This window comes from Sturnus vulgaris, chromosome 19 (genome assembly GCF_052056855.1).
Source record: "Sturnus vulgaris isolate bStuVul1 chromosome 19, bStuVul1.hap1, whole genome shotgun sequence".
NCBI classification, from domain to species: Eukaryota; Metazoa; Chordata; class Aves; order Passeriformes; family Sturnidae; genus Sturnus; species Sturnus vulgaris.
This window is the reverse complement of record NC_142261.1, coordinates 10,778,845-10,987,786: the sequence shown is the minus strand read 5'-3', so window position 1 is coordinate 10,987,786 and position 208,942 is coordinate 10,778,845. Positions and strand designations below refer to the sequence as shown.

The 208,942-nt window shown below is 43.0% G+C and overlaps 10 protein-coding genes across 36 annotated transcripts; 4 read left to right on the top strand and 6 right to left on the bottom strand.

The window, feature by feature from the left end:
- Positions 1–24,491: 24,491 nt before the first annotated feature.
- On the bottom strand, positions 24,492–31,708 carry YWHAH (tyrosine 3-monooxygenase/tryptophan 5-monooxygenase activation protein eta). The gene is made up of 2 exons (XM_014894692.2): positions 31,262–31,708; positions 24,492–25,916 (listed from the first exon to the last, which is right to left on the bottom strand). Exons 1-2 carry the CDS (start codon positions 31,346–31,348, stop codon positions 25,260–25,262), a joined length of 744 nt encoding a protein of 247 aa, XP_014750178.1. The 5' UTR covers positions 31,349–31,708; the 3' UTR covers positions 24,492–25,259.
- A 7,192-nt stretch (positions 31,709–38,900) lies between these two features.
- ANHX (anomalous homeobox) lies at positions 38,901–50,542 on the bottom strand. Of its 3 annotated transcripts, none has more exons than XM_088176292.1 (9): positions 48,950–50,542; positions 48,196–48,320; positions 47,872–47,995; positions 46,815–47,001; positions 46,212–46,344; positions 45,666–45,967; positions 44,811–44,958; positions 41,383–41,470; positions 38,901–39,808 (listed from the first exon to the last, which is right to left on the bottom strand). In XM_088176292.1, the coding sequence occupies exons 1-9, from the start codon at positions 49,202–49,204 to the stop codon at positions 39,722–39,724; spliced, it is 1,449 nt and encodes a 482-aa protein (XP_088032418.1). In that variant the 5' UTR covers positions 49,205–50,542; the 3' UTR covers positions 38,901–39,721. The 3 variants fall into 3 exon arrangements, with proteins under 3 accessions (XP_088032418.1, XP_088032416.1, XP_088032417.1); XM_088176290.1 differs by lacking the exon at positions 44,811–44,958 and having other exon boundaries at positions 38,901–40,606; positions 48,950–49,223; positions 49,657–50,542; XM_088176291.1 differs by lacking the exon at positions 44,811–44,958.
- Positions 50,543–50,691: 149 nt separating this feature from the next.
- On the bottom strand, positions 50,692–89,891 carry DEPDC5 (DEP domain containing 5, GATOR1 subcomplex subunit). Of its 8 annotated transcripts, none has more exons than XM_014894684.2 (43): positions 89,726–89,890; positions 89,041–89,158; positions 88,453–88,540; positions 87,735–87,781; positions 87,320–87,405; positions 86,431–86,514; positions 85,722–85,771; positions 85,166–85,235; positions 84,763–84,841; positions 83,757–83,818; positions 83,260–83,329; positions 82,765–82,837; positions 82,507–82,610; positions 82,138–82,212; positions 81,827–81,961; positions 81,329–81,390; positions 81,164–81,237; positions 80,595–80,664; positions 80,041–80,077; positions 79,509–79,629; positions 78,267–78,490; positions 76,518–76,721; positions 75,893–76,028; positions 75,456–75,553; positions 73,523–73,588; positions 72,027–72,183; positions 70,792–70,952; positions 70,289–70,406; positions 69,959–70,126; positions 68,910–69,129; positions 67,398–67,531; positions 66,934–67,042; positions 64,171–64,233; positions 62,462–62,613; positions 61,622–61,699; positions 61,058–61,190; positions 60,113–60,221; positions 59,610–59,834; positions 55,619–55,788; positions 54,486–54,657; positions 53,401–53,461; positions 52,261–52,343; positions 50,692–51,487 (listed from the first exon to the last, which is right to left on the bottom strand). In XM_014894684.2, the coding sequence occupies exons 2-43, from the start codon at positions 89,096–89,098 to the stop codon at positions 51,192–51,194; spliced, it is 4,782 nt and encodes a 1,593-aa protein (XP_014750170.1). In that variant the 5' UTR covers positions 89,099–89,158; positions 89,726–89,890; the 3' UTR covers positions 50,692–51,191. The 8 variants fall into 8 exon arrangements, with proteins under 8 accessions (XP_014750170.1, XP_088032414.1, XP_088032415.1 ...); XM_088176288.1 differs by having other exon boundaries at positions 72,027–72,210; positions 89,726–89,889; XM_088176289.1 differs by having other exon boundaries at positions 59,670–59,834; positions 72,027–72,210; positions 89,726–89,889.
- A 245-nt stretch (positions 89,892–90,136) lies between these two features.
- On the top strand, positions 90,137–110,296 carry PRR14L (proline rich 14 like). 3 transcript variants are annotated; one of them, XM_088176284.1, is made up of 9 exons: positions 90,137–90,267; positions 91,523–92,024; positions 93,070–93,151; positions 94,372–100,681; positions 103,676–103,744; positions 104,516–104,684; positions 104,958–105,064; positions 105,974–106,045; positions 106,682–110,296. In XM_088176284.1, exons 2-9 carry the CDS (start codon positions 91,566–91,568, stop codon positions 106,956–106,958), a joined length of 7,545 nt encoding a protein of 2,514 aa, XP_088032410.1. In that variant the 5' UTR covers positions 90,137–90,267; positions 91,523–91,565; the 3' UTR covers positions 106,959–110,296. The 3 variants fall into 3 exon arrangements, 2 of the variants coding, with proteins under 2 accessions (XP_088032410.1, XP_088032411.1); XM_088176285.1 differs by lacking the exon at positions 90,137–90,267 and having other exon boundaries at positions 91,506–92,024; XR_015807713.1 differs by lacking the exons at positions 90,137–90,267; positions 91,523–92,024; positions 93,070–93,151; ... (1 more) ...; positions 105,974–106,045; positions 106,682–110,296 and adding an exon at positions 102,728–102,812 and having other exon boundaries at positions 94,444–100,681; positions 104,516–104,587.
- Positions 110,297–111,199: 903 nt separating this feature from the next.
- On the bottom strand, positions 111,200–123,721 carry LOC106864923 (serotransferrin-2-like). 4 transcript variants are annotated; one of them, XM_088176286.1, is made up of 18 exons: positions 123,599–123,721; positions 120,812–120,949; positions 119,171–119,334; positions 118,715–118,814; positions 118,139–118,315; positions 117,797–117,959; positions 117,627–117,691; positions 116,832–116,989; positions 116,162–116,348; positions 115,854–116,002; positions 115,555–115,645; positions 115,191–115,259; positions 114,758–114,940; positions 114,328–114,484; positions 113,568–113,650; positions 112,579–112,763; positions 112,094–112,280; positions 111,200–111,804 (listed from the first exon to the last, which is right to left on the bottom strand). In XM_088176286.1, the coding sequence occupies exons 2-18, from the start codon at positions 120,864–120,866 to the stop codon at positions 111,755–111,757; spliced, it is 2,223 nt and encodes a 740-aa protein (XP_088032412.1). In that variant the 5' UTR covers positions 120,867–120,949; positions 123,599–123,721; the 3' UTR covers positions 111,200–111,754. The 4 variants fall into 4 exon arrangements, with proteins under 4 accessions (XP_088032412.1, XP_014750153.2, XP_014750154.2 ...); XM_014894667.2 differs by having other exon boundaries at positions 120,812–120,946; positions 123,599–123,716; XM_014894668.2 differs by lacking the exon at positions 123,599–123,721 and adding an exon at positions 123,092–123,547.
- Positions 123,722–123,749: 28 nt separating this feature from the next.
- LOC148221660 (phosphatidylserine decarboxylase proenzyme, mitochondrial-like) lies at positions 123,750–138,951 on the top strand. The gene is made up of 4 exons (XM_088176283.1): positions 123,750–123,837; positions 126,777–126,871; positions 130,677–130,852; positions 138,817–138,951. The coding sequence occupies exons 1-4, from the start codon at positions 123,812–123,814 to the stop codon at positions 138,829–138,831; spliced, it is 312 nt and encodes a 103-aa protein (XP_088032409.1). The 5' UTR covers positions 123,750–123,811; the 3' UTR covers positions 138,832–138,951.
- On the top strand, positions 137,195–148,255 carry LOC106864924 (phosphatidylserine decarboxylase proenzyme, mitochondrial). 2 transcript variants are annotated; one of them, XM_014894669.2, is made up of 7 exons: positions 137,195–139,233; positions 140,854–141,019; positions 143,020–143,256; positions 143,347–143,485; positions 144,213–144,359; positions 145,071–145,231; positions 145,537–148,255. In XM_014894669.2, the coding sequence occupies exons 1-7, from the start codon at positions 139,037–139,039 to the stop codon at positions 145,759–145,761; spliced, it is 1,272 nt and encodes a 423-aa protein (XP_014750155.1). In that variant the 5' UTR covers positions 137,195–139,036; the 3' UTR covers positions 145,762–148,255. The 2 variants fall into 2 exon arrangements, with proteins under 2 accessions (XP_014750155.1, XP_014750160.1); XM_014894674.2 differs by having other exon boundaries at positions 137,199–139,039.
- A 102-nt stretch (positions 148,256–148,357) lies between these two features.
- Positions 148,358–174,314, bottom strand: SFI1 (SFI1 centrin binding protein). 8 transcript variants are annotated; one of them, XM_088176276.1, is made up of 30 exons: positions 174,298–174,313; positions 172,414–172,488; positions 169,678–169,857; positions 168,596–168,667; positions 166,853–166,960; positions 166,602–166,696; positions 165,010–165,127; positions 164,278–164,380; positions 163,226–163,382; positions 162,308–162,469; positions 161,820–161,890; positions 161,026–161,118; positions 160,572–160,669; positions 160,206–160,287; positions 159,119–159,297; positions 158,811–158,886; positions 157,963–158,058; positions 157,473–157,549; positions 156,730–156,832; positions 156,151–156,247; positions 155,336–155,496; positions 154,855–154,929; positions 154,496–154,570; positions 153,961–154,137; positions 153,016–153,149; positions 151,552–151,804; positions 150,737–150,884; positions 149,866–149,986; positions 149,089–149,191; positions 148,358–148,580 (listed from the first exon to the last, which is right to left on the bottom strand). In XM_088176276.1, exons 2-30 carry the CDS (start codon positions 172,473–172,475, stop codon positions 148,473–148,475), a joined length of 3,384 nt encoding a protein of 1,127 aa, XP_088032402.1. In that variant the 5' UTR covers positions 172,476–172,488; positions 174,298–174,313; the 3' UTR covers positions 148,358–148,472. The 8 variants fall into 8 exon arrangements, 5 of the variants coding, with proteins under 5 accessions (XP_088032402.1, XP_088032403.1, XP_088032405.1 ...); XM_088176277.1 differs by having other exon boundaries at positions 153,016–153,146; XM_088176279.1 differs by having other exon boundaries at positions 153,016–153,143.
- Positions 174,315–174,633: 319 nt separating this feature from the next.
- On the top strand, positions 174,634–194,136 carry EIF4ENIF1 (eukaryotic translation initiation factor 4E nuclear import factor 1). 4 transcript variants are annotated; one of them, XM_014894663.2, is made up of 19 exons: positions 174,634–174,735; positions 175,181–175,304; positions 178,540–178,613; positions 179,406–179,533; positions 180,090–180,370; positions 180,965–181,166; positions 181,533–181,708; positions 183,223–183,358; positions 183,696–183,875; positions 185,723–185,952; positions 186,833–186,901; positions 187,267–187,450; positions 187,901–187,980; positions 188,346–188,485; positions 188,657–188,741; positions 189,789–189,921; positions 191,023–191,367; positions 191,585–191,749; positions 192,265–194,136. In XM_014894663.2, the coding sequence occupies exons 2-19, from the start codon at positions 175,209–175,211 to the stop codon at positions 192,489–192,491; spliced, it is 2,931 nt and encodes a 976-aa protein (XP_014750149.1). In that variant the 5' UTR covers positions 174,634–174,735; positions 175,181–175,208; the 3' UTR covers positions 192,492–194,136. The 4 variants fall into 4 exon arrangements, with proteins under 4 accessions (XP_014750149.1, XP_014750151.1, XP_014750150.1 ...); XM_014894665.2 differs by having other exon boundaries at positions 186,830–186,901; positions 191,305–191,367; XM_014894664.2 differs by having other exon boundaries at positions 186,830–186,901; positions 191,086–191,367.
- A 1,295-nt stretch (positions 194,137–195,431) lies between these two features.
- On the bottom strand, positions 195,432–200,925 carry DRG1 (developmentally regulated GTP binding protein 1). 2 transcript variants are annotated; one of them, XM_014894658.2, is made up of 9 exons: positions 200,793–200,925; positions 200,464–200,587; positions 199,513–199,688; positions 199,044–199,113; positions 198,313–198,482; positions 197,439–197,569; positions 197,068–197,235; positions 196,021–196,143; positions 195,432–195,549 (listed from the first exon to the last, which is right to left on the bottom strand). In XM_014894658.2, the coding sequence occupies exons 1-9, from the start codon at positions 200,832–200,834 to the stop codon at positions 195,450–195,452; spliced, it is 1,104 nt and encodes a 367-aa protein (XP_014750144.1). In that variant the 5' UTR covers positions 200,835–200,925; the 3' UTR covers positions 195,432–195,449. The 2 variants fall into 2 exon arrangements, with proteins under 2 accessions (XP_014750144.1, XP_014750143.1); XM_014894657.2 differs by lacking the exons at positions 200,464–200,587; positions 200,793–200,925 and having other exon boundaries at positions 199,513–200,444.
- Positions 200,926–208,942: the final 8,017 nt, after the last annotated feature.

The following is a 208,942-nucleotide window of genomic DNA, read 5'->3' as shown; positions in this document are numbered from 1 at the left end:
TCTTAGGTAAACTACCCTGTGGTAATTGTGGTTAATAAAAAGCAGCTAAGAACCTATAATACAATGGGATTACTTGTAAAAGTAAAATTTTTAAAACTCTGTTGTTTGAGCACCTATACTCATAAAATAGTGCTACCCTTTGATGTTTAGGCATCTCTCCCAAGCATATTGTTCAGTTTGTCCTACATGACTGTGAAATGTTAGCTTTAACTCCAGCTGAGAAAAAGTTAACCCCGGAAACATCCAAAATTCCGTTAGTTCTGACCTTCCCTGCTGCGTATTTCAGAGGAAAATAAAAGGCTTATTTACAACCTTAATTATCAGGAAACAATTTGCCTAAGATAGGCTGCAGATGGCACTTTCTTTACAGAGATTGATGCATATTCCTCCGGGTCTTTGCAGCTAACAAAAGTTTGGTTTTAATGAATTCCATTTCTGTGTCAGTCTAGAAAGGCAAGCAAAAGGAAACATTAGTCAGGAACTGATCGACTCTAATGTGCTTGTGTTCCCACCCAGGCTCTGCAGAGGAGAGCTCAGAGGCTGAGCAATACTGTAACCTCTGTCCACAGCTCCTAGTGTGACCATACCAGCACAATTCCAAGGTTTGAAACACTAATGGAGCATCAACATCTAAAAAATAGTACTCACACAATTTCTATCTTCCTGTACAGTGGAAACAATTGTTTTTTTATTTCTGTGGGCCACAAACAGAAACTAAGCAGAAACCAACATCATCTACAAGACTGTCAGAAGGGGAGGCAGCTTTGTCAAGGCTCTGAGTATCTCATCTCCACATCCTCATATCTGCAGCCCAAAGAGAAACCTGGAAGCATTGCAGGTTGCTGGTGTACCCAATGATTCACTGCATGAATTCAGTGCATACAAAAGGTCTCTGAAAGGTCAGGTAGCTTTTCAGATTGCAAATGGGCTAAATCTTTCTTTGTGTTAAATCTTTCAAAGATAAGCATGAGTAAATCTCCTGATGTGATGAGTGAACACGGCATCAGAACACAACACTCATTTCTTTTCCTCACACTCAGTGTGCTTCAATGGATCTCTCATCATCTCATCAACCTACTCTTCAAGCAGGTTTAGAGTTCCAATACTAGACAAATTGACAAATAATTTGATATACTGAGGGTATTTCTCTACTCTTGCCTGTGAGCCAGGGCAATTTATTGAAGTAGGAGAGATTTTAACAGGAGTGAGAAAACCACATCGTTTAAGTAACATAACTCAGTGCCTGTGATCCATGTCTGTAATGATTGCTCCTTCTGCATAGAGCCTGGTGACATTTAGCTTATCATTAATGTGTCTGTTGATACCTGATAGACAAAACAGAGACTGGAGGAGAGGGCAATTAGCTACAGAGCAGCGAGGAATTGGTTCAAACTCCCAGCCCAGGCTGATAAATGCCATGGATCTGCATTCTGGCTGAGCAGCCACAGCTCTCTGATGGGACACAGGGCAGCTCAGGAGCTGGGTAGAAGCTGCAGTTGCTGTGTTGTCCTCTGAAAATGGAACTGTAGCACAGGAAATTTGGGAGTTACTGGCACTTAGCCAAGTCTCTTACAAAGTTGTGTGCAAGTCTTCCTCCTGAGGATGACAAATGATAAAGCAATGGCAAATCAAATAAACTACAAAGAGGAAGATGCATCAGCATGCAAAGTACCTCCTACAGGGAACTCCTCTAATCTTTTCCCTGGCATTCCTCCACATCTTTTGATAAAGCAAGTAGATTTATTTGGGGATGCTCCTCAGAAATGCTAACTGATACAGTATCCTTTGTACAAGTAATGAAGGACAAACACAGACAAAAATTTGCAGTTATTTTATTTGCACAAGACCACCTACTATGTTAGTAAATTCTCTACTCTCCTTTGACAGATTCCTAATCATGCAGTATGAACTTGGAAAAGAGTTCATATTTGCAAGTGGGTAAAATATAAATTCAAGGGCTCTCAGCACAGCTTTCCTAAAACAGTTCTAATAATGGAGGGTGGCAGCTAGAGAATTGTTTTACACCCTTTTTTGATGCCAAAAGTCCTTTTTCTCTTTCTGGAATCTTTACTAAGTTAGCAAAACCTGGTTCTAATTAGAATAATTAGTCACAGAAGGATGACAAAAATGTGGGAAACTAAAATGTGCGATCAAATGAAGAAGAATTACTAAAAGAAAAAAAGATCTGAAGTCCAGTAGGTATGATGTAGATAGAAGAAAAAAATCAGTGGGAAAACAGGTGCTTTCAGGAAAGGTTATCAGAAAGAAAACAAGGTCATTCTATTCTTATTCACTGAGAGGATCAGATTAAGAAACATGAACAAAACCACGTATTTATCAAGAGACAAAAGAGATAACAAAAGTGAACACTTTCAGGACTAATTTTCTGATTAGTATCTCTACAGAGGAGAAATATCAGAGGACATAAAAATAGGTCTATATGCAGATAGACCAACAGAAATGAAGCAAGGAAATACTTTCACTTCTTCAGCAACTGATTAAATTATCTCTGTGTATACTAAGTACACTCAGCCCCACAGAATCTCTGCATTGCCAATCTTAGAAACAAACCCAACAGTCTCAGGGCTGTATTCTTCCTACAGGACAGGCCAAGACAGCAAATAATTTAATTTCTTTTTTGTTTATTAGTGTTTTATTAATTCTTGTATTTAAGGAGGACTAATGACAAGACATGGGTTTGAAATTTCCACTGAGATTAATAAAGTTGACTAACAGATTTTAAATTACTCCCCAAAGCCAATGCAGGCTGTCACCAGATTCAACCACCTGATAGCAGGGCAGATTAATCCCCACAAGCAACTTCTCAATTAAGTAGCATTCTCATTAAAACAGAATTATCATTATTATTATTATAGCATAACACAGGACATTATTAATTATCCTCAATATCTAATCCATTCTATTTTGTATATATTAGAGTCTTGATAATCCTTTTTGGGATTTCCCCTTCCCCTTGAAACAATGTGTCCAGAAAAACATTTTTAGAGATGGATACATGCTGGCCTGCCACTTCTGCTATTGCTAAACCTAAATAACAGAAGGAATTATGCAAATGAGCTGCATAATCAGCATCCCAACTCTCAGAAGTATTTTTAACACTCATGTTCCAGAAATGCTTTAGGGAAAACAGTATCTCAACTGCATAGAGTACAGGAGAAAAATGAACAGGAGCTGAGCAGCTGCTGCCCCTTCCACTGAAATAATTCTCCACTTCTCCAGGTGACCCAGTGAAAGCCTTTGTTGCCCTACTCGATTTTCTCCAACCCAATGTAATTACTCTTGAACAACACACAGCCTCAGCCTTTGGGGGTATGTTTTGATTGCCCTACAGCAATAAACAGCAACAAATACATTATTATTTATTGTGCCTGACAGTTTAATTTGATTAAAGAAATCTAAGTGAAGGGGAGAAAGATCATAATCTACTAATGTCATAACCTAATATAAATGTTCAATTTGCTCCATAAGGTCCCAGGGGCTCTTCAGTTAAAAGTGTTTGTAAAGTGCTTGGTCACGAAATTAATGGGGAAAAATTGTAATAATACTGTACAAAATATAGATGAAGCTTCTTGAAAATGAGAGAGAACAAAACATTGTTGGAGAGAACCTGGGGATATATTCTTTAAGGAATCTCTGGTCAGGATAAAAGTGAAAAAATTTGCCTGCAAACAAATCTGTGCTAGGGGGAAGGAAAAGCTAACAAATCACCAAAAAGCCTCCAACCAACAACAAAATAGATTATACACAGATTACTGTTGGAAAAAGAAAGGAGAGAAATGGCAATAATAAAGAAAGTGAAGTGAAAAATATACTGACATCTGAAAACAAAAAATATCAATAAATTACCAGGTACATTTCTGCAGAGGCATGCTCCCCAAACTATGTGTGATGCAGTCTTTGAATAGACTTTAAATGTTCTTTTGTAGAAAGAAGAACATTTCTGAAAGGATTTCTAGCTCATGGACCTCAGATTTCCGTTGTTTTCTCCATTAGATCTATGTTCTTTCAGTCTATGCCTGCATTCAGATGAGGATTTCTCCATGTGGATCAAAACATCAGGACACCATGAGAGATGACCCAGGAATGGGTGTGGATGTTTTGGGAATTTGACTGAGGCCCAAGTTGGTTGCTCACATTTTTAGATGAGTGTTTACCGACAGCAGCACATCAAAAAACTCCTACTTGTTCTTTACAGGTGCAGTGAGATCTATTTGCTCACTTTGTGACGTAAGGAGCTACACCAAGACAGACAAAGTGATAATTAAATATAATAGTCTCTTTACAGGAAGGAAACTCTTCAAAATGCCTATAGCTCTTGCTGAGGCAAATCAGCTCCCCCAGTTCTGGCACAGCCAAACCCTGCTGGAGGCCGGCGCTGATGTTTTAAATGTCACGTTTCACACTGTGCCCAGAGCGCTGGGAATTTGCAGCGGTGCTCAAAGCAGAGGCGGCAGTCGAGGACCATCAGCATTCCCAAAGTCAGAGCCACCTGCCCCTTTGTTCCGGGAGCACAGGGGCTGATTACGCCTAAGAATGCATCACTCAGGCACAAGGAGGAGAATATTTAGGAATACTCCGGCTTCAAAAGCCGTATCTTTCCTGTTATCTGAGAGCTGCAAAGGCACAAAGCCCGACTGACTGGATGGGCCGGCATTCCCCAAACCCCTACAGAACCCAGGGAGCACCGGCGGTGACAGTGGGACCCACTTATGGATGTTCTCCATCAGGAGAAATGTTCTGTAGGGAGAAAAACTCCTGGAGCAGTTTTGTGCATTCCTGCCATCCCAGGATTACCATAAAGCAACTAAAAATTCAGCGTTGTATCTTTTTTTCTTTCTCTTCAGTGGTGCTAGGCTCTTGCTCCAAGATTTGATACAAAATTATCATTTCTACCCAAACCAGTCATTACAGCAATATTTTTCATCCATTCAATCCATGGCACAATCTATAGCCTAGATTCACATTTACTATCATAAACCAAATTATTCAGCTCAACAATGTTAAATGGGAACAATGACACATGCACATATAGGATAATTATACCAATACTGAAGGAAAAGAGAGAAATCCCTGGAATGCTTTTCCCTTTCCCCTTGCTCCCATCCCCTCCAAAAAAACCCTCATAAAAGTCATCATGGTTTTATGGGCACTCCACATCTCCAGTTTACTTCTTTAAAGCCAGAGAAGGATACTATTAGCAAATAGGAGTGGGAAATCAATAAGAGCCTAATAAGGAACAGTTTTAGCAGCAGGATATAACAACTTCACCTATTTTTCAAGGAAAGGAAAAGCTGCTGTGGGCTTGGATAGCTCTGACAGCCTGTTTAGGTGCCAGGAAGCTCAGGGCCCAGCAGGATCTGTGATGGATGCACAGGACAGGTCATAACTACAATCAGTTTGTTCAGCAGCTACACTTCTTCTGCTGCTTGTACCTACAGTAATAATTCCTGTGCTTTTCCCCCATTCACTGGCACAGCACATAAAATCCCTGTGAGGATCTTGCTTCTATCATGGAATGAATCTTGTGACAGCCTAGCTCACAGGACAGATGGGAAATGTGAACAGGGTGGGAGCTGGGCAGGAAGATTAGCACTGATGACAGGTTGTCTGTACCTGCTTGCAGAGGGAGAAGGCAGAGAGCTTTGAAAAGGCCTGCACTTTCACAACCCTGCAGGTGTGGAACTGGGATGATTCAGATGCAGTTGCACCTTGTTGTACACTGTGTTTAGGAAGGGCGTGTAAAATTTGGAACATCATTTTCAGCATCAGTTAAGAAGTTTCATATCACCAGGACGTTGCTTATTGGAAACTGTGCTGAGGACTGTAAGACTGACCTGTGCAGATCAGGGGATGACTGAAGTCACCCCAGGGAAGAATGCAGCTTCCAACTCCATCCAGACAGATCACATGCAGAGGGAATACATCCCACTGAAATACAAGCTCACAATCTGCCCTGAGAGATCTGTCCCAGAAGAGCAAAAATCTCTTCTAACTCCTCACATGTCAGTGGTCTTCCCTTAAGCTCATGCAAAAGACGAGTAAGTGTTTAGGGAACATCATGCAAAGATCACAGATAGAATGGGAGATGCACATTCCAGAACACTCTGGGTGTAGCCCAGAGGGACAGTTAAGAGTTTGAGCTCCCATTTGTGCTCACAGATAAAATTTAATTTCAATACTTTAGACAGTAAGCAAATCACTTATTTAAAAATCATTATTTAAAAAAAAATAATTTGATGACAATACCAGTGAGGCCCTTTCAGTTGTCAGACGAATAGCATGTGTGTTTGCTGAAAAACTGTATATTTGTAACTTGCTGAAATTTTTTCCACATCCTCAAACAATCACTTTGACATTTTATATTGTCACTTTGAAAAATTCTAAGAGATTTCCTATCTATCAGTAATAGAAGTTTCTATAAGAAAGCTGAGCATCCAAATAAGGAAACACATAAAAAGCTACTTTTACATGTTCATACATTAGAAATCACCTCACTTGACTGAAATAGTATTTAAATTGTACTTTCTCCAAGGAGATCACAAGGTGTAGAGAATAATAATCATTGTTGTACAATCACAAGACACCAAAGTGATTTAGAGTGGCTATTATTTTACTACTTGTTAATGATTCCTTAACTGGCAGTAAGAGGAAGGAGACTCATTTTACCATGTAAGACTTTATCATGATCAGATGCTTCAGTGAATCCAACACGACCTCAGACCATGTCAGAGCTCAGGTGACCTTTATGAGCAAATCACTGTTAAATAACATCCATCAAGACAAACTTGTTCAGCATTTTGGGGACAGGAGGGGACACTTTCACTGTCAGAGGTAAGAGCAGTACAGGTGACTCCCTAGAGCTGCACAAAGGAAGTCTGCTACTAATACTTGTGCATCCATAACAATGGGCCAAGAAATTCCCACAGGGCTGGGATCACCTCCCAGATTGTGGTAGTAGATTTTAAGTCCCAAAGGAGTCCCAAATAGTGCTGTGCAGCCCAGGTTTCAAAGCTTCCCTTCTCACTGGTTACCCTGCTCCATGCTGGTTGCTGTTTTGCCAAATAAGCACTGGAGTCCCCACCAAAAACAGAAATGTTGTCTTTCCCAGTCTCAGGATGCTTTTTGCCACAGCCTGGCATGTTGGGTTTGAATGGGAGATCAAAAATGGGACAGTACCCAGGCACTCATGAAGCTCAAGTGTCCTTGCAGTAGCTCAGTGTTTTACCTTGAACATTGAACTTGGAGAAAAGCTAACATCAAAGAACAAACCTCTCCACAAACTTCTGCATTATACAATTGTCCTGATTTCCTGCTTTGCAGAGGAAAACACATGGATATCAGGACACAGATCATTTGAGGACATCCTTTTGTACCCAGCGCTAACAGCAAGCACAAACACTGCAATGGCAATGTCTGTGCACTGGCAGAGCACAGGGAGCAGGCAGGGCAGGGAGCCCTGCTCCTATTTGTGAGGCAGCACCTGGCACACTGTGTCCCACCCGGGGCTTTCTGTCACCAAGGTGATCCTGATAACCTGGAGAGAGCCCAGGGAAGGGTCACTCAATAGTGAAGTGCCTGCACCCCATGGCATATGAGGAGAGGCTGAGGGTCTGAGTGTGTTTAACCCCAAGAAGAGAATGTTTGGGAAAGGAATCCAACTGTCATAATCAAATCTTTAGAGGGCAATTACATTTAAGATAAAGACTCTTCTTAGAGGTGACAGTGCAAGAAGCAATGGCCACAGATTGAGGCAGGAGAAATCATGAGTGGATATAGAAGAGAGAAAATTCAGTGTAAGTGCTCAAGTGCTGAAGTAGGCTGTCTAGAAAGACAGAAATCTCTGATCCTCAAGGTTTGCAAAATCTGATCAGACAAGGCCCTGAGCAGCTGATTTGGCTTTGAAGGTAGCCTTGCCCTTCATGTTCTCTGGAGACCCACTTCAAACCCAATTATGTTATCTGGAGATCCCTGACACATTTCCTTTTCTTTAAGTCTACCCTGCTGTACAAGGCTGTTTGACAAGCTCATCTCTGCACTCAGCTCTGCTATCAGAGGCTCACAAATCACAGACTTGATGCACATTCTCACTATTACAGCACTGGAAAATCAACAGTGTCATATACTCAGTTTTTACTAATCACTCACTCCAAATCCTAGAGGCTGTTATCAGGCAAAGTCCCATCACATCCTGGAGAAAGCAGAGTGCACTTCAGAGCCACACTAATCTGTGCAGAAACTGCATATAAGCTGACTGAAACCACACCAGGGCTGTGGGGGCAAAGTCTGGGAGCTCCTAATCACCATTTGTTCAGTTCATGCACAGATCTCTCCAGGGCTGCAGACATGCCCAGATAAATTCTGGGCAAAGCTGGCAATGGACTTCATCAATTGACTGTGATTTATTACATTAAATTGTTGATGGATGACTTTCAGACTGAGGCTGCACATCCCAGTGATTCATAAGCCTTGTCCCATGACATCAAATTCAGCACTTTTTTCAAACAGCAATGTTAATTCTGCTCTCAAATACAGAAAAGATGGTTCAAAATTGGTGGAATGGCTGAGAATAAAGTGCAGTCATGACCTGAGTTCACTTTGGCTTCTTGATCCCAAAGCTGAACGTGCATGATTGCAAGGTGTCAACAATAACTCAGGCCAGCCTTGGGATCCTGGCTGTGGCCCTGGACAGCCCTTGGGAGTGGCAATGTCAGCTCAGACCAGGAAAACACTGAGCCACATTCACTTTACTCCCCATTTTTTTGCTAGAAATATTTCCTAGAACACAAGTACAGTGGAATTTTGGCACAGAACATCTGTGTAGCCACAGTGGATTCTTCACAAGAAATTTATAAGTGCTTTGCAGTATTAGGATGAAAAAAATTAATGAATCCAATTTAATTCCTAAAAAGAGAAGGATGGAGGGGAAGAATGCAGCTTCTAGATTTTAAGAACAAATTGAGAATGACCAAAACAAATAAACAAAAATTTTAAAATGCCACCTATAACCACATTTCATGTTAAACCCATTGTGAGTAAGCTACACCTATTAAATCCAGAGAAGTAAAAATTAAAATTACTAAGACATTAAATCTGAAATCAATACAAAATACTTCACTTTTTCCTTTCTCGCTCCTAAATTTTATTTTCATATTCCTAATAGAACTGCTGTAAAATCTTCCCCTGCTTAGCAAAGACTTGTCTTTGATGTGATAGATAATGAACAGTAATAGGAGTGGGATAAACAGGTGCTCAGTGCTTTATGAACACAAGAGATGAAAACATCCCCAGTCCTGCACTCTCCTCTCTCTGGCTGTACTTCGAGCTCAGTGAATTGCAATTCCTCCTTTCCCTCCCCATCCCCAGCTATGTCACACCCATTAGCTGGAGACTGCAAGGCTGTTTCATGGAGGTTTCATGGCACTAATGGGGAAAGTAGATGTTAATAGCTAAAATTTTGTTTTTATAAATTATGTTCCTAGGGCTTAATGGCTTATGTTTCCTTGGCAACAAACACATCATGTGCTTTTTAATAAGGTTTGTACATGAGCTTTGTACAGGACCATGCCAGAGATCCCTGCTGATAAGGTTTCTAAAACATTTTGAATTCAGTAGAGTGGATCTACCCTTTGACAAAGCAAGGACCACACTGGCAGTAGAGCAAGAGCTTTCCCTTGTCCTTATAAAGGTGCTCCAACTGCAGGCTCCTGCTTTTATTATCAAAGTCCTTATTCATGCAAAGACCATCTTCACTTTTTTACATCAATAAATTTCATTAACTCCCTGCCTATCCACTTGACTATTCTACAATTAAAAAAATTTAAAAATGTAGCAGAATGATGTTCCAGGAATTAAATTTGTCCAGGAACACTGCACTGTGGCTTATCCTGAAGAAACCTTGGAGAAAAAACAAGTTACTTACTTTATTTCATGTTTTTCTACAGAACAACTTGTTACAGGAAATAGGCTGCAGTCTGTTACAGAACTTCAGCATGCTTTGTGATCCACAAGAGGGTATCCCACATCCACAGAAAGAAATCCTAAACTACACAAACTGTGCTGGTGGAAAAAGCGACTTGTGGTGAATTTGCACAGGCACAGGCAGCTCCTGTGACTGAAGCCAGCAGAGATCATCACAGTACCACTCTTAGCACTTCTAACATTTTGTTTCACAGCAAATAAAAAAGCTCCATGTACAAGTCTGGAAAGGTTTAGTGATAGGAGATGGAGACTTTGTTTTTTATATCATATCCATGGAAAAAAGTGACATATTCAACACCATATAAATCCAACCTTCTAACACTATGAAAACAGCAAAGGTAAAAGGGGTGCAACACTGAACCTCTAACACAAAGTACCAGGTAATTAACTCATTTATATTCTTAGATTGTCATTCACATAGTAGCTAAAGCAAGTAGAAAAGAGTGCAAACATGTGATCCTTAAGCACCTTAAAACATTTACTAACCAGTAATCCATGCAGTGCTCAGAGTTAAGGGAGGCTGACATCCATTGGCATCAGGACCAAAAATAAGACAGAAGTTACAATCAGTGCTCATCTGTTTGGCTTATTTATTAAAGCAATCAGAAACTTAGAAAGAAACAATTCCAAACATGGAAAAAGAGTGTTCTATTGTTGCATCTGAACCCAGAAGCACAACAAAAGGATTATTAAACATGTGGAAACAAGATCTAATAGATAGGGAGGAAAAAAGAAGGTGGAAGGAGCACCAAAATTTACAATGGAACAATTAGTATGAGAGACATCTTGCAAATTGATAGTAAATAGAAAAGGTGTGCACTGAACCAGTCCAGGTGGCACAGGAAAGGGAAGAAGAAACAAAACTGTTACACCAGGCAAGCTTGTGTAGGCAGAGAACCCTGCCTGGTTTCTCTCCCATTGGGCTCCATCAGTGTAATCAGGACTCCCCAACTGCTTCTGCACCAAGCTGAGCATCACTGAACATTTAGAATGTTAAAACAAAACTGTCTCTCTTTGCTGCTCCCCAGGATGGAATAGAATGAGACTGGAAACCAGCCCTGACACACACACAGAGCATCCCCAGCCTGTGCCAGCCCTGCCACAGCTCCAGAAGCATTTGGAGAACATCCCTAGGCACAGGGTGGGATTCTTGGGGGGTCTTGTGCAGGGCCAGGACTTTGAATCACTGATCCTTGTGGGTCCATTCCCACAGCTCAGGATATTCTATAATCACAAAAGTGTAGAGAAGACAACATCTAGACAGCTTGCAGACAGGTACCTCAGCCACAGTTCACCTGTGAATTTGCTGACGTCATTGAACCACTGGAAACAAACCATTATTCCCATTTGAACAAAACACCCAAGGCATAGCAACTTTCTGCTTCAGAACAGAATTGCTCTGTGCCCCATCAATGACACAAAGGATGAGGCAGTCACGAACCAGCTGGAGTGCCATTCTCCAGGAACTGAGAAGTAAATTGATTTCCATGACTCAATTGCTCAAATCAATACTCACCCTCCCCCTCGTCCTGTACACACACAGACACTTGTCTTCCTTTAAAATAAACAACATTATCTCCAAAGTCAAGGAGCATTACTGTGTTTAATGTGGTATAAATACATTTTTCAGGGGAAAACATTTTCTGTTTATTACTTTATCCAATGAAAAATTTGTCATCAGTTCCTGTGAATCTGATCACTGACAACTGGGATGAGACAATTTTGCATTTATGCTCTTCACCTGCTGGAACTGGTTCTGAAACTTTATGGCAATTTATAATTTGAATCATGTCCATCAACACAACATCCCAACATCTCTGTGTTTACAATCCTACATGAAGCACATAAAGAAACACCATTTCCCTGGGATATGGCACTGTCCAAAGTTATGACATCATGCAAGAGTCAATTAAGCCACTTTAAGTAGATTCTTAATGAAAATTAAGAATTTACAATTGGCTAAATATTAAATTATTAATAACTTCTTGAGAAAAGTGTTTGAAGCAGCAAGAGCAAATGCATCCATTAACAAGGAGAGAAAGTAGCTTCATCTCAGTTCACAGGTAATGAAAAGAAATTCAAGCCCTCTGTGCAGAGACTTGCAGGTGTGAGTTACAGCTGCTAAGGTATGTGAGCCATAAAGATACTGACAGCCAAAACATCTGAGGATGAAAGCACAGACATCAGCAATGGAATGTGCTGCTGCATGGGCACTCAGGGAAAAGCACTTCTTCTGCCTTTATTTGCATATATAACATGATGGATGAACAGCCTGTTGGGTGTTTTTTTTGTTTGGTTGGGGTTTTTTTAATCCAAGAAAATCCTCTTTATTAAATTACTACCAATGGCAGCTTCAGATATTGTTGTTTCTGCAAGTGAAGTAACAACACAAGGAAAACAATAACTATGTAAAGTTTTGCCTCTGGGTTCCATGTGATTTTATAAACTGCACATCCAGTTCAATTAATCCTACTCAAGGATAGCTTGATGGTTGCTAAGGTAACCAGTAGCTATTTGTCCACACAAATGATGGATTTGGGACCTAGACTGTGGTGTTCCTACCATTCACAAATTCATTTCCCACATTCTCAACACCCAGAGCAGAATATTTGCTGCCTAGAAGTACTGAGCTGTTTATTTTCAAAAAAGCATGAACCCCCATACATATGGGATCAATTTACTTACAAAACATGTGAGCTGCATCAGTGAAAGACATCTTGAATTATTTTTCCTTAGAAGTAGAAGAACAACAAAAGCAAATACAAAGTCTGTGTCTCTTACCACTCTCATCACTTTAAAACCATTAAGTCCCTAAAATCCATCCTTTTTTTTGGGTGTTTGGCCCTGGATCCAAGGCCTTGCCCTAAAGCAAAGTGTACTTTGTGGTCCTTGCACAGGCAAGTCCAACATCCAAATGACACCTGGCCCGTGGACCCCAAAGGTTTCAAGGAGCTGGAGCTGATGTGTTCCATGGGGTTGGCTGTTGAAGGCCACGTCAAACTTTCCCATGCACCACAGATGATTTTTATCAAGTGAAATGATGATCCCAAAGGGCACAGAATTGCAGAGATTGCAGGGAGCCAGGGGCAAGGTGCTCTGATTTTATTGTTTATTGTCCTTTTTAATTTTTATTGAATTAGTATATTTAAATAAATATAAATATATCTCAGTAAGTAATCTTTATATAGGATACTATATATAAGAATCTACATACTTTTATTAATTCTTCTAAAATAATCCTGAACTAGTGCATCTAATATATAAGCTTATAAATTTTATAGATACTTTATAATTTGCTTTCTATCTAATTTTACACTTATAAAGCTCCAATTTTTATCTAACAAAAGAATGTTGTATTTATTTGTAATGCCACTGTATCAAGTCCAAAGGTGTTCTGGTATCATTACTTTTAATAACACTGTCATAAACAACAAGTAGCACAGCACAAATTTGTTCTCTACAAGCTTTATGGTTTGGGGTGGGGTTTTTTTTTGCAGACTTCTTCTACACAATCGAATAAGAAAGATAATGCAAAGACAGAGTAATGGTCTCATGCTGTTTTTTCAATAAATCAGTGGAATTCCGGGAAAGAGTGAAAAATGACTCATTAAGGAGAGAAAGGTGGGCTGGAAATACTCTGTTAGCTGGGCTACAGTGTCTCCAGACACAGGTTTTATTCAAAGTTCTCAAGTTTATTGCAAAACAAGTTAATTCCACAATTCAAAAATATGCTTTGGGAGCACAGATCATGATGTACTGTGGCAGTGTGAATAATAGTGAACTTTCTAACCTCAGCACTAAAATCCATCCTGTCCCAATGGGCCTCTGCCCCCATCCTGCTTGGCCACGAAATGTAAAGGGACATTCCTACAGCCTCTGCAGGCTCTCAGGGAAAGCACCAGTTTGAGTCACAAGTCACAAAATCACCCACTAGGAAGATGTTTGTGGAATCTGTGCTTGAACTTACATTACTACTGGGTAAGTTTTTTTGGAATAAAACATAAGAGGATTGATTCCAGGTAGGCAGAGAGTCATACCTTCTGATGTAAAGCTATAGAGCACCTAAGTGATTTGTGTTAGCTGCTTAAAATCCCACAGGAATTTGTTTTGTTACAGTAACTAATGAGCACTAAATCCTTGGGGGTTTAATGAGAAAGATTTTATTTCTCTGAGTACAGTACAGAGTGAATACTGTGCAAACAATCTTCTCCAGCAGATGGAAGCATTAGTCAGCAAAAGCTGAGCTCTCACAGGACTGTCTGTCCTGCAGCACCACAAACCACCTCCACTGCTACTCCCAGAGCTTCACCACCTACAAACCCCAAGTGCTTCACACTGGGAAAACAAATCTATAATTCTGCATCACTGGAGTTCTCCAGTATTGCTATAGCACAGCTTACAATTATTATTTAAATATTTACAGCCTGACATTGGTGAAAGTCCAGAGACAGGGAAAGCTGGAATATGAATCATAAACATGTGGATTTCAGGTAAAATTTACCAAAAACCCCCTAAGCTCTACCAACCTTTTCCCACACCTCCCTGAGAGTTAAACAAACACAGTCTAGTTTCTTGCTTGCTTTCTTATATTTTAGCAATAAATGTCATCCACACATAAATGTTTAAAATGTACTTAAATACAATAACCTCAAATTGCCAGGTAGAGCGTTGAAATAAAACAAACCCGAGTTCAGGGGTCATTCTGAAGCTCAGTTAACAGAAAAAGTAACACAAGTGGCCATAAATAGTAAGATCAAATATCCCTTAATTTACAGATTCAGCAGCATCCCAGACTAGTAACTGCAAGGCTGTTCCAGTCCATTAAACCCGGGAAAGGCCATGATTACTGACACATATTTTACAGTGATGCAAGTCCCCTGGCTCACCATGAGTAGAACAGCCTGATTTGCAAACCCCACTATTGCATGTTGATTAACTAAACACTGTTTTCAAACTAGAATTTAAGGATTTACACACAGACCTGAAGCAGTGACTATTCATGTCTCACCTGATTTTGGGGAACACCTGAGCACTGACTGGCTGCTGCTTTCCCCCTCTGTGAGCTGTTTTGTTCCTTTCCATCTGATCAAAATGGCATTAAATTATTTCAGGTATGAAGCACAATTTCTTTTACAGTTACTGTGGCACAAAGACTGTGATCACTTTGTTCAGTATGCTGAACAAATAAACAGTCAATCAAACAGTACTTGTAAAGCATTAGGAGGGGAATCCAAAATAAACAAACCTCAAAAACCTTCAACCTCTATCCCCTTGCTTCTCCCCATACTTAAGTGGGAATTCTGTTCCCTGTCCGATGAAGTTACATTCCCTCTTCTGGATTTTCCTCCTAATTCTGCCAGAGCTGAGCTGCTACCCCCATTCCAGCTTCCTCCCAACATTTCAGGAGCCCTGGACTTCAATTAATAGCTCAGGTGCCCCTAAATTCCTCAGTTACCTGGCCTGACATCAGCACTCTCCATAGCTTCTTTGACTGCATTCCTGTTTGCAGCTCCAGAGTATTTGTAAGGATTTTGGTTTTCAGCTTGAAGATGACTGCATATGGTGGGGCCAAAGAATGGCTCATTCCATGATTGAGTGGGAAGTTTGTAACCAGTTTCCAGCAACTCCAGAGCATCTGCAGGGGTTCTGAGAGCAGAGACTTCATTTGAGATGTGGAGGCAGTCACACTTACACATGATCTAACTAATATGCCCTAGACATGTAATTCACTCAAATTGCTGAAAGCCTGGAAAAGCTATTTTCATTAAAAGTTATTTATTTATCCATAGAGCAATTGCAAGTATGTTTATGTACATACACAAATGCTGCCAGAGATAAGAGATCTGCACATCACAAACGGTGCTAACCACTGTTCCCATCTCCACATCCATCACACACACTCACTAAACCTGTTCTTGAGTACCTTTCTTATCTCTCATAGCTGCCTCTTGCTTCACCTTTCACATAGGACATTTCTGGGAACTGCTGGAATTATTAAAACAAGACAGGTACATGTCAGCAGTGATGAAACAGAAATTGGGAAAGGTAGGAAAGAAATGGAAAACAAATTACAGGCAAGCATGGAGCCTGGTGCAGATGCAGCAAGCTCAGGCTGTGACATTCACTGTTACTGCACCTCTGATGTCTGCTGGGTTAAACAGTGGGCTGGGCTGTTTATCTCAGAAACCAAGGAAACCAAAGAGGAAAAATCAAAGAGCAATAGAAACTGCAATCCCATCTTATGCAGAACCACAGGACAACACAGCTTTTTCTCCATTTTATTGCAGTTTGATGCTCACAGTAACATTCAGCATTAGAAACAGGTGAACAAGATCTCAGAGACCAATGGAAACAGCCCAGCCAGAGAATGTTACAGGACATGGAGCAATGGGGTCTTTGAGTCACAGGCAGCCCTCCCTGGAGCATCAAAATATAAATGAAAGTCTCTTCTTTATTCCAGTTGATGGGAACATTTCACCCATCAGATGACAAACCCTTTTTCCCAGTTACCTCAGCCAGCTCAGTACCCATGGCAACTGCTTCCAGTGCAATGACATCACATGGTTTCCTAGGCAACTGCTCCCAGTGCAATGATGTCATGTGGTCACCATGGCAATGCTCCATGAGCCCAGGAAGAAAGTATTTTAAATGGGAAGATAGGTCAGAAAGGATAAAAGAGGGCTCAGGAAAGAGCAGGATAAAAGATGATTGAGGTAAAAATATGAACTTTGTAACAAGGATAGATGCAAGGAAAAGAAATGGATGGACAGACTGAAGGACAGAGAGAAGACAAAAAAGGATAAATTTTAAGAAATTTGAACTACAATTTGTTTTTTAAAAATCTTAATTCTATAATCTCTAATATGTTTTTAGGTCAGAGATTCTGAAGCTAAGCATGCATGGTCACAGGAAGTTTAAGCATGTTTCAAACACTGATTTTTGGGAGGGACTTCAGGCAATCTATTAGAAACTGTCAGAAATCTCCAGAGAAACACTGAGGGAAATCACACTACATAGAATATAGGGGTACATTTTCTAATGTATTTCCATTCTCTGACTGATTACCCAGGGCTCTGCCACAGCAATGCCAAAAACCAGACATTGCTGCCACACCTGTACAGGGCTTGAGGACAAGATTCCTTTGCCCTCTTCCTTCTGGTCTTTGTATTTGAAGCCACAATAATAAGAACCTGGCCAGCTGACAGATGAAAATGTGTTTTCCTTTTACTGAAAGCTCTTTAGACTCTCACGAAGATGGAAGAGTGTCCCTTCTTTTTAATTTTCTAGATCTTCTTCCAATTCTGTTATACTCCCAAATATTTGAATTTACTGAGTACAAACATCCTTTCTGTGTTCCATCCTTTTTTAGTTCAGCCCAGTCTCAGCCAGCAGACAATGTTACTTCCAGCTTTATGTTAAATGGCTATAAAACCCCTGGGAAAAGGCTTCTTGGCAATAAAAGGCCAGCATTATTGATACACAGTGTTTTATCCATGTACACAGCCTTGAGTGCAAGATAAAGTAACAAAAAGCTCTGCAGGCTAAAAGCTTAGGGAATGTTCCTGAGGAAGCTTTCAGGTCTATCACACAGTATTTTTCTATCCAGCATCCTGCAAGGCATCCTCACGTAGTCTCTCTAAAACAAAACCTTAGTATAGTTTATTCAGCACAATAATTGCCCTCCACCACTCTTTTCAGAGGGAGTTAATGCAGCATCAGGTGGAGGGACTGTGATTGTAACATTGCAGCTCAGCAATGCAGGGTTGCAGCTGTGACATCTTCTACTAAAAGTGACTTGTTTTTACAGCTGAAGTGAGGATGAACCTCAGCTGGTCTATTCAGACCCAAACTTCAAATAATGTGGATCTTAGAAACCTAATTTGAGCATGGCTGTAGATGAGATGTTTGTCTCAGACTCTCACAGCCCTGGCAGCAGGGCTCATCAGCCCAGCTGTCTGTACAGTTGAGCACAAAGGCAAAGAGCACATTCCTATAAGGACTTTGTACAGTTTGTCACAAGGAAACATTTTTGTACCTCAAGACCTCATGCAGATTGTTGCTGTTACTCAGACAGCAACAATGCATTTAATATGCCAAGCACTTCCCAAATCTCTACAAAGGCAGGCATTAGGGCTCATAAAGTCCAACTCCTTCAGAGCAGCCCACTCAGTAAATCTTCAAGGGGTTTCATTGCAAAACCCTGCAGTCATCAGGTTGGAAATATTCCAGGTGCTTAATCACACACAGCAGAGTGAGAACTGAGAGAGGGAAGAAAAATTCTCAGAGATGAGCAGCACTAGGAACAATGTGGCAGCCGAGGGAGAGAAACAGGAAAAGGGAGGAGGAGGAGAGGAAAGGGAAAATAAATATCTCACACTGCTGATGAGCAGAAACACAAACACCAGAGACAGACACAAAGAAGGCCAGCAGTGGTTCTACCAAGTTATTCTTCTGTCCTCATACACTTCCTCCCTAAATCAAAAGATGTTCATGGAGCAGCCAGCTGCACACCTCACACAAAAATCAGGCTAAGCTGGGCATTCCTATTCAATCAACAAGTCTCACAAAGCAGTTACATCTTCATGAAGTTATCAGAATAATTTCTGCAGGGAAGGAGACCTCAGCAGGGTCAGCACAAAATGGAGGAAAATAACTGCTAGAGAAGAAGGCAAGTGGGAAATAGGTGGTGAGGACTGTTTTGGTTGTGGGTTGGGGTTTTTTCAGGCTGAGCTGTGAGACTGAAACATCTGCATTAAGCTGTGCTTCAGGAGGCAGTCTTATTTCAAAAACCAGGAATTTTTAAGAAACTGTGGCAAAATACAAGATAATGTCCTTTTGTTTGACTTCTGATAAATCCCTTTGATGAACAATGATATGTGCCAACATTAACTAAAACAAAACGCTGAGAATTTACTTAAAAGGGAGAAAGAAGGAAATATAGTAATGACTAATGGGCAAGCAAAAAAAAAAAATCCTGTTATAAACTGTGTTGCCTTAAGTAGTAAAGATTTAATATGCACAAATATCTAATTGATTCCCACAGTAAGTGCCACGCTTTACAAGTGCACATACAAGTTCTAGGTTAATTTAAAAAAAGACAAATTCTCCTCTGATTGATACAAGACAACAAAGACCACACATAACAGAAGAAATGGTGACATGCAGCTCACCAATATGGATAAAGTATCATAGTGAGGAATAACAGTAAAATTTTGCAGCATCTGTTCCAGAAGCTCTCAAAAGCTTCAGTTCTCAGGTTAGTTAGCCCTAAAAAGTAATTGATTTTTAAAAACAAATTTTGAAATAACAGAGAGAAAAATCAGATTTGTTTCTATTGAGTAAGATATAAACTATAAGGTCAGAAAATATATTATGAAGAATCAGAATTTAGATTGAATAAAATATCTCCTGGGAATTCCTGACCTTGTGTCAGCTCATCCACCTGCTAATTAGTTCCAAGACATTATTGTGATTGTGCTAGGATAACAGCATGAATAATTCATTATACCTTACACAGAGATCTGGCACTTCAGTGGTTCTTAATCAGTTCCTAATCCAAGGATTCAGGTTAATCTTTATGGCAGAATTAACAACATATATACACACATAATGTGTTTAGTAAAAATTTAAAGTAATTGTTTTAAACACAACTAACACTGGGCTAATAAGCTCAGCTAAAGCTGGGCTTCAATAACCTAAAAATAAGTTTATTCTGTTCCCTTTAACCTCGGCTCATGGCCAATCTCAAAGTGAGGAAGTGTCAGTTGTAGAAACCCAGAGAATGAGTCAGCACTGGGGCCAAAGCGTGTTCATCTCTGAGCAATGTTGGGCTCTGATGACACCAATGACAGGAAAAGTCTGAACTTCCTGACCCTTCCTTACCATCTTACAGCCAGAGAGGCTTAATAGGACTTGTTTGAGAAGAGGCAAATAGCAGTCCTTAAAGAGCTTGGGGTGGCACAAGAGAGCAGAGATGTTGCAGCCCTTTAAGGACATGCTGGAATCTCACTCGGCCCTCGCACGGGCAGCCAGCAGACACTTGGAGAGACCGGGGCCATTTCCTGCCAAAGGCAGGCCCAGCCTTCTGCTCCCTGCTCTGGATGTGGGATGCACTGACAGGAACAGACATGGTGGCTCCAGGGTGGCTCTGGCTGCCATGGAGACAGGAAGCCACTGCAGATGGTGGCCAGGCTGCCCCAGCACGGTGCCCACACCTTGCATCCCTCTGGGTGGTGCTCCAAGGCCCCACACCCTGGGCAGGTGTGTCACTGGAGTAACTGGGTTGTGCTTGACAAACAAATAACCACCCGGGATCTGGCTTTTTTCTGACAGTCAAAATAAAGCCATGGACAAGCACAAGTTGCTCTTTGCAGAGAGAGAACACAATCCATTTTACTCAGCAGGGAAACCAGTTAATCACTGTCATCCATCTACTTCTCTGCCCTCTGCAAGAGTCAGATGTTCTTTTGTGCTGTGAGGGCACAACAACACTCACAAAGCCTGGGAGGAAAATGCTGCTCCTGCCAACCCCCTGCAACTCCTGCTTCCTTCCAATGTGTGCCTTACGTGCTTGGGAAAGGAATCAACACTTTCCTGCCATCCCTGCTCTTTCAGTAGCTTCTTCTGGAGAAATCCCTGAATAAAGGACATTTCTCAGATCTTCCAACAACTGTGCAGTCCTCTAAATACCACAAATTTTATATACAATTACTGCAAATATAATTGGCTTATATTTCTAATAACATATATGTTTATTTAATATTTGTAACTGGAAAAACATCACTGAAAGCCATATGGACAGTATTTTGATCTGTTTCTTCTCTTAGACTTCTTGTTAAACCCTTAATTCTTCAGAGATGGAAGAGTTCAACTACTATTAGATTGAATCTTAAAGTGGAATCGATTACATTATTGAATTATGTGAAAATAGCTCATACTAATTCAAGCACATTACTGTACATACATGATTTCTTAATGATTTCCTCCATTAAAAATATATATTCACTGCTGAAGTACTCACAGTGCTTTGCCTTGGTGCACTCTAGGCTTTACTAAAACCCAACTGAATGAAAATAATTAAACTGGCTATAATGTTTTAGCTGGGACAGACCGAGCTGGCTCATAATCATTAGTTAAAATAATTTCGATTAAAATATAAGACAAGTAATACTGAAGATTCAGAAAAAAGAAATGTGTATACTTGAAGTGTGTATATATATATGTATTACTACATTTATAGTTATTCCATATTAGACCACAGTTGGCATATAGGAAAGTCATAATAAACTGTTATTTCTAACAGATGGTTCCATTTCTAACGCCAATTAAAAATTTACCTGGCCTGATCTCAGTGTTCAGAAAACATCTTCATTTAGCTCAAAAATCATTAAGGCTCAGACACTAAACCATCTGCATCTATGGAACTTCAAGTACTGCAGGCTTGTTCAGAACAAGATCTAAACATCCTCTGTCAATTATGTGTATAATCAACTTCATATTCTTCAAAATCTGCCACTGATTTCAAGGAGCTTCTTCAATGAAGCTAAGATCTACCCAAACAGGTTTCTCATGTTGAAGTGCTTTAGCCAATTTTTCCTCATCAATCATGTTAAATTAATTCAAATATGTGGTGTGGATAGAATTTTAAAAAACCAAGGATCCAAAAGACTGGAATATTTTCCCTGTTTTCTCTCTTTCGTTAAACTCAAATTGGTTTATTGAAAGATTTCCAGTTGATTCCATGCTGACAGAAAATGTTTCATAATGTATAACAACATCAGTTTTCACCCTTCTTAACTTCCATTATCATTAAGTCATTCTCCTACATGACTTAAAATACAGCCAGGCTTTTCATTTGCCTTAAGCTGAGGTGTACTCACAGAATTTTTTTCTAGATTATTATAAAGCAGCCTATTGCAGCTTCTGGAAGAAGAGTAGGTTAGGGAACAGCCTCATGCTCCTTTGGAAATGGATTGGGCTCTGGAAGTCAGTCCAACTTACAGATGCAGATCACAGGTGTGTTAATGATGGAAAACCACAGCCTGAAGCCACAGGCAAGGGAAAGGCAATGTGGAAAATCTATTTTCAAAGCCATAGTGACACCCCGAGTGAATGGTTACTTACCAGGGGAACTGTGGTCCTTTGATATGTGTTATCCATGCACCTCCAGTCTCACCACTCTTCTTAAAAAGTTTCTGCTTCCCTAGAACCTTCACATTCTCAGTGCTCCTGCTCATGTTGAGGAGCAGCCTCTCATAGCTCAGTGTCCCATAGCACTGGCACATTCTGTTGCAGTGGCTTCAATAGGGTGTGGGTGTGTTTGTGCTCTGAGAGATGAACACAACCATTTCTGTGAAACTTGAACATATCTGAGCAGATTAGGACAGAGACTGAAAGTATCTCTGCACTTATAAAGACCACACAATTCATTTAAGGGCTGACTATGCCATAGCTCTCAAGTTCCTTTAACATCACAGAAAATGCTGCTTTACTGTGAGCAGCTGTCAGATCGCTAAAAATTCAAGGATATGCACAGGCCTTGTTAATATTATAGCAATATCCTCAGAGTGAATGAACCTCTCAACAAAAGTTGCCTGTGAAAGACACAAAAAGTGTGGGCAAGAGTAATGCTCAAATGGACCCTAACAAAACCCTCACCATGTCAAGAGCAGCAAAGAATCTTTTATGCCTTTAAGGTCACATAAAGAAGCAACCCCGGGTGCAGGGGGGAAAGTCACTCAGTTTTGAGTCTTTCCATTGCATTACCCCTGCCTCAAAAAATGTTGTGAACCTCAACTAAGCACCTTTGGTGAATACATCTGCAATAAATTTGGCACAGCTTAGGATTTTATTTATTTTAGAGAGTGATAGGCAGAAGACATCACTTGGGAGTCACCTATGAGAAATACCAGATCCAAAATACCTGAATCCTGTGGGCTACTTAAAAATATTGGAATAAACATGTGCTATTCATCAGCTTTGGTTTCCTCCAGATCACAATAAGGATTACAAAAAAGCATTTAGCAGTCCCAGGACCCAGGAAATGAAAAAGCTGCTGAAGTGGAAACAAGAATATGGATTGCACTGGAGCATTTTTTTTTCTTGCTCCATAGAAAACTCTCTACTAACTCCTACCAAAACACAACCACAAAAACATGCTCTGCATGTCATTGGCTCATTCACTGACAGCTGGGAAACGTGGGAGAAGTTTCTGCTTTCCTACTGGGAATCTAATTCACTGCTACACAGCATCATTCTGCAGAATCCCTTTGGTCTCCACTTTGGATCCTATGCACCAGGGCCAACCTTCAGCTGCCAGTCCAGAGATGCCAGAGCTGCTGACTCACCTGCAAACTACATAATGCTCGTGGTTTTGTGATAAAGGGTCTGCACAAGACAGTAACTAAAATGAGAAAGGATCCCTCGGCTTTTGAATGAAGAAAAATTTTAATAAAAAAGGCAACAAAAAGACAGGTACTTCCATTAGGGAAATAAACCTACCATCTGCCAATATTATTATTAACCATCCAGAGTGTTTCAATATAAAAATGTAAAATGTAAAAAGGCAATCTTATGGCCAAGTTTTACCTTGGTTCCACAGGGGCAGTAGGAAGGTGTATACCTGTATTTTCACCTTTTTCAGATGCTGCTTTACTCTTTCATTTGTTGCCACTTTTACTGATATAATAAAGCTAAAATTTTTAAGATGATAGAATATATAAATGGACACAACAAAGCTATCATTAAAAATTCTAAAACTCTGGATACTTAAAAACAACCTGTGAAATGCTTTTAAAAAGTATGAGTAGTTGTTATGGGTAATTCTGACCAGCAATAATTATTTCTATAATTAAAGACTATCAATTCTGATAAATGAGAACTTACATGACCTTTGAGCTAGCTCAGGTGCCAGTGGCAGTGTGGATACAGCTAACTTTTCCTGCTTCTGGGACATACCATGACAGAAGTATGTACATGTACACTAACTGTTAGGAGAAAACAAAAACAACAGTGTTAAGTTTGTGGACTAGACTTAAGTGAGCTAAACAGAGAAAGGCAGTCTTTAGCAACAAGTATTGCTTCTGTTTGAAGCAGGTGAATATGAAATAGCTACTGGGATATTACATGTAAAGCTGATTTGGTGTTTAGCACTTCAGAGCAAGAGCTTAGAAGCTGCAGTGGACAGAAGCAAACACAAGTCTCTGCACTGATTTGATGTTATGTGCTTTACAACAGTTCAGCAGCTGTTGTACTGAGCAAACAGCTAAATCTACCACCTTGGGAAACCCTGCTTTAACAGACGTGACCCCCACTGTGGGTGCTTTGGGGTTTTGTGTTTGGGTTTTTCTTCTTCCAGCACACTATGTTGTGTTTTTCTATTGTTTAGCATGTGTCAACTTCTCATTAAACTTTTGATTAAATATGTTTTAGCCCATCAGTGATGTGTTAGATAACTCTGTCTCTGCTCTGAACAAAAGACAGGACAGCTCGTGTAGAGATAACATCCCTGAAGCAGCATTTTATTTTATTCACTTAATTCCAAAACATTTAATTTAGAAGTCTGGCTTCCCAGTCATCCATCTTAACATGGGCAAATATTGACATAGAGTTGTCAGAATACACAGACAACTAAACAGCCAAAGAGTTTACAAAAAATAAATTCATGATTCTTCAAAACAACTGCAAAAGGTTACAAGTATCAAAACTCTTAGGTAGATGCACTGCATTTAAAGAAACTGTGCACATAAGTTAGAGGCAAAAAACCCAAATTGCTACTGAAACCTCACATTTCAAACAGTTAATTGTAAACTGATGAACAGAGTAGTTATTTCACATCAGCTTAACTGTCTTCATTGACTGAAAAAAATTTGGGGTGGCTAATTTATTTTGCATGCACAAAATGTACTGCTTAACAGAACTGTCAGCTCATTTCAAACAGAAAAAATTTAACTGGAACCTAATTCTCCTCAATCACTTTCCATTATTCTTTCCCATATTTTCCAATCAACAGGCAAACTATAAATGCCTCCTTCTGCACTGCTCAAGTGCAACTAAGATAAATAGGGCCAATAAACCAATCAATCCATCAATGCCCATGAAGACTCATCTGAAACTGCTTCTTGATAAAGTGGACAGCAGATCTGAACAGCTGTACAATACAGATATGCTTAGCACTAGATATTTAGTGTGACTGTGGCAAGGAAATATTGGTGATGATGGGGATGGCCAAGTGGATGAAAGAGGGATCAGGGGAAAGCCTATTAATTATTGCCCTCTCCTGCTTCTTCATCCTGCTGATCACTCGTCCACAGAGTGAGGTTATCTCGAAGTAACTGCATGATGAGAGTGGAGTCCTTGTAGGAATCCTCATTTAGTGTGTCCAGCTCTGCTATGGCATCATCAAAGGCTTGTTTGGCTAAAAGGCAGGCCTGCTCAGGGGCATTCTGGATTTCATAGTAGAAGACTGAGAAATTGAGTGCCAGCCCAAGCCTAATGGGGTGAGTGGGCTGCATGTGCTCTTTGCTGATTTCAAAAGCCTCTTTGTAGGCAGCTTCTGAGGCTTCCACGACACTGTTCTTCTTCTCTCCAGCAGCAACTTCTGCCAAATAGCGGTAGTAATCCCCCTTCATTTTCAGGTAAAAGACCTTGCTCTCATACTGGAAGTCATTGCAGTTCTTGATCAAGTATTTATCTAGGAGAGCCAAAACATCGTTGCAGACTGTCTCGAGCTCCTTTTCTATCTTCTCCCTATAGGCTTTAACCTTCTCCAGCTTCTTCTCATTCCCATCTGCCATGGTCTTCTGCTCTATGCTGCTGATGACACGCCAGGAGGATCGCCTAGCTCCGACTACATTCTTGTAGGCTACAGACAGCAGGTTCCTATCCTCATTTGAGAGGGGCTCATTCAGCTCAGTTACCTGAAAACACAGACAAAGAGCAATTTTAAAGGGTTTGCTTTAGAGAGGAGTGTGCAAATTTCCTTCAGTACTTCTAGAACCCAAAATTGCTTCTAGACAGGAGTAATTTTGTAACGCTGAAAGTTTACAATTGTTCTGCAGTCAGGGATTAAAAGACAGAAATCCCCATAGTTCTGATGTAATAGAAGGGGTATTTAGAAGCCATTGCAAAGAGCATTCACTGAATAAAAGTGAGTCAGGCTTGTGTAATGGAGAAGCAACGACAGAGGAAGGCTCAGGTTTTTTAGGAAGTCTGCTATAATTATACAGACTACAGACTTAGTGATGAATTTATATGTACCTAGAACACCAGTTTTTTGAATGTGGAACACAGAACTGACACTGGAAGCTGGTGCAATTCTCACATTTCTGTCCCTTGCTGCTTGCTTCCATTGGACAGCAGAGATGGAAGTGCTGCAGTCATTAAGCTCTGGAATTAGTGTTCCATGGTACCTTTCAGACACCTAGTGAGTGATTATACAGTACAGTCCAAAAGTTACACTGATTTCTGCTAACTGGCTGCAGACAAATTCCAGGGATAGGACGTGGAAGGAACTGCATAGAAATAGGACAGCAAATCAGGAACAAAGCCATGATCAACTTCACTACTTCAAAAAGCTCAGACAGAAGGATAATACTTCTGTAAATTTGGGCCTATTTCACTTGATGTTTTAGTTTAGGCTATTAGACTCATGGTCACTTGAAATTGTTCTACTTTTTAAAATTTATACACATGAAATTAAAGTCAAAGGAATTAAAAGGATGAAAAATGTAACTCCTCTACCTTATGTATACTGCTTTAAAAGTAGTCATTAGAATTCTAAGGACATGTACTTTGGTGTGAAAATAAACTTGTTCTTGCTCAGACACTGTTAAAATCATTAACTATTTCTTTTAAAAAATGTGCACATTTATACTGCTTGACAGGCACCAGAGTGTTCACAACCAAATGCTTACATATTACAAATAATCAAGTAACAAATATTTACACTATTCTGAGACTGCTGGTCTCAGAAAAGCTTCTAACAAATGTGCTTATTTCAGATCCAAAAAAAATACTTTACACTAATTATAACTCTTACAGTAAGAGAGAGCTTATTTTCAAATTTAGGTTTTGTTCTTAAAATATATTAAGTCAACTAGTTTAATTTCCAAAATTACTTTTCCATAGTTCAGGAACCTGAACTCCCGAAAGACACTGCTCTGCTTGTTCTAATAGAATTAGAGGCAACCTACAGAGGACGAAAGGCACAGAAATCAACTCTAATGACATTTTCAGAGCCTTCATCAGAGCTCCCAATCAATATTTTCCTCAACAATCTCCACCACAACCCACCTAAATCTTCTCTAGTAAAGATATTAACAGTTCTTTCACTGTTTAGTGATGAAAATGGGAGTATATAAAAGGAATCCTGCCTATAACCCTGGCATTCCTAACTCCATATGCTACTGAGCATGGCAGCACTCCATCAGCTCAGACATGACTTCTGTGTGTGATCCCACAGGGCCATAGACCAGGCTGAGCACACACCAGAGTGAATGTTCCACAACAGAGCAGAGCCATGACCTCAGCCGGGTCAGTGATCACAAGGTTCTGTCACCAAGAGCACATCACTCAGCTAGAGCCAGTTCTGAGCCAGCTGCTGCAAAAACGACTATACCTGAGGCACTGCAAGGTCAGATTAAACTATTAAAACTTGCCTGATACAAAGTTATGCAGTCTATCATTTTGGAACAAATAGAAACCAGACTAATGGATTTAAACCAGATCAATTTCTTGCATCATGTGGTCTCAGAGCTCAATACCAAGAACTGGAAGTTCTGTAGCCACATTTACCCCAGAGAACACCATGAGGGAGGCATCTCCCAGCAGGGGAGGCACTGCTCACATTAAAGACAACTCATTCTCCTCTTCATTAACCCCAAACCAGACACTCAGGGATAGCTACTAAAAATATAGAACATCCCAAACTTTTAAAGTCCATTTATAGATACAGATAAATCCTACATAACAAACTAGAACTTCAAGTTATTTTGTTTCAAAAACTTCAAGATTTAAATGTATTTCATCATGTGGTATTTCTGACATGACTAATTTTAAAATTCTATCTCACATCACCCAAGTCACCAATTTTAAAAAATAAATTATTTTTTACCCCTGTGTAGCTATATTGGAAAAGCAACATGAATCAGTAGAGGTTTTAAGCACTACCTATTAAGATTAATATTGTCCAAAAAATGAAGGGCTTATACAGCTACAATTTTTCATGATTTCTGGAATTATCTAAACCAAAGGCTACTGAATGCTGTAATCTCAGGATGCTGAAGCATTTGTTGCATCAGCTGAGAACCTTCCACACTTACACCCAAAGCATCTTTCTCCTGTGTTGAGAAACGATTCTGTGGTTACCATGTAAGCTTTATTTGAAATAGCTGGAATCCTGGAGCAGCATTTAATGCAATGGGAATGCCATACCCCATGGAAAAATGCCATTTACATACTATTGTATTTTCTATTAAAATAACCTTAATAGTTGCAAATTAATAGGTTTAGTAAACTAAACCCATTGATTTGTAACAGCAACTATTTCATTTTCCTCTCCTGTTTACACGTTATGAGCAAAAATACTGGAATTCTTCCATGAAAAATAAGTTTATAACAAAAATTTGCATTGAGCGGGAATTTAACTCCTTATTTAAGCTACAACTGCTACTTGGTCTGGCTTTCTTCTTTATAGAATGAATTGATGGGAATAAAAAAATAAATGTTTCTCCAGCTTTGTGCTGACAGATGAAATGACAGCCTTGTCACACTTTTTTTTCCAGTGGCAGAGATAAAGACCAGGCAAATACACTCACCAAAACAAGTATTTGTTATTTTATGTTTCTGAAGTAACTACCATGCTGTTGGCTATATTCTGTATTGTAAAGTGTAGTAATATCTAAATCTGAAATTAATTGTTCAGATTTCAGTTTACACTGAAAGCACACTACTTTCATATAGCACCTTTAAAAAATATCAGATGTGCTACATTCAGAGTTTTTTTAAATTAAAATAAATCTTTCAAAACAAGATATCCTGGGGAATAGATTTCTGAGTTAGAATACTGATTTCCTTCCTTCTTGAGGAAGTCTAAATTCTCTGGATTGCAAGATTACTTCAATATTAACCAATATGGATAAAAAGCCCTTAATTATCTCTGTTATTAGCAATTACTGAAACAGAAGTATGAGCTGTGAGGACAGACAGCCCTCAGAGCATTCCAGCACAGATTAACCAACCTCAACACTAGAGAGCATTCTGGAAATGGCCGCGTTGGAGTGAGCACCTGGGAAAGCCAAGTAACCAACAGATGCTACATTACACATCTGCAACAGTGTATGAGCAGCTCAGAATGAGGGAACTGTTGCTTTTAAATTCAGATTGCTTTTTGTTTTTTAAAAGTATCTATCAGTTTCAAGACTCCACTCACAAAGTGTTCTCGAGCTCCCAATTACAGAAGCTCCGGCTCACACAAATGATTTGTGAGCAGCAGTGACTTTACAGATGAGAATACCACGGCTCCGGATGAATGAAAATTTGCACAGCAATTAAAACAGTTTGAAGACAACTGGATATACACACTAGTTATAAGTACTTTATTTACACACTTCCTAAAGCACAGCAATTGTGTTCTCATGGTTTCACACGTGCCCAGAGACCATACATACCTGTAGGTCTGCAGTTCTTGGAGAAATAAAAAGCTTTCTACTAGTGACAGCTAGAAATTGTCTTCTGGAGCAGTGCAGTGTTTTAGTGGGTTCTCTATTTCATCTTTTAAAATTACCAACTGAAAGAAAAGCTGCTACTATTGCATCATATGTATCGAGAACTCTGGAGACAGAATTATAAACACACCTTATTTTAACATCCTGTGGCTCTGGTACTGAGATACTCAAACTATCACTGTTTCAGAACTGGATTGGTTGTAATATTTATTACAACATAATAGCAAAAGTGAACAAGAGCAGCAAAATTAGTGTCTTTTTACTGCCCTCATTTAAGGGAGGTGACATTCTTACAACAAAAATGTGGACTCTATTCGAAGCTGCTTTTTTTCATTTTAAAATCAACTTGTGCCTTAAACAGCAGCACCCTCAAAAGAAACAGGTCGTCTTGGGGCCTTTAGTGTTTAGAGAGGACAGATCAGCAGGAACAAACCAATTGTAATCTGATATGGAAAGACACTGCTAAGCATCCAATGGCATTAACATTACCCATAACATCTGGATTGTGTGAATACTTTGTTTCCAAAAAAGGGACTAGACATAATAGGTTTGATCATTCTACAATTTTATTATGTATCAGTACAGGCGGATCAGTACAAATTATTTTCATTGCTTGGTTCTGAAAGGAGCAGAGTTGTAAATGCAACATTGTTTAAACACATTTCAGTATTCAACAGGGTACGGAATGCACTGAGAAATTGTTACCCTACAAAGAAGAGGCAAAAAGGCAACGTTAAAAGCTCGGGAAATGCTCCTGCAACAGGGGGTAGCGTTCACACCTGGATACAGCTCCTATCTTTGAGTCACCAGTGTTAGTGAGTGAGGCCTCTATTCGTGTCTTTTATGGCGAGGCAAAAGAAACGTCTAGAAGAGGAAGGGGCTCCCCTGGCTGTGTCCCCGGACAGCCCCCGCCGCAGTGCCCAGCCCACAGCACCAGCGCCCCCAAACGCTGGTGGGTGCCCAGAAGGGGAGATGCACCCCCAGGTGAAACCCAGCGCCCCATCGGGGGGAGGATGGGCCCCGTGTGTAGCAGAGAAGGAATGCACAGCGTTCCCGCCGCGAGGAGAGGCGGGCGCCATTCAAATGGCCGCACTGCGAGCCCGATTGGCGCGGTGGGGAGACGGAGAGGAGGGCATGGGGACAGCCACACCCCCGGGGCAGGGACAGCCGGGGAGCGGGAGGGCTGCGAGACAGCCCAAACGGGGCAACGGAGCGAATGCGGGGGGAAGGAAACACATTTTGAAAGGGGCGCTAGGTCCGGTTTGGACCGGCTACTCTTTGTCTCACGTCTGCCGAAGGCAGGTAGCACTGGGCACCGCCCCACACGGCGGCGAGGTGTCCCGGCGGGATGGTCTGGTCCTGCTCCCGCCCTCCTTTCTTCACCGCGACGGGTGGGACCCGGCGGCTCGCATCCTCCCCGGACCCAACCCCGCCTCGGACCAGCCCGCACTTCCTTTCCCTCCCTCCCCCGCCACTGCTCCCCTCCACACTCCTCCCCGAGTACGCCCCACGGCCGCCACGCTACCGGCCCCACTCACCGACTTCATGGCCGAGGCCATGTCATCGTATCTCTCCGCCTGCTCGGCCAGGCGGGCTCTCTGCAGCAGCTGCTCTCGGTCCCCCATGGCCGCTTCCGTGGTGGCTGCCGGGCTGGGCTCTGCGCGCCCCAGAGAGAGAGCGGAAGGCGGGCGGGGATGTGCGGCTGGCCGCGCACGGGTGGCGGGAGCAGGGACCGTACGCGGAGCCGCCCGCTGGGCTGTGCCGTGCCGTGCCGTGCCGGGCTGTGCCGGGCTGGGCTGAGCTGGGCTGTGCCGTGCCGGGCTGGCCGCCGCTCCCTCGCCCGCCGGCCGCGCTCCCGGACCGACCGCGGCGTGTGCGGCTCGGAGCCTCGCGCTGCTGCCGCCGCCCGCGCCTGCGCGCCGGGAAGGCAACGAGGGGGCGGAGCCGCGGTGCTGCAGGGGAGGGGAGGGGGCGCCGCTCCCCCGCGCTCTATTTCTAGGTGACGTCACTTGCTATAAATAGCCATCGCGGGGCGCCGGCCGCGGGACGCGCGTGCGCGCTGGGAGTGCTGCATTTTCCTGCTGCAAAGGTGGAGGTGGGCGGGGGGCGCGGGCACTGCGGGCTGGGACGGGACAGGACAGGACAGGGCACGACACGGGCTCGGACACCGACACCGCCTCCCCCGCCCTGGCGGGCCTCGGCACAGGCACTGGTGGGCCACGGCTGTGTGACCGCGCTCGGGGTGACCGCGCTCCGTGTTCACGTGCGTGACCCTGGCCAGCACCAGGGCTGCTTTGTGCGGCCAGCGCTGGCCTTGCAGTAGTGACACGGCTGTGCCTCTTTCGGGGAAATAAGTGTATCTCGCAGCCCTTACTGCCTTGAAACAGCCCGAGTTGTGGGGGTGGTACCACGGACCGATTCTACTACCTTGCCTAAGAGATGCAGCTAAATTCAATTTTACTACGTACTTTAATGTGTAAAACTCAAGCTCCTCTTTCATAAATTGACAGACTACCATTCTTACGTAAAAATCATCTCAAGGTAAGAACCTTGCACAAACAACAAACTGCTGCTGGTGTCCACAGAAACGCTGGGAGCCACGTTACTCACATCTTAAAATAAATCATAGATTAACTTTTCCCATTCAGCCCTGGCCAGCGTTTAAAGATCCCTGCACCGCGGAAGGTGCCGGGAGCTGCTGTACAGCTGAGTGCCAGGTTTGCTCAGCAGCAGACAGCCCAGCACCAGAGCACCTGTGGCAATTGAAGCTCACAACTGTCCCCATGCCCAAATCAAGGGCACAGGGTCCATGAGCACACCCTGGAAGCAGGGACAGGCTGCTCGTGCTCCTCCCGGGGCTCTCCCGCTACCCTGGCACTGCTCCAAACGAGTCAATCCCGTCCCTTGTGTCAGACCAAAGTTTTTAGCCTTAACAGTAATGCTGCTGGCTTTTGTGCATTAAACCCTAATACTACTTAAAATAAATGCTTTTAAAAGGGATTAAATGAATATTGCTGTCTTGTTAAAGGACATAAATAAATATGACAATTAAGAATAAACTATCGTTATATGTAATAAGGCATGAAAGATTAAAATTACACCCAGCAAGCTATAAACTGATTTCCAGAACATTCTGGAAATAGTCTTTTGTGGTACTGTAAAGCACATACATCACTATGCACACATCTCAGCAAGCCAAATGGGGCTTTTTCCTGCTGGAATTTTGTTTTCACTGTTTCTAAGAAAGGCAGTGACATCTAAAATCTTAACAGAATGGTTCCCAAGTATCAGTTCAATTTATTATCATAATTATTGTAAAACTTGTATTGATTTTGCCTTAGAATAAATATTTAAGTGTGGACAGCAATGATGTGATTTTGAAAAGATGATTCCATGTGAAAATACAGATTTTAAAGTATCTGACCCTTAGGCAAGATTAGTGAGAGATATGCCAATCCTTGCCCAGTACACTTCAGTTGGGAACCTTTGCAGTTGTAAGAATTTCTCAGTAGAGATTAGTCAGTTTGCAAAGCATTCCAACAGCTCTGAAAATATGTAGGGTTTACCAGAAGCTTTCTACTCTTGTACAAGAGCTTCAGATTCCCCAGGGAAACAGACTACAAAGTATTTTTAAAATGTATTTTTAAAACGGAACCAATCTGCATTAATCTGCCAAATATATGTGGATATATCTACACACACACACAAAACAGTCTCATTAAGTGCTTTGGTTTCCTTAATTGAGGCTTCTGTAAAACAGCTATTTTTCAGTCTAAAGCATCTCAAAAATTCCTAACCTTGAATCCATAAGGTCATGTGTAACCTCACTGCTCTAAAACCAGATACACATCTAAATTCAACAGTTGCAAGAAAAAGTGCTAAAATAAGACAACGTTGTGTGCAGCATTTCCAGAGTCTGTTATCTAAAGCAAGGGAAGAGATTGCATTTCACATCCAAGGTCTGGGGGAGAGTACCTATATTCTCCTGTGCATACAGAGCCTACTGCTCTGGATCTTCACCCTCAATAGTGACTCCACAGAGATACAAAAAACCAGAAATTAGAGCTCACACAATGAGTTTTATAATCTATTACAATATTTATGAGTCACGATGTCTTAAAAAATGGAAAGGAAATGGAAAAATCAGCAGGTCTTTTATTAGAGTGCTGAATGGGGTGCAAACAGTGCCTGCCTGTGGTTCCCCTATTGAGCTCGGGTGCCAGGCATCACTCCGTGATTCCCATCAAAGCTCAGGAATACTGCTCTCATCATGAGGCAGGACTGAGAATTGTTCCCAAAGTGACCACACCCAGCAAGAATCTGTAGATGGAGAAATTTATGGCACTGAAAATTGCACTATGACCTAAGGCAGTGGCTCTGCTCCACAGGCATATCTGATTATTGGACAGCACCCATGTTCCATAAATAGCTCCCTGCTGAAATGCCATTCCAGTTCAGTGCTCATTCACACAGGGCACTGGGGACACCACCACAGGCAAAGGGTGTCTCCCCAGTGCTGGTGTTCAGCTGCAGGGACACTGATGAGGAGGCAACACCACAAGGAAACCACCATGTGTCATTCCAGACTTTCCCCACGGTGGAAAACCTCCCCTTTTGTTGTCCTGGAAGCACAGAGAGAGCACACACATTCTGTGGCAGTCTTTCCGAAACTCATGGAATTACAGCAGGGCTGCTACAAAGTCCCTGCCACTAACATCTTCCTGATCCCTGGAGAAAATGATCTTCCCTCTCCTTTCTGCAGTAAGGAAATGTTTCATTTAGGAAACTGCTAAATGATGAAAGTCTTAGGGACAAGATACTGAAAAACAGAGAGAGAGAAGAGAAACCACCCACTGGTGGGGGAGGTTAACCAGCTTCCACATCACAGCAAATGAAGTAGAGACAACTGTGGAAGAGAGAGAGAGAGATGGAGTTTGTTAACATCTGATCCTGGAAATACTTGTAGCTGGCCCTTACATGTGGCATGGTGCTCAGACAGTGCTGTAAGGACAGACTCTTCCAGAGGTTTAGGACTATCGGCAATTTTTATTGTTAGAATTCTAGCAGCACATTCCCCCAGTAAAGTGAGATAAGTGTGCATCAGGAGGATAGGTGGTGTAACCAACGACAAGATCAGAGCACGAGATAGCAGTGGGTGTAGCTGTAGTGTGATGATTCTCTCCCAAACCACAAGGGACTATAATTTCAGTGACATACTTCTAGCCAAACCATACACCACAGTTTAACAAGCCTCTAGGCTGTCACAGTGTGTGAAAATATTCTACTCTTTGTCATATTTCAATTTCATATTAATCTTGAATCACTCTCACAGAACCTCCCTCATAACTCAAGGGTAAATCCTAGGAAAAAGAATGATGACACTGCCTGAGAGCTGCTCAGCAGCAACAGGGTTCATGCCATGCACTGTGGTGAAGTACTCTGTATCTACTAACCTACACGGGAAGAACTCTAAAACACAAGGGTACTGATTAGTACAAAACCTGCAAAGCTCTTGCTCTCCCATGGGAAAGGGTAGGTCTGTACCCCAAAGCCCATTTGGGATCACTGCAGTGTATTTAATACCATTCAGCATTCACACACAGTAGCCTCTGGTATGTTCAAAATCCTGTGCAGACACAAGCTGATAAACCCTCAGAACTCTCTGGCAAAATGTGCTATCTTCCAGCACTTGCTCATTTCAGAGTCCAGTGAGGAAACAGCACTGTGTCTGAATAAAAGATGATGGCAGTTTTTCCTTGCCAGAATGATTCAGGGATATGCACAGGGGGCTGTCAAGCATGCTCAGTTGTGGGGGTTCCTTTAAGTGGAGAGAACGCAGTAGCTAATTGAAAGCAGCTTTAACTCCTCATGAGCTACTTCACACTACAGTGTTTGCTAGTCCTGCCCAGACAGAAGAATGCAGCTTTACTCTTTATGTAATGAGGGGAAAGTAACCTGGATTCTTAAGCTTCAACAGGAAAACATGAAAAAGCCTGCTTATCAGCAGCTGCCACCAGAGCACCATTTTGAAAAGAGGCTCTACAGGTAAGAGGAAAAAGAAACAACCCGTGTTAAGAAAATACTGGAAGCAAAAATACAATATGAATACAAAATAACTCAATCCTATGATTTCTGGAACCTCTCCGAAGGACACCTCATGCTGAGCGTACACAATTAAGGACTCAACATCAACAGCCACATTTAAAAAATAAGACCAGATCTGTCTTAACAAATGAATTTTTACTGCCCTTCAACCTTTACCAAAGTGGATTAGTTTGACTTAGAACTGGATTAAATCCCACTGAAAATGATTGATCTAAAACAATGACCTTTCACTGCAGAACATAACATGAAAGACTTTGGGGATAAGACTAATGAAGTGCAGATAAAACAAGATGCCTTTGCCGACATTTTCAAAAGTGGCCTCTTATTCTGGGTGCCCTACTTGAGTCCCTGAGTAAAGCACTTGTTTCCTCTGAAAATGAGGCCCCAAAAAAGGTGAGCCAGGCATCCAGAATGAAAGACTGCCTGAAAATACAGCTTGAGGCTGTGTCTCCCACCATTTGTCCTGAGTGGGTGTTGGATGGACCAGTGACTGTGGCAGCAAGCACCACTGCCAAAGGGACTGCAAGCAGGAAAAGCTGCTGCTCACATCCTCGATCCCCTGTGGCAATGACATGGATTAGTTCAGGGAAGTTTTCATGGCAGCTGCTGTGCAGGACCTCCACACAGCCATTTCCACAGCACACTTCCAGGGCAGAACCACCCTCAGCCTCTGACCTTGCCAGGCTCAGGGCTGCCTGCTGAACTGCCAAGAGAAAAGCCACCTTTTCAGCAAGGCTGGAAAACATGGATGCTGCCTGTTGGGAAAGTGTCCCTCTTCACCTCAGGGAGAGCCAAGTGACAGAACTTCTGAAAGTGCTCCTAGATTTCCATCCCCTTTCTGTGACCAATCAACACATACAGGCACTGTACTTTAGGCCCTTCTATGCATTTTAGGATAAAAATAACTTTGGGTTTGTTCTATCTAGGGCAAGCTCCTTCCTTTGCTAGGCCATGCCATGTGGAGGAGGAGGAATGACAACAGCAGGTACAGCACATTCAGCTCAGGGCAGGTCAGCCACGTGCTCAGCATGCTTCCCAGTACAGCTCCAAGGAAGAACAACAAACACATCCAGAGCTTGTTACAGATGGTAGGACAGGGAAAGCAGAACACAATGGGGACATGAATCACATCTAGGAAACCAGAACGAGGTAAGACACCAATAGAACAAATTGCTACCCCAATGAGAACTCAATGGAAAGAACTCCACTGTCCTTGAAAGACTAACTGCAGCCAGCAGCACAGGCTGGAAGGTCACAAGCACTACTGGCATTCAGCAGGTTCACTTGTGCTCTTCCTCTGCTGCATGGCCAGGCACCCTGTGTGCTCTGGGTCACAGACAGCAGCAGCCAACCCCCAAATCCTGCTCAGCCCCTGTAACCCAGCATGGCCAAGTCCTGTGAGATCACCTGTAGGAACCACTTGCAAATTCCTGTCCAAACGCAATTAGCTCCTCAAAAGTGCTTTGTGCAGGTTCAATATCCAGGTGACATGGGGCACTAGTGGGCCAAAATATGCTGTACTTCAACCACTTAACTTTACATCTCTTTAAGGGAAATACTTTTAATTTGCTTGATTTTACATATCAAACTTTGAATTGTCTAGCATAAATTTACAGAAAAGTAATAAGTTATTTCACCTGGGAAATGACCTAGAAAGTTCAATTGTCCTCCAGAGAACAACTGTACCAAATTCAGAAATGAAATTCATTAAGTATAAGAGAAAAAGCTTTAATTCTGCTTTAGCTGAAAATCATTTTTCAGATCTAAGTTTGGAAAGAGACCCGTTGTTCTAGCACTCCTGAGAAATTTTGCTGAATTGAGCCCCTTCTTTTTAACTAAAAACTCAAAACAACTGTTTTTGAGCTATTTAAAAAACTTACAAGGTCTTAGGAGACTGGTAGTGTTAAAGTGGTAGAACAAAGGTCGCTTATATGCCAAGCCAAAATACCTGCATTCCCTAGCACGGGTTGCTTTATTAGAAAAGAATCTATATAGAATGACAGCTATCTAAAATTTCTGTACAGCCAATGTTAATCTAATCTTATCTCTCTTGACAGGAAACAGAACTAAGTATTTGAAAAGAACTGAAAATATATCTCATTGTAAGAGGCCTCATGCCTCTTTACTCCAATACATCTTCAACAGCAAGGAAGTGTAAGCTCCCTGGCTTTCATACACATGTATCATGTACCACTGGCTGCCTAAATCACAGTCATTGTATTGACACGTCATATCAGCAGGGATGAAAACCAAAGTACCTTTTTTGGGATCTCAGACAGCAGCCCAGCAAGACCCAGTGGGAATTTTGCTATGGGGCTGCTGCCCTCTGCACGGAGCCGCGTCGCCGGCTGGCTCCTGACCGTGTCCCGTCTCCGTTCCACCGCGGGCCGCACAAACGCCGGTGACAGCGTCTGGAGAAGGGGTTTTCACAAGGCGTGGCCATGGCAGTGCCCTGTGCATCCCCCGCCCCTCAGGGCTCCCGCCGCTCCCTCAGCCTCATCCCCCCCGCCCCGCGCGCCCCCTGAGGCGCCGCGCGCGCCGCGCTGTTGCTATGGCTCGGCGGGAGGCGACAGCCAATCAGAGCGCGGCAGGATATATCTGTCGCTGTTGCCGGCGGCCGCGGACCAATGGGGAAGCGGCGGCGGGCGGCGCTCGGGCCAATGGGGAGGCGGCGACGGGCGGCGGGAACGGCCCCGAGCGGAGCAGAGTGGGCGGGCGGTGGCCGCGGCTGTGAGGGCAGGGCCGGGCGGGGCGGGCTGGTCCCTCACGGTGCTCGTGCGAGCCCTACGAGCCCCGCTTCTTTCCCCCCGGTAGAAATGCCCCGATTCCCTCACGGCCCCGCTGTTGACGGCAATAAACGATAACCTGTGGGACCTCTCCAAGCACCGCTGTTCCAAACACAAACAAGAAAGGGACGTTTCTGACCCACCAAAATAATGGAGGCTGCAGGCTCTCAGCGCCCACAGGTGTTCCCAGGGGAGCTGGTCCTGACTTTTAATACATAATTGCCATGTGAAAATAATCACTTCATATCCTTACTTTGAAAAAAACTGAACCCTGGAGAAACAATAAGTGAAAATCTTTACTTGAAAACTTTGTAACAAAAGGTATGGGAGGCATCTTCTCCCTGTATGTCTGGGCTGGAGGTTTGGCAAAGGGGACCCGTTTTGAGATACAGATTTTTTTAAAAACAGTTAACATTTCAGGAAAATATCCAAAACCTCACCCTATAACTAGGATTGGTTTTAAATCTGCATGAAGGGCCTGCCTTGCTACTTCTTGTATTAAGCACCAAAGCAAAGCAATGGCATGCCCTAGCACTGAAAATTCTGCTGTGCTCAGTTTGTGTCACCTGTGGCACTACAGAGTACGGAGCACTCCAGAAGCTACACCCTGCAGTACAACAGGTAGGCAGGGATAAGAAATAGCAGTATTTTACCAGCACTTAGCTGACACCTTATTTTCCAAGCCTGAGAAAAGGTTATCCAATATCCACTGCAAGGCAATGTAACCAAATTTTACTCCTTTGAGCACAGGAGCTTCATTTACCTTCATGATGCAACCAAGGACTCGGATCTGGCCAGTGCTATGATTAGATCTATATTACTGCCACAGAACCATTAGAACTGTGTTACTGCCTTGATAATTTTAACATCTACAGTGCAGCTTCAGACAGCTCCAGGAAAAACCTCCAGTCCATAGTACACCTTTCTTCTATCCTTCGCAAAATTCTGAATAAAACTGTAACTAAACCAAACTTTGTAACCATTGAAAGCACCTCCATCTTCCTCCCTTCCTCTGTTTATCTCCCTGTCAGACTCCAAGAAAGGAAGCAATGGGGTGTTTCCCAGGGAAGCACAGACACGCGGAGTGTATCTGCAGGCAGGTCACATCTATCCACTGGCAGAAAGCTCACAGAGCAGGCACGCTGCCTGGAACATGTCGTCGATTACTGAGTCAACAACGGGATCCTCCGGGACCTGAAAGACACAGGAAGGACCCACAGCCTCACTGGATATGACTTTAAACACAGTTGCTTATAGTGGAAGAGCTCCTTTGGGCAGACAGCAGCAAAAGAAATATCTCCAAAATGAATTAAAATTTTCTTTGTTTCTTTGCTTTCATTTTACTCTCATTTTGGTTCTATTGTCATGTGGACAAAAGAAAGTTTCCATCTGCACCTCTGTCATTCAGGCACAGGAACCAAATATTCTTGCCACAAGCCCAGAGTAAGTTGATTCAGCAAGAAGAGAAGTGCCCAGGAAGTCTGTAGAATGCTGTAAAATCATTTACCCGTTCAAGCTCTTTCTTTTCCTAGAGCACACACTAAAATACGCAAAAACTGCTTTTCTGAATTCCTGAACTGAGTAATTATTACAAAAATTTGAAGATGTCCTGTTTGACATCTACAAGCATCACTCAGGATTTTGCTCCCCAGCCCACAGTGTATTGAGTATCATGTTTCTTCACCACTGCAAAATCAGTGCAAGGATGCAGAACAGCAAGATGAAAACTAGCTAGAGACGGCCTGCTCCGGGAATCTTAGAAAAGGTTCATTCATTATTAATGCCCAAAGCTTTCCTTCTCATCTGGCTTGCATTATGGCTGGTAAAAAGGCCACTTTCCAAGATACAGATCTTTATATTGATGCTTTCAGAGGCTCAAAAGAGGTTCTGTTACTGCCCTCAGAGCTGCAGCCACTTCTCATAATGAGGCCAGCAGATATGGGTCCTGCTTTTTGTAATCTCCTTGGAGAAGGTTTTCCCCCGCAGCTCACACTGCAAGGGAAACAGCAATGGATGCTGACTGTTAGACCAACACACGTGAAGCCAAAAAATACATCAATGTACAGCTTAGATAGGGCTTTCTTGACTTTCTTTTTTTTCCTATTTTTAGGTGACAATTCAGAGACGTGCTCCCATCCCCTTGAAAGAACAAGATTTCTAACTTGTATTCTGTACTGCCTTGAAGTCCCCATCAGAAGGACGCAGACTGCACCCACAGCATGGAGCCACCTTCTCTATCCTGGCCAATAATCACACTGCTCTGTATACTGCTATCAGCCATCTCAGAACAGGGCAAAATCCCTTTTCCTCCACAATAACACAGACTTACAAATGAAAACTACATTAAACATTTTAAGAAGTCTGAGAGAACAGAGTCAAATTGTGCAAAACAGCTTTGAGGGGAGGGCCTCAAGCAGCCATCTTTGTGTGATTGCTCTATAGGTTAGCCCTCCATAGCTGAAAATTTAAATTATACTTTGGATCTGCACAGGATCCTTTGGCCACTATTTCAATGGCACATTTAGTAAAATTAGAGTCTGATTAGCAATTCAAGTAGGAAAAAGTCAACAAAACCACTTTTCCTTCTACTGTCTCCTGGATGTTACCCAGGGAATGCCCAGCTTGCCCTGAACTGGACTCCAGAAGTTATGCTTAAATCAAACATGTTTCATACTAAATATGATATGAGATTTCACATCTCCTCTGAGAGAGCTGCAGGGGATTGTGTGCACAGAGCTCCTTTCTCTGAACTTTAGGTGTGTTCTTACCTGGCCTTGTCCCAAGGCTTGGCTTTCTTCCACACAGGGTGCAGAAACAGGTGGGCACTGAGGCTTGTCAAACACAGTCTGAGAAGAACTGGGAAAAAAATATTATGTACAAGTGCATTTGTATTTATGCTCTATTTGCCACTTACTGTAATGTTTTGCAGCAGGACAAGAGGGGCTGTTGGCAAGACTATTCATTTGATAGAGTTCTGTTATCTACACACCTGCCCCATTTCTCAACATTGTTATGGCCTGAAAATACAGACTCTGCAGTGGGAAGACTGCCCTGACCAGGAGCAGCATACAGGGAATCACATCTCCATTTGCAGCTTTCCTTCTGCCCCAAAATACTCTCCATAAACAACGAGGTGTCTACCCAAATGTCTCACTCCTGGAACATGTTTTAAAAGCAGAGGCCTTAAGAGTCAAAATATGTGGCTTTAGACATAGACACAACATTGGCTATGCTTCTGCTACAGCTTTCCAAGGCCACCAGTGGAGTCTGGGGACACGGCTGCCCCATCCACAGCCCCCTGGAGGCTCTGCCAGCCTCTCCAAACAATCAGTCTGTGGGCACTGGGTCAAGTAGCAGACACTGGGTACTCAAGAATGGGATGTTCTCTCTCATCACCATCTCTACTCTCCCATCATCACCAACTCAAGTCTCTCTAATGCAACAACACTGCCCATACCACCACCAGGAACAGCTCAAGGTGTGAGTGTCCACACAGGCCCAGACAAGAGGTGCCCACTAGTAGAGTACAGGAAAAAAGTAGAACCAATAGACCAAGTTGCCCTTCCTTGGAATGCTCCCCAGTTTCCAGTAACCAGCCTTGGGACTCTTCTGCTGGAGGCTGCATTCAGAGAGTCACATTTCCTAATGACAAATGGGCTCAAATCCCTCTCCCACCCTCTCAAGAATTTGTCTCATGCTTTTCCACAGCCCACTTACACCGACATGCACGGTGCCCTTAGCAACGAGTTCTGCAATTCAGTTATGCAACATTGCCAAAAAGTGGCCTCTGTTGGTGGGCTTGGGACTTGCTGCCCGCTGGTGTCAGGATGCTGGGCTGTCCAGAGGGGAGAGCCTAAGAGCAGATGGATTCCCAGCACTCTGAGCTGGAATCCCAGAAATGCAGGCAGAAGCTGTAAGCTCCCATGAACATCTCAGCACTGACATTTTATAAATCAATATGCTGGCTCATAAATGCAGAATGCCTTGCTCCATAGAGCTCAGCGTGCTTTTCTTTCTGCAATGGAAGGCACAAGATTTCCACTATGCAAGAACCATTAACTGGGCTATATTCCACCTGTCCTGACTTGCAGAGTGAAGAGGATACATCACCACTTATCCTGTAAAAGGGGAGCATCTGTTTGATGTCCCACAGGGACTTCCAGTCCGCTTGCTGGATCAAACCCCCCTCTCAGGCAGCAGAAGCAGATGGAGACAGTCAGCTCCCAGCCTGGTTCCCTCTCACACTCCCACCTCACAGCCCTGTAGATCAGAAGAGGCTTGGACACAGCCCAAGTGTGTAGGAGTGGCTGTAAAAAGCCCATGAAAGAAATCAAAAGGAATTGTTCTGATAAAGCTTTGAGGCTGTGTCCTTTCCAGGTGAGCATCTTTAAAAATGAGACAAGCAGATTAAGGGCCCTTGGGCTGACTTGTAGCTCTATCTAGGTGCTCAGGAAGCAAGGAGAGCATAACCTGAGTTCACTGCAGATAAGTGATCCTGGCTAAATAGTTTCCTTCTCTTTGTGTTACTCTTACCTCTACAACTGGGATAATGCCACTGCCCTGTCCTTCCAGGACAGCAACACTCATTTCCCTTACAGTTTGATGTGTTGCCCCCATGAGTCCCCAGAGGAGTGATGCTCATTGCATCATGACTGCTCAGGAGTGCTGTGCTAACAATCCTCTTCTCTGATCTCTGACTCTGTTAGAGGGCTCTGCCTCATACACAGGTGATCCTCACTGACTGTGCAGTGATCTTACCCAAGATTACCCACAAGAGCTCTCCTGCCTCCCTAGAGAGAAACTGCAAAATGAAATTGCTGAAATTACAACCTAAGCATCACTCACCTCTGAAAAAGATTTGTGTTCCATAGCATTCATGGAATTTTGAGATCAAGGTCTTGGGGGGAACTGGACCAGGCCACTAAACAGGGTTTACAAATAGAGTTCAAATAACTATGTCCTCACCAAAAAGGTGCCAATAAAGCAAGTCCTGCCCCTCACAGGAATATGATAAAGGATGTGTGGATGCCTGGCACACTGACATACCCAGCAAGGAGATATTCACCAGAGATTTCTTCTACTGGCAGAACACATTTTAAAATAAACATGAGCTCACTCCAGAGTCAGAACATGCAATTTTAAATCCAGCCAAAATATTGCCAGCAAGCCTTGCTGATCTTTCATGATCTTTAGTCGCTGTTTAAAACTGTGAATCCTGAAACACAGCCTGAGGTTTACAATGCCTGACCTGGGTTCTCCCCAGTAATTCAGAGCAAGGAGTCTGACATGAGTGTGAACAAGGCACCAGGCCAAGTGGGAAACAGGGGTAAAAGGCAGAAATGTTTTCAGCTGGGAACTGGGGCCAAAGGCTCACCAATCTTTATCTCCAGTGAATCACTGCACTTACTTGCTGTTTAACAAGCCACAAACCCTTCTGTGCCTCTGCTTCCTCATTTTTAAAGTGGGAATAAAGCTTCTTCTACCTGCCTTTTGGACATACTGACAGTGTCATGCTGGCACAAACGCTGGCCAGTGTCAAGCAGAAGGGTTAGAAAATGAGGCTGCTGCTCCTGGTCTGTCTTGCAGATCAGTAAATTAAAGAAAGCCCATAATGTCTGGCAGTATTTATTTTTATGTAACATTATGGAAGTTGTATAACATATGGAAAATGGCACGAATTTTTGTTGTTTTGCATTCTCTGAATTTATGTCAATTCCCAGAGAAAATCTGAAATCTGAAACCTTTGTTATATGTGGAAAACAGAAAGAGAGAACAGTGCCTGTCTTTCCATCTTCCAATTTGGAAAGCTTGCACTATGGAATAATCTTGTCATGAGGTTGTGAAGCTACAAAAACTATTTTAGGATTAAGTACAGGCCCTACCAGCCCAGCCCACAGAACCAGCCCTTGCTGGATCAGTACAGGTTATGCTTTTCTGCCAAAACCATGCAAATAGTTCAGAAACTGAACCTGCCTAAAAAACAGGGGGTCATATATTTTCTAATTAGGCTACTTCCAAATCTCCTTTGTGTCACACACATGCACTTGGACAACATTACCTCTGCACAGAGATAAATACTGGGTCCCTGGGAATGTGTCACTATTTCTCTCTTCAACAGGGTATCAAGACATGGCTGGACTCACAGCATTATTTTTATTGCTGCCTTTGGGCAGCCCTGTGCTTTCCCTCCCTTTACCTGTGGGGAACAGATTCCAGGGTCCCTAGCTGTCCTCCTCTAAGGATTAAGCTTTCATCCTGTAAATCTGACTGCTGAATGATTCTTTCTGAGCTGGCTTCAACACAGACACCTTGAGGAACTGTGCTCAAGGGAACTCTGACACCTGCTGAAATAAATGCTTGTATTAAACACAAGTACAGATACAGATAACATGGCCCCAACCTCTGACCTAGCTATTCCTTCTCTCCTTGCTCCATATTCACCAGAGCCTGAGTGAAGTTATAGCCCTTCCTGCTCTACAGATCTATGGCAAAAGCAAGTGAACATCACTTATGCATCCTATCAAGCCTATTCTGAAGAACAGGGAGAAGAAAATAGATGGTGGGAATGCTGAACAAGACTGGACAGGAAGAAGACAAAAAGCAAGAGAGAAAAAATAGCAAGAGGGAAAAAGGAAGGTGAGAACATGTGCTTGAAGAGAAGCACCACGTCACAGTTAAGAAGTTCCCAGACTTTTTTCAGGCAATATCTTAATGATGACAGGCATTAAAAACCCAGAAGCTTGCAAAAGGACAAGGTGAGCAGACAACACCTGGAGGAACTCTCTCAGTGGAAACACTAAAAGGAATCCACCACTTATATAACCACTTATGGAAGTGGTTACAGTTTAGGCAAAAGAGTAGGTAAGAACATCTGTTTCGACACCTTAAATCAACAGATTTTCTTACTGAACTACCATGGAAGTAAAACTCCAAAGCTCAAAATAGGCCTGCTCTCCTTCATCAGGACACAAGAGAGAAAGAGTGTTTACAACAATGGGAAGAGAAGCTTGGAAAGCCTTAGAGTCAACAATCTGAGTGTACTTTTACTAACCTTCTACACCTGGGGTCCCCACGGAGCCAGAGACTTCTCTGGTGCTGTAAGGGGGCAACCACGTGGGCAGCCAATAATTCGGGAAGGGATGGGACTCGTAAGGGTGCAGGACAAAGCTCCGTTGCCAGGGGCTGGCAGCAGCCCTGATCACTGCTTCTCCAGGCAGCAGCACATGGGAGGGAAAGCAGGTTCCTGCTTCCACCACAGCCTCAGTGCCAAGAGGTACAGGTTGTTCAGTGCTGGGAGGGTTGAACAAAGTCATGTTTGTTCCAGCTTCATACAGCTGAGGGCTCTGCACACAGCTGCAATGATGGAGAAAATGAATCAGCCAGACATTTTGCTTTGCCAAAAGGAGACCCCCCCAGCTAAAGCTCTGAATCCTGCCCATCACAGCTGGGAGAGGAACTGCTCTGACTGGACATGGAACATTTCCATCAATGGTGGCAAGGCCTGTAAGTGATGTCCCCACAGAACCGAGTTGTTCCATGAATACATTTAAATGTTGCTTCATTTCTGAATGGTCACTGTAAAGATGCCATACATCACCTGGATTCCAGCATCTTTAAATATGTTCCTTCAGGAAGCTTATACAGAGGTGCAGCTGACTGCTCCCATCCTGGCTCACAGGGCATGGGGGTTGTCTCCGTTTGCTCAGGGCTGATGCCCACATGAGATCCATCTGAAACGTGCAGGTGAAACAATGCTAACGATTACTCCAAAAGGCTACAAAACAAGTCCAATCTGCCACATGCAGCAAGACCCCTGTGTTCCCTGGGACTGAGGTTTGGTTGTGTGTCTGTGGAAGGACATGGAAATACTGAGTTCTCCTGGAGTACACTGCCCTGATTCCAGAATCTGAGAGATAAAACCTGCTTCTTCCAATGTATTTGCTTTCATTCGGTGCCTCTTTAAAGCCAGGCATTTCTTTTCACCTGCAATTGCACAAGGCCTTAGCAGTGTCTGCTCCTCTGGAGTGAAGGCCTGGAGCCAAACAATGAAGCACTCCACAGAAGCAGAGTCCTCTAGAATCCACTTGATCCATCAGCACATAATGCTGTTCTGAAGCAATATCCTTCCCTTCCTGAGGGAATTTAAAATTGATTTTCACCTCTCTGAACCACATCCTAAACCCATTAGGAAGAGACAAACCTGCAGTTTGTGGAGTGTTGGATTCTTTATCCTGTGGCTCATCTGTTTGGGAAGCCAAAGCCCTCTCAGGACATGAATTGTTGAGCTCTTCCTTATCAAGGCGGTGAGATTTTTGACGTCGTCGATAATTTGCAAACCAATTATAGACCTGAGTTGGCTGCAGGTTCATGTCCTGAGCCAATCTCTCCTGCAAACCCAGGCACAGGGAGAAATCAAGGGGAAAAAAATCACATCCAAATGATCAGGCATTTCTCTTCAGTTCCAAAAGCAGTCCAGCAAAAGACCTTCCAAAGCCAGAGACATTTACTCACTAGGTCTCCAACAGGCCTATATGGACCCAATTGAGGAGATTTTTATAAACTCAGAGTTGATAGAAAACACAAATTCCACCCTGCACTTCCAGACAATTTGTTTGCTCAGGAAGCCACTGCTATTCTATACTGCTCATGAGATAATGCCCTCACCAAAGCTTGCTCTTCTCACAGAATGACAGCTTCACAGAGACAGACATTGAAGTCTGAAGCCTTCACCTGGCAAGGTGGTGATCACCAGTGCTTATTGATTTAATTCACACATCTCTTCCATTACACATCTGTCCCTGTCCAAAGAAGGTAGATCCACGCATATGATGTTATCACATCAAATTACCAGCATTTGAAAATTCAGCACAAAATATGTTCTGGTAAACAAACTGCAATTTTATATAGGGTGTTACTCAGTCAAGTCAGAACTATTTATCATTGTAATAGAGCTTTGCTGAGTGATGGCTGTCTGGCTGCCTATGCTCAAGTACTAGAAAATTAGAACTGTTAAAAACACAGTGAAGAATTTATTGTCCCTCAAATTTTTGTCCACAGCAAGAGAAATTACTTAGCATGAACCTGATGATTTTTAAAAGAAACCTTTAGGGAAAGATCAAATATGAGGAATCCCAGCCCCAAGGAGCCTTCTGAAAACAAGGATTTAGAAATTAAACCAGGTATAGCCTCCTGATCACAGTGTCCTGCTTTTCTGTGACCAAGAGACTTGATTGGAAGTGTCCCTAGCACATCCCTACCCGCTGTTTCTTGTCTGGATTTGCTGTCACCTCTGCAGCAAACCTGTACAGGTGCTGGCGTACTTTTTCTGAATAGTTTCGATTCTTCAAACCTTCAGGACAAAGGGAAATAGGTGGAGGATTCCTGTGCACAGGAGAAAATGGGATTAAAAAGGACCCAAAAGGAATAACTCACATTCATAGGAATTTTCTCACATTGTCACAAGTGGTCAAAATACCAAGAAAAACCAAACTCCAAGAAGGAGCATCTTGAGGTGTAAAACCAGCCCCTGCAGCTGCAAACTACAGAGTAAAAAACTCTTTTGTTTCCCCACGATGCAGTACCTCTTCCTGCAGCGGAATTTCTGCAATGGTGTCAGAACATCTGTCTGGTGTTTCTCCATAACCCTCTGGTAGTGAATCTCATGCCAAAGCTGCACCAGTTCTTCCTTCTCTTCTGCTTTGCAGTACTAAAACAAAACTGTGCATAAGCAAACCCTCCCAGAGAGTCATTCAGACTGTGTATAATGGAGAAAATCCTCAACAGAAATTTCCTCAGGGGTTCCTACTAGTTTGACAGAGCTAGTAGCATTATCTTGGCATGTGGCTCGCTGTGCCTTCTCTCATGTACACAGGGAGTTACACAATTCCTACTTTTCCCCTGGTGAAAAGGTCTACATAACCAGATCTAGAAGGCCAAAAAAATCCCTCACCTTGACTGACACCATCCAGCCTTCCTCATATACTCCCACCCTACCAAGCCACCTAATCCTGGGCTTCCCAACACTTTTATGTCCTGAACCCTAAGACTGTGAAAAACTCCAAGAACCACCACAATAAAACAAAAATCCTGCTACAACCAACCCCATAATCACCCAGTTAACTTTTTCCCTGTGGCTGATTAACTCTAAGTGCCTGTAGCAAAGGCTTTGTCCTGTGTTTCAGGTCACCAATGCACATCTATCACCTTCCACTGTCTTACACAAGCTGGAAGTGTTCCATGTGCTGCAGTTGAGGTACTTCTGCACTAACAGCTCTAACTACTGTTTTTCTAACATGGCTTTTTATTTCCCTGAAGAACTGAAGGACACATCCCTACCTCCAGGAGTCTGCAGGCTGCATCATATTGCCCTTTATGGATATGAACAGACACACAGGCTCGGACAACATGGATGTTAGTGAGAAAATATCTCTTGTTCTGGCATTCCATCATGGCTTCAACCAGCTTCTCCAGACTAGGAGACGAGCTCTCGAGCTCCCGGCAAAGCTGTTCTGCTTGATTCAACAGCTTGGTGGGTGGGGGATGCTCATTTTCATTCTTCTTTAACATGGCCATGAACTTGTTCATCATCATGTCCTGTTGGAAGCTTTTTCTATGCAAGGCACGAAGTTGTGGTTAGATAAAAACTCTTTATCTCCTATTTTTAGCTTCTATGGTATGCTTTTCTTTTCTTTTTCTTTTTTTTTTTAAGTAAGTAAATTCACTGTGCTGTTAAAAGCAGCCTAAGGAACTCAAAATGCTTAAAATAAGGCTAGGCCGAAAACAGCCGTGAAAACCTAAAGACACACTAGGTTTGCAGTTGAGAAAATTGAGCTCAGAAAGACATATTAAACTTTCCCCGAAACTCAGAGACTAACTCTAGGGTTTTACATCCACTGCTTACAGGTTAAAACTATCGAAACATTAAATCCAGAGACATTCAGGCGAAATTAATTTGGTGAAATGTCTCCAAAATGGCACGCGGCATGCCCGGGCAGCCCGCAGTTACTGTCACATGTAAAGCCCTCGTCGGGGCTGTTTCTCACCCGTTTTCCTGGGAGAAGGACGCCGGCTCGATTCCCCGCTGGACAGCGCACCCTCGGGCCAGCTCCAGCCCCGCCGGGCAAAGCGGGGAAAAGCTGTGAAATGGCTGTGAAATGGCTGTGAAATGGCTGTGAAATGGCTGTGAAGTAGCTGCGAGGCGCAGGGACACGCGGCAGCCCCGTGGCCTCCGCAGGAAGCTGTCCGGGGGCACGGCGGGGTCAGCAGCGGAGCCGCCGTCGGGCTACAGACCCCGCCCTGGCGGCGCTCCCAGGCTGCTCCTGCACTCCACCCCCACCCCGGGCACAGTGCAGAATGGATGTGCAATGGTATAGAATAGAGTTCCTTCCATAGTAGAGTATTTTTAAGTCGCTAATGGGGATCAGACAAGCACTGATAATTTTGACACGCTTACAGCGACTGAATGAAGAGGCACACAGCTTAAACCCACCTGCTAGAGGTGGGTGCTGTCTAAAAACAGTTTAATCATTCTGACTCAGTCTAAGGGATTAAAAACTGAAGCAGCTATGATTTGCCTTGAATCAGATCTGAACACCACTGAGAAGGTGTCAGTCCTCCTCTGACTCCACTTTCTCGAGGACGTGTAACAACGAGGAGCCACCTCGCAGCAGGAGCCCACCGTCCCCAGTCACTCGAAACCTGCTCTTAAATAACCAGCTCGTGCCAAGGCCCCGAAAAGACAAATGCTACATCCTCGAGTGCCGGCAGCTTCCTCCTGAGGCACACAAACACATTCTAAAAACCATAACCCTCAGCACTAACTTGTGTTCAGTGATCCTTGATTTCTCCTTAGGCTTTGGTGCTGGCCTTGCAACAGTAACTGGCTTCCTGCTCTTGCTGTGTGACACTGTTCTAGATCCAGACATGAAGACAGAAAATCCTGCACGATTACAAGACAAAGCTCCAGCACTGAACTTTGAGCTGAACATAGAAAGCAGTATTTTCTTTTGGCAGTTGCTTTCTTTTACTCACCAATTCTTCATTGCTGTCTGTGGAGTTACAACAAAACATCAGGTCACTTCATTTTCTGCATTTTACTTATTTACATGTATGAAAACTTAACAAGCATCTCTCACGTCTTATCGTACATATTCACACAATCAGGTACACCTTGGAAGGGGCAGACTGCTGCCAGGCACATTCAGAAGCCAAGGGCACTCATCATTCCCAGTGAGGGGAAGCTGATACCATCACACTGTGCTGAATCCAACCGCCCTTGAAAACCATTTGCACTCTCTCTCCTTTACCTCTGCTCTAACTGAAGTTTTGGCAATCAAGGACTGTAGCTACTTGAAACCAAGCTGAGGTCAGGTGATAGATACCAGCAAGCCAAGAGCTCAAATTCTTTTTTTTCCAAGCACTTAATCAAACCCTGTTGAATATCAACAGCAATATCACTCAGGTCCTCTTGGAGCCTCAATATGAATCCAATCTCCAAGTGAAGAGAGAGACTCTTCACTTCTACTTCCTTGCCACAAGGTAAAGCTTCTAGCTGTCTCCCTAAGAGATACAACCCTATTCAGGGAGCACTAGCATGCATCTTGTCCAGACAATCAGTCCAGAACATCACGAGCCGGCTGTCCTTGTTCCAGCAGAAGTCTGTGAAGTCTTTCAGCAGCCGGTCTGCGAACTTCTCATCACCAGTGGCGCTGGAGCGCCACGTTTTGGTCAGCATGGTGTTGTAGGCCCAGTTGTAGCCAATGCGCTCCTCACAGAACATGTTCTGGTTGCTGGAGCTGGTGGAGTTGCGCCGGCGCCGCTGCTGCCCGCTGGAAAATTTCCTCTTGGAATATGGCAGCTGCAAAAACACCGTCCCTGCAGGAAACGGACAGCACTTCAGTCTGAGACACCTAACTCCCCACTACTGGTGGCTGTCTCATTAAATTCTGAAAGGAAGCTGGCCTGAGTTTCATTTAATTGCCTTTTAGCAAGAGAAAATGGGTTACACTTTTCCCTCGTGGTTCTTAGGTGCTTCTTCCTGTATGCTACACCACTGGGAGGGAGTGCACTTTGCCTTTCCCTTACAAGCACAGAATGAAGCAAAGATGTAGGCTTTAATCCATCTTTCCATCAATTCCCATTCTCTTCTGCAATCTTCCAAACACTGCCTTCCTGTCACTGTTTTCATGTCTCAGCAAGTGGACCCTAAATGCTTGATCTATCTCCTAAGTGTGGATGGGTAGAGATGCATCTACAACAGATCTTAAGTATGAGAACAGAGCACTGGCTTGTCCCAACACCTTTCCCTCCTTCTAGCTTCTGACATTTACATTGTAACGTTTATTTACATTGACCTTGGAATAAGCTTTGCCTTATTTTTTTAAATTTCCTCATCTTCTGGAAAGAAAAGTTTCAGAGCCCTGTAAAGCAAGATTTCAAACCAACACCATTTATTAGCAGCAACGCTTTGTGCTTTTCATACTGCCCTCTCCAGTTTTCTGGTTTGTGTTGTCTGACACACCTACTTGTCGTCTGGTTAGGGACAGAACAGCATCAACATCACTGACACGAAACTCAAACCACATGTAAAATGGTTCTCTTGTTTATGATAATCTCCTCCTTGCCAGAGCCTCCCAAATATTGCTCACCTGTGACATGGATATACTGGGGCTTATTTTCTGCTGGGAAGTTGAATGCAGATGCTGAATATTTATCTTGTACAAATCCAAATCTGAAGAAACAGAGACAAGGGGAATTTAAAAAGAAAAGAAAACAAAAAGATAAAAAGAGCCACTCCAGGTAGGATTCCTCAGCCAGAGGCAGGGGCACCAGAAGAAATCCTTCCACTATCCCTTTCTTACGGCCTGAAGGCAAAAGGAAAAGGGATGAAGAGAGCTGAGCTGACCTCTCCGAATATTCTCTGTCCCTGCCAGATACAGTGTGAAAGCCTGCCATCCCACACTGCTCAGGCCTGTCACCCCACACTGCTCAGGCCTGTCCTGACTCGAGCTGGAAACAAGAGCAGCAGCTCTAAGCAGTCTGTGACAAAATGGGGCAGCTGCACACAAGGGAGGGAAGAGCAATAGTCAAGACAGACATTCCCTGGGCACGTTTCAAGCTGCAACATTATTATTGTCATGGTGTGCCATGTTGCATGCAGAACTTCAAGCAGCTTACCTGGCACTTCTCTGTTTGTAGGATACTTGCTCTTCTCCTGCTTTCTAAACTAATGAAAGCTGATTTCTAAGCTAAAGTCCATTACAAAAGGCAGCCCTTTCTGTCATTGAAAAAACCTTGGCAGCAACACCATGAAAGAAACTGGCAGCTCAGTCACACAAAGGGATAAGGCTAAATAGTATCTAAAGCTTCCAACAATTCCTTCTTAAACTGGGCCCAACCTCCTCTGAATAGCTCCCACCCCAGTCTCCTGCCTATTGTCAATCTTCAGGTGTCATCCAGTTCAAGACTGTGCTAAACAGACAAGGAGGAAGTAACTGTGTCTTCTCAGGAAGAATCTATTTACAGACTTTCTGCTTCTAACTTAGAATAACGGGCACTTTCCAAAGGCAAGGCTCTCCCTGGGAGGACAGTATGGCTCCTAAGGAGTGACAAGCACCCACAGAACCACCTCTGGGCATGGAGGCTGTGTTTTAGTCTAACAGTCTGAAAGCAGACTTCAGAGAGGCAGACAGAACAGAGCCCAGGTGACTCAGGGTTCAGCACAGGCCATCCCACATTGTCCAGGGAGACAGGAACTGTTTGGTCACCCCACTGCACTGCAGACACACCTGTGTGCTATTGCTTCCTGGAGCAGATGCATTCGGTCCCAGTATGTTTCTGGTTCAAAGCCTGAAATAAGCAAAAAGGTAACAATTATCTAGTAAAGCTACTTATTCTCTTCCTCTTCAAGACTTTAGTTGTTCTCAGAAAGCCTCTGTGCACTCTTTTCTTTCCCTAGCCATTTCTTTCAGTCACATTTTTTGTCAGCTGTCTCTTAGACAAGTGTCTTGTACACTCTGGTAGCAGACTCATTCCTGAATTTATTATTTGTATCTCTTGAGATGAAGGAGAGGAACATAAAGGGGGGGTGTGGGAGGGGGCAAGGAAGAAGAGTGGGCTGCTGTGTATCACAAGAGTGCTCTGAAAAGGTTTAATTCAGTCAGTTGGACTATGGTGACCTCACAGCATATGGATTTGTCACATTCATTGTACAGCTACACCTGGACACTGAGTCAGGGGTTAATGAAAATATCGTATTTACTATTTTAAAACAGAGCCTTTTGCTAATTGTCACTTGTCATGATGGAATTTTACCCTTCTCTGCATGGGGACAGGTCTCTGGTCTTGGGGTTTCACCTGAGGTTTATCACAACAGGCTCACTGGAAAGGGCGAGGTCACATTGCAGAAAAGGAGATTGCAGTTTCTCTGCTTAATCTCATGTGCAAACACTTACCATTAAAGTAACCATAGCAACAACAAAAGAAGGATGGCAGTGGTGAAAGCCCCATCTTAGGGAGGGGGAGAATAAACAAATGCAGGATACAAATGCAGAGCAGCTGTAGGTCTACCAGCAAAACAGACATAAGAGTCTGTCAAACCAACAGCGAGGAGATGAGCTCTGTAAGGGTGTGCAGGGTAAGCATCAGTGGGGAGACCACCCTTCCTGTGTTTGGGGCTTCCTGCTGCCCACAATCAGCCTGCCAGCACAGCTTCCTCCAGCACCTCCTTCCTGAGGGGCTGCTGACCTGTAAAAACAGCTCCTGCAGCCACCTAAGGCTGGCTGGTAAAGGAGCTTCTTTAGGTCAGCTACATGCCAACAGTGACCTGTTTGCACAAAGTATCCTGAAGGGTAAATGCAAGTGCATTTCTTACCATCAAACAAATGCTCACTGCCCTCCTTCAGCAAGCAGCTGACGTTGAGTGGGATGAAGAGCTGAGCTCGCAGGGGGTCCCCATACAGGTAACTGGGCAGAGCAAAGGGGCCCTCCAGGACTGGGACCAGCAGGAACCCACAGGACGTGGCTTTGCGGTGCCAACCCTGAACCTGAGAAGAAATTCCAACAATGAATCATGGCACACATGCCAGCTGACAGAGGGCACTTCTGTGCATGAGAGCAACTCATTCCCCAAGAATAGATCAGACATGCTCAATTCTCCACAGGCTCAGCTTGCTCTGCACAGCAGGCACACCAACATCCTTGCAAGCAAAGCAGTACAAGCACAAGACATCAGGCTTTCCTTTTTCTGAAGTGCCCCATCAATCAGAGAGCACTTTAAAATAGGACATTTTTCAGGAACTGATTCAGCCTACTTATCACCAGTGGCAAAACACTTCTGCTTTACTGGAACAGTGCAATTGATTTTAAATAAAAGCAAAACCAGCCACCTAGTGCTGTCTGGCTGGGTGGGGTAAAACCTGGTGTTAAATAATTCGAGTTTTATAGAAGCTACATTAGGCAAAACAAAAAATTCTAAAAATTAAAGCTAAAAATTTAATCTAAAAATTAAAAACTGACATGCTTTCAATTCAAAATGTTTTCAGCAAGTTAAAAAAAACCCTAAAACATTCCTGAGCAGGAAGAACACATTGCCTGGAAAAGCCCTGTTATGAAAGCAATTCCACTGAGATTTAAAGTTTTAAGGTTTGGGGATAGAAGGAATGTAATGTGAAACAGATTTTTTTCCAAAGACCTGGCTGAGGGCTTAAAATTTGCCTAAGGGGGACTTAAATTTATCACCTTGACCTGTGCTGATCTCTACATACTGTGCATAAAACCCACTAAAAGCAGAACACACCCCTGCAGACAGAATGACTATAGATGGCGTGATAAATGCTGACCAGATGCAGCAACACAACCACCAGGAAAATTACTTATGGAAATAAAGGCAGATGCAAGCCACTGTCTCTCCCCCTAAGACTTCCTAATACAATGTCCCCATTTGTCTAAGGGATACAGAGGCCAGACAGGCATTTCTGTGGCTGTCACGGAACACCAGGATCTCACCATCTCAAAAAGAACAGCTGCAGTCACTGCCATCCAGTGTAACTTGATTTCAAAGGCAGCGTTGAGGGAGAAATTGCCATGGTAATAACAACTGCACCACTCCAGGCGGTCCGTGCGGTTGTTCACATCCACATCCAGCGTCACCGTGCGCTGCTCGGGCACCGTGGCAGCTGGGCAGCCAAGGGACAGTGCAGCAGGGGCATCAAAGAGAAGGTGGCACACAGGATGAGGGGAACAGAGGAACCAAGATAAGTAATTTGAAATTAATTTGTCCCCCCATTCCTCCCCAGGTATTTTTGGGCTAGCAGAATAGTCCCAGAATGCCGCTCATCCAGATGACAAAAGACAAAAAATCCTGAAGTGTTTCTCATGTCAGGGGTATGTGCTACAGAATCACCTCCCCAAGCAGTCAAAAGACATTTCAGCTGCAATAAGGAGAGAGAACCAAGAATCCAGCAGTTAATCAACAGGCAACTGGTGCCATAATTAAGCTTGGCTAGACAACACCAGCTTTTTCATGCCCAAAACATTCCAGATGTTTCTATATGCCTCCACCAGAAATCACAACAGGGTGCTGTTACATGGGGCAGGAGCATTTCAGGACTTTCCACAGCTAAAGGAGATTAGAAGTTAAACTTCTTGTTTCTTTAACCCCGTATCAATATCCCACATTACCGCACTGTGGAAAGTGCACATCCAACACTTTCTGTAAAAGCACAGTCAGCCAAGACATGCAGCAGCACTCTGACCACTGCAATAGCTCCCAGTGCTTTGCAGTAAGGGCTGGAACAGTGCCCAAGGTCCAGCTGCCTTTGTGCCCCACAGCCCAGCATCCTGGTGACAGAAACCCTCAGGTATCAGGCAGGAGAGGGAGAGAAGCACAGCAGTGGAAGGGACCTGGTTGGTGTCACACAGAGGACTGCAAGGCTGGGGACAGAACCCAGAGCTCCTGACTTGGAGACCAAAGTCCTGCTATGAAACACACCATCACTTTCAACTTTTCTTTAGACAGATATATATTTTAATATTTCTGTAATGTCAAAAATTGACAGAAAACAATGGGCTGCAAGGCTTCTATGGGAAAACTTCTGCCCTTTTATTATTGCATGCATGAGGAATGGGTGCTGTTACCTCTTGCTGAAGTAGATGTGCACCCCTTTATAGGGTCAGCTTTTAAATTATCATTTGATGCCTTGATGGTATTAAAAAAAAAATAATTTAGAAATCCTTCCTCAACATAGATGGAAAGTTCCCACCTTCACTTATAGTGCAAGTTACCTGGAGGCACTTTCAAGGTTATAAGGAGATCCTTTACATTGCTATTAGTGCAGCGTAGAACATGAGAAATAAAAACACAACAAAAATGAAAGAACATCACCCAGTTTTGTTTCATAATAAGACCCATTTTTGTCTTTGGGAAACGTGTCATTTGCAATTTCTGAGTTGATCTGGTATTGTCAGACCAACACTGTGACAGTTTCTTTTTCTGTATTGTGAATACAACACTTGTACTCAGGAGGTTATGGTGCCAAATTTGTAACAAAGTATGTTGGAAAACAACATCCTGGAAGCTGTGAAACCAAAGCAGCTCAGTCAGGTAGGTGTTGGTCATTAGCCAAGAGGTCAGTGATAACACCACAGCCCAGTGTGCCCAAAGTAGCACACTGTGAAGAATGAGCTCCCTGCTCCCTTTAGACTGTTGCTTTTCCCAGAGAGTGCAGGCTCCCTGTTAGGGCTGGACTGTCTCTCTCTGCCTTGTCTGCAGCTACAGCTCACAGGCAAAGCCAGAGGAACCCAGTCCAACAAGGTGAGCTAATCAAAAATACATTAAACACTGATGAGAAAGGTCCACGTGTCTGAATTCAGAAGCTTCTGATTAAAATCAACATGTTTTAATACAATATACTCTGGCTTCTATAGGTCAGACTTTAAGAGGACTCACCTGCTTCCCAATTGTCTCTTCTACTATTGAGTATTTAACTAATGGTTTACTAAGCAAATCGGAGAGGAGCAGGCAGGTTATTCTCCAGTCACAGACTCCACTACATACATGACTACAGTTGCTAGTGCATGCATTGCTATAAATCAAAGGGACAAGATTAGCTGTGTCACAGGTCAGACTTCCACTGGGAAGGGAAAGGGGACAGCCACTGGACAAGTGATTGGGAAATTGGGAGGGATAAAGATTTGAGAGATACATGGAGCTTGTTCCAGAGCTCCCAATGCTTGCATGCAATTTTATGGCACAGCCTGACATTTAGGGAAGGTGGGGAGGGGAAGAAATAAAAACCACAACCTAATCAAGACCAAGAGAGGAACAAATGAAGTCACGTGGACCAGGGGTCATCTGGGTTTAGTAAAGCTCTTTACCTCAGATGAACTGCTGAAGTTTTTTTGGAATACTGTTTAGAAGAGGGACAGCACAGAAGCATCATTTAAACCAGTTTCTTTGTAAGGAAACACTTCCACATTCAATTTTTCTACAAGAAACTATAATTCTTGGAAAATCCAGATTGCATGAGAGCAATCTGAAGGCATTTATCACTCATTCAAGAGCTGCAAATTAGTTAAATAGTAAAATGGACATAATCCCAACTGAAAGGGAGAGCTTCACAGGTGTATAATACCCACATGCTGCAGGAAGTCACTTTTCCTGTCTGGTGTTAAATGAAAGGTGAAGGGGACAACTGAGGCACACTTCTACTCATCTCCATGGATGCAGGCCTGCTGAGTCTCAGCCTTCTCAGCTCACAACACAGCACAGACAGAGGAATGTGAACTGGTTCTCTCAGGCTAAATAGTGAGTAAGAGATCAAACCATGAACAGGATCTGGCCCCAGTGCCTCCAGCCTCCACAGTACTTTCATGCCAGCCTACATTCAGGATTCAGCTCTGGCCAGCCACCGAGCTAATGAGGTTGGATAACAGCCAGGGCAGCAGATTTATCGTGTGACAGGGAAAATAACCTGCATATGTTGACTTCAGGGAATTAACCATTAGTTCAGACTTCCTATCCTTAATGCTTTCCCATTTCTGGTGCTGTTCCTCTTCAAACAAGGCTCTCAGAAATATACAAGGATTGCTGTGACTTCAGGTTTAAGAGATACTACACCAGCAGTAAGGCACTTCTCTTCAGAAGGTCAAATATACACAACAGGAGAACAGCAAAATTTTTTCTTTTTATCCTTAATTGCTAGGCCTTTAACAGATGCATCTAAATAAACCTGAAGTTGCAGTTCCATAGCAATGATTTTTCTCTTAAACAAGGAAAGAAGAACAAAAGCAAGTGACTCAGGCTGGCCTGGAAATGCAACAAGAAGCTGACAAAGCAAAAGGGTCAGTCCTGAAGCCAGTGTGTTTCACGGGCTGCTAGAGGCAGTCAGTGTTACTCTCCACACATTACAGAACATTAGATACTAATGGGATCTTGCCCAGCAGCAAGATCTTCCTATTGCTTCCATACCACAGGGATCATCTGCAGCTGGGCTTCACAGACTTATTAATGTAAGGAGTCTGGTTCACATTAGCTAAAAAGCCTCCAGCACACCACAGAAAACTTCTAACACATCTGGACCTCACTGTGGAGTTTGCCCCCAGGAAGCAATCAGATATGTAATTTTAAGAACAGTTTGGTTGCTTTGCCGTTCTCACAACGTATCCCTCTATACTCCTTACAGGTTGTGCAGAGTCTCTCTGGCTTTGCAAGGAGACAAAGTATCTTCCTCCCTAAATTCTAGAGGTTCAGGAAGAATGAATATTTTAAGGAATACTTTTTATTGTATTCCAGTACTCTGAAGAAAAGTTTCCTGCCCAGCCAGTGAAACACACCTCCAGCATATGAGAACGAGTGCACGTGCAAGACACTAAGGCCAGCATGAAATTTGCAGCTTTACTGCTGGTCCACGTGAGATCATACCCTTGGCTGGCTGCTCTTCCCCTTTCAAACTATCCCCTTGAACTTCCCCAGCTGTCACCTGTGCTGTGCATCTACCTAAGAGTGCAGCTGCCTGGCTCCGTCCTCCGAAACTGCGGCTAAAGGAACTGTGCCTACTTGCATAGGAGGCGGGGCGGCTGGGCAGCCAGGGCAGGAAGAACGCCGGGATGTCCGAGTGCAGGAGCTCTTCTGCCACAAAGGCCACCTCAAACCATTTCCTCTGGAAGGCTGAGAAGTCGTCCATGGCAGCCGTGTGCCACATGGCAGGCTGCTGCAGCCCCACTGCACAAGGGGAAAGGGCAAGTCCAGTTAGAAACAAGTGGATAAGATTGAGACAGAAAAGCAGCTCTTGATGAAAAATAGGCAGGATAAAAATTACTTTGTTATCTGATTTTTTTTATTTTTTTAACTAAAAAGGCCGAATTTCTCAGAGTCTCTTGAGATCAGTGGTTTTGGCTGCTCCCAAAATGCATTCCTGCTGCAGCACCCCTAAGAATCAAGAACAGCCTAGTGATTATGCAAATGAATAGTGAGGATAGTTTTGTAATAACAATGCTGACCTCGGTCTGGTTCTTTGTCCACAACAATCTTGTAAAAATAAAAGCCATAAATGAAGGTTCGCAAAGCTTCTCCAGATGCATGGACAATAAGCTGCTCTTCTAACATTTTCTGAACAAGAAAAAGAAAGAACAGAGCAAACATGATAAAAAAGAAATCACTCTTCCAGTTACATAAAAAGGTTGCTAGAGAACATTAGGAAGTAATTTTCTTTTCTTTGACATCTTTTTGTCCAGATATGTGCCTAACAAGAATACTGGCAAAGTTATCTCTTGATATTCAGTAAATGTAGCAATTTCTTATCTCCCTGAGAAATTACATTTGACCTTTCCACGGATGTCTGTCTTCCTCCCATACCCTGCTCTCATTTTATAGATGGATTTATAGAAGGTAAGAGTTTGGAAACTTTCTAAAGTTCTCTGTTAATTGATATGGGATCTCAGCAGAGGAATGAACTCCAGAACATTTCCAACCTTCTGCCCCTGACATAGTTCAATACAGAAAAATCCCTTGATGAATGCAAGCAGTGTTCCTGCATAAAACGTGTCTGCTTCAGCATCTGGAACAGAAAGGTCATATGCTGCTTTCATTACAACTTTATTAACTAATTATCAGAAAGGAAAACCAAATCACAGCACAGTGCCTCAATTCCAACACAATGCAGAGCACTTTGTAAGTACCAGCTAATTGGAGGTTATAAACAGAACCATCATCATGTAAGCAGAAAAAAAAGTATTACTAGTGAAAAATATGTTGCTGTTTTGTGATAGGGAATCCAAAAAAGTCATTATTACCCAGTATTCTGTTGAGCACTGCTTTCAATACTCATCCATACGAGGATTTTAATAAGTAACAGAAATTATTGCTATGTTTTGCTCTAAAAGTTTACTTTCTTCACAGAGTGAGGTATTCCTGGCCCTCCATATGTTCCTGGATAGTTTCCTTACCTGCATTATGTCAATGGCCATGGCCTGGGTGTGCACCCCTTCCACATTATTCACCAGCCAGTGCACAACTTCGGCACTGATGAAGCAGTAGGGGGAGAGGCCCTTCTGTTCAGAGAGCAGCTGGATCCCTGTGCTGAAGCACAGAAGTCACACGTGTTAACACAGGCTGATTGAGAGCTCTTTTAAGTAACAAAGACAAAAATCACTGGGGGTAAGAAAAAAAGTGTAGGGGGGAGGACAGAATTCAGGAACAAGAAATGCACAGTGCCCCTGGACTGATGTCTCATTGGCTTTTGGTAACAAGATGAAGAGCTGACATTGACAGCCCTTTAGTGACTGGGAATTCTTGATTTGACAGGGTTCTGGGACTCTAATAATTGAAGTCTTTGCTTGTATCTCAATTTCTATAAAATTCCTAATTAGAGAGTCTGGAACTGAATAACAAAAGGAAGTTTAAAACTCTTCAACAGCTGACATAGGGCTCTCCTTTGAGTGATTCCACTTCTCATGTCCTCTTATTAAACATCTCATCAGATGTTAAGCATATTTATATTAAAAACTTACGTGGGGTGTTTCATGGCTTCAAGAATCTCTACCAAAGTCGAGGAGGAAGTCAGAGCACTTGTTGAACACTGCTGAGAGCTGGGCAGTAAACAGAAACACGTTCAAAAATGATGGGAGCTGCCAGATTTGTTCAAATATCATTAAGAAAATTGCTCTCTCTTCTCAACAATGACTTTGCCACATTTATTTCCTATTTCATCTCAAGAAGGATAACTAAAAGCATCAGATGATTATTTCCCCCCTGAGGTCACCAGGACATTGCTATATGGACCCAATGTACAATATGCCACATCCAGCTGTACTCTGCAGCAATTGAGAGCAAACGTTTTGAAGCTGGCTAATTTTCTTTTTACTCTAATATACAACTACAGGAAACAGGTGCTAATAAAGTTTATTTTCAACATTGCTTCCTCCCCAGTGTCTTGCTTCCAGGTTAGAACCTCTTGGATTTCATCAACCTATAGCTGATTCAATTAGCCCTGCAGGCCCCCCCAGCCCTTGCCAAAACAGACAGAAGATGGCAATTCAAAGCCTGGTTTCCTACTAGCACATTTCAGAAATGGAACTTCTTCATTTCTTGAAGAATGAAGCCCTTCTTGTGGGTGGAGAAATCAGGCCTTGTGTTCATTTAATTCTGGAAAACTGGGTTGCAGGGCTTATTTTACTACCACTCTGTCTGCACGTGGAAATGCTGCAGTGAGGTCTTGTGACAAGAGCCTGCCCGTGCTGACAGGCACAGCACAGCCTGTTCCCAGGCTCCTGTTTAAGTGCCCATTCCCTGACACCAGAAGGGCTGGAATTGAACAGCTCTGCAGTACAGCACTGCTGTGCCTTTCCTACCTGCCCTCTGCAGCACCAGCTGTGCTGTATCCCAGCTCTGCAGCATTCTGGGTGCTCCCCAGGGCCTGGGTGCTGCCCCTGTCAGGGACCTGCCCCGAGGGTAGCAAGGTGCTGCCATCTGAGGTTGCAGGAACTGATTGATCAATAGAGACCTGGGAGGAGTAAACACAGCAACATCTCTATGAAATTCATCATGTAATCCATTTCCCATCATCTCCCCTCCCCACATCATCCGTGCCTCAGCCCAAGTCAACAACAAGCACATGCAGAAGGGATAAATACAGTCTTATTTTGTCATCACTACAGAGCTCCTGACAAACAACAAATTCAGACCCAAATAAAGATGAGGATTAGCAACCCAGCAACAACTGCATTGAGAGAACTACTGGCAAACCAGCAATACCAGTCCAAACCTGACATTTTCAACCCAAGTGAATAACTATGATTATAAGCACACAATACACAGAACAGGAGCCTTTATCACTATGGGAAAGTAGTAAGCATTTAGCAAATACAGTTTCAAGTCTAACTCTCAAAAATATGCAAATGTATCACACAAATTCATGTTTCATAATGCTCAAAAAAAAAAAAAAAAAAAATTCAGCTCCTCTTCCCTCCTTTCTCAGGGCAGTATGAGAAGGCTGGTTGACACCCACCCACACCTATGTCGCCAAGACAACAGGAACACTTTCCTCCCGCAGGAACACTCACACTATTCCAATGGTAGACTGAATAGTTCACAAAATTAACATAAAATCATTTCAGAAAGAGCATGAATGCTGAAGGATTCGGCTAAGTACCGGCTGTAATTGCCATCTGTCATTAACACGTATGGTTTAGTAAAGGCACATTATGTAAAAGCTGGAGAGGTGGGGGAGAGAACACGAACGGCAGAGTAACTTGAACTCAAGCTGGTGTAAATATGGGGGCTGCTCTGCAGTGATGAATCCACAGCACATACACAGCTAAAAATCACAAAGCTGGTAGCTTGACTTAGGTCTGACAGCCAAGAGTCCTTTATTCATGCCATTTCTCACATCCCAAGATTCTCTAATGGCAGATGTCCCCTTTTTTGGGCAGCCAAAAACAGCAGATGCTTCAGGGTCAACTCTACAGTGCCCACAGCCAGCAAAAGCCTCTCTCCCTTGTCAGGGCTCACTTCAAGCAGCAGCATTTCCTATGGCCACACTGTTACTGCTAATTCCTAACTGGTGTTAAGTGGACAAATGACTTCTGTCACAAGGACTCTTTTAAACCAAGATGATATTATGTATTTTCAGCCTCAGTTGTTTAGGAATCCAAGGACACAATTTGACTTGGATATCTCCAGAGTCACCTGTCAATCAAACACCACAGAAGAAATTTAGCCAAGAACCAGACAAGTGAGCTGTTGCCATTTTGTTCAGTGAGGGAAGGTGGAAAACAAGCACTTACTGAAAAACAGAAAGAGCAGCTTTAATAGTTGTCAAGACAGTACTGCAAAGGACAGCGAGACAGGGCACATGAACATCCAAAACACAGTATAAACATTGAATGGTGGAAGAAATGGTTGCACCTGCCACTTTGTCCTGCCAATGCTTGACATCTCACTCTCAGTGAGAGTATCTGGAAGCTAACACAGATTCCCAGCATGGCAAGCTCAGGACACAAACGCTGTCCACCACCTCAATCCCAAAGGCAGAGATGACAACGACCCAATCCAAACTAACCTGGGAGTAGAAGGTTGAAGCTGTGCGTGGGCTGCGAACAAAGTCCATAAAGAAGGCCCCATCCTGAAGGCATCAGAGGAAGCAGGCCCATTAATGGCAACAGCAACAGGAACAGGGAGTTGAAGAAAAGCAAATACAAGGTTGTGCAAGTATGAAATGACCACAGAGAGAAAGTATGAGGAGAATGCAAATCCCAGACCCAGCAGGTCAGATGCAGCAGAATGCACAGCATCAGGAATTACTCACACACACATCTTTACTTTCTCTCTCTGTAACAAGACATTGCTCTTCCTTGGCTTTCCCAACATTTTTAAACCCACACAGATCAGAAGCCAATTGAAACTGCAGCCTTCCCTCCATACTTCAAAGGAGAAAGTCTTGAGCTCTGAAGTATGGGGGCTTCCATCCCAAATACAAAACTGAAATACATAAACCACAGGTGTAATGACAAATATCCAAAGAAGGACTGTTTTTTTCTAATCTGTTGGACATTCAAATTATAAAGTGGGAGAGGCAAAGGAGCTCTTTCCAGGAAGCACCCTCTTCCTCTTAAATGCAGGTCTGGTATGGTGCAAAGGAAAGGGAAGAAAAACTAATGACAAAGATCCTTCTAACACTGTGTTTAATACTTCATGCAAAATTAAACAGACACTGCATGTGCTATGCTCCTGCCTACTTATAAACCCTGGTGAATTTATCCCCAGCTGCTATTCAAAGATGTGTCAAGATTCTCTTATCACATAAGACAATACAGTGGAACTCACCCAGATTTTCATTCCCTATTTGCAATTCTTTATTCTGCTCTCTCGGCAAAATATTTTTGTCTAACCTGCAGTTAAGACGAAGCTTACCTTGGTACATACATATAAAACATTTTCTGGAAAGAATCAATGTCAGGGTTACATGACTGGCAATTTCATAGTGCAGAAACAGATCCATAAAGGCAAAGACTTCCCAAAGATATCATGGCTCAAGGGAACTCACTGGGTTAAAACCACACTGTGCTGCCCAGTAGCTGGCTGAAGTGACTTGTCAGTTCTACAAAGTCAAGTGAAGCCAGTGGCTCAGTTTTGGTCTGGAGTAACTCAAGCACTGAAGAGCATCTTAGAAAAGCATTTGCTCCCTTGGCTGCTGGCAGAGCCCTCAGCTGTGATAATTTATCAGTTCTCTGGCTGCAAGTGTGTGGAAAGCCAGACCTCCCTGTGCAGAGGAGCCCTGCAGGGGCTGTGACACGAGGCACACACTTGCTGCTGCTCCCAAGTGAGCACAATGCTGCCTGCCCACTGGCATCTTTCCAACAGGCATGAGCCATCAATTAGGAGATTCCAATTGCTTGTCTCCCAGTCCCTGTGTGTAAATATTTACAGGAGTGTTTACTGCTGCAGCATGAAAGGCCTTCAATTGACAACAGACTCTTCCAGAGTCTCCAGTCAGCCTTCCAGAGAGGCTGTTGAACATTACTTTTAACATTACTCAGGATGGCATTTTCTGGTAGCACAAAGTCTGCCAATTTGGTCCCAGCACACTCCTGTGCTACTGCTAGGGAAGCCCACTTTGCCTTTTCCCCCCTCTGCCATGCAGAACAACTGGACACAACATTCTTCTCTCCTGTATCTCACATGGAATTTTCACCAGTTTTACTGGCAGAAAGGGACATTTAAGATTTCTGTATTTAAAGAGAGAAGCTGATTTTTCAAAATCAGGTAGAAGAGAAGCATGCAAAGCCTGAATTATGATGTAGAAATCTGCAGACACGCCTCAAGTCAATTTGAGCACCTACTGCTTCCAGGCCTGGCACACTCCAGACTCTCATCTGTGCTCTCCAAACACTAATACTATGAGTAAGTGTCAAGTACTAAGGTAATCACAGTTGTTCTACTACTTCAACTTTAAATATCTACGTCTCCAGGATAATACAATACTTGCTCCTGATGGTGGCACAAAACATTGTGTTGAAACGTTAGATGCTTAGAGAAAAACGCTGAAAGAAGTGGTTGATAGTGGTGCATCTGAGAAGTTCTTCTTTGCAATATTTGAACTGTTGAAACCAAAGACAGGTCACATTTAAATCCTCTATCTTTATTCAGTTCCTTGTTACTTCTGTTGAAAGACCTCCTTGTCAGAACACAGAAAAATAATCAAATATTCCTGGTTGGACTGGGAGGTGGAGTTCCTGCTCTCACAGGACAGTTGACAGAAAGGCTGAGAGATAGCACAGTCTTTTCTTTAAGTGTCTCAAGAGAGCTCCAGGAAGACCACCTTCTCCAGCCTGGAGTCCAGCCAGAAGGAATGACATCTAAATCACTTCTGAGGAACACACCCCCTCCTCTAAACAGAGGCAAGAGACTCAAGCTCCTGCTGTTAAGATCCCACTCAGTGTTCACACAGTCACAATCTAGAGGCTGATTCTGCTCTCCAAGACAGCCTGCACACAGATGCACTCAACACTGTACTGCTACACCCAATAGTCAAGCCATGACTGAAATTAAATGTGCTACCAGCAAAGGAAATGCACTGATTAGCAAACAGCACTTTAGATCAGCAAAATGCTGAGATGGCATCCCAGGGATTCCATACCATTGTCACACTCAGAGAATTGAATTCCTCTGCCCTTGCACACAAAGGCCAGTACAGGAGCAGCCCTCACTGGATTACAGAGTAAGATGTGGTATGATGTACCAAGTGCTCAGAGAAATAATCTTTGATTATTTGAGGAATTCTTATGTAGAAACAGCAGCTAGAGCAAGGCCAGGAAGCCCTTACCTTCCGAGGGCTGTCCATGTAGGTGGGTGTGATAGCAATGCTCCCACTCTCTGAAGGCTGGCCAGAGCTCTTCCCAGAAAGCATGGCTGCTTGCTGCTCCCCCAGTGTCCTAAAAGAAAAAGAAAAGGAAGGAATGCAGAGTTTATTCAAACATACTTTGTGCCAGCTTCCCACCAAATGCAACTGTTGCAGAGGGGTACTGCTGTATTTTCAGATATTTGCTTTCCCACACACTGAGGCACAGATCCAACATTCCTTAAGTACCTTTTACCCCTCACAAACAACATGGACCCTTGAACTCAGTTTTATTATGCATGAGTAATACTAATTTAGCATTAAAAATATTTATCTCTTATGTATTTAACAGAACATGAGGCAAAGTTGCCCAAAAGTGCTTTAGCCAGCCCAGGTGCAATAGGCAGGAAGGATGTTCTAGGCTCTTCACACAGCCTGCAGAGACTCACTTCTGACTGGCTTCCATCTGCAGCAGAGCTGACAGTGCTGAGGTTCCTTTTTTCCCAATGGGAGGCCCAGACTGCTCCAGAGAATGAGTGGGAATTGGACCAGCAATCTGCAAACCTTTCATGGCAGACCCTTTCTAACAAAGAAAAAAATGGAAGCACAGACTTAGTCAAGCTAGGCTTAACTAGTAAGCAAGAACACACCACCTCATGTCAGCAGGGCTTTATTGAACACACTTTAAAAAAGGAGTCAAACCATTGGTAAACAAGAAGTGAAATAGCCAAGTGTCTTGTGTGGATGCTATTCTGAAAATAAAATGTTTGTTATTCTGGAAAAGGTGAATTTGCTTCAAAATAAATTGCCCATTTACTGTGAGAATGGGAACAGGATTTAAAACACATTAGCCAGTTTCTCTTCAGCCTCTTGAAACCACTGCTTACCAAAAAATTCACTCACATGTTTCTCTTTTCCCAATCCTTCTCCTGAATCTGCAGCACAAAACCAATCCAAGTTAACCCAGAAGTGACCAGCTTAACTACCTCAGACCCCTTTGGATGAACTGTGTGCATCACAGGGCAGAGTGTGCACCCAGGCTAAGCCCACCTGCAGCACAAAGAAGAGCACACCTGCAAAGAGGAGGCATCAGGCACCTGGGTAAGAAAGGGCTGGCCACGGTATAAAACACAGCAGTGCCAGGCTGAGATAGTGTGGAGGAGCCTGGCTTGTCCCTGAGCCTGGCTCCAGCCACAGCAGCATGAGATGCTCATCCCAGGAAAATTTCCTTTGAGCTGTTCCCAAGCCCCACTGTGTGAAAGCTGACCCAGCCCACAGGTCAGCAGTGTCCTCTAGGGCTGGGTTACAGGGACACGGCATGGGCTGGGCTGTCCCTGCTGTGATAATTGATAAAAGATTCGTGTTAATCACAAAAGCATTGGGGTTTGTATAAACCAGAATACTAAGCTCTGAAGTGAAGCATGGACACTAGATAAAGGAAATTATATGATTAAATAATTCTGTTTAAAATCACCTTGTTATGTTATATTATGTTACATTATATTATGTTATGTTTTTCAAATAAGGTGTATCGGCTACCAGCTTGCGAGATCGGACTTCCCAAAAAGCCCTTCCTGCCTTTGTCTGATCAATACTGCCTATCCCAAAAACCAGACTCCCAGAATTTCTCTGGTGGTTATGTACAAAGACCAGACGTCCAGAACTTCCCTGGTGGTCATCTCCAAGGACCGGGTGGCAATCTGTGACTGATTATCACATTATTTGTGAATTTGTGAACAACGAGAACCCACAGTCTAAGAAGAGGCTGCAAACCAAGGTTGGGTGGAGTGTGGGGTGAGCGGTGACCCCTCACGTTCCCCAGCGCTGCTTGCTCTTTCTGTATCAAATAAAGCAATCTAAATTTTGCTGAATATCGAGACTTGTGTCTCTCATTTATAACACTGCCCAGGCCTCCTCAGCGGCTCAGGTGCCAGCCAGTCCCCGCGGGGCCGGGCACTCACTCGGATCATTCGATCGGAGCGGTGGCGGCGGCGGATGCGGTTCAGGCCCTCCACGAAGCGGATGAAGCCATCGAGGAGCTGCCACTCCTCCTCGTCCGAGCGGGGCTTGTCGCCGTACACGTCGCAGTGCGCCTCCCCCTCCATGATGCGCTTGGTGGCGCTGATGCAGGCGGGCAGCAGCAGGAACCGCGTCCTCCAGAACTTCAGCGACTCGATGAGGCTGCAGCAACGGGAAAGGCAGGACACAGCTCAGCAGTTTTCCCGGAAATTTTAGATTTCCAGAATCTAAAATATAAATCTACCTGCTGCACATTTCAGTGAGTGCAGCGACCACCTGAGACAGAATGAACACGCGTGCAAAGGAATGGTCAGCAATTTGAACGTCACTGGCAACAAGGCTGTGCTCAGAGTCATTGTGACACAGAGATATGCTTTCTTTTCTGTAAAAGATAGGCCCTAAAAGCTTTTTCTCTAAAAATATGCAAGCAAAAAGGAATTTTCAAGGTGCACATTAGCGTAGGAGGTATTTTGACTGAGACCTGAAAAGTAAAGATAATAAAGACTGGTTGTGTAGAGAGAAGATATCAAAAAAGCTATTGATACTAGTGGAGATATTCCCTGTTTCTGGTAAGCACTTGCTCCGCAGCTTAGGAGTAGGACTGCAGTCAAGCACAGCACTGAAGAAAACAGCAACAGCTTCAAAATAAATGGAAGTTTTGAGTCAGATCCAGAAATCAGTAAGAAGCCAAGAAAAGCATCTGTGTGGTACAAAATGCCATCTCATTTCTTTGCATTCGTAGCAGGGGAAAAAAAGTTCATGCTGAATTTTGAGATCAAGAGTCTGTATCAAAGGTCAGATAATGCAGCAGCAACAGAGAGCAAGGTTCCCACAAGGCAACAGCTGCTGGGAGCTGACAGTGAAAGCAGGCCAGATATTCTCCCTGGAGTACTGAGCATTCGTGGGTTGAACTTGATGATGAAATTTTAGGTCAAAAAGGAAAAGAGGCAATTAGGACACAGAACAGTCTGGATGGAAAAGGAGCTCTCACCTGAAATCCTCTGAGCCAGCAGAGCAGATATACTGATCCAAGTAATTCCACTTGTACTCTTCTAGTCTCTCATGGGAAAATTCTACCCAGCAAGAGACAAATTCAGAGTCAGAGTGTGAGGGGCACAAGCTGTAGGTGTAGTTTATCTGAGCAGATTCATATGGATACCTAAAAGACCAAACACAAGCATTACTCTCAGTATTACTGATACTAGTGCTTCTCTTTCTTCTCCTAAAAAGAAAGGTGGTGTTCTTTCAAGCAAGCACAGAGCTGGAGAAGAGTGTTCATCTGAACACTGACAGCAAACTGCTCAAGCAGAGAGATACTCACTTTGGCAGGTACCGAGTCACAGTAATTATTTTGTCTTTTAAGGTGACTTTGTGGAAAGTACGGCCCATGCTCAGCCAGTACTGATCCTCTTCCTCAGGTCTATTTCTTGACACAAGACCTAGTTGTAAAAATCAAAACCCTTTCAGCTTACTGCAGTACTCAGAACTTCATCAACAAACTGGGCCTATAGAAAGAGACTCCAGAGCTGGAGTCCAGAAGTGGCCTTCTGAACTCAGCACAAACTAAAATCCATCTTTCAGGCCACACTTTTAGGGAGCAGTTGCACAAGGAGTCTTTTGCTCTTACAGTTAAGATTTGCTAATATCATAAACAAAGAAGAGCACTCGAGATTCATACACCACCCATTCAGAACTTTCATGGGCAGAACCACCACAGGAGAGCCAACAAAGTGTTGAGCAACTGGTGGATGTGCCTAATTTGAGGCTTCTGGTACTGGCAGAAGGAAAGAGAAAAGCCTGACTTGTCAAGCCCAGGCCACTCACCTCTGCTGTAGAGGGGACTGCTGCTGAGAGGGGGTGGCACAGCTGGGGCTGGCTTCTGTGGCTTGGATTGCACAATAATCTGATAGCCTTGCATGAGACGCTGACAAATGAACTCCTCAAACACCTGCTGGGCTGTCATCTGCACTCCTTCCTCATCCCTCCTGAACACAAAGGTTAAGCAGACTAGAGTAAGGAAGTGACCACACACCGATTCTCAGCTCTGCTCTGGAACACCTGCCTGTGGGAGCAGGAGGGGAAAGGGGCACTTTCTGACACAGGGTGATGAACTGCCTGGCAATACTTACTGCTGCCTTTGAAAGCACTTTGGCAACTAGTAACAAATTTGCCTACAGCAGTTGTGAAACAATAAATTCCCCAAAGATGGCTTTGTTTGAGCACTTTGCAGGCAGCCTCAGTGCAGTTTGTACATGTTAAGGAGAGCTCAGAATGCCAGAGGGCAGCACTGCTCCAGCCTCTCCCACAATGGGAAGTGAAGAGCTGGGAGGGATTAGAGGACAGATTCATCTCAGTGCAACTCCTGCTCTGAGCTCAGCCTTCCTACTGGCATTTCTTTCAGGTGTTTCTTCATTAATCCCATGACCTCCCATGTATTTCAATCACCCTGATTAATAATTCAGGGTTTTTTTATTCCCATAAAGCAGCAACATGAGCAGGTCTTTTGATGTCTTACAAGTTATGGAAAGACTGAAAAAAGTTCAAGATAACAAGAGTGCTTCAATAAAAAAAAAACCAAACTAACCCTATTAAAGAATAGCTGCCAGAGACTTCCAAGACAAGCAGAGAAGTTCTGTTTGTCCAACTAACACAGTTTTTCATCAAGATTCTTTAAACCAAATATCCTTTAGAGTGAGGATAAGCATCTTAAATACTGTGTCCACATGCATTTGCTCATTAGTGTTTCCAAAACACTTGCTAGCAAGTTGATTAACAGAGATGATGACTTGAGATTGAATATTTTGATCAAAACACAACAAAAAAGAGACATAAAAATTTGTATCCAAACAATTTCTAACATAAAATCTACAGAGCACACCATACTGTCAGGTGGGAACATCAGAAAAGGTCCAAAGGTATCACTGGAAAAAAAAAACAACCAACGTAAGTATTCTGCTGCTCTGTTAGCAATCCATCATTCCCTTGTACACACTGCAGTGATCCTCTTCCATCACCTGCTCCTTAAGCACAGGACTGGAGAGAGGAGGTGCTGGCCAAACCTGTCCATGTCAGCCTCTGGCAGGAGGTCGTAGCAGCCCTCGGTGTAATCGTTCTGCAGGCTCTGGCGGTCGGGGAAGTAATCGGTGGTGAGAGGGAGGCAGGCCGGGGTTGTGAGGGATTTCCAGTCCACTCCAACTGTACAACAGAAGCCTGGCACTATGGGGGGAGCAGACAGCGTCAGAACTGCCTCGTTGTGTCATGGGGGCACACAAGGGGGACACGTGTGGTCACCCGTCGAAAAACAGGGTCCAGAGCAGGATTAAAGAAGTGAGTGGAGAGTTGAAAAGAATGAGAGATGAAAAACAGAGTTGGCATAAAGTCAACAGGGACAAAAAAGGGTGTGGAATGGGAAGGGAAAAAGAAAACAGGATGGGAAGAAGGGAGGGAGAGAAAGAGACAGAGTTTGTTAAACAATGCAGTGCACATGCTGATTCAATCCCATCATGCAAAAGGCATTCAAAATTAATATATTTAATTTCCTCTTGATTGAAAGCTAGAGCTGACATAGCCACTGCTCTTCCAAAATTACAGCAAGTCAAGTGCAGTTACTGATTATTAATAAACAGATCAACATTCCAAGTCTGAACAAGAAAATCAGACCAGTTTTGCATCCTAGACAATTGCAGAAAGAGCTGGAGAGAAGGAGAGAAAGAATGACAGACCAGCCTCTTTCTGGACTAGTACAACAGCAGAAAAGGGAGTATTTCCACAGTTATAAAAACAGAAGATATATCCAGAGGGGTGGGAAGACCAGAAAAATAGTAACTTGGAAAGCAATCTTTTCCCACACCCTTTCCTAGAGTTATGCTGCAGTTTTGAGATTACAGGGATGTAAAACTAGACATTGAAAAGGAAAAGCTAACTAGGTTATACCAAGTCATCAGCTCACCACTGCATTACATTCTGACCCAATTCAAACAATCTGTATCACCTACTGACTTAACTTCTTATCACAGAGATCCCACAGACAGATATTTATTTTACTATAGAAGTGTTAACACCAGTGGCAGGAACACTGCACAAGAAAGTAACACAGGACAGACTGCTACAAAGATGCTTTCTTAAGCAGTGACACACTTGTTTCTCTAGGGAGTGAACGCAGATATTTCTCAGTGAATGGTACCAAATTCAGAAATTGACTGTACTAATTCTACTTCAACAAGCTGGTACCAAACAAACTTTTCATACTGAGAGGCAGATACAAGTTCAGCAGCTTTAGCTTTTTGCATAATAGTGTCTGGTAAGGAAAGGATTTCAGCTGTAACACAACAAACAGCTTCACATGTTTTTAAGAACTACAGAACTGCAATCACAGTGAGACAGTACAGGCAGATCCTGCAAATTACTGCAGGCCAAAATAAACCACTGCCAAAAGCCAAGGAGGCTCCTCAGTTTTTTGCCTACCACCTCCTGATGCCTCTATATATGTACATGCCCCTTCCCTCCCCACCTTCCCACTTATGCAAACTCTCTTCCAAATCTTTCTCCTGCTTACTTGGATCTGGAGAATTAGAGACAGCATCTTCTAAGGAATCCTTGTTCTGAGTTTTGAGGGTCACCCCTACAAGAAAGTAATGCGTTTTATTTTAAGTAATTATGCACTCCTCTTGAATTTCAAATAAAAATAAATCAGAAGCGTGATGATGTTTTAAGATATAGAATTTCTCTGCATGGAAAAATCTCAGGATTCTGCACAGCAGAAAAAAAACACTAAGCCAATTAATGAGGAAAAAATACATCTTGGATCAAACTTGAACATCTCACTAGAAGTGCTCAGTAGCTAAAACACAAACAAAATCCTCCTCCTCAAAATGGTGAAACATCTTAAAAAGTAGATGCTGTAAGCTCCTATAAACACCTGGTATGGCATAGGAAAGAAAAAGAGCTGCTAAGGAGACAAAAACTGCTGCCTTTAAAGCCATTTAACAAAATTAAAATTTCAGGAAGCCTCTAAACATTTGAAAGGAACTATTGTTTAAAACTGGCTTAGGTAGATTTACCCAGGAAATTGGTATCAACACCGTAGCTGCTCCCCTGTAAGAGGAAGGGCGGATATCTGCTACGTGATGATGCCAGTAACCCTCGGGGGAGCTGGCTCTGAGAATTCACCTTTCACCAGCTCCTCCTGCCATCTGCCATCCACACCGGGAATTGCAACAGCATTCACTCGTCTGAGCCACCACCTCCATCTGCGGGGCAACAGCGACGACATCCCAAACGCCAGGGGAAATAGATGGGATCATGTTTCACTCTGAAGCCCATGACGCACCAAACTATGCTGCAGGCTCAGTAAGAAACTGCATTTTTGGAAATTCGACAAAAACACAACTGCCTCCCAAACTGTTTCATTCCATAGGTGACTCAAACCATAAGGGAGAACTCTCAGTCCAATCACTGAGTACCAGTGTGGCTCCTCTAGATAGGTGAGGGTCTACAGACACAAAGAAATTCTGTAAAATGCAAGCATGTTTATTGCCAGGACATGCTCTGCATTTACACTGTGCAAACTGCATCCAGCTGAAATGCAGTTTAGCAACTGCAAAAACAAACTGAGCCTATCTGGAAGCCAGAAAATACTAAAAATGTAAAGCAAGAAAATTAAATGTAATCAGATATCTGAAATCCACAGAAGGAAGCAGCAGAAAATAATTTTTAATGTGACTATGTGAATGCAAGATGAGGCACAAGAAAATTAAGTCTGCTAACTTCTTTATGGCTCTGCAAGGCATAAGGGAAAACAAAACTGGCTTAATCCAACATAATTCAGAAGGGCAAATTTAGTCTCATAAAAAATGTTTAAATTGGTTTTGAGCAAAGAACGTAAGTCTTGAATGCTCTAGTCCAAAAGTTCAACTTTTTTCCATGTGCCTAGCTAAAATCCACAAAAAACCAGACAACACAGTAGAATATTACATGGCATGTTGTCCCATTTACAGGGCCAAAAAGAAATGTTGAGAATTTCCACTAATTCAGGTCTCTGGGCAAATTAAAGAAGATAGAGGTAATCTCCAAGTGGAAGTACAGACATGTCTTTTCTCTAAAGGATAACAGCTTAAGGCAACTCCACCAAGAAAAAAAAAGACTTCTGAATAGCAGTGCATATTTATTTTTTGTGTCTGAAATCACTGCTTTGTTATTATGGAACTCAGTTACTGCCTGAGAGCTTATTATCAGTAAACAATGAGCATCTTTCTATAATAAACTTTATAAAACACACCTAGAGAAGTAGAGAAACATTAAACAAAACCAAACTATAACCAACAGAGCAACCCAAAGAACTACTATACACCAAGAAGTCCACGTAAGTGCACTAGCAGATCACTGTTTTCCCATTCTGGATTTTTCCTCTTTGCAGTGCCTGTGTCCCCGGCCCGTGTCACAGTCCTGCCCCGTGTTCCAGCCCTCCCGGCCCCGCCCCTGCCCGGTACCTGCTCCGGGGCCGGCCCCCAGCCCGTTCCCGAACTCCTCTGCCCCGCCGAAGCTCAGGAAGGAGCCACTGTCCCCTGGGTGCCGAGAGCTGACGTGTCTGCAGAGAAACAAACCAGCCTGCTTTGTACAACCTTCCTCACTCGGGCCATTCCCTGCTCTTTGCAAATGTAACAACAAGCCCTCGGGTCTCTTCCCTCAGTGCTGTTGGCAGAGATGGGACAGCAGAGGGGAGCACAGAGAAGGCTGTGACAGCATTCCACATCCGTCCATACTGTTTGTTCCTTGCCTCCAGCAATAACCAAAGCACTGCCTTTGCAGGACAGCGAAGAACCAGCTACTCACGTCCCCTCAGGAGAGAAGTAAAGCTTAGCTGGCCATCTACAGACCTGATTTCATGCTCTATAAACCCAACATTCAGGACTGAGCAATGGCTCACCTGCCAGTTGCCTCATGGTAAGCCAGCTCCAGCAGCTCTGCCGAGGAATGTGTCAAATCCTGCTGCCCACTGCCCTGCATTTCTGCCATGTTCTGCCGGGTTTGGTGATGGATCTGGATAGCTTCTCCTGAGGGACCTACACAGTTACAATTGGATCACTGATCACCACATCTGCACTGGTTCCTCAACTGCCTGTAGCCTTCTTTTGCCAACAGCATAGGCAATGAGAGCTAATAGACATTAAGAAAGCATGTCCACAAAATATTCAGAGCCTTGAACCTCTGCCATCTCCTCTGAAGCAAGCAAAGCAAAATATTTTTAAAAACATTTTGGAGGGCCTACTTACAAGGCATTAAACAATTATGCAAACAATTCAGCATCAGAAAAAATCAACCCATATTGTAGTTACAATTCCTTCAACAGGGAATTGCTCTGGACCTGTTGCTGCCTGTTTGCAAACAGAGGTATTTCCCAGAGAGGATTGCTCAGGCCTGCACACTCATTTGTGAACCAAGGAGTGCAGTGTGCAGAGCACTTCAGTGGAGCTCTCAGCGGCTCTCCTGCCGTGCTAATCCCGGACAAGGACAGAGTGCCGGGGCAGGGAGGTGTGCTGTGAGCAGCTCACCCACGGGGAAGGTGTGCATCCAGCGCCGGCGGTTCGAGGTCAGCTTCATGGGCATGCGGGACGGGGCGAAGGGGTTGATGAGGGCGCGCTGCGGAGCGAACCCCCCCGGCCGTACGTGCAGCAGGGACTCGGCGCTGCCCACGTGGAACCGGCCCGGGGCGCTGGAGTCGCGCTGCTGGGACTCCAGAGTGTTCTCCAGGAAATCTGCAAAACACAGCCCAGCCACAGTGAGATCCTGCAGGAGCCGAGCACCAGAGAGTTAACTGCTCAGTGATGTAATGATTGCCCAGGGTAAGGGGAAATAAGGAAACCTAAGGAATAAGCAGGCAGAGAAGCTGAAAGCAATTTCTATCCAGCCTGAGAGTTACAATGTAAACAAGAACCCCGAGAAGAAAAAGCATTACCCCACAGCACTACTGTAAACTGTAAACTTCTATTAAATTAATCCATAAAGAAACCACTTGCTAAGACAATCATGAAGAACTACTCAGACCTTTGAGAATTCTTGAGAAATCAAAAGACTGACATAACAGAAACTTCACGATGAGCACCAAAGACACAGGAGAAGTGAGAGCTGAGCCTTGTGCACGTGCCTTTTCTGTAACATTCAGATCTGAGCACTGAAATCAGGGATTACCCCCAGAAGACATGGGACATGATCTCCATCAGATACCAGTTAGTTGTCACTATTCAGTGTAGAACAGAAGTGCAGTTATTTAGAAATAGGAGAGGAAAATATACCAGACAGATAAGTAGCAATTACTCTTCCCAACAAATTTGTGATTTGGAAATCACAAAGAGAAGGAAGGGTCTCATTTACCATTCTATATTTTAAAATACAACATGTGATAAATCTCCATTTCTTTGACTCTTCCCTCTCTGCCAGTCCTAATCTACACACATCCTAATCCTGCTGAATACCTTCAACTGGGTCACACAACTATCCTTCAAATTAAAAGAGTAACAGAAATACCAAAGAAAGAAAAGAGTTGTATTTACTGACAGCAGGGGAAAATATGAATGGTAGATGTGATGTCAAGTACACTGTGTGAGAACAGCTCCACACCAGTAACTGCAATTCCTGTGATAGGATAGATATGGTAGCAGTGTCAAACAGCATGGCATGAAAAAGCCAAGAAAAACCTTCAGGGATAGAATTTTATAGAAGATGAAGCAGTTGCAGGAGGAATACAATCTACCTGGAAACGAACTGGGTTTGTGGAAGATACTGCATACTGCCTGAGAACAAAATTAAATTGGAAAGGAAGAAAAGAGGAGTGCCAGCACTGCTAACACAGAGACAGTTCAGCAGTACATTGTCAAAAAGAAGGATCCAGAAAGTGAGTCTTAATGACAACAAATCCCCACAGAAAAATGTTATAAGCAGGGTCCCCCAGGGCTCACTGCTAAGGCCAGCTCCCATTTGACAGATTACAGGTGACCTGGATAATACAAGTTCCTTGTGTATGTCCACACCTGCAGGCAGGCACAGGAGAATAGTCAAGTACTAAAGAAAGCAATAGGCAAGGGAAAAGAGCAAATCAGTGTCAGGACACTTCTATTTAGGATAAGCCATTAAAAAAAAAGCAATGGAATTGGACAAGGATGACAAAGGGAGAATGAACAGGCAGCTGCAGCTGGAGCTACAGAAAAGTTGTACCATGAGTGCCAACACAAGCACCATCTCCACTGTGCTAGCCTGGCAGTGGCCAACACAAACTTCTCCCTTCCCACCTGCCCCAGGCTGACCTCTGGTGCTGGTATAGCCCAAGGAGCTGCTGACTTCACACTGGTGCAGGTGAGGCCGTGGGATCATGAGGATGTTGGAGATCTTGCCCAGGGAGCTGTCGTCAGAAGCCTGGCTCCTCACCTCCTCCGGGGGCAGGGTGCGGCTCTGCAGGGAGGGGCTGCACGACACATCGTAGGAGCTGGAGCTCTTCCTCGTGCGGCTTTCCCTCTCCCTCACTGACCTGCTGAGAGGGATGCCCAGTGACAGCAAAGACAAATTCAATCTCCAGGTTATCAGTCATGCAAGGGAATCAGGCCCAAGTCATGCAAAAGACTGGATGCTCAGCAGGTGAACTAAGAAGAGCATCACAGAGAAGCCATCACTATCTTTTTTGACTGTTTGGGTAATTTATACTTCTGTGCATCACACAGCACAACAAGAACACTGCAACAGTTCCAGCACAAGGGCTGTGAAAGGGCCTGCTCACCTCCCCCTGCAATCCTACAGACACCACACTAACCTGGTAGATACCAGACCTCAGCCTACAGTGCCAGGAACATGTAGCAATAGGGAAACTGCTTGGAATTATTTAAATTGTGCTGGCATCTTTCAGCATGAGTTCCTACAGGCTGCTCAAATTAACATATTAACAAGTGAGTCCACATGCTCTGAATTAGGCAATAAAAAATGTACTTCAAAGCAAACTTCTCAAACCTGTATTTCTGAAAAAGCACTGAAATTTATAGTTTATTCAATTAATTTGGCCAGGATCTGAGAACAATCAGCCTTTCTCCTCAGACAAAAGGACACGGAATAGTTGAGAACTTGCACCCAGCTTTTCTGCTTCTTTTCTCATTCAGACAAGCATCATTTTCAGGGAGGACTCCTTATCACTCTAAGTTCACCAGTTACTAAGCAGTGTATCAAACAATCTGTTTATTCAACTCTGTGCAAATCTAATGTACAAATACTTTCTTAACCCCTTTGAAAAATCTGCTAGAAAGACTAGCTTTATTCCACTTCAAACAAAATTAAAGATTTAAGGGAAAAAGACATTTATGCCTCTTGCTAAAGCCCACATACTATTTTACAAGTAAAATACCAGATAACCAGTCATGAAGATCAGGTACAGACAGATGGAAGCTTTTTGTTCAGCTGTGAGCATGTGAAGATCAATTCTTCTTGTATTTCTCCAAGTATTTTATGTGTCAAGCACACATAACATGGCTGCTCTAGAACCAGTGCACTCCCAAGCCTCTCACCTGAAAGTGGTACAGCGCTGGGCTCTGGCTGGGCCTGGCAGTCTGAACACCTGGGCATCATAGCCATCATAATCTACCTGGATAGGCAAAGCATTCTCAGCATCCTTTGGAGCTCCTAATGCTGAAATAAAAATCACACAGTACTGGAATGTAAGAATGTTTAAGATCCACAAGTCAGAGTATCCACCTCTCACCCCTAAGGAAAGTATCTATTCCAAAAGAAATCCCAAAGTGTCATGAGCAGAGCAGCTGGAGCAGCTCAATTATCCAAGCTGGTGCCTCTGAATCAGGCTGGCTGAGCCCATAGTGTCTTTCCCCCATATATCCTAAACACTCAATGAGTAATTGCCAAGATATCAACTGGCACATGCACATTAGCATCCCAAGTAACAGATATGAGAAATACTCAAACGGTTTGATGGTTTTCTGTAACAATTGTCCCTTCCTTGTGCTGAAGTGTCATTGTGTTACTGCAGCTGTCTGTCAGTTTGGGAGTCAGTGGGACAGATCATTCCAGAACAGAATTACTTACAGGCATCACGATTATTTTTTGCTTTCTCCGTCAGTGGCTGGAGGGTCCAACAAAGGAAGGGTGAAGTGACCAAAAAAAACAAACAAGAGGGAAAAAAAAAAAAAAAAAAGGAGCAACAGGAAAGACAGAGGGAAGGGAATCAGTCAGCATGTTCTAAGGAAACATCCCCAGTGGTGATCAAGCAGATAAAGTTTAGCTTGCTGACTCAGTGAGGCAGCCAGACAACTTCAGAAATACTAAATGCTGATACTTGGTCACAAATTTGTGTGAAAAACACAATTCTCAAAACCTTTCTTCCTCTCCATAGAGTTCTTTGTTACAGAATGAAACTAATTTTTATGGTGGCTAAAACATTTCTTACCCAGTTATATCTAGAAAGGAAAGACCTAGAAACTAGTCCCTCATTCACAATCCCTACAACAAACCTTGCAGCTTTGCTTTCACAGCCTTTTAACACAGAAACTTAGTTCCAGCTGATGGAATACTTGTGATGCTTGACTGGGAAGAGGTACTGGACGAGCTAGTAAGAAAATATAAATCAGAAAGATTCCCACCTTCCTTCCTGCCAGCTTGATCCGTGGAGTGAAGCTGTTACACAGGAGTTGGCTTTTGGATGTGTAGAAACTGAAAGAAAAAACAGTGTGGCTTTTTTTATTTGTTTGTTTGCTACACGGTTTAAACAGACCAGGAACCTGAGTCAGCTATTGGATAGAGAATATGGGATACCTTTCTGTGCACAAAAAATGTATAGAAAACACAGAGGGATGGTTGACACAAGCTCCTCTTTGCTTGTACAGCCTCAGCATAGACACTTGTTAATATGCTTAGCACCTGCATTGCCCAGTTCATTTTCTTTCCACAGAAACACATACACTTCCACTGTGCCATTTACAACTCTTTCTGATTTACACAGCTGTAGTGATTCCCACCAGCTGTTTGAAAACCCTGTCATTTCTGTTAGGTTGCATTAATGCCCAGAGTTCTGCAAGAGTAATGTAATACTTCCTTTGCTTCACAAGGAAAGCAGAGGAGGTAAACAGTGAAAGAAGAAAGGGGATTAAAGAGATTATGAAGAGTAAAGCAAAGCACAAGTGTTTAGCAAAAGCTGACAGAATTCACGTACCTGTGATTTATCCAGTGTGGGATATTGTAGTCATCACCCATTCGTGAGTCACCAGGGCCACAGCGATTATGGAGCTGTAAGAGTAATTCAGAAGCAACTAACTGTATCCAGCCAGTCACAAAACAAGGTTTGTAGCAGGAACAGAGAGAAGGAGAGCAGCCTTACCTTAAAGAGTGGCACAGCATGCAAGGGTTGCTCTCCCATGCATACCAAATCCACACCTATCCCTGTAAACAGACAACAGTGGAGTTCAGCTATTGACCAAGCAGGACCAATATGATAGGACAAAATAGATCATCAATTTGAATTGAAGACCCAATATGTATTCACATCATATGATAAGAGGCAATAATACTGAAAATGGTAGTTAATGGTCCCATGGTATGGTTACAAACCACCAGTACCTGTGGAGATAGAAGAAATGATTTTTCTAATTTAATGCAATTTGTGCAAGATTATCCTTTAAGAGAAGGGTTTGCACAGACAGGTGAAGTTCTCTATCACAAACAATAGAAATGAAATGCCTGTAAGTACTCTGAAAATCTGCTCATTTCAATACAAAGCGTAGACACAAGTCTTGCAGCTGTAACCCATCCTCCCAGAGCACACAATTTACAGTAGATACTTTTTCCCAGCCTTTCCCAGACCGCAGGAGTTGTTTACCATTGTCAATCATGCGCTGCTTGGTGAGGATCATGAGCAGCCGATCCACCTCGAACACGCCCACGCCAGGGGTGATCACCACCGACATCTGCCCCGTGCGGTCGAAGTTGCGGTTGATGTAATGCTTGTCAAACACTGCAGACAGAATGCAGCAATACTTTCAAAGTGTTTCTTTTCAGAGCAAGGCAGGAGACCACCTAATCTTCCCCTCTTCTTCACAGTGTGAAGGAAAAAGCAACACAAGTCCACAGCCATTTACTGCTTTAATGGTTCTTCCCCCATATTATTTTTATCCATTGTTCATAACTTACCATTAAATGAAAGATTTATGGCCTCCAGGTAGTTCCCTTGTGCTGAGGTAGAATTGTAACCCGGAGGAAAGCCCTCTGGAAAAGTATTCAGAAGGGGAAAAAAAAGATCATAATTCCTGTATACTAGCTTTATACAATAAAAAACACACAGAAAAATACATCTGTACTAAATACTATTAATTCAAAAATTACAGGCAAAATTGATGCTGTTAAGTTCCACAGAAAGACCAAGGCAAATTGCCCAGCCAGGAGAGCACTAAGTAGCATGACACCAGACTCCAACTGAAACTGGACAGTCTACTGACCAGCTAAAAGAAAATTTTTAAAAAAGAGCAAAGGATAAAAGCAGAGAAAAGAGGATTCATCTACCTGCTTGCTCAAGTCGTACCAAAACAGGATACTGGATGAAAAGCTTTTTAATGGTCACAAGCAAGGAGGTCCACTCTTCCCGCCTCTCATTCTGAACTACAACTCTAGGAAAAACACAACCTGATGAGGCCCATGAAAGGAAACTACGAGGGGAAGTGAGAAGGGATGAGGAAACTATAAAGAAATGCACAAAAGTGTGCATCAGGATGCACAGATGCTATGGGACAAGAGGTGAAAAGAACTGGGAGGAAAACATACTTGTAAAAATCTTCATAAAATCTTCCCTCATGATCCTGCCGAATTGATGCACGATGTGTTTCAGGAAACTCATCTGGAGTTGAAGGAAAAGCATATCTCATCCCATGCTCATGTATAGAAATGACTCATCTTTTCCAACAAGAAGCTGTTATTTCCATTAAAAATAAACAAACAAAAAAACCCAAAAAGGCCCCCAGCAAGCAAACGAAAAACTGAAGTACTTGGAGAAATATAAGACCTCCTATACAATACAAAAACTGCTTTTAAACCAATATAACAGCTTGAGTATGATGAGGAAAATTTGCAACATTCTTCCATGCAAGGTTTTCACTGCAGTACTTTCATAACAATGACTGTGTACCTACTGTGCTTGACAGAGAATACTTTGAACATGGCAATTAAAAAAAGAGAAAAAGTCCCTGTCAGCCTGGGACCAACTTTCAAGAGATGAGATAGGTTTAAAAAAGGAAACATGAAAATAGAGAATTTGCATACCTATAGATTTTGCTTCATAAAATGTTCTTGAAAATAGAACCACTGTCACTTCATGGCTGCAATTCTTCTCCTGTCCAGGAAGAACAATGCAAAAAGACAACCTTAAAAGTCACACTTGGTAGAAAGTTGTGTATACACACATACAGTAACAGCCTCTGCTCCCTCACACGCAGAAACAAAGGTAACTAACAAAACCTAGACTGCTGCATTAATGGATCTGCCTGAGTGCTCCATCTGCCTCTCAGAAATAACAAAATGGTCTGTCCTGCAGATTCTGTGCTGCTTGGCTACATCACATTCACCAGGAGCACTCTCCACTAGTCTCTAAAGAAGCTCCTCTCTCTAGTTGCCAAGATTCTTGTTAAAAAAACAAACAGTTGACACAGTTTGTTTATACCCACAGCAATTTGATATTCTGATGTGTAACTGTTCAGAGAGATACCCCTAACAATTCCACAAGAAGTAAAAATTAAAACTGAACTCAATCAACTATTTACCTTCCATTTTGTGAAGAGGTCAGCAAGGAAACCATTCACAGCTTTCTCAAAGTATAGATCCCCTGCAAAATAAAAATCTCCCAAACATCAGATAACAAGTTACTTCAACTATGGGGCATAGCTAACTCTACGATTCTATGACAATTACATTTATTAAAATTTGAGCAGCTGTGTGCATAATAAAGGACAATATCACTAAGATAAGATGATAAAATGATTAAAAAGCATGACTGTTTTCTGATAAGAAGATTAAAAAGCATCATTTTTTCAGAGGATGTAAACATGACTCTTACTGCCAGAAGGATCTGACCTTTAATTCATTTTTCCAACACATTTCCAGCATGCTGGGAAAGCATCTGTACTGTCTTTAAGGCAGAGAATGCACAACTGATCCCCTGCCAGATCTGATTTGAATAGTGGCCCAGTTCCATATGCCTAAACACATGGTCAAAGGAAGTGGCAAGAGGTTTGCTAAAGAATTAAGCCAGAAAAAAAAAATAGGATGACACAGAGAAGTGACTCATTCTTAATGCCTAAAGTTGTAATACTTCCAGCTGAAGTTACCAACTTCAAGCTGGGCTAAGACAGGTTTCACTTCCTCAGTAAGCCAATGTCAAGAGAAATCTAAAACATCAAGGTCCCCTTTGCACAGGACTTCCACACATTTCTGGCTTCAGGATTCACAAACTTGCACCTGCCCTCCTCACCCAACATGTCCATATCCACAGAAACCTTTCCAATGCTCACAGTGATTTTGTGGCTGAGATAATGGTACCCAGGCTCTACAGAGACAGGAAAAGGATGGCACAGTCAGGGACAGAAATGGGCACTGCAAGGAAGGATCTAAGGAAAGACCACAACACACCCTGGAGCACTGCTTAGGCCAAAGGCAGGATATTTTAGTTTGCTGGTAGTGGCAGAAAAGAATAGCAGAGGCAGTTTTCTAGTAGGGGCAGAAAGGACAGCTGCTACCATCCAGTCACAGGCAGGTCAGTCACACACGTACCATAAATATCAAAATCCCACATTTCACAGCTCATCTGGATAAAAATATAAACCATGGCAGAAGTGGAGCGGAACACCACCTGCAAAGGAATGCAAGACCTTATTTCAAACCAAGCACGTTCATTAGAAGGCCCAAATGAAGTTAACTACACAGCAATTTACACAACAGTGGCCCTTGCACCACAGGGCATTTCCCCTCTAACAAGTCATTCCTAGTGCTGCCAGCACAGCAGAGCTGAAGTTTAATAATGATTCATTATCCTGAACTTATACTGCCATTCTTAACCTTACAATACAGCCAATTCCAATGATCCATACAAATCTGCAAGCAAGATAGAATTACAAAAATCCTGGCAAGGCAAGGAAAGGAAAAGCTGCTTTCCCCCTGTTTCCTGTACTCTTACCCTGGTGTCTTCACTGATGTATCCACAAGTGACTTTCTCACTCTTTACCCACAGTTCACCTGCCTGGGCCCTGGAAGAAAAGAAGTGCAGAATATTTGAATATGAAGATTAGAGAATCAGTATTTGAGCAAGTAAGATGCACCAAAATCTGCACTCAAGGATTACTTATTTGGTTAAAACCTGATGTTTAACCCAAAACATGTCAAACAGCCATTTCCCTCTGCATCTGCACATTTCCTTGTCCCTGTGTCACCCCAAAAGCAACTGAAGTAATCTCTTCCTTGGGAAGGACGAGTAAATATTCTAAGAGATAAAAATAAAATTATTTGGCCTTCATCAGAGGCCATGAGTGTAGCTGGCTGCCCTACTATTAGTTTCTTTTACCCCAAATCAGATAGAAGCCTTCCCCCACCCTATGGTACAGACAGAAACCTGCAGATGAGTAAGAGAACAATGAAATGTGAAGGATTTTTCAGAGAAGAGTCTCCAGCTGGATATTTAAAATTCATGAAGCTAAAGCAGTAAGTAACAGTAAGCCCTCAGAGGAGGCACTGACCTGATACCTGCAAATTCGACTTTTTGGGTGACATATGCACATGTGCTGACCTAAGAAAGAAGGGTTACATATGTTAGAAGAAGAGCAGGCTAAGAGTGAGAAGAACAACGTGCATAAAAACCACTTGCACTCAAACATGATTTTTACAACAGAAGTTACAAAATCTATTCTGTGTAGTTGCTACGAAGAGCTCAGCCAGCAGAACCTCTGTAAAAGACAACAAAAAAATCCCTTTTTACGCAGCTGAACTCTAACTGGGATCATTTGCCTAATTCACTGCACTTAGAGGAGCTGAAGACTGCACTTCAGAGATACAGGCAGAAGATATTCTAATAGCTGCTTATTAAGTGGTACTCTCAGAGAGGGGACACTTCAGCATACTTCTACTTGAAAAACATTTTGATTCAATTCCCTCCAAATGTAGTAAATTATTTAAATCCAGAATATAAGCAAAAAAACTCTCAACAGCATTTTCAATGCCCAAGGCAGTAATCAACGTTATAGCAGCAGAGTAGGAAATGATGGGATTTGTTTTTCCACAACTCATTTACATCCATTTCTCCAGTTCTGATGTGCCACTCACAGCACAAGATCCTCAGGATCTTTGTCTTTGGTTCTCTGCATTTTGTAAAGCACTTCTCTTCTTTCACAGCAAGCAAAACACAAGGTTCATCACCTGCACCCTGCCCAGGGCCAGCAGGGGCCTTACCAAACTCTTCTTCAGTCGCCACATATCCCCACGGCCAATGTACTGATCTTTAAATGTCAGCTCCACCAAGTCCAAGGTCACCTCCTGGGAAATGGATGAAAAACACTGCTTAGATTTCACTGGTTGTTTTTAAGTAGGGCCGACCAATCTGTTCATTTAATAACCAGATGTTACAAGAAGGGCCATTCAAAAGGAAGTAAACATCCCTAGAACTGCAAGATAAGGGGAAGCCCATACAAATAAATACCAAAATTGTGTATGTACCACAACTACTGTGAGCTGCAAAACATTGCACAATGTGACCAGAAAAAGCCCAAGGATTAAATTTGTACTACAAGTCTCAGTGCAGATTGGAAGCTGAATTAAAACAAATTACTGCCATTGTTCATAGCAATAAGGAAGCCTCATCTCCTGCAGATTTTTGTCTTGTGCAGAATGTAAGTTCTGACTGCAGCTCTTTTAATAGTTGGGTCATTTACAGGAAATGCCTCTCTTTAAGAGGCTCTGTGGTATCAAATAATGCAAATCCAGACTATGGCTCTTCTTTTGACTAGGCTACTTTCTGTTTTTCTTTACTGTGCCTGGTTCTCATGAATTTCTAAAATTTAAAAATATGTGAAATGTCTACATTTCTACCAAGTTCTATTGAAGCAGGATCATAGAGTACAAAAAGAGAACAGAGATGGCAGGGAGAGAAGAGACATATAACAAACCAACAAATAATTCAAAAGTCTAAGGCTCGTTTTCTTAGCAAAGAAAACTAAATATCCTTCAGTAAAACATAAATGATGTTTTTTTTTCCCCCCAGACTACTGTAGGTGAAAAGTCACAGGGCTCTGATTTGAGTCAAGTGATGGAATGGATGGAAACAAGTGGCAAAACCACACACCTTTGGGTCAACAACATTGACGTGGACATCCTGGTAGGGCCGCAGGCGGAACACTTGTGCCACTGTCTGATCCACACTGATCGTTTCTGTGCAAGAACCAGAGAGGACAGCAGAGAAGTCAATGTCCCCTACAGGTTTCAAGTGGTTTCCAGGTACAAAACCAACCCAGTGAGACTGTCATGAGACACAAATTTCAGGCTAAAAAGCCAAGTTTGTTTAAACCATACTCACATTACTCAAACAAAAGCAGATTTAGAACTAACAGCCCATTTTCTGTTAAAATTTTAATCCTTGCCTTGCTAAGCAGACAAAACATTGATTTTCTTATGAAATTAAAATACACACATTAGCCAATCACTGGTACAGTCATGTCACTCTTCCTATGATTTCACTGTGCATAAGTCTAGAGTTTTACCTTTCTGCAAATCTTCCTTAAGTGACTTCACTTGTAGAAGCAAGGGACTAGCATGGAGAAGAGAAAAAAGGTAGACAAGTTGAGATACCAACAGTCTCTCTGGTAAATCACACACTCAAAACTATTTAGTAACAAGGACCACAGGATAAGCTAAAGAGAAACATCATTATTTTCTAGAAAGCTTCATATACCATCCTCTCCACCTGTCTCTCTGCCTTGCTCTTTGCACTCTTCAGAATTATAAGGTACTCTTGAGGCAAAGATGGTACTACAAATGGGAAATTAAGTCACACAGGAGAACTTCTCAGATCCTCACACAACTGTACTGCTGCTTTTCAGATACAGGCTGCAGGATAAACAGGTTCATGCTACAAGGCCACAAAATTTTAATTTACCTAGGTTCTACTGTAGGATAAGAGAATAATCTTTAGGTAACAGCAGATCTAGGAAGAGGATACAGACATTGTTGATTCTATATTCAGGTGCTACTTGGCCTATGGAGGATCAGCAAAAAAACACCAAACACAAAGAATTCTATAAGTTTTAAGGAAGCACTCTTAAAATTAACCTCTTTACTTCTCTTTAGGCAGAAAAATTCATGGCAGCATCCTGAAGCAAAGTTATGTCAGCCCTAAGAGCCTCTCACTCTAGAAACCATTACATATGAACAGATCCTTTCAGTGCTCCAACCTCACTGACATCAGCAAAGAGAATTCACCTGTATTCATCATTGGGATGTGCAATTTCCACAACATCTCCCAGCTTGATTTGAAGAAACACTTTAGGATTCACCACCAGTTCATCATCTACAAGACATAAATGAATGAGGGCAGTGAACAGATATGTACTAAACACAGACACCTGCATGTTTGCATACAATAGCTCAGCATGCATAAATACACCAAACCATGATGAACACATCAGCAAAATGCTTTTTATCAATGTGCTGTAAATCTAGAAGTAGGGAGCAATCCAATCATTGCTCAGAAACACATCTATGTGCAGTCATAAGTCACTGACATATATGTCACTCATTAGAATGACTGAAATACCAGATTAAGAGAAAGTGTTGCAATAAAAGGGGAGAAAGTAAAAATAAAGTAATTTTATTTTTAGATACAATCTTGGTCTCTTCCAATAAACATTCATTTATTTTGCTGTATCCTGTTATTAGAAACTCTAGCTGGCAATACTGCTTTGTTACATCAAAGTTCCATCTTCACTCTTTTGTTAAAAAGATCGCTAAAACAATTGCTTTCAATGAAGTGAGTGCTGGTCTCACTCTTACGAGCTAGGAGATACTGACCACTGCCTCCAAACCCCTTCTTATGTATGACGAGCTTGTAGACCTTGTTGGTTCTCATCTTGAGCTCCAGTTCCTTTCAGATGCTTCGAGCCAAGACAGTTAAAGGCATCTTGCATATCTAACATAGAAACGAAAGCAAACACAGATCTCTTGTCAACGCAAAATGATTGTGTATGTTCTGCACGTGAACACAGCACGTTGTCCCGGCCGACTTCACCGCAGCGCGGCAGAGCTGAGTGTGGGACAGCTACAGGTACAAGAAGAAAGGGATATAAAAGTGTGCTTTTCAAATAGATTAAAGAGCTGGGCTTGCAGATGTGCTTGGCAGAAAGTCAATTACCGAGCTACAGAGTCGTGGCGGGGAAAAAAAACACGTATATCCAAAATTTATTAAAATAAACTGTCTAACTTGGAACTGATGCGAGTCTGGAAAGAAGCGCCGCTTAGCGCTGCGAGGCGGCAGAGCCGCACCGGGGACGCCACAGAGCAGGGCCGGAGCGGAGAGTGAACAAACCCGAGCAGTTACAGCCCGCTACCGTGCCTACAGTCATTAGGCGGCAATGGAACCGCTGCGTCCACTCGGCCGCTCGCTTATAGGGAAGGAGAAACCCATGGAGACACCCGAGCTCCTGCCCGGAGCAGCGGCGAGGGGCGCTCTGGGACACGGGCCCGCCAGGGTCCTTACCCACACGGGGAGCAGTAGCGCAGAGCGAGCAGCGCGGCGGCTCACGGGGGAAGGACACCGGGGAGAACGGCGCAATCCGGACCGAAGGGAGCTCGGAAGCCTTAACGCTCCGTGCGGGTCACAGTGACACGGTGCCGAGCCAGTCCCAGCGGAGCGCGGCGGGGCCGGGGCCAGCCGTGCCGTGGCACAGCGGAGCGCAGCGCAGTCCCGGCCCTGCTCGCGGAGCGTCCGAGCGCGGAGCCCGGAGCTGCCGGCGCGCGTCCCGCGGGGCCCGCGAGGCACTTCCGCGTCCGGGGCCGCGCGCCACGTGACACAGCGGGCAGGAGCGGCAGGGACACGCCCACCGGGGGGCGGGGGCGGCGGGACCCGGCCCGGTGCGGGGGCGTGTCCACATGGGGGCGGGGCGGGCGCTGCCGGAGGCGGGGCCACAACAACGGCTACCGGGGCCGCGCGCGCCGGCCCCGGATGCGGAAGTGATGCGCGCGAGGCGGGGCGCGGCGCGGCGAGCGCGCACAGCGGGGCCGGCGGCCGCCGCCGCTCAGGTAACGGCGCCGGGCGCGGGGCGGGACGCGGGACGGGGCGCGGGGATGTCCCTGCGCGGGCCCGCCCCTTATGCCCGCCGCCGCCGACCGGGTGTTGGAGCGGAGCCGAGTGGGCGGCAGGGGCCCTGCCCAGCGTGGGCGCGGGGGAGATACCGGCGGTTGTGTAATTACCGAGAGCGGCGATCTCCGGTGCGCTGCCGTAGGGAGGCTGCGGGCCCTCGGGGCCGGCCGGTGCGGGCGCTGCTGCTGCGGAGAAGGAGCGGGGCTCGGGGCCGAGTCCGTGGGCGCTGCTGCGGCGCTCAGAACAAAGGGTCGCCCCCGGTCCTGCCGCGGCGGGGCTCGGGCGGCATCGTCGGGAGGGTGATGCTCTCGCAGGGACGAGTGGCCTCGCGTGTTCCCAGGAGGCCGGCGCGAGTTTCAGCTGTTTCTGTACAGGCTGCTCTTGCTTCAGGAGCACAGATCAGCGCCCGGGTGATCAGCCCGTGTTTTGGTAAACTGAGTAAATGATGCTCCTCTAAAGGTCTGGCTTAGCCCGTTCCTATCCCTGAGCCTTCAGGAGCGATTTGATGGCGGCGTTTTCCCGTCGGGGTTTGCCGGTGCCGGCAGGAGCGGTGTGAGCTCAGCTCCTGTCCGTGCTCACGGAGCAGCGGCCGCGCACCGCGGGTTCGCTTCGGGCCGAAGAGGATCCGGGAGCGGGGCTGTGTCCTGGCACGGGGCATCCTCTGTACTGCGTGTCAGAGAGAAGCTGAGAGGCGCAGTCTGCTGGCTGATGGCTTAGAAAGTGTTCGTTCGAGAGAATGTGAAGAAAAGTTAGAGCTTTTTTCCAAAGACTAGAAACTCATGAAAATCCCAGGAAATCAAACGATGTTGGTTTTAGTGAAGGAGGAGGATGTTTGATACAAACCCCAGTGATTTATTTTATAACCTCCTCTCAGGTTTTTCACAAGATGCGGTTAAATCTGCAGGGAGATGTTTGAATGTGAAAATGAAGCTTGGGAATATCTATTTGCCTTTACTCTCTTCTTTTGTTCATTAAGCATTTCCTTAGGTACTCAAATGTTTCTCAGCACCTTTCTTAAAGACATAATTGGAAGTATCTTTTTTAAACATATATACTTAGATCTTGAGGAACTAAGCTTTTCCTTTTAATCTAGTCCGGGAGTTGGACTTCTGTGATCCTCAGGGGGCTCTTTCAGCTCAGGATTTTCTGTGGCTAATCCAATGTACGTTGATTTAACATTGCTTTTATTTTTAGGATAAACTGAAAAGCTCAGGGCAACTGATCTTCAAGAGCCCTGATGCTCTCATCTGGGGTGGAGTCTCTCCTTGATTCTTCTGTGTCTGCTGTAACAGAGGAGTTGTTCCCTGGACTGCCAGAGAGCATCTCCACGGAACTCATGGCAGTGCCGGGGCCCAGCCTTGGCTTAGATGCACAGTCTGATCAATCTGATGGGCCAGTACCTGTGCTGGCACACAGGGATGGGCCATGGACTTCTGCTGTAGGGAACTTCTGCCAGAAGATAGAGGATTTGGGTGATATGCTCCAGGTGATTTCTCATGGGCCAGGAGAATCCTTTCCTGAAGGATTACTGCAGGCTGGAGACCTTGCAGAGAAAGAAAAAAGCAGAAAAAGACACTTTAGGAAACTAGACTGCTCTAGTGATGGATACCAGAAGGAAGATGAAGAGGCACAAGCTGCTGAGGAGCATCCTGCTGAATGTTGTCCTTCAACTCTGGAGGAAAGGTGGTCAGAACAAGTAAGTGAATGCAGAAATGAATTCCCTGTGTGATAATTTGAATTTAGGGTTAGAGCCACTAGGCAGTGGGTTTGGCAGTGGGCTTCCTGGTTCTTTTTTGTGTCTTCTAGTACAGAATCATAGAATGGTTTGGGTGGGAAGAGGACCTTGAAGGTCATCTTGTTCCACCCCCCTGCCATGGGACACCTTCCACTAGACCAGGTTGCTCAGAGCCACATCCAGGGTGTGCATGTGTGGATTACTGTGGGTCCAGTGAAAAATTAGACTATAGTTCAGTAGACCAGCAGTATTTTAAAATATCGATGTTTCCACTTGCTTAAATACTACTGGAATGGTATAAGGCAGATATGTAACTGAAAAAGATGCACAGCTGAGTGTTTTACCTTAATTATTGGGCGTTGCATAATACTAAAATAATTTGTGTGTTTAATTCCAAATTTTGATATCTTTATCTGAATTTTTTTTAAAAATTCATTTATCACTTTCGTGAAATTAAAATTAGTAAATTCTTTATAGTCATTCAGTTTTCCAAGATGTATTTTCACACATTTCTAAATTCAGGTAGTTTGGTTGTGGGATCATGGTTTGGTGGTTTTGCTGGCAGACCCAGGTTATCTGTTCTGGGTTTGTGGTTTTGAGCCCAAGGAATAGTAGAAGGCAAGTTCCAATAGAGACAGAAAATGCCCATATCCTCCCAGAGGTCTGGTGGTCGTGGTTTGGGGGTGTGAACTAGACTTGGAGACTGGATTACTCTTCTCATCCAATTTTCAACAGTTTGCATTTTAAGCCACGTACTTATATTTTAGCTGCCACATCAGGGGACTTCATTGCTACAAAATACAAATATGGGTGTTTTGGGGATACAGCCTCAGTGCTTGTGAAGCCCTTGCAGTGTAAGGCTGCCTCTGGCCAAGGCTGATATGTCTGGACGTTTCTTAGTGAATTTCTTGTTCTGAACTAACCCAGGTGAGCAGATGCAGTCCCTGAAACATGACACACCTCAGAAAATGTAACCATTTCCACTGCTGTTTCTGTCTTGTTTCAGGAAGACCCTCACTTAAACAAGCAAGGGGCAAAGTCTTTGAGAACCTGTTGCACTGAAATTGCAGGATCTCTGAGGAACACAGGTAGTTATTTTAGCTGTACATGTCTGTCCAGCCCCTGCTTCTCTCCCATTTATTTACTGTTGATTTAAAATGGATGAGTGATTGTGGGATGGCTTTTTTATATTGTTTTATGGTAGAAAGTACTACCCTGTGTAACTATAACAATGTCAAAACTTAATGCTTTACTTTCTCCTGACAGGCTATGTACTGGCCTCAAGACCTTTTCTGTAGAAGATGTGTTTTAGTTATTTGTTTCCTAAGCAGAAGTTGTTATAGCAGATGTTTTGCATTTCCTTTTGTTTCAGAGATGGAGTGTACGAGAGCAGTAATAGCATATATATATCAAAAAGTATTACTCATTCATTTTTGAGTGTTCTAAAAATAAAATTAAAAGTGCAGAATCCAAAGAAAGAGGACAGCTAAAGTAATTATTAATTTCATTATGACCCTCCATAATCTTCTAGCTCACAGTACTTTGGTCACTTTGCCTGCATTTAGTAATTATTTTCTTTTTCCCTCCCTGCTAATATTACCTAAACTTGTGTTTAGCTGACAAATGCCATCTAGCCTTGGTGCTTACTAGAAAAAAGGGAATAGATCTGCAGAAATCTGAGTAAATATGTTCCCTGTAAAGTTTTGAGTATGAAGATATTCTACAGTAACTGGAATTTTTAAAATTAGCACCTTCTTCGTGATTTTACAGAAAAAGTTTATGAATAATCCGAATTGCTTGGGCAGATGAGATATGTCTTGTTTTCCTATGGATGAGTTACTGACAGACATGTCTTCAAGGAAGAAGAACTGGAAATGGCCCCACAATGCACAGCCATGTTTCTAGGCTGGAGCAGATCAAATCCCAGCCTATGTTGAATTTTGATGTTACAAATAAGCATTATTTTAATGTTGGCCGTGCCTTCCTATGTGTTAAGTTACAGGACCTGCATTCACCTCGATTGACATTAGAGGAATCTGAAATACACAGGACTTGGAATGCCTGCTGCTCATGGGAATGTGTATTGAAAAAGATTGTTTTTATTGCCTTAGCTTTGTGGTGGAGTTGTTTGTTTTTTTTCTCTAAAGTCTTGTAGTAAAATTGCTGGCATCAATTCTCACTTCTGAGAACATTTTGATAACCAACACTGCATGGAGTGTTGTGTACACCAACAAAAAGTACTTAATAAGCTGAATGCCTTCTAAATTTAGGATATGGTTCTGATTTGCTTTATTTTTTTCTTATGCAGAAGAAAACCAAGCAAATGTTCAGGTGACAACTGAAACTCTGCCAAAGCTCACTGAAGAAGTACAAGGTATGAAGGCTGATAAGACTAGGATATTTAGTAAAGCAGGATACAGGAATACCAGAGTGAGTAAAGGTCTTCCACCTGAGAGCAATCAATACCCAGATGTAGACACAGTCATGGCCAGAGCTGGGGTTTCAGAAACCAACATCTTAGGTTTTTTAGAGCCTTTAAAAGTCATGGACATTGGAGCAGCTGCAGATCATCCACGAGAAACAAGTGACTATAGTGGGTTAAAAGCCCATGCTGCCATGCCATTGAGAGCAGGGGGGAGTGGTGTATCTGGTTTGGAGATTAGAGAAGAAAAGTTACCCAGACGAAATCCTCTTAATGAATTCAGCACGTCATTTGCTAATTGCCAGACTTGTCAGCAGGATGAAGAAAATAACTTCTTTAAGGGTCCTGTACCCGAACAAAATGAACCTCATGAGTTGTTCTCAGCAGAAAGCTGCAGAACACTCTCCACACAAAGTTCTGAAGTTTTATGTCCAGTTCTGAAAAGCATCTGTTATCTGGACTTTGGAAATATGCCACTAGAAAGCAGTTCTGCAGTTCATGGAATTAGCAACAAAACTCCCCCGAAGTACCTTCCCCAGAACATCAAACATCACACTCTTTATGATCGTGGAACTGGGTTTTTAGAAAACCAAACCTCCACATCTCTACCAGTAGAGCAGATCTCAGTGGTAAGGAACAAAGGATTATCTAGTGCAAAAACTGATCCTAGGGAATTAAGTGCTACTCTTGGAAAATCATACAGCTCTGAATCTGAAGAGGCTGCTGAAGTCTGTAGAAGAATTGCTGTGGGAGATAACATTGAAATTTGTAGCTGGCATGAAGCTCAAGAGGCTGCTAATTCTGAGCATTGTCATTCTCCAGCTTTTAATTCTGTTGCTTCATCTTCTGAGGAGGTCTCAAAAGAAAAATTTAAAATATTCCCATCAGAAGGTGGTAAGTTGAAAAAGGATTGGTGGCAATTCTCTGTCAGTCACCCATGCAAGAAGGATATAAAAGAAAATCGTTTGTGGGTGGAAACAAGTAACATTGCTTCCCATGAAACTGGGCAGACAGACATACGCTTTTATAGTACTGCCAGTAAAATTCCTCTCAGTAACCACAATTGTCTTGATCTGAGAACCAAGCTAGAAAAGGACTCACTCAAGGCACAACTGTTTGAAAAGGAATCTGAGAGCAATACAAGGTCAGAAGAGTTGGCTGATGGTTTAGCTGGAGCTGCAGGAGCTGCTAGTAGCAACAGCTTATCCACTGGGAACAAAACACTAAATGTAACTCTACCTCCTGTTTTACAAAAATCAAGAGAACCTCATTATGATGAGTGTCTTCCTTGTACTGCTAATGAAGTTTCATGCAGGGATAAGGCTTGGGATAGTCTGTCTAGAAAAAAATTAATTGGTGCTTCTGGAGCAACAGCAGAACAAGTTGCTGAAGTTTTGCTTCATAAAGACAAATTCAAGTCTTCTGTAAATTCCATGACTTTTGATAACCCTAAAACAACAAGCAGAGTATCCCAAATGAACATAAAACCTTCTGCAGGAAATACGGGGAGAGTGGTCACTGGTTTAGAAAATGAACATTGTCACAGAAGGATTTGTAATAATCAGAGTATAAAGAAACAGGGTACAGCTGCCAGTACTTCCTGTGTTTTATCAGGGAGTACATGTGTGGATGAAGTTTTCCTGAACAGTCATTCTTTTGGTGTTGAAGTTGGTAAGATTGAAGAAAATGATAATTTGAAAGGAGAGTCTTTATCAGGATATAACAGTAAAGAGGCAATCATCTTTCCAGAAGCACATGCCCCTTTGGCATGGGGATCTCCTCTTTGTGAAAATGACTGGGACAACAGAGGTATAGCTCTGCGTGGAATAAATGACATTCCTACAGGAAAAACCATGTATTGCTCTGCATATACTGCAGAGAAGTCAACTGCTACCTTGGCAAAAGATGAGATTTCAAATAAGGATAGGGAGGTTGTGGAACAATTTGATCTTTGTAAAGTGATGGGCAGTGAAATTGTTTGTGACAGACATGAAGCAAAAGAACAGACTGGCATGCGTGCTTCCCAGACAGATGAATTTGATAAAACAAGAGCTGTGGATTCCCCAAATGCTCCTGAAGGCAAGCAGAGAAATAAGACTAGTGAACAGCCATTAGTCAGATATTTGAACAAAAACACCTGTGCTCATAATTTTGGATTTTACAACTCTCTGTTAGGCCCATGGAAGAGAGAACTCGGCACATGTGAGCAGGAAGAAATGCCATTGCTCACAGCTGGTCCCTCTGAGTGTAGCACTTCAACCTGGGACCCACATCCAGCACTTGCCAGTGTGAACGTTCCAACACAACACGCTGGCCAAACAGAGGAGACCCTTTGTCCAAAGGGAAATCAGTTTCATCCCTGCCAGAGAGAGTGTGATGTCCCAGTGCTGGCCAGTGAGCAACATTCAGAAAGTTTAACCAACCAACCAAACACTGGCTTACAAACCATGGGTGGGTCTGTGGGAACAGATGAAACTGATCCCAGTCACAGTGAAGAGGTTCTGCTAAAAACAGGTGGTGACCTGCCTCTGTCAGACCATAAATTTGCAAGAGAAGCCAGGTTTGAAGGAGCTCTGCAAGAGAATATAATGGGTTTGGACTCTTTAATTGGTGTGAAAAATGAAGATTCTTCAGGATACGTGGACTCCATCAGTGATCTAATTGAAGAGAAGACAATCAGACTACAACAACGTGAGAATAGACGTAAAAGAAACAATAAAGGAACTCTTAAAGAAAACTTTTCTGATGACAAACCACATTGTTCACAGCAGGCTTGTTTTATCAAATGTGCAAAAGAGAAAGAAAAGCTGGTGTTTGCAGGAACCAAAACGCAGCAATCTTGGCCAAAGATGAAGTGGTTGGTGGAGAACCGGGAAAACAAAATTAGTGCTCAATTTCTGCCCATTTCATCAATTCATGGGAGTCTTTCACACAAGCCAGAAAATAAGAATGTGCTTTCAGATACAGAAAACAGAGAAAGTCTGAGTATAAATCCTATCTTAAATAACTCTCACCCACAGTTAACTTTTGAGCCTGGTAAAGAAACTGATTCTCAAAGGGGCGTTGGTCCGTCTCATTTTGAAAAGTTTGACACCCAAGAATCTTGTGTTGAGGCTCAGGCAGATTCAGAAACTGTGTCAGCTCTGAACTCTCACATCTCTCTACCTGAGAAAGAAAAGCTGTGGATGTCACCTGAGAGTACACAAAGAGATAATTGTGATTCATCTTCAGCTGAAGTTTTTAGCCAAGATACTTCCATGACAAAAATTCTTTCTGTAACGATTTCCGTTAAGAAAAAATCCAGCAATATTGAGGTTCCATCTTCAGGGAATGAATCAGCAGCTGGTTCTTTGTATGGTGCCAAAAGCTCAAGAGTTTGTGCCCACAGCAAAGAAAGGCTGAGAGGCGAGGGGATTTGCACACCAACCATGAAAGACGTGGACATGAGCTCACCAAAAAGTTCTCCTGGTGAAGAGAAATGTAAGAATACAGATAAGCCAGAAAATATAAATGTACTTTCAGATAGAGAAAACAGAGGAAGTCTAACTCCTATCTTAAATAACTCTCACCCACAGTTAACTTTTGAGCCTGGTAAAGAAACTGATGATGAAAGGGGTATTTGTGCATCTCATTCTGAAAAGTTTGACATCCAAGAATCTTGTGTTGAGACTCAGGCAGATTCAGAAACTGTGTCAGCTCTGAACTCTCACATCTCTCTGCCCGAGAAAGAAAAGCTGTGGATGTCACCTGAGAGTACACAAAGAGATATTTCATCTTCAGACAGAAAAATTAGCAAAGATACTTCAATGACAAAAATTCTTTCTGTAATGATTTCCGTTAAGAAAAAATCCAGCAATATTGAGGTTCCATCTTCAGGGAATGAATCAGCAGCTGGTTCTCTGTATGGTGCCAAAAGCTCAAGAGTTTGTGCCCACAGCAAAGAAAGTCTGAGAGGTGAGGGGCTTTGCACACCAGCCACGAAAGATGTGGACATGAGCTCACCAAAAATTCCTCCTGGTGAAGAGATATTTAATACCTGTGTAGAAGAGAAGATAGGAAAAGAGGAAGCCCCCAGAGGAAGGTTGCCCAAAGATTGTTCATGGGCCTTGTTGGAAGATTCTCGAGAGTCTGGTAGCAAAATAGTCCCCCTCAGGACTGAGAATTATGGAAAGGTTTTTGAGGAAATCCCAAGATCTAAACTAAATAATCTTTCAAAAGAAAAAGAAAGACGAAATGACACAAAGCTCCCAAACTTAGCAGGTAGCAGTGTACTTTCAGAAACTCTGCATGATTGTCAGGCTGGAGCTGTATCTGACACAGGGGCTGCCCCAGAAGTGCAGGATGATACAACGCCCACATTTTCTCCACCTCTGAGCCCACTATCAGACATTTGCAAAGAACCATCCCCAAGCTGTGTGGTTTGCAGTGAAACGTGTGTGCCTTACAAGTTAAATGCACGAAACAAAGATAATGTAAAGGAGGTAACAGAAGGCCAGGACAAAATACCAACTCATGTAGTTTGCAAGGAAAATGGGGCTTTAGGTTCAGAGAGACTTGATCAAATACAGGAATGTCAAGTATTTAAACAAAGGAAGTATGGAAAGATGGAAGCACATCAGTTGGGCACGGCACAACAAGAATGGAAGTTAGAACATCAGGAGAAAGCAAAAATCATATTGCAACCAAGTGTGTTGCACAGTTCTGAACTCCTATGCAGCTCTTCAGCTGAGTTGATGACATCTACAAATACAAAGTTTGGAGGCACTTCAGAGGAGATTTGTGCTGTAAGAGCCAGTGAAAGTAAACTATGTAGCACTTTACAAGAAGTTAAAAGGCCAAAGATTACCACAGATTTTATTAGTTCGCAGTGTTTGAAGACTCAGGATTCAGAAATGGAAAACCTGAACCTTAATTTAGGGTATGATGGGATCCCTGGTGCCTTTGAAACTACAAATAAACGAAGAGGAACTACAAAGAAACTAAGAGGACCTCTTCCATTAAAAATACAACCTGAAAGGACATGCAAAAAAGTTCCCACGTTGTATCAGCGAAAAACCGTGAGAAAAATCAGAAAAATTAGAAGTTCACCTTTCTCTGAGATTCCCCTGGAAATATTCCCTAAACAGGAAAACACGCTTCTGGAGTCTTTGTACTTGCCATGTAAGCCACCGACAGTGGAAAAGGAAACAGCCCTGAGATTTGTGCATATGCCAAGGCAGAGGGCCAAGAGGTGCAGTTTGTTGAACAGCTTGAAATCTAGAAAATGTACCAAAGAACCAGCATTGTTGAGCAAGTTGTCTGCAGTGGCCAGTAAGCTCCTGGCCCCTGCCAAAAGCAGCCATAACTTAGAACCTCTGCCATATTTTTCTGAAATTCTTCCGGTGGGTGACAGGTACAGCCAATGTAGATCTAAAAATCTCTTGGAAGCCTTTTCTTGCATTAACAGGAACGTACACTCACGCTGGGCTGGCAGCTGGTGCACCAAGATGTTCAGCTTTCAGCCTTTGGCACTTTATCCTGCAGAAACTACCAAAATACCTTCTTCAGACTTAAGCCACAAGCCTCCAACCTCTTTCTTGGACACCTCAGTTTTCCCAATTTCTCTTCAAGTAAAATTGGACTCCAGTCCTGTGACAGACCTCAGAGGGATTACATCCCAGCACTCTGCACATCACAGCCCAGCTTTCAGAGAAACGCCAGCACCAGCTTCAAAGTGGACTTTTTCTTTTCTCCTGTCTCAGAGCTGTTCAGATACAACAGCTTTCAAGGAAGATTCCAGTGTAAATAATGAGCTTCATTCCTCTCACTCCACATCAACCCCCAGGACTGTTGCTGTTCATCCTGACCCTGGAAGAAACGCTGTAGCTGGAAGAAGAGGAGGCTGTTCCATGCTTGGCCTTCACACAGTGTTAGCACTTTCTTCCTCTGGATGTTACAGGATTTGGACAAGAAGAAGAAACTTAACCAGTCATATTCCTACCATCCAGAGACTCTTTATATCACAGTTGGCACAGGGTTTGAAAGGGGCCAGGTACCCAAGGTGTGTATCCGGTGACCTCGTCTCCTCATTGCCATACTCCTTGGGCAGGGTATTGTCCATATGGAGCCAGCATGGTCCTACTGCCCGTCCTTCTGAAACCACTCCTCTCCATTCCAATCACTGCAAGTGGCAGCCAAGTGTGGGCTTCGAGAACAGGTAAAACCCATCAACTTATTTCTGAGATGAAATGTGTGCAGGGTATATACTTGTTCCTTTTTGGGAGGGAGAGGGTGATTGCAGCTTGCACTAGAGGGTCAGTTTCTCCTGTTCCAGATCTTCACATTCTGCTCCAAGAATGGCTTAACGTGGAAGATCCTTTCTTACAGAACAATAAGAAGTACCCTGTTAGCTGAATTTAAATATATTTGCCTTCACTTCTTTAATACTATCCTGTTTTGGCAGAATGGCTAACTCTATTTTCTTCTCCCTTGCAAAATATACACACCATGCATCAGAGTATATAATGCAAAAGGTGAGCTACTTCATTAGGTCTATTCAGAGTGACTGCAGAGGAACTGGATTTCTGAGGTAGGAGAGTTTTTTTCAGAGGTCTGAGCCACAAATACCCCTTAGAACTACTGTAAAATGCTCAATATCAGGTTAGGAGGAATTAAAGGGCGGGGGGTGTCATTCAGTAACATTTTAAATTGTATTCCATGACCATTCTATGCTAATTGAAACCTCTTTATGCATGCTATGGCTTTTCATATGTGATGTTGGCAAAAGCAAATGTAGCTCCAGTTAACGTTGGTAATGAATTTTTCTCTGTGTGTCAATCTTGTTATGAGTGCGAAGAGGACTGAAATCGACTTTGCATATTTAATTTTACTGTGCTATGAGCATTTAAAATAATTTTTCTAATAAAAAGAATGAAAGGACTTCCTAGCTCTGTTACAGGATTTTTGCATGCTCTTGAGCAAAGATTTTGCCCTTTATCCCTCAGTAACATGGGGCAGTTCAGTCCCTGATTTCATCGCCTTGCAATTCCTGGACAGAGAGCTCACAGAGAGCACTGTAGCAAAGTCTGTTTAATTAATTGTTTTGATTAGTGTGGCACTCTGTAGAGAGCTGTTGAATTTAACCTATGTCACAGATTGACACAAGTGTAACCAAAAATCTTGCCAGATAACCAGTGCTGCACTTTGCTTTGTATCAATGGGTAACATACCTAAAAGTTTATCACTTGTTAGTATCAATTCTAATGTCAGCCAAAGGTGTGAGTGAGCTTATGAAAGCACTGCTCCATTCTGGAGTTGTCTGCACTAAAATAATTAAGTTGGATAGTGGCATAGAGATAACTTGCAGCACGTTCTATGGGACTTGCTTCCATTTTCATTCCATACTCTGAAAGTGATCATACCAGTAAAGTACAGTTTGAGCACTAAACTTAAAAATAACACATTAAGAACAAAACAAACATCTTTTTAAAACTTAGTTGTGTGTATGAGGTGAATTTAGTGTTTTGTGTTGCTGAAGCATGCTATCCTTGCACTGGGAGATGAGAACTTGGGGGTTTTCCCACACCCCTAAGTGTGCAGCTCCCCAGCAGCTCGGCACAGCATATCCAGTTAGCTGAAAGAGGATTTCCTTCCTGATGGAAAGAGTAATTGAATAACTGCAGGCTTTGCTATGAGTGGCCTTTTTCCCAAAGGGAGAGTATTCAAATCAAACCTTTTCACTTCAAGTGAAAAATAATGCAGAGTTAAAATATCCTAAAATGCAGTTTGTTTTTTTCTCTAAAATACCTAACAACTATGACTGTGAGGCAGCCATAAATCTGTCCCACACAGATGTTTGGTATGTAAATATAAGAGGTATGTTTGGTGCAGTATAAAAGCATTTTCAGCTCCCACTATGACAGAAATCTTCGCCTGTTTTAAGATAATTAAAAATCAGAAAAATCAAAAAGTTCCCTGCAGGCCATTTTCATCTGGAAAAGATTTGTTCACTTTAAAATATTTCACTCACAGTTAATGTTCTCAATAACTAGGAGAACAAAGAACCAAAGTAGTTGCCCTACCTAATTTCCACTGTCCTTTCCACTGTCAATAATAAAAGTATTTATTTCAGTGAAGTTTTTTTTTCTATTTAATGCTTATTTGAATTAAAAATTTCTAAAGTGATTTCCTTCTCTCCTTGTAATTTTGTATTATTTTTGCATAAAACAAGAAGCTCTGTCTCTAACAGAGGGCTCTGTTGCAGTATTGATACAGGTTCCAGTAACACTGGAATAATGAGTGGAATGTTGAAACAAAATGTTGCAGTTCTGACATAAGTGATAAACACAGTAAGTGGGTCTTTCTGACCTCTTTATGTACAGTTGGACTTCCCTGTGCTTCCAGCATGGCTGGTTTTCATTTCCTCTGTAGAATTCCAGTCTGGCTGTAACATCTTTGCTTTAGAACAGTGGAATGCATTTCACTGTTGGTTTGAGAGAACAGCAAGTACAAGATTTGCTGTTGAATGGAATAAAAGCTGTCCCAAGTGATTTCCTGCTGAAAACAGTATGGGGCACAAAAGTAAAGCTTAATATCAAAAGACTTAGAGCTGCTGTGCTGACTTTTATGCCACAGAATTCTGGTAATTACCAACCCTTATGGAAAGGCATTTGGTTATTCCAATGAAGTGAGGTTATTGCAGGCTGTGGAAGTTAGAGACAGCAGGGATTTAATTTAATGGAAAAACTTCCTTTCAACTGTTACTGTTGCCATTATGCACTATTTTCTTTAGTTAACCAAATCCTTCAAGGTTTTTGGTTACTTTAGTTGTGAAAACTTGGGGTTTTGAATAAGGAATATAGACTTTCATAGAAAGAATTACAATTTTCAGACTTTAATAATTACATAGAAATAATTATGACTTTAAGTATTACTGTCTCACTCTCTTTCTGTGCCTTTATTTCCTTTCCTCATTACTACCATCTTTAAATGAAAGCAGGACAGTTTCCCTAACAATGAAATCTGGTGGCCTAAACAGCAGATGTGGCTTTCTTTTGTATCATTTTAGTCTTTCATTCTCATTCCTGATATAAGCACCTTGTCTTACAGTCCAGTTTATACTAATAATTTTTTCCCTCATTTTTTTTATAGTGTAGACCTAATTTGTGTCTGTCTTGTTTTGTTTTGTTTTTTCATTCCTCTTTTGACCCAGCTGTGCCATGTTACCACACTTACCTGTGCAGAGTATGGGAGCACTGCAGACCTCAGGCCATGCCATACGGTGAGTCTCTGGGATGTTGGTATTTATTCTGAGTAGTGGGATCATAACCTTCCTCAGAAAGCCATTGCTTATGTCATTTTGGCTTTCAGCTTTTGGTAGTTCACTCCAGAACAGCTTTCTGATTAAGAAATGGGTGAATAAGCTGACTGGGTGATGTAATGGAGAAGAGTGAGGGGCAGTTATGTAAACACCACATAGATTATTACACAGAACAGTTCTGTTACTTTCAACCATGTTGTGTCACTTCTTAGGAAATGAATATGTGAAACTATAGAAGTTTGATTCCTTACTTGGATAGGAATTTGACTCCTTACTTGGATTTAAGTCCTTTCTGCCTGAGCAACTGGATGATAGGTGCTGAAACTTCCTTCTGTCCCTTCTAAGTGTAGGGATGGCAGGTATCAAAGCTGTATTTTATCTGTAAACAAAAAATATGATTAATAGTTGTGCCAAAGAAATTTGCTGACAGGAAAGGAGGATTGATCCCTTTCTATCAGTAGTTGATAAATAGAGCTGTATGAAAAGGAAAAGAGTGGGTTTAAAATGACATGTTCAAATACTCTGGCAGTTTAGTGTCAGTATCAATGTGGGATGCAGGAGGGTTGGACTGTATGTGTGTACCAGAGTTCACTTACTTGGGCAATGTCTGTGAACTGTGTTGGCTTTTTGTGCCCGTATTGCAGTTTAGGGCCATCTCCTGAGAGCATGGAATGCTGTTGCATTATCAGTTGGATATCAATCTACAAATGTTCCTTTCTTCCTCTGTTACAGTCTGGAAGCTTCATTCCCTGTTCTGTTACCAAAGCCTTGTGCAGTTCCAGAGACATTGCCATCTCCTCCCAGGCTTTCAGCATCTGAGCTCCAGATCCCTGCCCTTGATGAAGCAGATGCTTCTGTTCCAGCCTGTCTGAGATCCCAAGATGACACAGAACTGAAAAAAGTGAGTTCATTTTATATTTTAGACTCTCAGACTCTTGCTTGTCCTGAAGCTGCTGCTGTTGGATATTATCAAGTAAGTGTAAAAGATGAGAAAACAGGCTGCAGGTCCTACTCTGTGCTGCTGCTTGCTTTCATTCAAGCAGAGAAGGAAGGTGGCAAACCAGGGAGGAATATTTATTCTATAGATAATGTATATTCAGAATAAAAGGGAATTCTGTTGACTCGTGTGGCTTTAATTTCCTTGATTTTAACTTTTCCTCCTTTCTTTCTTAAGACTGAGGCAGAAAAGAGGCCAAAGAAAGTCTCACAGATCCGAATCAGGAAAACTGTTCCTAAGCCAGACCCTAACCTTACTCCAATGGGACTACCCAAACCAAAAAGGTGAGCAGTACCTCTGAAATGGACTCAAAACATGAGTGTAATAATTTCAATAAATGCTTCTCTTACCACCACTATTTTATACAGCCCCAGCTGAGTGATATCTGATGTTTACTTCTTTACAAGAGATGATTGACACAGCTCTATCAACTGGATCAAAACTACTGACTGGAGTTTAGGCAAAATGTGAAAAAGCAAGCTGCAATGCAGTCATCTTTCTAAAGAAGAAAAGTTTTTATTGATAATTATAAAGTGAAAATCAGTTAACTTGCAGTGCACAGTGAGATGAAGTGATCTGTTAAGAAGTTCTGTTGATGCAAATTGTGTTGGAGTTTTTCACAGTTCTTTCTTTGTTTGGGGTATGATCTTAGGGAAGCATTAGTTCAGTGAAAGTGTGGGGAATCACAGTGCCAGATGTTGATAAAGTTTTCCAATCTAGTGTGACTGCTAGTCACACTGGTCAGATTAGTCACACCTCATCTAGTATGGCTTCTGTTCTAAACTCAGGTACCACCTTTGACAAAGGAATGCATTTCTTCAAAGATTAGCTTGGTATTTGTCAATGACTAAAATCAGTCTCAAGAGATGAAGTATTAATCTGTTAAACTCTAAGACTTTCTCTCAGCTTTCCCAAAAAAAATGAAGGGGCTTTCCCCTTTTGAGTGTCATTGTTTCAAAGCATCACAGAATGCTGGAATACTGATCTCTGCAGAAAGGGCAAGTCTTGACACCAGCCTTATAAAAACAGTGTGAAATTATGTACTTAATGAGCTAATTTTTCATTCCTCCTTGTCCCCAATTAGTTAAAGCATAATTAGTTAGCATTTAGGCATAGAATGCAAATCTGCTTGCTGTGAAGAGAGGTTGTTTTGAGATTCTTCCTTCTAGATTGATTTGTCATTACTTTTTCAGGCTTAAGAAGAAAGAATTTAGTTTAGAAGAAATTTACACAAACAAGAACTATAAGTCCCCTCCTCCTGCCAGGTTGGTTCTTCTTCCTTATAAGAAAACTTAAGATCAATGTAAATTAATTGGTGGGGGGAGAGAGGAGGTGAAAGGTGTATGAAAGGTAAGAGGGAGATAAATTCTTAACATTGGTCTAGTTTAAACTGCTAGAGAAAGTTAATTTGAAAATAATATCTTTTACTGTTTGGATGGGAAAAGTGAAATAGAATATGAACTAAGAATTTGCAGCTGGTTAAGTATGGATTTGTAGGTTTTTTTCATCTATCCATTCATTCTAGTTTCCATCAAAGTACAGTACGTACTTTTCAAAATTCAAAGGGAATTACATGTTCTTTATAGTGCTAACAGTAACTGCCTGTCATCAAATGTTCAAACCTATTTATTCTGCAAAATCAAGATTTTATAATTGTGCTTTTGAACAGAAATACAAAGAGATTCTACCCAAATACCTGTGCAGCAATAACAACTCAGCTGGCACTAATGTGCATTGTAGGAGGTGTGAGCTGTAGATAATATTACGAGAGGTGTGGAGGGGCTGTAAAAATGTAAAAGTTAGAATTGTGTGTACTTGGGTTATGAAATCCCCCAGTCTCCCTTTCAGTGTAAGGTGGCTGCTGCTCAAGTATTCATGAGTTCTGTTCTTGATTTTACCAGGAGCTTGGAAACAATCTTTGAGGAGCCCAAGGAGAAAAATGGACACTTGATCTCTGTCAGCCAGCAAAAGAGAAAGCGGATTCTAGAGTTTCAGGACTTTACTCTTCCTCGGAAAAGGAAGACACGAGGCAAAATCAAAGCAGTGGGTAGTTTCACCCGAGCAAAAAGAGCTGCACTGCAGAGTGCAGAGTTGGATGTTCTTCTGAGTCAGAAGCTAATGGACCTTGAAGCGTTTTTTGCAGAGGAGGTTGAGCAGGAGCAGGCCTCCAGCATCTGAGGGAGCCGCTTAGCTGGAAATGGTCCAGTCAGCTTCTTTAGTATTTTCTTCTTGGGAGAAATCCACTGACTTCTTCATACCTGACTCTGCCACTCCGTTCTAACATCTGATAATCAGTTTTTGGCTGTGACCCTCTTTAAGGTGCTATTTTTTTTTTTACTTGCTGTTGGAGGGATTCTTTTAAGTCCCCATTTGAGTGTAACACAGCCACGTGAATTTTACCCTTCCTTTCTCAACCTCTGGAAATTACTGCTTATATTTAATTAATTATGTTTAAATATCTTTTGGGGGTAGAGTAGGAGTGTCAAGGAGGAAGTAGTGCACCTTCAGTGATGCTAGAACTCTGTACTCCAGATGGTTTGCACATTTGAGTCTACTGTTGTTACTGTAATGGCTGTTTTTAACAAGCTGATAAAAGAGATATGGTGTTTGATAAAGAAAAATTCTAGGAAACACATTCTTGATATACCACTAACCTTTTGATAATTAAAAGTAGCTGTCTAGGTTTTTATTCAATTGTTCCTTCCTTCTGTTAACTTAGAAGGTTCCTTCTATGTTTCTTTGCCCTTCCTGGCTCCAGGCAGCAGAAACCCCACATAATTAGACTTTAAATAACTTGCACTTTGTATATATTTCTTTTAACATGATTCAACTAAAAAAAGGTAATGTATTAAGGAAAATGGTGCCCAGTGCTATTTTTTCCCAAACTGCAGAATTTTTTTACTTATTTGGCTGATGCCAACCTCTTTTCCAGAGGAGAAAGTAATTGGTCCATGAGGATGTTAAGCTGCAGGATATATAGGCAGAGATTTTTAACTGAGCTGAGCTGCTGCATGCAGGGAACACCAGCAAAATCTTTGATACGTGTTTTAAAGTTATTTTAATTCCATTCATACTAACTTGATTTTAATGTTAACAAGAAGGGTTTTTTTTTACCATTTTAGATTTACAATTCCTGTAGCTCATAATTAGATATTCTCTGTACAGCACTCTTGTACATAATAGCCAGTGTTGTACAAAGAGCCTCTGAGTATCTGGACATTGTTTTCATTATGTAAGGCCATATGTAATTATCTGATGCAACACTGGGCAATTTCTTAGCTCTACCTTTGGAAGAGAGCTCCCTTCTGGCATAACTTCTGTTAAACTTAACTTGAAGCAGAATTCCAGTGCTAGCTGCAGTTCAGGTAATTTCTGTCCCTTAGTGCCTAGAGAAGTTATTCAGGCAAAGCTGTCCTTGCTGGGCTGCTCAAATTTAATTAGTTTGTTCTTTCTTTCACTTGTCACTTGAACTTGCACTTTCTTATTTACCTACCCATATAATAGAGTTTCTATTTACCTTCAAATTGAGCAAATATCTAGTGGGTGGGTATTTTTAATAAAGTCCCAATAAATGCAGGACTGCAAATACTATCACTATCTTCTGTTGCTCTACCACTTCTGTTACTGACCAAACAGAAAACTAAATGTTAACAAGCAATCTGTTGAATTTCAGAGCTTTGAGTGTAGAGAAATGGAAGAGGATTATTACACTGTGTGTGCCTGAGTCTTGAAAGAAATCTAATCTGGGTTTGTTTTGCTCCCAGCTTATGTGCTGGGGTTTGTAAAAGTTTATATTCTTGTTTTGAAAACTAATTATCTTTAATCAGGAAGACTGAAGAAAAGAGAGTGCACACTTAGAGTAGTAGTGTTTGGAGTTTGAGGGTAAAATAACAAGGCAAACTTTGAACATATTGACATAGTATTTTTCTGGTGAACCTATTGGGCTGTTGTAGAACATTCTAATTGATCCTCTTTATTTTTGTAAAAAGAAATCCCTAAAAAACAAAGATCAAATGCCTCCTAAAAAAATGTTTGAAAGTTTCCTATGCTGACTTATGAGCCCAATTATTGACTAGTTGGAAGTGGTAGCAAGAGTGAGAGATATATTTTTATGGATTTATGCTATAGAATGGGATTGTTACAGAGCATTCATTCACCTTCTATTACTATGGGAGGCTTCCAGTGCTGTGGCACAGGTAAGCTGTAACCTTACTGGGGCTTTCAAGGAAATAAAGATTAGGGGGGAGGGGGACAGACTTGGGTCCAGGAACTGTTCGGACCTCTAATGTGCTTCAAAACATGCAATGTATTGAGTCTTTTCCTTTGGGTTATGTTGGGTTTTGTTTGCTTTGTTTAGGGTGGGGTTTTTTAATTTTCTTCCCTGCTCTCTCTTGTTTCTGACTGCATTGAAATAAGATTTCGTAACTTTTTTTTTTTTTCTACAAGCTACAGCAGAGAGAGCAGAGCAAAGAAAACACTCAAATTCTCTTTGGTTTACAGTAATTGGAGGAGTTACAAAATTATATTGCAGTTGTCCAGCTTCTCCCAGACCTTAGTTTGTGGAAACCCAAATACACAGCATTATTCTCTTTTGGTTCAGTGTTTGTATGACAATGTAAGCTAATAGAGACCAAGCATCTCTTCCCCCCTCCAGCATACAGGTGTCAGTCCAGCTCGTGCACTTTTTTGTATTTTCCTTTCCCACCTCTGTTCCTGTTGGCAGCACTCAGGGAACAGCCGTGTTCCTTGTGACTGCTGCTTGTACACTGGGAGTGATGGCTGGGCAAAAGCTGGGCATTTGCCATTCTGAGCTGCTTCTGTCACAGCTAATTGAAAGAAAAAAGTGTAGAGGGTTCATCTTTTGGGGTCCTGCATACATCCCTAGAGGAGGATATGTACACTTGCCTTTTCATTAAGTGAACCCACTCCAGTGAGGATGTTTTTGTAACACCATGAAAAGTACATCACAGACTGATGACTAGAACAGCTTGAAAGGATTGCAAAGCTTTTGCTATGTCCTGTCTCTTAGTACTAAGTTATGCAGAGCCAGGCAGCTCTTTGCTAAATTTGCTGATTGTCAGAGATAGATCACTTTCCAAAAAAATTTTTAAAAAATCATTGTTTTCATCATGCTGTGACTGGAGCAGCTAAGGCTCCTTAATGTATGGTACAGCATTTGCCTGGCTGGCTTGTGTCTGCATACATTTGAGTTCTGGTGCTTGCTGGATATGATTTCCTGCAAGCAGTTCTCATTCATTGTATTTTACTTCAGGTGGGCCTTTGGTATATTATGTTCCAGGTGCTTTTCTAGAATATGGATGGTAACTGTGGATTAAAAGTCTATATGATGCTATCAAGTTAACAAATAGCTCAATGAGAATTTGTACACTTGTGCCATTAGCCTCCATCATGCTCTTGGCATTTTGTTTCTGTTCAATATTGTGTGAATCTAAAATTTTACTGTTTCTTTTGTGTGTGTTTTTAATTTATGGAAATAAAATTTTCTGAGAACTTTTCAGGTTTTTAAGGCCTTTAGGCTTGTATGGGTAAATATGCATGATAATATGTCTTACCTGCAGGGAGGAAAGGTCAAATCTCCAGAGATCAGCACTGTTAAGGAACAGGGTGTGCTGTTATTGAGGCACAGAGCAGCAGTTCTGCTGTTCCTTCATCCCAGCCTGGGAGATTTTAAGCATGATCTCAGCTACTATTCAGAGCACTGAAGCAGCACTCCTCTCTTCAGATAGCAGAGTAGCAGGAGCCAGGGAACACAGAAAGCACAGAGTTGCTGCTCAGCTCAGAGCTGAGATTCAAGGCTGGGGCACGCTGCTGTTTGTGAGTCAAAGCTGGAGCACAGGATCATCAACAAGGCCTAGTAATCACTTGTAATGGCTGTGTCAGAAAACAACATCCCTGCCCTTCCAACCCATAAAATCTTGTGTATAACCCAGATTTTTAATTTATCCCTGATCAGCTGCATGCTGCTCTTGGCCAAGTTAGGCTGCCAGATGCGTTTCTTCACCGTGTTCTCAGAAGTCCCTTCTCCTGAGTGCAGCGTCACACGGATCCCACAGATGGCAGGGAAGCTCCAGCAAAGAAAGGCAGGAACACCTGAGAGGCCTAAACAAGCATCCTGCTCTTTCCCTGCTCCTTCAGTGCTGCAATTTGCTGGCTGCAACAGCATATGAGAATTTGGCTCTGTCACCACTGGGACAAGACATGATACAGATGATGAACAGATCATTTCTGTTCAAAAGGCTTCATATCATGTTCAGGCACTTTCTGCTTGTAAAACTTGTGGTGGTTAATTGGTAGATAATATTCTGACATTTCAGAGACTCTTCAATTCAAAGTGTCAATATAAAATAATGGTTGGAGGTTTTCAAAGAGGAATATCCATTGCTGCAAGCATCCAGTTCTGCTGGCTATTAAATGTCTTAATGTATTTATTGGTGAGAAAAAATGTTTTGATTTACTAGTAAAAATAGTTGGTTAAAGAAGAAATACATATGTGCATTCAGCAGGGACTATCTAGCTGCAACCAAAATCTCAGAGATAGGAAGACAATATTGCAACTACCACAATGTTAGTTGATTGGGGTTTGTGCATGGAAACTGTTTATAAGACAAACAAGGCAAAATGCTACCAACTAACCTGTGCCACTCATACCAGTCTGTATCTTAGTCCATGGTACTGGCCCTGCTCTTTCCACAATGCTGAGCCTAGTTCTGTGCTTGGTTGTGCTGTTCCTCCATGTTGCCATGCTCCAAAAAAGAAAGAGGTGACATGAGTAGTATTACATCATCATAAACATAAAATTTGCTGAAAAAAAAAGACAAGAAGGTGTTCAGCACACATTTCTAGAGATGACTGTTTCCTGGCTGATTGCTTTGGATTGGTTGGACATCGTTCTCTTCCTTGTTTCCAGCAACGATGCTGATGTTCTGTGCCCTGCAAAGCCTCTGTATGCGCTGTCAGTTGGATGAGGATGCACAGATATCTTGCTTGCAGAAGTCCAAGATGCCTACAAACCAGTAAGAAAGTATACACTTAAAGATGCTATCAGCTTCAAAAATAATAAGTTCTTCAGATATTTCAGATAAAACAGCAGGGTAGAGGTCAAATTCCCCTTTTGAGCTGCAGTTACCAACTTAGTCTCACATGAATCTAACAGTCTCTTCTTAGAAATCTGTTACAAACAGGATTAGGTAGAAGATACTTCTCCATGCAGCTTAAACAAAAGGGCCAGAGCTGTGCACAGAAGGCTACCTGCTGCATTTCTCTCTAACTCAGAATTAAGAACTTGACTTTACCTGCAGGTGTGCAATTAAACACTGATTCTGCCAGCTGCACGAAAGACTCTCCAAGGATCTCCTGATAGCTCAGGTGACTTGCATGAACAAGATACTGAGCAGTGTCTTTGAAAAGCAGATCACTTTCACCATACTTCCACGACTGAAAGAGTTGGAATTCAGAATCCAATTTGCTTCCCAGAGATTCCTGAACAGAAAAGGAATGAAAGTTTCACAGCTTGGGTCATTAATAGTACAAAAAGATGCACTTTTGCAGTGCCTTATTTCTCAGCAAAAGTATGGCCTCTGTGGAATGGGAACTGGTGCCAAAATACCCCTTAAGAGAATCCAAATAATTATTTTCTCAATCTCTTATGCATATTTTTAGTTCTTTTGTATTAGATCTGAAGGCACTAATATATAAAACTTTTCATCTTAAAAGGGTTTTCAGCAGTTGTACATAACAAATGGTAACATGCCAAGCTTTTCCCTGTTACCTGTCATACCTGAGATTTCAGCAGAAAGTCAGAGATTTTAGTGACAGTGACTGGTCGAGTCATGACTGCGCTGGGGGGAATGGGGCCCAGGTGACAGCGTGCCCATTCCGTGACTGCAGCACGTGTTCCGTCCGGACACAGGAGTTCAAAGTCAAGGGGGCTATAACCCTTTGCCCAACCAGAGCTGCTCAGATCTGAAAAGAAAATGAAGTGAAAGGTAATCTTTTTGAAAAATTAAAGCAGAAGAGAGAGTGAATCTCAAATAAAATGTTACATTTGAGAGGGAGACGTTTAGTCATTGTGTTCAAAACAAACACAGCGTGCCATGTGGTCATTTCTTAGGAATGCATAAGGAGCAGAGTAGTGTTTTCTCTGAGGTCAGTGAACTTAAGCTGCACCTATCAAGTAAATTAGAATAATATCAAGGCATATGAACAGCATATCATGTCTCATCTGCATCTGTAACCAGATCCCTCTGTGGAAACAAAGCAATTGAGCCTGCATGCCCTTTCCTTCCCCAACTGCTAATTGCTGCAGGAATTCCTGTGGGTTTCCACCCCCTTGTACCTTCATTTGATTTTAGAGAGATTCCTGTCTTAGAAATGTCTCTTCTCTTACTGAAATTGCCTAAAATAGAATTTTATTTTGCTTTAATGAGGCTTCCTTTTCTCCTTGACTCTAAGAAAAACATATTTTGGTTTGCCTTTTAAAGCTTTGAGCTTTCCAGAAATTTAGTGCAGTCTCCAAGGACGATGATCCCAACACACATCTTTGCACTGGGTGATTCTTGTTCTTTCCTCTCTTTCAGTATCTGAATGTTGAGCTTTACTGGAACACCTACATGTAGAAAGCTTCTAGCAAACTTCCATTTACAAATACAACTTCATGGACCTAGATTAAACCTGTAAAAGCTGATCCTCATGACTGATGGTTGCTCTGTGGGAAGTAACTGACATTAATGAACGTTCTCAAAGGAAAAGAGAGTATCTGCAATTTACCCTCTATGTTCTGGAGCAGGTTTGAATGTTCCAGGAAAGCTACATCTCCAAAGCTTCTTCCACTGGGATTGCCAACTAGGCACCTAGTGCAAGAAGAAACAAGTGATCAAAGACAGCACTACATGGTGACTGACATTTGGAAGCTAAAATAGGAGTAGCTGGAAGTATCCCTCCCATCTCTAATCCCTTGGAATATGCTGGTGATCTCAGCATAGAAATTTGCTAAGACAATCCTTTTCATCCATTACAGCAGCTCCCAAGTCAAAGCCACTGCACAATGTGCACCTTCACCTATGCCTAGGCAGGAAAGAAAACAGAATTCAACTGCATTATGTATATTCCATAAGAGTGCTTTCACCTTTAATAGTCTTCTCTGCCTCTGTCTTAAACTATTTTTTTATATATCTCCACTCTATTTAATTATCTCCTGTATGCTACACTGCTTCTTACCACAGCACCTCTGTTCTCTCATCTTTTTTCATCCCTTTCTTTTAATGAGTCAGTACCAATGCTCTAAGCCTTACATGTTTGACAACATTGCCTTGCTCTGGGAATGATTTCATGACCATTTTAAATCATCAGTCAGCTGAATATCCCATAGCAACTGCAACAAAAACAAAATACACACTACCAAAAATTTGTACAGCCAGACGGTTAACAAATGAGAAAAAAAAACCCTTCCAAAATAAATAAAAATCAGCAAAATAATAAGGCAATTCTGGCTGTTGCTCTGCATTTCTGACTTTCACAAAAAGCTCACCTGAGTGCTCCCATATTGCCATAGTAACGTTCGTTGTGACTTGCAGCACATCTGCTGGACACTCGAGCTCCTTCCACCTCGCCATCTCCAATGCACACCTTGCACAGGTTTCCATCTGCTCCTGGCATGCAGCCCTTCCAAAAGTAACTCTGATAAGCTGAGTAAAGAAAACTGAGATGAGATTAAGGCAAGGTGTTTCCAAGCCTCTTCACATATGAGAAAAGACAGGAAAGGAATCCTAACAACTAGCAAGAAGAGGGCTAAATAGTGTGACACAGTCAAATATGAGGGAAAGCTGCTTCAACACCCTCTGAAACCATAGTCATCAGTTGCTGGTTGGATCCTCATGGCCCTGTCTCTATTTTACTCCCAAATTTAGAGCTTCAGATTTTCATGGTCTAGGTAAGAGATAACCCAGAGCAGCCCTTACCAGAGGCAATATCACAGTTCTCAGTATCGTTCTGCCGAGCTCCCACTGTGTGTCTGGACAGAAGCAGCCATCCTCCAGGACTGTACAGGTGACTGTGGCAGGATCGCCTTCCCCTAAGGTTATGGATGTGAATCTGTTTGGCACTTTTCTTAGCTAGGGCAACAGCATAAACTGGTGGTAGTGCTGTGAAACAATGACAACAACCAGTTATACCAAGGCTATTAAGTATTCCAGAAGGGCACAGCCCCCCTTCTCTCCTTCATCTTGTCACAGTATCTTGAGTTACAGTACAAGACCTGCACTCTTCACTTAGCCACAAAGCTCTTGTCCTTACACTGAAAATTCTAAACCAACATGCAAATACATTCTTACATAAACCCTAGAGCAGTGTCAGGAAAATCTAGACCTTATGGTCTCGGAAAGTTTTTATTACCTTTGTGCTTAAGATGAATTAGTTTCCCTGTGTTCTCCATGGTCTCAGCTGCTGGGGCACAATCTCCCCCTGGAAGGAGAGATAAACATTAAGGATCTTGCAGCTGCTGTCATTCCTTTTACATGGCAGAATTCCTTCAAAACCCTTGTGATCCTCTTCAGCCATGTCAGCTCCTTTGTACCTTTAACAGAAGTGATAAAATAAACAGAACAAATGCTAGAACCAATTAGTGGAAGAGTATTTGGACATTGATACTGACTCCTGCTTCCATCACAAAACATCACAAACTATGGAAATTTAACTATATTCTTGACAGTACTTTTTTGATTCCCTCTCTTCTTGATAAGGTCACATGAGAACTCACCATAGCATTCTGCAGCTACAGGCACCAGTCCACATCTCCCTGCAATGTACACGTGTGTTGCATCCAGGGTAACAGCATCAGCCTCGCTACTCTGCCAGCAGCATTAGAGAAAATAACAAAACCAGGATTTGCATGAATTGTGGATCCAAGCAATAGGACTTCTCCACTGGCTGGAAATTTCCCTGCATAAATTCCCTCTCATTCTCACTTACTTCTCAAGCTAGTTTTCCTCTCTTTAGTTCAAACAAGACATACACACCCTGTGCAGTCTTATACCCTGAGCAGAAGGAGTCTCCTACCTTGATCATTTCAATGCATTTGGTCATGGAAGTTGCTTGGACACAGACTAATGGGTCGGATTTGATGTTGAGTGCCCACTCCTCACATTTGCGAAGCTCAGCATCACTGATGCAGCACCAGCGCACAACGCTGTTGTCCAAAGAGCTCCCTGAAATGGAAGCAGATCGTGTCACCAGTCATGTCATGTCACCAGTGCACCAATCTGTTATATGTTAAGGGGATGCTCAGGTAAATGTATCTGTGCCTGAAGGGAGTAATAATGTGGAAAGAGAACTTTCCCTTCCCTTTCCTTAGCTACAGTCCTCACCTTCATGGCCGAGTCCCTTAAGGAGAGCTACATAATCCAGACCAAGCACATAGGCAATCTCCAGCTGCTCCTCGAGAAGCTGCAGGTGCTGAGTGGCATCTCGGAACAGCAGATTCTTTCCCCCAAAGGATGCTGAACTGAAGAGTTCAAATCTGTCTCTTTCCTTTCCTTTACGCCCAAAGAGGCGCTAGGACAAGAACAATACTTTTAAATTGCAACAAATCTGCTCATTCTTCCAGCAACAGGCAGCCTCAGCCTTCCCTCCCTTTGTATCAGTGGTCAAGATATCAAATACTATTTATAAGTTGAGAAAAAGAGATGAAGAAAAGTGAGCCTTGCCTGAACCTATGAGTCTCCCTCAGCTACATAAAAATTGATTCAAGTTCTATGGCAGGATGAACATCGTTAGCCATTTTCCAGTTTGTGTGTTAAGGCATCTTCCCCTTCTTTACTGATTTATTCCCAGCCTCCTACAGAAGAATACTTCAGAAAAAAGCAAAACCTTACACAAGCCAATGCAAGATCCTTCCCCAGAACAAACAATTTTTAGCACTTTATTCACACTAACTATAAATTTCTCAAGAAAAAAGGGAACATGGGTCATAATTGCCACACAAAGATGGAAGAAAAAGCTGTGTCTGGACATAGACAGTTTATAACATTCACTCACTTGGATCATGCTCAGAAATTTGTTGGTGATCTTCTGGAAGTTGTTGCGGGTGACGATGCCGCGGCCCGGCCCCTTGCCCAGGTTACAGGTGCTGTATTCGCTCAGCTCAGCTGTGGACCCATCAGGACACAAGAGTTCATATTGCTGCTGTTCTGACTCTGGAACAAGGAGACACTCATCAGACTGTGACAGGAGTCATGGCTTGGCAGCAGGGACAGAGATGGAATGTACAATGTTTTGCTAAAGATGATGCAGGCAGCACAGTGCACCAAGCACACTTGGGAAAGTTGTCTTTGGTAAGTACTTCTCTTAACAAAGAGAGGGATCTCAGCCAGAGCTGCTCCAAAATACTCTTGATGGTGTACCCCTGTAAATACCCCTGTTTATTTTAAAATACTTACCTGCAAATACTACTGATAACCACCTTTGTTACAGAGCTCAATTGAGTTTAAAAGTACAAGGAAGGTGTACAGGAACTCCACAGTTGTGCAGCTCACTACGCTGAATTTTAAAAGGAATCTTGTAACTCAGGCAAAGCAAGTACTGACAGCTGTGTCAGAGACACATCTAATGAAGTCACCTGCCTGCTCCCATTCTAAGAATCTCCTGTGAGCAATCATTGCTCACTCACATCTTCCTGTTCTGTTTCTTTCTGAGTTATGTGGAGAACCCCTGAACTGCTTGCAGGGATTGAATTTTCCCTGGAAACAACAAAAATATAGGCATATCCCTCAAATACCTGTGCAGGAAAGAACACATCCAGAGATTAAAAGAAAACTGCGTTTTTAAAATTACCTGTGGCACTCATAATTCTTAGATGATCTAAAAAGGCAACATCTGCCACTCCATCCTTCAAGCACCTGCAGGAAGACAAATGCCATCCTATTAACATTTCACCTGGCTTTCCTACCTTGTAAATCCTTTATCCCCCAAAGTGAATTCAGCCTCAGTGTCCCAGAGCTCACCTGAAGGCTCCCTCAGAGTCATAGAAGGGTTCATTATCACTTGTCTCACAGAAGTGGTTCCTGTCTCTGACATAGGATTTTTGTCCTTTGCAGAGAGCACACAATCGGGGAGCAGCAAGACCAACCCCAGGGATGCAGCTTGCATTGAAATACTCACTAATTGCTGCAGGTGTATGAGAAAAAAAACAGAACAAAATGAAAGAAAAAAGTCAAATGGGAAAAAAATCAGAAGAGGAAAAGGGGCCAAATATATCATGGCCATAACTAGTTCTTCCTACATCTGCTGCCATTTCAGTTACTTTCTCTGTGGCCAGAGGTAGCCCTATGGCTCCCATCACCTACCTTGGCTCAGAGGTTGTGCCTCATCCCAGGAAAGATAATTTCTTGCAAGGAGAAAGCCAAGTGGAATATTCCAGCCCGATGTCCACCTGGCTCCATTGTGACAGCTGCGCACCCCTCGTAGACTCTGGATATCCAGGGTTCCTCGTTTGGCAATGGCCACAGCAAACACACAATTTCCTGCAATAGCACAAAATGTGGAACAGAAGAAAAAAATCTCAATTCTGCAGTTGCCATCTCTGAAGAGGAGCTGAACTACTTCAGTGAACACAGCTAAAGAAGAAATGATCTTAGGCCTATTCAATGTAGGTACTCATGGCAGGAACTTAACCATATACTGGCTACATGGTACCTTGTCAAACAATGAAAGTTTGTCACTACCACAGGCAGAAAGGCTACTGGCTACAAAGCACTACTGGTATTTTATTATCATCATTAAGTATTTTAGAAACAATTGTTAGCTACCTCCATATTCCTACAAAGTTAATAAAAACATACTGACTTTTTTTTTCAAGAAATCTAGAGCCATTTCTTAGCCAAATCAGAAGTACAGTTTATTTTTCAGCTTTATCAGCCTACCTTGATCATAGATCTCCTTTGCCACCACTGCCAAACCGTACAGCTTTACAGCAGAGTAAACATCTCCAGCATCCAAGGAGGCAGCATCTGCTTTATTTGCCTTTAAAACAACACCAAAACCCTCAAAACAAGTGTGTTTACAAGGAAACAAACAGAAGATTCAAGAAGACAGTTTCTGTCTGAACAAATTTTAATTTAGTAGTTTGCTTTTGTCTATTTATTTCCAAGCAGCTTTCTCTATTTCTTGGAGATTTCCAAGACATTAGCTGGGGTAAAATAGTACATCACTTAGAATGCCCATTAGGATTTCTTGCCTCTCAAGTGACTGTGTACTTTGTCATATAAGCAGTTCAATTATTTCAGTATCATTTTATTTTCCCATAGTTTCTGTTTACCAGTTACTTTTCCAAGAGGGCTTGGACACAAAATCAGCTTTTAAAGTCCCTGTGAACTCACCCTGATTTTATCAATGCAGTCATATGTATTGTGGGCTCTGATGCAAGAAATCCTAGTAAAGGAACTGGCAGCAGTGAGGGGAAGCACAGCCGTTAGCGCTTTGGAGAGTTCAGCACACTTCCTTTGTTCCAGGTCAGAGAGGGTGCACCATCGGAATTTCTTCCCTGTAGGGTCAAAAAGAAGTCAAGATTTGTAGGGTTTCATGAAAAAAAAACCTCAGTTTAACAACTTATCTCTTAAGAGAGAGGTTATTCTATTTTATTTAACTTCCTAATAGCTTGATTGTGCTCACTCACACACACATACCCACACACTTAGAGGCACCAAAGAGATGTGCCCACATGTGACCAAGGTAATTTTTGCTAAACATTTGATGATGTTTAATATGTCTCTTTGCTTCCTCTCGACTGAAAGCAACCAAATAGTTTTAGGCAGATTTTTCAAGAATCAGCAATTATTATGGCAAGATCTTTTGCCTCAGAATCTTCCTTAGTGAATTTTAGGTAAGGTTGCCACCCAAGATTAGGAGGAACCAAAGGTAAGGATGTGTTTATGGCTATGGCCTGTTTTCCTGTTGGGATAGCAAGACATGGGATGGCACTTACAATGCAGAGTAACCATCCTTCTGTTACCAGAGTGCAGTTTTTCTCCTAACAAGTCAACTGGGATGTGACTCTATCACAGTACAAACCTTCTAATCTTGATGTAAACATGCATTCTCCGGGGTTTATCTGTTTTACTGCTGTCCTTGGTTATCAATACAGGCCATTCTTTTAACCTTTGCTCTGCTGCTACATCTGGTGCTTTCACACACTGAAAAGATGCATTTAAGGGTGGAGGTGAAGGTGAAACTTCGTTTTTCAGAAGGACATGGAGGTTTGGTGGGTTTAAACCAACTATAAAGCTACATCTTAAAGCAATCCAGATATGCCAACAAAATGTCTTCTTTGCCTTAGGCTGCAATTATTCCATCTAGTATTATTCCTCTGAAATGCATTCTACTTTGAAATATATCACCATATGCACCTCCAAGAAGATACTAGACATTTAAGGAGGGGGAAAAAGTGATTGTTGTTCACAAAAATAGCATGCAGTTATGTAACTCGAGAGAATCTTAAGCTGTGTAATGAAAACCGCGACTGAATGCACAGAAAATGCCACAGTATCTGTAACATTGTCATTTCTAGATGTTCAAGCATTTGACTCTCTGGGGAACTATTAATACTAGCAATGTGTACAATTAAATCGTGGAAGTTTTTATTTCTTTGAGCATAGCATCAGGCATTAGTCCTCCACTTGTTTTGCTGCTAATTCAGCACAATTCCAAGAAGAACCCGTAGTGGTTTTAGAGGGGAGCAGCTTGAGGTCCACTGCTTCATTCTGACACTGCTAATGAGAATGCAGATCTCAACTATTCCAAGGAAACAAATCCTCACTGAATTATTAAGGAAGTTGTGTATCAAACGGCTTCAAAACTAGCAGGGTCACCATCTGCCAATGATCAAACAGAAAAAATACAGGCACAGCTCTGACTGCAACTTCTTTCTTTGCACAGAGGAAAACAAACCCGAAGCATATTTTAGTTTGAATGTCACCCACCCAGAGGCAACCCTTCTCTCTCCCTCTCTGCATCAGCCTTACCTGAAGCCAGCAAAGAGAAGGTGATCAGGACAATTAAAATCACTGTCTTCATCATTACAGCAGTTCAGCAAGGATCTTCTCTCTACCCTGAAGCTCTGCCTTCTCATACCAGGAATTCCACAGAGATGACCAAAGCTTCTGGAAGATAACAAGGGGGGTTTAGACATCAACGAGGATAAACCAAGATTTAAGGAAAAAGACAAACTGTCAGAGGATGGTATATCCTTGTATGCAAAGGAGAAAGGAACAGTGTCCCTTTCCTACCTGCAAATGGAAAATATCAATGCACTTTCTGCTCTATTTTTATCAGACATAGAAAGAAATGTAAGCCTCTGCTTTAGAAAGAAATAGTACTTCTGCAGCTTCAAAAGGCACCTAAATGCCTTTGGGAGACAGGCAAGACTTACACCTAACTTATAAAAAAGATACCTAAATCTAAGTGAATTACCCAGACTACTGACCATATCTCACTACACAATACTGAAGTGTCCTTCTTACCTTGGTTTTTTTCACCTGATAATGGCTTATCTCCTGAGTAATTTTCAATAAAAAGTAATCCTATGCCTCCCTAAGAATTCAGAACAGAGTTAGGACACTGCTGACTGTCTTTGATTCTCTTCATTCCATTCCAGCCCAGCAATCTCATCCAAACTGCCTTATTCCCCTATTTTCTAAAGCTTTGCCTGAAGTATTATTACCTCTTAACTACTCTACAGCAGCTATTTACATCAAAAATTCTATGGCAGGGAAAAAATACATTTATTTATATATTATACAGAAGCAGAAGTGTCTGATGATGTATAAGATATTGTTAATATGGTTTCATCTTTCCTGTTTAGGAAAGAATTAACTGTTCCAAGAGTTCTGGAGGAATAGAGTCTTTATCCTATTTTGTTTTCCTTCTTCATTTTACAGATTTCCCTGGTTCTTTGTCTACTTCATGTACTTTTGCAGACACTTTTCCCAGACTTCTTTTGTTGCCTCAGGTACTCTTTCCTAGTGATTCAGTCATGATTCCCCACTTGCTTCTTTCACACTCAGGTATTGCTTATCTGTTGAGTTCCACAAATTCCCTCTCTAGATCTGCAACATTTGTTGAGGTGTTATTTCCCACTGATCTGATGACAGAAGAAGTTACACAGAATCACAGGATGGTTTGGGTTGGAAGGGACCTTAGAGCTCATCCTGTTCCACCCCCTGCCAAGGCCAGGGATGCCTTCTATTAAATCAGATTGCTCCAAGCCCTGTCCAGCCTGAGCCATTTCTCATTTCTTCCTGCACTCCCTGAACAAATGTTCTCAAGCCCCAACACCTCCATTCTCTCCTTTGTGGTAGGAGCTGTGATATTAATCCCCTCTTGGACTTGGCTCAGCTGCACAGGCCTGGCACAGCTCAGTACCCTTAGGGAATTACATTTTATCCCTCAGTGAATGCAGTCTATATTACCTTACCAGAAGTTAAAAAAAACCATAAATGTAAGAACAAGACACATGATAAAAGGAATTCTAAAATAGTTTCATGTCCACATATTTACTTTTAATTCCAAGGAGAAAGATTAGATGAGGACAGATTATTAATTGGTTTAGCCTTGTGACAATTATTTTACACTATAAACAAGAGTGTTACATTTAACTACACCTTCACCTCTGAATCACTTCTCAGTCTGTTCTGGGGAAACTTGTCTGTCAGGCCCACCAGTGGGGTGCACTTACACATTAAAGCTAATGGTTCTTGCAAGGCTTGTACCAAAGCATCTAACAGCATCAAATCCCACCTTCTTTGAGGTTTTACTTCCTGCCAATCCCACCATTATGTACAGGATATGTAAATCCCAACAATTCAGTCATGTTTCATGAGAGCTGTATCTTGATTTCCCCTCAAATTTTATATATTTAACAATGTAAGGCTTTACTGTACATGTCTAAGATACTTATACAGATACTACTGCCTATGGTGATGTGAAAAAAAGGCAGAATGACATGAAGGTGTCGTAGATTCATTCTCTGATTCATTCGTCTGATTCATTCATTCAGGCCTGGTCAGGAAAATAAACAAACATAAATCAGGAATTTAAATTAATGAGCTTGCCTGAGGACCATGTCCTAAAGCAGTGAGGATGTAGAAACACAGTGCCAGGATTCTTGAATTCTTTTCCTACTGATTCATGGTATGAAACTACCCCTCTGCCACCGTCAGAGAAAGGTAATTAGCTACTTCCCAGCAGTGTAGCATTTATTCATCTAAGAGAGTGGAAAACCAAATAATCTCTATAAAATTCACGTGGGCAGCAGACAGCCAGGCAACATCCAGGCAAGGGACACCAGAGGAGGAATAGGTGTTACTGCACTACCCAGCCAGACATCTCACTTGGAGGAACAGCATTGTGTCTGTCCCGTGTCGTGTGTCCTCTCCCTAAAATCCCTGCCCTGAGATTCCTGGTGATCCCATACCTGGGGCAAATAACTTACCTTACCTGTCTGTCAATAGCAGCGCTGGAAAGCAGCTGAGCCCCTCATCCTCATCCTCATCCCCAACAGCAGCCCCCTCCTCCCACTGGGCACAGCCCACAAGCCCTTGGTGGAGCAGCTTCATCCCCACAGCACAAACCCTCAGGAACCACCACCCTGTGCCCAGTGTACATCCCCCGGGAAATGTTCCCACATTCCGTCCCCTCAGGGCCGGCCCTATCCCCACTCCACACCGCCTCAGCGACGGCCCCTTTTCCCCCCCGCGCCAAGAGAACAGCCCTGCCCACAGATCAAACCCCCTTGGAAGAACACCCCGCACCCGTATCCCCATGCCGGCTCTCCCCTCGGGAATGAACCCTTCCCTCGACACCGTGTCCCCTCAGGGAATTGCAGGGGACGCGCCCCTCACAGCGCCGTGCCCGGCACTGCCCGCTCCCCTCACGGCCCCGCCCCCGGCCCCGCCCCGCGCGCTGTTCCCGGCCCCGCGCGCGGGACGCGACAGAGGACGCGGCGGCGGCGGTGGCGTGGGAAGATGGCGGCGGCCGCAGCACGGAGCAGGTACGGGCACGGCGGGGCTGGGGTTGTGACTGTCATTGTCCTTGTCACTGTCATTGTCCGGCCCCGGCAGCCCTGACAGGCGGCACCCCGCGGGGGAGGAGGAGCCGGGCCGGGGGCTGCAGCCGCCCCCTTCTGTCCCCCCTCGTTCGCTGACGTTTCCCTGCCGGGGTGAGCGCGGCTGTCTCTGCAGCCTTGGCCCTGCCCTTGGCATGGGTGAGGAGCCTTGCCCTCCTTCTCCAAGCTGGAAAGGAAGATAAGGGGTTTACGTATTTTAAGAACGAGAAGCGTGTGGCCTTGTATAGTTTTAACTCGGTTTTGCAGTCTGTAGCTGTCAGTGTGTAAGTACTCAGTAGGAATCGGTAGATGGGGACAGATACAGCCCCTCGGGTTATGCAATCTCGGGGGGGGCCTGTGAGGAGAAGCCCCTGGCCGGGCACTGATACTCCTCTACAGGAGATATCCTCTTACAGGTTGTGCTTTTCATAGCAACCAAACAGATTAATGAGTGTTGTTTCTCGGCCACGGTTCTCTGTTCTTGGATAGAACACACAGTCCCCGTATTTTCCCTTCTCTCTCAAAAGCCGGAGGACATACCTTGTGCACAGAGTGTTCTGTTACCTCCGGCCTCAGTGCTGGCAGCAGAGTGATGTCCCTCGTCCAGAGATGGCTGAAGTTAACATGGGATTCCTTGGCAGTTCCTTCTCCATTAGCCTCCAGTCGGGTGGGAGAGGCAGGAGGTCAATACTCCCGCATGCATTTGTACCCATCAAGGTCAGGCTGTCGGGAGCAGGGAAGGTGAAAACGTCTCGTTTTGCCGTCTTTGCCTGTTTTTAGACAGATTTCAGAGTAAGGTGGAGACTGATTTTCCGGTGTTGGACACCAAAACCAATTTTGGTAGGAGTTTAGGGTTAGGTGTTGTGTCCTTCCACTACCTGAGGAAATAGCAAGTCCCAGGTGCCTTGCCCTGGCTCAGCAGCATGAGCAGCTCCTGGGTGCTCCTCGTTCTGTTCTGACTGTGCATTTTTGTATAGACTGTTCTGTAGGAAGGCTAATAAATGTCTCAAATACTAATTCTTTAGGCTGCAGTTCAGTTTTAATAATTTTTTCCATTACTTTTTTGGATTTGAAAATTCTTCTGGTAGATTTAAGTCTAATGCTAATTCGAGTAGTTCTTTATTTTTTGAATCCCTTAGAAGTAGCCCACAGGCTCCCAGCTAACTGATGAGCAAGTGCTCCTTTTATCCCAAGTGTTTTAATATGTTGTAAAACAGGCCTTGTAAGTCCACAAATGAGTGTAATTTGTATGACCCAAAAGCATCAGGTGACCTCGTTGTTCATGACAAATTACAACGTGTTGCTCTGTAGAACATACAGGTTCTGCAGCAGTGGGCAAATTTCTGTCTTGCCAAGGAAATGACATCCTGGGAGATGATGCAGTAGTGGGGCATGTTTAGCACAGTTACAGGAATCTGGGGCTTGGGGTGGGTCTGTCCTGTCCCATTTGGGTTAATACAGAGATTTTAATAGAGACCAAGAAGCTGAAGGGCAGAATGAGATATTCTGACACTGTTGCTGTGGGGATAAGAGAAAACTTTAGCTGGTCCTTGGTTAATGTTAAAGCACAGTTACCAAGTATGTGCTGGCACAATGATGTGACTTCTAGACAAAAAATCTGCTATTTGTAGATTGTTCTTTGAAATATCATGTCTGTATGTAACTCAGCAGACACCTGAATTTAAGTCTTTATGTTCTTAATAATCACTTCCTGAGATTGAATGGCCCCAAATGATGCAATAGCTTGTAAGCTACTGAAGTAATTGTGTCCTCTGAGTATCTGATCAAGAAGATGAAAGGCCAGAGGGCAGATGAAGACATAGCAGTTGTGGCATTGTCTCCCGGGAAAGAGCAGGTTGCACAAAGATCTGGATCTTCCTAAGGCCCGGGCCTGTTGGGGTGAGAACACCATCCCTCTGCTCCCTGTGATCCTGCCTGACAGCAGGATGTTGCCTGGCCACAGTCAAATACTTGTTTAAACGTGCTTATACAGACTCTGAGCAGTTCTTGAACAACTGGATGTCTTCTTGTCAGATTTATTACGAACATGGAATTAAATATTATATATTAAACACACGAAAAGTCCTGCCTGAACCTTTTCTCTATATTGGCCAGTTCCAAGTTTATTTTGTGTATTTTCAGAGGGGCAGAACCACTGTCACTGCAGTTCACCAGTGATCAGAGTGGTAAGGTAAATTCTAAAGGAGAGCTGCTGTGCCTGGCAGCCTTTTTACATTTTCAGCTACACCACTTGGTCTAATAAAAGCTAACTTCTTCATAGAATCCAAAACTTCTCTATGTACTCCTCCTCCTTCCCACCAGGATGGTAAAATAAAACCATGAACCAAATCCTCAGTGTCTCTGTAGACAGTTGCTGTTGTAGGAGGTTCTTAAATGACACAGTTGTAGCAGCCCAGTGGAGGTGGAATAATCCCAAGTAGTAAACGATAATTATAAAATTTACCACTCCCATTTGCATTTTAGGGCTCCAAAGAGGCCAGGATACTGTACATGCTGACAACATAAATAGTTGCCTCTAAAGGGCTATTGGAAAGATCAGCATCTACATTACTCAGAAAAGTGTCACTGTTACAACAGCCCAGGAGGAACATGTCAATATTTGTTAAGAAAAAGAAAATTTAAAGATGCATCATTAAATAAATACCTGCAAGAGTAGTTAGATTGTCAGGTTTTTCAAATTTTTTTTAGGAAAGGAGTAGACCACTAGGGATGAGGCTCAGTGGAAATTTTATGATAATTTGAGCAGACTTTTCCCTCTGTTACTCAGCTGATAAACCTTAGATTGTCACTACACTGAACTGCTGACATTTACATTATTAAACATTTGTACTTAAGCAGCCACTTCTTGTTTGTTGTATTTGCAGTTTGCTGTGCAGCTGTAACTTGCTGGTGCATAAAAACCTGTGTATTAGAGCTGGAGTCCTATGGAAGCAGCCTCCTTCAAGGACATTTTTCAGTGGTAAGTGATGGGCTGTACCTACAAGTGGTTTTAAATTCAGGGTCACTCAAAGTTAGGCAAATTGTGGTCTTATATTGGGGAAGATTAATTTCTTGAAATGAAAGGAGTCCAGCATCAAAGACCAATTCATGGCAGTTCCTTAGACACAAGTTTGCAAATTATGTTTTCTCATAGTAAAAGAAACATATTTACCTTTTTCATAAGATTCATTATGAGCTGTTGTTATTTGTTGCTTTCAAACTTCACAAAGTATCTGAAACTTTCTCTAGTGAAGATGATTCCTGTATAGCAAATTAAAACTCATTAGCCATAGGTTTATTTTTCTTATATAATTTCTACACTTTAGTTTTCTCAGGAGTCTAGAGTTCAAAACAAATTTTTTTTAAAACGCAGTGTAATTTATCAGAAAGATTCATGTCAGGACAGTGTTTTTATGTTTAAAAAGAAAACCACTTAATTGAACTTGATGAGCAATAATTTGTGTACTTTCCACACCTACTGAAGTGACTGACCGGGAAGGGCAACATCAAAAATATTCATATTTATGCAAATGTATTACCTGCTTTATAGTGCTACTCCTACCAGGTGTTCACCTTGAAAAGTCTGAGAGATTCAGATTTCAGCAGTTTAACAGCCCTTTAAGAAAGAAAAGATATAAATATCCTTTTATATTTCAACCTGTACTTATAATTTTAATAGATCATGAAATCAGAGTAGGTTTGCATGAAATGTTTAGGACATGGTCAAAATGGTACTTGCACTTGATGCTTCTGTATCTGGGTAATGCTGTGAAGATCAAATATTATTGTTTGTTTTTAAGGAATATTTGTAAACTTCTAGTATGTGCATTGTCATATATTAGTATCACAAATAATAGTCTTTAATTTTTATTTCCTTACCAGCTGAACTATTGGTCCCATTTTCTAAAATCTTTTCTTGGGGTTAACTCACCTGTCCAAATGCTTTGTCTGGCATATCATATATGGATATTTCATTATGGAAAAATATGCTTACACAGATGAATAGAAGCAGCATCTTTTTGTTGTCTATAAATCAAAGTCATTACAGAATAAAAATCTTGGAAGGTGAGACAATGCAACGTTGTTGATCACAAGGAAGAAAAGATAATTTTAATCAAAATTAGCTTCGAGTTTTGAACAAGTCAACTTTTTAGCCTAGCATTTTCTAATTCATTGATATTTCAAATTCTAGTTTGGATTTAAATCTAGATGATTTGCACATTATGTCATTAGAAAGGAAAGATAACTCTTCTCTAATTGTATCTCTGCCCCTTATAATGGTCTCCTCTAAGTGTTTGTGTCATGTCCTAGAAGAAATTCTTGATTTGGTCAGAGTAATGAAGCAGCATTTATGTTACTGCATCTAACTGCATAAACTAGAGCACTCCTGCCATTATTCAGTTTCCTTTCTCATCCTGAATTTTCCAGCATTTCTGAGGAAATGTCTCCTTCACCAGTTCCAGAGAAGGAAACTGTTACTAATTTTTATTCTCATTTGCTGAATATACTCAGTGTTTAAGAGAATTCCGGAAGAGGTTGGCTTTATCTGTGAGGACTTCAGATTTTGGGTGGTATCTAAAATGTTATTAATACATTGACAGTCCTGCATCTTTTTGCTCTTGCCCTGGACTTGTTTCTGGTGGCTCTCGTGCCGAGGTATGAGCTCTGCACACATTCTCATGCTGCCTTCCAGGGAGCAGCAGTAGCATCATTAGAGAACAAGATGTTCAGCTGAAATCTGAGCAATGCCAGCTGCCTAAACCTGGATCCGTTGCCAGAATCAGTAACTGGTGTTCTTGTCTTAGGATTTGTAAACTTGTGTGAATTCCACTTGTGTCTGAAAGGTGTGGAATTCTATTTTGTCAGGCAAAAAAGCTTAACAATGGCATGTTGGATGCCTTTGCAATGATAATGTTTTGGAGCTCAGTTACAGAAGTGCTGTTTTATTAATGCAGGAGATGGGGAAAAGTCAACTCTTCATGTATCAACAAGTTAAGATGTGTTTGCTGTGGCTTGTGGAGCACCACATGGTTTGGTCACTGTTACAGGAAGAGAAATGTTCACATGGGTGTAATCAATGCTCTTGAAGCAGAAAATGCCTCTCTCTGGATCCAAACCAGAAAGAGCTGTTCCTACTGAGGGGTTTCAGTTTGGGAATTTGTGAAACTCTGCTGAAATAGCTGAGCAGCTTTGCTGACTTAGAACAAAAGATGTGGTGGAAGGGAGTTAAAGGCTTTAGGGCTAAAGAGTATCATTGGCTGTGTACAGACATTTCTGTTGAAATAGTGATGCAAAGTTGAAAGGTTGAAAAGTTGAAAGAGTCTTTGTAAATTCAAATAAGTCTGTCTTTTTAAACATTCAGCTGTTCTGAATGATCCCTGTCCTTCACTGAGCGTTATTCTTTAGGAAAGAATAATTTTTAGAATCTTAACTGTAGTTGCTGCCTTGTTTGTTTATTGAGTTTGGTTTTCTCTCCCAGAAAAAAAACCACTTTTTTTTTAAGGAGGAACAAAGCTGGTTTTGTTTTATGATGCGCTTAGGATATATAGTTTAAGCAATATTTTAAATCACAATTATAGGAAAGAATTTATAAACAAATATTATTTTGATTAAACAAAATGTGGACAAGAATTACTTTTATTTGATATCTTTTTGCAGCATCATGGCTGAATGCTTCTAATCAGCTCAGTTCCTTAGAACTAAAGCTCTCCAGACTTTAAAACAATTGTGCTTTGTCTCTATGTGTGCCTAGAACTAGAGTTGGTGTTGACTGAATGCTTTTGGTTGCTAATGCATCCTTTCATAGTCAAACCCTAAGAAGCCTGACTTTGATGGAGCAAGATAAAGTTCATTTGGTTTGATTCTGGCACATCCAAGTTAATGATTGCTGTGGAAATGACAGCAATCAGTGTCAAGAATTGGTTCTGGGCATCTTCTGTCAGGTAGTGACTGGTAGTCATTGCTGAGAACTTGAGAGTGACTGGCAGACAGACAGGAGCAGCACAGTATCATACTGACTTAGCTCTGCACAGATTTGTTTTCTCTGAAGGTTTTGGAAGGGAAATAGTCCCGCAGCTGTGCCTGCCCCACGCTTGGTGTGTTGCCTAGTGACCACGCCATGTCCTTGTATCTCACAATGCCTGCAAGGCAGGAGGAGCTTGGTAGTTACTCAGTAAAAGAACAGATGTAATACTACACATCTCTTTGTTTCACGTGGTGACCTGTATTACAGCAAGGCCTGTTTTCCTGTTACCAAGTCTACTTTAAAACTGGTCATCATTTCCTTCCCTCTTCCAGTTAGCTGTGTACAGTCTGGTGATTCTGTAACTCTGGTGAAAGCTTTAGTGACTGAGAAGCACAAAGCTTCACAGTAGTACAGATTGTTCCCCAGAAAATGATTATTCCACATAGTACCAACATTCTCACAGCTGGGAAGTATAATAGTGCTGTCAGATACTAATTTTATGTATTGCTCCACAGGTTTTTCAGGGAGCTCGATTTATACATATTTTGGGGAGAAGAATGTTGGAAGCATGTGGGGTAGCAGGGCCAGGGATGAGGTTATAACCACAGATGACCAACTAGTGTTGGTTAGTTGAGTTACAGTAACGTGGTAAACTGCAATAACTGGAGTACTCAGGAGCACCTCTGCTTACCTTCTTTGTCAGATTTCTTTTCTAGTCACGTTTTCATCACCCAAGCTCATACCCTCACTGCACAGAGCTGCTTTCTCTTTGCTGTGTAGCTGTTCTCTTTGCTGAAGTCTGGGATATTTTCTGTTACAGACAGGAAGAAGCTTCACACTGCTCCGGTGGGGCAAGTCTTCCGCCTGCGGCCCTTCCATGTTCTGGTAGCTACAGGTGGAGGATATGCAGGATACAGAAAATATGAGGATTATAAGTTGGAACAGCTGGAGAAGAGGGGCATAGAGGTACCTGTGAAGCTTGCAAGTGAATGGGAGGTAAGAAACTTGGGACAATTTTACTTCTACCACATTTGAGACAAAACTCCTTTTCTTCCATTTCGACACAGGAATCTTTAATTTGCCTCTACCGAGACAACATGTTCTTGACAACTCATGGAACTAAAATTTCTGTCACTTCAGTAACTCATTTTGGATAAAGTCATGATACATTACATTGCCAACAACTCCTCCATCTTTTACTGTGGCTGACACCATATGTACTTGACAAGAGAGCTGAGATGGAATTAATGGCTGGTTAATAAAAATCTACCTGTTTCTTGTATGAATATACAGCAAGACCTTTTTTTCACAGGTAAAACTTAGGTCTGTAATTGCTCTTGATCCTGACGGATTTTTGCCTCTTTTTTGTGGATTCCAAGGAGTTGAGAAATTACTGTGGAGTTGCTCTGTGTGTGTGTGTATCAGATTCATAGGTCAAATACCCATTGCAGCATTGAAGTAAGAGATACTTCATGACTTCCTGTAACTGCTGTATTGCCTTTGAAGTATTAAGTATATTGTACAACTCCATGTTGGACAGTTTAAAACATATGTGGTATTCTTCCAAAGAGCCAGGTGAATGCCTGCTTTCAGTGCCATTTCTGAAGGCAAGGAGTTAAAGATTCTAGGATTGTAAGGTTGTGTAGGAGATGCTTCAGTGTGACCTTTGACACGAAGGTTTCTTTGCATTCCTGAGCACACTGCCAGTGTGTGAGTGATTTGGCCACATGCCTGTGGGGGACTAGGCTGGAATCTTTAAATTTATTTTCATTAGTGGCCAAACCAGATATGATCCAGACCGTCCAGATGCTAACAGCTCAGCTATGATAGTTCCTGAGGAATCTGTCTGGAAATCTGTCTTTTGTATATTCTTTTCCTGCTGAAGTTTGTTTCACATGAGTTCTGATTAAAAAAGAACTGGTAAGTGTCCACAGAGTTTTTATTTAGCAAGTCAATGTCAATTCAATTCTGATACTTGAAAACAAATATTCTTTTGTTATTGTTCATACTTTTTGGTATGAAATTGGGTAATTCTCTTATTGCATTTGCCTTCTGTCATTCTACTGATACACCAGTTTGTTATTATTTGGTGAAGCTAGGAGTATTGCTTGTGATGAAACAGCTCTAAAGGATTTGTTTTTTACAGTGGGGAAACACACAAAGAATTTCAAACTGATAAGCAGGGCCCTAAATGCAGCAGACCCTAGTAGGAGACTCTATCAAGATGTCGTAGTCCTTCCTGATGTGTTGAAGTCCTGTTGGATATTTCTGTGGGAGGGAAAGGAAACTCAGTAGTTATGAAGAAAAAGAGAAACTATAGTCAGACATTGCAAGCAATATTCCAAACAATGAAGGATTCAAGAAAAATAAGAGCTGCATTGTTCCTTTTTATTGTAAAGTGAAGTGGCATTTTTTGCTGACCAGTCATTTTCCTTTGTTCTGGTTTTTTGCATCACTGGACACACGCTAAGGAGTGTGGAAGGGGGGGGTCCTGTCTTCTTTTTAGGGCAGAATAAGCCTTTGCATAGGCAAAGAGAGACCAAGTGTGATTGAATAGACTTTGAAGGAGTAATCCAGAACAAGAAACTGGTGCACATGCCCTCCCTGCTGATCCTGCTGCTCTGAAGTGCTGATTCCACAGTACCAGCCTCATGTTCCTGTGGGAATGTGGACCATCCTCCACTTGTCAGCTCTGTGTGTAAGGCAGATTCCCCTGCTTCTGAGCAAAAGACAGATATTAAATTGGTAATCCTCACCCTGTTGAGCTGGCAGGGAAGCTCTCCCTGTAGCAGAGGTACATGCTGGGATCCTCTATGAGGTGTGCTTCATTTTTGACTGAATGACAGAGTCAGTACACTTCTGTATGGTTTTGTTTTGCTTGAGCTTCATAGAAGAATGGGGGGGAAAATTGAATCTGGTGCAAGTCAAGTGTCCCTTAAGTTTCTCCACAGGGAAAGACAGTACTATTGTTTCTTTAGCATAGACCTTTTCTTTCTATAATTTTCTTAGAGACATTCTGTCGCTAATAGCTTGAGCTGATTAACGCCTTAGTGTCTCCTACAGTGAATACCGGTGGGGATCAGCTTTCATTTAATTAGATGAGGTAAAGCAGAGGGCTTGGAGGGAGACAGGTAGATGTTTATCAGCTGGATGGAAGCTTATTGTTCCAAATCTTTGCTGTCACAGAACATTTCCTGGCTGGGATCTGCATGCATGGCATGCCATTCATATGCTAACTAGAGGCATTTTGCTGCTTCTTACCTGGGCACCAGAGCACTGTTGATACAGGATCAGAGAATTACTGTGGGAAACCTTGGCCAGAGGAGGAGTTTGGAGGAGCAGAGTGATCAGATGAAGCAGAGTTTTGAGAGTGGAACTTGTAGGTGGCCTTTGTTCCTATAGTTTGCTCTGTTGTGTGTAAGGAAAAAGCAGCGTGTGTTGGAGTGACGTGTGCCAGGACAGCACAGTAAAGTCTCTGGAAGTGTTCAAACTGCAGCTTATTGTCATGGGCCACTTTTTAAAAACAACTTAATTCTCCGGGAGAGTGCTTGAGCATAGGTTTAGGATTTGGATTCTCAGAGGTAAGAACAACACAGCCTTTCCTACTGATGTTAGAAAGTGCTTGTATTTGTGTAACAGAGGATGCTGGAGCTCTTATGGCTCAATACAGAAGGTGCTTTTCTTGGCCCAGAGGAGACATTTAGTATTATGCTAAGAGGTGTGTTTCAAGTTCAGGAAAGAGCTAATAATGGAAGAAGATCTGATTTTATTTTTTTAAATCCAATTTCGGAAGAAATGTAGTCTCCAGTTGGTCTCTTATACCTCATTCTTGCTCCCAGATTCTGATGCTTTGAGTTTTATTGGAGCATATATGCAATTATTTTTTAAAAATCCTTGTAAAGTGGACAAAAGTACACATGAAAGATGGTCAGAAAATGTTATAACCGGTGACATTTCAACAGCATTAAATGGTGTAAAGGGTGCGATGGTGTAAATGTTTTTCTCGGTTGTCCTGGAAAATGGAACCAAGTAAAAAAGTAAGATTAGTTTGGGTTTTAAAATCCAGACAGTGGGAAGGCTTTTTGACTAGATGGCTTTTTGACTAGACTTTCTGTCTAGTGCAACTTCTTGAGAAGTTCCTTGAGCATCTCGCTGGGCTTATGAAGCAGTTTATCAGAGCGTTTGGGAAGCAGTTTGTGAGACTGGAGCACACTTTGCTGTTTTGGCTGCCAGTGCCTGTGTGGGATTGTGTTCCCGCACCAGGACACGCGGTGGGAAGCTGTCTCAGGGAAGCTGTGCAATGCACAGAATCCGCACCGCTGCCTTGCTCCCCAGGCCTCTTTCCCCGTCGTCCGGGCCAGCGGCTCTTTGGGAAGCTGAGCTCTGATCCCCAGGAGTGCCCGACCCTCCCAGGGCAGCCCCTTTTCCCGCGGGCCGTCGCCGTGTTCCGGACTCCGCCGGTCTCGTCGCGTTTGTGCTGCCCTGGCCCCTCCTCCGAAGGGGCCGGGGTGCTGCGGGAAGGAGCCGCCGAGCAGCGCCAGTGGCTGGAGGCGAGGCGGGGCAGGGCAACGCCGCTTCCTTAAGGCCGGGCCGGGCCCGGCGCAGCGAGCGGGAGCGCGGCCGGGAGCCGGGAACCGGGAGCGGGGCCAGAGGCGGGAGGTAGGTGCGGACCTGCCGGGTTGGGGGTGCGCTGTGGCCGCCATCCGCTCCCCTGCCCGGCCCGAGAAGGGGCCCCGGGGCGGGATGGCTGCGGCGCGGTGGGAATGGGGGGTTCGCAGTCCGCTGGACTTTGTTCATGTGTCTGAAAACTGCTTTGAAAGGAAGGGTCGGTGTCGTATTTCGGCGATTGAAGGCGGAAAGCCGGGACCAAGGAGACTCCCCTGGGCATCAGGTAAGGGCTACTGGACGGCAGGGCAGATGTGCGAGGGTTGGCGGCCAAGGGTTGATTCACTCTGGCTTGCTGGAATGTGATGTTCCAAAGTCGACTCCTGAGTAATCTCTGAGTAGATTTAAACAGAAGGAGTCCTGGACCAGCCTTATCGGAGTCCCGAGTGGGAGGACAGGGGGCCGAGGAGGCGCCGGAGCTTTTGCGCAGCTTCCGCCGGGTGCTGCTCTGTGGGGAGGATGTAACGCAGCTTATACTTCCTTTAGAGATCGTTTTTGGAGCTGAGAGTTTGCTCTACCGATATATTAAGGTAAAATAATGGGTCGATAGTAGGGGCTGGTACTGGGGAGTGTTGTTTTAAACCATTAATTGGAAACTACTACTACAAAGTTTTAAAAGGGTGCCATCAAATTTCATGTCAGTGTAAAATAGATAAACCTTTATCTTCCTGCTTCACAGAAGGTCTTTGAGACTGTATAACTGGCTTTTGGCACAGAATTCAGAACCCAGTCGTCCAGTTGGGCTATCCTAAAATATTACTTTTTCTCTCTGCTCTATTTATAAAAAAGCAACTGAAACAGCATTGGAAAGCTAGGGGAAAACAAAAGTTTTTTTTTCTACTACACGAAGAGAAAATGTCTAGAAAGGCTTTTTCAAATGGGAACTAAAGAATTTCAGACAGTACGGGTGGATGCAGCCGAGCACGGCACGTTTCATTAGCCAGCGCTGGTAAATCCGCCGAGAGCGGTCCCGTTGGAAAACTCCTCCCGGAGCAGCGGGGCCGAAGGCGCTGCCCGGCAGTCCCGTGGCCTTGGCAGACGCTCAGCGAGCGCTCAGGTTTCCCGGAGGCATCAGGGCACTTCTGGTGTGCTCTCGGAGTTCGGGAGCTCTGCCTGGCTGTGGAGGATCCAGTGTTTGTCGTGCCGGGCCGCCTGCAGAGGTTGGGTGGGAGCGGGGATGACGTGTGCCATGTTAAACCATTTCTGCTGGGAAAGGAACGGGACCTTTAACAACGGTCACCGAGCACCGCGCCCCGGGTGCGAGACCGCGGCTTTTGCTGGCGCTCCAGTCCAGCACTGGGATGCATTCAGTGCATTTTTTAAACAGTAGTTCTGTGACCAAATGTAGAAAGTTTGACCAGAGGGCTTTGAGCACTGACCCGCACATTCCAAGCCTAATGATTCATGCTGATGGTTTAAAACCGAGGCTGCAGGTTTGAAGTTCAGTTGAATATTGGTCTTTCGCGCAACTGCCTTGCTGTGTCGTTTTTTAAAACTTGAGGGAAGGACTTGAGCAGTTCACTATTTGACAAGTAATTAAAAAAGGTCGCTGGATCTGATGCTTATTTCAGCTGACAGAATAGAAGGGTGTTGCATAGCTGGCAGATTAGTAGTTCTCTGTGAGATAATAATTCTCTATGGATTGATACCTGCTGGTAACCACTGCTTTATTTGCTCAGCGTGGATTCTGGGTGATTTCAGCCAGGTGAGGGAGTTTGATACTGGTGTGCAACCCCTACAAACCAAAAATTTTAAAGATTTTTGTCTAAGCTGATGATGACACAGGCTGTGGGCACTGCCTGCATCCCAAGAGATCCAGCTGTTGAGATGCCATTATATGAGTTCCTCTGTCAGGAGCTGTTTGATGAGCAGTTCTTGTTCCTTTCCCCATGGAAAGCAACTAAACTCCGGGTGGATTTTTCATTTCAGCCTTCTTACACTGTAGGAACTGTATGTTACTTCTGGGGCAGCCACAGCAGGGATGGCAACTGGCCAGGCATATCAGCATCGCAGCAGGACCCAGGTATTGGCATCCTGGTGAATATAATGAGGGCAATAGAACTTAAAAGAAACTTCTTACTTGACTGTGCACAGCTTTTTTAAGAAGTGGAAAAAAAAAAACCTTTTAACACCTGTGCTTTTTCCTTCTTGGAGAGGAATCTCTCTTGCCCCACGTTTTTTGTTTGGACTGAAGGGTGGTACTACCCACTGCACCAAGCTATGGAACGTTTCAGTGTCTGAGTTTTTTTAGGGAGCAGATCAGCTGTTTAGCTGGGTACATGCTTCCATAGAATCATGGTTACTCAACTGAGAATATAATAATTCCTTAAAAGTGTTTTGAGGGATAAAATTGAATTTTACTGGTAGAGCTGTTGGGTTACCTCCCTTATCCCTTATCCTGAAGGGAAGAGCACTGAAGTGAATGTGATAAGACGTGTTTGCTGTGTCTCTGCAAGGGTGGAGGTTGCTCAGATGAGATGGGGAGCAGGGCTCCACGCTGGCTGCTCTGCCACTCCTGCCCAGCTCCACCAGTGCCAAACTAACTGTCCCCACAGTTCTGTGAACACACGTGTTCAGTGTGAAAAATAATTTTGTCTTGGTCTGATGAAGTTTTCTTTTGAAACAATGCTATCGATTTAGCTTGTAAGCTTGTTGCTGTTCAAAATTAAGTGTTTACTGGTGGTAATTTCTAATTTCACTTCCTGGTGAATCGAGAAGTAGCTCCCCTGTACTCCTTATTGCTTTTCTTTGAATTTTGATATGATTTTGGCTAACTGCTTTCAGCATTTTATGATACAGATGGCATCATTTTTGTTGTGTAGGAGTTTCTTGTGCCAGCCAGAGAAAGCCTAAATGATATTTTAAAAAGGAAAACAGAGAGTTGGCACAAGGTTCAGGGAGGAAGGAGTATGTTTTGAGTGCTTTCATTGATCTTAAATTTCCCTTCTTTCAATTAGCTGGGGTTTTAAAGAATATGCTGTTGTTTAAATTCAGCTTAAACAACATGCACACAGGTCTTGGAACTTCCTGACACAGAATACCATAAAGAAGTTTTCTTCCTGAGAAAAATCCTCTAATGCAGGATCTCCAGAGGTGTTTCTAGGGAGTATCTGTAATATTTGGAGTTGAAGGCCAATCAAAATACACAATTACTGCTTGAATATTTTCCTTTTGAGGCCTGAGTGGGATGCCATCAGCTAGTTAATTCTAGCTTTTCCTGCTGGTCCTCCCACTCCTCCTGCCTTATTCCTATTACAATACAAGCCTTTCCCTCAATCAGAGCAACAGGGCTCTTTTTGATCTACTCTGTTAGCCCACAGCTTTCATGGTGCTTAGAAGGCTTTGGAAACAAGGAGGGGTTTTTTTGCTTGTTTTCAACCCAGATTTAGCAGAAAGCAGAAGTGAAATGGAGCCACTAGAGAGTCAGCCCCAAAACTGTTTTGAGTATTTGCTTTAATCTTGAGGTGAGATGTAGCTGACTTCCACTTTTTGAACCAGTGCTCCATAACAATCCAAACCCAGTCACAGGAGATTTGGAAAATCTATGTTTTAGGTGTGTTCTGTGGGGTTAAAGAGGGCAATTTCTCTTAACATTTAGAATGCTTAGATAGAAACACTGCAGCCTTTGGTCTTTAAAAATCAAACCAGCTTCCTTTTCTCCTGTTTTGTATTTGAGTTCTACTGGACATAAAAACTATGACAGTACTGAAAGTCACATAAGAGACACATAACACTTCTTTTATACTCAGTTCTTATGGCCCTAGAACTGGTTTATTTTGTATGTGTCTGGTTATTTGTAGAAGAATGTCCATTACCTGTTTCCTTAAGTGAGTGTTTTGAGATGGAAGGAGACTTCCGCAGATGGATGTTTGTGTCTGGCAAGGGTTGTAAAATAGAAAGACATTCCTTTCTGTTTTGTTCTGGACACTAAGAGCAGGAAAGGATTTTTGATGCCCAACAATCCAGAACTCTTAGCAGCAGCTGCTGCACTGCTGAATTGAAGCTGGGAGTTATCTCCTCCTCCTCTCCGCCCCACTCCTCCTCCCAGCTTTGCATTCGGGCTGGCGCTGGGATGAGCTGTGCAAGGCCAGCTGGCTGCTCCTCGCACTAGTGCTTCGCTGCCCAGCAGCCTGGGACAGACTGCAGGGTATTTTTTGGGGAGTTGGGTTTCAATGGCCACCCGGACTAGCAAGAAGCAAGGACTGCTCATATGGACAGCTCGTTTTTATGGTGTGCAGAGTCGGCTTTGTAGTGGGATGTTGAAATGTGACACAATGCCTGTTTGTTTGCAATAGCTGCAACCCTCGTAGCAGAGATTCAAGTGAGAGACAGAGAGGGAATCCAGAGACAAACCAGCGGGGGATTTAGGAACTTGTGACGCCGTGTCCTCTCTCCTATGCCGGAGCAAGCAAAGGAAAGAGAGGTAGAGGAAAAAAGACTGAGCCTTGCAAGAGCCGTCACCCTGACGATGTGTCAGTCAAACACCCTGCAGGGACCAGAGCTGCACACAGGGAAATGGTGAGATGCTACAAAGCTTTATCTAACCCTCCACCCTCTTGCTACAACCTCCACAAAGTTAAAATTCATGTCCGGAGGCTGCGTTCAGGGAACGGCGGCAGCAGCAGCTGTGCCGGGGACCAGCACCCACAGCTGGAGAGTCCGGGCCCAGCTGGCTCTGCCAGTGGGACACCAAGTAGGAGAACTCGTTTCAGGTACTGTTCAGTATTTTCTGCTTTGCAGGAATGGTGGCTGAAGCAGGAGGGAGGCTGGGAGGGTTTCTGGGCAGAAGGAGCGGGAGCCATCTGCGAAGCTTTTGTTTGGCCTAATTACTATAAAGCTCCTTATACATTGCATTGGCAGAGAAGGGCATGCTGTTCCATGACAAGGGGAACGGGGAAGCTTTCTTTCCTTTCCCTTCTACTCTCTATCACTAGGAGAATGGAAAAATTAGTTGAGGGGCCGCTCTGAAACCAGGCCAAGGCAGTGAGAAGCCCGAGGGCTCCAGAGCAATGCAGCTCTGCAGGGATTGGTCCAGGAGCGACTGCAGTGAAGGGGGGGAGAGCAGCAGGAGGGGGAGAACGGGACCCAACCGGCTCCTGGCCCGCCAGCCCTTGCAGGCTGCTGGGTGTTGGGGATGGCAGGGAGAATGTGAAATGTCCCTTCCTGTTCCCATGTCGAGTCAGTCCCACCTCCTGCTGAGCAGCCTGCATTAACTCTGCTAAGACAGCACTTCTGCTCAGGGTTCTTTTTCTCTGTTGCATTAAGATGCACAGATGATTCTCTGTTTATTTATTAGTTCTTCAGAGGAAAGAAGTTGTGTTCACTGCGGAAAAAACATCTCTGAGCCAAAAGCACCATCTTGCATCCCAAAGTGGTGACAGTTACACCTGTCTGCCTGATATTTTAATTCTGATCCAAGTTTTGAAAAGAACGAGTTGGCAGGAAAATTTCCTTTTAAATTCTCAGCTTCTTTCCATCTTAGACATACGCAGTATTTTTTAGTTCCTCTTTCCTGTCACAGAATCCCTTGAGAGAGTGAGCTGTTGGGAGCAGCCAGACTGTGCCACTTGAGTCTGTGGACACATCCCTGCGTCCTGGTTGCAGAACAGTCTCCTAGCCAGGAGTTCAGTCAGTCATTTGAATAGTTTGCCCTCAGGTAGACAGATTTCTGTTTGATAATGGGACCTCGGAAATGCCAGGTTTTCTTCATGAGTAGAAGCCAAAGAATAAACGGGGACCTGAAAGGTGTTGCATCCAGACCTCCTGCAAGGGTCTGAACTGAGGCCCTTGATGTCTGTCCTCTGCTAAGAAGCTGGGGAGCTTTTCCCTATGAGAGTGAAAAGGTCAGCTTCTCCCCATGGCTATTTGTGCAAAATGAGATCCCTCTCAGTCAGGACAGCCACGTAACAAAAAAAATCAGAGATGCAGCTGGTTATGAGGCAAGAGAGCTGATTATTGTGCTATGGAGACTAGATTGTTGTGCACTAGTAGAAATATTGGTTTTGTCCACACGTTCCCTATTCAGAACTAGGATACTTAGTGAAGGTTTTAAGACCTGGAAACTGGCCTTACCTTTAATTTTTGAGGGTGTCATTCATAAAACATGACCTGTGAGGGCGAATACCATTATTTGGACAGAGAACCTTTGTTTTTTAGATAAACTGTTCTTCTATTTTGGGATGGGGAAGAACTGATCAAAATAAAGGAGCAAAGCCTTGTAGTATCAACGATTAAGAAACATTTAGCAGGAATAACTCACCCCAGCTGCCGGAAGCTGGTGGCTCTGCAGCTGAGATGCCTGTCCCTCTGATGTTGTGTATGTAATCTTTCAGGTTGCAATTCCCCCAGCTGGCCCTGAGGCGAAGGTTGGGCCAGCTGAGCTGTATGTCTAGGCCTGCTCTGAAACTCCGTTCTTGGCCTCTGACTATTCTCTATTACCTTCTGCCTTTCGGTGCTCTTAAACCCTTGACCAGAGTGGGATGGAGGCCTATGAGCAGGGTAAGTGTGAGCAGGTCTCGCGCCGCTCTGGGAGCTGTGTCCTGGAGGAGCTGGCAGCAGCTGGGGGGAAGAGTTGCTTCATGCAGGACAGCCTAGTGATCACTAGTGTGAAAGCAAAGGTGCAATTCATGCTTCTGTTTTGTTTTTACTGATCATGGTTGTGTTGATTAATTGCCTCACAGACAAGTGACTTTTCAGGAGCAGAATTACTTTGTCCTCTAACAGTCAGGGAAAGAAAGTCAACAGAAACTTCTGAAGGAATTCAGTCACCTCACAGTATCAGGGCTAGGACAAGGAAGACCAAACCTCTTGGCAAGTTCCTTTTCCTGGTCCTGTTGAAATGGTCTCTTGTTTTTTTGTTATTTTCACACCAAGAAGGTTTGTTCCTCAAGTTCATTGAGCGTTTGTAGTCCAGCATGTCCAAACGATACGCAAATCTCTGCTCTGCCACTGTTGAGAGCAGAGTATGGGATGCTTTGTACATAGTAATTCTCCCCACAAATCATGCAATTTCAAAATCCAACAACCAAGTAAGTATTTTGATTGGAAACAGGAACAAAATTGCCATTCTTAAGCCTATTTCATTGAACATCTGTTCTGTTTGATCCCATCAACTTGAAAACCAGGCTCCTTTGAAGAGAAGGGGCTGCTAGGAAATACCATTTTTGACAATTTGTGTGATTTTATAGTTGTATGTACGTTTTCTGTGTTGGTGGAAAACAGCAAAGTTAATGTTCAAAAATTAATACAGTATAGAGCATTCCAAATAAAATGGCAACATCTTTTTCTTCAGTATTTCAGCTTACATAACCTGAAGTACTGTTCATTTAGAAGGTTTTATCTGAAGTAAGATTAGGTTGGTACTTCCTTTCTGAAATATCCCTGTATGTACACAGGATGGTGATCTGTAAGTGAAATCTTCATTTGCTGTATTTGATACGATGGAGCCAGTGTGTACTTCTGTTTGTTCATGGCTGTGTTTTGCAGTACTTAATCATGAAGGATATGACTGAGAACAAATGATGACTCTCACTAAGCAAAAAAACAAGTTTTAGCTGCAAGTTGAATGTAGCTGTTCAAAAACACAGCACCAGTCAGCAGATCACCACTTCCTTTGCAAAACTGGTTTCAGAGTGTTCAGTTCCCTTGGTCCATATTCCCCAGCTCCCCCCAGTTACATCATAGCCATGTGAGCTTCCTGGCTGACAGCAAATACCACAAAGCCCAGAAGAGTTGTCTGCTGGAATTATCAACTGAAATATGTTGTCATCTGTCCACTTCCATCAACAGAAGATACCTCTTGCCAATTTTGTTTCATTTGTTTTCCGTGCTAAAACTTGGGCTTTGGTGCAAGTCCAAAGGTGTATTTGTACAGAAATAAAGGCACTTTATATTCTTGCAATTAGCAGCTCCCATTGTCGTGAGAGGAGTAAGGCTGGTATAAATTTACACCTGTGTGGCTGCATCCAGTGGGTACACTTCTTTGATGGGACTTGTGTCATCTGAGCATACACCACACAGTAGTGGGTGTGGGAAACACCCTCAGTAGTAGCTGCATCTGAGGAGCATGTCATCCAATACTGAGAAGTTGTTTTCCAGTTAATTTTCATTTGGTTCTTCACAAAAATTTATATGTTGGTAACGTTAAACCTTTCTGATTAGAATTCTACTAGAATATGTGCAATGTCTCTTTTTTCTGTAAGCCTCACATTGGGCAGTTTCCAGTAACTTCAATGTGGAGCTTCAGCCTGCAAGGGAGTGGAAATTCTGGCTTCACTTTAAAGTTCTATTAAGTTTCATCCTGTCTCTTATCTACTCTGGCCAGAATGGAGGGAATGAGGATGAAGTGCAGTGTAAACTTTGCTGCCTTAAAGACTATTTGTAACTCATGAATTCAAAGGAGGGGTTTGCAGGAACAGTTTGATCTTTCCTGTGTAATGGGGAGAAGAAAGCAAACCATCAGTGGGGCCAACACTGACCTGCTGCAATGCTTCCTGCAGGTTGCCCTGTACAAGTCGGTCCCAACTCGGCTGCTCTCACGAGCCTGGGGTCGCCTGAACCAGGTGGAGCTGCCCACGTGGCTGCGGAAGCCGGTGTACAGCCTGTACATCTGGACCTTCGGGGTGAACATGAAGGAGGCAGCTGTGGAGGATCTGCATCACTACAGGAACCTCAGCGAGTTCTTCCGCAGGAAGCTGAAACCACAGGCACGGCCGGTCTGCTGCGTGCACAGTGTGGTGAGTGACAGCGAGGGGAGCTTTACCCAGCACTGCTTCATGAGCAATCAATGAACTGCTAACGCTTTCCATTTTTTCTCTTTGCTGTAGATTAGCCCCTCCGATGGAAAGATCCTTAATTTTGGACAGGTAAAAAATTGTGAAGTGGAGCAAGTAAAAGGAGTTACTTATTCTCTGGAATCTTTCTTGGGACCTCGCATCTCCACGGAGGAAATGCATTTTAGACAGGGTGAGTTCTGCATCAGTTTATTTATTTATTCTGCTGAGCCCTTTCAGTGTTCTCAGAAATCATGAGACTAAGATGAAAAAAAGTAACATTTTCTTGCTTTGTCAGAAACAAAAGCAGGTCTGATTTTTGGTTTGTTTTATTTGTGGGTACCCATATTGCTGTTCTAGTTCTCTTTCTCACCAGTGGTTTATACAGTCATGCCTGGCTCATTGTGATTATCTGAACTGAGTTTCTTGGTTCCTGCACTTGACTCCAAGATCTGTTGCTATACCATGGCTGCAGCACTCCTGCTGTCACACTGAAATGGGCCCAAGCACTGGCTAGCAAAAACTGGATAAGCTACTCCTTAACAAGAGCCATGCTCAAGCACTACCCCTTCTAATGACTAAGAGGACTCTTCACAAATTCTGTTCTTAAAGGGTAGCTTTAATAAAAATTCTGTTGTACTGGATTTCAGTTTCTGCTCTTTTGCTTAGGGAGGGGCAAACTCCAAAAGAAAAATTTTCACTATGATTGAAACAATCCAGGATCTAATTTTCTTGCAAAGGGAAAGGTACACTTGGAAATACTGGATTCCTGGATGAAATGTATATTTTTGTGGTCTCACCAATCCACGTGGGCTGCATTTAATCCTCTGCTATTGCACTGGCTCTAACATAGACTGGCTATGGTAGGTAACTTCAGGAGGAATATCTTTAACCTCTTCTTTTCCCTGCTTTCTCTGCAGCCCCAACTGGTAACTCTTTTCAGCAACAACTGGTCACAAAGGAGGGGAATGAGCTCTACCACTGTGTAATTTACCTTGCACCAGGGGATTATCACTGCTTCCACTCTCCCACAGACTGGACAGTGTCACACCGACGGCATTTCCCAGGTTGGTTTCTGTTCCTAGGAAACAAGTGCAGAGCAGCTATGGAGGGAAGCACTGCTATGAGCCACTGCAGAATGAGACACCACTGCAGAATTTGTGCAGTAACGTCATAGATAATGGTAGAAAAGTGATTAAACAGTAATGAGTTTTGCAGCTGTATAGTTTACCAGAGCAAATCACATATAAATGGTGAGAACAGTAATATTGCATTCAAACTGTGTGAGTTCTTTCAAGTATCCCTTGATGCATGCTGGCCTGATTTGTTTCCAAACACTATTTATTCAGTTTGCACCTGAAATACAGATAATTCTGCAGATCACACCAAACAGTAGCCTAAAGTATGATCTCTCCTTGTGCTTGGCAAAAAAAATGCAACTGAACATTACACTACTGGAGCTGGGATTGGATGTTTTTGCAGATAAAAATATTTTACTTCTTGGTATCTAGCAAAAACCTAAGTATTTGGATTTGGTTTCAAATATCATGAGAGACAGATTGACCCACCACACACATCCTTCTGTGACCCCTTTGTTTTCAGCACAGACTTCTCTTTCATTTGCTCTGCCTGGCACTTGCCTCTCTTCCTACAAATAACTGACAGAGTTTTTTACTGGACCAACTCCAGTAAAAAACTCCAAAAAACACCACCTGAGTGACATTACAATATTGCTACAAACCAGACAGCCTAACCTGAATATTTTTTCACTTCCTCAGGCTCTCTGATGTCTGTCAATCCCGGAGTTGCTCGCTGGATCAAGGAACTGTTCTGCCACAATGAACGGGTTGTCCTTACAGGTGACTGGAAACACGGCTTTTTCTCATTAACAGCTGTAGGAGCAACAAATGTGGGCTCCATCCGCATCTACTTTGACCAGGTGAGCAGGATCATAGCAGGCACCTTTCTGCTGTTAATAGTTGAGGTTGGTGCAGCATAACAAAATTTAAAAAAAATCTTATTACCCTAAAATTAGGGTGTTTCACAGCACTGATATTCTAAGACTGATTTAAACAGTGCTGTCTCCAATAGAGACAATTTTTAAAATATTCCTATTGTATCTTTGAGCTGTGAGTTCCTGCATGGAAAATGCTGGAGGATGTACAGTCCACAGCTGTGGTGATGAATGAATACAGAGCACTGATATCCTCCAGTAAATCCTTCTCTTCTTCCTTCTCTGTACAGGACTTGCACACGAACAGTCCAAGTTACTCTAAAGGTTCCTACAATGACTTCAGCTTCATATCCAACAACAACAAGGAGGGAATCCCCATGAGGAAAGGGGAACATTTAGGGGAATTTAACTTAGGCTCTACGATCGTACTAATCTTTGAGGCACCCAAGGACTTCAAATTCAACCTCAAAGCTGGACAGAAAATCCGCTTTGGAGAAGCACTGGGCTCTCTATAGGAACTGTCTTAGCAAGAAGATTTTCTATAAAAAGGGACTCTTTTCACACCACTGAGTGTTTCACTTACCAAGTTTGTATCACTCAGCAGGACCTGGGTGAGGAGAAAAAAAGATGTCACTGCTGCGTTAAACTTGAAAGTATTTGGTCTGCATTTACCTGCTGCTGAATGTAGAAACTGAATGGAATAATCATGGATGTATTGGGTACAGCTGCCTTTAACGATGTTGCCCATGGTGGTTTCTGGCCCACCCTGTGCCTGTAGTCTTTCATGTTCTCTCCTGAATGTGCCACAGGATAATTGTGTTCTTGGAGCCTCTAAGTCCCTTCTGAGCCTTCCTAGGCAGGTGCAGTAGGAAAGGGTGGAGGCAGAGATTACCTGTATTTAAAGGGACACTGACAGGCTGAGTCAGACCTTGTACCTTGTATCTGCTCTATCTGTTTTTCAGATCTTGAGTAAAGAATATTGTCTCATATTTATTTTATTCTAAGAAACGCTGCTCAAATTCTTAGATAAAAGTGGTCTCTGAATGCACAGAGGGCCAAACAGTGAATTTGCTGATGTGGCTTCACGGCCCAAACAAAGCAAAATGTCCAACAGTCAGTCAGTACAATGAATGACACTCATCCTGAGTTTTGTACTGTTAGACAACTTTAGTTCTTTTGTCTGACATTGTCCCTTTAAAAATGGATTTTGCATTCTATTTTAAACCTGAAACCAGTGTCTACATTCCAGACAACAGAACTTGTCATTTTGCGATTTTCTTTTTTCTTCCTTTTAAAGACAGACAAATATCTGTGTCCTCTTCCTAATCCATGGGTTTATTTTGCTATTCCAGGCCTTAAAGTTTTTGTCTTTATGAGAGACAATTCACCTCTTGGATTAAGAAGAACAGGGCATATTTTTCTTGGGTGATGTGATGGCAACTAAAGTATGTTTTTACCTTCTGCTATGTATCTTGTTTGTCACTAAAAATCAGCTACTTCAGGACCAATTTTTATTGCACAGAGTGAAATGCCCTATGCACTGACTGTGTTTAAAATATTTATGGATCTTTAAAGAAATCCCCTGTTACTTCCCAGGTGCCAGTCTGGTCCTCCCTTGACTGGCAACAACTTCATCTTATTCAAAGCAGAAAACAAAAAACCACACTGGCTCTGACTTCTGCCCTCATACTTAATGCTAGGAATGTGCTGGGGGCAGAAATCTTTGTGCTGAAATTTAATCCACTGTAAAATTTGAGAGCTTCTTTGTGACTTCACATCAAGAAGAGTTAAAATCTAACACCTTGGATCTACTGCATGTGGCACTGACAAAAACCACTGCCAAAGTGAAGAGGAATTGAGTTTTAAAGCAATGTATCAATTGATTTTTGAGAATAAACTGTTTCAAGTCCCAGCACTCAAGCATTTAGAACTGATTGTGCTGTCCAGAGCTTGTTGGGAGTGGACACGCTTATGAAACCTGCCTTTGTGCTTTCTGAAAGATTTCTCATACTACTTCCTTGCTTCAGCTACTTTTCTGCTACTTCAAGGAGATGACAGGCTTTGAGCAGCTCTGATCTCCTAGAGAAACCCTCCTTTGTATGCACTGCAGAAAACAGAATATAATTTTGTTGTACAAATGTCCAGTTTGCCAAGTGCTGTATGCTTAGCTTGTCATCGGGAAGGAAGGGATGATAAACTGCCCAGGCATGAGTCAGATGAGGGTGGCTGTTTGGGTGACAAGCAGGAGAAAATTCATTTGGCTCCAGGAGTCAGTGTTTCCTCACTTTACACAGGGAGGAGTTTGAAAGCTTGAAGTGGCTCTCAGCCACCTATCTTGTTAAACTTCTTGGCATTAGCAAGTTTACTCCTGCAGCAGTATAGTACCAGATACAAGTCTTTTTAAACCTTTGAGAGTGAGAAAAGAGAAAGCAAATATCAGCCCCAAGAGGATAAAGTTAGGGTGAGCTTTTTGATTAAACTTAACTGTCACGTTAACAAGAGAAAGCAAATTTGTTCCAGTGGATGAGAGAATAAGGCAACTGAATATTTTCCTTCTTTTCCACTGGGATCTGTGACATCCAGACAGAGCCAAAGGAAGTTTAAGCTTTAATTTCTTCCTACTCAGCAGCATCATCCATAGTATCTGAAGGTAGATATTATCCTAGTGATGGAGGATGGGTTGCTTGATGTTTGCTTTATTAGAAATCTCAGAAGGAAGGGAGGATTCAGCATGCAAGTGGCTGTTTTTATGATGGTTTTAATACTGTGCAGAGCGAGTTAATAAACCAACATTGCTTGTGATGCAGGGGCCAGCAACGCACCTCAGGAGTGAAAACAAAGTTCCTTGAGGGTACTGATAATGCTGTGAATTTCTCCTGCATGGAGAATCCATTTAATTCAACTGTATCAGTAGCACGGTATTTTTGTATGTCAAAGTGTATGACTTACTGACATGAACTCATTTAATTGCAAACATTTTGAAATAAAGAGTCTTATCTGTGTTGCTTATCTTTGTGGCATGACAGGTAACCTAAATTAATATTGGAAGTGCAGCATGAGGTAGATGTAGCTCCAGTTTTAATCGGCTAGAGTAACAACAAAAAAAGCAAAAATGTTTGAACTTCATTTATCAAATATAAATGCCATACATAGAATTAAGTGAATGGATACATCTCTTCCATCATCCCCTGCTATGAAAGGGGCAAAAGGTCCTAGCCCTGATGCCCTACAGATCCAGGGCAAGCTGGATGTCTCGCAGGCGGGCAAGCAGGGCCTGCACGTGCTGTCTGTCAGCCAGCTGTGCTTGGGTGAGAGTGCTGATCCTCACCTGCAACTGAAAGGGAACACAAGTGCATCAGCATAAACACAAGTTTGTACAGTGAGACAATATTTCATCTTTCTGAGAGTAAGAGCTGCTCCAGCAGCTTTTGTATTATCTCACTTGAGGGCCAATATGACAGATTGTCACTCAGGAACAGCTCAGTACTGGCTGGAGTCAGAGCTACCAGTACCCACACCTGGCTGTGTGAACCTGGGGTCTGAAAGCAGTGGGGAATCGCAGAAAAAAAATTGAGATTGAATCTCTGAAAGGTTGAGAAATAGCTGGGAAATAGCCTCAGAAAGGTCTGCTGGAGCAGGACTTATATTTCTGAACAAACAGGAAGATGCATCTACACAGCCTGTTCTGCTCCTCAGCCTACTTCTGACTACAAATTTCCCTTCTCTTGGCATTTTACTAATGGTTTACTACACCGTTCCTCACAGCTACCATAAGTCTTTAGGCTAAGTGCATGGCTGTGATAATCACTTCAGTAGCTTCAATTTAAATGCTGTGTACACACCTGACCCAATTCTTCCTGAACTCCTTTCCCACCATCTTGGGCTCCTGGTTGTGTGCTCATTTCCAGCCACTGCTGCAGAATCTCTGCCTGCTGCTGACAGCACCTGATAAAATGGATTACAAGGATTCTTATCCCAATTAAGAGCTCAACAGTCTAAGCCAACTTAGACTTGCAATTGATACTTGCAATAAGACCCATTTTTTTGTCTCAAACCAGTCAATGGTTAAAATCTTTTTTAAGAGGTAAAAAAAAAAAAAAAGAAAAAAAGATGCTGGAAAGCGGAGGAATCTGAAAACTGTTGTCTTCACCTGCTTCTAGTCTGTGACTTCCCCCACAAGCCCCATTTCTTTTGAGTATTTCTGTTTTCTTGTTCTAGTAGAGCAATTATCAAATACCAGCCATGTTTAATTTTTTAAACTGAAAGCTGGAAAAGCTCAGTCCTCGCTCCTCTTGATAAAATAACTAAAAGCTAAATTTCAACTGCTCTGCCCAATCCATTTGCACTGTCTTCAGATTATATCCAGTGATACCTCTGACATGCTTCTGCAAGAGCTGCCAAAGGTATAATTAAACCACTTGGCTGACTACAGAAGTAGTTATGTACATATTCTCCTTCACCTGGACTGAACTCAGAAGGAGAAAATAAAAATCTCTGGGACTTTTCTCTGTTTCATTCACAGTTCTACTGTGAACAGACTGATTATTTCCAGGGTAGATGCACAGAAAAAGTGCACCAGACAGGACAACATGAAGGAAGGCTGGCTAAAGGGGCATTACTTGAGTTCCTGCTTCCTGCTGTAGTAGTACAGCATCTGCTGCTGGATCTGTCGGAGTTCAGCTTCCACCTTTCTCTCCAACATTTCTTCTCTGGAACTGTGCTCCCTCTTTTCCCCTTCAGCTGAATGGAAGATACAAGGCACAAGCAATGGAGGTAAGAACAGACACCCACTCTTTCTTCTTATCAAAGAAACAAGAAATATTTTTAATGACAGGAAATATGGAACCCTTCTGACTCCTTTTCATGTGCTTTGTTACCCTGTGACAGGTACCTGTTCACCCCAAAGGATCAGGTACAGTGAGAGGGCAGGAGTTCTGACAGCAATATAAGCTCTTCAAGACTCAGTCTGAACACACAAAACGTACGAAATGTTCTGGTGGATGGTTCTAGTGCTACAGATTCTGTTTTGGCCTGTTCAAGATTTAGTCTTTCACATTTAGTCTAGAAGTAATTAAGCACAGTAGTCCTGCAGAACACATTTCATGCTCTGATGTCATTAAAAACCACAATGAGAGTGTTTAGACACCATCTGTCCCCTTTATAACCATACTGTAAGTACAGGAAAATCTCAGAGAGCTCTACTGGGTGAGCTTTCTTCACCACAGCACCTGGGCACATTCTTGCTAAAAGAAGCTGGCCTCTAGCAGTTCCCATCTTTCAATGCCTAGGGCAGGGCTTTAGCCCCCAGACCCAGCAGAATCCATACAACTGCATTTACCATTCCAGAAAGGAATACTGATACCCTTTACCTCCTGATGCTGGCACACAAGATTGCCCTCTCTCCCATACTTTTTGTGGCAGTGACTTGCAGTCTCATATAGATAAGAGAGGAGGATGAGCAACTGCTACAGTTTAGATCTGAGGATGTACCTGCAGTTTGGTGACTCCCTTTCCCCATCAAATCTTCAGGTGACAGCAAATGTGGCTGCAAATTTGGTCGCAACTTTTTCTCCACAGAATTCTGTTCAGAGTCTTGGGAATGGGCTCCTTTGTGACAATTCACAGGCTGACTTCCTCTCTAGAAGGTCAGAATGATATTGGGGTTTTCCTCAAAGGGTTTTCTTAAGTAAGCCCTATAAGTAGGATGTACCTGACCTACTTAGTCCTACTCCCACTCAGACAACTCCTGCAGGTGATGAGCCCCTCTCCTAAAATCCCACAGAAGAAGCAGAATTTAAAAGATGGGCTCTTTGATATCTAGCATGGAGATGTTTCACCAAGATGAAAACTTCCCGTTCTGTGTGGAACAAGGAGTTCAAAACGCAAGCACCTACTTGCCGGTTAAGTGAATTTCAATTTTTTAGGTTCTCAGACACGCCCACTGCTCCTAAGCTGAGTTTCTCTTAAATCCCTGCAATCTGGACAGCAAACTGTAACTGCTCTGAACTCTGAAGAGGCAGCACCCTCACGTTACTTGCTAGGAGAAGATCTGGCTAGGAAGACCACCAGGAAAAAGGCATGAAATACAGAACAACACATGTGGGTGGATAGGGGTAAACAGTTCCTGGGCATTCAGAGGCAGTTCACTTGGTCAGCTTTAAAGATGACAGCTAGAACAAGTGAAAAACAGCTCAATATCCAGGTGGGCAGTTCAGAAGAACCACAAGAAAACACAGCAATAAGCAATGGGCCTGCTGACAGCAGCCTAGCACACACACTAGCTGTTCCTTCAGCATTTCACTCACCTCTTCTGAGCCAGCTTTCATTTGGGACATGAAAGATGCAGGAGACCACAGCTCTGGCCCCTGCCCAGTTCGGTGCATGTCCTGTGTCCACAGTGGGAGAGGAGCACAAGTGAGAGAGGGATGGGGATGAGCAGCATTACCCATGTGAGACAGACATTTACAGGTACTTTCTTCTACGTGAGGTGTCAGCATTAAGTTCCCAGTCTGTGCAGGACATTTATTCACAGATGTTAGCTGAAAGGGCACCTCTGACCTGTATAGGAAGAGGGATAAGGTCACTATACATTGCAACCTGTTGGTCTTGTCCTTTGCAGTCAGTGAAAAAAAGGGGAGTCTCTTGTCATTCCCTTGCATGCAGCTCTCCAATTAGCTGCTCTGCTACGCCCACTCCAAGTCACCCCTTTTTTCTTTACTTTTAAAATTAGATTTTCTACCTAGTAAAAGGAGGTCCCAGCAGTTCCTTGCTTTCTAGAGATTCCAGAGGGAAATCAGATTTCTGTGGTGGTAACCTGGCTCATTGTGAATGGCATTTCAGAAAAGAAAAACAGAACAAAGAATATCCCAGACTTCTGATTATTGTAAATTGGCATCAGCTGGCATTGCAGCTAAAGGAACAATCCTGTTGGATAATTCATCCCTGCTCTGCAACATTCTCCTTGCAAGCAATCATTATTCTTAAACATTACATTTCAACTGTATTCATGTGAGAATCTAGTTTACCATGTGAATGGTTGTGTCAACACAAAGAATGGTGGAAGTGACACAACTGAACAGGGCAGAAATTCTTCTTTTGGCAGCATATACTTGCTTAAAGTAATGTGAAGTTACCATCTTACTTCCCTGTAGGATTCCTGTCCTGCATTGAGAAGCTTCATAGACAATTCTTCCTTGCAACTGCCCCATGATCAATAGGAATTTTTTAAGGAATAGCTTCCTCAGGGAAAAGAAAGGGGCAAGAAGAAAGTTCAGCTTCTGTACACCAGGATCTTGATGTTTATCATTTCATCAGATGACTTTAGTGAAAAAAACAAGAGCTTCAGTGACACTAGATCACTTGGGCAAGATAAGCTCTCTCGATGGCCCAAGTCCCATCAAGGGTATATTTCAGTGATTCTCTTTGTAACTGTTCCTATGACAAATGGCCAATGCTCCACAAATTCAGTTGTACCTTGAGAAACACAAGAGGAAGGTCTATAGCTGAGCTCGTTCTACCTGTCACTGGCAAGCACAGTCACAAATCCTTCATTATGTGTGGGCTGATGCTTGCATTACACAGCAGCTCCTGTGTAACTCTGCACCACCAGCCACATGATACAGAGTCAGAGTTAAGGTGAATGCATGGAACTAAGCCATCAATGAGAAAACTTGGGAACACAAAAATGAGACACACATAGAGAGATTACATGTATGCAGAATTACTTATATACCAGAGAAACAGGAGAGGGACTGGAGATTTACACTCACAGGTCACGGAGAAATGAGCCCCCCTCAGCAGGGTGAAGTGGTAGATGTCTGTATTTTGAAGGCCATGGCTCTTCCTCTGATGAATCTCCTCTTGTCTCAGGACTAACATCAGGCTTTTTAAATGTCACCTGCTTCTTCGGAGGTGGGAAAAAGAAAAAGGCTTATTTAATTTCTGGGAGAGATCTTTCTGTTTCATGGCACAACAATACCCTGACTGGTGAAGACTGCAGGCTGCCTGCCAACACAAAGAATAGCAGAGCATCTGATGGCTGAGAGCAGGAAGCACCACATCACCTACAGAGAAGGAACCAAGATTTCTGATGCCCTCAAAGCCACACCAGCTCTCAACTAAATCAAGCGGTGCACTGTGGGAACATTTGGGTGAGGAGAATTAAATGGCTACTTCTGCACCAAGGCAAGCTGCACATTAGCAAATGGAACAACTGGTATCCTGAAAACCTGGAAAAGAGCTGGGAATGCTGCCCAGAAGCAGAAAGAGAGCAGGCAATGCAGGCATCCTTTTCACATGCAGGCCTGGGTTGATAGTCAAAGGCAGAAGTGACAGGAGCCCACATATGAATGTATAAGCAGGGCTAAAGCTAAGACAAGATCAGATGTAGTCTCTAATGCTTCAGTCTAGCACAGAATTTAGAGGCCTGACCCACATGCAAAGGTTTCAATCAGGAGTATTGTGGATGGCAGAAATTGGCCAGTTTTAAAATAGTCTTATTAAGAAAGGTTCCCAATGAATCTGAAGTCCTCTAGTCTCAGCTGAATGAAATGCTTTGAACCAGAGATAGAAGTGTATGTAGGATCTAAACAACAGCTGGGATGTGGAGCTTTAAGATACATACATGCACATAAACACAAACACACATCCCACACACAGAGCAGAGACCAGAGCAGCCCAGTTCTGAATATATATCTGAGCAAACATTCCTTCACCTCCAGCTGGTGCTGGGTATGGAGCTGTCCCTGCAGCTGTTCAATGCCAGCAGTGTTTCTCAAGGCATGGGTTACTCCTTCTCTCAAAGGAGTTGTGTGGTGAACTCCTGTGAATTTTTCAATGCCATCTTTCCTCTCCTGCTGTCCCTTGGCAAACCTGAGCCAAGCATCAAATACCTACAACAGGAACAATGAGAGCTGTGAATATTACACAGACAGGCTCCAGGCCAGAGACTCCCCCTGCAGACACCAACACTCTCTCTTCCACAGAATAGGAATAGGCAGAGCTACAGCAACAGCAGGACACTGCCACAATGACAAAGGGACAGATTTAAGTCAGCTAAGGGGAAAAATGTGCATATTTTTTAATCAGCTAAGAAATTCTGGGGAGTTTTCCAGCATCCCAAAATAACATAGAGCACCCCAAAGAGGAAAGGAAACACACATGCACTGTGCAGTCTGCTGACTGCAGTCACACCTGCACATGATCTGCACATCTGCAAACTCACTTGCCTGCCCCTGCCCAGCCCCTTACCTTTCTCTGCACTGAAAGGGACCAGTGCCATAATGCTTGCACTGTCTTCTGCTTTTCCCATTGCTGCTGCAACAGCTATTAGGGGAAAAAAATACACAGCAACCAGGTTAGGAGCTCACATACCCAGCACCAGGAATGCCAGGCAAAGCACCAAGCAAGGAGGAAGCGACGGTACAGCCAGAGCAGAAAAACCCACTCAGTTCACCCCATCTATGCCAAGGTGTCTCTTGTGCTAGCTGAACCAAAAAATTCTGAAAATGTTTAAATAAAATCCTTGGTCCTTGTATAAACAGAGCATGAAGTAAAAGGGAGAACGACTAGCAAGGAGCTAGGTGTCTACCCAGGGGAAAATTCCTTACCCGAGTTTTCCAGCAAGAGAAGGAAGCAGAGCAAAGTCTATGAGTCATTAGTTCATCTCCCCTTCTCTGCAGCAGCTGCAAGGCAACCAAAACAGTGAGTCACTTGCAGACAAACCTCATTTATCTGAGCCAAATGCTATTAGAACAGCAAGCAAACAGCCTTTATCACCCTCTCTTTGCTCTGTTGAGGCCACCCTCAATACCCAAGTGCCCTACAATGTAACCCCACGTGCACACATCTAGGAGCCCAGCAGGGATTTTATTCACAGTAAGCTCAGGTTGTCTTGTTAAGTCTGTTACTTGTATCAGTTTCTTCAGGCAAGACACAGCCATGCTCCTTCCTCCTCACTACACAAAGCTGTCATGCTTCTCCTCAACCCAGACTGCCATTCCCTTCACCAGGGAACACAGTGTGTTCCTCCACACCTGGAACTTCTGGGGAGTTACTTCTGAGGCTGGAGAGTTTGCTGATCCTTCTCACCTCTTTCCCAAGGCACTGCTGATGATAATTTTTCCATTTCACCAGGTACTTCTGGAGCAGGTGCTGCTGGTGGTGCTGTGCTGCCCTGTGGTGCTGAGCCCTCAGCACCAGAGACTCCCTCATTAATTCCTTCCAGTGAAGAAACAGGTTCTGTAAATGCACTGTTAGGGGAAGATAAATTAAGTCATGTACCAAAAGGACACTATTATCTCAGAGTATCAAGTGATGAGCTACTCTTCCCAGCTGTTTCAGCAATACTTAACTTGGACAACACTCAGCACTGACAGTATTCAGTATAGGAGGAAGAACTGTGAAACACTGCATGTAACAGACAGGGAGCTGTGACTTGCAAGTCTTCCCTGCTGCAACTGTCATTCTTTATAACCTTTAGGAAAGCCCTTTGTGCTTCAGAGTCCTCATGCCAAGAATGTACCATGGTACCGTGAAATGCTTGCAGAGTTTGAGGGTCTTTCAGTACAAATTACCAGAGAAAGACTGAAGTAGTAACTGATAAGATTACTTGCACTGCCTTCAAAAGAGATGTCTGAGGTTCTCAAAATTAGTAATGGAAAATTCCTTTGAGGAAGGAAGTGTTACCATCAGCAGTACAAAGAACAAACAGAGAAACAAAAGTAGCACAAGCAGCATTCAGCAGATCACTGGAATCTCAATTCACTCTCCATTCTGTGGGGACATCCTTTGTAAGCCAACAGATCATCCAGTCACTTCATTTGTACAGGTGACACAACACAATGCCCTTGGCTCATTCACAGACAATGAGGACTTTTGAGAGTTCAACATCAACATCAGCTCACCTAACTCCAAATGTTTCCTGGCCTCCACCACAGCTGTCACCTTCAGATGGCGGTGACACGCTCGTAGCCAGGCAGTGTCTCGCCACTGCAGCAGCACCTAAGGATAAAATGCAAACAGGAGATGGGACAGACTGGACTGCAATGGAAGGGGACACAATGTACTTCCCCTAATGGTAACAGAACCGTTTCCACCTCATTTTTCACACAAGGCTCAGCAGACAGTAAGAATTTCCTACAAATTAAATACAGAAGTATTTCAGAGGGTCCTCTTGGTATTTGTCAAAGCATTCTTCTCTTTCATCCATCCCCTCCTTGCCCCACTTCACCAGTACTACTATGCTATATCATGCTACTGGTTTTCCCTTCCTTCTAAGGAATGAGAAGGAAGAGAAAAAGCCATGAGCTTACAGAGACAAGTTTCAGAGACACCTGTAAAAATAAGATGAGACTCCCACTTTGCAGATCTCTCTCAGCAGTTGCTCTTAGATTTAACTTTTTGGTCCTTCTGATTGTATTACCTGAGCCCTGTCTGAACCAGCACCTGTACTGAGACCTTGGCACCTGCTGTACAGATCCTACCTTTGACAGGATTGCTTTCCTGTAGTGCTCATCTGCTTGAATAGTTGCCTTAGATTCGTGTATAAGAGCAAGGACATTTTCTCTCCACGTACACAGCACCTGTCTGAAGGTAAAAATACCCACAAAAGTTAAAACCAAACCCATTAAGAATGATTCTCACTTGTTCTTTTGCCACTTTCCTACTCACAAGGGAACCAAGACCAGCTGCATCTATAAACTCAGTGGTGCAAATCAATTTCTGCCCCTTCATGTCTCTGCTGGAGAAGGCAGTGCAAAACAGAACACACTCTGAAATCCAGCAGCTTCAGCTGAGCCAATCAGGCCCTGCAAGTGACTCAAGCTGCATAGCATTAAAACAAATAAGGTAATTAAAACTGAAGTAACTACAACCAATGCAATGTGATAATATCTTTAATCACTCTCTTCGCTGTAATGCAAGAGAGGCTCTGCATCTTCCAGGCTGCTTTAATACCATAACAGACAGAGAATGATGCAGTTTGCTGTCTAATGACTCTTACAGGACTAAACAGAGATTTAAAAAATATTCAAGCAAAACAGACAGCAAACAGGAAGAGGTTAATTTATTTTAACTAGATGACCTACCTGCAAAGAAACAGCAATGCATGCCAGAAACAACTCCCAGCACCCAACACTCAAAAAGTTACAAAGGTGGCAGTGAAAGAAAGGAATGAATGTGACTGCAGTGCAGCCAGTCCTCTCATGCTGTCTAGGAAGAGGCTCACCGCAGCAGCAGTCGAGTGTGTTGTTTCTCCTTCTCAGCTACTTGATACAGAATGTACTGTATGTTCTGTTGGTAAATCTGAAAATAAAAATAGTTGAGAGGCAAATTTATCTTAACTGTTAACACCTGTGAGGAGAGGAAACATCTAGAAACTCTTACTAGCATCTAACTCTTACTAACTCATAAGTAGCACTGGCAGTCAAGTACAGGGGGAAAAAATACAGCCACTGAAATAAAATGCTGCTTTGCTGTGGCAACCAGTCACTACACAGTAGTTAATACTAGCTGTGATACACCATCCACCAGTGCTACAAGATTACCTTGGTTCTTCTGCTCCAAAAAGCAGTGCTAGAGCTCACACAGCCTCATACAAGAGCCTCCATTCTACTTGCACACATGGTGTGTATGTGCCTCCAGTGAAGCAGTGTGGGAGCTCTGCAGCTCTCACTGAAATGCTCCAGCACACACAGAAAAAGGCTGTTCCATCCTACCTTCCAAGCTGCCAAGGTCTTGCCCAGCAACACATGTCGATAGTGCAGGTCTGCCTGCACCAACTTCCTCCATTTCTCACGCTGATGTTCCACATACTAGAAGGAGGAAATGGAAAAAAAACCAAAAGATATGTACACATGAAGGAGGGAAAACAAGTAATGGCAGAGAGAGGAGGGAAAAGAATAATTTCCAGTCTCTGGAGAAACATCAGTCCTTCACTGTGCTGTAAGAGCTTTTCACTCCAACTGGTGCTGCACACTGCTATGTCCCCAAAAGGCCCGGTTGAGGGGCTTTTTTTTCCCTGCCCTTTCTAGTCCTCTTGAAGACTGATGGAAACCAAGTCAAGTCAACAGGTCTGCACGAACATAACAACTCCAACTATAAAATTTCTCATAGATTCTCAAAACGTGCTGCAAGGCACATCTGGTACCTGGTATCATGGTATGGAAAAGACCACTATGAAAGTACTCTGTGACAGTGTTTGCTACAACCTGTAACACAAACACAGGCCACACACAAAGGCCAGGCTGCAAACTTCCAACTTAAGTTTTGGGAAGGACTGGGTAGGAACAATTTCATCACAATAACTCTGATTACATTCCTAGGTACATCTAAACCATACTCCTAGTCTCACCACATCTAGATACATGAACAAAAAGAATTCCTCTCCTCCCTACACAGCTCCTGTTCCACTCACACCAAACTGCTTTATCCACATGAAAAGGGAGGAAAGCTTAGGAATGATTAGCGTTTAAATTAAACAATTCAACTTCTAGCCATATGGGTACAAGCAATTCAAACAAAACAGAAAGACTTCACACTCTTCCCCATCTGTTAACTCTCTCACCTCTCTCCACTTGTTCCAAGCCTGCTGCAGACACTTTGAACAGTGAAATCTTAAAGCTTCTGTCTCCTTGAGCCTCCTATAAGAAAAATAATTATTTGTCCTACAGTACAATCCATGTTGCTGGACACTTCTAGAACAGATTTGAGTCCACATTTTTTTATATTCAGTAATTCACTTACTGAAAGACAACTTAGTAGGCTCCAAAGCACAAAAAAGGAGTGAGCACCATTGTGAACTAAATGCTGTTTGTCCTAAGTAGGCTGCCACATGGCCAATCCAAACCATCTCTGTTTGAAAAAAATTCTTACTCTGTTTCTCTCTGCTGAGTCTTTTGTTTCCACAGACAGAAGGCCTTTAGCAGCAGCTGGTTTCTGTAGTGATCTCCTGCACAAACCAAGCCCTTCTGCTCCTCCAAACGTGCAGCTGCTTGTTCACGCCAGCAGCACCAGAAGCAGCGCAGGAGCCGCCTTTGGAAATGAAGGACAGCCTGCAATGGATGAAAGTGGCAATGAATGCACAGCACAGGCAGCCACAAACAACAGGAAACAACTCCTTAGAGATGACGTGCATAGAAGCGTCCAGTGTTTGTTTTTCTGAGGCTGAACAGCAATGGACACACCACCAAAGCCCCTTTGCAGGGAGGTTATTTAACGTGCTCTGCAGGGACCTGTGTGCATGTGGATGGAGCAGCTGTTACCAAAAACAGCAGGCCAAAGAGAGGAAAAGCACAAGCTGATAAATAGCATGTGAAGGACTCCTAAGAACCAGTAAGTTCCAGAAACCAGTCCTGTTGAATGTACAAGAACTGATATTGTCCCACCATCAATGGTGAACCCTATCTGCACAAAGACACCCCCACATGCTACTGTCAACTTGGAGTTGTGTAAGAGACCACATAAAGGCCACAGTGGCTGCTACATGTAAAAACTCCAGGACTATATACATATATATACATACACACACACTTCCTCTCAGAAAGTATAGGACCCTGTAAAGAACTTTAAGGACACCCACCTAGAAGCAGCTAATTTCTCAGTACAACACTGCACCTCTTAAATAGGCTGGGGTTGGCCATTTAGTATTATTATTATTTCAACAAACTAACAATGAGATAGTGTGAGAGAGCACACACACATTTACAGGGTGAGGGAATAATTGACTGTACCATGTAAATGTCAATCCTTTAATAATTTGATTCTATTGTAACAAACTGCTTAACTTAAAAAAGGTGATCAGTAAATAATGGTTGCAATCTGTTTCCCCTGACTTGATCCCTCACCAGGTAAAAGGGAATTTACAACAGCCAAGTCCATCTCATGTTAACTCATATTCACAGACAGTGACTATGAAATCATCCCCTCTATTTCCTAAGCAAGGTACAAGAGTTACATTTACCTTCTTCTCTCCCATCCGATATTCTTGCAGCTTGCAGACCTTCAGTAGCCATGTGTCAAATACTTGTTGCATCAACACCCTCCTGGCAAGCAAAAAGGGAGAATGTCAACACAGGAGAGAATTCCTCCAGTAAACATATTGATTTTATGAATGTCAGCTGACTAAATGAACCTCAGAGCTAGGCTTAACCAATCTCCTTTTTATATTCCACAGAGAATCAGATGTAAATTGTTCATTAGTCACAGAAAATGTCAGAGCAATTGCCATCAAGTCATGCCCCCAAAGGTATTACCATCCTTTAAAAGAGAACCAAAGGCTCACAGATTCCACATTTGTACAAATTTGAATTAATATTTCTCTGCATACCTATAACGGGCATGAGCCACTGATGTTAAAGCCTGCTGCTGTTCTTCCTCCTTCTCTTCCAAACGAGACTTCCAACGGTTCCAGTACCTCTGCAGCACCTGAAATAAAACAAGAAAGACACAAACCCCCCCAAAGATATGAAGCAAGGAGAAGAATGCAAAGAAAGAAATTATTAAAGTCCTAATGAAACTGCATACTGCAATGCATTTCCTGCAATGCTTCATATACCAAACTTTAAAACTTCCTACAAATTTTTCTGGTAAAAGAAAAAATCCACCACAAACACAGGGAAACTAAAAACTAAACATATCTAAGAGTGGCAGCTGACTCACACAGATTTTCTGTGGCTATTAGTATTTAAGATCAAAGTAATTAAAAAGTACTTTGTAGGTGAGAGTGGAAGTCAATAGGACTGCTCAGGACAAACTGACACAAGAACCAAAGTGAAGCTCACTGTGACTCGATGCTGATGGGATGACAGATTTGTTCTCATCTGCTGAAGACGAGTGTCCAGGACATTCTGCCGAAGACCCTTAAGGCCAAGTTCCTGTAACAACAAAAAATAAACACAACCTTCATTTGTAATCCAAATCAGGTCATTTAGAACTGATCTACAATCCTAGAATCCCTTGAGTGGGGGCAGAACATGGTTATGAGAGCATCCTACTTCAAATCACTAATCATACTGCTCTTATAATCACTAATGTTTTCACGTCATGATTCAAACCAGTTTATCGGTATTCTTTTAATGACCAGTACTGATCAAACCTTGAAAATAGCTCAGTTCCAAAAAGCTGGAAGCTTGCTTGTGGCCATCTTTCAGACAACCTTCAGGGATTTATTTTTTCTTTTAAAAAACCCCAAAACATTCAACTACTTGTATATGAAGCAAGCTATCTTTGGTCTCATGTGAAAAGCAGCACACACACATTACTGCAGAGAAGAAAAAATAATTCTTGTAGCAAACAGCATTAAAAAAAAAAAAACATCAAAGGAAAAAGGTAATCTCATGATGGAATAGCCAGGGAGCAGGTAACCCAACACCCTCAATATGAATCTACTTCACCAGTTTCCCAATTGGAAAAATCGCTGATCAGCAAGTTTCCCCATTTGGATTCAACTGGCAGATTCCAGAACAGTTGAAATTTAGAAACCTGGTGTATCTCCCACTTAACACCCACACAGCACTGCCAGTGTTACAGGGACACTCCACAGCCCCTCCCAACTGGCACATAACAGAGCTCTTACCAACAGGTGACACTTGTAGTGCTTCTCAGCCAGCTCACACTGCTGAGCCTCTTCCACACACAGCACAACATCTGTCACCGAGTTAAAGTATCTTTTACACAGAAGCAACCTTCTCCCACAGGGGGGCGCTACATCTCCATCTAAATTCGCTTCAATGTTTGCATGTCCAACACTGTTATCTGCAGGAGTTTTGACTACAGTCAAACTTAGATTTTGCTGGCTTATCACAGTATGTTTGTGATTCACTCTTAAGTAACAACCATAAATTATCTTCTGCAGGCTCTAATATACTCTTATACAGCTGCTAATATACTGTAATTACAACAGTTTAATGAATTGTTAGTATGGCATTACATACACCTATTTAATGACAACATGTTTGTTGTCACTCACGCTACTGCACAACATTCCTGCTTATGAACGGGATCTTCCCCCTGCTAGAACGCTTCTAACTTGTCTTTGCCAGGGACTAGACACAGATTGGATACAATGCTTCCAGTGTGCAAAGACTCTCCATAGGGCAATCCTTGCTGCTTGTTTTTCCAGGTCCCTTTGGTGAGCATGCACTCTTCTCCTGCACTCCCATGACAGCTGCCAATTGCAGAAGCACCTCCGGAGCGTCTGGCTTCGGTGAAACTCCTGTGCCAGCTCTGGAAGACAAACACAAATCACTCGTGGCTTGTTCTGTCCTAGGCTCATTCCTATCAGATCCTGACATCTGAGCCACTGCTTCACAAGTGACATCAGCTCTAACACTGAAGAATGGTTGCAAAAACTTACATTAATGCTCAGCTACAGATCATATTCCTCCTATTGATCACAAAGGCAGTTTTAAAGCAGTAACCTGACTTAAGAGAGGGAAGTTAGGACACACTTGTTCAACATACACAAACTTTCTTACATTTTGGCATACTGCTATTACTAGCTCCTACATATCCAAGCCAGATTGTTTTCCACTGCCATCAATCAAAAAGCAATTAATATAAATATCTGAACTCATTCCCATTCAAGGGAAGAAACAAAAGAACTGGTTTAATAATCTTTACCATCCTATAGGAGTTGTGATTTGACTGATTATCAAGAAAATCCACAGAGTGACTGATCAGTCTTGAATACATCCTTCTCACGGTATCTCAGTCAAAATATGATAGACAATATGCAAGTTTTCATCAAGGGAATTGTAAAGTTCTTTGTTTAAATCCCATGGAAAGCAGGTGATCTTCCTGACAGTTCAGCATATGAGCTGAGTCAGCCAGGCCTGTCACAGTGTACAGCCCAAGCTGCATCTCATGTCCTGGTGGGCAGAAACATTGCAGGCAGTGTCTCCTAGAACAGAAAAAAACATCACTTTGCCCTCAGCAAAGGGGTTGAGCCCTGTTCTGTCTGAAGTCACCATTTTCACTCACCATTCTGGCGTTTCTTTACTCTGTGGAGGTTCAGGTATCCCAGCCATGCTCTCACACATCTCCTCAATTCCCAGTGCTGATGGTGAGTTACTGCCCTGGTGTCCTTCTGCTTCTCATCCTGGGTGTATAAATACAGCTCTCGCCACTGCAACCAAGCCTGAAGGAACAATTAAGGGGCAAGGGCAGTAAGGGGGAAAAACAGACAAGATTAGGCAAGGAGAACAAAGAGGAGAGGAAGAACTCACATGCAATAGGAAATTTCATATAAATTCTAAAGGTGAAAGCCATGAGCAATGAGGTTCCCCCTAAAAAAGTGGGAAAAACTCAACAAAACCTGAACAACCCAAAACACCAAAGGAATGTCAGCATAGAAAAGGTCAAAGATTTTTTCACTCTTTTAAATACTTTCACACTTTTTCCGATTAAAAAGGCCAATATAATACTTTTCTTTTGCCAACAGGCTTTCTTTCAGAGTATTTTCATATAAAAGGTAATCACATAATGAGATACTATAAGACTTCCTAAGTCACAAGTTTCTTTCCTTAGCAGAATAATGCCCTAAAACAGGTCATGTTGCATCTTACAGTGCAGGTCAAATTAAATACTGTCCCTTCTTTTTAATTAAATGAACATAAAGCCACAGTTTCAGTGACAGAAGGAAAGAAACCCATGCTGTTATCACTTCAGCTAAGATCAACCATCTGGCAACAACACTCTAAGTCATCTCATTTAGTTTTAAGTGGTCCTGCAAGAAGAAGGAAGTTGGACATGATGAACCTTGAACTCTGACAGGTTTGGTGCTGTGACCCCTTCCCTGAGAAGTCTGTTCCAGGGACTGACCACCCTCTCAGGAAGATCCTTTTCCTTAATGTCCAATCTGAACTTACCCTGACATAGCTTCATTCCATTTCCCCATGTCCTGACATAATATTCCAACATAAGTACTGCAATTTTCAAAGTAAATGAGACAAGGCCTAATTTTTATTCATCTGCAACATTTTCACATGTGTGTAACTTAAACAATGGCAGTAGCTGAAGCTCCTGAGACTTACTCGAAATTGCAGGCTCTGGGCCCAATGCTGCAGAGCCAAAATATTCATTTTACGTCCACTGCATTTCTGGTAGTGTTGTCTTCTCCACACTGCCCATGAAATGCTGCCAAAACAATGTTACAGACAAGTTCAAACACAGGTGCCATAACTTGGTGCAAGAAATCGTTTTCATCTCACTGGAAAAAGGTATGAACAAATCTTTTCAAAGAACCACTGAATGGCTTGGGTTGGAAGGGATCTTAAAGATCATCTTGCTCCAAGCCCCTGCCCCTCTGCCCCCTTCAAGTGGGCAGAGACACTTTCCACTATCCCACATTGCTCCAAGTCCCATCCAAACTGATCTTGAACACTTCCAGGAATGGGGCATCAACATCATCTCTGGGTTTCAGTGCCTCACCATCCTCAGAGTAAAGAATTTCTTCCTAATATTCAATCTAAATCTACCCTCTTTCACCTTAAAGCCATTATCCCTTGTCTTCTCACTGCATGCCTTTGCAAATGTCAGCCTTCCTGTAGGCTTCCATTAGGTATTGGCAAGCTGCTATAGAGCATCTCTTAAATTCACCGTCTATGGGTGTGCCAGAAGCATTCACACATCCCAGAAAGAAAAACAATTATTAAAAACAAAATCAAACATCTAACAAAGTCACTGCAGGAAAATACAACATAACACAGATAAAAGCCATGGCCTGATGGTGAGTGCCCCTCTGCCTGTGTGCACTCCACCCTTACCGCAAACAGCTTCTTTCCCTGAATGCCAGTGCCACGGACTGCATCCCATGTTTTGTCCTTTGAACGTCAACATAAACCAGCCAGTGCTGCCAGGTCCTGAGCAGAGTTTGTTTCTTTGCTGTGCACAACAAAAAACGGCAGCATCTTAATTTCCCGCAGGAATCTGGCACATCTCAACCACTCCATCACAGACCGCCCCCGAGTCCTGTGTCCTCAACCTGCAGGGACACCTTGTGGAAAAGCCTGAAATGACAGCGACCCTCCCTCTGTGAGAGTGACACAGCGAGAAGTCTCAGAATTGCTGACAGCATCGCCCATGCCACTTGCTCAGAGAAGCGTGAATTACTGGACAATGGCCGAAAATCGCTTTGTCTTCAGTGCTTAGAGAGGAAATAACTGAACACAACAACAGTCAGAGTAAGGACTGCACTGGGTAAGAATTAGAGGATTTTCTTTGTTTAAAAAAAAAAAGTTCATCAGGTTCATCAGTTGCTTTTCAAGAGTTATTCTCTACGACAAGCAGAGAAATCAACCAGAAACAAGTCAACTTTATTTAGCAGGCTGGTCATGCAGCTAAAAACAGAAATGGTGTCACAAATTCCAGTTTACCACTTAGGGCAGCACACTGCATATTCTCCTCACAGCAAGCTGGCTTGTCAGAACCGACATTATTAAAGCAAAATTATTAGAAAAAACAGTCATTGATTCTATGCCACTTCACACACATTAAAAAAAAACTTTTTCAGGATTTCCTTGTGAATCAAGCATTAACCTATCTTGAAAGAGGTCACCTTTTTCTATTTTTGACCAAGTAACACACAGCTTTTGCAGTAAATACTGTGGCCACACTCAGTAAGAAAGGAAGTCTGGATAACCTGTCAGTTTGTGTCCAGAGGTGCCAGTCTCTAGGACATTCTGAGGCTACGTTCATGTGCAAAGAGAGCAGTTAACTTATTCTGCAAACCAGCACAGAACAAAATCTCAGTATCATCTTTAAACAAAGGTCAACCTCCTTTCAGCAAAACATATTTCCTGAACTCAAGAAAGTTACTACCAGTACAGATAGCTCCAGGTCAAATCCCTTGCAGAGCAAAGAACCTACACAAGACTTCAAAAGTTTGGGCTTCTTTCAATTGCAAGACACAAGCTGGAAGGAACAGTCAATAGACATAAAATAAGTGCAGCTAAAAGCACAGGGAATTACTATGCAATGTCTAGAGCAACAGCTGATAGAGAGAATTCCAGTAAAACATTCGATCAAAAAATATCGACTAGAAAACATACTGTGATTAAGTGAAAAAAAAAACAAAAAAAAAACAAAAATCAAGCAACCCCCTCAAAAACAAACAGTACAAAATCCAGAGCAGATGGAGAAGCCCTTATGCTTTTTCACTGGCATCCCTAAAAATCTACACAGCTACACCCCTATAAGAGACCCCCCTGCCATCTGCTCCTGCAAGCACTGCTCTACCATGGGGAGGGGGAGCTCAGGGTGCAAACAGGCACAGGGGACACATTCTGGTAAATAATTCCCGTGGAAACTCCCATCTCAGTATGTCCCCAAATATGGTAATTATCATCACTTCACTTACCATGAGACTCTGCAACATAATACTTGTTCCTCTTTCCTTGCTGTTGGCATGCATAGGCTCTCCAAGCCTTAAATATCAAATTAAGGAGTGAATGCCTGAAAAATGAAACAAGTGCCATTCAGTAAAACATGAAAATAAGCCATGAAAACATTGCTCTTGGTTCAGATGTACCATGGATGGAACTTACTGGTATTAAAAACTCCTTCAGAAAATGTCTCATACACACCTCAATGGGAAGTCATTTCACTAACCTGTAATGGTTGTCTGCTCTGATGAGGGTGAGCTTTTCTCTGCAAACTGTCCACTGCTCCTTCCACTCTCCAAAAGTTTTTTTAAGAATCTTCTGATCATAAAAACACCTAAACAGTTGAAAGATTTGGACAGGAGAAACATCACACAGGTTTCCAGAGTGACCACAAAGCCATTTGAATGATTACACCACCTCTTCTCCAGGCTTGCCTGATTAGCCTAACAACATCTAATTGCATTTAAAACCACTACCCTACTGTGACACTTTATTTGACGACTATGTGAAGTAGTGCAAGAAGCAATCATTCTACTGACTGTAAACACTTCACATAAAAGGAATAAAAGACAGATGTTGTTAACTTGTCAAACATCAGAGTACCAGTTGACTTGAGAGCTTTTCACATCTTTTATCCTCAGTTCTTGTTTTACTCTAACAACCAGAACAGAAGATAACAATACATTTATTTTCCTTTCTAATTTTGTTCTTTGCTATTTTAACACAAAATATTATATTTATATAAATAAATATAAAAGGTACATCAGATTTTATAATGCTTTGATGTTTTTATCATGTAATAACAGCAGAATTAGGCCTAGAATACCTAGAGGTCTCTTAGTGAAACATATCAATCCTCTCACAAGTTGCAATTCACCGCCACCTACCCCAAGCCAAGCTGCTAAGTCATCCCAAGCACCCATGCAGAAAAGGAAAAAAGAAATGAGCTATATGTTATTTTTTTGGACTTGATGTGTTAACGATATTGCACATGCATTAACAGGTATTACAAATTAAAGCTATAGAGAACTGGGGACTTTTAAAACTAGAAAGGCAATTCATTATTGCTTGTGCTCCTTGCTGGTCCTTATAAAATCTATTTCTCCTAAAAAATAAGTTCATCATTGTGCTGAATTGATAGACAGCCAAATTAGTGCCAATTCAGTAGGTGGGACAAGAGGAATGGTGAGGTTCACAGGACAACTTCCATTTACCAGCAAAGGCAGAAACAGAATATATTTGATACAGAAAAATGAAACTGAATGACTAAGGACCTGATCTTACTCCAAATGCAAATCTTCCCACTGGGAATTGCTTCAGTTCCCTAGGGTGTGGTCAAGCAAGAATGAACATGCAAATTAATGCAAAACAAGAAATGAATATCAAAGCATGAGGTTTCAGTAGCTCACAGAACACTCACAACACTCACAGCAGAAAGGAATTATCTGCCACAGGTACTTCCAAGTCAGACAATACCAAACACAAACACATATACATTAATAACAACAGTGCAAACAGTAATATTAACTGAATTTCATATTAAGAGTTGGACTCAGTGATCCATGTGAATCCTTTCCAACTCAGAATAGTATATGAAATCTCTGTCATTATAACTTTGGGAAATAGTTACATTCAAAGCAGGTATGCCAATCACATTTATATGCACATACTGTCAAACTTTATCAAAACACAATTCCTATGAATTTGGTTAATAAAAGTTTAACCATTATTATTAAAAACAAATAGAAAAGCAATAGCAAGAAAGGTACCCAAAGAAAATCTCCAAGTGATCTCAAAATACATCCAAATATTTTCTTGGCAGCCAGTACTCTCTTCGCCCAATGGTTTACCACTAAGCCATTTAAAAAAACAAACAACAAACAAACAAAAACAAACAAACAAACAAAAACCCCAGCCAAACAGAAAGAAAGAAAAATAAGAACAAAAAGCCACTTCTAATTTTATCTACCTGGCTTTGGAAGGGAGAACTTGTCCAAATGTCATTTTTGCCCACAGATAGAAAAACTTCCTTGCTAGATATCTGGAATACAAGGAAAGGTTAGTTGCCTTTGTACTCCTCCCCTGCAAATTCCCAGGCAGTAGTCAAAATAGGAATTTTTATCCTAGCTTCAGTAATAAAAGTAAGGGTCTAGCTTTCAGAGATCAATGCATATATGAAGTATTTAGACCCTGAAATTAAACCCTGTAACAGAGCAATTAATAAAGCATAAAGAGACCCAAGCATCATTGCAATTGGAGTGTACTTCTTTAGGAATGCAGGGTAGCCAAAATGCCTTCCCAGCAGCCCTTTTCCACCCAGTGATAGTACTGAGCAGGGTGCTGGCTAGCTGGGGGCCCTTCCTGAGGTTTCAGTGTGGTAACATCGCTGTTTCTCCCAAGTCAACCAGCTGAGTGCAGAATACTTGAGCTAATCTAATGTCTGGTCCCTCCTGAAGCCAGCAGATCTTCCTTCTTCCCACTTCCCCTCAGCAGGTCCACATCTCCACAAGTTTCTCCCAGCTCAGCTCACTAATGTGTTACTGTGACACCATCAGCCTTCCTCTTTTTTCCCCAATGGATTTCAGAGTTAAGTGGCACACAGAGGGCCCCAAGAAGCACCAAAGACTTCACAAGGTAATTAGTTAAGGCACACAGCCAGGAGGGGAGGCCTCGCTCTTTCAGCAGGTCTGAGCTGCTCAACAAATAATGGGCTTTTAATCTCTACACAATTACATCCCACCTTTGTCAAGATTCTTTCAACAAACAAAAGAAGCACATAAAAGGAGGGCAAGAAGAAATCATTACACCTACTGGCAGTGTATGAAAGAATATTGTTAAATAGCCATTTTTTAATTGGCCTTTGAAAATAAAGAATACATGAAATCTGACTGTCAATCCTTGTCCTCAAGCTACCACAAGGCATCTTCAGAACTGTCTGCCATGGCCACGACCTAAAATTTCTGCTGTAACCTACACTGGTACTACTGGTACTACCCAGACATTTTTAGGTCTGATCCCCTGGTCCATCTAGTGAAAAATATATTTTATCACCTGCTTTGGCATTTTTTTAACATTCTTCTTTGACTCCGGGTATACTCATCTTGGCCTGGCTTGTCATGACCTCTGTCCTGGAATTCATGTGCTGCAGACTGGGGAACAACAGCTCGTCCAGCTGCATGCACTTGATGCTCAGGTGGTTGCTGGAATTCATGCATCATCAGGGATTTTGAACTTAAAAGGAAAGGAGAAATATTTTATGGAGAATCGTACTATCTGTAAAGAAGTGGCTTTATTTCAATAGCTTGGTCTGTAACAAAGGTATCTGTTCAAATACAGAACATGACAGCTACAAAATGCTAAAACATTTATTGTTTCTTTATCAGGTGTTTTTCAGTATCTGGAATTTTAAACTTTCCCCAGCACAACCAGGAAAATTCATTTCAGTACAATCATATCACAGACAATTCTTTTCTCCTCTGAAGTTGAAATGAAAAATCTTTCAAATGCATTTCTGTGTGCACACAGGGTGTCTTGACAGAGAATCTCTGACTCTGGTTTTCCGCCTTTTAGTCTCAAACATATCAAAGTACTCTGTCTACTGCTGATAAATTCTCTTGAGCACTAGTGAGCTAAAGTGAGAACTGAACTTTCAATTTTAACATAAAATGTTCTTTTGCAAGCTCTTTCCTAGTTTTGTTCATAGTTTAACTGTGTTTCTCCTTAAAAAAAACCTAAACTGTAAATCTCTTCCTGTTTTTCACATATTCATCATGAAACAACAAAATTAGAATATTTTTCCATCACACAGTTTACTTTAACGTGTAGTTCTAATCTGAAAAATAACAAGTGCGTTTTTATGAATTCTAAATATTTTTTCCTGGTAATTTTCTGAAAACAAGGATAAAAAAAACCCTATGCAGATAAAACTTGCTGCACCGGTTCCATTGAAGCTTCTTTCCCAAAACAAATGCTGCCACCACCCTGTAAATTTGCACATTAGAACCACAAACACATTCTTGAGTTCCAGAAGAGGCAACAGAACAGGATAACCTGAAATCTCATCCTAACAATCTCCTGAATTGAGCTAGAGAAAACATAGCTGCAGCCAGAAAAAAAGTATTGTTTTCACAAAGTGACTGGAACAATGCAAGTTTCAAAAATTCAGCTGAATAACCACTATTAACAACAAATCACTGGGAGGAAATACTGTATTTTTGGCTTGTTCCAGCAGGCTGCAAAGAGTTAAAAAAAAAAAAAAAGTCAATGCAAGAAAAGAGACCTGTATTTTGTGCGAGAAATTCTTGTTCTATAAAACATTATCTGAATGCCCTCTGAAAGAGGTAGGCCCTGCCCAGCAGACAAAAGAATTCCATTCACATCAAGCTGTGCAGTTAAGGCAACTCTATGCATATGTGAAGAGGAGTTTCAGGCACTTTAAAACTGATGCAAAACAGTTTCCAGCACAAGTTCTTGTACACACCCACCAGGCCCAACTCCCTTTGAAACTACCTCATCTTCCCTCAAGGTCTGACCATGTGCAATGACAACCTTACACAAAGGAGTTGAAAAAAACAAACTTGGGGAAAACACGCAGAAGCTTTATATTAAAGTCTAAGGTGTGTGAATATCTAAAATTTTTCCAACATATGTACTTTCAAACAGATTATTTCTCTATTTGAAACACTGTTATGTGCTGCACATATTTAATGATGACAGCCTATGTCCCCCAGAATTTATGGCAAGTGACCATGAAAAATAAGAGTCAAAGAAGGATCATTTCTCCCTTGTAAAGTTAGAAAACAAAAGCATGGGAAGGATAAGAGAACTAACATGGAGTAAATCTGTGGTTGGGCCAACAACTGTGTCCAAGTACCTTATGTTTCAGTCTAATATCTCAAGCTCAAGAACATCAGTTTTATATGTAAATGTCATGATAATGTAAAACTACCTAAAGTTGTGTTTCACGATCAGTTTGGGGGTGGAGTGTTCGTTGTTTTTAACTTTGCTTTTCAGAGGAACATTTTCTGGTCAACAAAGTTCCATAGAGACTTATAAGCCCTTTTGTGAGAATAACTCAAATTTCTTCTGTCCCATGGAGATCTTCAGACGCCATAAATATAAAATAAATTACAATTGAGGTCTTCAGCATAGTAGCTTCTTATTACTGCTTACCTGCTCCTGAATTTCTCCATTTCACTCTAGTTCCAAGACTGAAGTACAAATGCACTCTCTGCTCTGCAATGTTGTTTATTAACTTTGGACAAAGCATAAATTGGTGCCTGTTACTTGTGATGAATCGATCACAGGGATCTATGCTAAATGCATATCTGTATTATAAATACAGATAGATACATAGTCTGTATCATAAAAATGACATGACTTCCACTCAAACATAATGCAATTCCAGATGTTTAACATGAGAAGCATCTGGGTCTCACTTAGCAACACTGTGCTGGCTTAATCTAATGGTAATAAAGTTATAAGCATTTGAATCCTAAGGCAGCAATTCTGCCCACTTTAACAAAAATGTGCTAGAAAGGTGCTGTAAAAAGTAAACTACTCCAAGTTATGTGCCCCTACTTAAAAATAAATTAATAATAACCCAGGGTGACACCAACAGCAGGTGACTCCCTTTCATCTGTTTTTTTTAATACTATGTTCCTCTTCTTCAAAAGCACTTAGAAATGAAGAGAACAATGAGTTCCACCTAGCTCTAGTGAGAACTTCTCTATGCATGGAACCTGTGACTTCCAAAGTCCCGGGAAGAGTCCGAGTCTGTGAAATTACCTGGAATTACAGCCAGGCATCTCCTTTTGAGCGAGATCCAAAGTGGATTTTTCTATAAGCATTGGTTAGTGTAAGCTAGAAAATAAAACGAAACAAAAAACCCCAGACAATTAAAAAACGATGCAAACTTTAAAAGACAAAATAAAACCCTACAAGATTTTTTCTGGAGATTTACTGCACGAGATTCCTTTCGGCAGGTAACTATACCCTGAACGCTTTCTGTGCTTATGGACAAACGTTGGAGATCCACACGACGCTGCTCCACAAGCCCTCCGTGAGGGACCGCGGCAGCCGCCCCCGCCGCGCTGAGGGGGCCACGGATCCCGGCACCGGCAGATACGGCACCGGCACACGGGACGGGCGGGCAGCAGCGGGGAAACCACCGCAAAGGGGGAGCAGCGGAGGGAGGGAGCAGCGGGGAAACCACCGCAAAGGGGAGAGCAGCGGAGGGAGGGAGCAGCGGGGAAACCACCGCAAAGGGGAGAGCAGCGGAGGGAGGGAGCAGCGGCGCCTGAGGCGGCCCCGCCATGAGGGGCGGGCGGGCGGACACAGCGCCCCCTTGCGGCGGGGCGGGCGGGCGGACACAGCGCCCCCTTGCGGCGGGGCGGGCGGGCGGACAGCGCCCCCGGGAACGGCCCCGGTGTGACCGGGATTTACCGGGCACAGGCACGGACCGACTCGCACAGGGAAAGCGGCTGAATGCCCGTGGCAAGGAGCTGTTGCTGCACTTCGGAAAAAACTGTTTTCTGCCACTTCTGTGCCTCTGGACATTTCTGCTGCGAGCGTCAAGTAAGAGGCACCTGTGGCAGGTGTGCCTCTGGGAGCCAAAAAACGTGTTTTAACTCACAACAGCGATGTGCACAAAGGTGACAGTGAAACACAGCACAGTTCAGGCCTTCTCAAAGCCTACAGCATCTCATAATAACCACTCAGGTGGAAGCTAGTGACCCACTGGTTGCTATGGCATCTCCTTGTGTACTTGTTTGGAAAGTACTTGTTGGCTTCAAGAGACTCGGCAATAGAGTGCTGTCTCATTAATAACGCAGCACTTTGTCACAAAAAATGGTGAGAAATTTTATTTCTCCTATATTTCTCTCATTCCATAGGTAACCAGATTTTAATTCTGGCATTCAACTTCATTAGAGATCAGGGAAGAGAACGCTTTATTCACCAGATCCTACACAGACCTCTGTGCCCACGGAGTTTGGAAACCCTGCGGCCCTGCTGGGTTGCTGTGGCAGAATGGATGCAAGTGCTGGGGACAGTACTGTGGACAAACGGAGCAGGCGATCTCGCTCAATAAATTCCTTAAACTGATGTTGCAAACAATGTCTTCTCCTCATTAGCAAACACTGAAAGACTTTTCCGGTGCCTCCGAATAAGCCGCTCCGCTCACTGCACCAACCTAGTCCTGCTGTCCCACGGGAATGCCGGACTCCAACATGACAGGAGCCCGGAGCGGGTTGCGAACACCGGGACGCTGCGCTCGCAGTGCCGGGCTGGGCAGCGGCGCAGGCCCGGCGGGACCGCCCCTGTCAGCCGCGGGAGCCGGGCCGCGCACGGCGGGACACGGAGCCGCTCTGGGACAGCCCCCCCGAGCCCGCCAGCGACCACGGCGAACGCGCGTGAGGGGGCGAGGGGGAGCGCCCGCCGAGCGCGCCCTCAGCCGCGATCGCCCTGCCGCTTCCCGCCCTTCTCTCACCCCGCGCTCCCCCTGAGGCGACACGGGGACGCGGACAGTGCCGGGACAGGGACGGGCCGATCCCGCCGCCGCCGCCGCCCCGCACATGGCGCGCACCGCATCCCACCGGCGGCCGCCTCCCCCGCAGGGCTGCCCGCCCAGACTGCCTGCAGGCCCTCATCGAGCCCCGCGCCTCTCCTCACCCGCCGCGCCGCTCGCAGGGTGAGACGCCGGTTCCGCGGGCGGCGGGGACACACGGCGGGAGCGCAGCCGCCGCCGTCAGCGCCTCCCGCCGCCGATTCGCGGTCAGGCAGCAGGCGGGGGAGCCCCCGGCGCGCGCGCCCGACGCGCCTGCGCGCGGGGCGTTAAATGGGTGCGGAGCGGGCGGCGCGAGGCCCCGGCTACGGCGGCTGAGCGGAGGCGGCGCCGGGCGGAGCAGGAGCGGGAGCGGCGGCGGTGGCGCGCGGGGCTGCGCGGGGCGGCCGGGGCTGGGGGGGCGGCGGCGGCAGCGCCGGCCCGGGGCGCGTGCGGCCCCTCAGTGAGGGCGGGCGGGGGAGAAGTGGGGCCGGCGGTCGGAGCAGGAAACGCCGCGGGCGGCGGTGAGGCCTTGAGCGGAGCGGAGCGGCGCGGGACACCCGCCGGTGAGTGCGGCCGGGCGGGGATCCGCTGAGTCACCTGCCCCGCTGCCGCCGTTCCCCCCCGCGGCTCCGGCGCCTCGGGACGGCGCCTGGGCCTCGCTGCCCCCGAGCCGCGGGGCGAGCGGCGCCCGACCCCTGCGGGCCCCGCGGGCTGTGTGGGGGTGCGGGTCCCGGCGGCCGCGCGCCCCGGCCGTGCCCTCACACCGATATTCCGTGTGCCGGAGCGCGGGACAGGGCCGGCCGCGCTGCCGGAGCCGCTCGGACCCTTCAGCGAGAGCCGCCTGGCTGGGCCGGGGGAAGGGGCAGGGTTGGGAGGGGACAGGCGCTGTTGGGGAACGTGCGTCTACTTTGCTGTGCCCAAGTGCTAAACTGACTCAGGCTGGAAAGAAAATGCACCCTCTAGAAAGGTACGTCTTAAAATCTGACGGGTTGGTTTTGTTTTAATTAGCTCCGCGGTCAAAGGCTTTGAAGTAACCATGGATAAAAGAGGAGGTGCAACAGAAACTGAAAATGGCGATGCTTTCCTGGAGCTGAACAGAACTACAACTAAATACCCACATCGTTACACAAAGGTTAGCTCACTCTCCTTCCCTCCCGGAGTTGTGCGTGGAACTCTCGGTCACAGGAGTAGAGTGGGAGGGGGAGGCTCCTGTGAGAGGGAAGCAGTGAGTTGAAAACTGAAAAGCCTTTGCCTGGATTAGGATTTGCAAGGTGATATCAAATGAGCAGCTTGTTAAATGCGATGCAGTTGTGCAATCTTGTCCTCGATATGCTTTTGATTCCCACCAACTTATTTTAATATCTGAGCATCCCACAGTATGTGCTGAGAGATTATTGTAGAGACTGAAATATGTTGTTCTACCAGCTATCCTCAAGCACTTTGTAGTTCTGCTTTCAGTGGTGTTCTTTTAAGAACTTGACCAAAACCGTTTCCTTGCAGTGGATGCCATTTCCTAGGAAGCTGTAGCACACTGGATCTTATTAGGACCTCTCATGTGTTTACTGGATGCCTTTTATAACTTTAGAATTGTTCATATTTGATTGCTGGAAGCTTAAACAGTTGTGACTCCAATCAGTGCTTAGTGTTTAAACCTTAGCACAGGTGCTTTTGTTTAACTGTGCTGCCTAAATATACGTATGAGTGGAAGAGCTAAATAACCCGCAAATGAAAACGAAATATTATTCCAGTATTGAGTGAGTTTGATGTGCTGTGGGGTTTAGGATTCAAATTTTGTTTGGAGTTTTGGTACCACTGCTGAAAAATGGCTTTGGAAAGAGTTTGTAATGGTGGTTGATTTTTTTCCCATGGCTGCAGGCTGTGGGAACAGGTGGTCATTGCTTTGTGAAAAGCTGTTAAGATACTTTGCAGCAAATGGCCTGAAGTGTGGAACAGGGTGAGACAGTTTACTGTTGCTGACTGTGTTATCTTTCTTGAGGAATTCGGAGCTGTTGGCTTTTCAGTAGGTTGTTTTTTAAAGGAAAAAAAATTATCATTGTAGCTCTGTTCTGTTGAGATAATAGAGCTCTGGCTTATTTTAAGTAGACATCAACAATAAACCACGTACTTCAGAATTGGCAAAACTTCATGGGAATAGTACAGCTTTCTAAATCTCTTTCTTTTTTAGAAAAGATGTGCCATTAACTTTTGAGGATGCAAAGTGTACTGTTATTTAGACCTAGTTAGTCAGTTAGTTGCTAAGTGAAAGAGAGGAGCTGTTTTTAAAACTCCCTTGCTGAAAGTGGCTTCTATTCTTTCAGTCTTGCTTAACTCTTCTTGTGTAGTAACTGAATGCAGCTTCAATTTCTGCTCTGCTTTTTAGGGCGATGTTCAGCCCATGCTGGTGGTGACTGTTTACTGAAACCAATGCATTTGTAACTTCAGTTTTGTTAATTCGGTGCCTATAGTTTCTGACCATGGTAAAATTACAGAACTAGTGCCAGAAGGTGCCTAAGTCTTGTTTATCAGTTGGTTTCCAAGGAGCTAAATCAAGAAATACCAGGAATCAGTCTGTGTTAAAATACTTTGCATCATATGGTTTCTCTACGTGTTACAGCTCAAATATTTTAAGGTGGTGAAGTAATTAACATTGCAGGGCATGTTCATGTGCTCCAGTTTCCTACTAATTAGAGATTGAGGGAACACTGTTTTGGGGTACATGCTGATGATTTGGAAAATGGAGTGATTTCCTTTAATGGTTTATATTCATTTACTACCAGTAGGAAAACATCTGGCTCATACTATAAGTAGTTCTAAGCTGTTTGCTTAAAACTGTTTGATAACAGCTAAGCACACTTTTCCCTCCAGCCTGCTTAGAATGTATGTGAATTAAACATAAAATCTCACAAGTGGAAGTGCCAGCATTTATCTCCTCTGGTACAGGAGTGCTGTACAGTTTAAGTTTTGTCTTTTCTAGTTCTTAGGAAGCTGTTCCTCCAAGGGTGCACAACTAATGAGTGAAAGGCAAGAAACAATTCAAATTTTCCTCACTTGAGTGGAAGAATTGTGATAGGATGTGAGTGAGAGCCTGTGGACTCCCTCTCGTGGCCAGCAAAACCACCCATTCCCAATCTGGTGATGGACAGGGTTGTTAATACTTGTAGTATCTGCATCAGGCTCTGATAGTATTACAGCACTGATGTTCCTCACAGATTGAGGTTTATTTTGGGAAGCTGTGGGCAGGGAGGCCAGGCTCCCTTTAATGGAGCTTTTAGCTGAGGTCTCATACAGGGTGATGCTTGGGGTGGTGGGAGATGTGTTAAGGTTTTGTCCAGCTACCAAGTTGCCATGTAGAACAAGTGTCAAACTCGCATAGTTAATGAACTGATTTTGATCACATGGGGAAAATGATGTAAAAGTTCTGAAGGGTATTGTGTGGAGTGTTGTATTTTGGGGGGAAGGGTAAAGAGATTTTTCAGTTTGGCTGATGTGTAGTGGCTGCTGTTAGGGTTTCTTTATCCATCCAGCTGCCCTCTGATCTCTGCACAGTTCTGAGTCACTTCAGAGCAGGTGGGAGTGAGGTAGTTGAAGAAAGGGGGTCTTGGGAGAGTTAGTGTAACTAGAAATGTGCATCTTAAGTGCATCAGTTAATGTTGCTTTAAAGCACTGATGGTCACACCATCAATAATGCTTTCTGAATGTAGCAAACTGCAGTGAGACTGCACTGGTTGCCAGCCAAGTGACTGCTCAGGGTGTGCAGTGGTAAACTAAGGGCTGTTCAAAGCTGCTAGAAATTGGGAAAGCACGTTATCATTCAGCTTTGATTTGGTGTTGGGTGGAATGGGTAACTGTGTAACACAATATACTCAGTCTTGGAGCTGGTGATGGTCAGAAATGGTAAGCTTCTCTGGAATTTCCAGATCTACACCAGTAAGTAGAATTGTGCTAATGCTTTTTTTTATCTGCTGAACCTTATATAGCATTAACCACAACAATTTTGATTCGTTCTTGAGAACTCACCAGTGCTGGAATCCATGATGCCTGTGTTGCTTATAAGCTGAACTGTCCAGGGAAATGAATACATAAACATTTATGGTGTGAGCACCCTTGGAGTGTTCATGAGTTCTGAACCTGGCCTAGTAAGGCTTAGTGTTTCCAGTAAGTGTTTGCTCAGTGGCCACTGATAGAACAGCTGAAATATAAACTTTCAGTGCTGTATTTCACAGGATGTGAAACAACATATTGGGAAACCTGGGCTGTCAAAACATTAAATTGAACAAGCAGTCTGGAATAGATGGTCTGAGTCACTTAAATCTTGTCTGGGTATGAATTGAAACTCATGGTCTTGATTTTTAATTTTTTTTTTCTAGGAGGAACTGCTGGATATTAAAGAGCGTCCCTACTCTAAGAAAAGACCTTCTTGTCTTTCTGAAAAATATGACAGGTATTTTCTTGATTATACAAAGCTATATACATTTCTTTCAAAATAAAAGTTTAAATTACAGGAAACACTTAGCTAAGAAGTGCTCTTATATTGATGGGAGGTATATGTACCACAAAGTTCATACTGCTCCAGAGTCCAGTTTTCAGAAGTGCTAATCTACTGGGAAGGGCTCAATGCTCTGGCCAGGGATTTTGTTCTTTGAACAGAGATTATTTTCTGCTGGATCTCTTAACTTCACACAACACAAGTCTTACAAACTTGCAGGAAAAAGTACCAAGAATATAGAGGGGTGTGTAGCACAGACTGGGTCTGGCTGTAACAAGCTGCTTTGCTTAGTGGATTACACTCCCATGTTGTCACTGTATCTCAGTAGAAAGTGGAGGTGAGTGTTCTTGGCTGGTGTTGGTAAGTTTATTAAGCAGTAATTTCTTTACTATTCAGATGAATTTTTTGTACAAGAGTGAGATTGAGGTAAAATTACCCAAATGCTTAAGAGCAGCACCATATGATCTACTTGAACTCTTTTTCAGTGTACCAGACAAGATTCACCAATAATGAGTTTTCTAAAATCTGATACTGGGTATTGTATTTCCTTGTGTTACAGAAGAGATCCAAATACTATGTGTGAAGTAATAAACCATAGTAAGGCAGATTTAGAAGTTGGATATGAAAGATAATTCACTTGTGCAGGTTGCTAACCAGTGAATTCTAGGTTTCCAGCAGCAGCATTATGAAGTATTTATTATACTACAAGGTAGCAAACAAAACAATCCTGCAAATTTATTTTCCTAGTGATGGTGTCTGGGATCCAGAGAAGTGGCATGCATCTTTATATCCAACTTCAGGAAGAACTTCACCAGTGGAAAGCTTTAAAAAAGACTTGGATTCAGATCGGACTTCTCTTATGCGCAGGATAGTAGGTGAGTGTGTTCGCCAGCACATGGCTCAAAACTGAGCCTGGGCTGTTGGCAAAACCTTTCTGTTGGGATGACACACAGGAGACTCAACAAGGGCTCTTAAAATTGTTTGACTGCATAGGATAGGAGTCAGAGAAATCATGGTTGTTCCAATTATGCTATAGTGGATTTTGTGGTGACTGTTACCTAAAACAGACTTGGGCAACAGTCAGTTATATCCTCCTGTTCTTGACATGTAATAGTGAATACATATGGAAAATGCAAGTGCTGGGACAATTTCCCTGCAACTAAGGCCTGAGTGCTTAGGAGGTCTATAGTGGGAAAGCAGGTACTTCCTAGGAGACCACAATAGTTCCTCAATACCCAACTGTAAATTTTTTGTTTGCACTTCCTGTGGTCTCAGCTAGGTCAGCTTCACAGAAATAAATCATGAGCATTTTCCTTTAAAAGCCCTGGGATAGCAGCAAGGCTATGGAACAGAAGGCTGCTATACAGACAACTCACTTGTCTTTACTACTACATTAAATTTAGTGCTTTTTGCGTTGTCTTTGACGTGCAGATCCAAGAGAGCGAGTGAAAGAAGATGACTTGGATGTAGTCCTGAGTCCCCAGAGGCGGAGCTTTGGGGGTGGCTGTCATGTGACTGCATCTGTCAGCTCCCGGCGGGCAGGGAGCCCCCTGGAGAAGGACAGCGACGGTGTCCGTGTGATCGGTGGCCGCAGGATTGGCAGTGGCAGGATCATCTCCTCCAGGAACTTCGACAAAGACCATCGTGGTGGGGATTCCAGGGATGCAAGAGACCGGGATCGTGACAGGGACTACAAAGATAAACGCTTCAGGGTTTGTTCCTTCTTTTCCTGATTGCATGTTAAATGCTAAAAGCACCAGAGGCAGGTGAGCTGCATGCAGCAGTTAAGTGTTCTGTGCAAGCGGCCCCTTTATTCTTAGGGTGTGAAGGGTGAGCACTTGTGCTTCAAAACTTAGGTACATTCCTTCAGAGAGCTCCACAGGGGTGCATGTAATACTGTTTATCAGACAAACCCTGCCTGTGGCTGACTTTTACCAGCAAGAGATTCAAAAGTCTAATAGTTCATTTGTTGTTCTTGACCCCTGGCAGTTGTCAGCAAGCACTGTCTTTAACCTCAGCAAATGGGAGCTTTTTGTGCTTTCAGGCTTTCTCTAATACTTTAAAAAAAAACAAAAAACTCTCAGGCTGCAAAACTGAGTTTATAGAAGCACTTGCAAATCAATAGTTTTTGGTGTCATGAAGCAGAAATTCGGCTGTGTAGCTTAAAATTTAAAAGCTTACAGAGCATACAGGGAGGTTGTATACACATTTAAAATACCCAGAACTGGTGTGAGTGTTGGAAGTTGGGGAAGAATCTTATGAAGCAGCATTTTATTAATGCTAATGGTTTTAATATCCTCCTTCAGAGGGAATTTGGTGACAGCAAACGTGTCTTTGGGGAGCGAAGAAGGAATGATTCCTACACTGAAGAGGAACCTGAGTGGTTTTCTGCTGGGCCTACAAGTCAGTCTGAAACCATTGAGCTCACAGGCTTTGATGATAAAATTTTGGAGGAAGATCACAAAGGAAGAAAACGTACAAGGCGACGCACAGCCTCACTGAAAGAAGGTAAGGGCGAATTGGTGGAGAAACAGCAGCAGCTGTTCAATTCCTACAACAGCTCTATGTGCTTGGTGTGCTCTAACAGCCCAGGCTGATCAGGATGCAGTTGTTTGTGCACAGTCCAATGGCAACTCTTATTTTTTGGAGCTAGATAGTCTTACCAGGCTGGAAGCTCTGTGCCAGGAGTTGTAGTGGGTGCAGTTTTCTCTTGCAGGAGCCAGCACAGTTTAACTGATGAGCTATCAGCTGGGGGCTGGGTTCCTTAGGCCTGTGCTTCTAATCCCTGGGCAAGTGCCTTAACTGTCAGGCACTGTTTCCACAGGAAATAGTCAAGTTCAGTGATTCAGCAGTCACTTGATTTTTCTTTTTAAGGCATAGAATGCAATGGTGGAGTGGCAGAAGAGGATGAAGTGCAAACTGTCCTTGCCAATGAGACTCCAGCAGATCAAGAAGTTCCTAGAGAAGCCGTTTTACAAGAACCAGCTCCAGGAGAGTTTGACTTCAATGAGTTCTTTAACTTGGATAAAAGTGTTCCTGGCCTGGCTTCAGTGAGTTTTCTGGGTTTTAGGACTGGGTATATTAATGAGAAGCATTTTTGCTGCATCTGCATTCTCTGAAAGCTAAAACTTCTTGCTTTGTGGAAGTTCCTTTATGAAGTGTGTAAGTTTAAGATGAATTTGCAGAGATTTAGCTTTGGAGTGTTAGGATGTTTCTGCCAAAGTGTTATCCCTGGGGCTGGCTCCATCTCCAAAGTAGGTGTTGGAGGCAGACCAGCTGACTGTTTTTCCTTTCTTTTGGTCACTACTTGAAGGCTCAAAATTGGCATTCTGAATGGATCTTCTTTGGTATTATTAAAGATATGTTCAGAGAAGATTCACTGTACAAATTTAGTCTAGCTGAAAACAACCTTTTCTATCTAAGTGTGGGAATTGCAGCAAACAGTTCTGTGCAGACTTCTGGCAGGCAGTGAGCCTGGAGACACTACTGGTAATTGCCTGAAAGGATGTATGTCTGGAAGGGTTTGAATATTTATTAAACCTTTAAGAGGTTAATTAATTTTTTAGAGCTATTGCTCCTGCGTTTGATGAACACAGCCTACCAATTCAATCAAAAGTCAAAAATTGTGTTTTGACTGCAAAGAAACAGACTCAGCATGGTTAAGAAATGTTGAGGTTTAAAAAAAAAAAAGGGATTTCTGACCTAATCTTTAATGTGGACAAGCTGCTTGCATTAGAAAAGAATCATCATGTGGTGCCAGTAATTTGACAAATACATGGAGTTCATTCTCCCTATCGAAGTTATAAATGGTTTCTTTAGACTTGATAATCTGATTTTCAGCATATGTGCAAGGTGGTGATTCCTTTCAAAAGCAAGAGCTCCCAGGTGAAAATACCTGCTGATGAAACAGATGGACAGATGTTATAACTTGTTGTAAAAGTGAGTTTCTTCATCCTGGTGATGTCTGTGACAAAGTGCAATCACAGATTTGTTTGTTTCTTAATTCTAATATGTTAGAGTCAAACAATCAAAACCAAATGAAGCAATACTATTACTTTTCTCTCTTGTAAATAGTGTTGAGTACTCCTTGTTTCAGAAAAAACAATTTCTCTGAGAGGAAGAAGCGGTTCTTCCTTTTGTCTAAAACTAAACATGCTGCCTGAAGCTGCATCTGTGCCTGTTGAGCCAGGCTTTAACTGGGTACTGTCTTGCAGGATAGGATAGGAGAAGCTTTAGTTTGAGTTGTTATATTTTTATAATGCACTGGTTTTTAAATACCTGGGGTTCTTTTGACACTTCTACTTTAAAATGGTGTAGTTAATGGTCTTTGGGTGCTCTGATTGTGCTTTTTCAGTTACAGTTTTACTGTGAGTAAATATTTGGTGTCAGTCAGATATGTACATAGGGTTATGTTAACTGACTGCAGGAAAAAAGCAGATCAAAGTTTTGAAACTCTGGGAGCAGTATCTAGTTGTCTGTAGCAGAAGAATCTTGATTGCACAGTAAAGCTTCTCAGATGTTGCTGATCTTGCTTATGTTACAATTTTTTTTTCCCCTCCTGTAGATGATAGAGGATGTGCTGGGGGAAGGTTCAGTGTCTGCCAGCAGGTTCAGCAGGTGGTTCTCTAATCCCAGTCGTTCTGGAAGTCGGTCAAGCAGCTTGAGATCTACCCCTCATGAGGAACTGGAGAGGCTAGCAGGTAAGGCTGCAGGACATTGCAGGGTCAGATAGCATCCTTCCACATTCTTTCTTACTCATTCAATAAGAAGATGGCAGATAAGGCTTTAGGACCTGAATTCTCTCACAGTTTAAGCACTTGGCATTCTTCTGGAAGCTCTTAGAGCAAGCAGCTGTAAGTTCTTTTTTTAATAAATGTTCTTGTCAGTGCTTCCTGATGACTTTCCAGCTGATCTTGGGCAAGGGGTGTGAGGCATAGCTTTGCAGTGACATGCTGAAGTTGGTTGCCAGTTTGTGTTCATCTTGAGCCATTGGGTTGGTAAACTGATGTCGCAGTGCTCCTGGTTTTGCTGTTTCAGGTCTAGAGCAAGCCATTCTCTCCCCTGGCCAGAACTCTGGAAACTACTTTGCTCCCATTCCATTGGAAGACCACTCTGAAAACAAAGTGGACATCCTAGAAATGCTACAGAAAGCCAAAGTGGACTTAAAACCTCTTCTCTCAAGTCTTTCAGCCAACAAGGAAAAGCTTAGAGAGAGCAGTAAGTGCCTCTTCAGCTATTGTCCAGTTCTTGTGATGCAGTATCTCCCAGCAAGAAGCTTGGTGTTCTGGAAACCTCAGCTGCTAAATCCAGCAGTAGGCAGTGTTATGGAGTTACTTACAGTACTGAAGACTCAGTATTCAGCAGCTCTCAGTGGTGTCAATATCATCAGTGACTCTTTTCATCCTAATCACAGGATGACATCAGGGCTTTATCAGACTGCTTTAGTGGCCAGAAACAATTATAAGATGGTGCAAGTCTTGATCTGAGTTTCCAGCTTTGTGTATGGCACTTGCATAAATTTTTTCATACTGGTGACTGGTAATGTCAGCTCTGAAACTGTGGCATTTAAACTCTGGTTTTACCAAAAACTGACAGTGTAAATCATCCTTGACAGTGTCTGTAATGGATCACATTGATCCATTAAGTGCCAATATCCAAGGAGTTGAACAGTGACTTGAGAATGTGGGGGTGTTTTCTAATTTTTTTTCAAAGATGCCTCTGGCTTAGAGATTTGCATGTCTGGGCCAATAGCATGCATGGAGTGTACAAAACGCATGTGTTCTGTGAAATCTTGAGATCTAATTCCACATGGGTTTCTCTTTGGCAAGCAGCATGTATTGCCATGTAAACTGCACTGAAGAACAAGTGATGCCCCTCTGATTAGTGTGAAGCAGCTAGGAAGGAAAGCATCTAAGCATTACAAATATTCTTAAGCATCCAGTCTGGGAATAGGGAGTGTTTGCTAACATGTGGAGAGCTTTCTTCATTTCACTTAAAGACTTGTAGTTCTGTTTCTGTTCTGCTTAGTCTGACTTTCCTACTAAAAACTTTCAGCTTTGATCCTCACAAACCAAGGATGAAGGAACAAAAATCTGTGGGAGAAGCTTCCATTCACTCTAATGTACCTGATGTGGGGTTCTGCATTCCCATAAAATGCTGTACAGCTCTTCAAGTGTTGTGGAGTTTTGAATTCCTCTCCACTAGCATCATGTTTACTCATGTTCCATGCTGCATGTCTGCATCATTGTTTCTTTTCTCCACCTTCTTGCCCAAATCTCCAGTAAATCTTATTTCTTTGGGCCAACATCTGCAACCCATGGCATGCTTCTGTCTCTTCTTCCTTTTCTTTTAAGGTGTCATACCTTGTGATGTGTGTTAGCTTGTCCATAAAGCATGTTTAGCCTTGATGTCAGGCACCAATAGGTGTTTATATATGTGTATATATATGCATATACTGGAAAAAAGTACTGCTAAGGGCACTGTACCTATATGGTGGTTATGCCATTGAAATCTTTCTATAAGAGCTTTAATTTCTGAGCAAAAAATCTACTTCAAACTTTATACACACTGAGCTTAAGTGTGTAACTGAGTCTCTAAAGTATCTAGATTTTTCCAGGTATGTATTCTTTCTACTTATGATAGCTTGCACTGTGGCTGTAAAACCATCTGGTCTCCTGGAGATGAATGAAACTTTGCTAATTGAAAAAGAACCAACTCAATTGTCACGTGAATGTTCTCTGTTAAATGCAGAGATGTAAAATGTAGTAACAATGTTTCTTGCAGGATAAATGAAAGAGTGAGAATTGAGTAGCTGAAGCCTAAACAGGTTCTCGTGGAGTCTTACATGGTAGTAGTTGTGCATGTCAATTCTCTGAATTTAGGTATATTAGATTGTCAGTCTAAACACAGGTCAGTCATGGTTTGACAGCTAGTATCAGTATCAAAAAATAAGTTTTTGGCTATTCCTAGTTTTCAAACAACTTCTATTCAACACCTGCACAAGAATTACTAGTTGACTTGAGAACAGAACTCTGGTTTACCTGTATTTTTATTGTATTTCTCAGCACATTCAGGAGTTGTACTTTCAGTGGAGGAAGTTGAAGCTGGGCTAAAAGGTCTGAAAGTGGATCAGGAGGGGAAAATTGCCACTCCCTTTATGGCTGAGCAAATGGAAGAAGCCCTGAATGTCAGTGGCTCCAGACAGATGAAGAAGGATGGGGACATGACTGCATTTAACAAACTCGTCAGCAGCATGAAGGCAAGCGGGACTCTGCCTTCCCAGCCCAAAGTCAGTGTAAGTGGCAGCCAGTGGCTCTGGTGACCTGTGCTAACACAGGGCTAACCCCAACCCTTACCTGAAGCCCAGATGTTTTTAGTGACCTTTGTTTAGTAGAGCTATGTCAGTGAACAATCTGTTATTTTACACTTCTAACATCACTTGTTCTAAGATGTAACTGAAGTGAATACTTGTTAGCTGGAAGATTAATATTAAACCATAGATGACAGTAAGGTTTAGACTGCAAGGGGTTGTAGGATGAAATTTCATCCTGCCACTAACTGCCTAAACAGTATGCTTGACCCAGAAGCTGTCAGTAAATATTTCTGGCACCAGCAGATACTTCTAACAACTGAGTGGGTCTAAAGCATGTGTTTTCCCTGCCAAACTATGCCCAAGGACTTCTAGATTCATCCCACTTCACTAGAAGATAGTGAAGAATATAAATCTGCCCTGTTAAGAATTTGCAGATTGATCTCAGACTTAAATCAAGACTTTTGCTTATGGGTGTCTCTTTACATTAATGTGCAGTTTTGATGCACAGAAGAGTATCTTAAATTTCTTTAACATACAAACACTTAAGTTTGTACATATTTTCAGTTAACCAACGGCTCAGTATTCCATCTCCAGTTTATACAATTAGATAAATTCATATATATGACCCAAACTTGAATGAAGTACAGTGGGATACCTGTATGCAATCTAGCACAGGGTGTTTTTCTTAGATAGGGGAGATTTGTGAGCCAGCTCAGCTCTTTAACTTTGCTGAAGTTTTATTTGGCTGATGTTCTAACAGAACAGATAAAACTATTTATGTCACTGAGACAAATGTAGGCAGTCTCTTAATGAGCTTGGTTGTATCTATATCTAATTTACAGTGTTTTTATTTTCTTAGCAGAGCCTTGAAAGCCACTTAATGTCACCTCCAGAGATGTCAGGCCAGCCTCTATCAAAGAATATTCTGCAGGTATTCTTACTGGGGGGAGGGAAGTACTTAAAAGCATATCCCCAATGGGAAAACAGAAATTATTTGAAAATAAGGCATTTAAGGCAATTATGGGATCGGTAGTCAGACTAAAGAGAAAAAAGAGCCAGGGACTAGATCAGTTTAGCTAAAAATTTGTCTTGTCGTGTTATTTCCTGTAATTCCAACTTGGAAATGAAAAGCTTGCTGAGTGCCTAGGTCTGGGCAAACCAGGATTGGTGTCTCTGGTTGCACAAGTCCCCCTTGCCTCTAAATTGCTGTAAATAGGGCAGCCTGTAGTGTAGCAAAATGAGCTTGTTTGTGTAAATTTGTCATATTTTGAATGTTCTTTCTTTACTTATTCTTAGGAACTTCTTGGTCCACCCATTACCAGACCTGCTTCATCGAATGTCCTGAGTGGCCTGATGGGGGGTTTGGAGCCTGCAGCCTCTCTGCTGACACAAAGAGCCCCTTCTCCCCCCATTCCACCTGTGTTCCCAACACGAGCTGCTTCTGCAGATTACCTGCGCCATAGAATATCTTCACCCATTGGTGAGGCTGCTTGCAAAGTGGGTTTTTATTACTTAAGGGTTTTTTAAGACTGCTTTACAGAGCAATAAGAACTTCCTGGCACTTGGTGGGCAACTAGGGCAGTGTCTGCCTTTTGAGTGCAAAGTACCCTTTCACTTTTTAATGTTAAATTTATCACCCAGATCTGACAGTGAATTTTGGTGTGGAATAATATGCTCAGCTACTGTGTAAGAATAACTTTCAAGGACTGCTTGGCCATTTGTACTACAAATTACTACCAGCAGCCTCCTTTGTAGCTCTCCAGCTCTGTGGCAAGGAAGAGATGTAGTTCTGTGTGGATTTAAGGGGTGAGCTGAGAGTCTTCACAAAGAATCCTTAATTCATGTAGCATTATTTTACTTTGGGTTATGTATTCTATGTATTTAAAGAAACTGTTAGTACTTTTAAATACAACTGTTAAATATTCTTTAGGTTTTGGACAAGGTTCTCAGCAATTGCTTGGTGATCCATTTCCAGGTGTAAGGAAACCCATGAGCCCAGTTGCTGCACAGGTTAGATGACATGCTTTTTGCTTAATATATTTGCATCTCTTTGTGTTCTGTGGTCTAGAACTAACTTGTGGAAACACTTAGCTGTTGCATCCAGATATTTGTGCTTCGTTAAGTTTACTCTGAGTGTGAGGATGCAAAGTCTAATTTAGTACGGTCTCAAAACCTCATTGCAATTTGGCCCATCTTAGAGTACCTCAAGTACAAGATTTTTTTGAAGCTGCTGCTCCCTATTAATAAAACAGAGACTGATGGGCAGATGTTGGTGAAGACATTAGTAGCTTTTGCAATCAATCTTCAATATCTTAAAAAAAACCCAACCAAATACAGGCTTTGACTTGTGTGTTTTCTATGCAACTCTACCTCAGATGAGTCCCCTGGAGATCCAGCAAGCTGCATTAGAGGGATTGGCACTCCCACATGACTTGGCCATACATGCAGCAAATTTCTATCAGCATGGCTTTGGTAAACCACAAATGGACAAAAGCAGAGATGGCTACAGAAACAGGTGAGCACCTGACTGCAGAATTTAAGGGGTTTGCTGTTAACTGATTTTTAATGTGATTGTCTTTCAGTAAATATTAGCACTAGTCACTCAGGATTGCATTGGTTCTTGGCAGTGCTGCCTTAGAAGAGGCTCTGCTCTTGGCACAAAATCTGACTCCCTGTTCCTTCACAGGCAGCAGCGAGTGACCAAATCCCCTGCCCCAGGACACAGAGGGAATGCATCTTCTCCAGCCCCTGCAGCATCCATCACGAGCATGGTCAGTACCTGATGTTCTGAGGTTGTAGGTTGTGAAAGTGTCTGCAGTAACCAGATTATAGCCATGGTAATCGATGGGAGAAAGGAAAGCCATCATATTCATGTTGTGTCTGTGGCCACGTGATACAGGAATGAGTTTCCCTTCGTGCTTAACTGAATGTCTTCACCTTGGAAAAGAACCTTTTCTGGCCACTCTCTTATCTGAAACTGAAGAAACACCATTAATGTTACCTTGACCTCATATTTTGAAACCAAATTAAGGTCATTATGAAAACGCAAGCCATCATATTTTGGTGCTTAAATTTTCAGAAGACAAGTGGCTGAAAGCCATGAGATGCTTCAGAGAACACTGGTGTTTGGGTATGAAGTGTTTGACCTAAGTGTCTGTGGGTTGAAATAATGCCTAGGAGCTTCAGGGTCACTTTGAAAATGAGTAAAATCTCAAAGCCAAGCTGTTGCTTCTCTGCCTTCATTACTGTGTAGAATGCAACTTTAATCCAAATTTTCCAATTAATCAGTCAAGTACTTGCAGCTCAGGACTGACACAGACTATCACCTGCCACATGAAACAAGTAATACAAGTTTACATTCCAAATGAGTGACTTCCACAGGTACTATGAAACTTTGAATAGGGGAAAAACCCAAATGAGGCAATTGTTCTCTGCAGAACATCAATCCTGAGTTAATGCAGATAAAGCAGCTCTACAGGAATACCTATGGAGCTGTTTTTCTGGTCAATAGCAAAGAGAAAACTGTAACTTACACTACAGCTCAGCTGTTTTGTTTCAAGCCTGTTAAGGTGCATTTAACTGAGAACAGCTGCAGATTTTGATACTGGACTTGCAAAAAAAGTCTAATGAGAAATGCTTAAACTATAGAATAAAGCTATGAAATGAGGTGAAGTAGAATCATGGGCACACAGCAGCTGATTCAAAAGAGCTTTAAATGGAAAGGATGTGCTAGAATTGGTGTCCACCCACAACTGAGATATTGTGGCCTGGATAATGAACACTGGGTGAGGCTTTGGTTCTTACTGTGTTCTCTGCAGCTGTCTCCTTCTTTCACACCTACCTCGGTGATTCGCAAGATGTATGAGAGCAAGGAAAAAAGCAAAGAGGATCCAGTTTCTGGGAAAATGAAAATCAGTGATGTTAAAGATGAAAATCAGAGACCAAATGAAGGTATTGTAATGGCTTTAAAATACCACAAACAAAAGGGATTTGGAATAGACTCAGGTTGTCTCAGCACGTAACACACCCTTTAGACATTGCTGATCTGTGGAGATGAGGAGGGTGTAGAAGTGAGGGGCCATATGGGAGGAGGGGGTCAGAGCTATGGAGGGGATACTCTTCCAATAGTGCTGGGGCTTAATCCCTATTTCTTATCAACTTCTGAGCAACACAGAGGGCTGGACCAAACTTTTCAACTTTGATGAACAAGCACAGTGACAATAATGCCTCCATAGCTCTCTATACCAGTAATTGAAAACTTAGACTTGTCTTGAGATAACTGAACAGTCAAAGCTGAGACCAGTTAAGCTCTTAAGTGTAGCAGATCGGGGAAGCATTTTGTCACCCAAACTGATGTAAGAGGCTATTAAAAGGAAATGCTCAACACCAGTTGCCTGACCTAGTCTGACTGACCTGGCCAGTGGCCAAGGCATTGTGCTTCAGTGCTGGTAGCTGCAGAGGCAGCTTGCAGTTCGTGGTAGCTGTCCAACTGAAATACCTCCACTGTAGTAGTTGATGCCAAGGTATTTTAGGCTTTGTCTAACTCATCTGGATGGTCTGTGGAAGTAGCTTCTAGAGGTGCTTTAGTGTTCCAAATCTTGCTAAGCAGGTGTCAGATATAGAAAGCTGCTGTTAACTCCCAAACACAACTAAACTGAAAAACCACCTTTGGCCAGACTTCTGGCACAACTCCAACTTAGAAACTTGTCTAGGGAGGATCTCTTGTACCTCCCATCACCTTTGGCACTGACTTATCCATGCTGCCCTTTCAAAATTCCTAAGAAAAAGGAAAAATAAGAATTAACATTGGAGTTACTGCTGATTCTGATCTAAGTTTCCTGTAAAGGGATTTCTGTGGAACATACTGCTTCTCATTACTCTTTTGAAATAATTTGGCCAGAAGCACCCAGAAAAAAAGAGGCTTGCTATTAAATATATACAATTACAGCTCAGCTAGTTCTGGAATCTAACTATCAAATCCAGTCATTAGGCTTTAATTTTCATTAGGTGCAATCTCTAGCTGTGGACTGTAATAGCTGTATTCAATTCTAGCTACAGATAACCTACTGTCTAGTTCTGTGGAGAATGCAGATCAAGGAACTTTGCCCACCTTAGGTACCAAACTACCTGCACTGCAACGCTCTGCATGTTCCACACCTCTTACCCAAGCAAATCGTTGCACCAAAGAGCAAGACTACAGGCCCAAATCAGCTGGTAGGAAGACTCCTACAATGGCCTCCCCAGTACCAGGAGGCCCTTTCCTTCGTCCTGTTCATCAAGTACCCCTTGTTCCCCATGTACCACTTGTACGACCTGCTCATCAACTGCACCCAGGATTGGTCCAGAGAATGATGGCACAGGGGGTCCATCCGCAGCATCTTCCTCTGCTGCAAGCAGGTAATCCATACTCTTTTTCCTGTTAATGCATGTTCTCTCTGAGACTGACTTTGTGTTAGGAACAGCACAAACTGATACTACTGGTAGTCTTTATTATATCAGAACTTACCTTTAAAATCAGACAATAAATTCCAACCCTTCTAAATACATATGTTTTGTTTTGCATTAAGTTCCTTATGCTTATCAGGTAAGAATTTTTCTTGCTCATGTTCAACAGGTATGCTTCCTCCTGGAGTGGACCTGTCTCACTTGCAGGGAATATCTGCTCCCATCCTTGGCCAGCCTTTTTATCCACTACCAACAGCAAGCCATCACATCCTAAATCCACGCTCGGGGACGCCTTTGCAGCTTGCCATGATGCAACAGCAGCTACAACGATCAGGTAGGCTAAGATAAACAGGAGGAGTGTGAGTTCTAAAAGGCTACTTTCTGGGGTGTTGAATGCACTGTGCTAGCAGGAAGCTAATTTAATTTAGTTATTCATGATCGCTAACCTTGTGTGGGTCTCAAGTGGTTTGGGCCACTGCAGGCAGTTATGCCAGAACAAAGTCCAAGTGAAGTGTTTGGTTTCAGAACATGTGTTGCTACTGACAGATCTGACTCTTGCAGCATGTGTCCAGGCTTTCAGCCTTCCTGGGTCACAGGCCACCCACCTTCTCCAGGGAAATGCTATTTGATCCTGGTCTTCCCTTCAAACCCGCGTGCACCGTGTCCGGAACTGGCAGTGTCAGGCCATTTATGGGAGTACTAATGAAAATAAACACGTGGTACCTGGACTTCCTGGGGCTCATAGAATGAATAAAAGCCACATTCAGCTCACATGCCTTATCAGGTGATAGCTCGAGGGCAAATCTGTGCTGGGTGTTACTCCACCTCTAATAGCTTTACATTTCACAGGCTCTGGAGCACAGGGATCACCTGCTGGTGCACAAACAGCCCCTCAAAACGTGCTGCCTCGGACTGGATTATCTCACGGGCACACACAGCTTGACCATCGCCCCAGCCAGAGAAGTGGCTCTCCCATTGGCCTTGCAAAATGGTTTGGTTCAGATGTCTTGCAGCAGCCTCTTCCATCCATGCCATCCAAAGTCATCAGTGTAGATGAACTGGAATACCGGCAGTGAACAGTGACCACTGGGTGGAACACTTGTGATTCTTTAGACTGGATGAAAATGTCCATAGTCAGGACTTCACCTCTGTTTGGTTTTTTGAGGCTTTTATTTTTAGCACTCTGTGCAAAATTTCCTTTTGAGAGACTAAAGCACATGGCACCTGTTCTGGTCTCATGTCTGCATCAAGACTAAAGGATCCATTATGGCTTGGATAGTGAAGCCTGAAGAAATTTAGATGCACGACAAAGCCAGTTTAATCCTGGAAGTGTCTATTTTTTTTGTTTGTTTTTGTAAGATATGTGAATGAAGTGCTGATATTCTCTAGTGTAGAGGTAGCAGCTATGGATTCCTTCTGCAGAAAACTACATGTATAGACCCTTCTGTACAGACTTGTGTATAAACAATCTTTTGTACATACACACCTAGAATAGCCTTTTTGAATCTATACAGCTGTACATAAGAGTAGCTGGTTAACAGTTGAGCTTTAGTTGTGCCTATGGTTTGGACCTTTCTCCATTGTACGTGTGGGACTTTCTTTAAGATTAAAGTTGCATATCCTAAGTGTGAGTGAACAGGATGAAGTTGCTTTGCCTTTTCTTGCTGCTCATCTCCTCTAGGTCTCCCTCTCACATTTTTCTGTCACGTACTGTGCACTCAGTGTAGCTAAAGTGTCAAAGTAAAAGCCCACATCTTGCTGTCTATGTAACAAAGGTCTGATTCCCTGTGACTCTTGCCACCAAATGAGAGAATTGTTTAGTCTTCAGAAGCCTTGAGGATGGGACCTGGTGCAGTCATGATAAAGCCAGATGTTCAGTCTGTAGGTACCTACTGGTTGTTGCTCTTTCAAGAGGGCTGGTGCTGGTTCTTATTTAGCTGCAGTATTTTCCTTGTTTTAATCTTTCAAGCCAGTTACTAAAGGTCATCAAAATGGAGCCTTGGAATCCTCACCCTTCAACTCCTCAGTCATAGCTGTGGATATTCTGTACTGCCTTCAGTGCTGTTCATAGAAGGGAGTCCCAAGAACTGTCCTCAATCTAGTGTGCATCTGGTGATGCCATTACTGTGAAACTTGCCTTTGGAGTCTTGTGGCTTGAAAGGGGGAGGATATTGGGGTAGTTTTGTGATCTTACTGTGTATATTTGGTTTTAAAATACTATGTTCCTTTTAAGCCTGTTTCACTTCCCTGAACAGTTCAATGTTCTCTTCCATCCTTCTGCATGGTTGCTCACTTCACTCCCTCACTTGTGTTGAGTCTAGTACTGCTGTCATGTCCTCTACCTAGCTTAGGCCATTGTGCTCTTTTAAGAGGTGAAAGTAAAACCAGAACTCTCACAGACTTGCTCTTTCTTAGGTCTCACTGAAAGCAAAACCAGCAGCAGGAAGAAAAAAAAAAAAAAATCACTTGTCTGTATTATAACCCTTGCCAGCGTGCTGTGGTGGTTTGTTTCAGTCCAGCAGAGACAGAGTTGTATGGAAATAGCAAGCTGAAATCTCCAACGTGGAAGTGTTGGAAGTCACCCGTACTTCTAGTGGTTGTTCCCAAAACAATCCCTGTAAAACATGCAATCACCAGCTTGTCCCTGTAAGATTGTTTTCATACTTTTTTAACTTGACACTTTCCCAGTAACATTCTGTAAATAAAGTTGATTCTACCAGCTCTCTGTATCAATTGCTCTTGTACTAAAGTGTCAGAATACTGATATTTTTTTTTTTTTCCCCCCACTCTTCTTGTGGGTAAGATGGAACTGGGGTTTGAGTTAAGATGCAGAAAACTTCAATTAGTCCAGGGGTGGAGAGGATCAGTCTGCTTTGGTAAGAGTAACTGGCCTCACTGATATGACCCAGGATGGAATTGCTGCATTCAAATGTCATGGTTGAGTGTGAGGAATTGAGGCTCAGTGTATTAGAGGCTGTAAAACTTAACTAGCTTTAAATAAAGTATGAATGTGAGGAAACAGCAGTAAAACCCCATCTGACTAACAGCCTCATCTTCTGCCCCTTCCACTCAGGCTCATAAACCAAGCACACCTGCAGCAGTTCAACTCACTTATGCAGAGATCTAGAAAAAGTACAGGTAGAAATGCCTGGAGTAGAATCAAGGCTTGGCTGTTTCCTTACCAGGCTGAATAGCAGTCACTGTTCCATGGATTTAGTGCTTGAGTGGGTGTCTCCAATCACTTTGTCTTCTTGAATGTATAATAACAGGAGGGGGAGTGTTTTTTGTGCATCTAAATAAACACCCCTATAATTAGACACCCCTACTTCCTTTTTGTAGGAGAGCAAATGCTGGAGGCTGATGCATTTGAGAAGTGCTCTTGACATGAGCTAAAAGCTCATCTCTATTAAGCAACAGAACCACTCTAAGACCAATGTGCTTCTCTTGGGCACCTTACTTCTTTATCTAGGCAGGAAATTCTTTCAAGAAAACTTAAAAGCCTCCAGTCATACAAGCAGCTAGCTCACTTCCACTAGTCTAAACAATTGAAAAGCAACTGCTCCTGAGCAGAACTGCCCAGTTTTTCCACAACTGCAGGACTATTTATAGCCTTGAACTATTCCAACAAGAACACTTTCAGATAAAGGCAGCTGGAACTCTGTCCTCTAGCATTGTTTCATAAGATATAGTTCTCTAGCCTTTGCTTTTCATGTTTTGTTCTTAGAACAAAATAATTCCTGATGTGTGAACATTTTTCTAATTTTGAAAGACATGTACATGCAGCAGAACCTTATCCCTGTAACCAAAGCTGCTTGTAAGATTTTTGCCCTTGTGAAAGTCACTTAACCAGAGTTTTTCATCTCTAAGTTCTGCTGGAACAAGCCACTGCAGTGTAAGTTAGCCAGAAACATCACTTTTACCATGCAGCAAAGCACTCTAATAGAAAGCCATTTCTAAATCAAAACGGGGGGAGGGGGGCTGTCATTTACAATTAATGACAAATTTCAGGCACAGCAAACCATGTAAGAATAAGTTTATTTCTTCACAATCTGAATAACGTCCTCATCTTCAAGAGTATGGTCTTTACCAACTTTTTGAGGGTTGTGTTTAACAGATGAACCCCAGACCAGTGCACTGAAAGAAGAAAAATCAAATTGAAGAGGCTCAGAAGTATGATATGCAAGCAGAACAGCAGCTATTTCTGTCACAAAGCTAATACAGAAAGCAATGCTTCAGAGCTATTTTTATTCTCCTGTAAGTACCTGGCTGAATGGTTGGTGTGAACCAGCGTTAGAAGCAGATCAAAACAAAGCCTGAAGTTGTTCTGAGTGCCCAAGTGCATGGGACAGTGGCTTGCAATGCTGTGTCTAGTGCTACTTTTAAACAGCAAAATAAATTTTTCTACACAAAGGAGACAGTTGTAGGAAAGAGCATGAGAACATCAAATACAGTAACTGAAGTACTAAGTTTGATTATCAGGCAGATTTCTTCAATTTAACATTAAAAAATATCCTGGTATTCCCTTTTAGTTTAAAAGAGGATGAAATAATATACCTGAAGGCAAGTTATTTTCTATTCTATATATTCTTTTGCAATAATACTTACTATTTAAAGTCTTTTATGAGATTTTTGTGGATCTTCATGCAAAAATCCTCCACTGTGGTCTTGCAGGAAGGTAGCACCACAGGAGAGCTGTAGTCTGGGAGCTGCCCTTTAGGTTTGGTGTAGCTGTAACACAGATGGAACCATCAGTCAATACCAAAACTTTCTTTTTCAAACCCATCATGACATTTCATTAGTGATTTGCACTGTCACCCTCGGTGTGTGGGCCAAGTCCCACTACTCCAGTGGTGACAATGGATACACTCTAAAACGTTTGGTGGACCTAAGCTGAAAATGCATCTGGGCAGCCAGTGGCTGCACTGGGCTCTCCCTTTTAACTGTAAAGGTTTCTCACTTGTGAGCTTTCTGAAGGTGCTTTAAAAAAAGCCAAATAGCAATAGTTGTTGGAAAAGAACATCTTTAGTATTATGGTTCCAAGTTCCATTTTTTTTTTCTATGAAAACTTCAACATCTATTCGAAAAAGCACCTGGTGAAGTCTCTAGCATAGATACCTAGACCACACATACAAGGGATTGTGAAATGCCTTTTCACAATATATTCTATATTATTACAAGAAGATAGATATAAATTTGAAAGACAGTAATTATTATGTGTAGTAGTAAATTCATTTTTAAGTTCATCCAAAAATGCCTATGAATTATGAGGTAAACCTGGAATAACTTGTAGTAAAAATATCTGAAATTCTAGTTCAAAGTTCTGTCAAGAGAGCTGCATCCATGACAGACGGAAAAGATGATTACACCTGGAATCACAGTGTTACCACGAAGTTTGACTAGAGTTCCATGTTTTCAGGAATTTTTTAAGATATGCTTTTGTCTTGGTTTCACAAGGCTCTCATTTAATTCCCCTACAAATTCAAAGCAGCACTTGTGGCTATCACACAACAGCTAAGACGAGCACAATTTCTGCGTTTAAAGCAAACACCAGTTAGCAGAAAAGCATTATAAAATGTTCCTCATCCACTCCCGAGACCTTTTTCAATCTCAGCCACACACTCAACTCCACAGAAAGCAGCAATTTTGACTCACATTCGGACTAGTTTCAAGTAGTCCCAGATTTTCTCCAGCAGATCATCAAAGTTCCAGCGATGATGAGCAGATATCGGTACACAGTGGGGTACTTTGTAAATGATATCTAGCTCTTCAATGGAAATTTGGTCAATTTTATTTAGGACATAAATGCATGGGATGTAAACCCTGCAAAGAGAAAGAAATTGTTAGAGCAACCTAACAGCAGCACGCTGCTACCTGCACTGCAAAGAAAAAATGTTTTTAGAAAGCTTATCCCTATGTTGGTGCCACGTTGGTGGCTCAGCTTCTGTGGGAAGCAAACCCAAAAGCCAGTTATTTTCTCTGGAACACAGACTGCACACATTCCACAGGCAGGGAGCCAGGAGTACCTGTTTCCTTCCACAACGTCAATCAGGTCATCGGCAGTGGCGTCGCTGCGCAGTGTGACGTCAGCATTGTGGATTTTGTACTCTGCTAAGATGCTCTTCACTGTCTCAGTATCCAGCTCACTCTGAGGACACTGAACAGACAGACACAGTGTTAAGGAATGGCACAGCTAACAGCCAAATCATGTATTACAATTAACAGTGCTGTCACCCAGCAACCACCTAATATACATCACTAGAAAGAACAGCTGCATTTTAAGTTACTGGACATGACTGATTTCATCATAGCTGGTCTGACCAGAGGGAAAAACAGACTTAAATCCTAACAACTTCATTTTTATTAATGCCCCACTGAGACCTGCAATCAGACATTTCAGAAGCAGTGTTTCCTTCCAGTTTGGGACCAGATGCAACACAAACCCACAGATCTAGTTCAGAGCCCTGACAACTACACTTTAGGTACTCAGAGCACAGTGTTCTGACTTTTGGTATCTCTGGCTATTTCTGTGCTTTTAAATATTCAGGGAAATGGACTGCAAGGCCTGAAACTCTGAGCAATACTCTCTGGAAGAACATTGCAGCCAGCAAGTAAGAGGCAGGTTTTGCACACTCTCCTTTGGATCTCAAACTTGTGACGTGTGGAAAGCAACCGAGGTTCTGTTTTGAGGGCACGGAAGTGATCAGGCTCCAGGAGAGCTGTGGATGGCCTCTAAGGAAAGTATGTGACTGCAGCACAGCTGCAGGAAGTGCAGGACAGCAGTTCAGCTCCTAAAGAAATCCCAACACAGCATGGTCCCAGACATACCATCAACTACAAATGCCTCTTTCTTCAAGCAATTTGTTTTTTAATTTTGGTTAAAGAAAACTTCCAACTTACTGTGGCTGTAAGGTTAATGCCTCCTTTATCCTTTTTTTTAAAGCCAATATTGGGGGGCTTACTATTCAGACGAATTCCAAATCCCTCCAGTTCATTCTCAATTATTTTCTTGTGGCCAAGAGGTTTCAGCACGTCCAGAACAATCAGAATAAGATTACAAGTTCGAGCAACTAAGAATCAGAAAAAGAAAGCCACCTCTCAAAAAGCATGCTCACACAGCCTGAGACAAACCAACCACAATATGGCTCAGTGGAGTGATGGCATTATGAAAGCCCTGAAGGCCAGCATATTGGTTATTTTTAAATACCAGTGTAGGACTGAAGTTTATTGTGCTGGCCAAGCATCACTGATAGACAGATCTTTACATGCTGTAAGAATGACAGAGGCTGGAAAAAATCTTCCTGTCTCCATTCAGATACCAGACTGAGGACAATTAACTGGGTGAGGAAATGAAAACAGCAGCCTTGTTTAGGATGGGATCAGATCTACCTGCAAAACTGGCAAAGTGTTTTCACTGAAGTGTCAATGCAAAGCACAACCCAGCAAGTGCACAAAGCCAGAACAGAAAACAACAATATGAAAGCAGCTACTGCCTCTCAGCAGGCAACTCAAGTCCAGCAAACAATCCAGCTTTTTTAAGAAACTAGAAACAGTGATTCAACCCTCCATTCTCCTGTACTGTCTTAAATGAACCAGTGACAGGCTGCTGTCTCCAGCTCTAACATACTCACCTGCAATGACCTGCCGTCCTCTGCCTTTACCATCTTTGGCACCTTCAATAATTCCTGGCAGATCAAGCAGCTATTTGTTCATAGGAAGGAAAGTATCACATGAGAAAAGTATTCTTCATTAAATCAATCCTACTTTTACCCTTCTAAACCAGCTGACTCTACTGCAAATCTGAACAGAGTATGACAAGACTGTTTCCCATTTGATTGTTATATATTGTATTATCCCATGTGCCCTATTGGTACAGTGGAGCAGATAATCTCATAGGGAATAATTAGAACTACTGCTGAAATTCTTCCCAGAGCAAAGTGAAAAGCAGGGAAAAATCCATACCTCATGGAAACATTTCCAAGGTATTCTCAAATACTTTTACACATCACTTTTAACCTGCAAATGTCAGGCCAGACCACTCAACCCTAACAGCACAGCATCTACAGAGCCCAGCTTACCCTCACAGACACAAGATCTCACCTGGATCTTTGCTCCTTTGTACCTAATGACTCCAGGAACAGTAGTCAGTGTAGTGAATTCATAGGCTGCCACTTCAGAATACACACCAGCAAGATTACTTAGAAGAGTGGATTTCCCCACTGATGGAAAACCCACAAACCCAATGCGGGCATCACCCGTCTTTGCAACATCAAAACCTGTAAATAAGGAGTAGAAGTATTTGTCTAATGATTGACATTTTCTATCTTCTAATGTTCTGGACAGCAGATACACTATTATTTTTAATACTGCCTGAACAAAAGCCAAGTAAGCTTTCCTAGAAGAAGGATGAGGGTGGGAAACAGATTGTTCACAATCTTTATTGCCTTGCACCACCTTGTCTCTGTAGCATTCCATGACATAAAATCTTGGCTGCAAAGCTTCACAGTAGACTGTATTTGACTTGAGTCTAAGTGAAGCATTTCCTTTAAGCACTGCAGCTTAGAAAATCCACAACTTCATATATAAAAACAGGTGGCTGCTGCAAAGGTGCTTCTTCATGTAAAAGCCTTAAGACTTCTGCAAACACCAGATTATATGAGCCAAAATATAAAAGCACTTCCATCTACACTTCAGGCTCCAGTTCAGTCCTAGGAAAGGCCACTGATCATGGTTAGAGGTCCTGTACCGGGTAGGACAAGAGGAACTGAGGACGGAACAGGCTGCCCAGAGAAGCTGTGGCTGCCCCATTTCTGCAAGTGTTCAAGGCCAGGTTAAATAGGGCTCTGAGCAATCTGATCTAGTGGAACGTGTCTCTGCCATGACAGGATCTAGAACGAAATGATCTTTAAGGTCTCTTCCAACCAACCCCTTCTGTGATTCTACGACTGTTTAGCAGATAATCTGACATGATTTATGCGGACAAGAGCCCCCAGCTAGATTGACTTCCGTCACACCTCCCGCACTTCGGCAGCTCCTGCATAGACAACGCACCTTCCCCGGGGCCGCCGCCGCCGCCTCCCTTGGGGGTGATGAGCTCCCGGCGCAGCTTGGCCAGACGGGCCTTCAGCAGCCCCAGGTGGTGGGCGGTGGCCTTGTTCTTCTGCGTCCGGGCCATCTGCAACGGCACAGGACCGAGGGTTCGCACCGGGAGGACCCTGCCGCCCTCGGCCCCTGCGCGACGCCCGGGGACAGGGCCCCGCCACCCCTCCACGGCGCGGCCCAGCGGCCGTCCCCCTCCCCGGCCCAAGCCCCGCATCCTCCCCGTTCGGCGCTCCGTGCCCGGCTCATCCCGCGAGAGGCGGGGGGCGGCGGTGCGGTACCTCCGCCTCAATCTCCGCGATCTTGGCCAGGGTGCCGCTCATGGTGGCGTCGGGCCCGGCCCTCCCGGCCGCCCCTCAGCGCCGCCGCTCCTCGCGCACCGGTCGCGGCCGCGCACGCGCACGGCGACCTCTCGCGAGAGGCGGCGGGCGGGAAAGGCCGCGCGGCGCGCGCCGCCGGCTTCGCGCGCTGCCCTGAGGGGAGGCGGCGTAGCGCCCCCTGGGCCGTGCGCGGAGCGCGCGCCGCCTCACAGAAAGAGCGGGGAGCGCTGTGAGGGGCGAGTGTGAAGGAGAGGTGCCCAACTGTGGGATCGGTGTGTGTGAGGGATCCATATGTGTGAGGGATCGGTGTGTCTGGGAGATCCATGTGTGAGGGATCCGTATGTGTGAGAGATCTGTGTGTCTGAGGGATCGGTGTGTCTGGGGGATCCGTGTGTGTGAGGGATCCTTGTGTGTGAGGGGGATTGGTGTGTGTGAGGGATCCTTTTGTGTGAGGCATCCGTGTGGGGGGGGGGATCGGTGTGTGTGAGGGATCCGTGTGTGTGAGGGATCCGTGTGTGTGAGGGATCCTTTTGTGTGAGGGATCCGTGGGGGGGGGGGGATCGGTGTGTGTGAGAGATCCGTGTCTGAGGGATCCGTGTGTGTGAGGGATCCGTGTGTAGGGGAGATTGGTGTGTGTGAGAGATCCGTGTCTGAGGGGTGGGTGTGTGAGGGATCCGTGTCTGAGGGATCGGTGTGTGAGGGATCCGTGTGTATGTGAGGGATCCATGTGCCTGTGATATCCACGTATGTGTGACATCCGTGTGTATGTGAGAGATCGTGTACCTGTGAGATCCATGTGTATGAGAGAGATTCGTGTATCCGTGAGATCGGTGTCTGTGAGGTCCATGTGTGTGAGAGATCCGTGTGTGGTATCCATATACATGTGATCTGTGTGTGATCCGTGTGTGTGTGATGCCTGTGCGAGATCCGTGTGCCTGCCCCGTGTCCGTGTGGTGTGTGCGAGGCAGAGCGCGGCTGTGGAGGCTGCGGGGCTGTCGGAGCCGGCTTGAGCCGGGTGTGCGAGAGCCCTGACGGGGGCCCGGGGTCGCTGCTGGCGAGGTTGAGGCGCTTGGCCGTGAGGGGCAGCCGGGCTGCGGCGCCGAGAGAAGCCGGCGTGAGGCGATGGGCGCTCGGCTGTGTGAGCACGGTGCGAGCGGAGCTGTGCGCTGACGCAGCGGCCCCGCAGGTGTGAGCGGAGCTCGGTGCCCGCGAGGGGCGGTGGCGTGTGCCCTTCCCCGGGGTTAAACCGGAGCAGCCTCTCCGCGGTCCTTCCCCAGCCTGCTCTCTCCTCGCCAGGTGTGTATTTGTGGCACTCCGTGTTCCGCAGCGCTGCCGGAGCGGGCGGTGCTGCCGCACTGCCCGCGGCGGAGCCTTCCCGAGCTGCTGCTTTGTCAAACCGGGACTTCATGCCGGAGCGTTCTCACGGCTCCTTTCAGCTGAGCCCTGGCCGTACCACTTTGCCCCAGGGACATCTGTAACTCTGCACTGAATGCAGGCTAATTAAATAGAGAAAGGATTTTTTTTTTTAAGGCCACTTCAAACTTTTAAATGCCAAGTATTTCCAGCGTTTGGCTGTTTCACAAGAAGACAAACAATTGGACTTCAAATGAAAAGTATTTTTATGACAAGGAAATACAATTTATTCATTGTTCAGGATTTTGGTTTCCAAGTTTGTTTCTGTGTCATATTTTGTCTGAAATCGAATATTTATAGAAACCTTTTTGTTCATGTTCAGCATCTTTTCAGGAAGGCTCTCCTACCAATTTATTGCAAAGTCTGTTTTTGTAGGGTGTATCTAAATGTAAAACTTAACTTAAGAAAAACCTAACCAAACAAAAATACACTCTCCCCGGCCCATAGTGTGAGCACTTAGACACACCTGCCACATCTTCACACAGAATTCTGAGTATGTTACAACTGACAAAATTGAACTAACCTTACAAGTTTTGGTAATAGAATAGTCATGTAATCATTAAATCTTCTTTAACTTACAGTGAAAAGGAAAAAGAAGTGCTAGTGCAGTGGGAACCACGCTGCTTTTTGTGGTCTCTTTCTGCTTCTGCATTTCCCTTGTCTCATTTTAATCAAAAAAGCAGCCTTTATTGTCATAAACTCTTTATAGAAGGAACTGTCATTAATAGAAGCTTATACAGACCTTACTAAAATAGAATCTCAAATAAAATGGAATTACTATTCCTGGTAATGTTAGTTCAGCTAAGCTAGGGTAAATATAAATGCACCTACCCACTGTATATTTGTTCATGGTTTTCTAATTATTCCTTGTGAACAATATCCTTTTCCAACATGGGACAGAGATTTGACCCTGGTATAAATTTTTTCCTACTTACTTCAGATGGAGTTGGACTTGTCTATGCCTCAGCTGAATTCAGCCATACAATCAGTCCACATTTGTGGTTCTTTTTAGTATAAGGAAAAACATTGAGAAAAATACAGATTCTGAATGCTCAGTCAGGGTTTAAGACCTCTCTTCTTTTGTGCAGTAGATTATGGTTAACTTCAGAACTTATTGCTAGTTGCTCTTACAAACTCACTCCAAATCTCATAAACTAACTTAAAATTATTTCTCAAAGTGGGGGCTGAATGAACAAAGACGTCAATAAAATACATGGTGTGAAAATTTAGTTATTGGCTGGTTTTTGTGTTCCTGGTTTATGTTTCCATAGTGTTCTTAAACAGATGCTCAGTAAGCTCTTAAATTCTTTATTCTCAGAAAATTACCCAAGCAAAGGCTACAAGGAATTTAGGCACCTAAAAACTTTTTTGTGTCGAGTATTGCCCTTAATTATCTGAAGGGAGAAATTATTTAATTAATAAAGATAATTTGATAAGATTTTTGGTAGCCAAATTAACTCTTTCTAATTGGTTAGGATATTTAAAGTAGTTTATATTATAACAGTATATATTGTAACAGTATATATAACAGTTTATATTATAACAGTACCATCTTTTAAGCTTCAGAAAGGCTTGTTCAACAGAGATTGTTTCCAGGTTGTGAACAGAGTAACATTATGGTTTTTTATTGTGAATATTGCTGTGAAATTTTTAATATAAAAATGTTTTATGTGATATGGTGCTTAGAGAGCAGGGAGGTTCTGACCATAGGAAATAAGGTGCAACAGCTGGAAAAATGATGAAGGATGGGTGACTGGGAATGGATAAATTATGTTCCCTGAGGACTGCAGTCAAAACTAGAAAATAGAGTGCAAATGATAAAATCTTATTAAAGAAAAAGAAAAAAATCAGTCAGAGAAGGGAAAAAGCAAAGACAATATTAATAGAAAATTGGATATAATATCAGGAGAGGAAAAAAAGCCCCCAGTAGAACTGGAGAGAAAATGAAAGGAGATGCAAGAGACTGAGATCTACTGGAAAGGTTAATTGAGCTTTAGAGTGGGCACTGATGGAAGATGGAGTATGTGAATTGCCATCTTTTTTATTAAAACGTGTATGTGAGTTTTTTAAATTGCAATCATTCCATTTAGGAAATCTAGATGAAGTGCAGCAGGGGGAATACTTCCAAAGGCTGTAACTTGCACAACAGTCAATCTCTCCTGGGACCAATTGCCTATAATGTCAAATGACACAGAATGAAGGTTCAGATCTGGAGTAAAACTCACAAATGATTAAGTAGTCATATGAATGACTAACTGATAAACTGGAAGTATATCACTTCAACACTTCTTTAATAATATTCTTAATAAGATAAGGAAAGCAATATACTAAAGGGTATTCAGCAAGTGGACAAAGACTGCATCTGACATAAAGGCTATCTCATCAAACACTTAGGGAACATGACACAGTATGGAATCAGTGATTGGGAAAAAACAGGAGTGTTTGTTTCACCAAGCTGCAATGACAAGAATGTGACTGAAATGACACATACCTCATCAAAAAGATCTGAATGGAGGGCTGTAGAAAAATGGGTTTCAGAAATTCATCTTCTACACACTCCAGTCCTGCTGACACTGATTTCGAGCAAGTATTTTCCTTTACTTGTGCCTCAGTTTTATTTTTGCACAACAGGAATGTGCAGTTGCCGCAGAATGATTGAAACTTTCACGTTTCCATAGCATTGCCCTGCAAGTGTGATAACTGTAGCTCACTTCCATAGGAGAGCTTAGGAGCTAATGCACTTAGGTTTCATGTCAAACTACCAATTTTAAATAAGCTACTTCATTATGGGTCAAATTCTGAAATTCTTTCTAAAACAATATTTTAGCTTGAATAAGAGTTTTACTTACATGAGATGGTGAGATGCAAACAAAGTATATTGAGAAGAGGCTTGCAAGTCTTTTGGATAACCATGTAAAATGTATCATTGTACAATATATGGTAAATACTGTATGAAATTAATTGTGATAACTCATGTATGCTTTGTTAAAAGCACATAAAGTACCTTGTTTAAAATAAGCAGTTCGTGCTCACCTAGTCAGGTTTGAGGTTTCCCCCCCCGCCTTTTATATTCTAATAAATAACCCAAATACTTGTGGATATCAAATTTATTCACGGTGCACTGAGAAGGTCATTTTAGCTTAAGAGCCACTCTGGTAGTACAGCACTTGTGGTTTTGGTAATTCACCTCAGGCCAGAAGCTGCAGACTGTACTGGCAACCAGCTGATGCTCTGTGTTTGCAGGCTTGCTATGGACTGCATTTCTAGATTAGTGGTGGGATTTCTGCAACATTTCAGAAAGTGGGGAGAAGGTGACAGGGAGGAAATGAAATCATGATTTCAGGTGAAGCAAGAAACTTGAAATTTCATATCCTCTCAGAAATTATTACCAGCCCAGTGAAAAATAATCTGTATCAAACGGTTATGGTGATCTGAATGCTTATGGTTTTAAGAATTATGGGTATGGGACTGTAACCAACCTGCCAGAGTTTCCTCATGAAAAAAGGGTAACTGCAACTTAAGGCATATAGAGGATTGGTTCATTTTAAGGTGGTTTTTCTACGGGTTTTTGTTCAGTTTATTGTTTGGGGTTTTTTGGTGGTTTTTTTTTTTTTTTACAGTTTTGCAAATTTACCCTATGAATTGTACTTTGATTTGAGAACTGGCTGCTAATTATCCTTATTATTGTATTTCAGGGAAGAACTGCTCATGCTGAAGAGGAGACAAAACTATAATGAGCTATAATGAGTTGACTAAGGGCCAGCTTCATGCCTGTTTGGAGGAAAGAGATTTTGAAAACTCTCTAACAAAAAGTAAGATTTTTTAAATCCATAGTGCTGAATCTTCAGTGGAAGCATAGTACTGATTGCCTGAGGTGAAATGACTCTGAGTTGATGCAATTCACATCTTAATTAACTCTTGAGCCAATAGACAGAAAGTTGTGTCTCTTTTGAATGTTGTAAAATGTACAGATGTAGCCATTCCTAGTTGTCTTCTAGGATTAACTTTTTTAATGCCAATTTGCTTGTTATCTAGGTAGGAGTTTTCCGGGGACAGCACGGTAGTTTAGCTGTTAATCTGTAAATACCAAACCTTTGTTGCTTGGATTGCATATTTAGGACTGTATTGTAATGTATGTTTTACGAGAAAAAGTTGTCTGTCAGGTTTGCTTAGGTAGGCATGAATGCCTAGTTCACTGGGAGTCAACCTGATGGAATCCTAGGCTGTATTTCCACGTTGCACAGATCCCTAATGTGGCAATCTCGTTTTGAATGGATCAGGTTGCTCTGGTTCCAGGCAGTCTAGAATGAGTTAAACTGGGCGGACTGAAGAAATGAGAGGAACAAAAGGGAGATTAAGTATCAAAGGTTGGCTTCCAAGACTGTGTAAAATTAGTGTAACAACTAAAAGTTGCATAGTTTAGCATCAGCTCCCCACACTTTGTCGTGGACTGCCATGCAACCCAGAGAGTATACAGCACTGGAGTGCAGTGAGGAGAGTGACCAAAAAGAGCAGAAACAAGCAGTGCCGTTTTCTCTTTTTAAAGTAAGTCTTTCTGTGTACTTTCCACAGCAGCATACAGTAGCATACAGCATCCTATTGCTGTCAGTTTTGTGAGAGTGCTGGGTATTTTTGAAGAGTTTTCATCTGCTTCTAGAGGAGAAAGCTGACAAATCACTAAACCCACGTCTGAGTTACAGAGGAAACTCTGCTGTCTTCAAATCTGAGAATCCTTGCTGCTAGGGTTGCCACTCTCATGGGATGATTCCCAATAATAAACTGAGTAAGCTTTAAAAACGAAATTTAAGTAATAACCAACCTAATAAGTAATGAATGCTGAATTAATTTCTTGTTATATCAGTAGCAATTAATTAAAATCCCAGCGAAAGCTCAGAAAAACTGACAGCTACTCACTGAAATTGCAAGTGTGCCATGAACTGCACAGTGTTGTGCATTTCTGTGGAACATGCATAGAAAGGAAACGGTTCATATGACTGATTAGCTGGCACAAGTGCTATGCACAAATGTCTCTGCTAATATTATAATCCATGTGAAATAGTGACTAACCTTCTTAAAGAGTATAATAATGGGACTGAAATTCTGAAAAATTTCAGTAGCCTCAAGACCTACACAGATTCACGAGTTGAAAGTGTTGAACAAATAGGTATGACTCAACTCTAATTAACATATACCCAAATATGTTTGAACAGATTTGATTGTAACAGTCTTTTGTTACCTCCTATATTTGCACACCAATTTAAGGTCTGCACTTCTAAGTAAGGCCAGTAGCAATTGATCTGCAGTGAAGCGAGCAATGTACAATGTGGAGTCCCAAATGGTACACACATGTTTGGAGAAAAGGAGGATTATTAATACTATTGAAATACCAATCAAAGTGCTTCAGCAGGCACCAGGCAGCTGTAAAACATTTAAGGACACCTCAGGAATTCCCTTGAGCAGAAGTGAGACAGGAAATAGTGAGAAGCTGAATAAAGTAGCTGAGGAAAATGCCTTTATTTAAAAGAGGGATGGATTCAAAGGAAGTTCAGCACATTCTGCTGCAGAAGATGTCAAAGAACATTGGTTAGGAATCATCTGAAAAGGAGAGGAAATATTTGATACAGAAAATGTAAATTTTAAAATTGAAATTTAAGACTTTCTTTTACATTATCTGGAACTTGGTCTTCAAAAAGTAACTTGCTAGTTGTGATGGTAATTGAGTTCAAAGGTAATCATTCCTGCCTGCTTACACAGTTACGTATGGAGAAATGCCATTTAGTCATCAAAATAAATTTAGGGAACTTCACCTTACAAGTCTGTTCGTAGTGATGAGCCAAATTTTTGCTCAGTGTATTTAGTACCTGTTCATTTTCAGAGGAAATTCGGCAATGTTGTAACAAATGCCAGTTGAGTGGCTACTTCCATAATCCCATATTCTGAGACAAGGGTCCAATAAACGTTCCAAGCAGCACTCCTTTAAGTGTGTTGGTGGAGCTATAGAGTGCGGTAAGGCAGTGCAGAAAGACTGGAAGTACCAAGAGGAGAGCTGCAGCCACTGCTATGGCAGAGTGCTGAGGAGCCAAGGCTAAGGGCTGTGTCGGTGTCCTTGTGATTACCCGGGACTGCAAGGTGCTGGCAGTCATCTTGAACGAGCATCCAGCAACTACTCAGAGTGTGAGCTCCCAGTGTGCTGATTTGGCATCCTCGTGGCAAGTGTGAGTGGGTTACTTGCCAAGAAACAGCCATGCTTTGGGGTTTTTTAGCTTTTACCCAGAGAAGCAGGCAGGGTGTGTTGGATGGTGCCTTTTAAATAGGAGGGCTGGAAGTTGAAACCAGAACATTCCGTGGCAACTGGAGAAAGTTCTGAGGAAAGTGCTGTGAGAGAGGCAGGACCCCCCTCCCCCTGCCTAGAGGAGAGACAAAGAACAGGCGAGGAGGGAACTGAAATAGGAAGCAGGAACCATGTCAGGAGGCTGGGGGGCTAAAAGAAAGCAAATTAATAAGCCACTGGGGGAAAGGCACATAACTGTCCAAAGCCACTAGGAAAGATAAGCAAATTCCAGATTCTTTAACTTCTCTGCGTGTGTATGCTTGCAGTCTGGCTAGTGAGTTAAATATAATCATTTTCCTCACTGTAGCAAGTACAGCTTGTGTGTCTGTGGCACACAGACTTAAGAGAACATGAGCACTGTGTTATC

Excerpts from the sequence above, each read along its gene's own strand:
- SFI1 (XM_088176276.1), bottom strand. The coding sequence starts at position 172,475 with ATGCTTATAGAAAAATCCACTTTGGATCTCGCTCAAAAGGAGATGCCT. Across the intron at positions 166,697-166,852 it reads AGAGCAGACAACCATTACAG|GCATTCACTCCTTAATTTGA; the intron begins GTTAGTGAAATG and ends TTCATTTTTCAG. Across the intron at positions 156,248-156,729 it reads GGAAAGCAATCCTGTCAAAG|GTGCTGCTGCAGTGGCGAGA; the intron begins GTAGGATCTGTA and ends TTTTATCCTTAG.
- YWHAH (XM_014894692.2), bottom strand. The coding sequence starts at position 31,348 with ATGGGGGACCGAGAGCAGCTGCTGCAGAGAGCCCGCCTGGCCGAGCAG. Across the intron at positions 25,917-31,261 it reads TGGCCTCGGCCATGAAGTCG|GTAACTGAGCTGAATGAGCC; the intron begins GTGAGTGGGGCC and ends CTGTGTTTTCAG.
- LOC148221660 (XM_088176283.1), top strand. The coding sequence starts at position 123,812 with ATGGCGGCGGCCGCAGCACGGAGCAG. Across the intron at positions 123,838-126,776 it reads GCGGCCGCAGCACGGAGCAG|TTTGCTGTGCAGCTGTAACT; the intron begins GTACGGGCACGG and ends TTGTATTTGCAG. Across the intron at positions 126,872-130,676 it reads TTCAAGGACATTTTTCAGTG|ACAGGAAGAAGCTTCACACT; the intron begins GTAAGTGATGGG and ends TTTCTGTTACAG.
- EIF4ENIF1 (XM_014894662.2), top strand. The coding sequence starts at position 175,209 with ATGGATAAAAGAGGAGGTGCAACAGAAACTGAAAATGGCGATGCTTTC. Across the intron at positions 187,981-188,345 it reads TGAGCCCAGTTGCTGCACAG|ATGAGTCCCCTGGAGATCCA; the intron begins GTTAGATGACAT and ends ACTCTACCTCAG. Across the intron at positions 188,742-189,788 it reads CAGCATCCATCACGAGCATG|CTGTCTCCTTCTTTCACACC; the intron begins GTCAGTACCTGA and ends TGTTCTCTGCAG.
- DRG1 (XM_014894657.2), bottom strand. The coding sequence starts at position 199,887 with ATGGAATGCTACAGAGACAAGGTGGTGCAAGGCAATAAAGATTGTGAA. Across the intron at positions 198,483-199,043 it reads AGGACGGCAGGTCATTGCAG|TTGCTCGAACTTGTAATCTT; the intron begins GTGAGTATGTTA and ends TCTGATTCTTAG. Across the intron at positions 196,144-197,067 it reads TACTTGAAACTAGTCCGAAT|CTACACCAAACCTAAAGGGC; the intron begins GTGAGTCAAAAT and ends TCTGTGTTACAG.
- LOC106864923 (XM_088176286.1), bottom strand. The coding sequence starts at position 120,866 with ATGATGAAGACAGTGATTTTAATTGTCCTGATCACCTTCTCTTTGCTG. Across the intron at positions 116,990-117,626 it reads AAGAATTATGAGTGCCACAG|AGTCAGAACAGCAGCAATAT; the intron begins GTAATTTTAAAA and ends TCCTTGTTCCAG. Across the intron at positions 115,260-115,554 it reads TGTAGCTGCAGAATGCTATG|GGGGAGATTGTGCCCCAGCA; the intron begins GTGAGTTCTCAT and ends CTCTCCTTCCAG.
- PRR14L (XM_088176284.1), top strand. The coding sequence starts at position 91,566 with ATGCTCTCATCTGGGGTGGAGTCTCTCCTTGATTCTTCTGTGTCTGCT. Across the intron at positions 100,682-103,675 it reads AGTGTGGGCTTCGAGAACAG|CTGTGCCATGTTACCACACT; the intron begins GTAAAACCCATC and ends CTTTTGACCCAG. Across the intron at positions 103,745-104,515 it reads ACCTCAGGCCATGCCATACG|TCTGGAAGCTTCATTCCCTG; the intron begins GTGAGTCTCTGG and ends CCTCTGTTACAG.
- DEPDC5 (XM_088176288.1), bottom strand. The coding sequence starts at position 89,098 with ATGAGAACCAACAAGGTCTACAAGCTCGTCATACATAAGAAGGGGTTT. Across the intron at positions 87,406-87,734 it reads TAAGGAAGATTTGCAGAAAG|AAACGATCAGTGTGGATCAG; the intron begins GTAAAACTCTAG and ends GTTCTTGCACAG. Across the intron at positions 76,029-76,517 it reads GATGCACACCTTCCCCGTGG|GTCCCTCAGGAGAAGCTATC; the intron begins GTGAGCTGCTCA and ends GTAACTGTGTAG.
- ANHX (XM_088176292.1), bottom strand. The coding sequence starts at position 49,204 with ATGATGATGAACAAGTTCATGGCCATGTTAAAGAAGAATGAAAATGAG. Across the intron at positions 47,996-48,195 it reads AAATTCCGCTGCAGGAAGAG|GAATCCTCCACCTATTTCCC; the intron begins GTACTGCATCGT and ends TCCTGTGCACAG. Across the intron at positions 41,471-44,810 it reads CTGGAATCTGTTCCCCACAG|TTCTTCTCAGACTGTGTTTG; the intron begins GTAAAGGGAGGG and ends TTTTTTTCCCAG.
- LOC106864924 (XM_014894669.2), top strand. The coding sequence starts at position 139,037 with ATGGTGAGATGCTACAAAGCTTTATCTAACCCTCCACCCTCTTGCTAC. Across the intron at positions 143,486-144,212 it reads GGAAATGCATTTTAGACAGG|CCCCAACTGGTAACTCTTTT; the intron begins GTGAGTTCTGCA and ends CTTTCTCTGCAG. Across the intron at positions 144,360-145,070 it reads ACACCGACGGCATTTCCCAG|GCTCTCTGATGTCTGTCAAT; the intron begins GTTGGTTTCTGT and ends TCACTTCCTCAG.